Raw genomic sequence first — 288,358 nt, forward strand, 5'->3', positions numbered from 1 at the left:
TACTTAAGCCATCTGTCACCTCTCCTCCTTAAAATCCCTGTGTTCCTTTGAAAGTCAGCTAAAATGCCACCTTCTTCAAGGGAAAGAAGTACATACACACTTTTTCCTGAAGAAAAAAAGGAAATAAAGGAGGAAAAACAAATGTAATCTTACAAAGAACTGTTATATATGTAACCAGAGAAGCTTCCATGTGTATTGAGCATTGTGTGAATTCTATTTTGCATTTCTTTGTCAGCGTGCAGGTTGCTGTTTCCTTGAATCTCCCTCTTTGTTTAACAGTTTGTCAATGGATGAGCATGTTTTACAAAAGGGAGTTACTGGTTCTGCTCATCAGCCCCTCATTCATCAATGTTCTAACTAATTCCCCTACATTACCATCTCCCCGTATTACACAATTCTGATAGAGTACTATTATGCTATAAGAAATGATGAGCCGGGTAGTTTCAGAAAAAAACATGGCAAGAACTATATAAACTGGTGCAAAGTGAAGTAAGAAGAACTGGAAGGTCATTATACACCATAACAGCAAGGATCTAATGATGATCAATTGTGAAAGACTTTGCTATTCTATTCAACTCTCAGTTACAAAAGACTCATGATAAAAAAAAAAAAAAATGCTATCTAACTTCAGAGAGAAAATACTGATAAACTCGTGAGGGTAAAATAAGATACAATTTTCTCATTTATTTTTCTTGCTTTTTTGTAAATATAGATCATATAGAAATGCTATACATGATTTCAGATATGATATATTGCTTACCTTTTCAATGGGTGCAGGAGGAAGAAAATTTGAAACTCAAAATTTAAAAAGAAAACAATGTTTAAAAAATAAATAATAAATTAAAATGCTTTAAAAAAAAAAAAAGTAACTCTAGAACTCCAAGTCTTCTTACTTGTTTTTCTCCATATAGGTGACAGTATCCTCCTGATGGGGGCAGCAATGTCAGCAACAATGTGTGGCAACAATTGTTAGACAACAAGGAGTTTCTTAGCCCTAAATAAACATATTTTAACCAATGAATGAATTATCCATGTAGGATGTTGGCCATGAAGCCACAGAAGGAATTTTCTCTAAGCCAGTACCTGTGCAATAACACCAAAAACTGTCCTTTAAGTGAATTTCTGGTGTGGAGGAATTTATTATAATACCATTACCATGAATTAATACCCACCAGAATCGGCTTTTTTGTATGCATTATGGCTAGCTGCACATCTTGAACCAGACCCAGGATGTTTGTTAACATTTTCTGCTCTATATAAACTCCATGATTTGCTCCAGTGAGGTGCCTATCTAAGAAATAGGGCCTGCTGAGTGCATTACCCCCAAATAAATGTCTTTCCTTATGTTGAAGACTGAATAAAGAATTCTTTCAGAGAAGACACTGCAACACACCCCTGTTACCTCAATACTCTGGTGCTTTGAGATTCCATCTTTGCTAAGCTGTAGTATCTGCTGAGCTACCCCTCTATAAGATTGTTTTCTGTTGGTATTTTTATTTAAGTGCTAGTGTCTTTGATGAACTACTCTTTGCTGGTGTCTCCCCTCAGTTGAGCTATTTCTATAGGACCTTTAAATTTTTCATAAGAGAGTCATTTTTTAATCCTTTTAGCATAGTATCTCAGCCCTTCTGTGATTTAAGCCACAGTTATGGGCAATATTTAGCCAATCAGAATGTAGAGGTCTTGATTTTTTAATCTTCTGATCATGAAAATCTCAAAGGTCATCTAATCCAACCCGTTGATATTACAGATAGTGAAATTTGGGCCCGAGAAGGCTGCTGGAATTTGAAACCATAGCCTCTGACTTTAAAGCCAGTATTCTTTCCACAGATCAGAAAATTTATTTAAACTCTTAATCTTTATCTTTTAGTTTTTAGCATGGGTCTCTAATAGTCATCATGGCAGCAAGAATGATAGTGCCTAGGTAAGAGTGTGATAAGATTTCTTTCAGTCTCCACAGCTAACCTGATTCTGCGAAAATCACTTTAGGAGCGAGACTGAAAGGGATTGGGATGGGCAAGAAAAGTTTGTGATCTTAACCTTATTTCCCCTTATCACTTATCACTCCTCTTTAAGATGCTAAACACAGGTCTCTCTCTGGGTCTGAAATTTCCCCTTTCAGGAGGCTGGAACTGGATACATTAAGTTCAAGTCATTCCTAAATAAAAACCTTAGACCATGGAAAGTGTAAAGACCTTATGAAACTCTCTCTCCCTCCTCTCTCCCCAGCTTAACAAAAAAACCCTTGAAAAGTTAAAGTCTCTAGCATCTCAATTGTAGTGGCAAAGGAACACTTGAAATCCTCTTTTCTAATTGAGTATCAACTAGCCAATAATTACCCAGGTATTCTCACCCATCCCCTTTTATAAAAGCATCCTTTTGTGGGTGGTCTTTTCCCAAGGCAGGGACTGTTCCCAGGACTTCATATAGTGCCTGACACATAGTAGGTGCTTAATAAATGTTTGGGCCACCAGGTAACATAGTAGGTAGACTACTGGACCTACAGTCAGGGAGACTCATCCTCTTCAGTTCATATCCAGCATCAGATATTTAACTAGCTATATGACACTGGACAAGTCACTTAACTGTTTGCCTCAGTTTCTTCATGTATAGAATAAGCTAGAGAAGGAAATGGCAAACCACTACAATATATTTACCAAGAAAACTCCAAATGAGGTTACAAGTCAGATATATCAAAACTGAAATGAAAAATAACTTAACAACAACAATGAATGTTTATTGGCTGACCAATTCCCCAATATGAATCAGCTCCAGTGCCCAGACCAGGATCCCCACTCCTCTTTAATTCCTGGCTCTGCTTGACTCAGATTAAAGCCCCATAAAGAACCCATTGGATTTTATTCATTTTACAGATTCCAATTCCATTAGCAGTGAACCTGGTTTCCATCCTCCCTGATTGCCCCTTCTTATGAAGAGTATTTCCATATATCTTGTTTTAGTGACTGCCCTTTTATGTCCTCCATATTTCCTTATACTAAACTTTGGGATTACAAATCTTATTCAAATTGCATTAAAGGCAGGATCAAAGTAAATCTTAGATTGTCGAATTGAAATTTCACAAAGTTGCTCCTCTTCCTTTATTATTAGGATTATGATTTCATGAATGTAGGAAATTCCCTTTATCAATGTAGATCAGCAAATTATAGTTTCTAAAAGTTGTCAGGGACAGAAACAGGTTAAATGACTTGCCCACATCATTTAATGGATAGAGGGGAGTCGAATATAGGTCTTCATGATTTTGAGGGCAGCTCCCTAAAGATTAGGTAATACCTTCTCTCTTTGATACATTACCTTAGATACAGGACTAAGCCTAGAATCAGGGATATTGGGGTTCAAATTCTGCCTCAGAGAATTATTATCTTTGTGACCCTACACAAGTCACAACCACTGTCTTCATCTGAAAAGTCAGAATAAAATAACCAGTATTTCCCCAGGTTTGAAAAGGCCAAATGAAATGATAATTCACACAAAGTATTGGGCACATTGTCAGTGCTTAATAAGCATTTTTCTTCCTTTAACCTAGGTGTTTATACTCCCCACTGTACCATTTCTGTCTTTTCCAAAGAAAACCACTTAGTTGTAATATTGATAGATACTTGACAGCAGATTATATTCCCCAGAATTTATAAGACAATACCTTGGAATTTTCGTTCAATAAACATTTATTGATCATAATATTAATATTTGGTTCAGAAGGGATCTCAGAGGTCATTTATTCTTATTCTCTTATTTTAAAGTTGAAAAATAAGGCCCAGAAAAGTTAAGTGACTTGTTAGAAGAATAAAAACAAAAGTGAAATCTGAATATAAGTCCTCTACCTTCAAATTCAGTACTCTTTTCCACTAGGTTTGATGTAATAAAAGAAGAAATATTTTATGAGAGAAAAGGCAGGGAAGAATGATTCATTTTATTCTTATTACAGGAATATTGTTCCTAAAATGTTATTGTTGATATGTCTTTATAATAAATCCCTTTTTCTAGGATTACATAAAGAAACAAGTAACTGCAAAATGGGGCGTGAAAATCTAGAGTTAATCTATTTATTTTTATTTAGTACTTTCTTCTGTACTTCTTGCCCCCACACCCCACTCCCTCACTGTATGGGAAGAACAAGTCCCAAAGAGAAGTCCAAGTGGGGGATTCATCCTTTTCTCTATTGTTATTGATTGTAATCAGACTTGAATTAGTTTTGATCTCTGCCCTTATGCAATTTTATAAATTCTCCATTGGAGAGATATAGAGCATCCAATTCTCTTATCTGTTTGAAAAAACAAAAACAAAAAACTATAGGGAAAAGTATTGGATGAATGATTGATTCCTAGTCTCTTCTTTAATTCTGAATGACCTAGTGGCAAAACCTTAAGCTATTAGGGGCCCTTTCTTTGCAAGCATAGTTCAATACCCATCAAATGAAATTCATAGTCGGGAGCAGAACTTCTAGAGCCAAGTGAAAGTGAAACTTGTTATGCTCCTTAACAGAAACTCCTTCTCAAGGAAAAGTAACCAAATACTATCTTTTCTCAAGCTAAATCAGTGTCTTTCTTTGTTAGTGTCAAACTCCCAGGAAAGTGAAGTAGGCTCAGAAGTAACAGAATTCATTTCCTAAGCAGATATTTTTTTTTTCTATTTAGAAAAAGAATATACGAAGAAGATCATGGTTCAATAAACAGCCTTTTTCTAAAGAATGGGTCCAGATCTTTAAGCTGTTTTCTTTTATTTTGTCACATATTTACAGGAGACTAAAGTTACTCTGATTCCCTTCTACCTTCTCTCATTGGAATCTTTAGGGAGTGTGGGAAGGGACCATATTATTATTATTATTTTTTTTTTTTTTATTTAATAGCCTTTAATTTACAGGATATATACATGGGTAACTTTACAGCATTAACAATTGCCAAACCTCTTGTTCCAATTTTTCACCTCTTACCCCCCCCCACCCCCTCCCCTAAATGGCAGGATGACCAGTAGATGTTAAATATATTAAAATATAACTTAGATACACAATAAGTATACATGACCAAAACATTATTTTGCTGTACAAAAAGAATCAGACTCTGAATTATTGTACAATTAGCTTGTGAAGGAAATCAAAGATGCAGGTGTGCATAAATATAGGGACTGGGAATTCAATGTAAAGGTTTTTAGTCATCTCCCAGAGTTCTTTTTCTGGGTATAGTTAGTTCAGTTCATTACTGCTCCATTAGAAATGATTTGGTTGATCTTGTTGCTGAGGATGGCCTGATCCATCAGGACTAGTCATCATCTAGTATTGTTGTTGAAGTATATAATGATCTCCTGGTCCTGCTCATTTCACTTAGCATCAGTTCGTGTAAGTCTCTCCAGGCCTTTCTGAAATCATCCTGTTGGTCATTTCTTACAGAACAGTAATATTCCATAATTTTCATATACCACAATTTATTCAGCCATTCTCCAACTGATGGACATCCATTCAGTTTCCAGTTTTTAGCCACTACAAAAAGGGCTGCCACAAACATTCGTGCACATACAGGGGACCATATTATTTGTGAAAGATGAGAAACTAAAAGATAAGAAACAAGGAGTAAAAAGGGGTAAATTCTTGCCTTTTTCACTGTTGTCTATATGTATATATATTTGCAAAAATTATACAGTAAGCTTATTATCAAGTGTAACAAGGGAATATTATGAAATTCTAAATAACAGAAAGTCACCAAAGGTAGTACATATGGAATATCAATATTCAAAAGTCAAAAACAATAAAATAAAATTCATTCTATGTGTTTTTCCTTAGTAAGGCTGTGCTTAAAAACTTTACCTGGATTCTATCATCTTTTCAAACACCTTCTCCAGCTCATTTTATAGATGAGGAAACTGAGGAAAACAGTGTTAAGTGATTTGCCCAATGTCACACAGAGTAAGTATCTGAGGTTGGATTTGAACTTAGAAAGAGGAATCTCCACTGCATCACCTGCTTGGCATTTATTAAATGCATGTTCACTTGATTGAATTTATGGTAACAAAAAACCCCAAATAATTGCATTTATTGACCTATATCATAAACCTGACAATTTTACATTTAAAAACCATTTAATGTGCTATGTTCTTCTGATGCAATTACTTGTTTTAAACAATTTGACATTAAGTTGTAATATTCTTTTTTTAAGGTAAAAATTTATTTGTCAAAGAAACATACAAATAGAATTAAATATAATACAAAAAAACTATTAATTCATGTATTCTGTACAGTTTCTAAGTTTCTATCATATTCCTAAAGCATTCATAGGCTATTCAGGTCATTACCACTCTCTCAACAGGTTCTTACCATGATTTGAGAATCATTCAACTTCCTGATGCTTTAAGAATTCCTAAGATGCCTTTTCTTTCCCTTCCTCCTACACTCCAGTTTTTCAGAAATCTTACTAGATGTTTTCTTTGTTTGCCTCCCCATGCTGTTGCTTGATTTGAAAGATTTCATTTTCTAGCTGTACAACAGTCTGTTCGATCTCATAATTTTTACTGATGAGTGAGATCCAAGTCAACTCCATTTCTCGTAATTTAGATCCAGCATGCTCTTCCTCTGCCAGTTCAAATCCTGAATATGTTTTCTTAATTTCTGCAGTTCCTTCTGGGCTTGTTCAGTCATATGAACTAGATTTTCATTATATACTTTCCAGGCATTACAACCGTGTTGTGACATCAGCTCAAGGTTTTCAATGAGAACTGCCTGATGCTCCAATTGGGCAATGGAATTGTTTACACATTCCTGCCATACAGTGATATCATTCTTCTGCCCAGAAGAGGGAGGTGGAAATTCATATCGTTTCATGCTAACCAATTCAATTAGTTATCAGGCAGCCAATCTTTCAAATTTATTTCTCATAATGTCAGTCTCAAAGGCTGAGTAATCCAGGGCGGGTAGGTAGCTCAGATAGTTCTTGGTAGGCCGGTACCTATGCATTTCTTCCTCTATCAAGGCAGCAGCAGCCTCCCGTAACCAGACACTTCATTACCCTGATCGAAGTAAGCCTCCCCAATGACTAGACCTGTACCCGCTATCCTGCGGGTAATGTAATATTCTCTTCTCTAAAATATAAAGTTCTCTGAGAGCAGGTTTCTGGGAGGGCTTCTGGAGGCAGCCTTAGTTTCAGTTCAGTATAATCCCCCAAATGCAGCCAGGAATTAAAGTCTAGATCCTTTATTGTTTCCTTCAAAATATCCTGGTTAGCTTTCTTAGAGGCCTATCTCTCTCCTTGGTTCTGAGAGCTCTTACTCCTTTGTCTCTTCCAGCTTCAGCCTCTAGCTCCCTCTGAAACCAAAGCCTCCAGCTAGCACAAAGGTGGAAGTTGGAATGAATCTGACTCCTCTTCTGAGAGTGGGCTTGTGAATCTCCTGGACTGAATCCTGACTTGTGAATCTCCCAGAGTCTCTAGTGGGCTTATCCTTTAGTGGGCTTCTCCTTATATATGCTCTCTTAAAGTTGTGAACTCTAAAGGTGTGAAAGGTGTGAACTCTGAACTAGAGAACTGTTAAGTACCATGCTAAATTAGATGATTATTGTCTCTTATCAATTCCAGTGACTTAGCACCTTGTAAGAATTCTAACATTAAGTTAACAAGATTTTAACACATTAAAAAAATTCTTCATTATGAAACATATCATATTAAGATAGTATATACTTTTGAGGAATTATACAATTTTCCCAAGTCAAGCCTTAATTTATAGCCCATGTATTTATTTTATTTTATTTTTGCCCATATATTTTCAATGAGATTTTATATCAGGCAAGTTCTAAGGCTGCTGACGCGTGTTTATCTCCATCTGTTAGATAATATCAACTGGGCCTCTAAACCTGTGGATGACTAGAGCAGAACAGGCCAAGTTAGAGAAAGGTAACTCTTGAATCAAAAGTTTAATTTCAAAATGAGGGAAATGGCTTACAAGCAATGATACATGTGCTGGGACTGCTCCCCTAATAGGAGGACTTGGGGCAGTGTAGGGAGAGTGCAATACTTACACCAATGTGTATGCTGTGAGCTGTAGCCCTGACAGTGAGGGTTAATAGCAGCAATATGACAAACTTGATTCATAGAAGGACTTCATGACCCAAACTTGTCCAAGCTCAGAGAACTCCGGGTGCTGGTTAAAACCATATGATAACAACAATACTATATGATCAATTCTGGTGGACCTGGCCATCTTCAACAATGAGATGAACCAAATCAGTTCCAATAGAGCAGTAATGAACTGAACATAGAATCCCCAATCCCTCTATTTTTGTCCACCTGCATTTTTGATTTCCTTCACATGTTAATTGTACACTATTTCAAAGTCCGATTCTTTTGTGCAGCAAAATAACTGTATGGACATATGTACATATATTGTATTTAACATATACTTTAACATATTTAATATGTATTGGTTAACCTGCCATCTGGGGGAGGGAATGGGGGGAAGGAGGGAAAAAATTGTAACAAAAGGTTTTGCAATTGTAAATGCTGAAAAATTACCCATGCATATATCTTGTAAATAAAAAGTATAAAAAAAAAGATATGATAATTATGATTTTGCTGGAGGGTGAGATCATCCAGAAGGTGAGAGCAAAGGTATTGTTATTTTGTCAAGCTCATGGCACAGCTTGCTTGCTGGGCCTTAGCTCTGGAAAACAGGTGACTCATAATACTCTGATAATGCATTTCTTAACCTGTTGTGAAATATACCATGTTGCGAAACTGTATTACAGTGATCCAGTTCTATTTGGCAATTTCTGTAATTGCAGAACAATTTAGCTTTTTAGCATATCAATATATTATTGTATTATATATATGTGTGTGTGTATGTGTGATATGTAATATATAATATGTAATACATGCATATTAATGTATGCATTATAATGTATTATTATTGTAATGTTCACTAGTCTCTCAATGGGAACAAAGACCTATATAAACAAATCTTCCATAAATTGATGTATGTGTGTGTGTGTTTGTGTGATACAATCTGATGGTGTTCAGATATTATAGTCTCACCTGGATTTCTGACTAAATGTTTTGCTATATTTTTGAATGAAATTGTAAGTTTCTTCAGTAAAAAATTACTTTTTTTCCAATTTTAGGCGCTTCAGTCTTTGGATTGTCTTGCCTAAGATAAACTGTAAAGGACAGTAACTTTAGAGAAATATACTTAAGGCTCAGTATGATTGATTTAAACAAGGTGCTAACTCGATGGAATTGATAAGACAATGGTTATCTAGTTTAGCATTTGAGTTCTCTAGTTCAGTATGATTGATTTAATCTTACAACAAATAATGGTTCCCAGTGATGTAATGATTGGTTTATATTCAGTATACTGTAATGATGTAATTGTAATAGAACATATAAACTGGGGACAAACTGAGCCAGAGACAGACTTCTAGATAGAGAACTTCGTGGTGGGTCTCCTGCATTCTGCCACTGAAACTAAGACCCATTCTCGAGGGCCTCCAGAAAGCTAGCAGAGCCCCAGGAAAGGAGACAGACTGTGAAGGAGACAATAAAGACTTTTGGACTTTATCCCTGGCTATTCTCGTGTTATTACTCTGCTGAAAGGAAGGCTGGTCCCAAGACCTCCAGAAAGCTAACCAGAACATTACTATAAACAACTTTTCTTCCTTTAATGGTCAGCAGTTATTTTATTACAGGTCTTGCTGATATTCTAATTTCAAGAAACTCACTTCTTCATTGTGGGAAAATCAGTACCAATTCTTCCAGCTGCCGGGTCCTCTAAAGTTTTTTGCTTTCTTTCTGATGATTATTAGGCTATATTGCAATAATAGTTATTTAGTTCTTAGGATTATTTTCAACCACACTTTTCTTTCTTTCTTTTTTTTTTTTTTTTGATAGATCTTTTTTATTATAGCTTTTTATTTACAAGATATATGCATGGGTAATTTTTCAGCATTGACAATTGCAAAACCTTTTGTTCCAATTTTTCTCCTCCTTTCCCCCACCCCCTCCCCCAGATGGCAGGTATACCAATACATGTTAAATATATTAAAGTATATGTTAAATACAATATATGTATATGTATACATGTCCATACAGTTATTGTGCTATACAAAAAGAATCGGACTTTGAAATAGTGTACAATTAACCTGTGAAGGAAATCAAAAATGCAGGCAGACAAAAATAGAGGGATTAGGAATTCTATGTAGTGGTTCATACTCATTTCCCAGAGTTCTTTCACTGAGTGTAGCTGGTTCAATTCATTACTGCTCTATTGGAACTGATTTTCAACCATACTTTTCTTTGCACTTTGATGTCATTAAACATTTAAGTGCTTGCTACTGTTTAGATCCTAAGATGCTAGGAATACAAATGCAAATAAAAAGAAAGACTATTTCTTCTCTTAAGATGATTATATTCTAATGGGGGAGGATCTCTCTCTCTCTCTCTCTCTCTCTCTCTCACACACACACACACACACACACACACACACACACGCTGAAAAAAGGAAGAGGGTGAGAAACGAAGCCTAGAGAATTTGGAATGAAACCAGATACTTTAAAATAGAGGTCCCTAGAGGAATTTGCAAATAGAAGAAATCTATAGGAACAGAGGAGTATTCTAGAGTGACAGTTCTTTTTCATTGTGGGTTTGAATCCACAGTTTAGCCAGGATTAACTTTCTTAAAACAACAGCCACTATAGTATCTCTAACCTTCATGGAAGTGTGCTCTTCAAGAACTACAACTTTTGCACATTTTCTTGGGGCAATATTCATTCTTAAAAAGAACAGAATTATAAACACAACTGTTAGAGGCAGCCCTAATGTCAGCACTATCTTAATTCAGGTTTGATGTTGGGAAAAAATGAATCATTGAAAGGTCCTAATAACAGAAGTAGGTTTACTTTTTCCTGACACAGCAAAGGCCTTTCACTTCTTTGAATGTGGTACGCCCTTGTTTCTACATGGGAATGAATCTGATCAGCAAAACAAGGTATCAAGGCAGGGCAGTGACTTACATAGCTGCCAGAAATATACTGAATCAGAAGAATTCACCTAAATTTACCTAGGTGAGATTTTTTATGTCCTGAAGTGACCTGAAAGCTGCATCAAGGAAACAGAGGAAAACCATGTCCAAGGAAAACTAAACTCTTTAGAAGTGAAGGAGTAGGTATATAACTAATTCATGTTGTAGAGAAACACTAAGGTATTAGCCTTATTCCAACAATAAAAGAGAGCAATGAATTACGTGTATATGTGTATATAAATATATGTGTGTAGATGCATAAATTATATGAAACCCACAATTCAAATGATAGAGAACTTAAGTTGGAGAAGTTACTTTACTTATGCTTCATATTTCAGTCAACAAATACTATCTGCTAGACACTGTGCTACAAACTGAGAATACAAAAAATGGCAAAAAACATCAGAGGTTTTTTTTTTTTTAAATTTTTTTTATTTAATAGCCTTTTATTTACAGGATTTATACATGGGTAACTTTACAGCATTAACAATTGCCAAACCTCTTGTTCCAATTTTTCACCTCTTACCCCCCCCCACCCCCTCCCCTAGATGGCAGGATGACCAGTAGATGTTAAATATATTAAAATATAACTTAGATACACAATAAGTATACATGACCAAAACATTATTTTGCTGTACAAAAAGAATCAGACTCTGAATTATTGTACAATTAGCTTGTGAAGGAAATCAAAAATGCATGTGTGCATAAATATAGGGATTGGGAATTTAATGTAATGGTTTTTAGTCATCTCCCAGAGTTATTTTTCTGGGCATAGCTAGCTCAGTTCATTACTGCTCCATTAGAAATGATTTGGTTGATCTCGTTCCTGAGGATGGCCTGATCCATCAGAACTGGTCATCATCTAGTATTGTTGTTGAAGTATATAATGATCTCCTGGTCCTGCTCATTTCACTCAGCATCAGTTCGTGTAAGTCTCTCCAGGCCTTTCTACATCAGAGGTTCTTAAAGAGCTCACAGTCTGATGAGGGAGGGTAACGAAAACAATTAACTATATATAAACATGATATAAATAAGATAAATTGAAGGTAATCAATAGAGGGAAGGAACTAATTTTAAGGGGGAACAGAAAGACTTCTTGCAGAAGGTAGAATGATACTTGAAGAAAGCCCTTGAAACTCAGACGTGGAGATGAAGAGGGACTAAAATATCTGAACAAAAGAGATGATAAATAAAAATACCATTATTCTGGAAATGGAGTATCTGGTTGAAGAAACAACAATGAAACCAGGCTTTAATAAGAAATAACAAAGAGATTGGATCAAGAAATATACATGGTGGGGGGAGGAGTATGTAGAGTAAAAAGACTAAAAAGGTCAAATAGAGAATTTTGTATTTGATTCTGGAAGCTGTTGTGACTTATTGGAGTATATTGAGATCTGGAGGGAGGGATACAAGTATGTGACTTGATCGGAGCTTTTCTTTAAGAAGACTGCTTTAACAAATGATTGGAAAATGGACTGGTGTGGGGAGAGATTTGTGGCAGAGGGACTAGCCCAGTAGGCCATTGAAATAAACTAGGCATGAAATTATGATGGCTTACATCAAAGTCATGGAAATGTCAGAAAGGCAGAGAACATATGAGAGATGATGTGAAGGTAGAAATGAAAGGACTTGGTAACTGACTAGATAAGATAAGGTAAAAATGAGGGAGAGGAATTGTAAGTGACTCTTGGATTATTTGCAATCTATGTGGCTGGAAGAATGATGATCTTCATAGTAACAAAGAAATTAGAAAGAGGGTTTTAAGGGAAATTTAATGAGTTCAGTTTTGAACATATGATCAAATTCAGATATTCTGAGTCATGTATGACATGGCTATGTATATGTTTGACATTGTATGTCAGTTTACATGACTACTGTTACCATTAAATGAAAATATATCAATATTATTGCTTGTCACAAGAAATGTATACATCACTGTTTTCTAGTCACTAGTATTTGTTATCAACTTAACTTTACTCCATCACCAGATTTTTTACAATCTCCCTTTTCCTGGCTTTTCTGGAAACTTTCCTAACTCATACCTGCTTTCCCTATTTGACTCCCAAATCACTTCTTAGGGAACACCCATCTATGATATTAGAGATTAAAAATATAGGATTGACCTGAGAAGGAACTCATTTTTCTCTCTGTAGACCCATGGTATTTGGACTATTTGTAAAGTGACATGAATCCAGAGAACATATATGATGATAAGAAGGAACAAGGGAGAGTTTCGGGAAAGAGTTGTCAAGTCCAAGGATGGCCTTTGAAAAGGAGTATGGCTTACACTTCTTTTTCTGCTTGCTATGGCCAGGAAACTAGAATATTCCAGGTACCAAGAATTGGTACCTTCTATGACAGAGACCTTGTTGTAACAGCTTCCTTTGGTGACTGGGAGTGGCTGTTCTATGTGGTTATAGCAATCAATCTCTTCCTGTGACTGAAACTGGGTGACACCCTTAACATTTTTTTCTTCTCTTACAGTTCTGGCATTTCCTTGGCACCAGGGTTTCATTTTAGGTCTTTGGTTTCCTACAGGTGAATTAAAACCCAATATAATAAAAGCATAGGCAGCTAGATGACGCAGTGGATCGAGTTCTGGGCCTTGAGTCAGGAAGATTCATCTTTCTCAGTTCAAATCTAGCCTCAGACACTTATTAGCTGTGTGATCTTAGGCAAGTCACTTAACCTATTTGCCTAAGTTTCCTCATCTGTAAAATGGTCTGAAGAAGGAAATGGCAAATTACTCCATTATTTTTGCCAAGAAAAACCTAAATGGGGTCAAAAAAAACTGAACAACAACAAAATAATAAAGGTATAATTGTGTACTTCTTGATTCTGTATTACTACTATGGACCTAGTCTTACTTTCTAGCCACTTTTCTCATGCAAGTCATTTTTGGGAAGATGTTACAACCTGCTTATACCCACCATGAATATTTCATTGACTCTTAAGTCAAGTGAAATGTTAAAATGTGTTTTTATGTACACATAAATGTGCATATATGTATACATGTATGTATTACATATTTTATTATATGTGTATATTTTATTAATTGGCAAATATTTTATTGATGGACATATTATATATATATATATGTATATATATGTGTGTGTGTATTTTATTGCTATTTTATTTGGTATCACTATCACTATCTAATAAGTCCTACTGTCATACTAATTGACATATTTTTCAAGCTGGTTATTCATTGTTGATGGAATTGTAAGCTGACCTGTTCTGGAGAGCATTCTGGAATTATGCCCAGAGTTGTTAAACTGCCTATATCTTTTGACCCAGAAATATCACTACTTGGACTATTTCCAAAGATAATTAGAGAAAAAGGAAAAGAATCTATATGTTCTAAAGTATTTATAGTTGCTTTCTTTGTGGTGTCAAAGAACTGGAAATTGTGGGAATTCTCATCAATTGGAGAATGACTAAATAAGTTGGGATATATGATCATGATAGACTACTACTCTGCCATGAGAAGTTGATGGGCTTGATGATATTGCACAAAACATTAAAGAGTGAAATGAGGAGAACCAAGAGAATATTGTACACAATAACACTAATATTGTTTTAAGAACAACTTTGAGCAACTAAGTCATTTTGACTATAATACCAAATTAACTACAAAGGATATATGAAGGAAGATGCTATCTGCATCCACAGAAAGAATTGATAAATAGAAGTATGTACTGAATGATTTTACATATATTTTTATATAAAGATATTTGTGTCTAATGGTAGCCAACTTTTAGACTGAGGGGTGGAGGGAAGAAAAAAAGGAAAAAAATTATATGATAATTTTAATATATATTTAAAAGGAATAGCAAGTTGTACATAATGGATTTGCAATTTCATGTGCAATATTTTTTGTTCAACTATGTTGTAGAAATGCTTGTTTTACTTTTAAATTCAGGAAAAAATAAAAAGATAAAAAATATATAGTCAAGTAAAACAGACTAACACACTGATCACATCTAACAATGTCTGTCTCATTTTGCCATAAAAATCTATCATTGCCCTAAAAATCTACCATTGCTCAGCTAAGAAGAAGGAAGCTTTTTGCATCATTAGTTTTCTGTACTTGATTCTATAAAAGGAATGCCAAAATTAATGACTTCATTGATTAGAATCCTAGTATTTTTTCAGTATTGTTTTCCTTTAAGTAGTGATATTCATTGACTCTCATGAATTTTTTGTTCCATGGTTTTATAATCAAGTAACATCTTGGTGTTATAAAATGGCATTTTGTAGCAGATCCGGATAAAGGGATTTAAAATTCTATTCAGCTTATCAAATGCAATCTAATCCTCTTTATTCATCTTATTCATTTCTGGCCCAAACTCGTTTTTCTATCTACGATGTCTGTCTAAGACATATGTACACATGGGCTAATTTAACTGCATGCTATAAATCTGAGTGATTTGTATTCTTCATCCATTTGGATTTTCTTGAATGGATTTTAGGAGATGAAGAAATGTTCTATGGTTCAATGCTCAGTATGTTACCCACATAAAAGGAACATCTGAAGACTTTAACTTTAACCCTTCACTTGGGTGTTATATCAGATATTTCCCAAGATCCTAGCAAACACAGCTTTTTTTGAAGGTCACATGTTTCCCTATTGTATAATATGTAGCATAGTTAAACAAATATGAACTACATATCTTGTCAGAGGAGATGGTAAGCTGAACTTGAAGTCAAGTAAAGTTGGATTTAAACTCTGACACTTACCAACTCTGTAAGTGAGTGATCTTTCTGAATCCCAGTTTCTATTTTTGCAAAATGGGCTAATGATACCTGTTATAATGATTACTGGAAGACTGAGAATAGAATCTGGGTCTCTTGACTGAATCCATTGATCTCACAGCATCATACATATAAGTAGAGCCTTAAATTTTGAAATCCCTTTCTCTACTCTATATGATATGGCTACTAATTGGTTGGTGGGTTGTTGTCCTTCATTCTTAAAAAATGACCAGTGTTAGAGTCCAGTTACAGTGTGTTTGACTGGCTGATCTGACCAATACAAGCTTGGAATGCTCTGCCACAAGTCAGACACAAATAGTCCCTATAAACATTTGTGCATCTCACATTTTTTTTTAAAGATAATTCAATTCTGCTTTCAGAAAGGTAGAGGGGATACAGATTATGAAAGGCTTTGAGTGTCAAACACAGGGTTTTATATTTGATCCTCATAGCAATATGGAGCCACTGGGGTTATTGAGAAAGGAGGTGACATGGTTAGACCTGCTCTTCAGGAAAATCACTCTGACAGTTATACAGAGGATGATCTGAAAGAACAGAGACATGTAATAGGTGGACTCAAGAAGGTGAGGTGATGAGGGCTTGTGTCATGGTATTTGCAGGGTCACAGAGGAGAAGGAGGGCATATGGAAGAAGGCAAAATTGATGGATCATGGCCACAGATTGGAAATGCAGGGAGAGGGAAAAGAAAATGGGGTGACAAGGATGATACTTAAGTTTCACTGAGAGAATGATGAAAAGGGGAAACCTGAGGGAAAGAGAATAACTTCAGTTTGGATATGTTGAGTTTAAGATCTCTAATAGGCAGTTGGAAATAACAAGAAGGAGGTTAAAAGAGAGGTTAGAACTGAATAAGTGAATCTGAGAACTTTTGGAATGGTTCCTGGGTCTTTTCTCAGTTAAACAGTTGATTTGAATTTTTGTAGTTCCTGAAATGGGAGGGAAGAAACAGCTGTAATAGAAAGAGAATGGGATTTCAAGTTAGAAGAGGTGTGGCTCAATTTCCTTGTAAACATGAATACATCACAATATCTCTGAATTTTATTAGTCTTATCTCTGAAACAAGAGGGATTGGATTAGAAACCAATTTCTAAGTTCTCTTAAACTTCTGAATGATCATTGGGATTTGATTCTGATGAGCCTTGTGAGAAACAAAATTACTTGAACAATAGGAGCAAACGCTCATGGTCTGGAAATCACTCTAGTCCTCCTCTCTGGGTTAATCTGGGAACGCTTCCAAGAGTAGGTGATTATCTAACAATATTTTGAAGATTTGGCTAGGGATATAATCTTTTTTTTTTTTAATAGCAATATGCCTTTTTTATAATAGCTTTTTATTTTTCCAAATACATGCAAAGATACTACACCATCTATCTTTGCTAAAATGAGAGGAAACTTGATGTGCCAAGGAGGGCGTGTCAGACACAGAAACATGGAAAACTGGGTGAGGCTGCTGGAGCTTCATGTAAGAGGAAATCAGGAGTTAGGTAAGGGTAGGCTAAGTGTTGGAGCATCTTGAAAGTTGGCTTAAGAGCTTTCATTATTTGAGAAGCAATTGAAAACCATTAGTCTTCTGAGAAACTCTAGTTTTGATTCCTTTGCCTTGTCAACAGATCAAGGCCTTCTGTCACTTGGCCAAGTGACATCCTGCTGGTTGTTTCTTAAAGAACAATAATATTCTATAAAATTCATATACCACAATTTATTCAGCCACTCTCCAACTGATTGGCATCCACTCAGTTTCCAGTTTCTTGCTACTACACAAAGGGCTGCCACAAACATTTTTGCCCACGTGGGTCCCTTTCCCTCCTTTAAGATCTCTTTGGGATATAAACCCAGTAGAAACATTGCTGGATCAAAGAATATACACATTTTGATAACTTTTTGAGCATAGTTCCAAATTGCTCTCCAGAATTGTTGGATCCGTTCACAGTTCCACCAACAATGTATCAGTGTCCCAGAAAAACAAATTTCTTTTAACAAATAAGCCGTCAAGCAAAACAAATTCCCTCATTGACTTAATACAAAAATAAGTTTCATTCTGTACCTAAATAGTACAGAAAGACAACTTCCAGTCCTGTACTAATGTTCCAGTAAGGAAGTAGTTTGTTGGTCATTGTATTGAAATAATTTTTATGGTTACAGAGTTGTCTTTACAGTGTTGTTATTGTATAATTAATTTGCTTCTTAAGATAGTGTATTAAATACTAAGCCTTGGAGTCAAGAAGATCTGAATTCAAATTTGATCTCAGATACATAATAGCCCTGTGACTCTAAACATCATTTAGATGTTGCCTCTCTGGTTGCCTCAGTTTTCTCATCTGTAAAATTGTGATAACAACTGCATCTATCTCACAATGTTCTTGTGAAGATCAAATGAGAAAATAATTGTAAAGTACTTGTCACAAAGTAGGCACTATATAAATATGATATATATACATATATATATATACATATAAACTATATAAATGTTTATTTCCTTCTGCCTTCCTTTATTCCCTTCTAGTTCTGCCTATTTAATTTTATATTAACTCATAAAAGTTTCCAAAATTGTTTAATTTTGTAATATTGATGCTATAATATCAATTCACATAAATCTTTCTATGTCTTTTTGAAATTATCTTTTTCTTCATTTTTTAAAGTACAATTTTCCATTACATTCATATACCTCAATTTAGTCAGGCATTTTTCAATTGATGAGCATTTATTTTTTTTTGTCACCACAAAAAAGAACAATTGTAAACACTTTTGTTTATATAGGATCTTTTCCTATTTCTTTGGTCTTTTTTAGAGGTGAGGAGGTAGAAATAGGCCCAGTAATGACACAAGTAGGTCAAAGGGTACGTTGTTTATTAACTTTTTCTTTATAACTACAAATTGCTTTTCAGAGAAGTTGTACCCATTCATATTTTCAGCAATTCATCAAAGTGCATATTTTCCCATAATGCATCTATCATCTATCATTTTTTGTCACTTGGTTGCCCATCTGAATTGTTTTATTTGCATTTCTCAAATTAGTAATGATCTGTAGCATTTTTTCGCATATGATTATAGATAACTTGTTTTTCTTCCTTTGAGAATTGCTTATTCATATCCTTAGGCCATTCATGAAATGGGGAATAAATTATTCTCAAACATTTAAATTAATCCCTTATATAGTGGAGAAATGAGGTCTTTTTCAGAGATATTTGGTGCAAAATATTTATTAATTGTTTCTCTTTTAATCTTGGCCTTATTGAACAGACAGAACAATTCATTTCATTTTCTTGTGACCCTCTCTATTCCTTGTTTGGTCATGAATTTTTCTTCTATCAATAGATCTGAGAAGCAATTTAAAAATATTATTATATAATATCTTACATATTCTATAATACATTTTGAATATCACATGACATTAATTTATATCATTTTCTATTCTATTTTATTTTATATTAGTTATTAGATGAACTGTCTATAATGTCTTTAGAAAGATTTTCTTGTCTTATCCCCTAGCTATATCAGCAATATCTGTCTTTAGTTTCTCTAACCCTCTTTAAGGAACAGACCAGGGAGCCAGAGATTAGCAATTGAGGTGGAATTTTGGTGAATGATGGGTTTTTAGGAACAACTTCAGCCAATTACATCTCAGAGGAGAAATAATTCATGCTTTGCTTTTGGGGTGAAGGGAAAGGGTCCATAACAAAGGCCTGAAATATCACCTCTTAGGAGAAACCATGTTAATTGAAAAGTACCTGAAGTTACTCCAAAGATGGAATTAAGTTATAGTAGTTAACTATTTAGTTGGATCAGTAGGAGATGGGGAATGAAGTTTTATCTAACAAAGCCTAGAAACAACAAATTGAACTATGGGTAGAAGATTAAGTCCAAGATGTAATGCTTTATGAAAATGTGTAGAAGATCAAATAGCTACAGCATAAGTTTCTCAAAGGGAAGCAATCCAGATACTATAGCTATAGTTAGCAGACATCCTAGCTTTAGATAGAAGTAGAACTAGTGGGCTTGAAGTCAGGAAGATCAAATCTAGCCTCAGATAGTTACTAGCTATTTGACATTGGGCAAGTCACCTAACCCCATTTGCTTCAGTTTCCTCATCTGTAAAATCAGTTGGAGAAGATAATGACAAACTACCCCAATATCTTTGCCAAGAAAACCCCCAAAAGGATCACAAAGAGTTAGATATGACTGAAAAAAGACTAAACAAAAATAGGAATAGCAAGATACTGAGCCTTCTCATAACAGGAGGAAATATAACCTGTCAAATAAATGAAATGAATCTCAAAAATAAATTGGCTCACAGCTTTTCTTGGCCATTACTTTAAATCCTATTGATGTTGCCTACTATCTTTCATTTTCTCTAAATGAAACTGAAAAATCTCACATTTAGTATCTGAAGGGAATTTTCCACCAAAGGTTTGTGTCTCATTTGATGTAGGAATTTGACTAGTTGATTGACAGGATAAGGTCACTTTTGTTCAAAGGCAGTAGATTGAAGAGCTTAATTCTAATACTTCTCATATAAAGAACTTTCTAGAGTATAAGTTCCATGAAGACAGGGATACTTTCTTATATAAAATTTCTCATAGTGCCTCCTGCATATGAAAGTTGGACTTGATATGTGGGAAAATTTGCTTCATATCCTATCTCTCTCTCTCTCTCTCTCTCTATTTCTGATACTGATAGGTACCTGATAATAGACAATTCACTAATTTCTCTGAGCCACTGTTTTCTGTCTATAAAACGGAGCAGCTAATACCTCGGTTCTTACCTCAAAAGTTGTTGCCCTATTAATGTATAGGAAGTGCTTTGCAAAATTTAAAGCTTTACATTTTAAAAGCTTTTAACTTGAAATAGCTGGAAATTATTACCGAATGAATGTACATGTTACCTAAATCATCAGTGGAAAACATTTCTTGGTATTAGGCCTAAATTAACTTCTTTGTAAATTCTACCCATTGCTCCAAATTTTATTCTTTGGCGTTTTAAGCAGATTGGGTCAAATCTCTCTTTCATATGACAGTCTTTCAAATCTACTTAGCTATCATTTTCTCCCTGAGTTTTCTCTTCACCAAGTTAATCAAGCCCATTTCTTTTAGCCAACCTTATATAACATGATTTCAAGGCCCTTCATCACCTTGGTTGTCCTTCTCTGGACAAGCTATAGTTAATCAGTGTCTTTCCTACAATGTGGCACCTAGAATTGAATATGACTCTCTTTATTCTGTATAATCAGGGGAAAGTACATTGAGATGATCATTTCCTTACTCCTAGAGACTATGACACAGAGATCAGGTATTAAACAAAACTGCTGTAAACTTGCAAGTGTCCCTTTTATTTTTTAATAGTATTCTCCCAACCCTTCTACAAACCTCACATATAGTTCCCTGTAATGTGTGGGAATAAATCTGTTAAAAAAAAATAAAAAACATGCTTGAAATTTAGGTTTTATTTTCAGAGAACCATGCAAGAGAGAAGAAAATAAATAATACATTTTCTTTTATATCTTCTATATGGTGATGCATATAACAGGACTGAGATGGTAGCAATAGCAAGTCAGAAAATGAGAGAAAATTCATAAAGCATTTTGCAAACCTCAAAGGGCTATATAAAGTCAAGTCAACAATCACATATTTTTGTTGTTCTGTCTTTTTCATTCACGTTCCTCTTTTTGTCACCCTTTGGGGTTTTCTTGGAAAAGATATAGAGTGGTTTGCTATTTCCTTTTCCAGCTCATTTTATGGTTGAGGAAACTGGGGCAAACAGGATTAGTTGCTTGCCTAGGGTCACAAAGCTAGTAAATATCTGAGGTCAGATTTGAACTCTGGAAGATTAGCATTCCCGAGAGAGAGAAGGCACTGGTATTATATGGGATATACATGTTAACCATTAGAGAGAGAAAAATGCGATACTTCAAGGAATTTCTTGGGACCTCACTGTCATAGGATCACTGTCACATTGAATCCAGAAGCTTGTGAATCCAGAGTTAAGGGTTGGGGAGATATTTCTAGGAGGACTGAAATATCTAGAGCTTTGCCAAACCTGTTGGCTAAACACCAGTAACTGAAATAATACATCGGTTAGACAATAGGTTATCCAACCCTGGAGAGTGGACAGGAAGAAAAGACTGAGTCAGACATCCAAGGAGGGAGCCAAGGGAAAGTTATATATAATTCTTGGTATGTATAAACAGAAGATTAATGTCCTGAAAACAAAGACCTAAGACATCATTTTTCTTTTCTTTCCTATATGTTTTGTAGTCACCAGTTTTAGGAATATTGAAAAGGGTGTTATGTGTTGCTATTTCCAAGGAGCTAGGGGACAAAAAAAAAAAAAAAAAAAAAAGAAGAAAGAAAGGAACCTGCATTCTTTCTTGCCAATGATCTGGTAGTTCTAGTACCTAATTTAGATGGAAGAAGCTAGAGCAATTAGATGACAGGACAGGGTAGCAGCAAGTTATCTTCAAGGAACCCTGGTGGAAGGGGTAAAAAATCTCTAGTGAGTTCATAAGGGATTATAATAGATGCTGAGGTTGTGTCTCTAGCTTTTTCTGGATAAGAATGATCTGTACCCATTTTAATAAGAAAAATTATTTTGTGCTCCAAAAAGCCAAAAAAATGTTTCAGTAGGCTAGCATCTTCACCTTCCTCCAGACATAAATTCCCTGAAATGAATGCTAAAAAAAGGTGCTTTATCTTTAAGGAGAAAAAAATATAGCAGGAAGATAAGTTGGAACTAGAGAAATATGATCTGGCACAAGTCCTGAGCTCTTCACTGTCTTATATTTTGAGGGAACTGTTGTTTTGGAGAGGTGGGGTGGGGTTTGAGTAAGAGGGCACTAACCTCAGTACCTGAAAACATGTGTTTTTTTTTTTTCCTTTTTATTAGGTATGAGGTCTATTGTCGTGGGATTGGTTGTGAAGATATAGGCTTCATTTTATTCCCCTATGAAAATTTCAAGTGTCTGAAAGGGAATAAAGGGAATACTCACACTCTGTATCAATGTACTTTGTTGTTGTTGTTGAGGCAATTGAGATTACATGATTTGCTTAGAGTCATACACTTAAATGTCTTGAGGTTGAATTTCAATTTAAGTCCTCCTGACTCCAGTGCCAGTGCTCTAATCCACTGTGCCATCTAGCTGTTTCTTTCACAACTCTTTTTGTAAAAATAAGAGAAAGTTTAGGGATCTATGGGTGATGTATAGTGCAACTCCTTCTGATTCATGTCAAGAATTTTTATGGGCGGCTCCTTGTTACCTTCAGCTTCTCAGAAAGCACCTAATTATGTAGAAATTCACTGGCAGAGCAAGGGGGTGAGGTAGCTCTGAGAGTTGCTCTATAAGATTAAGTTTGTACAGTAAATCCTAGTCAGGAAATGTAGACACGAGCTTGATTTGTAGCAGCAGAAGAGAGTTAAGGAATTGTGTCTCATCTGTGAGAAGGAAGAAGGACATTTGTGAAAGATATAGATATGACCTGGGGTGAATTGAAACCCTGATTTTTCCTGGCCCTGCTTTCCCCTTAGTCATCAAGGGCTCCTTCCTCTCCCCCTTTTCCTTCTGCTGCTCCTCCCATTCTAATAAACATTACCTTCATAGAAAGTTGGGCTCAGTAGCTTTTATGACAAGGTAGCAATCCCAATGGCTGTGAAATAATTTCTGGTGGGAATTGAAAGTGTGTGATTAAGAGGTGAGGAATGGAGTAGGAACCAACCTTGATAGCTGAAAGGAATGAAATTTTAAAAAATAGAGTCCAATTCAGGTATATTTTTATTTAGCCAGGCACATACTATTTCTCATAAAACTGTCCTTTATTAACAGGGTATAAACTCATTATTTTTTGGTGTTTATAGTAACTCATTTCCCAACAGATGAACATAGGTTGGGGATATATATAATAGAGAAAGCGATGTAGAAATATACATTTTATACATGTGTGTGTGTGTGTGTGTGTGTGTGTATGTACACACATCAATTCAGTTAACTAGGGCAGCTAAGTGGCAGAGTAGATAGAGTAATGGGCCTGAAGTCAGGAATTTCAAATTCTGATTTCAAATGTGGTCCCAGATACTTACTAGCTATATAATCCTGGACAAAAAAAAAAAAAAAAAAAAATCATTCTTTGCCTCAGTTTCCTCATCTGTAAAATAAGTTGGAGAAAGAAATGGCAAACTACTTCAGTACCTTTGCCACAAAAACAAAGAAATGATTGGAAAACAACTGAATTATGTGCCAGGCACTATGTAATAAAAAGACAAAAATCAAAACACTGCCTGCTTTCAGGTAGTTTACATTCTATAACACTGACCAACTTCCTCATAAAGTATGCTCAGAATCATCATTTCTAATTCTAGGTGACTTTGTGGAAACTTTTTTTGGAGGTGGGGGAAGGAGAGGGTACTTCCTCTGGTGACTTTGCTGAGGGGTTGTGCAGATGTAGAAGCTGATGACTCAGTGGGTATACAAAACAAAGCAGCCCATCCCTAAACCATAATCACCCAAATCAGACTATTTTAATCTATTACCTCATCCTGGCCTCTATATGATTGTAAGTATATGCTACCTAAAGTACATGCCCTTTCTGGTCAATCTTCAGTCTGGATATACCTCTTTTGTGTTTGCTTTTTCTTGATCTTAGAAATGAGTACTCAGAAATATGAGGCATGTATATAATAATAAGTAGAAAGTTATACACACACATGCATTTCTATGTGTACATATGTGGAAAAGCTTAAGAAGTGTTGCCCTAGAGGATAAAACAAAGCAGAATTAAGTTAGCTTGGGCAACTTCCCAAGGTTGAAGGGGTTCCTTAGAGGAAAAAAACCTTTCTTCCTTTCAGAGCTGCTTTTTATCCCAAAAATCAGATGTGAATTATGGGAAATATATCACCCACCTACTTTTAAGAAGATAGCCTATACAGAGAAATTAAAGCTGCAGAATCTTTGGAGAAAGGAAGTTGCAGTCAGGCCAGAAAGAAGTTAATGAAGGCATATAACAGAAGTCACAGGAATTAATGTTCCAAATATTTTTCTTCCCTTAGAGTAGCATAGTAATTGAACTGTTCCATTACGATAAACAGGAAGAGTTTAACTATTTAACAGGATGATGGAGTACTTTCTCACAAGTACACTTGTGGCATGCATAAACTGACCCAGATTTAAGTGGCCCCCATTTAAATGTCTAGGTAATAGGGAAGTATCTTCAAAGTCCTTTCTCCAACCATTAAGTCTGGAAGTGGGGAGACATTCTGAGGGTAGACAAATGGCAGGAGGTAGATCTCTACAGCAGGGGTTCTTAACTTCTTTATTATGGACTCCCTAGTGAAGTTCAGTGAAGTTCAAATGAAGTCATTTAAAAATAATACTTTTAAATGTAAAAAGATACAAAAGATTACAAAGAAAACCAGTTGAGATGTAGTTATCAAAAATTTATTTTAAATTCATAGATCCCAAATTAAGAAGTCTTAATGTTGTGTTCTTTCTACACTCTCTTTCCCCCATCATGTGCTCTCCCTTGAATGGGGTACAGCTCGGGCTTACTAGGATAACAGTGAAAGGCTGACTTTCAGCTTATTCTTTGAGTCCTTAGACAAAAGATTGTTTATGTCTGTGTCTTGAGTCCTCTAACTCTTCTGTCTCTTGCTTTAGGAAGACAGGGTGACTGCATTTCCATGATGAAATTGAGCATAATTGGTGGATTATGGGGATTGACAAAGGATGGAATGGTAAACCATGTGTAAAATGTTGAGGGTATTGGGGAATTTTGTAGCTAGCAAGGCATTTGATCAGTGACTTTTATGATCAGGAAACAGTACAAAGTTTTCATATGGTTGAGTAGACTGGAGATAGTGAGGTGCTACCTATCTCTACCTTAGTTGTATATTATCTAGTGTTAGAGTAAAGACTTTCCCCCAAACTGAGATATTCAGTTATTAAATAAGTAACTACTGAGCAAGTTTCAAGTAGTAACAGGCAAATTTATAGGCTACCTTCAAGCAAGCTAAGGAGTGTTATGTATATCAGTCTAGAGGAAGGCCAAGTTACATGGTTGAGTATTAAACTAGAAACTATATAGAAACAACCTGAAGTTTCACTCTCTGTTATGAGACATTGTTGTCTGGGGGCCTTCCCCTCACAAACAGTTCAAATAACTTCTACTTTGTATTTTCCTACATCTGTCCATAGGAACACATAGAAAAACAAGTTTTGACCCCAAATCCCTGATGTCTCAGAAAATGAAATGAGATTATGCCCTGTAACCCTTAGCTCTGGATAACATCCTCTGACTTTGCTCTTGAATGAAGATAAAGAAAATCATGCAACTACTGTGATTGATCCCACTCTACTTTGTTGGATGATCACTCAGATCACAGGGTTCTTTCCTCGACTCTCTTCTCCTTGTTTACTACTTCATTTGGTGATTTCATTATTCCCATGGATTTAATTAATATCTCTATTGTGATGGTTTCCAAATCTCCTTCCTAGCCTAATCTCTCTGCTGATCTCCAATTTAGAATGTCTAGTTGTCTTTCAGACATCTTGAACTAGACAACAATAGTTATCTGAAACTCAGTGCACCCTACATTGAGCTCATTATCTGTCCCCCTTAACCTTCCTCCCATCCCCACCCCTACCTTTTAACTTACCTATTTACTGTCGAGAGTAATAGCATCCCCCCAGTCACTCAGGTTTACAACCTAGGTATCATACCTAAACTCACTACTTCCACATGACATACCCAATCTGTTGTCAATGTCTATCAATCTCACCTTTGTAACATCTCTTGAATATATCCTCCTCTCTTCTAACACTGTCACCTTTCTGGTGTAAGTCTTCATCACACCTTGTGCTTGGATTACTGTAATAGCCTTTGGTGAGTCTACCTCACCTTAAGTTCTTCCCACTTCAATTCATCCTCTATTCACCTACCGAAGTGATTTTTCCTAAAATACTAACCTATTCAATAAACTCCAATGGCTCCCTATTGCCTTCAGGTCCTTCTGTTTGACTTTCAAAGCTTTTCCTTTTCCAGTTTTTGGGTACTTCTCTCCCCACCATGTACATATTGATCCAATGACATTGACCTGGCTGTTCCATAAACAAGACACTCCATATTTCTTGGTTCTGAGTATTTTTTTCTGTCTATCTTGCCTGCTGGGAATTCTTTCCTTCATTTCTTATAGCTTCCCTGAATGTAAGTCCCAACTAAAATTCTATCATGTACAGGAAGGCTTTCCCAACTCAGTCCGAGTGACTTTTTTCTTTTTTAATCTGCTTTATTTTTTTCTGTATATAGTTTTTATATATTTGCTTTATTCCCCCCCCCCCCATTAAATTGTGAGCTCCTTGAGGACATGAATTGTCTTTTCCTTTTTTTTTTTTGTAACCTTAGCATATTTAGCATAGTGCCTGGCACTTATTAAATGTTTAGACTGACTGAATTCAGAGAAAAAGGGAAAAAAGAGTATTATGGTCCATTCACCATTGATTCATAAAGATAAGATGTGGGAAACTTATGGAGGCAGAAAAGGAATGGCAAAACAGAAAAAAAATTAGAATATCACATCTCTAAATGAAAACTAGAAAATATCTCTTAGAATGGGGGTAGTGAAAAAGGAGAACAAAGGCAATGGAGGAATTCTAGAATAAAAATACAAACTTAGATATTAACTGTCCACATTGCTGTTTGTTTATGCTGGGATTATGTCATGCCAAATCAATAGTAACTTATTCTGGAGGAAAAAGACTAGAAAAATTTTCAAGCATAAGGAATGCACACTGAATGCATAAATTCCTTTATTGAAAATATTGGAATAGCACTGCATTACATATATTCAATATTCATAGATGAAGGGTCACAAAGTTTTGATTGAACAATACTGTTTAAATAGAGAACACAGTGTTTAATTATGCACTGGCAAATATAGTATCATGGGATAAACTGTATAGATAACAAGAGTGAAATATGTGCAGAATGTTAATGTTTTGCTTACCAGTGGGTGATTTGCAAATGATAAAAATACCACATGTGATTATCATGAGCCATTCCTGATACCTCTCACCAAATACATGGTGTTAGGAGTAGCTACTGAACTAAGTTTATAGTAGATATGCCAGAATTTGGTGTTTACTGGTATTTTAAGTGGGATAGGATCTGGGTATTTTAAAAAAAATCACAATATATGCAGGTTATATTTCATAGCAGCTGCTTTAAATTGCATGGAATGTATGGAGCAAATGATTTGCTGATCTGCCGGGGGAGTACTTGGCATTTTGGTTTGTTCCCTTTCAAGTGTCTATGAATGAGAGGACATTTAAAGGAGACTTGCTGCCAGCTTAAGACAAATGTTTCAAATCATATAGATATATACAAAACTTTTCAGATAAAAACTGGATTCAATTTATGTACAACCAATCTCAGTGTGGGTTATTTTGAAATGATTTTCCTTGGCTAATCAGAGTCTATGGAGCGACAATACAGCCTTTGCTTTTTATTATCTTGGCAAAACGAACAAAGCATTTTCAAGATGTGAAAAGGGGCCAATGCTAAAGAGATTACTTTTCCTTTTTTTTTTTTTAAATTCTGGTTTCTTGTGCAATTGCTGAGGTTTTGCTTCTAGCAACTGAAAAAAGACTCAAAACAAAGATCGTTGGGCTAATTTTAAACTTTTTAGGTAAAAGGAAAAAAAAAATAAAGGAAACCATAAAGCTAGCCAACTCTTTTAAGAGCAGAAAGCCTGTCCCTTAATGAAAAAACTGAAGGTGGGGTAGGGACAGAGTAGAACAGACTGGAAAATGGAGCTTGCGCTATGAAAATAAATGGTTTTTAGGAGCTAAAGAACTTTCTTCTATTCAAAAGATGTTTTCCCTGGCCAAAATATTTATTTTACCTAGTAATTTCTAAAGCTGGCTTCATCTCATAAATAAGTCAGTTTCTCTCATCCCCAAATGAAGGAGTATATCTTGGTCCCTTATTAGAAGGCATTTATTGCTTCCATTGCTGAAGTGACAAGTTGGGCTAAGATAGTTAAATTGGCAACAGTGAAGTTAAAAAAGAATTCAAAATTAGGCAGTTGATGTCTCTATCTAGTAGGAATGTATATCTTATGTCAGATGTTGCTGAAAAAAAAAAAAACCCTAGAATAATTAGGGCAAAATTAAAAATAAACAAAGAAAATTTTCTCTGCAAAATGAAAAATATCAATATAAAACTATATAACAAATAAATTTGTTGCCAAAACAGCACACAAAACTATCCATTCTTTTAAATCTAAGATTTAAAACATTAACAGAAAAAAATTGCTAACAAATCTCAGACAATGTACTAAAAACAATAAATAAAATTGCTCTTTTAAAAAATCCCACATTCCCTTTAAGTGCTGAAAATTTTGAATTTCTTCCAAAGAAGTTAAACTTTTTTCATGGCAAACAATATGATGCTATAGGTTCAGATAATGCAAATTGATATAAATACACAAGGCATATACTATACACAAAATTCCACAGTATCTTTGTTCACAGTTACCAAAAATAAAAACTGCCTTCAACCCATACATCTATAAACACTCTTGATTTTTTATTGTAGGACTTTGAGGGATGTGGGAGTAAAAAGTCTAGCTATAATCTAGTCTTCTATATCAAGCTTCACTTTCTGCCTTTCCCAGGTAGCTTTCAGAATCTTCCCATTATGGAGTCATGCTCTGGGATGGTTTCCAAAAGAAAGCTTATGGGATGTTACTAGGCAGCCTGTGCTGGGATTTCATTTTCCAGACAGTTGTAAGAGGGCTGATTGAATTCAGTCTTTTTATTTTTAAGGCAGTCTAAATTTCATTCAAATGTCCATACTTCTATGTCTTGAACTATGAAGTCTTCCTTCTTCGAAAGGATATCATTATTGAAAGTGCTGCAGGAATTGCTTCGTCCATGGTATAGGTCAGCATCTAACCATAGACCAAATCGTCCACTGGAAGAAAAGTTTTAAATAAAATTAAAAACCCAAGGTGAAAAAAAATTCCATCTCCTATCTTCATATCTTTGCATAGGCTTTCTCCCATCTCTAAAATGCACTCCTTCATCTCTTATCTCTTAGATAGTTCTCTTAGTACTCCTAAGTTTCTTCAAAAGTCACCTCAAGTAACAACTCCTACATGAAACCTTTCTTGATCCCACTAAAAACCACTATTTCCTTCACTCCCCAATTTCATTAAGTTATTGTGTATATATGTGTTTAGTTATATATGTACTTATTGTTTTACCTGATGGAATGTAAGTTTTGAGGGAAGGACTTCTCATTTTTACCTTTGTAGCAAAGTAGCTGGTACATAGTAACCATTTAATAAAGGCTTGTTGATTGATTAATAAAGACTAGCTAAAATATTCATATTCCTATTTACCATTAAGTTTTGTATAATAATACAAATTTCCATTTATCTCACTTAATGCTTTTTTTCCTGCTATGTATTTAAGAAAGAGGCAGTGTGGCATATAGAGCACTTGTAGAGTCTACATTCCTACTTATGACATATATTGACTGTATGACCTTTCATAACCTTTCAGGATCTTGGGTAATACATTAATGAAAAAAACAAGTTTGATTCCTCCTCAAAAAGACAGGGAAAACAATCAACAATAGAATTTGAAAACAAATGCCTAAAAAACTTTTTTTAAATTGATTTTAGTGGATGCAGTTCCTTTACAAGTATAATGGAAAACAAACTCTTGCAGTATTATGAAAGTTTGGCTTTCATTTTGACTGATGTGAAAAGCAAGAATTTCAGTTAATCCAACACAGCCACTAAAACTTTTTGACACCCAAATTTTGGTTATTTAAATCATTCCTGTCAAATGAAATATTTAAAAGCTTACCCTCCACCACCAAGTTCTAAAGAACTTATATCTCCATTGATGAAATAAGAGTTTTCTCCACTCCACTTGAATACCTAGGATGTGCAGAATAAACACAAAAGAGGAGATTTTTTTTTTTTAATTTAGGGATTTGTTGAGAAATACTATCATCAACATGTTATCTTGGGGATGAGAATGGGGACTGAAAATAACCTATTTGCTTGAAGATGCTCTGGACTTTTTTGGCTAAATCAAATCCAGAGGGACTGAGCTTGGAGAAGATCCTCCAGGCACCTATAAATTACAGGAATACACACTGTTGTGTCAGGGTCATAACTGATGTGCCTGGTGATTGTGCTACACTCACTAGGATTATTGCTAAGTAGGGTTTACATTAGGTTGGTCTATGGTAAGCTTTCTGTTTCAATGTCCCCTGGGGAAAACAGGGTTATCATATTACATTTTTCTCCCACATAGTCACCTTGAAATTTGGACTGAAAGTATAGAGGAAAGTTTCTCCTGTACCGTAGTAATGGTCACTGAACTTGAATGGATGAGTTGCATATGCCCCAAAAATCTGTCAAAATACAAAGTATTAGTTTCAAAATCAACTTTTAAAACTACAGAATTGTCTTAGTTTCTTTTATCTCCCTCCTCCTAAACATGTTCCATTACATCAGATAAATTCAGATGCAAGAGTGGATTGCTGGCAAGTAAGAGCTCTAAGTTTTATTCTCTGATTAGATTTGAATGCTTAAGAGTGCAAAATTTTTTCTCTTCTTTGTTTTACAAGTATGACTAGCAGGGATTTTCCCTGTACAGAACAGTCATACCTAAACACTTATGGAACATTTTGCAAAAGTTAATTCAATTTAACTCAAGAAGTATTGTGACTATATGCAGAATCCTGGGACACACACACATACATGCACATACAGAAATTGTTGGCTTAAATTAGTTTATAATCTATTGTGGGCAGAAGGATACAGCTTATAAATGGATAAGTAAATACAAGATAATCTGAGTAGAAAAAATACTAAAAACTTGTGGGAGATAAAAAGAGGTTTCCCATTCAATGTGGTATTTGGATTGAATCCTAAGGGAAGATAAGACTTCTTAGGAGTAAGGGGGAGTGATGTACATTCCAGTCATAGGTTGAGGGGGCAGTTTAGGCAGAAGACATAATATTTAGTCCTAGGATCAGTAAGTAGGACAATTTGGCTGGAATACATATAATACTTGAAGGGAAATAAAGTGAAAGAAATCTAAAACTGTATACTGGAAATACACTATGGAAAATTCTACATGCCAACATGAATAGTTTGTCATTTCCCTAGAGACAATAGGGAATCATGGAAGATTCTTGTTCAGAGGAAGGATACAAGCAGGTCTATTCCTTGGTCATAAGTTCTTATTTAATATATAAGACAACCCTATGATATGAGAAACACCATAAGAATTTAACTATATACTATATAGCTAGATACCTATAAAAGCTCTCTTTCTGTTTATACCAAGGTTTCTTAAACTTTTTCTACTTGTTACCTTTTTGCCTGAGAAATTTTTATGTGATACTGGATATATAGGTATACAATCAAACATTTACTGATAATAAATCATACATTCATAACCTCCACATTCAGTTACATGATCCCATATGAAGTCATGACCCACAGTTTAAGAAGCTTTAAACAAGAAGCTAAGGTAGAAAGAAAGGTAATCCTAAAAGTTCATTTTAGTTAATGGTATATATAGTATACACACATTCAAAAATGTACTCTACTAATATCATATTGCTTGCCTTCTCAATGATGGGAGGGTTGGGGAGGAGGAAGAGAATATAGAACTGAATTTTTTTTAATGTTAAAAATAAATAAAAATTTTAAAAGCTTTTTTCCTAAAGTATATATAATACATAAGCCTACCAAAACACACACACACACACACACACACACACACACACACACACACACAGTTTTTACTATCAAACTTTTCACTAGAATTATTAACAAAGAATAGTAACAACAACTAAAACTCTCTCTTCCTCTACTCCTGTTTCAATAATTACTAAGTCTCATTATTGCAATACAGTGAAAATGTATAACTAGATAATAACAAGAACTTAACTTTAAACAGTGTCCTCAAAAATTTTAGTGCAGTTTTATCCTGTACAGTATTTTAAAATTTAGAATATTATATGCAAGAAATAAGAAATAAATTATATGAACTTCTTTTGAAGAGTTAAGAGGCAAAAAATAGTAAGGAGTTCTAACCTGATTATCCATATCTTTGATGACCAGAAGGACAGGGCTATCTAGAGATGCTGATTTTCGGTACAAAGTTTTCAGACTTGTGCCATGTTCTATAGTACTATAGGCTAACCTCCATGGATATCCTTGCACCCTTGCTGGAAGTCGTCGAGCAAGCTTGAAATAGAAAGATTATGAAATAAGAGAAAGAAATGAAACAAATCATCTATTACTCTAATAACCCAAGTTAGACAACACACTCCAGTTTACTATAATTTCCATGTTCATTAGGAATGAAGATGAAATTCATTTTAGTAAATCCATATTACCATACTCATTAGTCAAATTTCCTTGTTTTGACAGACAAAGTTTTCACTAGTATAAGGGATACAGAAGCTAAATGAGAGGGAAAAGAAAGAATTGTAGTAAATGAATCCTATCAAGGATACAGATCAGAAAACAATTTTCTTCTCAGGGTTTCTGTGACTACTGACAACAGTTATCTTGTAAATTCTTTACCTATTAGAGCCAATATAGTTCTACTTTTTGTTGACAAAGCCTAGCATACTGGACACATACACAAATAAGACTGATGTAAAGTAGGCTAACATAACTGTACGAGATGCAAACGAAGTGTTAGAATGTTTTTAGAAGCAGCAGAGATTACTTGTAGAGTGGGGCCTTAAGGAAGAAGTGACAATTGAATTGGGCCTTGAAGGACAGGAGGAGATTTCAACAAGCTGAAAATGAAAGAGAAGCCAGCTTGTATGTTACCTCATAAACAGCCTCCTGTATTATAGGTAGTCTATACCTTCCCTTGAATGTCAACAGTACTTCTATTCTAGTTTTATGCAAAAGTTTTGTTTAAATCCTTGAAGGCTGATTTCTTAGTACTCTAATAATAATGATTCATACCTGTTCTATGTGCATATTCTCTAGGAGAGCACTATGATGCTTTAAGACTGGGAGGGACTCTTCATCATCCTCTTCATAATAACTGCAAGTACTCTTTCTCCGTTTGGCCTCTTCAACTGTAATTATCTGAAATAGCAGAATGGTATAATTTCAGAGTTGGAAGGGACCTCAGTGGCCATCTAGTCCAATCAATAACCAAGAGAAAATAGGTAGTCATCCAGCCTATGCTTGAAGATATCTAGTGAGAAGAGAACCATAATTTTCCCAAAGTTCCTATTCTAATTTTTTGTTGTTTTTGAGTTGTTTATACTTGTGTCCAACTCTTTACAACCCCCATTTGGAATTTTCTTGGCAAAGATATTGGAGTAGTTTGCCATTTCCTTTTCTAGATCATTTTGTTGGCCAACAGGATTAAGTGACTTGCCCAGGGTCACACAGCTAGTAAGTGAGGCCAGTTTTAAATCCAGATCTTCCTGAGTTTGGGCCCAGTGCTCTGTATGTTTTCTCTTAGAACCTAAATTTGTCTATGCAACTCTGACCCACTGTTTCTGAAATTCTACTCTAGAGGGCAGAATAGAAAAAAAATCTAATCTGCACTATTTCAAATACAAAAATATGGATACATTTCCCCTCTTCTATGCCTTTTCTTTTCAAAGCTAAACAACCCCAGTCCCTTCAAGCAATTTACACTTAGCATGAACTCATGGCCCTTTGCTAGGCTGGCTGCCTTCTTCTGAACACTTTCCATCTTATCAAAGGCCTTCCCAAAATGTAATGCCCAGAATCAAAAATTTTATATCCCTACTTAAACTGATGAAGGCTTTCTTTTACAACCTTTTTCAAATTTGAAGGTGGAGACAACTAGTTTATTCAAATTATGTAAGCAGAAAAATATACTTCAAACTTACCCAGGCACAAATGTTGAAACGTTACACAAAATCCTTAATTAATGTCTGATATCTCTTTTCTAGGTATAGTGAGAAGACCAGATTAATGTGTGTACTAAAAACTAAAGATAATTGATCTTCTTCAGTGAAAATCTACTGAATTTGTCATATTACCTTATGCTTTTGAAGTTCATAAGGTGGATATAAACCAGGAAAATGTGAACCTCCACTGCAAGGGTTTCCTTCACCTCAAATAATCTTGAATTTATTTATTTGGAAATATTAATACGTGTACATATTGTCTTTCCTGACATAACATGTATTCCTTAAGAGAACTGAATATTTCTGTTTTACTTTCTGTATCTCCAGTAGCTAGCACAGTGTCTGATATGTATTAAGTGTTTACTAAATATTTTTGTTTAAATTTAGGAAAGAAAAAATACACACAAAATATTTTCTAAGTAGTAGCTTCAAGGTTAGCTTTCTATCTTCTAGACCATGGTGTTTGTCCATAGGAAAAAGGATCTTATTTTGACTAGTATGTGAAAACAAGACTCTTTAGTATTTATATTAAAAAAAAAAAAAAAAAAAAAAAAAAAAAAAAAAAAAAAAAAAAAAAGCCAAACTCTGTGGAATTAAATTAAAAAAAAAAACTTAAAAATTTTAAAAATTGCACATTTTAAGACATCATGTTTTTTCCTTATAACTTAAGAGTAATTGAATAATGCCTTACTAATATAAGTCATATACTCTATTAATCCATGAAAAGAATGCACCAACAGTTAATCTCTAATATACAAATGACAATTATAGGCTACTGAAAAGTATTAAGATTAGCACTTGAACACAATCATTTGTTTCCTAGCTCTGACTGTTTAGTAGGGGCATAACTGAGTCTGAGAATGGGCAAATCATTTAACCTGAATTTTAATTTCCTCATCTATGAAATGAGAGGTTTAGACTAGATAACTGTCATTATTCCTTCCTTCTCTAAATTCTATTATCTCTGTGACATAAGATCTTGAAATTTATTCATTTGGATACATCACTTTCTTTGTTTGGTTACATATATTGTATGAATGGTTGCTAAAGTATTTTAAGTCATGAGGTATAGTGTTATAACCAACCCATGGACCTTGAATATCCCAGAACTGGCAGTAATGGGGGGTTTCTAAGTCAGAATGAAAGTCTAATATAGAAAGCTATCTATCTGGTGAGGAATCATTCTTTAGACAGAGGAACTTAAGGGCAAAAGGATAATTAGGGTCTCAACTGCCAAGGGAAATAAAAAACTTTTCCCAAGGGAATCATGGAAAATTTTTGAACAGAATAATGTCCAGACCTAAGTAATAACAGCATTATTTTGGCAATGGTATCAAGAAAGAATTAGAGGGGACAGAGAGTGAGGGCAGAAAGACCTATTAGGAAGTTATTGCAATAGTACCAGTGTGTAGTAAAGAATGCTAGTATTAGGATGGAAGCAATAGAAATTGAGAGAAAATATGTGTGTGCTTTAGGGGGTATGTAAATAAGAGGTATGTCAGAGAAAAGAATCGAAAATAAGCTTAAGATTTCTAATATCGCAGACAGAGTTAATAGAATATTACCAATCAGAAATTATTAGAAATAATGAATGTTACCAGAAATAGTGAAGATACAAGGAAAGAGAGATTTAGAGGGAAAGGATACCAAAACTTAACTTTGATTAAAAAAAAAAAAAACTTAATTTGTTCCTCTCACTAACCTTCCTTTCCATTTGAACAAATTAAAAAATAAAGTCTGAAAGATAGTCTTCAATATATTAGCCAACAAAACAAATTCCTCTATTGGCTACATCCAAAAACATATATCTCTTTCAAGATTTTAGGTTATTCTCCTCTTTGTCAGAAGGGGAGTGTAGCATTTCATCTTTTTTGTTTGTTTGTTTGTTTACTTTAATTAGAGTTCTAAAGCTAATTTTTCCTTAAAATGCTGTCATAAAAATTGTTTTACTTCTGCTCACTCTGTATAGTTCATAGAATTATTCCTTTTTCAGGATTTCATAACATCATCATGTCTGCTTCATCATTTCTCATAGTTCAATAATATATATTCATGTACAACAACAATTTGTTTAGCCATTCCCCAAAAGGAAGAAATCTCACTAGTTTCTAATTTTTATCTAACATGAAAAGAGCTGCTATAAATAATTTTGTACATATAGATCTTTTCTCTCTTTTATCTCTTTGGTGCATAGGCCTAGTAGTAGTATAGCTGGGACTAAATGTGGTTAAAATATAGCTCATTTTGATATCTTTTGGGGTAAAGTTCCAGATTGCTTTCTAAAATAGTTCTAATAAGATTAGTATGTCTGTTTTCTCACAATCTTTCAAACATGTATTATTTTCCTTTTTTGCTATCTTTGCCAATCTAATGCTGCTATATTTTGAATATGATTATTTGTAATTTAGAACATTTCCATCATGATATTAGCTTACTTTCTTCCTAAGAAAACTCTTATTTATATCCTTTAACCACTTATTTCCTGGAGATTGGTTAAATATTCAGATTTTTAAAAATATATCTTGGATATAAGATTTTTATTAAGAAAAATTTGCTGCAAAGATTCAACGATTTCATTGCATGATAGCTCTTTTTAGTTCTGAGTTTTGCTGCTGATATGTGGAAATGGTAAAGATTTATGTGGATTTATTGAATATTCTGCCACAATGCTAAAATTATTATCTCAATTTATTTTAATTGATTATTAAGTGTATCATCACCTCATTTGAAAAAAGCAATAATTTTTTTCTCTATTATGTTTACTCCCTCAATTTCCTTTCTCATTTAATTTTTATAGCTAGCATTTCTAGCAATAATTTAAATAGCACTGGTGATAATGGCCTTCATTGCTTTCCCCTTGATCTTATTTGGAAAAAAAAACCAGGACTTTCTTTTTTTAAGGAGGTTTTAGCTAGACTTGTTGGAGAGTCACCATCCTCTTTTGGGTTTTTCCTCTGGATATCACTTAAACCAAGGTACTTCTTCATGGTATTCAGCTTTCCTTGATTTGCTCATCTCAATTATCTCAGTATCTAAGTTTTTAAAAATGAGTTCCAATTTTTTTTCCTTCCTCCTGTCCCTTCTCCCTTCTTAAAAAAGCAAGCAATTTGGCATCAATTATACATGTGAAATTATGCAAAAGATATTTCTGTATTGGGCTCCCTTTTCACAGCTATCCCAGGACCTCCTTCTGTTCTGCCTGGAGTCCACCCCTCTGGGCAATGGCACAAGGACAACTCTAATGTGTGGTTTTCCCCCCTCCCCTCACAGGTTTAGGGATAACTAGGGCTGGATTTTGCCTGAGTCTTTTCTCCAGTATGGGCTTGACCCACTAGTGTCTCAGTGGAGCAGTCCCCAAAATCCTCAGGCTGCTCTTTCTGGCTGGGTTCCTACTGTTAATAGTTTTGGGAAAGATTCAGGCTGGGCTGGGTTTGGGCAGGGAATACTAGACTTAGACAAAGTTTCTGCCCTCTATGATATACTCTTGATTTGCTTAACTCCTGAACTTGTTTGTCCAAGTATCTTTGGAATATTGCAGGGTCCCTAGGTCCTGCTAAGAATTCTAGGTTAGGTTGGGGGAATCTAAATGTGATTCTTATTATCTCTTATGCATCTCTCTTATGGAGAGTGATTGAGGGATAGCTAATTTTCCCCAAATCCTGGCACTTCACCAACACGTTCCCTCTCACTTTCCCTTTCTCCCTTTGTCCCTCTATTCCTTCCTACCACTCCACTCTCACTTTCTGTTTGTCTCTCCCTTTCTTTCTTCTCTCAAATAGCCAAGGAAAGCAGTTTGGAGAAGATTTGCATTAAGGAATTGGGAAGAGGATGAAGTAGTCAGGGAGGCAACAGGAGAACAAGGGCAATTGCATCTCTGAAGCAAATTTTTAAAAGTATTTGAAATGACAAAATAGATAACATTCAAATATTGTTTACACAGAAATTAAAGAGAATGAAAAATAAAACCTTGATGATTCTTCCTCAGTTAGTAAAATGGTGGGGAGAGAAGCAAGACTTTTTTGCAAAGATCAGTTTCTTGATGATCAACTTATTATCTTGAGAACATAATAACCAGAAGATAAAAGCAATGGATACAAACTACTTTTTCCCAGAAGAGTGAAGAGGATGAAAGAGTTTAAAATCTGAGCGATGTAGAAGTGTCTAAGGAAGTATTTTTTATTGTTAGGAGACTTGAGTTAGTTTGTTGGTTGAGTCACTGAAATATATAAAAGAGAAATGATGACTGCTGAACAGACCAGAGTCCTGGAAAAAATGGGAGAAAATGGGGTCAGTGATAGGCGGTACAGGGGATAGAACATTAGACTTGGTGGCAGGAAAACCTGACTTGAAATCTAGCCTCAATAAATGTATTGAGAATCATTGTCAATTTGTAATTGTGGCTTCTTGTCCTGAGTGGATGAATAGGGTTAATGGAATGAGGCTGGTGAAGAAAGTTAATTTAACTGTGTTTTTACATAGTAATGGAAAGTTGCTGGTTTTATGTGGGAGGATGATGTTGTAGATTAGGGGAAAGGTGAGTATAATAATGGATAGTAGGAGTGAAGAACTTAATAAGTAATTAATTACTTTTATTTGGAATTGCATCAAAATTTTTGGTTCCTAAAACCAATGGATGACTATTATCCTTTAAAAGTGAGAAAGCCAGGGGTTTTAAGCATGGGTTCAAGAGTTAGCAGTTCTTGTAACTTTCTCGGGCATAAGACATTAGTTATGTGACCAAAAGGAAGTCACTGAAGCTCTTGTTTGCCTATTTTCTTATCTATAATCTGAGGATAAAAATATCTGCCATTCTAAGGTTGTTGGGAGGATCAAATGAGATATCTATAAAGCACCTTGTGAACATTAAAAAATATTACATAAATACTAGGCATTATTGTTGTTATAATTGTTATCAACATTCAAATAGTAACATCTTTTCTGAAAATGGAGGGGGAAAGGAGAAAGTTGAGGGTAGTGTCATAGAGTTTTGAGGAAACCTGATCAGGAAGGAATTTGAACAGTTTTATCTCTCTTCTCATTGAATTAATGGAATAGGTGTGAGGAATGAGAATTCAGTTATGGGAATGGGCGAAAGAAAAGGTTTAGAACAATGTTTATAGGAGAGAAAAAGTAAAACTTTCTGAGGGCCCAATTGGGTCATGTACTATAAATTTTGTTAAATTTGACTTAATTTTATAACTTTTTCTAGTAAACACTGAGTAACCCTGGACCAGAGTTGTAGTACCAAAAAGTAAAAATTTGTAGGTCAGGAGGACAAGGGGATTCTAGGTTTAAAAATTAGTGAAAAATTAAAGTAATAGACCACATGACCGGGTATGAAGTGTGCACAATTGAAAAACACTAGATTTTCAGTCAAGAGAGCTTGGTTTCAAAATCCAGCCATGCCACTTGCTACTTAAAGGATTTAGGAGAAGTCATTTAACTTTTCTGGACCATTGATTCCTTCTCTGTAGAATAAGGGAGTTGGAGTGGAGGATCTTATAGTTCCCTTCCTGTTCTAAATTAGGATTCTATTGTCTTTTCCAATTCAAGGTTATTGATGATTTCTGTTGAGAAAATTAAAAGAGTAGCCAACTTTTGCTAAAGATTTTTGTCTTGAAAAATAACTTTGCAAGTGATTGGGCAAGATGTCAACCAGCTGAAAATTTGGTCTGTATAGTTCAAAACCAAAAGGTCAGAGTTACTTTTCTTATGTTGGGAAATGATTTAAAGTGAATGGCATCTTCTATTTTGTATCTGAGTTTGAATTATAGGATCACAGGAAGAACTTCAGAGTTCATTTAGTCCAACCCCTTATTTTACAGAAGAGGAAACTGAGTCCAAGAGAGCCCTCAATACTACCTCAATATAACCTCAATCTCACAAAGGTGTTAAGTGATCTTTTTAATTCAAATCCATCTTTTTCCCATAGAGTGTTTGATTGGAACCCATTGTTTTACCCCCTAAAAATCGATAGGCATATTGCTAGAAAACAAAAATAACCTCGGTAATATAGGCATATTGCTAGAAAACAAAAATATAACCTCGGTAAAATAAATATAAACAATAACCTTCATTTTTCCAGGAAAGCAAAACAAAACATCAAAAGACACCAATTCAAATAACTGTTACTTGCACAGAAATGGTCACAAATGACCACTGATTTAAGTAGGTAGCATGTCAGAACATAAATCAAAATACCAGTTCCTACAAAGTTGCATTTCTTAATAAAGAGAACTTAAAAAGAAACAAACCTCCTAAAGTTATACATTTTAAATACATCAGATGAAGTGGCCAGTTCCTCCTAAATTGCATTTCCTGATAAAGGGAAGTTAAAAATCAAGAAAACCCCCAAAGTTATGCATTTTAAATACATCAAATGAAGTACTACTTCCAAAGAGAGTATTAAAACTGCCAGAGGTATATAGATCAAGTAACAATGAAATATTAAACACACTCTAGTTAAGTTTCGTGCCTTTCTTATTTTAGAAAGAGCAAAAAGTACAAATTGCCAAAACAGATAAAAACTACTGCATCATAATGAAATAAAAGCTGAGCTCTTTTAAGGGAAATGGGCTTGGAAACAGAATATTCCACTGTACTGTTAGCGTCTTGGGGATTCAAAAACAATGAAAGCATAATCTGTCCTACCTTCACAAAAGGCTCCTGGTCAGGTCTGGCACAGTACAGGATCTGAATGTCCAAGGCCATTTGCTTTAGTCTCATCGTCAGGTTGTGAAGGTACTTGCTCTCTCTCACAGCCTCTTGCCCTCTGGAGGGCAAAGACTTTCTCTACCTTCAGAAGCAGTTAGCAACCCAAAGTGACTGCAGCAACCAGAGTGGCTGCTACAACAGCTTCTGCTCTATCTAGTTTCCTGCATGAGTAAGTTTCTATTTCCCTTAGGATAGGGTTCACTATTTTACAGGAACACACCCAAATTAGGATTGAGAGTAAACACTCACTTCCTGTTAGATATAGGCCCAAGGCTATAAAGTGAGCTTTCACCTTTCAAACTTAATTTCCTAATTAAGGTTAACAAAACCTCATTGTTTTAATCTTCACCCCATATCCCCTCCTCCCCTTTCTGGTGCTTTTCTCAGTCCCAATGCTCACCTGAACTGCTTCACCCAAGATTTTGGTGCCTCCTCCAACCTGATAAGAGGTAATTATTGCTCTGAGAAACATGTATTTTTTTTGGAGTCAGAAGACTGGCTTGGCTACTTAGAAGCCCTGTGACAATGGGCAACTTATTAACTTATGATCCTATGACTTCTTTGTACCTAACATTACATAGAAGAATCTGGAGCAACATGAAGAGTACAGGCATGAGTCTGCTCTATTGAATAGGAATCTTCAATTGGCTGAGTGTTTAGCAGACGGAATAACAGTGTGTGCCTTGGATAACATGCTTCATCTTGTAAGGAATGTATAACCGAAAGGAAAGTGAAGGAGCATTTGATTTCCAGAAGATGATACAAACAGGGCTTCTTTCCATTGGCAGGCAGCCTGGCAGGTTGAAATCAACATAAAATCGTACATTTGCTGTTCTTCTCAGTGGATAAGCGCCTTTTATTATCAACCAGTAGTGAATATCATAATACCAGCCTAGGTTTCTATTGTTTTAAGGTTTACAAAGCACTTTGCTCTCAGCAATCCAATGAGCTAGGCAGTGTATGTAAGTACCAGGGGATCCTAATGGCCTTGTTCTATTGTCAAAAAGCCATCTAAAAAAGCTAAACTATGTCTGCTACGTACTTGAGATTATGGAAGGGTTCTTGAGCCATCTTTAGTTTACCTCCACTGGAAGGAACTAGGTAATACATTAGTTTCAATGCTAGATTTGAGGTTAAGAAGACCAAAGTTCTAATCCTCCCACAGACATATACGAGCAGTGTGATCCTAGGCAATCCTCCACAAACATATACTGGCATATACTGTGATCATTTAATCTCTCTGGGATTTAGTTTCCTTTTCTAAATGAGGGATTTGGACCCTTTACAATTCTAAGGTTGATTAAGCAATTGTATGGAGCAAGAGAATATTTGTTGGTAGAAGTGAACACAAGATTGACAAGAACACTTGGGTTGCAAATTTGCTTACAAGATAAATGAAACCTGAAAATGACCAAATTGCTTAAAGGGAGATAAACATAGCCTTTATTTACTTTAGGAAGATCTAACAGATATATGGATCATATACAAAAACAAGTAAGTGAGACCAGGTGAAGTTTTCTCAAAAAGTCTACGAAATGGAGTAGATCAGATCTTGGGCCTAAGTCACATGATTCCTATTCCCAGAGGTCTGCAGGTTACATGAAGTTACATGATTTCAAGGCCTATAGGTCTCTAAAGGTCAGAACCCAGGTCAGCTTTAGGAAGTGACATGACCTGTATACTTATTATGTATCTAAGTTATATTTTAATATATTTAACATCTACTGGTCATCCTGCCATTTAGGGGAGGGGGTGGGGGGGTAAGAGGTGAAAAATTGGAACAAGAGGTTTGGCAATTGTTAATGCTGTAAAGTTACCCATGTATATATCCTGTAAATAAAAGGCTATTAAATTTAAAAAAAAAAAGAAAAAAAAAGAAAAAAAAAAAAAAAAGGAAGTGACATGACCCACAGGAAGAAGATAACATTGGTGACCATTGGTCACCTTTTTAGTCCATCCAATGAAAAAACTTGGGTTTTTTGCTATTTAACCAGCTTTACTATTTCTGGCTTATCAGATCAGGCACCTTTAGGAGTTGGGTTGCCTCCTGGGGGTGCTTAGGCTTTTCCCTGCAGGGACTAAATAAATGCATTCTCTTTGTCTCTGAAGATATCTCTGATTAGTTAAAGATGAAGAGATCTAGCATCTATCCCATACTGCTTATGGGGGCTCAGTCCAGGTTGTGTGGCTTCCCAGAGAGATAGCTAGGATTCTGATTCAAGGTAGGTGCCAGGTTGGGTTTTCTCTGATCATCCTTGAAATCAGTCTCTCACCTTCCTCTCTGGGACATATGAGCTAGGAGAGACACTCAGATACAAACATAAAGCAAACACAAGTCTTCGAAGAAGCCTGAGGGCAAGTGAACAGGCAGGTAACTTATGTGCCTAAAATCCAGGGGTAGAAGGAGAAGGGGCAGTGGAGCTGCTCTGCCCAGGACACTGCCTGTATCCTTGGGCTGTCCTTAAGTGGCGATTTGCCCTAGTATCACCAAGGCTTGGTGATCCAGTGCAAAGGGTGAGCCAGAAGGAGACAGGGGTACCCTGGTTGGCTGGGAAGGAAGGAGACTCCTTCCAGGCTTTATGGTCTGAGTGGAGAAGTTGGCTCTGTGTATTACAGGAGGTCAAGCTATGACACTGGATGCTCTTCCCAGAGAGACTTGGGGATCCAGTGTCAAAGAGTAGCCCCTAGTAGGGAACCCTAGGATCATCCCCTTTTTTTGAAGGCAGGGAGCAGTCCAATTCAAATCTTTGGGGCAAAAAAAAAAAAAAAAAAAAAAAGTACACTAAATTAGATACATTTGTTGTGTGTGGGGAAGATATGGTACTTTTCCATGTAATTTTTGTTTGTATTTGTGTTTTTGTTCAGAATGTCTGTGTCATGTCTGTTCTATGAACTAGAATTTGTTAAAAAAAAAAAAAAAAAAAAAGACATTCCTGTAGACTTTGGCCAGTTGGAGCTGCAGGAAAATTTTTGAGAGTACTGAATGGGGAGTTTGGAAATTGGTCATTTCAAGATTCCAAAGTGCTTAGCGTAAAGCAAATGCTATATGAGTGTTAAATTCTTTATTAGTTTTAATTGCTTCATACTTGGTAACTTTATATGGGTTTTTAGATGTGATCAACATATAATACCAACTTTGAGATAAATGAATTGCGTGTGCGCGCGTGTGTGTGTGTGTAAAGTAATTTGGAAGCAAATTCAACTAAATTAAGGCCTCTTGAAGGAGGATAATATATAGAATAAAGAGTCTCTTTTTCTTCCCCTTCCCCCATTCCCTGACTGCAACAGTGACAGGTGGGATAGGAAGGAGAGAAAGAAACTATGCTCAACAATTTGGAACTATGCTCAAAAAAGTTATCAAACTGTGCATACCCTTTGATCCAGCGGTGTTTCTACTGGGGTTATACCCCAAAGAGATACTGAAGAAGGGAAAGGGACTTGTATGTGCCAAAATGTTTGTGGCAGCTCTGTTTGTAGTGGCCAGAAACTGGAAAATGAATGGATGCCCATCAATTGGAGAATGGTTGAGTAAACTGTGGTATATGAATGTTATGGGATATTATTGTTCTGTAAGAAATGACCAACAGGATGAATACAGAGAGGATTGAAGATACTTACATGAACTGATGCTGAGTGAAATGAGCAGAACCAGATCATTATATACCTCAACAACAATACTGTATGAAGATGTATTCTGATGGAAGAGGATTTCTTCGACAAAGAGAAGATCTAACTTAGTTTCAATTGATCAAGGATGGACAGAAGCAGCTACACCCAAAGAAAGAACACTGGGAAATGAATGTAAACTGCTTGCATTTTTGTTTTTCTTCTCGGGTTATTTATACCTTCTGAATCCAATTCTCCCTGAACAACAAGAGAACTGTTCGGTTCTGCACATATATATTGTATCTAAGACATACTGTAACCTATTTAACATGTATAGGACTGCTTGCCATCTGGGGGAGGGGGTGGAGGGAGGGAGGGGAAAAATAGGAACAGAAGTGAGTGGAAGGGATAATGCAGTAAAAAATTACCCTGGCATGGGTTCTGTCAATAAAAAGTTATTAAAATTAAAAAAAAAAAAAAGAAACTATGCTCAATCAGTTCAATGAAATTTGTTATTTGATATATGATAGTAAAAAGCACTTTTATATAAGTTGTAATCCTTTTGCACAAAATCCCTTTTGACTGTGGGGAAAAGAAGAGATGATTTTAAAGATAAGGGACAAGAATGATTGATTTGCAAAAGCAATTGATAGTTTGGAACATCTAGTCAATATCACAGTTGAAATATTGAAACCTGAAATTGTTAAGGATTATTGGTTTGGAAGCATGTTAGAAGGAGGGAGGGAGGAAGAGGAAAGAGAGAGAGAGAGAGAGAGAGAGCGCATGCATGTTAGAAGGAGAAAAAGAAGGACAGTATATTAGAGAAAGGGAGATGGGAGGTGTTAAAGGGGGAGAGACAGCATGTTGGAAATAGGGAGACAGAGATAGATGGAGACAGAGACAGAGAAACACAGCATGTTGGAACAGGAAAGAGGAGTAGGTTAGACAAAAAGGAGCAAGCTCCTAGTGGAACTTGCCATTTGTCAGGGGAAAGGAGACACCTCATGAAGTTGGGACATGTCCTTGGCTGGTGAGCTGATCCTGAGAGGACTTGGCACCCTAAAAAGAGTTAGCTGTGATAAGTGGGATTGGGAAGCATGATGGACTTGGGAGAAATGTCATGTGGAGTGAGGGAAGGGGTAAGGGAAAGATCTGTCAGTTTATAAAAGGTGATCATTTAATTCTCCCTGCCACACCTGAATATGATAACAAATGTGATCTATAACTTTCTTGAAGTTCTTAGAGCAGAATTTTAACCTGATTTGATAGGGTTATTTCCAAAAAGTTTATGGGGACTCCTCAACTGGAGGAAATTGAAATAATATTTTTTAAGAATGAAGAAATTATTAATGTTAATTCTGATTAACTTTTTTATGGGAAATTAGGATATTCTATATTCTGTATGACTTTTAATTGTATTAAGTCATTTTAAAATTGTATCCATTATTTAAAGGAACTTTTGAGAATAATAGTTTTTGCTTTTGTCCCTTGTTTCTGTTATGGACAATGTGCAATTTAGAATTTCTCTACATAGTGAGCATTTTAAAAGCAAAATGATTTGTGTAATGTTGAACTTAAAACCATCTATTTAGATATGAAAGATAAGCTGTGAACTTTCTAGGATGAATCTCTTATTGTTATCAATGTAAGGTCATAGCTAGTATCTACTTAGAATATGTGATCCTTGAGAGCTAGATTCATCTCAAGCTTTGACTGAGAATTGCTATTAAAGATAAAATCTTTTGGGAGTGCAGCATCAGGTATGACTGTCTGATAGATCATCAAGCCAGTGATCCACCATCTAAAAGGAATATGCCACAAGCTACTCAGAAGAAATTGTTACAGATGAAAAGTAGTATCTGGGAAAGAATTGAGGATGGTCTTGGCCTCTGTCGAGGTGGGATCTTTCTGACTCAGTTTCCCAGTGGCATTCTTTTGACTAAGAAGCCACTTGATTATTCCTGAGTCTGGATTAAGGTGGAATTATTAAACCTGGAACGATTACCTGAAGTAAAATTGAATTAAGGATAATTAATTTTGTATGTGCTCTCAGGTCACGCCCTGAGGGAACAGTTTTGATCCTATTTAAATCATGTCCCTGCTTTTTCCTCTTATAGCAAATATCTGTAATCAGAGCAAGTGGTCAATGGAAGGTATGAGGCACAATACAAAGTTATAGATGATATTTTGATTTGTAGCCCAGCCCTGGAGGATTCTCTGGTTGCTGCTATATAAAATCTCTTGCTTTCTGAGGCTACTTTCTTTGTTTGAAGACTCACTTTCCCTAAGTATTTGTGGCCACCTCCCATCTTTCCTTTTGCTCACTGGGAGAGAAAGCAGATAATCTTAGCACGACCTGATTAGGCCAAAGTTTTTAAGACCCAGAAAGCCAAACTAATCTCCTGTCTACAGTTGTACATTGATGGGAGGCGGGGCTAAGTCCTAGGGGTCTCTGGAACCCAATCTTAGATCCCTTGCTTACTTCTCAAAGATCTATACTGATTTCAAATACATTTTTCATGTTTTGTATGATCATGGGGGCTATATGGAAAGAAAGGGGATTTTTGAAAGCCAAACAATTCCCTATTAAGTATGCATGAAAAACAATTACTAAAAGCTGTTCATGGACCTAGAGAGATTTCTGTTGTTTCTCAAAGGAAAGAGAATTTACTTCAGGTGAAAGGAAACAGGCTTACAGTTCAGCTGTCCATGCTGCTGCCTGTTTGCCCCTGATTATGGCACCTCATATAGCCCAAGCAAATAAATTCTAAAAGGACTGTTAAAAGGACCTGCACATGTGCCCCTTGGAGTGGCTTCAAACTGCTTTTGTTTTTGTTAACACCTGTAATAATTGGGTAAAATTATTGAGACTAAGGGCTCTAGGATTTTTGTTGTTGTCGTTGTTTATTTGTTTGTTTGTTTTTTTGGTTAAAGGAGATCATACTCATTGAAGGGCACAATGTTCCACCCATTGCCTCTACTCCTTTGAGGAAACAAAAGCAGGAATTTGGGGAAAACATTCTTTGATATTTATCCTAGGAAAAACTGCTTGTATGAGAGGCATTTATGATGGCCTCATCTCCCCCCAAGTCTTCCTCTGGGTGGGGCTCCTGGTTACTATCCTCCATATTAACTACATTTTTGTTTATTCTTTTTCTTTTGCTCATATTTGATCCTTGTATTTTTAATATACTTGTGAGAGTTGCTTCTTCCAGACTCCAAGTCATGAAATTCCAACTACTTGGTCAATCCAAATATCACTTGAGACCTAGTTCTGACAGTCTGCACCAGACATGGCTGACACCGCTTACAAGTCACTTGCCTCCCCTCCTCAGTCTGTACCAGACCATTGGACAGGGCCAGCTCTATGTCCTTATCAAGCCTGAAGCAGCTCCATAAGATGAGACCTTTGTCCCTTATGAATGTGAGTCTGGACTGCTTGAGGTGAGAATGATATGACAATGGCCCTGAAGCTCCTGGGCCTCCACAGTGCTGTAGTTCTACGGATAACTGACTGCCATATCTGTTGATCTGTGATGACTGGGTTTCCAAGACAGATAGCAGGAGCTGGTGGAAGTGGGGTCTCTGATTCCTGCTCATTGTTTTAAGCAGCAATATCCTGTCAACTGTTTGCTTATGCACTTACTCATTAGAATAGTTCAAGATTTATTAGCTAAAATGGCTTCTGAAAGCTTCCACTGATGTGTGGGTATTGATTCTAAATGGTAGAGGGCGGGTTACAGTTAGTACTGAAGGCCCAGATCACAGTGATACCCTACTGGAAAAAATAGCAGATTTGGTGTGAGAAATCTCCAAATGGATGAAAAAGAGCGGGGTGAGTGAGACCAGGTGAAGTTTTCTCAAAAAGTCTATGAGATGGAGTAGAACAGACCTAAGTCATGTGATCCCTATTACCAGAGGTCTGCAGGTTACAGGAAGTCACACAATCTTAAGGCCTAGAGATCTCTAAAGGTCGGAACCCAAGTCAGCTTCAGGAAGTGATGTGACCCACAGGAAGCAGACAGCATTGGTGACCATTAGTCAATTAAAAGTTACTTCCTTTTTAGTACTTCCAATGAAAAGACTTGGGTCTTTTGCTATTTAACCAGTTTTACTATTTCCTGCTTGTCATGTCAGGCACATGTTGGGAGTTGAGATGCCTTCCCGGGCGTGCTTGGGCTTCTTCCTGCAGGGACTAAATAAATGCTTTCTCTTTGTAACTGAAGATGTCTCTGATTAGTTAATTTGGGTAAAGTGATTTAGCACTCTTCCCACACACAAGGAAACCTGCACATCCAATGTCACTGAAAGTAAAGTATCACAGACTAGGGAGCAGGAATCTTGACTGCTAGATACTACAAGGGATTAGATGCAAAGGAAAACCATATTTAAACATTATAGAAATACAAGAAAGTTCAAGTTCATTCAATTCAACAAATAATGAATTTGCTTAAATTATAAATAAAACAACTTCTAAAGTAAACTTGGGAGTGAGTTCTCATACTTTCTATACTAAGAAAGTAGTAAAAAACTCCTTTAATTTCCTTTTATTCCTCAACTAAAAACATATATAAGTCTATATGTATTATGTGTTTGTGTATGTGTATATATGTATACACATATACATACATACTACATACAAACATATGTGAATATGAATATACATGCATGTGTTACTCCTGGAAAGAGGCTGGCTACAGAAATCTGTTTGCTTTTCTGCATTTTCAATGACAGCTGTAAGAGTTAGCGTGTGCACTCACCTCCCAGCTCTTAGCTGTTGGCTCACTGAAAAAGTTATCGACCATATTCAACTCTTCCTTTTCTACCACGACAAACCCTTGTTCTTTGGCATCTTTTCCATAAACTTCTGGAGAGCACTGAACAAAGAAGGTATATAAATGATCTACCCTGAAAAACACAGAGGAAAGGAGCATAGTTTAGTGACCAGATATTTTAAAAAATTAGAAAAAAATTTAGGGGGGCTGAACTATGCCAATCTTCTGCTAAGTAAATCCATTTCGCCAATTAGGAAATTAATTATCAGCTGCACAAAAGTTATCTCTATCTGTAACTTTTAAAATTTTGAAAACAAGACAAATGACAGAAATCAGAAGAAATGATGTGTTGCTTAAAATTGTATCTTGTGGTTCACTGTTGCAGGAGAATGGTACCATCAGCCCTAGAAAGAAAACCTGATCGGCCACATAACAAAAAGCTGGAATCTTCTAACTCTTCATATCAAATATAGCTTGTCTTCCATGAAAGTGAGAGGTATGATCTGAGCAGTGAACAAAGAGATCATGCTCGGATAAAAGGTTTTCTGTGGGTCAAGTATATTGTCATTTTCATAAAAAGTTTCTGATGAAGAGAATAGAATGATTAGAAGACATTTTATTTCAACCATAAGAAAGGCACTTTCTTTAACTTCACTGCAAAATAAATTTAATTCCTTTCTTAGCTTACCCTTAGCTTCTAATTTTTTAAATTAAAAAAAAAATAATTAACAAAATCTATTTTTTCTTTCCATTGGAAAAAAAAAGAAAAAGAAAACTGTTGGAACAAATATGCGGAGTCAAGCAAATCAAAACAAATCCCCACACTGGTCACATAAAAAATGTTTTTTATTCTGTATCTATTTCCATCTCCTCTCTTGTCCTCAGAAGGTGGGTAGCATGTATCATCCTTGGTCCTCTGAAATGATGGTCCTTGAATTGATCAAGGATTGATCAGAGTTGAACTGCACTTCAAAGACATTTTGTCTTTATAATACTGTAATTATAAATTGCTTTCTTTCTCTTGCTTTTTTAAATGAGGCAGTACATTAAGAATATGGAACAGAAGGAAATGGAAAAGGTTTAATTAATTCATCCTGGAGTCAGGTGACTTTTAAGTTCATTGTAATCTTTGTACATAGAAGACATTTAGCAGAATTTCCACTATAGTGGTGGAAGTGGTGGTGCTGTCTCCCTTTTAGAGTCATAGGTTTTAAGAGCTTGAGAAGATAGGAAGGATTTTAAATGTTAGAAGAGCAGCTCCTGACGACATCATTAAAACTATCTCCTAATGCATATTTAATATCTCCTAAAATTCTCAAGGGGAGTTCCACATCTAATAAAATATAAAGTTTGACCATAACTAAAAATATTTAAGTGAAGTGATGAATCTAAGAATTCTCCACATCTTCCAGGCTTCAGTCAAGAGATGTCATTGACCCGGAATTATTCTTTGATTTGGCCACTGTTAATAATGTTGAGGACTCCTTTATTCTTTTTGCCTGTCCTTAACAATAGCTATCAAAAAACAGGCAGAAGGGTAAAAATCAGGGGTTAAAGAGGAGAAAAGGTAGAAAAAGAGGTCTTTGGTATTACTCTTAGTTATGCCTGTTCTTAACAGACATTACAAAATAGAGCACTGTGCTGCTTTCTAATCCCTGGAAATATCTTACCTTGGCAAACATCTAATTATCTTTCCAAAAATGTCTGATATAAGAAAGTATCAGTTTTACAATACTGTGCATTACCTTTTCCTATGTTCAAAGACACAAATTCATGTCTAAGCAACTTTAGGATTATAGGATCATCACTAGAAACACCACTGGAAGGAAAGACCTCAAAGACCAATAGTCCAAACTCATCATTTTACAGATGAAGAAACAGAGGTGGAGGAAGGTTGTATTTTGCCCAAGATTATATAGCCTTGAGTGATACCAGTGGTGCTAAAGTATACCTGTAGAAAGCACTAGGAACCATTGGCAAGCTGAAGCATAGAAAAAAGACAAGACATATGTGATAGCAATAGTTCCATCCTGTCACAGGTAGCCTCCTCTAGATCTCTAGGCTCAATTAGAGAGAGTCAAAAATAGTTGCATCAATACTAGATTTAAGATTATAATATCCATCAGAGCATTGCAAATAATTTTATTAAAGACCAATTAATAACAAAGACAGAAGTGGTATTTTGGGGTGGGACAGAAGGATAAATTTCTGAAGAGAATTAAGGGAGATGGAGAGATCACAAAAGCACATTCTGAAGTGGGCAACCCAGAAGGGAGATTTATATGGCATATATAATAAACTCCTAAGAAGTACAGTGCTTCTTGTAACATATCTATTCTTGGCAGGAAAGCCAAGAGGGGGAAAAAAGCATTACAACTCAAATTGATAGCAGAGCTACTGACTTTTAAGTCTAAGGCCTCTGAGTAACATGGTGAAGAATCTATATTTTTTCTCCTTTCTCATATTTTCTTCCCAATATTCCAGGATGGTGATGAAGCATTTTTAAATTTTAGTTCAGAAACATATTTCTTTCACTTTTAAAACTGTTTCCTTAATTTGCCCATTATCTGATCCTATGATCTAAAAGGTGTTGTTTCCCAATCTGGCCTGTAGATGGCCTCAGAATCCAGGTTTTAATCAGTCCACATTGACTTTTGGATTCTAATAAGCAACCTGTTTTTTTTAAAGTAAGCTAATTAATTTGGATCTCTTCATACTACATTTCTAGGAATTTGTAGAACTACTAAATGACCTATACTTCAGGGGTAAAAACAAGAAAGCACATATGTGTAAATACTATGGTTGAATTCCTAAAACCACCCACTTTCATTTCTAATGCCTGCTTCTCATCTTTGAGGAAAATACTTACACGAAAAATAACTTACATTTTTATAATATTTTTAAGGTATGCAAAGTGCTTTTCCCATAAACACTTAAAAAGAAGTCAGTGCACATATTATTGCTCAGTAGATTATTGTTCTGCTTCAGAGCAGAGACCATCTTATTTTTGTCTTTGTACCCGGATTCCTAGCATGGTGGCATTAGTATCCAGGTCTAGGGACTCCATATGTGTTGATGGTTAAGAATAATAGGAGTCAGAGCCAGAAGTAACATTTTTTTTTAACCTGGGCTAATTGGCATGCAAAATGATCTCAAATAAACTTTTCAAGGTTAATTCAGTTGAGGGTGTGGGAGCAATCCTAGTAGCCATAGGTGGAAATTCCATGACAGTGAGGCTATGTATGGGTTGAGCATAGGGCAACAACTCACTTGTGAAATAGTCAGGGGTGTGCTGGTAAATGTTTAACTAGTAGCTCTCCAAAAAATAAATGTGCATGACATATTTTTAAGTTTAAACTGAAATATCAGCATTTTCTCTATCACATTCTTAAGTCTAGAAATCAACAAGAACAATAATTTAAACCTTGATTTGTAGCACTTGCAGATTTCTGTATAAATGTTCACAGTGCAAATGTAACAACTCTCTTTCCAGAACACACTTGGGTATAGCCCACTGTTGGAAGTATACCATCTTTCTATTTTAATTATTTTTGTTAAATAAGAGCTAAGCTCTGTAGTTTCTATATTGCTGGGCAAGAACCTGGGTACCCTGAATACACCTTTGGTGTTGTTTCCATCCTATCATCATGTTCTCAGCTCATAATTATGAAGGTGGTCAAATCATTTACCCTCCTCAAACTCTAAGGTCAGCCAGAGCTGGGACAAATTATATTAGGACAAAATCCCTCATGGGAAGGTCTGCATCTGTATCGTCTCAATAGCCACCCAATGATTTCCTGACCCCCCTACTCACCTCTCTTTCTTTCTATTTTAATGTTTTCTTAACCGTAGCAGAGAGCTCTAATTTATGCAGAGCTGCTTCTTCACTCAGTTTTAAAGAAAAGGTATATTTCTTTCTTTGGATACAAAAAATTTGGTAATTAAGTTTATCCTTTGTATTTCATGGTCACAGCTACTAGAAAAGTTAGGCAACAGTGAAAATGGCCTGGATGTTGTATAGTCCTAGTGTTGATGATCTGTACACGAGGAAATATTTTATTTCTAAATTTGGTGTTATATTGGCATTTCATTCTGTAATGGAAAGAACTAATTTAGATTTGAGATTTCAAATTCCCACTTACTAGCTATGATTTTGGGCAAAGCATTTAACCTTTTTGAGTCTATTTCTTCATCTATAAAATATCAGGATATAAACATTGTTACAGCATTGTAGTACTGAACAATACATATGGTACTGAAAAATACCTTAAGAATCTGACTTATTAATAGCCACAAGAATTATTTAAGATTTCTGTAATGTTTAATAACTCATGGCTATAGCATAAAAAAATGACCACCAATTCTAAATATCTCAGAATTTCATCTTTTGAAAGACTTAAGTGATAATGAAGGAAAGAGGAAAGATCAGTTATCTGTTCCAAGAATTACAAAGCAGGTCACAATAGTGACATGATCTTTATATGGGTTAATAGTGAGATTATGATCTTTATATGTCAATGGTCAACAGATGCAGGATAGGAAAGTCAGTTTCTACCCCAAAGTTACAGAGTTTATCTACAATTTACCCAACTTGATATTATTAAAAAAAGAGGCTTGTACCCAAGTACCCACTAAGTAAATTTGGATGCTCAATTAAATTCTTAAGAGAACAAAATAAAAGCCTAAGTGACTTTATAGGGTCCTCATTATCCAGATGAGAAAATGGAGGCCCACAGAAGTTACATGAGTTGTATAAGATCATAGACAATAAGGAGCAGAGCTAGAATTTAACCCATTGTCCTCTGGCTCTGAATGTTGTACCCTTTCCATGACACTACAGAACACATGGTGATTAAACACAGTCTAAAGAAATAAATTTATGAGTTTATGAAATAATACAATGAAGAAAACTGGCTAAATGATCCTTCTAGAAGATATTTATGGTAAAATATCTCATCTTGGTGACATAAATTTTCATATAAATTATTGGTGTAATATTAGATATTTATTGAGGATAAGGGATTATCATCCCTTGTTTCATATGTAGCATTCCTAGAATCTAATACAATGCAAGACACATAGCTATTTAATAATCAGAATTTTAAAAGTAAAGTTCCACTTGTGTTTCTGGAAGATGTAATCTGATAAAGCCAAGAGATGCTACTTTTGAATAATTTTATGAGTGTTCCTTACAAGCTTCTCACAGATGCCCAGTCAGGATAGTAATGCCAGAACAGTGGTTGGTTTTAGACTGTAAAATCTTATCACCAATACCAAAAATATCTTTACTGAATTACACATCTTAAAGAACTGACCACATACCTGTCCTGTGCAGATAAAAGGTTACAAGTGTGTTTGAAATGATATTTATGCAAAGGAATATAATGATTTACAAAGTGGAATTGAGTTTAACCATAATTTTGCATTCATATTTTTCTCAGATATATCCAAAATCTAGGTGCATAAACACCAAATATTTAAGAACTTGTTACCAAAATTGTATATATTAAAAGTATCAATTTGGAGAATGAAGAAATACTATTATCTGCTGTTCTACTAGTTTTGCATTTAAAATAATGGAACATATTTACATAAAAAATCAAATGAATCTTCTATTATGAAAGGAATCAAGTAGAGCAAAACCTAAAATCAATTTAATATTTGTATAAAACATTAGACAGATTGCTAGTGGGACAATATTTACTCAAATAGTACTTCTGACTTGAAAAAACAGTCACATAGAATATTTTTCTTTTCAATCTAGAATCATAACTTTATTGTTCAGTTGTATTCAATTCTTTGTGAACTCTTTCAGGGTTCTCTTGGCAAGGATACTGGAGTGGTTTGCCATTTCCTCTTCTAGCAAATGAGAAATTAAGGCAAATGGGGTTGAGTGACTTGTCCAGGGATATAGTAAGATTCTTGAGTGGAGTCTTCCTGATTATAAGCCCAGCACTGTATATACTACGCCAACTTGCTGCCCTATAACACAACTACTTCCAACTAAAAAGAGCCTCACAGGGAAACAGTTTTAAAGTTAGAAACTTTAAAAGCCATCTAAATGCCCAATTTTACTTGAAGAAACTGAGGCCTGCAAGGTTTAATTAGCTTATTCAAGATTACACAAGTAACAAATATAATAGTTGGAATTTGAACCTACGTCTTTAATTTCAAATCCAGAATGCTTTACACTGCTGTAGAGTATTGAGTTTAACTCTGTGCACCATATAAGAATCTCCTGTGGAACGTCTATACTATAGTCAATACTACTTGATTTAGAATTTACAGATAGGTAGCTTGTATTTGAAAGACATTTAGCATCTAAATATGGGTGTCAGCAGTCATTTATATACATATTGTTTTCTTATAAGGGCCCTTTTTTCCTTAATCAAGGAAGAAGAAAGAGAAGGAGAAGAAACTTTAAGAAGAATAGGAGGAGGAGGGGGAAGTGGAAGGAGGAAAAGGAGATAGAGGAGGAGGAGGTCAGCTTATTTATTATTCAACCCACTATAACCAACTAATTCTGCTAGGATTAAACATTAATACACAGGTTGGCAAGTTGCATATCACTATTCTTGCTTAAATCAGTTAGACTTTAAAAAAATTAACTAGAACATCAAATTAATTCTTGAGATTTAAGATACTGTAGATGATTAAACTAAAGAGGGAAGAGGGGAAAGCCTGACATCTAAATAGAAATTATTGCTTCTTTCAAAAAAAGGTGAAAAAAAAACTACAGCACAGTGGCTTGAAAAGCTTCTAAGAATTACTAGGAATAGAAATAATTTCTCCCAGACTTCTTGATTAGTGCAAAGTATATATATATATTATTAGCATCCTCGAACCTTTCTAATCAGGAATAATGTCTAAAATATAAGTTGCAGTGGATAGAGCATCAGGTTTGTAGTCAGGAAGACATGAATTAAAACAAGATCTCAGGTACTACTACCTGTATGGGCCTGAGCAAGTCACTCAACCGCTGCCTGCCTCAGTTTCCTCAATTTTAAAATAAAGATAATAATAGCATATTACCTCCCAGGGTTGTTGTGAGAGTTAAATGAGATAATAATTATACCTGGCTTAGTACAGTACCTGGCATGTAATAAGCATTATATAAATGTTAGCTATTATTATAAAATGATGTATGTAATATACAAAACAATATAATATTTAATACTATGTTACAATAATTTGCTTCTTTTTAAGCCTGTGAGACAATGTAATTGCTCCTAAAGCTTACCTAATTTCCTCTTCTTTGGCTTTAAAGATTTTATTTTACATAAAAGTTATGAGTTCAGTCACAATTAGTCAGCTTCCAGTTAAGGCAAATTTTAAGTCCTGGCAGAAGCTCTCTGTCTACACTTGCATTTATATCTTTAGTTAAACCTTGGCCTCTCTGGAAAAGGCAAAATTCAGTTTACTGGAAATAGATAACGAATCAGCAGATTATATCAAAGTATATGTGGACAGGCAGGAATTGAGAGAAGAAGTTGGGAAAAGAGCTGACCTTTTCAAGGGACTTCCCACAGCCTGGCTCTTCCTAGAGGCAGCTGGTGGACCAGTGCATATATTTCTGACTTGGAGTCAGAAAGTCCTCGGTTCAAATTTATCCTGATACTTACAAGATATGTGACCTTTGGCAAACCACTTTACTTCATTTTCCTCTGCTGTAAAATAGCAACACTTACTTTGCAGCAACTTACTGTGGTTGTAACTGCTAGATTTTTATTTTCTTTCCCTCTTCTCTAAGTGTTATAGATCCAGTTACTCTCGTCAGTTTCTTTTTTTCTGCCACAATTCAGTCTCCCTCACAATGTCTTTAATTGATTGATTCAAAGAGGTATATAGGGCTTATCACATTTGGTTCTGATTATATAATTAAAATGTTCTCTCAACTAGATAAGACGACAAATTGGATATTTTTAACTCTGCCCTGACTATATATACTTCACATACACAAACACACACACACACATATGATGCTAAATGCATATATCACATATATTCTAAATACCTCATAGTATGCTATGCTAGGTAGATAGTAAATATTTTTTGAATGAACCTCACATTTTGAAAAAGTTTAGAGACACATAATGGAATATTCATTTCCCCCAAAGTTTATGAACTTTTGCAAAAATAAAAAAACAAACTCAAAATTAGAAATTAGATACAAATTGGGTTTGTTGTTTTGGAAGTAAAGGGAAGGTGAGAGGAAGAAGCAATAAATATTTGTTAATTGGCAAAAATTTTTTATTAAAAAAAGATTTAAGAATTCTGATCAATACAAGGATCATCCATGATTTCAGAGGAACAATGGTAAAACATGCATCCTACTTCCTGAGAGAGATGTGTTAGATTGAAACATATATATTTTTAGATCTGGCCAATTTGTTTTGCTTGACTACATTTTTCTACAAAAGTCTCTTCCTCTCTGTCCTTTGTCCCTACTTTTTGACATTTGGGAAGGAGGGGAAGGAGAGATGGGAGCGATAGAAAATGCATTTTTATTACTTGAAAAAATTTTAAAAACTATAGAGATAGGATTAAATATGTATCAATTTGTCTTGGTGTCTAATTTAGCTTAAATGGTTGAATGGGCCTGAACCTAGTTCCAAGCTTTCAATTAGATTTAAAGGTGGCCAATGTCTTGAAAGATTTTGTGCATTGCCATAAGTACCCACCCTTATTAATAGCCAGATTAAGGAAATGTGGAAAAGTAGAACATATAGACAAGGGGGAGGGTTTTTTCCTCACTCTTTATTCCCTTCCTCACTATAATATTTCATGATAGTGACAGGACATTTCTAAGACCAAAAGAAGCTCTAGACCCCAGATTCTTAAACCTTTGTTATGTGAGGATAGCAAAATTATGATTTATTATCAGAAAATGTTTGATTTGTATATTTATTTTATATATTTATATATCTGGGGTTGCATAAAAATTTCTTGGGCCAAAAGTGTCACAAGTGGAAAAAGTTTAAGAACTCTGCTCTAAACCACAATATAACTGAGGTAGGAACAATTCAGTTCATGAAAAACATGACAAAAGAAAAAATAAATTTTGAAAACAGAAGCACGGAAGAATGAAATTTCATGTATTTTTCACAAGATGTAAATTAAAAAAAAAGTTTAAGTAAAATACATTTCAGAATTATGTTCAAGATGGTAAAAATAAATTCATTGAGGGAAGAGATAGCATATTTGGTCTTTTTAATTCCAGAACTTAATATTAGGCTTGACTCAAGAGCAACCCTTTAATAAATACAGGTCAAACTGAAAGGTGATGTCATATCCTGAAGGAGATGTACAAAGAGAATCTAGTGGACAGGGTGACCACTTTGTTCAATTCTTTCAGAATGCAGCTACAATCACAAAGGCAGGTAAGCAACAAGCATTTATTAAGAGTGTGCCAGGCACAAAGATCAAACATTTCTAGACAATATCAAATACAGAATAGAAAAGCAAGCAAGAGTTGTGAGTATATCAGGTAGGACTCAAAAGGGTACAGGAAAATTTGCTTTGATGGTAAGATGTACCACAAATTACTTCTGATAACTTACAGCAATTTAATAACTCTAAGTACTGGGAACACCGAACTCTAACCAGACAGACTGACTCTTTCCTTCTCGCTGATTCTATGCTTTAGAGCCACAGAATTGGCTGCTCCTTCCAATACATATTTAAACATTTTCCCCAGAGGTAGCACTTTCTCTGTACACCTTCCTCCCTATGCCTGCCAAGTGCTAGTATCTTTTGCTTAGCAAATAGTAAAATCATTAACAAGTAACAAAAATTAAATACTGTCATAAACCATAAGGTTTATGGAAAGGACCTCAGAGGTAATCTGATATCCCCATGACAAAACACCAAGAAGAAAATTTTTACTGAAAGATTTTGTTGGGGAACTATTTTTGAGGGGATCATCCTCATTTTACAGATCAGGAAACCGAGGCCTGAATAGGTTTAGTGACTTGCTCAAGATTGTACAGATGGCTAATGTCAGAGATGGGATTTGAACTCATGTCCCCAACTCTAAGTTTAGTACTCTTTCCACTGACCCACACTAAATGAAGATGAAAGGCTGCTTCCAAGTGTCACATAATATTCCAAGCCAGTCTCTAGTTAATTAAAAATAAGTTTAAAAGATAAAACTGAATTTGTCTGGTTGTTTGCTAAACAAAGACAAATAAGTTACTGTGACTATAAAATGGAATTCTTCCAATGACCCATTTTTTACAGACCACAAAAACCACAGACCAAAAAAAAAAAACAACCATCACATTCACTATGAAACTGAAGTAACTGCTAGTATAGACCATATTATATTGCTGGAATTATTCTGCAACTATTATCATACTGGTATAGACCATATTATATTGCTGAAATTATTTTGCAATTATTACCATACTGATATAGACCATATTATATTGCTGGAATTGTTCTGCAACTATTACCGTAAGTGATTTTAGTAACACTGCATCATGTAGGCAGGCCTTAACATGTAAAACAGATTTTACTCTAGACATTGAAATTGTTTGTTTAAAACTCAGCAAAAATCTTGGCAACAATGTTCAAAATTGATATAAAAGATCCCAAGATAACATGCATATATACATTTTAACTCTTCAAAGTGAATTAAAACCTAATACAATAAAGAAGACAATTATAACTTTTTATAACGAATTTCTATGGTAAAACTCATTCCAAATGCTAGCTCTGAATGGGAAAACCAGAACTCAACTTTTTTTTTTTCCTGCATAACTTTTCAGTCATAGTGGTTGAGCCAGAGTGATGGACAACTAAATGGTAGCACCAAAAGGACTCCAGCCTTTTGAGGGGTGTAGATAGAGGAGACAAAATTCTATTAGTCAAAGCAAGAAATCTGGCCAGGATGGCCATTCATATGTTTTATCTACTGTTTTGGATCTTTGACATATGCCATAGGATGAAGATATCAAAATAATTTACCCTTCCTGAGTTCAAATCTAGCTTTAGACATTTATTATACGACCCTAGGCAAGTCACTTAATCCTGTTTGCTACAATCTCAGATCTATAATATGAGTTGGAGAAGGAAATGGCAAATCATCCAGTATCTTTGCCAAGGAAACCTCAAATGGAGTCAAGAAGACTCAATTGTGATAGAAAATGACTGAACAATAACAAATGCATCTTAAAAATAAAAACTCATTCTATTTAGTTTAAAATGCATTTTTAAAATAACAATTTGTTCACAACATACTGGGACAAAACAAGATCCACTCTTATCTCATAGATGTACTTCAGTGCTACATTAAAAAATAAATACTTCCTTAAAGTAGTCAGACACTACTGAAATGAATCTGGCCATGCATCTTATTTGCAAACAATTCTTGCTTAATATTAGGCCTTTGATCTGGCGTAAACTTTCAAGACCTTACAATATGAAAGGTTATTTTCAGACACTATGTGAAATGAATCTGATTATGCATCTTATCTGTAGAGAATTCTTCTTAACACTAGACCTTTACCAGATCTAAATTTTCAAAATCTTACTATACAAAAGGCCATTTTCTTTTCTTTCTAATACTTCCTACTACAAAAATGACAAAATATTTTATGAACTGATACAAAATAATTTCAAGTTTCAGTTTGAACTATAAATGAATTTGCTTCCAGCAGATGTATTCTATATTGTCTATAGATTGGACTATATGGTCTCTAAGGGGTCTTAAGATTTACAAAGTCTGTGATTCTCTTAGTAAATTAAGATTGGGAGAAGGGAGAGAGGGAATCTATGGGTCTAATGACTTGAAAAAGTATTTGCATGACCACATTTTCTACCACTTAAATGCAACTTCAATAATTTAACCTACTTAAAAAAAAACTTTCATTTTTGGGGTACTTAGGTGCTGCAGAGGACAGAGCACTGGCCCTGGAATTAGGAGGACTTGTGTTACATACAGGTTCACTTACTAGTTGTGTGACTCCAGAGGCAAGTCACTCAACTCTGATTGTCTCTAACAAAACTAACTAATCAGAAAACTTTCCTTCTTGAAAACATTGTCAGTATACAGCTTTCACATACTTTGTCATTTAATTTCATTATACAAAATTCTTAGTACCTGTGGGGAAAATCAGAATATTATTCCCTTCAAAGGGAAAGAGGAAACAAGGTAAGGAAGGAGGAAGGAAAGAAAAAAGGGAGAGAAAGAGATAAGGAGGGAAAGAAGGATGGAGGAAGGGAGGAAGGAAAAGGGAAAAGAGGAAGGAAGGAGGGATGCAAGGAGGGAGGGAGGGAAGGGGAGTGAAGGACAGAAAGAAAGGAAGGAAAGAAAGAATACCAGTTAGATTATTGCTTAAATATTTCTCCCAAGATTATTCTTTCAAGGCTATAATGGTTGCATATTTCCTTACTTAGAGACACATATATCTCCTACTTCACATTTATAGAAATATATGATTTCAGTGCTGAAAATAATTTTCCATTTAGTTTCAACAGCAAGAGGGAAAACTAACCAAGAGATATGAAATGACTTGCCTAAGATCCACCTAGAGAGGTATGGCAGATCTAGGACTGGGGCTTAGATCTTTCTAAGATCATAAGAAATCTCAAATAACGTGGATAATAGCCGGAGATCTGGAAAGTACCTTAGAAATCATTTGGTCCAATCCATCAAATTGAAGATCAAGTTAAGATACCTAATCAAATTGAAGATCAGGTTAAGATATCTAACCCAGTTATGCAAGGAACAAATAGCAGAGTCATAACTTGGACAGATTTTCTGAATCTAAATCCAACTCTGGAATTTTTACATTTTCCAGAAATTACAAAACAAAACTTAATCTGAGAGCAATACAGTTAGAAATGGCACATACAATAAATTTTTTTTTCCAATTTGTTTTAAACAATTGGTGATATTAGAGAATTTTTGATACACTTGTACTGCCATCATCATTTCATGATATCTGAAGTTTTTCTGCTGTATGTTTTAATCAACAATCAGGTTTAATAGGAAATGAACACATGTTGAACTGAAAAGAAAAAGTTTAACACAGTCTTAAGATTATGCCTTTTAAATAAAATTCAATGGAAATAGATAATTTTTCAAACCTTATTTAAAAACCAGATTAATTTTAAAAAATAGGTCCAAGGAAAATTTCCAGTTTTGCATTGTTATCAACTTACCTTTCTCGAGGAACTGCAAACCAGTACTCTGGTTGCTTTCTTCTCTTGCCGAATTGCTGTACCATGGTTGTGCTGTGAGTCGCAAACGATTTTCGCATAGGTTTTCCCACTTTGATACACAGAAACATTGGTGGTGTCTTGCTCTTCTCCTCTTTTGATGGAAGCATATCTGAACCATGTTAAACAATTTTTTAAAAAATCCAAATGCTCTACTAATGATATATAATGACAATGCAGTTTTGTAGCTTGAGTAAAATAACAAATATTTTAATTAAGGAGTTAACAGAAACTGCACAAAGTGATTTTAAAAGATCTTCTTGTATAGGATAAAGACTTCCAATAACAATTATACATACTAGATTATTATGAAGGACATTTTGGTAGCACTAAAAATGAAGTTCTTTTTTCCCCCTAACAGTAGGATTTGCTTCTCTCTACAAACTCCTGTGACAGCAATATGATTAATTTATGTTTTTGATAGGTGTGCAAACTATCCCAATATTGTTTTCCAAAGATTCATCTAAAAGATTAATAAAAGGTAAGGGAAAATGAAGAAATAAAATGTATAAATGCTATACATATTCACATATATTTTTATGGACAATATCCTATCTACTAGAAATTAAAGATAAGAACTGCCTATGGATACCTCAGCACTTGTTGTATGGTACCCCAAGTAGCAGTTCATTTGCCCTGATTAAAGATCTCAATTTTGTTGTGAAAAAAAGAAAAAAGAACTGCCTGGATTAGATTATAATTGATTAGATTGTAAAGCTAAGAAGATAAAATCTAAATGGACTAATGTAAACTCTTTGAGGGCAAGGATTCTTTCATTTATTTGTATTTCCAGTGTTAATAAATTTCCAGTATTGAATAAAATATTGCTTCTGAATAATGACAAAATTATGGCCTAATTCAGAAGATAAAATGATCATAAGTACAGAGTTAGAAGGGATCTGAGAGCAGATCTACTCCTAGCTCTTCATTTTACAGATGGAGAAACTGAGATCAAGGAAAGCTAAGTGATTATCTCAAAACCACACGGCTAGATGGGATATTGCATTATAATAGTATATATTGTCCTTCTGCACTGCAGAATTGAAAGAAGTTTCCAGAAAACCATTTTACGCCCTTTTAAGATCCAAACTAATCAGCCAAAGTTCCTTGAGAGGTCAAAAACAAATTCTCCTCCCATTTCTCTGTCTCTCCCCACTCCTATCCAACAACAGGAACTTCCTTCCATCCTAGGAAAATATATTTTAAGTCCAGATTCAATATATAAACTCACCTCTTAATCCTAATTGATAAGATGCTCTATTAGACATTAGCATTTGGAACGTTAAGCAGACAGACAGATACACACACACATATATATACTCTTACCTTCAATGGGTACCTGAATTCTCTTTAACAGCCACAATCTGATTTCTGATTTACTATCCACCTGTGCCCCTTGGCAGTCCTTGTCCAGAGAGGATTCCAACGAGGCATTCAGAGACTCTTTAACAATCCTCTCTTCTGTAGATGGACCCATTTGTGATGAAAATGGCTCTTTGTCATGGCCTTTACCTGGCTTCTTGTTGCCTTCAACAAGTGGTTCATTTGCCTGAGGAACTGAGCTATTAAGAGTAATATCTATGCCTAAGGGAAGATTGCTTTTGCCATCACTAATTTCTGCTTTTTCTAAATTTTCAAGTAACTGTGACCCTTCCTTGTTTTTATTAAGGTAAAATTCAATAAGTTTGACTTTATCTAAATCTTCATGGAGGTTCAGCAATGATTCTACATTATTTTGAGAAGAAATGGCATGCTTGTTGCCTTCGGGCCCTAAATCTTGTTTCTCACAAGTTTTTAAATCCAGTGCACCTTTTAGCTCAGTATCATACTCTGTTCTTGAAAGATTCAATGCTGGCTGGTCCAATATTTTTAAAGTGGAGCTTGTCTCTCGTAATCTAGTCTTTCTAGACTCTTTTGAATCAAGACAAAGGCAATCCTTTGGAATATCCTTTTTGTCACCTCCACCCTCAGTTTGGGAGGAAAGTTCTTCCAGGTCAACAAAGTCATCATCATCTCCTAAAAAGGAGTTTTCTTTGGTTCTAGACTCCATTGTAATTTTTGCTTTGGAAGGTTCCTTAATGTCAGCAGTTATTGTAGACAACTTGTTAGGTTCTTCCTTGGAAGTTCCCAAGGTCTCTGTTTCCCTTAGAATGGAATTATCAAAGGGCTCAAGATTATAATCTGTTGACTTTTCCAAAGGTTTTACTGACTTGGAAATTAGGGGAGTAATTGTTTCTCCATTCTGCTGTCTTTTTTCTTTATTGTGAGATTTGAATTTACTGAATGGATTTATATCCTTCTCGGAAGCCAGGTCCTCCCACTCTCCAGGCCTGTACAGAGGACAAAGATCCTGTGGTAGGTCACTGTCAGGAAGAAATGGTGGATGCACATGGAATGTTAAAAAATAAAACAAAAACCAAAATGGAGGAAAAGTTAAAAGAAAAAAAAAAAAACACCAAATAGACCCAACTCAAAAAAAAAAAAAAAAAAAGGATAACTAAAATATGTTAAAATGATTTTAGAAAGATGAATCTAAATCAAGAAATAATAACATCTTCAAAACTAAACATAAGGCAACTAAAACAATTATGTCAAGAAAGAAAAATGATGGTTGTGCATCTTAGTGGAAATGTGTGAATGATTTTTAAAGTCATAGTTGATAAATGCAGAACAAGAACTGTACTTTAAGATTTCCTAAAGGATAGGGCAGGGAGGGAAAATATTGGGATGGGAAAAAAAATACTAAATACTTTTTCTTGATAAATACTCTAAAAACTTTTATCAATTCTTTATGCCTCATTTACTTAGTAAATGTTATTTGAATCATTACTATATAATTAACACAAGAACATTGCTAAAATGCTTTCCAATCAACTAACAGCATTTATTAAGCACCTACTAGACCCCAGGTTCCAAGAGATAAAAACGAAGCAATTGTCTTCAAGAATATACAACCATGTTACATTACGCAGCAATATCATAAATAACATTTCCCCCAAATAGACTTTTATTCCCTGTAATAAATCTCCTTGGGTACAATATAATTTGGGGCTACTTGTTACCTAGATCTATGTTGTAGTGAAGTATTAGAAAACAGCTGTAGTTTTAAAGACTTTCAGAAAAAGCACCTGCTTATTGATTGTCTGATGCATTTATGAAATTCAGCTAAGTTTGCTAACTACCTATTTTTTTTTTTTTTTTTGGTGGGGGTAGTCATATACAAAGTGTTACTGCAATAAAGTAATTTCATAGCAATAGTTTATTTTGCTGAAGTCCCATGCTGTTTGGATATTATCAAATGTTGTTTTAATAGACTCTTTACTATAGAGAATATATATACGTATATACATTCTCTATATCACATAAAGAGAATTTGCTTCTATAAAAACAGTAACGTTATATTTCTTTATCCTGGTATTCTTTTCTCCCCAATTTACTTTAATTATTAAAAACAAATAATTTAACAACACCTAGTATGACTCTGAAGAAAATGTGCCACTGTACCTTCACTTTCCATTTCCTCCACAATCAGATATAAAACATAGTGAAGAAGAAAAGAAGCTATTTTCAGAAGATACAGTTTTATTTGTAAAGGATTAGGACAAATACAGATAATATTAGCCTTTTCCAACAATGGCAAAATGATAAATGATCATCAGCCAAAAAAGTATTAATAATCTAAGATCTTTTAAGGCATCAAGTTCATACATCTGCAACACAGGCTAGGAGTCTAACATTCATATCAGACTGAAAGTACAAATGCATTTTCCTATCACGTATTATGTCATAAGATGGATGGGTTCCCAGGCTAGCCTTCCAAAGTTTACATAACTCATCAAGCACCTGAAATACTAGTATCTGGACTAAGGACTATATTTGAATGATCTCTGGCATTACCAAAGTATTTCCACATACATGATCTCTTTTGACCTTCGAGTAGGTTGGATAGAGGTGTTATTATTACCATCTTATAGTTAAGAAAATATAGATAAAAAGAAGTATTAATAGGTTGAGTAACTTGTTCAGGCTTATATAGGAACTAAACAGCAAAACAAGGACTGAAGCCCTCATATCTCATGCTGTACTACTATTACTATACACTATTAAATTGTAATCACCATACTGAACTATATTTCTAAGAAGAAAACTATTCAGATGATTGACAACCCAATTCTAGCTGTTTGAGTTGCAGCTTTGATGTCAGGGCCTAGGCAAAGAGAGCATGAAAAGCTTTTGATTAGATTTTTTCTGTCTCTTATAAACTATAATATAGACAACAGTGGGCTCTTCCCATAATTCTTGTGCCCAAGCAGAGATTATATATGTCCTTCTGGAATTTTCTTAATCATTTTTACTGTTAAAGTATAATAGGAGAAAAGTTTCATAAAGCCTCAGAAATCTGAGGATCAGTCATTCCTGGCATTTGTGGCAGTATACATAGGGCTAAATGATCCTTCTTAGTTTTTGTTTGCTTTAAAACTACATTTTCAGTTGATGTTTGAGAGTTGCAATTTCTGAAGCTTTTATTCTGTACTTTCCCTTTAGGAAGATTCTCTTATATCTCCTTCCCTACATGCAATTTAGACCTAAAAGGAAACACAGATACAATAATGGTGAATGTTTGGATATACAAAGAACAAAAGGCACAACCCTAGACTGTTTCTAGTTTTCTAACTCCACAAAAAAGGGAACTTCTCTACAGTGAGTGTATTAGTGTTTTGAGGCATGAAAATAAGATGACAGGTAGGCACTGCATAGGTACAGTATGAAGTTACCTTTCCTTTCTGACCATGTATCCTCAAATGATCTAGAACTACAGCAAATCTAGAAGGAGGATCAGGGTTCTATAGATAAAAGACAAAAAAGTAGATTCCTACACAGTATCTATTGTACTGAAGAAGGAGGAAGCTATCTGGCAAGAAAGGCTTTATATGAAAAGGTAAGTTGAGAATAGGACAACTAGATGGTCTAGTTGATAAAGTGCTGGATCCTTGAGTGAAGAAGATTCTTTTCATGACTGGAAATGACTAAGCAAAAGTTTGGAGGATTCCTGGTTATTGAGAGGAAAATTTTATTAATCTTGCTGAAAGATTTATATTAAGAAGAACCATTTCCCCCATTATTTTTACCCTTATTTAGTTAATAAACTGAAGTTCTTTTAGATGAATCCTTTTCTCCTTTCTCAACCCAATTTTGTTTATAAAGTAAGCTGTTATTTGAGAGAAAGAAGATAGAAAGGCAATGAATGTATATATTCTTTTCAAGTTCTTCTTTTGAGGGCATGACTATTTTTATCTTTTCCTTTTACTCCCCAGCGTTTACCACAATTGCCTGGGACGTAGTAAGTACTTAATAAAACCATGTTGATTGATTTTTTTCTTTTTCTTCCTGGCTCATTAATTTTGTTAATTTTTTTTCTTCTGATGGTTCAGTTTTATTCTTAAAAACATTAAAAACTGACAAATTCTCCCAATATGCTGTGGAATCTGTACTTCTTTGTAATACCAAATTCTGTTTTTCCTACTTTGCACTTCTTACAATCCCCATTCTCATAAAAATAAAGAATTCCTCTTACGATGGCAATGCATCTTTAATCTTCATATGGGAGATATCATTGTAGAGTGCAATGGAAACAACTTCTTCCATGGGGCAGATGAGCCCATATTCTTCACATCCATTCTCAATAACCAGAGGATCAGACTTGTGAGGATCAAACATGATATTGTTAGGTGTGACTATCATGACACCACCAACTACACCCTTAAAAGGAAAGGAAAGAAAGATGTAAACCTATTGATTGGCATGTAGACTTCCAACTACCACTACAGGACTTTTTATTAATATATATTAATATCATAATTTTTCCAAGTATAGTACAACCCTCAAACTTTCATTTCCTTTATTAGGGTATCTTAAGAAACATATTTAAGTTTTTTTTTAATATAATATTAGATGTGGCACATATAGTAGAAACTCACTGAACTCAGGATGATGAGATCTTTTAATATCAGCTTTGTCTTTACTTGTTAACAAAAATTAACAAAACATTAACATTTTGTTGAGTTTTTATTTTCTGATCTTTGAATTAAGATCTCCTTTAACCTTAAAATTCCATGATTCAGAATTAATTCATTCCAGTCATCAAACATCAAGAGTAAACATTGCTGTCTTTACAATGTCTATGTTTCCTTGGCTTTCTTCAAGTGCCAGCTAAAACTCTCACCTTCCACAGGAAAACCTTTCCAAATCCTCCTGAATTCTAGTGCCCTCTTCTGTTAATTATTTACAATTTACCCTTTATACAGCTTGTTTGTATGTACTGTCTGCATGTTTTTCTACCTCTTTAAACTGTGAGCTTCTTGAGAACAGGAATTGTATTTTGACTTTTTTTTTTTTTTTAATCTTCAGCACTTAGCATAGGAAATGATAAATAAATGTTTATAATGATCAACACAATGTATCAGAACCATAGCTACTATGAAAAGTACAACATAAAAGAGGGCTACAATTTTTTTTTTTAAAAACTCAGAAAGACAAGTTAATTTTGTTATCTGACCACCAAGCAAAAGTAGTAACTTGTTTGTCCAACTAAATGGGCACTGCTCAAGACCCCAGCTTCTCAAATGGATATTCAAAACCCCATTTGGAATCTCGTAACTGAATGGGGAAAAAAAATCACAAAATTACGATATATTATCAGTACATTTTTCTTGGTATACCTAGAGAAAAATTAGTCCTATAAAGATTAAGTGACTTGTCCAAACAAAGAGTTTGCCATTTGAACCCAAATCCTTTGACTTCAAATCTAGAACTAATTAGATGGGGAGAAAAAACCCAAAACTTCACTAGGTAAGAGGAAAGGTAAAAAAATAAAATAAAATAAAATACAAAAAGTTAAAACTATCTAAGCACAAAATCTTCTCTTTCCCTGGTTCTTCTGAAGAAAGACAATTGGTAGATGTCATTATTCCCTCAATACATCTAAACTAAAAAGAAGGGAAGATAAAAAAGTCCAAATTAAGTGAGGTCTACAATCTACCTGTTGAAAAAGTGGGTTGATGCTGATTTATAAGCATAGTTTAGAGTCCATTAAGGATTCTAAATGATATCAACAAGACTGGCTCTCTTTTTTTTTTTTTTTAAATAGGAATTTTAAAGGCAATAAAACAGATAAAATGATTTGTCTAAGGTGGCTCAAAGTCACTTCTCCCAACTAGTTTGAGCCATTTCAAGAAAAGAGATGTGAGAAATTCAATAGAGCATAACTAAAGGACTTCAATAATGTGAGCTATGGAACCTTTGGACAGAGCTTTGATTATTCTTCAGTTTTAATCATCTCTATCAAACTTTTACTTTTAATACTTATTCCCCCAAACAACCACAAATGCTACTTACCTTGCCATCTGTGAAATAACGACAGTTCATTTTTAAAAATTTTACAACTACTGGTTCATCTTCTTCAGAGGTGGATGACAGGACTCTTTCAATTGGTTTTAAGGCTTTTCTTGCCAAGTCAGCATCCTTTAAAAAGCAAATATTTAAAAAAAAAAAAAAAAAAAAAAGTGAAAAATTTCCCTTCATTTTGTTTTGAAAATTCAAAACAGCCCTAATTTTAATAAAATAAAATTCTGGCCTATTTCCCTATATTTAATCTAGTTCATTTTCAATCTAAAATGAAAAGATGACAAATGTACTACCATCTTTTCAAAATGAAACATGAATAGTGAAAAGTAATTTATTTATTTTTAAAATAAAAAATACAAATGCCATCTCACAAGAATTGAATAAATGCTTCCATCATTATATTAATATGAATTTAGCACAGATTTTTAACCCCTTAATTGTCTATAATTGATCATTTTTTCTTTTCACAGTTTTCATTATTCTCTTATCTAAAATCTCATATTCTATTGCTTAAACCAATTTTCACCTTCTTACTAGGGAAATGTGAGTGTAGTCTTATTAAAATTAGCACATTGAATTATAAACTATGCAAGAAAACTGTTCCTAATAATATATGTAACATATGATTCTTGGTTAGATGATATACCTACAGGAAGTTTATCATATTCTGCATCTGATGATGAAGGAGAAATAGTAGCACCTGGACTTGATGAAGTTAACCTTAAAGTACTGGAAGGAAAATCAGTATCTGGCACAAAAAGGACCTGAGAACAGGAATTAGTAATATGTTAAGTATGCAATTCAGTGTTGAGTTCAGTGGTTACCTACTAAGTGCTATATTGTTCATAGAAGACCAGTGTACACTGGCTTAGTCAGAGCAATCTTCCTAGAGGAGTGAGGATTATTCAAGAAATAAGTTACCAAAAACTGAAACTTTAAGAGGAGGTCAAAAATGAAATACAAAAATCCATATGCTGCATTTTTTCTAAATGCAAGAATTATTTTTTGGTTAAATTAATATGTTCTTATTGCCTACCAGCTTTAAGCTCATGAATCTACTTATTTTTGTTAGTCAAAATTATAAAATCATAACAGTGTGCTATTTTCTATTATGGCTTGAGGGTCACATAAAGCTTTTTAGAGCTCATCATGTAGACTTTGGAAGAAGTATGGGGGCAGGGAGGAATTACCAAAATGATACTATGATTGAGATATTAGGTCATTTGAAGGAACTAAAATGATAGCACTATACACACACACACACACGCAAATGATAATGCTCTGTTGAACCACCAATTGAGAAAACTTTTGGGAGTCATCACATTAAGTCAAATCCTATCATATAAAAAAAAATTAAGTGACATAATCTTAATAGCATTTCAAATACTTGCATAAAAACTGGAAATGTGTTGTAAATGGAAGTATTCAAATAGAAACAAACTCTTTTAAAAATATAAGTAGAACTATAACTTATTAGTTTTATTAAGTACTTTAAAAGTTGTAAATCGATTGTGAGGGGTAAAGGAACAGTAACTGTGGCCTACTGTTAAAGATACTAGTTACCCAAAACAAAGCCAGGGTTAACCAAAACAAAGAAGATGCCAATCTTGGTAAATATACCATACATTTCAGGACTAAATGCTCTATGAAATTTTTAGGAAGAGATCATTTGCCTTGAGAAATATAATTAAGCTTTCTCACATATCAGCACTAACCTGTCTGACACAACTGGTCACCAGATAAGAATAAGGAATTAGTTAAGTTTCCTCAACAGATTTATTATTTATATAGCACTCATCTCTAGGGAGCTTAGCAATTATAATCTCAACATTTGAGGAAAGAAAGACTGAACCTTACACCTTATTTCTGTGGTCAGTAAAAAGCATTTAGAAAGTGGATCTAAGTCAGGGGTCCTCAAACTTTTTAAATAGGGGGCCAGTTCACTGTCCCTCAGACTGTTGGAGGGCCAGACTATAGTAAAAACAAAAACTTTGTTTTGTGGGCCTTTAAATAAAGAAACTTCATAGCCCTGGGGGGGAGGAAGGGTTAAAAGCCCTCAGCTGCTGCATCTGGCCCTCGGCTGTAGTTTGAGGACCCATTCTCAGTTATAGCAAATTCATCCAAAATGTATAAAATCATCATAATATTAAAAATAATTACCTGGCCTGGAACAATAGTGTGTGTGAAAAGCTTATTCAATTCCACAAGCTTGTTTGGAGTGATGTTAAATTTTAATGCTATCGTATTAAGTGTATCTTGGCTTCCAGCCTAAAAAAAAAAATTTCAACACAAAAAGTCAACATATTTTTGATAGAGAACTTTTATCTTTTTGAAATATCAATGTAAGCCACAGCAATACTTACATAATAATATACTCAAGAGAACAAGAAGATTCTTCTCCCTCTTAATTTCTAAAGACAATGCCTCAAATCAAATTATTTAACATGATCCAATTCAGTGCTTCTGGACTTTTTAAAACCAAAGGTATTTTTATACCTTTCTGAATTTTCTGTGACATGGTTTGGGAAGAGGAAAAGGGTGAAGCACAGATAGAGCCAAGTTACAATTTATAATCAGTATGTCCATCCTCCCTGGGCTTCCCCATGGTAACTTAAAATAGAAATATTTGTCATCAAAGTAATTTGATTGCCATCAAAGTAAGGCATAGAACCTTTGTTACTTAGGGTTACTAATTTATAGCATATGAAAAATTAGTCCAAACATTCCAGAAAGCAGTTGGGAACTATGCCCCAAAGGTTATAAACTTGTCCATAATTTTTGACCCAACAGTACTAGGTGCGTTAATGTCCAATGGAGATAAAAGAAAAAAGGAAATGACTAATTTATGGTTGTTCTATTTGTGGTGGCAAAGAACTGGAAACTGAGGGGATGGCCATAATTGGACAATGGATTAACAAGTTGTGGTATATGAATGTGATGGAATACTATTTTATTATCAGAATAATGAAGGAATTAGTTTTAGAAAAACCTGGGGAGACTTGTATGAACTGATGCAAAGTGAAGTGAGGAGAAGGCAAACAATTCAGAAAGCAACTGTAATATTGCAAAAATAATACATTTTCAAAGACTTAGTAAGTTTTTTTTTTTGCATTTCAATAATACTAGCTTTTTATTTTCAAAATATATGCAAAGACAGCTTTCACCATTCGCTCTTACAAAACCTTGTGTTCCAAATTTTTCTTCCTCCCTCCCTCCAACCCCTCCCCCTAAACAGCAAGTAACTCAATATATGTAAACATGTGCAGTTCTTCTATGCATATTTCCACAATTATCATGCTGCAGAAGAAAAATTAGATGAAAAAAAAAATGAGAAAGAAAACAAAAAGCAAGCAAACCAACAAAAAAGTGGTTGTGACCTACATTTAGTCCTCACAGTCTTCTCTCTGGATACAAATAGCTCTCTCCATCACAAGTCTATAGGAACTGGCCTGAATCACCTCATTGTTGAAAAAAGCCATATCCATCAGAACTGATCCTCATATAATTTTGTTGTTGCTGTGTACAATGTCCTCTTGGTTCTACTCACTTCACTTAGCATCAGTTCATGTAAGTCTCTGCAGGCCTCTCTGAAATCATCCTGCTGGTCATTTTTTATAGTATAATAACATTCCATATACCATAATTTCCATAACATTCATAAACCATAATTTCTATAACTATATACCGTAATGTATTCAGCCATTCTCCAACCAATAAGCATTCACTCAATTTCCAGTTTCTTTCCACTACAAAAAAGGCTGCCATAACATTATTGCACATGTGGGTCCCTTTCCTTGCTTTATAATTTCTTTGGGATATAAGACCAGTAGAAACCCAGCTGGATCAAAGGGTATGCAGAATTTGATAGCTCTTTGGGCATAGTTCCATATTGCTCTGCAGAATGGTTGGATTAATTCACAACTCCACCAATCATGTATTGGTGTTCCAGTTTTCTCATCTTGCCTCTAACATTTGCCATTATATTTTCCTGTCATCTTAGCCAATCTGAGAGGTATATATGGTATCTCAGAGTTGTCTTAACTGGCATTTCTCTGATCAATGGTGATTTAGAGCATTTTTTCATATGACTAGAAATGGTTTTAATTTCTTCTTCTGAAAATTAAGACTTATTAAATCTGATAAATACATCAGTTACTTAGAATTCCAAAGAACTCACAATGAAACACCATATCCCACCTATAGGCAGAGAGTTGATGGATTCAGAGTGAATACTGAAGCATATTTTTCTTTTCCTTCTTTTTCTTCCCCCTCCCCTCCTTCTTTCTTAATCCTTCTTCCTTTTCTCCTTCACTTCCTCTTTCTTCCCTTCTCTTTTCCTTTTCTTCCTTCTTTCCTCTCTCTCTCTCCCTTTCTTCCTTTCCTTTTGGAACATGGCTAATGTTGAAAATTGTTTTGCATAACTACATATTTGTAATAGGTTTTTGCTTTCTTTGCTTTTTCATGGAGCATGGGAGGAGGAGAAGGAAAAATTTCAAACTAAAAAAAAATGTTTTAAAGTATCTGTGGTTTAAAAAAGTAAAAAAGAAAAAAAAAAATCACACCATATACTATTTACACCTAAAGATTTGGCTATATTTTATTTTTAAAAAACTGGGAAAAGGATGACAAAAAGAAAACCTATCCACTTTTTAAAAAATCCTATTTACCTAACTAATAGAAAGTCTGCTCATTCTAATTTTTTAAAAGAATGGATAGGCCTTTAAAGTTAAGTGATACTAGATCAAATCAATTTGCACTTGGGGTGAGGACATGAAATTCTTATAAATTTGTTAAAGATGCAGTTGGAGGATATTCCTATTCAGGTATGAGCTAACACTAAGGACCATTTGTACTCTGAGAGTCTGTAAAATTTTTTCTATGGGAAGAAATGTATTCATCTGAAAAAAAAAATCAGAGACTATAGGGAGTAAAGGACACAGAATGATATAGAGAAGAGACCAATATATAGGGCACCCTGACAAAAGCAATTTTGGTGGGAACACACATGAGATATATTCTAGAACCAAAAGAAAAACCCAGATATAGTGAAGCATTATTTGGTTCTTATGCACACTGAAATACTTAATAATATACTTGAAGCTGAACGCTTTTCTTGATCATTGCTTAATAAAACTAGTGATGATATTTGAACTCTTGAAGAATCACAAAATATATAGAGAAAAGGACTTCTTGTCAAGATGTCTGACTGAATGTAAAGTAGACAACTCTTTTAGCAAAACCCTGAAGTTTGCATGAAAGAGAAACTAGTAAATCCTTCCACATTTAGCTTCCTACCAAAAATAATTCTGCTTCAAGAATGGCAAACCATCTTATAAAGGTGTCCTTCTTAGTCACAAAGGGGATCTTGTGACGCTTCTAGATAAATGGAACAATTTAAATCCACAAGTGGCAATGAGTTCAGGAGGCTAATGCTGCTCTTTATTTTGAAAGACTTTTTAAAATTACAATCACTTAATAGGCAAAGACCATATGGTTTGAATTTTTAAATTACACACAGCATGTATTTTCTATATTTGTGCCTTTTTACTTATTATAAGCTTAAAACACAAAAAAGAGCCTTTTTCTACACATAGCAGAACACAAAAGAGAAACTTATCTAAAGTTATAAATATCCATTTTATAACCTTCTTGCTTTAAAAAAGTGCTAGATTCTATACATTACTTTGAAAATTAAAAACCAAGGGAGAAAGAAAAACAAAAACCAAAACCAAAAACTGGTGACAAGCTTAGTCAAGACAAATATACTCCAGAACTTCAGCCAGGAGCTACAGAATAATAGATAAGATACAATACTTGTATTCGCATCACGAGGTTAGCCTCCAGTCTGAACAGAGATTTCTAGGGAGATGTGTAGAATATAAGGCTCTGTGTTAAGAAAATGCTTAAGTGGCTTTTGAGATACTTCCAAGAAAGAGACCTTAAAAGCCTGGGGGAAGTGGTATGCTGATCAACAATAGTACTAAACTGAAGCAAGAAGCAGAGCCTGGGCCTGGAATAAGGAGTTCTAATTCAATAAAAACATCAATTGCTATATAATTTATTGCAAATCTAACTGCAAGAAGACTCAAAGAAAAAATGGATTTTCCACGGACTACATGAATATCTAGAAAAAAGAAGAGATAAAAAATAAAAAGTTTTTAAAGAATTAGATGAAAGAAAAAGTGCTTAGAAGAAAAAATGTTAGAAATAGGCTTCCTGAACACTTGAAAACACCAAACAAATCAATGATTCCACAATACAGCAAGAAATATGAGAACAAAATCAAAAGATTGAAAGACAAAGAGAAAATGTGAACTAATTAAAAAAAAAAATCTAACCTGAAAAATAGGTTAAGGAAAGATAATTTAATCATTAGATATTTTTGAAAACCAAGATTAAAAAAATATCTAGGTACTTTATCTTAAGAAAGTATAAATGAAAAATGCCCAGAGATCTATTAGAAATTATAGGAAAGGAAAGGAGGAAAGAATCAATTGAATTAATGACTTGCTGAAAAGACCCAAAAGGAAAAGCCCTGCAATGATTATAGTCAAAATTCAGAGCTTCCATATTAAAATATAAACACAACACACACACACACACACACACACACACACACACACACACACACACTACCCAGAAAGAAGTAGTTAAAGCACTAAGAACTATAGTTAAGATTATCCAAGATTTGGTAACTTCAACTATGAAACAGAGAAGATCTTAAAATACAATATTCTAAAATGCAAAAGATATAGTAAGTACTGCAACCTCAAATGATTTCCCCAAAAAAGCAAAGCATAATTCTTCTAAGGGGAAAATGGCTCTTTAGTGGAAGAGAAAATAAGTATTCCTGACGAAATGAGTTGAGTAAAAAGTTTGAAAAAGCTAAGAGAAAGTAAAAGGGAGAGTACACCACCATAGAAAGAAGATGGAGTACAACTTGTTATTTCTTGTAATTGGAGTGTATATATTTATATATATGCATATGTGTGTATGTATATATGTATGTATACACACACATACACACATACACACACACACACACACACTCTCCATAGTTTGGTGTAGAAATACATCAAACTGAACAGGAAAATAGTAGAGATGACAGAAGGAGAATCCAAGGCAAGAGACAAGGGGTAATGGGGAGACAACCTCCTAAAAAATGAGCAACAGTTAAACAAATCATGGCATGTGCATGTATGGAATTTTATTACACCATGAGATACAATGAAATACTGAGTGATATGAACTGACAGAGAGAGTAATGAGCAGAGAGATGGCAACTTTGTAAAGAAAGTGGGAAGACTTAAAAACTTTGACCAATGCAGTGACCGTCTTCAGAGAAATTATGATGAACACGTTAGCTACCTCCTGACAAAGATATAATAGTCACAAGGATCACACATATACTTTTTTGAATCTGACCATTTTGTGAATTTGGTTTCACTAAATGTTGTTACCAGTTATTGTTTTCTTTCTCCCTTGGTTTTTAATTTTACAAGTAAAGTACAGGATTATATACAATTTGTTTTAAAGCAAAGAGATATATAAAATGGAGGGTTATAATTTCTTTTTATTCCTGTAAAAGTATTTTATTTTTCCAATTTCGTGCAAAAATAGTTTTTAATATTCATTTTTGTAAAATTTTGAGTTCCAAATTTTTCTTCCTCCTTTCCTTTTCTTTCTCCTCTCCCAAGACAGGAAGCAATCTGATATAGATTATATATGTACAATTATTTTAAACATATTTCTACGTTAGTCATGTTGTGAAAGAAAAATCAGAAGAAAAGGGAAAAACCATGAGAAAGGAAAAACACTGCAAAAAAAAATGGTGAAAATAATATGCTTCAAAGAAAAATCTAAGCAAATAATAACATTCATCTAGATAAAGATTGTCTGTGAGGAAAATTATTTCTCATCAACTTGGTCACCAGGTGAAACAATAAAGAATATGTTGTCCATACACGCAAATACCAGGAAACTATGCTGCGGGGCAGTGGGGGAAAAAGTTCCCTCATTTTGGGGGAGGGAATAATTTTAAAAATACTTAAGTGGCTGAGTTTACTTGGTTCTGTTAAGGATTAAACCTGTCAATTTTAACATGACATTGCTGTTATATCTGAAATAAACTTAAGTGATGTTTTGTTCTGGTTAAAAAAAAAAAAAAAAAAAGAAAGAAAATAGCATGCTTCAATCAACATTCAGTGTCCCTAGTCCTCACCTGAGATGCATTTTCCATCCCAAGTTTATTGAAAGATTTATAAATTCATATGGGTTCCTCTTTTTCTCTTCTATTATGTGTATGAAAATAATTTTTGGGGGTATTTTAAATTGATAATAAATAAAAAAGTACAGACACTGCTATGTGAAGTGCTGTACATAATTTAAAAGTTCAAATTATATAGTTTTGCCTATTAAGTGATTACAATTTTCAAAAACAAAAGACATTATGAGGGTCTATATGCTCTCATTGCCACTGGTGGGTTTAAATAGTTTCATTCATCTAGAAGCATCACATCAGATTTCCCTTGTGACCAAAAAGGATTTATAAGATGGTTTTCCATTCTTGTGATACAATCTTGACACAGAGACAGATTTTAATTTTTAAAATTTTTTGATGTGTCCAATCAATCAAATAACAAAATCTTTATATTTTGTTTTATATAGTTTTATATATGTGTTTTATATATCTTTATATATGTGCCAGGTGCTAAAGGTACAGTTACAATAAAGGAAATGATCATCCAATTCCAATTGCAATAGGCTTATAATATAGAATTCAAACTGGGCCCTACAATTGTTAATGCTGTAAAGTTACCCATGTATATATCCTGTAAATTAAAGGCTATTAAATAAAAAAAAAAAAATTAAAAAAAAAAAAGAAAAAAAAAATTAAAAAAAAAAAAAAAAAAAAACTGGGCCCTAACTGCTACAGAGCAATCTGAGTCTTATGGGTAACACAAGACAGGTACTACAAACTTTTTTTTTTCTCTAAAAACAATTACAATTTATGAATAACTATAGTCAGACCTAAGATCCTAGGGGCACTTTAGTATCTGGAGATTTTTTCACATTTATATAGATAAAATTACAAGATAATAAGGTATATTAAATACTTTGTGGATGATGTTGGCAGAAAGGAGGCAAGTTCATGTTTTTAATTTTATTCAGTAAAGTTGGCTAAAACCAGATAAATGTTAACTTAACTAAGTAGGTCATGTGTTATTTCTAATGTTTTTCATGTAAAAGAAATTAACCTTTAAGCCAAGTTCAAGAGGCAAACTTCATTTTTATACATTAATGAAATTACTGTGAATTTGTGTATGATTAATTTGTACAAGGAAATGTAGTATAGTGGAAACAGTACCAAATTTGGACTTGGAGAATAAAGGTTTTGATCACTGACTCTATCATTATCAGAAAAATCACTTTCTTTCTCTGAGCTTCTGCAAAAATTGAGAAGAGTAAAATGTAAATTAATTACCTTTCAGAATTGTTGAGGGAATTAAAGGAAATTATGTATATAAAGTGCTTTGTAAGCCTTAAAGTGTGATGTGAATCATTTATGTGTGACTGCCCATTGGTATTAATAATTGAATATAATATCATGAGAATTTAGAGATCAGTTGCATGAATGAAAACTTAAGAAAACATCAATCCATCTAGTCTTCACTTGAATAGAAGAAGGAAAAGAGGGCCAAAGAGGTGAAATGTGACTAAATACTGAATCAAATCACATTGGTAGTAAAAAAGCAGCATTAACAGATTATTAATCCTATATAAGAGCAATGTCAGCTGTGAATGACTTTGCTATTCTCAGCAATACAATGATCTAAGACTACTACAAAAGACTTATGCTAACCATATCTGGAGAAAAAAAAATGACTGTCTGAATACAGATTGAAGCATACTTTTAAACTTTTTTTGTGAGTTTGTTTTGGGGGATAATTTTTTTTTTTTTAAATCTTCACAATATGACTTTTATAGAAATGTTTCACATGTGCCTTTTCAATGGGGTGAGGTTGGGAGGGGGAAAGGGAGAAAATCTAGAACTCAAAGATATTAAAGACAAATATAAAAAAAATTAAGAAAAAATTTAAAAAGAGAATGAAAGCTTTACAAATTAGGAGGGCAAAGGACAATTTACTTGTCAAATCTTTGGAAAAGAGAGGAATTTATAACCAGATAAGAAACAAAGAACAAATAAGAAATGCAAAATAATTCATTTTAATTACATTAAATTAAAAAGGGTTTGCACAAACAAAATCAATGCTGTCAAGACTAGAAGGAAAGCAAAAAGGTGGGAAACAATTTTTACAACCTGCTTTTCTGATAAAGGCATCATTTCTAAAATAAATAGGGAAATAAGTCAAATTTATAAAAATACATGTGATTCCAACAGGATGATTTCAGAAAGGCCTGGAGAGACTTACATGAACTGATACTGAGTGAAATAAGCAGGGCCAAGAGATCATTATATACTTCAACAACAATACTATCTGATGACCAATTCTGATGGACTTGGCCATCCTCAGCAATGAGATCAACCAAATCATTTCCAATGGAGCAGTAATGAACTGAACCAGCTACGCCCAGCAAAAGAACTCTGGGAGATGACTAAAAACCATTACATTGAATTTCCAATCCCTATATTTTTTCCCACCTGCATTTTTGATTTCCTTCACAGGCTAACTGTACAATATTTCAGAGTCTGAATCTTTTTGTACGGCAAAATAACAGTTTGGTCATGTATACTTATTGTGTATCTAATTTATATTTTAATATATTTAATATCTACTGGTCATCCTGCCATCTGGGGGAGAGGGTGGGGAGAAAGAGGGAAAAAATTGGAACAAGAGGTTTGGCAATTGTCAATGCTGTAAAGTTACCATACATATAACCTGTAAATAAAAGTCTATTAAAAAAAATACATGTCATTCCCCAAGTGATGGATGGTTAAAGGATATGAACAGACAGTTTTCAGATGGAGAAATTAAAGAAATCTATAAACTTATGAAAAAATACTCTAAAGCACTATTGATTAGAGAAATGCAAATTAAAATAAATTTGAAGTCCCACCTCACACTTCTCAGATAAGCTAAGATGACAGGAAAAGATAATGATAAATGTTGTAGAGGATGTGGGAAAATTAGAACACTAATGCATTGTTATTGGTGGAGTTGTGAACTGATCTAGCCATTCTGGAGAGCAATTTGAAACTATGCCCAAAAGGCTATAAAACTGTGCATACCCTTTGATTCAGCAGTGTTACTTCTGGATCTGTATCCCGAAGAGATTATAAGAGAGGGGAAAGGAACCATATGTGCAAAAATGTTTGTAGCAGTTCTTTTTGTGATGGCAAGAAATTGAAATCAAGTGGATGTCCACAATTGGGGAATGGCTGAATAAACTGTTGTACATGGATTGTTCTATAAGAAATAATGAATGGGCTGATTTCAGAAAAAGCTTGGGAAGATTGGGAAGAGTGAACAGAACCAAGAGAACATTGTATACAGTAATAACAAGATTATATGATGATCAACTATGACAGACTTAACTCTTCTCAGCAATACAGTGATTTGAAGATAGTTCCAATAGATTTGAAAAAGAAAATTCACATCTAGAGAGAGAACTATGGAGACTGAATTGAAGCATACTATTTTCATTTTTTAAAATTTGCTTTTTCTTTCTCATGGTTTTTCCCTTTTGTTCTTATTTTTCTTTCATAACATGACTAATATGGAAATATGTTTAAAATGATTGTTTAAAAAATGACAGCTTTAGAAATACTATTATTGCTATCAATAAAGAAAAATTCTGAGACAATAGTAAGGAAATCCTGAAAATCCCAACACCAGTGTTTTCAAATATAAATGGATATCTATTTCTCTTGTAATTATTGGACTGACACTGGTTAAGCACTCTAAAACACTTGCAGAAAGATAACATCTCTTAAAAAATTATTTTTTTTTATTTCAGAAGTTTTCTCCAAAATTAATGTATACTTAATAATAAGGTAGCTAGGTGACTCATTGGACCTGGAGTCAGAAAGATCACTTTGTGACTTTGGACAAGTTACTTAATCTTTGCCTACTTCAGTTTCCTCATCTCAAATGGGGATGTAATAATAATAATAATAACAATAATGTTATCTTGAAGATAACATGAAATATCTCTAGTGCTTTGTCAACTTTAAAGTGTTATAGAAATGCTAGCTAGGTGGATGATAGTAGCAGTGGTTTTAGTAATAATAATAGTGGTAGTAGTGGCAATGATATTGATGAGATCTGTGACAAAACTATAATTATCATTATTATGCTAAAATGTATGAACACTCACAACCATCCTATTTATACTTACTGTATATTCCATAGTGCCACGGGGCTTTTGAACCACCATCTTCTTTTCTTTCTTCTCATTGGTTTTGTTCTGGTTGTCATCTAAAGGAAGGATATGCATTTAAATATACTGATTTAAGATGTGTCAACTTTTTACCAATTCAAAACTGCTCTAATTATAGGATCCCAAGAGACTTGGACTAGTCATTTAATTCAGTCTTTCTGTCTTCAGGCTAAGTAATGTCAAAGAAATGATAATCTCTCTTGCTTTCCAAAAAGGAAATTTGATAGCTTCTTTTAGTACGCAATCATAATACCTTAAAGATCTCAGAAAATTGTTCCTCTTGTCAGACAAAAAAGAAGACATTTGATTTACATGAAAGAAAGCTGATTCAAGGTAAAAATGTCAAAACTTCTGCTAAAGATCCCTTATAGCACTGAGTTAAGCAAAAATAATGGAAATGACAATAGATTGGAACAGCTATTCTTGAATTTCGGCTCTTTGATCATGGACAAGTCAATTAAGTTCATTAATCAGGTTCTTAATTTGTATGATGAGATGGTTACAATAATTCAGTGTACAGCATAATCTGGGAACTCTTTGGAATTTCCAAGACCTTTTCAGGGGTTCCATGAAATCAAAACCATTTTCATAAAAATACTGTTTTAATTTCTATTATGGCAAATATTGGTAGCTATAGCAAAAACAAAAGCTCCTTGAGGAAGCCCTCAGTAATTTTTAAGCATATAAAGGGATCATGGACACCTAAGTTTGAGAACCAGTGGACTAGAAAGCTCTACTGTCCTTTCCGATTCTAAGTCCTATGACATTTTCTGTCATCTTTCTCACAGTGTCAGTATGGAGGAATTACTTTGTAAACCTTATAATGATCTACAGATATGAGTTAAAGCCTCCTTGACATTTTCTACTAGAGTCCCCCTAAGCTACTTACTTAGGTGTAATCAATTAAGATTTTTATTTTCAGTGTATCATTTCCACTGGCCTTACATTTCCAAGGTCTGAGATACTAATTCCTTCTTCCCATTTGAAGTATTTTGGGGGTGGGGGATCCTAAGCCTATACCATGTCAGAAAAATTTTAAGATATTAGCTCATTAAAGTTTTCTTACACTCAAGTAGAATACTGGTTTCAAAAGAAATCTGCTTGTATTTCTTTTAGCATAGTAGTTTCAACACAGTAGGGACTTAATAAATATTGCCTGATTGGGATCGTGACTTGTTGATGTGCTGTTTAAGGTAAATTTATCCTCTACATTTCAGAGAGTAACACATAAATTTGTTTTCCACTAATGATGTGTAGAAAAGCTAAACAGAGTAATAGTGGAAATAACAATAATAATAATTTTTAAAATGCTAGCATCATTTAAAAAATGCTCCTTCCCACACTAGATTAATGGGTCAAAAATGTTAAATGTGGACATGAAAATACAGATGAACAACATCCCAGTTAAGTCACATATCTTGTCATATTCAGTTTCAGAAATGAATGAGCACTGACTCCTTTGACACTAACCTGACATCCCACCAAGTCAGTCCAATTAATTTCATTCTATCTTGTTTTAAAATAACAACACATTGTGGCAGCCCTCTTTGTAGTGGCTAGAAACTGGAAACTGAGTGGATGCCCATCAACTGGAGAATGGCTGAATAAATTGTGGTATATGAATATTACGGAATATTATTGTTCTGTAAGAAATGACCAACAGGATGATTTCAGAAAGGCCTGGAGAGACTTACACGAACTGATGCTGAGTGAAACGAGCAGGGCCAAGAGATCATTATATACTTCAACAACAATACCATGATGACCAAATTCTGATGGACCTGGCCATCCTCAGCAATAAGATCAAGCAAATCATTTCCAATGGAGCAGTAATGAACTAACCAGCTATGCCCAGCGAAAGAACTCTGGGAGATGACTAAAAACCATTACATTGAATTCCCAATCTCTATATTTTTGCCCACCTGGATTTTCGATTTCTTTCACAGGCTAATTGTACAATATTTCAGAGTTCGGTTCTTTTTGTACAGCAAAATAACGGTTTGGTCATGTATACTTATTGTGTATCTAATTTATATTTTAATATATTTAACATCTACTGGTCATCCTGCCATCTGGGGGAGGGGGTGGGGAGAAGGAGGGGAAAAATTGGAACAAGAGGTTTGGCAATTATCAGTGCTGTAAAGTTACCCATACATACAACCTGTAAATAAAAGGCTATTAAATAACAATAAAATAAAAATAAAATAACAACACAGATGTAACATATACTTTATATCTTGAGATTTCACTATATTCTGCTCCATACCTAACCAAAAGGAAAACCTCCTTGTGCAGTCTGTAAACATGAGATGAGGCTTCATGTCTAGGAAAGGGCCCAGTAGATGTTGCTTTATGTTTCTTGGGTTGATTTTGCCATGGGTCCCACAATCCAAAACTTCAGGTAATGACTTGGAGCTTTTTCTCTTGTGAGAACTGTATCCAGATGATAGGGAGCCAGATCTCTCCATTTCCAGCTTCTGGACTTGAAATTTCATTCCCAGCCAGAATGTGGCTGACTCTGGCTCTCTGGTCCATAACATAGTAGTGCTCAAATGCAAGTATCTGCTAGTTTAGCAACCTAGGATGTAGCCAGGAGCCTTCAAAAAGGCTGAGACCAGCCTGGGAAAATGGATTCCCAGACAGTCTAGCTGCAAACAAAGTAATCAGCCTTACAGAAGTTCCAATCTTCCAAGTAGCACCAATTTCAAGCACAGTGCAGGGAAAATGTGGGGTTAAATAGCAACACCACAGGAAGGCAGCACCCAAAACTCCACCCCTCCCTAGTAAACTGGCTGTAGGGTCATGGGATGAACATGTCCTAGGTGGATCTAGCTGGCTGAAAGGTGGACTCCGCTCTATTCCCCCACCCCCACCCCCCAGATCTTGCCCCAGGCACCTAAGAACTACCAGAGCACTTACTAGCAGTCCCCATTCTAGGAGATTACCAGATGTTTGAATTTCTACACACAAAAAGACTTTCCTTTACTCCTCAATTTTACAGCCTGAGGACTGAATTTTCACTTTTTATGTCCACATAAAGAATAGATAACAAATTTCCCCAATGCAAATTTAACTAAACACTTAAATATTGAAGGAAGGAGGGGTCAGACTTGGGAATGTGTGGGGCTGGGGGAAGAAAGAAGAATAAATTGTTGCTGATATCACTGGAAAGAAAGGTACCTAAAGAATTGTTCCTAAAATCTATGTTCCAAATAGGTAATGTCAAATTTCTATTTTAAAATCCTTAGAAAATATGTGTGTTAAGAGAGATTTAGGAAGATAGAGTTAATAATTATGTTCCTGAGGAAGAAAAGCAGGGTGTCCACTTTGACATTTCTAAATTCCCTCTTAGCGATGGCAATCTCTGCTCCCTAGTCATGTGTATTATTAGCTATAAAAACAAATATATTTAATGAAATACATAACTTATACTTAAAGTTCAGTACAAGTGTCTAGTCTCTCCGTAAGACTATTGGGCTGTCATAAGATAACCAGATTTATGACTGGAAAGGGACTTTAAATATCCTTTAATTTAGATGCCTTGTTTTATAAAAACAGTTCCAGAGAAGTACAGTAACTTAGTAATACAAATAGTAAGAAGGGCAAGAAATGAAACACAGATCTTCTGATACCCCATTCCATAATCTTTCTCAGATTGCCCTCCCTTAGATTCTCTAATGGCTTGAATCAGCAAATCAATATGTTACTAAAGCAAAATACAAACAACAAACAAACAAGAAAACAAGTTAAATTCATATGGATCACTATTCCCTTCTGATGAATAATATGTAATTTTTTTGAAAAGAAAAAAAAAGTACTTAACCATAGACACATGAAAGTGTGGATACTGTTAAATAATTTGAATAAAGTGTTACACATGTGCAGAACCAAACATAGCAACCACATACCATAAAAACTCTAATAGGAAATATGCCAAGCTACCTGTTTTCCATTGCTGTGCCTTTTTTTTTTTTTTTTTTTTTTTTTTTTAAAGCATATCACTAGCATAGGATCACTAGCATAGGATAGCTTTGGAATTTCTCCCTCAAAGTTGAATTTGTTTTCAGAAACTATAATTTTAAAAAGTGAAAATTTAAGAGAAAGAGCTATGATCAGAGATCAAGAATCTCTAGGACAGGGAACTGTATTTGGTAATAAAGCAGTTATATAATGAAGATCAAACAATCAGCAAGAATATTTATAAGTTTATTTATTTATTTATAAGTTTATACGTTTCTCTTGTGGATAGGAGAGTAGCATGGCATGAAATTACAGGTCTAAGAAAAACTTTATCATTTGGTCTGATATTCCAGGCACCAGAGAAGACATACGAAGACAAAAATAATGTAGTTCCTTACATCAAGGAGCTTATATTCAATGGGGAATATAATATGCATTTATATAGCTATATACAAAACATAACCTGCGGAGGGGGAAAGAGAAGAAACAGAATTAGCAAACAGAAGAATTAGTAAAAGCCTTATGCAGAAGTCGATTGTATAAACTACTTTTTTAAAATAGTAAAAAAAAATGCCATTATCAGACAAAATTTATTTTAAAATTCCTAAAGGAAAAAAAAATCTAGTCATTTGAAAAACTTTTCCCATTTGGGCTATTGGCTAATATATAGGTTAACAATATAATTGATTAATTTTATATAGTATCTTTTAATAGAAATTATACTTAATAAATTATTAAATGATAGACACATAAATTGTTAAATGAGATAGTATTTTGTATAATTCTCTCTAAAGAACAAGAAAGTGAATATGTAATAAGGAAAAGATTTTCCAGAACCTATATCTTTATGCCAAATCCCAACAGTGTAATTCTATTTTTTTATTATAGCTTTTTATTTTCAAAACATAAGCATGGATAATTTTTCAACATTGACCCTTGCAAAACCTTATGTTCCAAATTTTCCCCTCCTTTCCCACACCCCCTTCCCTAGACGGTGAGTAATCTATGTGAAACATGTTAAGATATATGTTAAATCCTATATATATATATATATATATATATGTGTGTGTGTAAAAATTATCTTGCTAACAGTCTAATTTTAAAGGAAAAAACCAATAAGCTTTCTTCCCATAATTGTTCATGGTTAAAATTGCTTTTTTATCAAAAAATCTATATTTCTGATTTATCATGAATGGTGAGCCAAGATTAAGGATTCCCTCCAAAATAGAATTTGTATTATGAACTGCCCATTCAGTGGTACTGAATGTAACAATCAAAATCAACTCTTCTCAAGGATTAAAAAATTAACTACATTCAATGGTATTTTCTCTACTATTGTATTATAGAATGTCCCAATGTCACAAAGAATATTCTTTTCTTCTTCAACATTAAAATTTATAGATACAACCTTCTTTTGCCAAAGACTACCTCTTTCAATTCTATAAACAGTTTTCATAATTGGTAGATCAATCATAGTTTATATCCAAAAACACTGACTGCAATCAGTTCCATGACCCAATAAGTAAGTAATGATCAGAATCCAGCTTGATTCTAATCTGAATTCCCCCAGGACAACATCTTCCTTCTGATGTAAAGTCCCTAACATGCATTTCCCCCCACCCCAATCAGACAGACTGACCTTTCACTTTGGATTTCCAAAATAATACTTGGGTAACGACCATTGTCTTGTAAGCAAAGCATTGTACTAAGTATTAGGGATACAAATGGAAAAAAGAAGACAATGCCTGCTCTCAAGAAACTCACATTTTAACAGAGGAGAAAATAAATATAGAAAGTTTCAGCTGTAACTAAAGACAGGCAGAATCCCATGGTCCTTAAGAGTGCAACAGTCACATAGATGGTAATTTATTTTCCTGAATATCATTCTCATAAGCAAAATATTATCTATTTCTGATGCAAACTTATTTAAAAGACTTTGCCAAAGATTTTGGTGGGTGAGAATTTTCTTTTCTGGGTCTTCAGTAGCTTTCACTGAAAGACTTAGAGAAACAGTTACTAGGCTTCATCTCTATAAGGATTTGCATTCCAGAATGATGGCTTTTAGGGAATGGGATGGAAGTTTATCCAGCTTTAATTCATCTCTTTCAACACTGATAAAGAATTGGTCAGACCCTTCCAAAAGTCTTCTTCAGTATAGTGTGAATAATATCTTTCATGAACTTTTTAATTACTACCCACACACTAGTGTACATTGAAGCAGAAAAAAATACAATTTGAATATTTTAATTTCTGGAAAATTGAATAGTTTTGATACTTAAATCTATGACTCAATATTTCATCCACCTTATCTAAGACAAATACTCTGATCTATTTTGGAGAATAATCTTCACCAAGGATTTGGAGTAGGATTATCACATCGAACCCACCCTATAGTTCCAAGAACAAAAATTCTTAGCCTACACTTTTTGTATTTTATTTCAAATATCAGTGCTACCACTGCAGGCATGACAAAAAAATTCTATATATAGTCATTAAAAGTCAATATTTTTGGATCTTTAATTCAGGGGATTGTAGCCCCCTCTCCTGGATACCAGAGAAAAACTCTTGAATATAGATAGCCCAGAGAAATGATTTCTTTAAATTCATATCATCAAAATTATCCACAATTTCATTCCACTTATTGCAGTGTCTTGAAGATACTGCTCAATATTTATTCCTTTAGGACTCCAATTGCCTGTTTGGATCCAGGAATCATCAGATATGATCCAAACATATGCCAAACACTCAACTAAAAAGAATGAGCTAAGTTTTAAAGGGAACCAAGGATTCTAAGAGAACTGAAGAGGAATACATTCCAGATATGCGCATTGGACTTAGAGGGTGGCCAATACTCTACTCCTGATGCATATTCATACTCTTCCACAGAGTGACACTGGCCTTGTGGATATTTCAACTTGAATTTATATACTCTTGAAAAAAAGGAATGCAGCTAAATTCTCTGTACCCAAGACGAGAGGAGAAAGCTTTGGTATGTATAATAACTTCACAGTCTGCTGAGCATGTGTAATTCAGGATCACTGATAATACCTTTGCTCCCTTTCTCACTTTTATCCTCTTAAAACCCCTCTCTGAAGGGCTGGCTAGAAGTAAATGAGAACTATCAATTCTCCCCTAAACCCCATTTTCTCTTCTGATATTATAACCAATCAGGTATGGGCCCACACCAACACATACCTAAACTATTATTGGTCTTTCTGCCACATATCTCTCCCTGTTCCAGTCCATCTTCCATTCAACTATAAAAGTAATTTTTCTAAAGAGTAGATTGGATCATGTCACTCTCTACAGTGAACCCTTCCTCCTCCTATCAACTTTTTCAGTCTTCTCATTCTTTAGTATTTTCCTCCCTTCTACTCTTCCCAAAGAATTTTGTAATTCAATGATACTTGCCTTCTTGCTTTCCCTCACACAAGACTTCATTCTCCAGACTCCATGTATTTTCTTTTTTTTCTTATAAATTTTTATTGACAGTACATATGCTTGGGTAATTTTTTGCAACATTATCCCTTGCACTCACTTCTGTTCTGACTTTTTTCCCTTCCCTCCTTTCACCCCCTCCCCTAGATGGCAGGCAGTCTTATACATGTTAAATATGTTATAGTATAGCTTAGATACAATATATGTGTGCAGAACCGAACAGTTCTCTTGTTGCACAGGAAGAATTGGATTCAGAAGGTAAAAATAACCTGGGAAGAAAAACAAAAATGCAAACAGTTCACACTCATTCCCCACAGTTCCTTTTCTGAGTGTGGCTGATTCTGTCCATCAATGATCAATTGGACCTGAATTAGATCTTCTCTTTGTCAAAGAAATCCACTTACATCAAAATACATCCTCATACAGTATTGTTGTTGAAGTGTATAATGATCTCCTGGTTCTGCTCACTTCACTCAGCATGTAAGTCTCTCCAAGCCTCTCTGTAGTCGTCCTGCTGATCATTTCTTACAGAACAATAATATTTTCCATAACATTCATATACCACAATTTACCCAACCATTCTCCAATTGGTGGGCATCCATTTATTTTCTAGTTTCTAGCCACTACAAAAAGGGCTGCCACAAACATATCTCTTTGGGATATAAGCCCAGTAGTAATACTGCTGGGTCAAAGGGTATGCACAGTTTGATAACTTTTTGGGCATAATTCCAGATTGCTCTCCAGAATGGTTGGATTCGTTCACAACTCCACCAACAGTGCATCAGTGTCCTAGTTTCCCACATCCCCTCCAACATTTGTCGTTATTTTTTCCTATCATCTTAGCCAATCTGAGAGATGTGTAGAGGTATCTCAGAGTTGTCTTAATTTATGTTTCTCTGATCAACAGTGATTTGGAATACTCTTTCATATGAGTAGAAATAGTTTCAATTTCATCATCTGAAAATTCAGACTACATGTATTTTCAGTAGCTTTTTCTCATGTCTAGAATTCTCTCTTCATCCCCTTTTGCTGACTTCCCTGTTTTACTCTAAGACTCAGCTAAAATCATATCTACAGGAAGCCTTTCTTGATCCTCCTCAAAGCAAGTCCTTTCCCTCTTGATTATTCCAAATTTATCATGTATGTCTTGTTTGTACCTAGTTGTTTTTGCAGATCTTTCTTTGATTATACTACTTGAAAAAAATTACTGATTATTGTCTTCTTTTTGGAATCCCTAGTATTTAGTACAGTGACATGTACATAATAGGTGCTAAGTAAATATTTATTAATATATCTCATCAGTCTTGGTACTCCCCTTCATCGAAACTTTTTGCTTGTCTTGACTAGACAGTGGGGCCATGAACTTCAAATATCAGAGGAAAGCTCACCTGAGACATTTCATTTTTCACCTAGCTGCATCACTTTGGGATTTCTATGACTGACTTTTCTACCATATCTCTGAATCAACAACTTTCCCCCCTAATTCTCCATCTACTGATTTTCAGCTTCTTTTGTGTGCTGCCTTTCCTCATTAGATTGTAAGCTCTTTGAGAGCAGGAGTTGTCTTTCTTTAAAAAGATATATATATATATATATATGAATATTATGGAATATTATTGTTCTGTAAGAAATGACCAACAGGATGATTACAGAAAGGCCTGGAGAGACTTACACGAACTGATGCTGAATGAAATGAGCAGGACCAGGAGATCATTATATACTTCAACAACAATACTATATGATGACCAGTTCTGATGGACCTGGCCATCCTCAGCAACGAGATCAACCAAATCATTTCCAATGGAGCAGTAATGAACTGAACCAGCTACGCCCAGAGAAAGAACTCTGGGAGATGACTAAAAACCATTACATTGAATTCCCAATCCCTTTATTTATGCCAACCTGCATTTTTGATTTCCTTCACAAGCTAATTGTACAATATTTCAGAGTCTGATTCTTTTTGTACAGCAAAATAACGTTTTGGTCATGTATACTTATTGTGTATCTAATTTATATTTTAATGTATTTAACATCTACTGGTCATCCTGCCATCTAGGGGAGGGGGTGGGGGGGTAAGAGGTGAAAAATTGGAACAAGAGGTTTGGCGATTGTTAACGCTGTAAAGTTACCCATACATATAACCTGTAAATAAAAGGCTATTAAATTAATAAAAAAAAGATATATATATATATATATCACCAGCACTTTAAACCCAGTGTCAGACACATAAAGAGAAATCAGAGAAGTTAGGAAGTGAATGAATATAAGGAAGGAGAGAATTCCAGAGGTGAGGGACAGCCAGTGAAAATGCACAGGGTCAGAAGATGGAATATGTTATATAAGGAACTTGTAGAAGGAGACCAGTGTCACTAAATTATAGAGTTCCTTGGGAGAAAGAAAGGTATAAGAAGACTGAAAAGGTAGGAAGACTCAAAATTGTGAAAGACTTTAAATATCAAATATCAAATTAAATATTTGATCCTAGAGTTGATAGGGTATCACTGGAATTCATCATATAGAGAGCTAATGGAGTCAGTCTGTATTTTACAAAGATCAATTTGATAGGTAAGTAGAGGATGGACTAGAATGGGGAGAGACTTGTGGCAGGGAGACTAATAAACAAGCCATTATAATAGTCTAGGCATGAGGTAATGAGGTAGTATAGTAGCAGTATCAGGAGATGGGGAAGCACATACAAGAAGTGCTACAACAATAACCAGTTATCACTGGTTACCTTTCTGACAAAAAAGGTAAAGGGGAAAGATAAGAAGTATCTGTTAGAAGGATCTACAAACACATTACAACATTAATTTCATGTATATATACCACGAATTAAATTTGTAGTGGGGAATGATTTATGAAATGCTGAGAAAAAAAAGCAAATAAAAGCAACACTAAAAAAATCAGAAATATAGGCAAAATTTTAAAAAATTAAAATATTTATCTTAGTATATGTATCCAGAATCCTGAATATTTAACTTTAATCTTTTAAAGCAGTTACCTTGAAAGATAAAAAAGATAATCAACTGAAACTGAGATGAGCTCGCCACATTCATGAGGCAATCAGACCTAGCTAAGGTTTTGGGAGAGAGATTCTGGTAAAAAGAATGAGATGTCACAAGCATCCTTAGCTTCGATTAGAGATTAGCTACGTTCCTCTAGGCAAGGATCCTGAAATGTTTTAAAGGTCATACTTCAAATTCCCTAAGGTTTCTGTTACCTTAAATCTAGAGTAATTTAGGGGAGGAAGAAAAGACAATTTTTTTAGTAGTTCTCTGAACAACTGCTAATGTAATTAAAAAAAAAAAATCATTAGGCCCTCAATTCTACTGGGGCCAATGTACACGGCTTTGTCATACTTATTTTCCCTTTATTATGTCTGAAAAATCCATTTTAATTCTTGTTCTTCATTCTGGTCTTCTTAGTGTTAGAGATTGGGTGGGTGGGTGGTGGATGGGAGAAAGAAACGAGAATTTTTAAAGTGCTAAGGATGTGCCCTGTACTGTGCTAAGTATTTTACAGACAGAATCTCATTTGATTTTAACAGCAATCCTGGGAGAGAAATGGTATCTCTATGTTGGAGCTGAGGAAATTAGGACACACAGAGGTTAAGTGGTTTGGCCAGGATTATCCAAATAGTAAGTATCTAGCTGAGCCTGGTTTTGAACTCTAGGCTCCTGATTCCAGGAATGCTCTTTAATTTAGTTGAGACCTGCATGATTTCACTAGCATAGAAAAAGTTCTGCATGAAGAAAGTAATGAAGGTTGGTACCTCCTCTGAAATTTACTTACTCCTCTGAAAATTTCTTATAGAGTGATTTGCCCAGTCACAAAGGCAGTAATTGTAAGAGATGGGATTTAAAATAATTTCTTCAATTGAAACTATTTCTAGTCATATGAAAAGATGCTCCAAGTCATTATTAATCAGAGAAATGCAAATTAAGACAACTCTAAGATACCACTACCCACCTGTCAGATTGGCTAAGATGACAGGAAAAAATAATGATGATTGTTGGAGGGGATGTGGGAAAACTGGGACACTGATGCATTGTTGGTGGAGTTGTGAACGAATCCAATCATTTTGGAGAGTAGTTTGGAACTATGCTCAAAAAGTTATCAAACTGTGCATACCCTTTGATCCAGCAGTGTTACTACTGGGATTATATCCCAAAGAGATTATAAAGAAGGGAAAGGGACCTGTATGTGCACGAATGTTTGTGGCAGCCCTTTTTATAGTGGCTAGAAACTGGAAACTGAATGGATGTCCATCAGTTGGAGAATGGCTGAATAAATTGTAGTATATGAATATTATGGAATATTACTGTTCTGTAAGAAATGACCAACAGGATGATTTCAGAAAGGCCTGGAGAGACTTACACGAACTGATGCTGAGTGAAATGAGCAGGACCAGGAGATCATTATATACTTCAACAACAATACTATATGATGACCAGTTCTGATGGACCTGGCCATCCTCAGCAACGAGATCAACCAAATCATTTCCAATGGAGCAGTAATGAACTGAACCAGCTACGCCCAGAGAAAGAACTCTGGGAGATGACTAAAAACCATTACATTGAATTCCCAATCCCTATATTTATGCCCACCTGCTTTTGATTTCCTTCACAAGCTAATTGTACAATATTTCAGAGTCTGATTCTTTTTGTACAGCAAAATAACGTTTTGGTCATGTATACTTATTGTGTATCTAATTTATATTTTAATGTATTTAACATCTACTGGTCATCCTGCCATCTAGGGGAGGGAGTGGGGGGGTAAGAGGTGAAAAATTGGAACAAGAGGTTTGGCAATTGTTAATGCTGTAAAGTTACCCATGCATATAACCTGTAAATAAAAGGCTATTAAAAAAAAAATAAAATCATTTCTTCCTATCTCTTTCCATTAGGTCCTTCTACTTGGTAATATTTAAAACAGCAATCATCTCACAAATGTAGCAATAAAAACAAAATCACATTTCTTTCATAAATGTTTGATGTTTTTTTTAAACTAAAAGTATGGTCAAAGGTCTGATTCTATAAAGACATTAAGCTCCTTATCTATTTCTTAGGTCTAATACATGTGAGTGGATACTCAGACTCTAATTATTACACTAATCCACTTGTTTTAAAGATGTGCATTAGGAGAAACACACAATAGGAGGCTGGTAAGAGACAACTAAGAAACAAAGACCTGAATTCAAATTCCATCTCAGACACTTAGTAGTTGTGTGATCCTAATTAAGTTAATTAATTTTTGCCAGTTTCCTTAACTATAAAATGTTATGTGTGTGTGTATACATATATATATATAAAAAATTTCCTTGGCTATAAAAACTCAAAACAAAAACATCTCCCAGGATCAAATGAAATGATATTTGTAAAGCATTTAACATAACAGAGTTAGTGCTCTTAAGCACATAGTAAGTGTTAAATACTTGTTTCCTTCCCTCCCTTTTAAAGTTGACCCATCACTAAGAACAAGTTACTTTAGAAAATATTTAGCTTTAACATATTGACACGCTTACACTAATCTGCTGAATATACCTTATAATCTTCAAGTTTACATGAGTAATCTTTTTGAGATCTTCTTCCTCATTCTCTCCAGCTTGAAGTGATTTCTCCTTTCTCTCAATTCACTGAGGTATACAGAAAATTCTACTTTGTATTATATTTACTTGTATTTATATCCTATTCTCCTCTATTCTACTTACAGCTCCATGTGATCTGGGGACTAATCTCCCATTGATCTTTATATAGTTATCCATTCCACATCACAACTTTCCCTATCCCAGTTTCTATATATCATGGGTGAACATAAGAAATTAAATGGGAATTTTGGAGTTTTGTGGAAACTGTAGATGATACCTGAGGGCTAGTAGACAACACAGAAAAAGTTTACAAACTAAGAAATGCATAAAATATGTGCATAGTATTGTATGATATCAACATATTTTATCTTTTAATAACAATAATTCAGACTTCTTCTCTGGCAGTAAGAGAGGGTCAAAAAAAGTTTACAGAGATTTTCCACATCAAGAGAGTGCCATGTCCCTAACCCTTATGATAAGGAAGGATAACTATTCCACTAGTACAATGAATCATTTGTATAAACAGCTCAATAAATATTTATTACCTTGAATTAGGCTCTCATTGGCAGAGGCTAGATAGTCCTGTCTTTTTCAACAAAGGTAGATAAAATGCAATAAAATAATTTTAATGTTGCTTTTCACATACATTCTGTTAATGACTTGGGAAAATATTTAGAGAAGCTTGCCTGTTATCTTTGCAGCTTTTTGATCCATTTATGGCCATAAATTACAACATAAAAGTAACTAACATTAAAGATAAAGGAAACTAAAGACAGAGGATTACAATAATGCCACTTTTGAGATTTTAAAAAATAATAGAGGAAAAATTCTCAAATTATTTATTCCATTTGATACAAAGTGGAGTGGTGGAGGCACAGGCTCAAAACTGGTATTTCTGCTTTTATAAGATTACAGGATGTGTCACATGCCTTTCAAGTGGGTAGCACTTATAAAATTTGAAGGTAAACTGACACACCAGACAGTATAAATATTTCAGTTGCTTCAGCAGGTTAAGTCACAGTTTAATCACATCTTCAATCAAGTGTTCCTTTAATACATCTTGCTCCCTTTTATTCTGGATTTGTATTCAACAATTATTTTATTAATTAATTTGATTTTTCCAATTAAACTCTCATTAGGAAGAGAATGTATCTGTATTTCAGCCAAACTGAGCTACTTCTTATAGCATATAAATTACCATATAACATATACAAAGTGAAGGGAGAAAGGTATGAAAGGAATTATAAATTAAACAGTCTACTACCACTTCATAAGCTTATCTATATATGAATAAAAATAAAAAACCACTATCTATGGCAGAAGTTCATAGTTTCTGATTTAGCCTTCTTCCTTATACTTGTCTCTTGAATTGTCTGTAATTATTAAAATCACAATAAAAAAATTAAATAAAAGCATTCCACTTGTCATTTTTAATGCCTTTCCACAAGCGGAATTCATTCTGTTCTTATCTCTGCCTCTTAGAATCCTAGTTTTTTTTTTGTTTTTTTTTTTAAATAAGGGCCAGTTCAAGTGTTATCCCCTAAGTAAGATCTGATCTGAAACCCTAGTTGTTAGTGTTCTTTCTCCCAGAAATTTATGTATATTGACTTTGCACATATCTCTCATTACAGTATTAAGTACATACTGCTTAGGTGCTGACTCCATCAGCTTGCTTGACTAACAAGCTCTCTGGTGTGCAGAAACTAGGGAGTTGCTTTCAAGAAAAATTGTGATGATATATATCTTAGAAAGACTGCAGAGCCTACGCGGACATTCTGTAACTGGTTCTGGATGGCTGATCACATGGTGAGGGGGAGATTTTTTTTTCCCTCCTGTTGGTAAATAATGTAATTGTAGACCTCTTCAAAAAAGCCTGTTAGCTTCAGCTGGTATTTCTTTGATCTATTTGTGTATGAGGGAATTGGGTTATTTTATCTCTCCTGGAACCCAGTGAGAGATCATGTGATAAGAGAAATGGCCTTAGGGCTTTCTTTTCCTCAGAAAGTTTCTTAAGAAACAGGTTTTTTCATTCATTCTTTTATATTCTAGATGCAAGAAGCTAGGTTTCTTCATTATGAAAGCAACCCTCAGGAATACAGCATAAAAACTTAGTGTAGGAATTGCAAAACATCAATGTCCCAAGAAACAAGGAGAAACTTTTGAGAATGACCTTTGGAACCAGCTCAATCAATGGTAGCTAAAACTTGGATTCATTTGGTAGTGATGGTACATCTGAACATAAATTTGGAGGAACCTACCCTATGTGAGAACTGAACTTAGTGCTACACCTCCTCCATCATACACTACATGGTATGAGAAAGAGTATGCCCCAAGAAATTGGAAGAAATGTATATTTATTCTTGCTATATCTCTGAAGTAAACATCTTTTTGTAAAAACTATTAATGTTAATTGGTTAAATGAATCTGAAGGCTAGGCACAGGACCCTACTGATAGTAGTGGGAAGGGGATAGTTAACAGCAGTCTATGGAGGTAGAAAAAACTCCTTTCTGGGTTTTGTGGAAATCTGAGTGGACAAATGTAACTTCCCTGATTCTGAGAAGACTAGAATATTCATGTTACATAAATGTTTTATTTATTTATCTGAGTATATACTCTTTCTCCAATAAAATATAAGCTTCTTGAAGCCAGGGATGTTTGCACTTGTTTTTATATCCTTAGTACTTAGCAAATAATAGATATTTAATAAATTTTCTTTGAAAAAATGAATAGCTGACATAATAATCTGGAAGTTATATCATTCACTGTAAATTAATAAACTGATATTCCATTTAGTGATCTAATGAACTGAATGAGCTTTCCGAAACCTAATCAGCTCTGGGCCTGGGACGCATTAAATTGAGCCCTCTAACCTCCAGAACTGTCTAGAACATTTTTAAGACACTTCATCAGAGTAGCCAGCCAGTTTCTCTTTAACATCTTTTAACAGCAAAATCTTCTGAACCAGAGAGAAAAGTAGTTCTGAAAGACTAGCAATTGGAACTGTGTGTACCATTCCAAATCCGTGTTATTCTAAAATCCTCTCTCCTTTCTGTTGGAACTCTATTCAAATTGTATGTATATGATTCTTCCAATTTATTAGGAAAAGAAGTGCTGATGAATAATGTAATAACTAAGATAAAATGTATTCTTTCCAGTAAATAGTTTTATGACATAATTCTAATTAAATTAATAATATAATTATAGTGGCTGGCTCCCTCCCTTTTGTCTCTAGGGTAAAATAACAAGAACAAACATCCAACAACAACCAAAAACTTCTTAGTCTGGTATGCAGCAAAGCCTCCAACAATCTGGCTCCAATCCACCTTTCCTGCCTCATTTCACCTCACTTCCTTTTATTTACTAAACCACAAAGCCAAACTATACTACTTCTTCGAACTTAACGCCATTTCCTGCCTTCAAAGGGAGAATCCCTCATGCCTTGAATTCACTCAGTCCTCATTATGGTCATTAAGAATTCTCTTCTTTCAAGGCTGCATCTAGGCCCTATCTCCTATGTAAAGCTTTGCCTCATCCCCACCAACAGGAAATCTCTAGCCCTTCAAATTTTCCTACAAGTCCTCTGCACTTTAGATTATCTCTGCACATCTGTATTATACTTATCTGTGTATACATTACGTCCTCTCATTAGAATATAAATACTTTGGTTTTTAAATATTTGTAACCCCAGCACAATACCTTACATATTTTAGGTACATAATAAATGTTTACTAAATTGTACTTATTGGAAAACAAATTGAAAAGGTTACAGGAGAACTGCCATAAACTTGTCAAAGTCAAATGTAATTAAATGGTGAAACTATGTGAAATTTTATTTTCTAATACCTATATTATATACATTAAGAACATAAAGAACAAAAAAAAAAAAAAAAAAAAAAAAGGAAAAGAAAATCTGGAACAAACTGAAGAGGGTTGGTGGTCCCTTTAAGAAATTGATTTGTGATCCTTTCAGATTGATTTTTGATTCAGATTACTCACAGCCCTTCCTGGCTGATGCATTAAGCTTGCACCTTTGATTCACAAATCCTGGTCAAAAGCACCCCTTTGAATTCCAATAGGAGATCTGGGCTTGTCCCAGCCCCCACAGGATCTAAACCAACCTGGGACTCCACCCACGGGCCCCCTTTAGTTAAATCTCTCATTATAAAAAGAACCAAACTAAAATCCTTTGCAGAGAGGTTCCAAACATGTCAGCCCTATGCTTGGCACGCCAAGGGTCTCTGCCCACTGGAATACTGTTTCTAGTGCCTTCTTCTCTTTATCCTCACTTTTTTCCTTAACCAGACTTTAACCTTACTTCTATCCCCATAATAAATCTCTTTTATCAATCTAGGTTTTTGAGTCTGTAAATTCCTTTACAGAGAACTGCTTGCGCCATTAGAAGGGAGTTCCCCAAAACTCTACCCTTGCACCGAATCCTGAGGGGTTACAGGGGAGCCAAACCCCTCCCTTTGATTCTCTGAACCCCAAACCTGCCACTAGACCTTATTTAACTCCCTGACCACAAGAAACCCTAATTTCATTTGGGTTCCCCAAATCTAGACCCCATCAAAATGAAGTATGAAAAGACTAATCCAAATAATAGAATCATATATCTAAAGCTAAAAAAAGACTTTAGGTGAAACTAAATCTGATTATCACTTCCTCAATAAAATGTTTCCTTCCTTCTCCCTCCCCTCCTTTCTCTTCTTTCTCCAGTGTCACAAACTACTTTATAGTCATGATCATTTCTAGTATTAGTGTACCTCTAGTGGCCTTTCCATGATATTAGATAATGAGATCTTAATTGTTATGCTCTTAAAGACATCAAGATAATATAGAAAATTATTATTAAGAAAAGCGGAGTTTCATATAAAAGACAGTGATGTAAAATAATAACTACCATTTATACAGAACTTTAAAGTTTGCAAAGCACTTTACATATATTATCTCACTCTGTCCTCACAACAATCATGTAAGATATTTACTTATTATTCTCCTATTTAGCAGATGAGGACACTGAGGTTGAGAGAGATTAAGTGTTTTGCTCACTGTCACAAAGCCAGTCAGTCTAAAGTAGGATTTGGACTTGGGCCTCCCTGGCTTTAACTACAATATTCTATCCCAGTAAATCAACTACCTGCCTCATAGTGTATACCCTAGCAAATAACAGGGACTATTTGATTTAATCTTTATATTTCCACAGTACAGTGGTCTGAACATAGAAGTTACATATATTTTTTAAAGTAGCTTAAATTGAAAAATATATTCTTATTTGATAATTTGGGAATAATGTGAATGCAGTTAAATTACTATGCTACAGTAGAAAATGATTTCTGTAAATGATTTAACGTCACTTAATTATCAAAAAGAAAACAGGGAGGGGGACACATTTAAGAAAAAAATCAAATCAAATACTTTTCTATTAACTTTTCCCAAACATTACTATTTCATTAAAAAATTATATTCATTACTTTTCCATTAAGAAGGCTTAGAAAAATATTCCTCATGGCTTATTGTTTTCAGAAGGTAAGTTACCTGAAAACAATAAGCAACCAAGCCTTCAAATGATGCCCCATATTGTAATAAGTAGTTGGTGAAGAAAGAAATATATACAATAATTAGAGGCACAGAAAAGAAAAAAGGCACGGTGCTTATTGCACCACCTATTGGTCCAAAATGACAAGTCCTACCTTTTTACAGTAGAAACACTGAAAATGACAGACTAACCTCATTAAAAAAAAAAAAAAATAGAATATTAAGAATACAGTAGATGAGCCTCTGTGCACCATAGCAAATATACCAAAATATAACTTTTGTCAGCTTTTGAAATCTGGTCTATATATAATCAGTTGTAATGACTGTTAAGCTCAAACTCTAATGGCATATCTAGTAAGATTAACCAAGAAGGAGGGTTTATATAAATTATTTTCCTTTCTATAAAGTCTAAGTTAATTAAGCAAATCAGTTTTTGAAAGGCACAAGAAATCTCTAAGAATTATATGGTTGAAGAATATAAATTTTCTTTTTTGGGAGGCATTTTTTTTATTATAGCTTTTTATTGACAGAACATATGCATGGATAATTTTTCAACATTGTCCCTTGCAATCACTTCTGTTCCAACTTTTCCATTCTTTCCCTCCACCCCTCCCTTAGATGGCAGACAGTCTCATATATGTTAAAGTATATCTTAAATATAATATATATGTACATATTTATACAGTTCTCTTGTTGCACAAGAAAAATTGGATTTAGAAAGAAGGCAAAAATAACCTGGGAAGAAAAACAAAAATGCAAGCAGTCCACAAAGAATGCAAATTTTCTTCTTAAGTTACATAAATAAAAAGAAAGTAATTATGAAAACATGTAGCTTTGGCTAAAACCAAATTTGCTTTGCAAAAACAAGATAGTTTATATCAGTTTCAATTATTTATTACATACAATGTCCAAGTGAATCTCTATCACTAGCTTAAGACAATGTTAAAGTAGCACAATACAGTCAGGCAAATGTTCCCCATCTGCTTTAACTTATTATTTTGCTATGAACAAAAATGGGACTTAACAAAAATGATCATCTTATCTAGAATTTCCATATTTGCCTGTAAGGTGCACAGCATATAAGTACCTGGGTGCCTTTTGTCAGGGATACTTGAGTAGAAAATTATACTCTGTGAAATCTATTATATATGTTAAATAAATTTCTTTTGGGTAAGGAAATAATATGATATTGACAAATTAAACTCTCTTGACTGTGGGGAGAGTGTCTCCATTGCATTAAGAAGCTGTCATATTATAAATGAGATAATTTATAGAGCAGAAGATGTTGTTCTGCCAGAAATTATTACGCATTTGTAAACCTTTTAAGTGACAGAGCATTTGAGGTGAGCTAAAAAAAGAAACAATAAATTAACTATGAAAAAAGAATGAAATGTGCAAACCCCTCAAGATGTTTGAAGTGAAAATGTATAATGCAGTCATACTCCCCTTCACCTTCCTGATAAAAATGAAAGGAAATTTATGATTTCGTAAAATATAAAAGGAAGATTATTAAGAACATGGAGGTCTGTTTCAGTAGGCTAGTATTTATGACTTTTCTAGACAAATTAAATGACTTATGATAAAATATCCATTAAGCCAAGTTTTAAAAATGATTAATTTAAAATCAAACTAGTACAATATAAAGAAAAAGATTGTTTTTGTTATCAGCAATTTTTTGACTCAGAAATTCAACTGAAAAATACAATCTGTTACTAAAATAGTGTGTTTATATGTTTCTATTCAACTATTCTATTATCTATGATATTCAAAAATAATGCTTTCTTTTAAAAGAAAAGGGGGGGGGGCAATAGCTCATTAAGTAAGTTCATTAGATAAACAGATAAGGTTCTAACACATAATTACTAAAACCACAGCAAATTGTTAAGTAAGGGACAGTTTCTCAGTTTTATTGAGGTAACCCAGGGTTACCTGTATGCTTGTGCTTAGTAGCATCTTTCAATAATGTGAGGTTTGATTTAGAATTTTCTAAATAGAATTATACAGGTAGGTTTTAATCTCTGTTTCTGAGAAGTTTATATGAAATCTGAGTCATATTTTAAAATCAATCAATCATCAACTAGAAAATGGTTGAACATGTTATGATACATAATTGTAATGCAATACTTTTTGTATAATGAGGGTGGTTTCAGAAGAACCTGAGAAGATTTATATGAAGTTACATAAAGTAAAGTGAGCAGAAGTAAAAGAATATTGCATATAGTAATAGCAAAGTTGTAACAACAATCAATTAAAAAATTTAGCCCCTCTGATCAATATAGTGATTCACAATAATTCCAAAGGATTCATAATGGAAAAATGCTTCATCTCTAAATAGAAATGGATTTACATGAATATAGATTGAAGCACATTTTTATTTTTATTTCTTTAATTTTCCTGCTTTTTGTAATATAAAGTTAATATATAAATGTTTTGCATGACTTCATGTGTATAATGGGTATCAAATTTCTCTCCTCAGTGGATAGAGTAGGGAGTAGAAGAAGAAAGAGAATTTGGAATTGAAAATAATTTTTTAAAAAAAGTTCTTGGATAGCTTTTATTGGAAAGAATCATATAGTAAAACCACTGAAGGAACAAAACAAAATAAATTGAACTTAATATTCAGATCAGTAAGGATTTAATAAACAGCCAGTTACTATGTGCTAAACATGAGCTTCTGACCTGAATAGACAAAGAAAAAATAAAAGTCCCTATTGAGAAGGTGGAGAAGGGAAGAAACAATACTCAAAGTGATATTTACAAAATTTAGACAGAATAAATACAAAATAACTCCATTAGGGATAGATCTGAGAGGGGAAAACACTCAATGGAAACAGCAAGAAAAATTGGCTGAAGGAAGTCGCACCTGAATGGTTCTTTGAAGCCAGAAATTTTACTAAGACATGTGAAATGTCAATATGGAGAATCATAAGAAGGTCAGTTTGTCTGACCAGTATGTGGAAAGTAAAATAAAATAAGACTGCAAAAGTAGGTGGTAAACAGATAGTGGAAGGCTTAAAATGCCAGGCTGAGGAGTTTGAATTTTATTCCCATAGCAATAGGAAGCATTGAAGATATTTGAGCAGAATCAGAGCTGTGCTTTAGTAATAGTTTTTCACTTGGATAAAGGATGAATTGGACGAGGGGGAAAAGAATGAAGGTAGTAGGCTCATTCAAGAATCTAACAGAACATTTCAGATTGGTGATAATGAGAGTCTGAGATAACAGCAACAACATTTCAATATAATAAAATAACTAAATAATAACTAAATAACTAAATAAAACAACAACATTTCAATATAATAAAACAACTATAGGTCATTATAGCACTTAAAGTACTTTACATATATATTAGGCATCTTGGTGGTACGGTGATAAGAGTGCTGGAGTCATTTAGAAGTGCATCCAAATCCAGACTCAGACACTTATACCTCTATTTGCTTTATTTTCCTCAACTCAACAGTACCACTCTCAGGATTTCTGTAAGGATCAAATGATTTTATTTATAAAGTGCTTTGCACAGTGCCTGCCACTTAGTAAGTACTTAGTAAATATTTGACCCCTCCCCTTTAAAATTGAACAATTATGAGAAACTAATTACTTTAAAACATATTTAGCCTCAATATATTATGGCTTGTTGGTGTCCCTTCTGCCTATTATCCCCAATTTATAGAAACCCGGGTTCTGGAGGTGAGGAATCCAAGGTTGAGAGAGGGATTGGAAGCCAGACTGCAAGGAGCTAAGAAGTGAATGTGAAATAAGAAAATGGAGGTAGCAGGATTTCATAAGAGACTGATATGAACCATTATCAACAAAGCCAACGTTAGGAACCCTAACCTGTTCTGACTATGTAGCAATTTAGGGAGATAGATGGCAAAGGAAAATATTACTGGTAAAGTAGTACTGAGAAATCAAACTAAAATAGTAGAATGGAGTAATATGGGGAGGGGGGGGTAAATTGGTCAGCCAATCAAAAAGAATTTATTAAGCACCTATTAAATGCCAGGCATTGAGGTAAGTGTTAAAGACTTAAAGGCAGGTAAAAATAGCAGTTGCTCTCAAGAAGCTAAAATTCTAATGGGGAGGAAAGTATGTAAACAACTATGCACAATAAGATATGTACAGGGTATATTGCTGATAATCTCAAAGGGAAAGTACTAGCATTTAAGGAGACCTTAAAAGGCTTCTTGCAGAAGTTAGAATTTTATCTGAGACTTGAAGAAAGCTAGAGCAACCAGGCAGCAGAGATGAAGGATGAGAGAATTCTGGGTGTGCAGGATAATCAGTGAAATTACACAGAGTTGGGGGACCAGAGTTGTATATGAAAAACCCAAAAGAGACCACTATCTGAGAACGTGAAAGGAAGTAAAGTGAAGAGAAAGAGAAAGCTAGGATGGGGCCAGGTTATGAATTGCTTTAAAAATTTAGCAAAGAATTTTATATTTGATCCTTGAGATAAGAGGGAATCAGAAGTTTACTGAATAAGGAGGTGACTTAGTCAGACCTGTGGTTCAGGAAGGTCACTTAGGTAGCTCAAAGTAAGATAGACTGAAATATGAAAAATACTTAGAACAGAGAGACTAACTAGAAGGCTAATGCAATAACTCAATTATGAGGTAAGGGTTTTCCACTAGGATAATAACAGAGTCAAAGGAGAAAAGGAAGCAAATACAAGAGATGCTGATAAGGTTGGTGGCAACTGATTAGATATTATGGGAAGACTGAAGAGTTGAGGATAAATCTTAGGCTGCCAGCCTAGATGGCCGGGAGAATGATGTTACTTAAAAAGAAAGGGAAGATGGATATAGTCTGACATGAATTTTAGTTTTTAGAAGTCCATATATCAAAGGGTTTGGTAGAAGAATTTTGTTCAGTTATTTTCCAGTTGTGCCTCACTTTTCTTGACCCCATTTGAAATTTTCTTGGCAAAGAGAGGAGAGTGATTTGTCATTTCCTTTTCTAGCTCATTTTACAAATGAGGAACTGAGGTAAAGTGGCTTGCTCAATGAGGTCATACAGCTGGTAAATGTCTGAGGCTAGATTGGAACTCAAGAAGATGAATCATCCTAACTTCAGGTCTGGAACTCTATATTCACTGAGCCACTCTAACTTGCTGCCCAGCATTGAAAGGATGCACTATTTTAGCTTTGTCTTTGTATCCCAAGCAGTTAGTAAATCCTTGTGGAGTCTTTAGCTGATCTCAAAAAAAGGAAAGGAGGTCCATCAAGGAGATATAGGGGAAATTCTACGAACAAAGAAGAAAATAATTTTAATGAAGAGGAGAAACTGGAATTGTCTGAAGAGATCACTGGAGATACACAGGGAACTCGTCAATCAACTTAAATTTTTAAAGGGTGAGGAAAGAAAATCTGAAGGCAAAAGCAGATAATAGAGGATGAATAAAAGAGCATGCTATAACTCTATAAAAATGGTATCAAATCTACTAAAAATCAGGATGAGCTGGAGCTGGCAAAGGGAACCAAAGGCATCAAAAAGATTTGTTCTTTTAGAGCTATATAACCTGGAGTCTCAAATAAGAAGTGAAGCACTTCTGGGGCCAGATGTGATGATGATCATTGACTAGAGAGAGAAGGTAGTACTGTCCAGTTTTTATTTTGCTTCTACTTTCTCTGTCAAGAAGAGTGACCTTTCCACTGGAAATAACTGATGACAGTAAGTTAATATAGTACCAGACCTATGCTATAGTTTTTACAATTATTATTGAATTTTATCCTCATTCTAACAAGTAAGGATTTTATAGATGAGGAAACTGAGGCAGACAGTGGCAAAGTGACATTTCCAAGGTCACAGCTAGCAAATGTCTGAGACCATATTAGAACTCAGATTTTCCTGACTCAGGCCTAGTGCTCTATCAACTGTGCCACTCAGCAGCTTACTAAGTAAGCATATAATAAAAGAGAGAATCTATTTGCCCTTGATGAATTCAAGTAAGCCTTACACAGATGAAATATTTCCTTAGTTACTTAAGAGAATTTATGCATGTGATTGCTGAATAATCATCATAGTTGAAAAATTATGGAGAATAAGTAAGCTACATAGCAGAAAAAGAACAAATACTTTCCAAGTTTTCAAAAAAGCCTATAAAGAACAGGCCAATGCACTTGATTTTAATTCCCAGGAAAGGTGTGGTCAGAGAGCAGTTTGTTTGAAAAAGATCTCAGGGTTTTAGTGAACTGTGAGTTCATTGTGAATCAGTGGCGGTAGCTAAAAGAGCAAACATATGGCAATTGAGAAGCAAAGCTCTCTTTGGAATACAGGCATGATAGTTGTTCTAGACCACACCAGGAGTAGTGTGTTTAGTTCAGAGTGCCACATTTTAAAGAGAACATTAATGAGCTAGAGATTGTCCAGAGGATGGTGAAGGGCTCTGAATCCATATCATGTAAAGAAAGACTGAAGGAATCTGAGATGTTCAGTTTAGTGAAGATTCAGGAGGCATCTGATAACTGTCTTCGAATATCTGAATGTAATGAGTAAAAGGGATTAGATTTGTTCCGCTTGAATCTTGAGGATAAAATGAAGAACAGAAGAACAAATTGGCAAGGAGAAAAACTTAGATTTGCTGTCAGAAACAATTTCTAGTGATTGGGAGACGGTGGTACCTCCAGCTTGGAGGTCCTTAGGCATTGTCTAGATAGCTACATGTAGGGTTTTTTTCTTCTAAAGGTTGGACTAAATGCCTGCTTAGGTTTCTTCTAAGACTCAAATTCTGTACGATTATATGACCTGAAGTCATGATTTTTTTAAATCATGGTTTTAGGAATGAAGCAAGAGAATGGTTTGAGAACAGGAAATTGTGATTAAAGGGTGATTTTAGAGTTTGAGATTTTGGACAAAGAAGAGTTTTAGAGAATTAGTTAGATTAGGTAAAAATTGTAGCCATCTTTTTTGGTGTCTGAGATAAAGTGGAGACCTGTGGAAGATGAGGATTTTAACAAACTGGAAGGTAAGAATTCAAGGGCATTTAGGATTTTGCCCTAAGGTCAGTGAAGATATAAGGAAAGTAATCCGTAGTAGCCAGATGATAACAAGAATTTAAAAAGTTTGATAAAATTGGAGAATGAGAACTTTAAGGGAATCTCCTTGTAGTGGAATAGTAATGGCAAAGTAATAGTCTGAAAGTGGCTTTTTGTAGCAAGGAGTAATTTAACTTCTCTATCTGTCCCTATATAAGTACATGCATCATTTCCATACTAGCTCTTATTACACACCACTGTAAAATGTACTTCTTGAACGTAACACCTCACGAGGTAAATCCTCTACTGCCATGCTTCCAAGTTTTTGTTTCATAAATTCCTTTCCTTCACCTCTTCCCTAGCCTTATTCTCTCTAAGCTCATTTCCCCTCCCTTCTCTCATTTTCTTACATCTCCCAGTTCATCATCTCTGTTCTAGTTCACTTTTCTGTAAACACAGTCTTGACTCTATAATTAGCTAGTTTCCCCCCCACCAGGAACACTCTCCTTTGCCTTTTGCTTTTTCCTCAGTTTTCTCCCCATTTATATTCTCACCCAAGATTCAAAATACAGATTAATTCATTTCAATTTTTAAAAAATCTACATTTAACACTATTATGTGCTAGGATTTGTACTAACTGCAGGGTGTACAAAGAGCAATGTTACTTCTTTCACAAATTCTTCCTCAATTCCTACAAGTCAGAAATTGTATTTCAGCTTGATTCAATAAGCATTTATTAAATACCAACTGTCTTTTCCTCCTCAGAATTTTCATAGAACTTCAAATCAAAAAATATATTTTAAAAACCTATAATCTGCATGGTATCTTGCTAAGTAAGCACTGGGGATACAAGGGAAAAACAATCTCTGCTCTCAAGAAGCTCACATCATACTTATGTTCCATTATATAAATTTGAATATATGTGCTATCTCTCATAAAACATTTTAAACTCCTTAAAGAAGCAAGGGAATAGTTATATTTTCATTCTACATCCCTCAGTACCTAGTACTGCATTTTACTTGTAAAAGACTATTAATAAATATTAGTTGGATGGATGAATGATTTCAGTTATATTTACAGAAGTTATATAATACTAGAACATGTTATTAAGGGAAGCTTTACAATCTTCTCCCATCAGAGTTTTGAAAATCACACAGGAGAACTTCTTTCCAGGATAGCTTAGACCAGAGATTCTTTACCTGGGGTTCATGAACTTTTTTTTTTTTAAATAAGTATTTTGATAACTATATTTCAATATGATTTGTTCTTTTGTAATCCTATGTATTTTATTTTTATGCATATAAAATTTTATTCTGGGTATTCTGAAGAACCTATAAATTTCAACAGAAACCTGCCAAAGGGATCCATGACACATTAGAAAAGATTAAATACCTCTCATTTAAACACAGTTTTATTTGGAAATCAGGCATGGTCAATTTAGATATGTACTAAAAGATCTCTTTCAGTACAGTGGTAGTAAATAATTCAATTCAATTATATTTAATTTCCTAGAATGAACATAATATTTTTTTTGATTCTAAAAAGTCTCATCATCTCTTTTAGTTTTCTCATTTCGGTGGATATAATTTTCTCTGAGTTACAAATTAGAAATAGGAAATCTGAGGATAATAAAATTAAAGTTCTTTTAAAATATAGCATTTCCTATATTATTCCTCTATTTCTTCGACCTGTTTCTAATTTCTGACTCTATCTCAGATTAAACTATGAATTATCACAAATACTCTATGATACATATCTGTTTGTTAATTGTCTACTGAGGGACTGCAATGGAGAAAGTCAGCAAAGAACCTAGAATATATAGAAAAAAATAGACCTGAGATTTGACCCTCCATCTAAAATAGGTAAGAATTCATCCCATCTTTGTAAGTTTTTATCTATAATTTTAAGAAATTCTTATAATTTTAATCTTTTAATTAAGAACTCTTTATAAGCTCCCAAATAGGGGTCAAACAAACCATCTGACTTAGGATCATTTATCCCAGAGTTACAGAGTTATGAGTAAGCAAGATTTAGATAAGATGAATTGGCATTCTTTACACTGAATTTTCTGGTCTCCAGAATCGAACAGAGGTCAAACAAATGAAAATAACTTATTTCAGGGTCACCCAGTTGGAGTAGGTAAATGTAAGTTTAGGAGATGTTACCAAACTCCCAAATTACAAAGGTAGGGATTTCTCCCTTACCAATATAGTTAACCTTATCAGACATTAGGATAAACATATTTCTTATAGGAGAAACAAAAGCAACTAATTTGCTCTCCATGCTAAGACATTTATTACTATAAACTTTTAAGGAACATGTAAGCTAATAAATTTTTAAAAGGTTGCTTTAAAAATCAAAGTATTATAATAACTTACCTATGTTATAGTATCTCTTTAGCTCTGTACGCCTAATCTCTTTTAATTGATTGTTTTTTCTCTTTTTTTTCTCTTCATCGGTTAAATATTCTACCTCCTCCACAGGAATACTGCAATTATCTTGTTCTGAAATAACTGCTTTAGCATCTTCTTTTCCAGCCTGAGTCTTAGTAGTTGTGGTGCTGCGAGAATTGGCTGATGCTGTCTCAGCATTTTGTTTGGCTTGCTTTTTCTTTTTCAACCTAGGAGGGGATGAAAAACATCATTAGAAATGAACTACTTTGTCCAACTTTATTGATTTACTTTTTTGCTCTTCATAGGTTTCTGGAAAAATTAACCTACATATTAACCTATTTTTAATTTGTTAATTCACATACTGAAGTCCTTTCATATATTGTTCTCAGTTATATGTTCCTGCTAATTACATTTACCTTCCCCATTCGCAACTATTAAATTCTTATAATGCTAAAATGCTGAACTCCTTCTATCTTATTTTTAAAAAATTCTATGAAAGGGTGCATTTTTTAGGCCTGAAGAAAAATAAAAATTTTTCTCAAGATACAATTTTTTTCCAAAAGATACAATTTTTGCTTAGAGATAATAAATTCTCTTTTATATTCTCACAACAGAGATTTCTTATACAAAGTATAAGTTCAGAATTAATGTGTTTGGATTTTTTTGAAAAGTTTCCTTAACTACCAAGTGAAGTGGAGAAGGAGAGAAATAGCAGACCATTCCAATAGCTTTGCTAAAAAAATTCCAAAAGGGATCATGAAGAGCAGACATCAGTAAAAACTTCTTTCCAGAATGGTTGGCTTAATTCATAATTCCACCTATCCCATACTAGAATGCTTCTCTCCTCCCTTAGCTCTTAAAAGATTGATTACTCTCACCTTTTGCTGTCTTTTACAATTTGCTGGGTATAAGGTGAAACTTCAGAATTGTTTTGATTTGAATTTACTTATAAACTGTTTTGATGAATCATTCATACAGATGCTATTAATTGTTTACAATTCTTTTGAGAAACATTTCTTCACATCCTTTGACTACTTAACTTAAATGAGTAAAAAATTAAGACAGAGTTGTTTTTTCATAAATTTAGACATAGTCAGCATTTCAGTTCCTCTTCTACATTTTCCTTTGTTCTTCTGAGTACGTGTGCTAATGGAAAAAATGTGGTAAGTAGAAACAAGTCAATGGAATTAGTTGATAAGCAATGAATTGTAGGGTTGAGATTTGCCAATGACTTGCTTTGAAGTGAGAGATAAATTACTCCAACAATCTGTTTTAATATTTTTATTCATAAAGTTGAGGTGATTAAGTTTGTCTCTTCACAACTCATAGTGATGACATGAGGATGAATTAAATTTTATAGTACTTGTAAACTATTTTGACTTCCTTAGGTAAAAGTAATGAATTCCAACAATTAATTATGTTGCTTTTATTCATTGTTTTGCAATCAATTATCTCCTTTTTTTTTAAACTGGTTAATAAATGAGTAAGTTGCTTGGGGGTATAATGTACATCAGATAACCTTTCTTCCCATCAATGAAGACCAGTTATTATTTTTCTTGGCTATCTAAAAAAAAAAAAAAGAAAGAAAATTCCAGAATAGACAATAGGAGTATTGTGAAAGAATCATATTCAAGAAATAGTGAATAAATACTTTTCTCTTTTATATCATGAGTCAAATATGGAAGTATTACTTTGGTAAAAGAAAGGGTAGATCTTTTTGATTAAGTGAGTCACATAAAATCCCCAAATAAAACAACTTTTCTTTTTTTTCCCTACATTAAAATCTGGATTATTGTATAAGACTGAAATTAAAACTTAGTATCATTGACACCATGGATACAAGCAAACCAGTGAGTAAAGAGTTCTGGAGAAGAAGTTTCTCTACAAAAAAGTGACAGTGTCATACAGAATATTTCCACTACTGTATTAATTAGTTTTGCTATGAACTTTTGTTACCCTTAATGACCAATAAAAACAAATATCAATTGAACCTGGATTTCCCCCCTTCAAAGAATAACTCTTTTAGGACGGGAAAAAGAAGATAAAGACTATTTCAATTCAGTTGGAAATTTTTAGTTATTTAACAATGCTAATAATTTTTTTTTTACTTCAAACTCAAAGTCATATATAAGTGACTGCCTTCCTTTGTGCTCAATATAATTAAATTTGTCTCCAGGGCATATGTTTTTAATGAATTATCACTAAGATATGTGTAGAGAGAGGGTCTCTAAAAAAACACTAAGAAATGGTAAATTCCTTCACTTCTTTTGTTCCTCTCTCCCTCCACAGAAAATTTTAGTCATAAATCTGCAAACCTCAAAAAGTCATACTTTCACAAAGAACGGCAAAATAGCACTGATACCAAACTATTTATTCAAGAGAAGTTTTAAAGTTCAATTTGGATATTTTCATAATTAGTTAACTCTTATTTTAAAAGGAAACATGGTATTTCACCTTCAACTCTCCTCACCCTCCTATTTATCAGCAGTATTAGGAAAAGTTTGAAACTAAAAACAAAACAAAACAATGAGCACAACTGCAAAAAAAAATTCCTCCTCCCAGGGAGATATTTTAAAGGATCTTTAAACTACATTTTTCTTTAAGAGGAGCCCTTCAAGGATCTTACTTACACTCTGATAACCAAGTAATGTCTTAACTACTTATAACATAATTAGTAAAATGACTCCTCAGATGTTAACAGAATTGTTACTGTAAGTTAACAATCTTATTCGTGGGTCAGTCCATAGCCTATTACTTGACTTATTCTTATGGCGAAGCTTATTATCCCTGAGTCCTAAAGTAATCTGTAACTCTCAATCAAATAAGCTCAGAGCCCTCATACCAATTCATCTATCATTATTTAAAATATTGGAGAAACCTCCTTGTCCAATAGTAGTTACTGATGGGTTTAAGATAGAATCTCAATTGTTTTAATCTTTGTTCTCCTTCTTTATTAATGATTTGGAAATTTTTTTGTGTAGCAATTATAAATAGCTTGTTTTTTTTTTTCACCTTTAATACTGCTTGTTCATATCTTTTGACCATTTATATATTGTAGAACAGCTCATTCTTACATATTTGAATTAGTTCCCCATATATCTTAAATTCCAGACATTAGTCAGAGAAACATTCTCCAAAGATTTTTTTCACAGTCAACTATTTCCCTTTTAATTTTGCCTTATTTTGTTTGTACAGAAGCTTATGTTTTAATCAATTTAATTTAATCCATTTTATCTCCAGTGATCCTCTCTATATCTTGTTTAGTGAAGAACCTGGGAGACATATTCTTAAGAAACAGTTCCAAAAGCAGTAAAAGGAAAATGTTTTCCCCAAACCACAGGCTTGTGGTATATCTATCATTTAAATTCTAAATAAATCCTCTCATTTTCTGCAAATAAGGATTCTGAGACGATTCTTACTGCAAAAGAATTAATTCATTTGGACTTTTACTTCCCTATTATTACATCCTACTCAAAGATTTTTACCATAAGATTTATTTCTTGCTAGGATCTATGTGGAATTAATAAAAAATGAACTGGAGACAAGGATGGAGGAATGGGTGACTATGAAACAAATTGTTAACAGTTTTGTTAGTAATTAAGGGAGAGAGGTGTTTTTTTTTCCTATTGTGAATGTTATAACAAGGAAGTTAATAAAAAGAATTTCAACTATATCTTGGTGTGTAGAATTAATGGAGTGAAGACCTCTCAAGAGAATATAGCCTTAAACTATACATTAATTGTGACCTGAAACGTTATAGTAACAAATAGAGCTTTAGCTAAAAAGCTGCAGGTGTTGTCCCCCTCTAAGTATTTCTTTTAAAGGTGATAATGGCTTTGAATTATCTATGTTGGTATATAAGTTCTCTAGGGAAACTTAAATTAAAAGTTTATTATTATTAACTTGTATTCTTTGCTCCTGAGCTAGACTTCTGCAATTAGACTGTAAGCCTGGACTCCCCCCCAAACAATGGGAATAAAACCTAATTGGGGGGGGGGGGGACGACACACGACTTTGAGGCCTTCTGCATGTATGGGACAGGTCGAGTACAAGACCCCCTTCCCAATTAACTAATCAGAAACATCATCAGGTACAAAGAGAAAGTATTTATTAATTCGCAAGGAGAGGCACAGACACACATGGGAGCCATCCCAATTCCCCTATGTGCTCCTGGAACTTGGCCGGCTTCTGGCTTGTCCAGGGTTTAAAAGCAAAAGACTAGAGCCTTCTCACTGGATAGACTAAAAAGACATAACTATCCTTGACCAATGATCATCAATACTGGCTGCCTCCCACAGGTCATATCACTTCTTGCAACTTCCTGTATCTCAGGTACAAAGTTCATCCTTCTAGAGATTGAATGACCTCTCCAGGGTCCCAGTTCTGGGAACAGGAATCATGTGACTCAATCCTGAGAAACACTTCATCCAATCAGTCCCATTCATGAATTTAAGCTGTTTAATCTTGTGTTTCTAAGTTACGCTTTGCATTCCTAAATGACAAACACACCCTCTGATGGGAGATGTCCTTTCTTGAGAGACTAATAACCAACCTTTTTGCTTTTTCTGACTCTGAGTCTCTTTTTATGTATGCTAATGTCCCACACATTGGGATTCCAGTATATTTATAAGGGATGACCTTCTACAGAAAGAATATAGCAGTATTTTAAAAGACTTGATTCATTGTATCTGAAGTAGTGAAAATGACTTACTCCACAAGCTTGGCTTAGTGTTTAGTGTTTTTTAAAAAATTATGTACATGCATATATATATGTGTGTGTGTGTGTGTGTGTGTACATATATACGTGTGTATATATTTTTTTCCCCATTTCTACCAATGTCCTACCGAAATTCCTCTCCAAAACTAAAGTGAGGGAAGAAAGAGTTGAAGTGGTTCACGGCTGAAAAACAATATTAGTCTTTAAAACTTTTTTCCTTCTTACAAAAAGGAAAAAAAAAATGAATCAGGGCAAAAAGCAATAGTTAAAACTGAACTAACTTTCCTGTACTTTTGAAAGCTTAATTCAGCACAATGAGCTAGAAGGAAAAGAATCTTTGTTGACAGATATTAATATATATAAAGCAGGAAAAAGAAAGGAAACAGGGAAAAAGGAAAGGAAAGAAAAGGAATAGCAAAAAAAAAAAAAAAAATGTACGGAGAGAAGACTGAGTTCTAAATAATATTCCGAGTTCTGATTGTGGTGCTATTCAATCTGTGTAAGAGACTGCTTAGGCTGCTTGTGTCATCTCCAATCATCTTGATCTATATAGCTTGCCACTGAAGATAGTTCTTAAGGGGAAAGTGAGGCAAGTGACCTTCCACAGCCCTCCCTCACTTAAATCTAATTCACTTACATGAAATGGTATTGTTATGCCAAAGTTCCCTTTTAATGGGGTGACCAGTTCCTTTAATTGTCCTATTTCATAATTTTGCCTTAGGTTACAAACATCCTTTCTTAATGTTTGAGATAAAGGTTTTATAGACATTTCCTTAATGTTTGACAAGATAAAGGTTTATCCATTTCAGATGTCTTTAGAATATCAGAAATGCCATTGTTCTTGTTATTCCATAAAAAGCTTGCAGCCCCATACTCTAGACTCTTTGAGATGATAGTCTCATCTAGCCCTGGGATCAACATGGATCCATTGGTCCCAGTATTTCTCTCCATTTAATAAATTATTGAATTGGTCTCTAATCTCTGTCTTGCTCAGTTTCTTCGGCATTATAGTATTACCTCCTTAATGTCATATTCCTCTTCCAGAATGAAGGACAACCTCTGTAAGTAAGTCTGGCCTAGAACTGGTCAGTTGGAAGAGCCCGGTTTTTCTCCCTTCTTTCCTTCTCTCCCAATTTCTTTCTTCCTCTCTCCCTCCTTTTCTTCCTTTCTTCCCAGCATCCCTCTCTCTTAAGCCCCCCCCCCCTTTTTTTGCACCTCTGAACCCTTTCAAGATATCTTGGGACTAGAAATCTTTCTTAAGGACTATGTCTTAAACCAAAACCTATCTGATTTTCATTGACCACCAACAGGTTGTATAAGGCCATGCCTTATATAGTCATTATTTGGGTCCCGAAGGACTCTCGATGGAATGTAAATAGCAAATCATTTCTGCTTTGGCCAGAAATCCCAAGGGTCTTTCCCTCCCATTTATTTAGATTTTTTTTTTTTTTTTTTGGAAGGGGAGATTCTTTATCTAAATTGCTATCTAGCCTTAATTACTGAATGAGTGTGGGTGTTGAAGACCTTAGTTTACAAAGGCTAAAGTCTCCCATTTCATTCAGAGCCATCTTCAATCTTCTTAATCTATCTGTATCCTGCCTTTAGACACAGTTGACTCTAGAGGTGAAAGTGAGGCAGGTAATAGGCAAAACCCTCCCTCACTTAAATCCAACTGACTTGCATGTCATGGCATCATCTCCCTGATGTCAAGGTCCTCTTTGAGAATGAAGGACTAGTAACAGCCTGCTTGTATTCACACAAATGTTTTATTACCATTTTCTTTGATTACCATAACAGTCTCAAAAATAAACTTATCTCCTTTTTTAGATGCTTGCATCAACTAAAAAATATCCATTAGTCAAATTTACCCAAAACAATATTAATTTTTAAAACTACCTTAATTAAAACTATTTGATCCCTTAGGAATCTCTCTTTAATTCACTAATTGGGGATCCAAGATATCCAGAGCTATACACTGCTTTTAAATGTATTCTGGTAATAAAATCACAATGTAATGTCAGAGAAACTGAGGCAAGATAGATATTAGACAATTTTTAATATTTTATTTGAAAGGGAGAGATTTAGTGGGACTAAATGGATCCATGGGTTGGTTCCAGGGCTGAATGACACTATCGCCTCCAAGAATCCAGCATCCAGCCAGAATCCATCAGCCAATGCAAATTCTCCATGGCATATTTAAACACAGTAGCTAAACAAAGACAGGGGGGGTGGAGTCCAAACTCTGGTGAGCAGGAATCTCCAGGCAGGAAGCATCAACTTGGCTCTGACAGGTTTCTCCTAAACTTATCATATATTTTTTGGTTTTTATCTGGAAGATACATTAGATACTATCATCTTATCCAGCTTCCAGCATTTTATAGATAAATAAACCTAACAAACTAGGAGTTAAGAAAGTGTTGGACTACAGACACAAAGTCTGGAGTCCCCCTTTTTGAGTTTACACATTGACAATTTATAACCTTAGAGCTAATAGCCCTGAGATTTATCAGTCTTCATGAACTAGAGGGGGGAGGGGGTTTGCAACGAAGGGGATTGAGGTAGAACAATAAAGGAAACTGAGAAGACCAATTAGGGAAACTGAGTCAGGACAATTAGGGAAATTAAGGCAGAACCAATTTAGGGAAACTCAGTCAAGGAAAATTGAGTCAGGACAATAAAAGAGAACTGTGGCACAACAACAATTGAGTCAATCAACAAATTAGCCATATTATTATGAATATATCACTCACTATTTAAAAATAATAGCTATTTCCCATTTTTCTCATCTCCTTCCTATCATAAAACAACTTAACATATATTAGATTGAGGCATTTTGGCTTTTCTTTTCCAAAAAGGGTGACTAAAAGGTAAAGTTTTGAAAGTTTTTCTTTGAAGTTGCTAATGAATATCATTTCTTCAACTAAAATTCTTTAATGAAGCTATGATTTCATCAATGTTAGAACTCTATCTAGTCCATCCATACCATTTCATCTTGTATAATTTTTGTCCATGTCTTCTAAAATATCATATCTTTTCTAAGCATTAAAATATTTCAGTAATACTAGTGCAGTGCTTGAGCCGTGCTTACACCTGGGGGAGGCAACTAGTAAACAGGAATACTGATACTGGAGTAAGGAAGAACTTAATTCAAATCTGACCTCAGATATTTATCATCCAGGTGACCATGGGCAAGCCACAAAACTATTTGTTTCAGTTTCTTCAACTGTAAAATGGGGATAATAATAATAATAATAATAATAATAATAATAATAATAATACTTACATCCCAGAACTGTTGTGAGAAAAAAAATGAGGAAAATATTTGTAAAGTCCTTAGCATAGTGCCTAGTATGTAGGAGATAATGTATAAGTGTTTACTTTCTTCCCTACATCTGCTTTATACCTTGTTCTTGCTATATGACTAAACTTTTTGGTCACTTTTAGAATGATTTTTTTTTTTTTACAACATTTCTTGTATACTAGTCATCACTGATAGCATGTAATAGTCTACCTTCTGTGCAATATTTATTTATTGTTTTCTGGATCACTTGCAATTTTGGTTCTTTAGTGACTGTGGTATCATATGGATGGCAGTCATATACAATCACCAGGATAATATTTTTAAATAGACTTCCTTCTCAGCTTGGGATTCTTGAATGCCCTGTGCAGTTTCTGAAATACTGTTATAATCTTCATCTTCAGTTGAGGAATCCTATATGTCAGAGTCTGAACATAAGCATTCTGTACCCATTTGATTTATCTTTTGGGAATTGTTAAACTAATCAAGAGAGGTCACAATCTCATGGAACAGGTTCCCTAGTATTCTTGGATTTGATGTAATCTATATAATATCATCTTCAAAAAAGAGTCTCTAGAAAACTCAGGATACATAGGGAATCCTAACATTTGGAATGTGTCCCTGGCATTCATGACAAAGTGAGCATCTATAAAGTATATTTTCTTGCTTTATACTTCCTTTATTATTTTTTTCTTTTTTGGATTCTTTTAAAATAGAAAAAAAGGAAAACAAGAAAAAAATAGAAAAAATTCTCATGTACATAGCTAAACATATGAGAGGTCAAAATATGTGACAATAAATTTCCATTTCAAGGAAGTATATATTATAATAAAGCATATTGTATTTAGAACTATCTTTTCTTTGTAGGTTTTCTTCTCAGTTATTAGAAGATTGTTGAATACAGTTAATCACTGCTAAACCCAATTATATCTATAATTCAATCTACTGAGGAGATTTAGATGAAGATAACATATGCAATGCATAGGACAATGGATATCTCTGTGCCATTTAATAATTTGATATAGTATCTGATGAATATAAGCTAAGGAATTAAAAGTACTGGAAATTTGGAAGATGCTTTTTGGAAATGAAACCCTGTCATACTTTCTTTCAAGTTAGTACATCTATATTCCTTTGAAAAGTTCTCCTTGTACATATTGTTTTTTTTTTCTTCAGAAAAATAATTAAAGGTAATTCAAATTAATTTTGTCATGAGAATTTTATAATACCTCTTGAAATACTTTAATGCATATGAGAATGTTGTAAAACCAACTTAAAAATCATTGTCATGTAAGAGTAGAAAAGCACTCAATAGAAAGTTAAAAAATTCATGATATCAAGTCTAGTCAGTGAGGGGGTAAAGAAAATCTAGTGTCTCCTATGTGCCAGACATTATGCTAAGTGCTTTAAAATATTATATAGTGCATCCTTCTACTGTAAGGTAGTGAACCTTTATCATCCAACTACAATTTAACCCTCCCCATTTCCCCTAATTCTAAGTGGAGCCAATAACACAAAGACTGCTGCTGTTGTGAGCAGCACTGAAAATGAAAGGGGACAGTTAAGTTGGTAGTTTGAGATGAAATGCTTTTCACACCAACGGGTTGCATATCACAATAACAAAACACAAGTTGCTTCTTTTGGTATCTCCAGTGCTTAAGTGTTTTTTTCTGGTCTGACTTAGGGTGAGAGTCCATTAGTGAAAGGGTAAGCATGACAGAAAACTTCTTTTGTTCTCCTTCCCAGATCTGGTGGATCATTTCTTCTGAGAATTCACTAATCATTCCTAGTCTACCTAATGTTTCTCCTAAATTTTGCATAGACTTTGATTGTAGCGACATAGGTGAATGGAAACATCATATGTGTTATTGCTTAGACTGGCAATGAGACATGTGCAGCCTAGGCTTCTGAAGTCTCTGCCTGATTCTCATCAGGTTCTCTTACTCATTTTTGCCTATTCTCTGGGATCTTTGGTGAAATTCCAACCCTTCTTCTTTCCCCTAAATTGGACTGTCAGGCATGTCAGTCCCATGTTAAGCAGGACTTGAATACATTAGGTTTGGTTTTGTTGGTATCCGAGTCTCACAAGCTGAAAACACTTTAGTTGCTCAAAATGCTCAACCCAATATTAATAAGGGATGCTTTATCCTGCTGTTTTTTTCAAACCTGGGTTGATTCTCCCATCACTATGCAATGTGGTGACCCTCAATTCTCCTTGGCCTCACTGCATTAATGCTGGAATTAGTACAAATGCCCAGGTTGGCTTTAGTCCTACTGCAGTTCAGAATACAGAATTCCAAAATTCAAGAATCATCAGCCTCTACCTCCACAAATAGCAATAATTATGCCATGTTTACTGCTTGAAACTATATGGAAGGTGTTAATTTGAAAAGCGTTCTCAACTTGAAGAATTTATAAGCAGGTAAGCCTTTGTCTGGGACTTTTGAAAACACCTCTTTATATAGAGTGTGACATGTCCACACAAATGCTCAGAAACCAGTACCAAATGCTCAGTACCAATTGAATGCAAGAATCAAGAATTTATTAAGCACCATATGCCAGATACTGTGTTAAATGCTAGGGATATAAATAGAAGCAAGACAGTTCCTATCTCCAAGCAGTTTATATTCTAATGTGGGAAGACAACACATACAAGAGTGCTAAAAAAAAGAGGCAGAAGGAAGAATGTGGAAATAATGTGATGGTAAAGAACAGGAAGTAGAATCCAGAGGCAGCTGGGATAAGAGTGAGCTGAAACATAACTAGAAATATGGCTTTCCAAAGCAGTACTTCCTGGGAGATTAAATGGGGAGAGATGGGCACCAGAGTGACAATGCGACATGAAGAGGAGGTAGTAGAATCCAAATTCTAGCATATTCATAGCCAAATTCTGGTATAGACTATTGAGAAGATTGCCAGAGAAGCCACTCCTTACCATAAGATATAAGCAGGGTGTTCCTGCTCAGCTTTGCCTTTCCTTTCCTCCTTTACTGGACAGAAGTCAGAGGCTGATGTAGCAGCTGGGAAATAAATGAGGATGTTCTACAAAAGCACATCTGTGTTCTGGCAGAAGCTGACATGTACGCTTCCTGATAACCTAGACAGTGTAAATTACTGAACTCAGTTTCTGAGGAATGCTGACTCTTCAGTTGCACAGATTTGAGATTCCAATAATCTGGCCTACTAGATAGACAAGGAGGATTTCCTCATCCACATTTCTACCTTGTTTATTTGAGTCCAGAGGATAATTGTCACTCAGACTTTCTCTAAAAATCTCAACATGTACTACCTTCGCTGAGGCAATGGGAGGGTTGTATGATGTGTGTGATCAGACTGTGAAAACAACACTGAAAGAAAACTAGAATAAAGGACGTCAACAAAAAAATATCTGATTGAAAAAGATAAGCTGATCATATAGCAAGAGCAAGGGATAACTCATGGATGGCTTATATGCTACTATGATATCCTTGTAATATTAAGAAAAATATGTTAAGCCTTTCTCATCATTGTCCAGCTGTCAAACTGATCTTCTGAATGTGTAGGTGAGTTCCAATGGCTTCAAATCATCTCCTGGGTCAAAGGCAAAATTCTGTTTGACTTTCTTCATAACCTGAACCCTTCCTAGTGTTCAAATTTTCTTATGCCTTACTCCCAAATCCTCTGAAACTCAATGACATTGGCTTCCTTGCTGTTTCTTCATTGAGATATCCCATGTCCAGAGATTCTAGGAATATTCACTACTGGCTGTCCCCCAACCTCAGAATTCTTCAGAATTCTCTTCACCTGTGTCTCCTCCTTGTAAACAGCTTTCTTGGCTTCCTTTAAATTCCAGCTAAAATTCTTCCTTCTACAAGAAAACTTTTCTATTCTCTCACTACTAAATGTCTTCCTTCTGTAGGTTATCTACAATTTATCCTGTATATATAGTTTGCATATTGTTTTTTTTTTTTTTTTGTATGTTCTTTTTCCCATTACACTACAAGCTCTTTAAGAGCAGAGCCTATTTTCAAACTTTCTTTGTTTCTGCAGGATTTAGCATAAAATTTTTGGTGCTAAAAAAACTGTTTACTAAATAAATGCTTATTGACTGACATATATATATATATCTGCATATATATGCATAATTTTAATAGCAATTATAACATAACTTGTACAACCAAAATGAAAGTTGTTTCATCCAACAGCGTCATCTTGAGTTTTATTTACTTGTCTCACTTTCTTGTCATTACTGAACATTTCTGGACCTCTTCTTTATGAAGTGTCTTCAAAACCTGTACCACAATCTTTTGAATATCCTTAAAGGTGATAATCTCTCTCTCCAACCTCTGATATGAAATACGATTTCTAAAAATGATCGAAGGACATTTGGTAGCCAAGCATGGTAAATAAACTAGATTGGAACAAACTAGGTAACACAGTTTTTTATTGAAATAAAAAAAAATAGTAATCATGTGACTATAAAGAAATGAGAGTTTGCTTTTCTCGTGTGGCTTATTAACTGGATCTGGAAGCAATTTCAAAGGAAATATTTCAAAACTACATTAAGCTATGGCATCATCCCTGAAGAATTATTAATAAGGGCAAGGCATGTGAGGAACTAGAATTGTCTATTTAGGGGCACAGGACAATATGTAAAATATGAATTTATTATGACATATTAAGCCATTAGGAGAGGGGGCAAATTTTTATATTATTTCTTTGAACACAGAATTATCCAGCTAGTGTGCTGCATCCTGGGAATAAGAATAAAACCTCTAAAGCTGACTACCATTAATTTATATGGTATAAGGGTAAGGACAAGTACTACCACTGTTTTTATGTATTAAAGCATGGAGAGAAAAAAGGGGGCTTCGAGTCTATAGTAATGATTCTCAAATACTTTTGAATCTGGTTGTTTTCTGGTATCATTTCTTCTGTATTGGGGAATTGGACAGGTATAGCCTTAATGAATTTTACATGACTGATGAAATTCCTGCTTAGGTTTGAGAATGTGTATGGTAATAACTATTTAGTTATAACTATATGTTTGCTAATTACATTACAAAGAAATGAACTTTTGATATTCTGATGGCATGTCGTCTTCGAGAATGAAGGACAACAACCACCACCTCTGGGTGAAGAGAGAACTCAGGCCTCAAAGAATGAATATAGGACTCTCTGTTCTTTGCCACTCTGTATTTTGTCTTTCCTGCTTAGAGGAGGAATTTTGGCTATGTGGTAACCTTGTGAGCATCAAAAGATTAAGAGAACAAGCAATCAGAAGAGGCGAAGTCCACTGCAAATTCTTCAAACAACCAAGCCCAATGAGAAGGGGCCTATCTGCCCTAGGACAGCAGGAGAGCAAAGTCAGCCAAGAGAGTGACAGTGAATTATCCATTGGCTATATCATATTTGGAAGTGAATTTGGTGAAGAGAATGCTTTGTAGTAACTGTTTTAAGGTTGAACCCACATGAGGTGGCATAAGCATGAGTGTATCCCCAGGTGTAGGGTGGAAATGTTTATATTTCTTTCTTGCTTTATTTTCTCAATAAAAATCCCTATGTAAAACTTAAGTGATTTTAATCATTCAAATGGTATTGAAGCATTTAGCATTGGTTGGTTAATACTGAGAAGTATAGTTCAAAAAGAAGCATCAAGCCAACAGCAAAAGAAACTCCCCATTATTCCTCAGAAAAATTCTTTCTTACAGCCCAGAGTGGGAGATATTAGTTATAAGCATTGTCTATAGGACCTGACTCATAAAGGTAGATGGTAATTTGGAAAAGGACTTCTAGAATTCAAAGAAATCATAATTCTGTACAGTTTGGTAGAATGCTATGTACAAGAAGACACTCCAAAATATTTGCTGAATGAAGGAGTGAAAAAGTAATATAACTAAGATTATGGAATCAGATTCTAAAATCATGGCTACAGATAAATTTACATATGAAATTGTGTCAGCATTAATTAAAACAAACTAGTCATTCTTGCTGTTTACATATTTATGTGTAGAATTTGGGGATGATTGGAAGTTCTAGTTATCCAGATAAATCAATTTTTTTTTTTAAAGTCAAGTCAAATATTTTCACTTTGAATCTTCCATTTCATTTTAGAGCAGAGTTCCCAATTTTTAAATGGATAATGCCTACTTAAAGCATCTCAATCAACTAGGGGATTGGGAGAAGAGGTTGGGAAGAGTGAGTTACTTTAGATTAAATAAATTATCTAAAAAAGATTAGCATAGTGCCTGGAACATAGTAGGCACTTGATAAATCTTTATTTCCTTCTCTTCTCTTTTCTTTAATTCTCTGTGGCTTCCTAAAACCATATCTTTTGAATCTAGTTCTTTCTATGAAGTCTGCTGAAAAGCAAAAATATTTTCTTTTTCTCAAATGTAATGAAGCAATTCAGTATGTATATCACTGATTACTGCTAAAAGGATATTATTGCTTATCGCTGGTCATTGTAATGCTTGTGTTCTAAAGACTGATCCTATTAAAGGTTTATTTGATGACTACTTTTACTATCTTAGAGCTGAATCTATACAGCAGGTAGTCACAAATAATGCTTTTCATGGCTAATGGAAAACCCCTGTAAGAAAAGATGGAAACTGTTATAGGAGTTGAAGGCCCTCATACATAGTTGTAAATTTTTTTTTCTAGCAATATCTTTTTCCTGTTAAAATAATTCTGTCAGATTTTAATCTATTTTCTTTTCTTCTCTTCTTCAGTCATATAATAATGAATTGGAGAATCCTAGTAAACTTTTTATCATGCACAAAAGAGGATTCTGTTTAAGTTTGATGATAGTTAAGTTATATGCACAGTCATTTATTATTCTATTCCCCAAGGGAACATCAACCTAAAGTATTTAGTGGAGTATCAAGCTCTTGATACAGTCTATTTCATTTTGGTATTGGCCTAACAATGGCCAATAATCAACTTGTACAGAAAATTCCAGTCTCCAATAAAATAGAAGCAAATCAAATCCACATGTAAAAGTTAACCTGAGTGGGGGGGGGGGGGGGGGGGGGAGGGGGAGAGGGGAAAAGGGGAAGAGTGGAGAAGGGAAGAGAAGGTTGTAGAAATAGCATCAAGTAACATGTGCTGAAAATTTACTTCTTAAGACAATGATCAAAACTCCAAAGGATTTAGAAGGGTCAATCACTGAAAGAGGATGCAGATGGATAAATGTGTACTTGGTCCCAAGATGACTCCCTTTGAATTGTGAAATCTTTTTTTTTCTTTTTACTTGCTCTGAATTACAATAGCATGACTACTATGGAAAGATCCATCAGTTCTGAATAGAATAGAAAATAGGTACACTCAAGTAACAAGAGAAAAACTTCAGGTTGAAGTTTTTAATCCAAAAGCACTAACAGTGATAAATACATAGTTTCATTTTGGACCAAGCAACTACCCAAAGACAGATTCTCAATTAGGAGATGATGCATAGAAAAAAATTCCTCTGGTAATTCAGGGATATAATTTCCCTTCTGGTTGGTCATAGAAGTGATTACTGATCAAAATTAGGTAATTTTTCTTTCCAGTAACCTTTACTTTCCATTTTTTCCTTATAAAAAATTAGCAGTAGTAACTGCCTTGGTAACTTCTAGAGGCTCCTAGTAACCACACTATAGGTCTACCATCTTTGAAATAATGAAAAGAGTACTAAATCTGGAGCTGGAGCACTAGCTTACAAATCCATTTCTACTAAAGGAGGATGAGCACTTAAATAGCCCAGTGGATTCAGAATTAATTCCGATCTGGCTTCAGGCATCTACTAAACTACATGATCCTGAGCAAGTCATTTATCCTCTGCCTGTCTCAGTTTCCTCACCTATAAAGGGGGAATGATAATAGCATGCACTTATCACTTTTGTTGTAAGAATAAAATGTGCTAATATTTATAAAATACTTTCTAAGCCTTAAAGGGCTTTTTAACAGCATTAGCTATCATTATTAGTTATTACTAGTAAGGATCATAAGTAGTAATAATGTAGTATTTACATTCTGGAATCATGACTGTTTCTAAGAGAGAGCTAAAGAAAGCAAGCTTTCACCAAAAGCCATTGAGGGATACTTTGTAATTTTTGTTGCTTTTGTTATTCCGTCGTTTTAGTCAGGTTCAATTCTTCGTAATACCATTTGGGGTTTTCTTGGCAGATAAAGTATCATTTCCTTCTACATTTCATTTTACAGATGAAGAACTGAAGCAAAAAGAATTAAATGAGTTGGCCAGGGTCACACAGTGTCTGAGGTTAAATTTTGAACTTAGGAAAATGAATCTTCTTGACTTCAGGTCTGGCGCTCTACCCATCATGCCACTTAGCAGGACACAATTATACTTCAATTTTTTTTTCCCTTTATGCCATATTTGTTGGTTGATTTATTTACAGTTAAAAGTAAATTAACTAATTTCTATCTTCATAAAATCAAAATATTAAAGAGTTTGAATCTTAGAGATTATTCCTAGTCAAATTTGTAAAGCAAGGAGATTGGATTAGATGACCTTTGGCTTCCCTTTTTAACTCTAATGGGTCTATGATCCCATGCATTTTACAATTTAGACAGTGAAGCCCAGAAAAGTTAATTGGCCTGGTATTCATATCGAACCCAGATCTTCTGATACAAATCCAATTCTTTTCCCATTAGATAACTTTGCCTGTTAATACACATATACACACAAGCATATTTCACACATATACATGTATTCTATTTATCCATCCATCTCTCTATCTACCTACCTATATATATCTATCTACACACACATACATATCTAGATACTATTGAGTATGAAATGACATATTTATAGTTTGTGGTTTTGCAAGCTCAAAGTATTACTCGGAGCTGCCCAGGCACCAGAGGTAAAGACATAGTTTTGGAAGAAGAATCAAAAAAATTTCATAGGGCATGTCCAGAAACTTTATATTATGATGAAAAGATCGTTGTCTTCCTCCTCCTCCTCCTTCTTTTGCTAGATTTGTGATCACTGATGTAAAGAATTCAAGCGAAGCATCCCCCCTACCAACTGTGGAAGAAATGAATACCAGCATTCTACTAAATGCAAGACCAAGGTATATTTCTTTTACAAATACAATCATATGGGAGAGAATTAATCATAGGATTTCCAAGAGTATTTTTTTCAATGTAAGATTCTCTCAAATATTTTAGCTATGTGAAATACTTTGTAATCTTGGAGAAATCAAATCAAAAGATAGGAGGCATACTATGGGAAGGATGTAGCAGAGAATTATAAATCAAGAGAACTGTTTACAAAACTAATAGATACATTCAGAAGAATTATTGAAGCCTAGCAAATTCTGTGGGAACTTCTAGATCCTTCAAAGAAAGTAAAATATTACTGTAAAATGGATTGGCAAAAATTAAACAAGCAAGTAGCAAATATACTTCACTTGCCTAAAGACAAGAATTTTCCCAGAGTCCTCCAAAGATTCAGTGCCTAAACTATTCAGAATTTTTTGCACTAATATTATACTTCTAGAAGTTTAATAAAACAGAGGGCCAAGGATCTGATGGACCTAAATTCCTGATCCATACAACACAGATCAGATAACTTATGTAATCTATATATTTGTAAAGTTGGATATATAACCTATATCAGCTTACTTCCTGTCTTGGGGAGGAAAAGGGAAGGAAAGGCAGGAGAAAAAAAGTTAGAACTCAATGTCTTATAAAAGTGAATCTTGGAAACTATCTTGAGAAGTATTTTTACACAAATTGGAAAAAATAAAATACTATTAAGAAAAAGAGAATATAAAGAGAGAAAAAAGAAAGCTGGGAGTACTGAGTGGTTAAAAAATTTGTCCAGGGTCCACAGCAAGCATGTGTCAAAGACAAACCTTTATATGTTACAGAAGAAAATACATTGGTTTGATATATGTTTAGAAACTGACTCAGATATATAATACCTGTAAGACTTGGAATGAATCATTTAATTTCTTGAACTACACTACTTATCTTTAAAATAAGGGAGCTAGAATCCCATTGAACCTCTTAAGTCCCACCCAATCACAGACTTGATTAAGGCTAGCTCTCTATAATGCAGCTTCTTAAACTGTAGTTCATGACCCCATTTGGGGTTTCATAATTGAATGTGGGGGTAGTGAGATTATGATTTATTATCAGTAAATGTTTGATTTACATATCTATTTTATATATATGTATACCTGGGTTAAGGTAAAAATTTCTCAGGCAAAAAGGGGTTGTTTGTGGAAAAAAGTTTAAGAAGTCCTACATTTTACAAGAAGTCTCTCATGAAAACATTAGCTTTAAGATTTCATTACCTGTAAAATGGGCATGATATTTAAACGATATACTTCATAAGGTTATTTTGAGGGAAAAGCTTTGTAAATTTTAAACTATTATATAAGTAGGAGCTCATCAAAAAATAGATTTTTAAACATATCTGAAAGGGTGGGAAACTCTTCCATTTCTAGTGATTACAATCTGATTTATTCATTGTTTAAATTAATTATAATCTGCAAAGAAAGAGGAAATTGGAAGATTTGTCAAAATATTTTTCCTTGGTCTTGACTTCCTTAGAATGCCCAACAATCTGTAATTTCTTGTCAGTTAGTGCAAATAGTTCATTTTGAGTAGAACATTTAAAATTTAGGGGAAAAATACCCTCCAAATATGCTAGAAATAGCATCCAAATATAACAATACATACTGTACTGACACACATCCTGTGGAGGAACAGCAAATTCTTGTTTCCTGAAGCCATTTCACAGAGCAATAGGCCACTGAACAAATCAGATCTGCTATGAAGACTTAAAACAGAAAATAGAGTGGTTGGTGGGACTGTTTTCTGTAACAAGTAAAGCCTTTTAAATGTACATAAACATTTTCAGAGAAGATCAAAGAGGGGAAATAAACGTTCACCTGAAAATAATAATCTATGTCCTTCTGAGGTTGACAAGAGAATATTTTCTACAATGACTCTGAAACAGGAAATGCAAGTATTATGATTCCAATTTTACAGTTAAGGAAACTGAGAGGTTGAGGGAAATGAAGTGACTTGCCCACAAAAGCTGGACCCTATATATAAATTCAGGTCTTTTGACTATAGATCTGCCTTTCACTACATTGCATTACTATTTCAGGATACACTATTTTTGAATAAATTTAGAAATAAACCTTATTTCTGCTGAAAGTTTGGACTTGGAAAAAGTTTACTTAAGTAATATGCTATCTTATGAGAGGTTGTGGGGAGCCAGCACTAATCTACAGCCACATAAGGCCAACCTTGAATAGGTTGGAATCTTCTAATCACATTATACCAAAGACTTCCTGAATAGGAATCTCCTAATCACATCCTAACTTTGAATAGGCAGATATCTAGGCATCCCCTAATCACATCATAGAGCTTCCTGCCACCAGAAACATCTGAGCAGCTCATCCTTGGGCGGGATACCAACCCTTTGTCTAGGACCCCCACCCTCTACTGTGTTTGAACAAACCCTGCCTTCTTTTCTACTGCTATATATATCTGTACTATTGCACCCATTAAAATGAGGCTTGATCAGAATGATTTGACTTGCCTCCATTTTGCATGTCCCCTCTCTCTTGCCCTTATCTCTTTTCTTCTAGGGTCCACACACTCTGCCTCGCGGGCCGAGGCAGAGGTATTAATTATGGATAGAGTTTTAGACACATCAAATTTTACAAATGCATAATAACATCCTTTAAATTTTTAAAAAAGGTTATTTCATTCATAACATAATTCATTTTATGTTGTAAGAAAATAAACCTTATATTTTATCCCTTTTGTCTACAATCTAAAAATCCAAAATTTCAACAGTGATGCTAACATGCTATAATATGATTCCCCACTTTTTAAAAAAGAGATTATAGCCTTGTTGCCTCCTCTCTAATTTTCTCTTAAGATCTCCTGGCTATCCTTAGCAAGTAAATGACATAGAATTCATTATATCCCATTATGTGAACAATTAAAGCATTCTCCAATCCACAGGCATGTGTATGGTGGTAATGGGACAATTGGGGTTAAGTGACTTGGCCAGAATCACACAGCTGTCAAGTATCAAGTATCTAGAGCGGAATTTGAACTCAGGTCCTCCTGACTCTAGAATTAGTGCTCTATCCATTGCACTGTCTAGTGGATAGACTTCCAAAGGCATTTAAAAGAACCTTTCATCCTGATTTCACCTTGAAATTTCTTCTTTTTTAAAAATAGTGATAAAAAATGGCTTAGGAATTTAGACTTATTTATTTTGTCTTTGACACATCAATACCAAAGATTCCTGACTAATTAAAAATTCATTATAAAAGTTTTTTAAAGACTTTATAAAAATCAAATATTCTTTTATATATCCCATAAACTTCCATGTTTTCATATGAAGCTGGAAAATCCAAGGAAAATCTCAGCTGGTCTTTATTTTGCACAAGAGTTACAGGACATTTCTGAATAGAATAAAAGTGGAATAAAAACAATATTTAGAGAGAGAAAAATAAATAAGCTCTCACTAACTACTAAGAAAATTTCCAGCAAATATATTAAAATTTTAAAAATCACTTAATTAGGCAAGAAAACAAAGCTTTCAGGGCCTGTTGACTTAGAAACATTTATTTACCAGCAATAACAGAATTAAATATGTAAATAAAATACATATTATATAAATGAATTTATTTTTATGTTTGCATTTAAGACAGATCACTGAATCTTTAAAGAAATTCAAAGTGAGGGCAGTTAGGTGGCTTAGTGTATAGAGCACCAGCCCTGAAATCAGAAGGACCTGAGTTCAAATCTGGCCTCAGACACTTTCCTGGCTAAGTCACTTAACCCTAATTACAACAACCACCACAACCACCACCACCACCACAACAACAACAAAAAAAAAAAGGAAAGAAAAAGAAAAAAAAAGAAATTAAAAATGCCAAAAAATATATTACTTTGGGAATTACAAATAATCAACCATATTTGTGACAAAATGTTATATGTTTGAAATACAGAATTAGGAATGTGGATATATTTAAAACATTTTATAAAAGAGTAAACATTTAAGTACTAAAAAATGGCAACTAATCACAGGACCTATAGGGTATAAAAATATTTTTCTTTTAAATGTTTTCTTGAAGTTCATTGAATTGTTTTTATCCACTCTTGAATAACAGGTATGTGGCATCACCAAACAGCACAAAAGAAACGAGAAAAGCACATAATCTTTGCTTTGGATTTGGAAAGAATTACATCAAAAACAATTGTGCCTGAAGACCCAACAGAATGGAAAAATGTCACTTTTCTTTCTATATCTTCATGGTCTAGAACAGTGACAGCACATAGAAGGTGCTTACAAATATTTTTAAAACTGAATAACAAAGTTAAGTTGAGCCTAAAAAGAAGGAAGAATGGTTAAAAAAATAAAATAAAAACATAAATTAATTCTAACAAAAAACAAATGGAGAGATGAAGTAGGAAGCAATTAGAAGACCCTTGCAGTAACCAAGGCAATAACTGCAGTATAGGTCATACTAGACTATATTTATTTTCTTTTTATGTTACGATTATTCAATGAGAACTAGATGAAGGAATGCTGTATTTACAGTTTATCTTGATTTTAGCAAAGTCTTTTATGCTGTTCTTGTAGATATAGGGAACTTTGGATTTAATTATAGTAAAATTACATAAATCTAGAGTTAATGGAAATACTGTATCCAAAAAAGCTAAGAGCTCCTTTAAGCATTCAATGTCAACTTGGAAGGAAGTCTCCAGTAGGGCACCTCAGGGATCTGTTTTTGGCTTAGAATAATAGTTGTTTAAAGATTTAACAAAAAGCACTCATATGAATAAAGGCAAGATGGAATGCTTTTTTTTTTTCCTGAAGCAATTGGGGTTAAGTGACTGGCCCAGGGTCACACAGTTAGGCAGTGTTAAGTGTCTGAAGTCACATTTGAACTTGGGTCCTCCCAACTTCAGGGCTGGTGTTCTATTCCAGTGTACCACCTGGCTGCCTTTGGAATGCTTTTCAGATTTACCAATGATATGAAGCTGGAGCTAACAATTTGATGAAGAGTAAAAGGATTTCAACAGTGTTCAAGAACAGTGTTCAAGAACACTCAATAAAATTTAAGATGATGGAATTTAACATAAATAAATATAAAGCATACACTTGGAGCAAAAAGAAAAATCTACTTTTGAAATATACAACAGTAGAGTCTTGGCTAGACAGCAATTTGTCTGAATATAATCTGAAGGTTTCAGTGTACTATCAGACTCAATGTAAACTAAAAATTAAATGGTAGCCAAAAAAGGTGAGAAGCATAGTATCTAGACCTAGATAGGATCCCTGGGACTTGGCACTGTTCCTAGCACACAGAAGATACTTAAAAAACACTTCTTGATTGACAATCACATTTTGCAAGGTGCTATAAAAACTCAGAGATTTAATAATATGTCCACCATCATTAATTATTTTTAAAGAGTCAATATAAAGCATTTAATTTGATAGAACCTTGAAGGCAGAAAATTGATTTCTTTTTTAACAGGAGAAAAAAGTTATTTGCTACAAACTCCTGAGGATGAAACCTAACATTAATCCCCAGAAACATTTTGAGACAAATTACCAAACAAATCACTTGTAGGCCCACAAAAGGAAATTGTAGTCACTAAGAGATATCATGGGCTCACTACTGGTTGTGTGAAACTAATGAGTTTCCTTTTTTTTTTTTTTTTGGGGGGGGGGGGGGGACGGGGGACGGGACTGGCTTACCAAGATGGCAAATCAAGGAAATGTCAAAGTATACCTCCAATGCAACAAGACATTCTATAAAAAATCTTTCATGATAGCTTTGAAAACAAGGCAGAAAAAAAGATATTGACTGGAAGATGGGCCATGCCAGGGTCACAGACAGTTGAACAGATATCAAGTTAGCAATGTAGATAAAATAACAAAAAAAAAAACCAAAAAACAATTTCCACGGTTGAGGGATAACATTCTACAGAAGGGAGAAATGACATGTAAACAACTAAATAAATACAAGGTAAAGTGAAAAGAGATACACAGAGAAAAAGACAAAGAGAGAACTTGATCAGCTCGATAAAAATGTGCATGCTTGTTTAGTTGTTTCAGTTGTGACCAGCTCTTCAGAGCCCCATTTGTGATTTTCTTGACAAAACTATTAGACTGATTTGTCATTTTCTTCTTCAACTCATTTATAGATGAGAAAACTGAGGCAAACAGGGTTAAGTGACTTCTTAATTACATAGGTAGAAAATATATGAAGCCAGATTTAAAGTCCGGAAGATGAGTCTTTTTTTGATTCTAGGCCCAGTATTCTAATCATTAGCTGCTCCTACCTGGTAAATACATCTTTTAAATCTTAGCAAAAATATAGCTTAATACTGGTTACTATGTCCCTTCTGCACTTCTCAGAATATTTCTCAATGCACTAAGGTAAAAATCCATCTAAAACTGGCTATGGCTGATTGAGTAGGAAGTGAGAAGACATTTATCAACTGTTATCAGACTTATACAGACTTCATGTGCTGAGCTATATGCTGTTTACATGAAAATATGAGGGCAATTTTGCTTCTTGTTTTCCTTCTCTAGACTCATATACCTTGAGCAAATATCTGTTCTCCCTAGAATTAGTATACAAAGGCCATTCACTCACCAGTGGCAAACTTAAAGGCTAATATTTCTCATTCAGAATAGATGTGGAAGCCAGTACAGACCTACCTAAGGAAGTACTACAGAAAAAAAAAAATTCAAAATTTAAAGATTTAACTGTTTTCATGGATCTAAAACTTTGTTAGTCATTTAAAAAACATTGTCACCAGAATTCCCTATCTGTACAATAGTCTGCTGGTTAGTTTTTCTGTATTATCAGGCCCCACTCCAGTCTATATTTCACTCAGCTGGATCTTTTAAAAATGAAGATCTGATCATGTCCCTCCCCTATATTCAAAATACTCCAGTGACTCCCTATTATCTCTAGGATCAAATATAAAACTCTCTATTTTGCCTTTGAAAGCACTTCATACTTGTTCCTTTCTAGTTTTCCAGTCTTTCTACACAATCCTTCTTCCCCATTCTCCATATACCCTTTCATCTAATAACAATAGTCTCCTTATTTTTCTTCACAATGACACTCCATGTCCTGATGTCTTGAATTTTTACTTGGTTACCCTTCATGTCTAGAATTCTGTTCTTTCTCATCTCTTGTCTCCTGGATTCCCTGGCTTTTTTCAAGTGTCAGCTAAAAAATAGCTTTTCTCAGATTCTTCCTAATTAAAGTGCCATTTTTCTGAGACCATGATCAATTTATTCTGTATATCTCTTGTCTGTACATAGTTGTTTGCATGTGTCTCCCTCATTAGACTGTGAGCACTTTGAAAGAAAACTGTTTTTTGCCTTTCTTGTATTCCCAGTTCTTAGCACAGATATTGACACATAGAAAGTGTTTGATACAAGCTTGTTGACTAACAGTTTGACTATTTACTATCACACATCCCTATCACTTGGCTAGTAAAGCTTAAGTATTCAAAATTCAGGGATTTCACAAAACAAAGTATACTGACATTTTTTTCCTAAATTAGAATCTGAAAATAAATTATTTCAAATTAATATTTACATGTTCAACACTTTTCCTAACTTAGCTTTTATTTATATTGTTCTGATAGAATAAAATCTCTTGGAAGGCAAGGTCTTTCATTTTTGTCTTTGTATATCTAAACAACTAACCCAGAGTCTGATACATAGTTTAATAAATTTTTCTTGAATGATTAATTTACCTAGAATGATTCAATACTTTTAAGAAGGTTTTCCATTCTTAAAGTTCTAGATACCACTTCCTCTTGTTGAAAAAAGTATTTATTAGCAGGAATAGGTATTTTGGTCTGAGAAATCACTGAATAGTGAGTGGGAAAACAGGGAACATAACCTCTGAAGAAGCCATGGTTCTGTCGATTTCATTACAATTATCAGAGCAAGTTGTTTTGTCACATCTAACTCTTTGTGACTCCATTTCAAGTTTTCTTGGCAAAGATACTGGAGTGGTATGCCATTTTCTTTTCTAGCTCGAGTCAAACAGGGCTCAGTGACTTGCCCAGAGTCATATAGCCAGTAAGTGTCTGAAACCATATTTGATCTCAGGAAAGATGAGTCTTTCTGGCATCACATAACCCATCTACTCAGAGCAAGAGGAGAAAAGAAATACACATAAGGCAATAGGATGAAAAATGGCAGAGAAGAAACATCGTCAAAGGGAGTTCAGAAATGGACAGTTTAAGTCATCCAAGGAATAGACTTCAGAGTCTGGTTTGTAGGGTGGAGAAGTCATCAAATCAACTAGTATTTATTAAGTCTTATCATGTTCCCTGAGCAGTTATATGATATAGTGGATAGAGTACCAAGTCTAGCTAGAGTCAGGAAGACTCCTTTTTCTGAATTCGAATTCAGCTTCAGACACTTACTAGATATGTGACCCTGGGCAAGTTACTGAACCATATTGGCCTCAGTTTCCTTATCTGTAAAATAAGTGGAGAAGTAAATGGCAAACCACTCCAGTATCTCTGCCAAGAAAATCCTAAATGGGGTCATGAAGAATCAGATAAGAACTGAAACCAAATGAATGAACAACCAAGTTCTAAACACTGAGGATGTAAAAGCATTAGTTACTTGCTCCCAAGAAACTCAATTTGAAGTAAAAGATAAAATGCAAATAACTATATACAAACAAGATAAATAGAGGCTAAAATGGGATATAGTCTTAAAGGGAAGGCACTAAAATTGAAGAGGACAAGAAAAGGGATTTTGCATAAAACAGAACTTTAGCTGAAACTGGAAGGAAGTCAGGAAGTACCAGGCATCTCAAGGAGCCCTGAAAATGTACTTGTTAGGAGGCTTAGTGTCCTGAGAAATAGCAAGGAATTAAGTATATTAAGTATGTGGTTATGTATAAGACTGGAAAGGTAAAAAAAATATGCAAGGTTATGAAGAGCTTTTAAAGCAAAACAGAAAATTTTGTATTTGATCCTGGAAATAATAGGTTTATTGAATGGTGGGATGGAGTGGGGAAGATGGGGTCAAATCTTACTTTTTGGAAGGTCAATTTGACAACTGAGTTGGAAAAACGAGATAGGGAGACAAAACACTGGGTTTTTGCAATTTTTCAGGTGTGAAATGTTGAGGGTCTGCACTTATCAAGGTAGAAAAAAGTTGTAGCAGGTTAGAAAATAGACAAATAAAAGTTCCCTCCTCCTCAGAATTTACCTTTGTTTCCTATGATCCTGCATGACAATTTTCATAGATTCTCTTCTGGCTTATGGTCATTATTATTCCTACCCATCCTCTTCACACAGGTAAAAATGATGGATGATTAAGGACTTAACATCACCTAATGCTAAGTGTACTTAGCAGTACACAGGTTCTGTGATTGTTCTTTGTTTTTAAAAAGGACCTAAAATGACTCTGTCCTCTAACTGTGGTTGATCAGACCAATGTGAGCTCTGCTACAGGTCAGACTATAAATAGTCTATATGAACATTTGGGGTGTCTTCTCTAACTTTACACATCTTGAGTTTTCTTCTGGGCTAATTTAATTCTGCTTTGCTCAAAGAGCACAGCAACTTCTCTAATGAGGGCACACCATGCTGGATGGTGCTGTTCCAGTGTTTCCCATATCATACAATCAATTCCAAAGTTGTTAAGAAATACCATGAGAATAGTATCTTTGCAGCACTTTTTCTGACCACTTTGTGAGCCCCCTTGCCCTGTGTGAGTTCTCCATAAAAAAACAACAAAAAACAAAACGAAACTTGGCACACCATCAGCACTTAAATGCTTACTGAATGAATGAAAAATGAATAAACTATTATTACTAATGAGATTTTTAAAAAATGATACACCAATATACTTAATACTGAATATCCAAAATAATAATTTGAGGGTAGAAGCTTTCTTCCTTTGGAAATTTTTATTTTAAGTGAGAAATGCTTGGGAATGAAAAGGCCAGCCCAATTCTTTTCAAGCCTATGAATAAACAGGAAGATGAAGGTAAAAACTGACTTAGATTAATGTTTCCTAAACTAATCCAATCATAGAACACATTGAGACCTGAAATACATAGATGGAACTGATAAATAGAAACCTCCAAGGTCTAGGCGCAGGGGTCCTCAAACTTTTTAAATAGGGGGCCAGTTCACTGTCCCTCAGACTGTTGGAGGGCTGGACCCATAGTAAAAACAAAAACTTTGTTTTGTGGGCCTTTAAACAAAGAAACTTCATAACCCTGGGTGAGGGAGATAGACATCCTCAGCTGCTGCATCTGGCCCGCGGACCATAGTTTGAGGACCCTTGGACCTAGGGCATTGAGCCAACAAGGGAGGGACGTACCGTTAAAGGGAGCCACAGTTACAATATATCTAAGAGATAAAGTGTTAAAGAAAATGAATTAAGTCAAAATGTAAAGCCCACTTTCTCTCTCTTTTTTAGCTTCTTTCTGAAATATATACTTTATCCTTCTCACCCCATATTCTGCTCCCTTCAACATATACATGATCAACTTGTTGATTTACCCCTAAATAAACTGAATTACCTCTAAATTAATTGGAATCTATTTAAACTATCTTTACTAAATAAAATGAGCAAGTCATCATTTGGTTTTTGAGTCTAAGTTGTTTCAAAATAAAATGACACTTAAAAGTTTTTGGTCAAAGCTTCTTTAGAGGCAAACAATAGTATACTGGATAAAGCTCTGGGCCTTGAGTTAGGAAAACCTGATTTCAAATGTGGCCTCAGCCACTTACTAGCTGAGTGTCCCTGGGCACTTAACTTCTGTTTGCCTCAGTTTTCTAAACTATAAAATAGGGATAATAATTTCATCTACCTTCTAGGGTTGTTAGGTCAAATGATAAAATATTTGTAAAAATGGTTATCAATGCTATAGAAATACTTTCCCCCCTTCCTCCTCTTCTATATCTATTTCCAGGTTGTAGAAATTATGTAATAATTTTTTATTCTCAACATAATGTATTTTTTATATTCTTTCCTGCAGAAGCACATGATACAGAAGATATGCATGTGTCCATGTGGCCTGAGAAGGTTAATTAATGGATATTATTTATAAATCTCCAATTTCTGTATTAGAGTAGGTAGAAGGTGCAGTGGATAGAATGACAGGCCTGAAGCCAGAAAAACTCAGCTTCTTCACCCAAACATTTCTAAATTTTTCTCAATTATAAAGAGAATAAGGGTTAAATAGATAGAGAAACAGATAAATTTAAACAGCTAAATCTATTGGCATTTTTTCTAACTGGAGGTTCTTAGAGATTGAAATTATACCCTTAAATTTTTATTTAATGTAAGTTCCATAAAAATGTAAGGAAGGGGACCACATTGACCTAAAGGGACATTGTATTGCCCCTAGACTAAAAAAATAATCTAATTTGCTATAGTAGACATGTTACACTAGATTTAAGCCATACTATAAGTTTATTAGGAGTTTTTCCTGGAGAAACTACAGGTGGAAGCAATGAGTCCAAGAGAGAAAATGAATCTTTTTCTTTTTTTCGGCAAGATGTGGGGTTAGGGTGAGTCATGGTGGGAATAGTGCCATCCTCAAAAGTGAACTTAGTCTTAGTCTTGGGAAGTTGTGAGCCATGTTTTATACTTTAACATAGTAAGGTTCTAAATTAATATACAGTAAACTAAAATCATTACTTATATACCAATACTTATTATACTTCAATTGTTCTGTGGTCTTTAAGTGGGAATTGTCTCTATTATACAGATCATAATGATATGGTGTACCTATTGTTGGGAATGATGTAAACTCTAACCAAGTCCGTCCTGTTTCCACTGTCCAGAATGATGTGAATCCTAACCTTTTGTCAACTTTATCACCTACAAAGAGAGGCCAAATTCCTGGGACTGTCTTGTCAGCATGACCAAGGCATACTTAAACCACCAAATCAGATAAGGTATACTTTCAATACTTTCCTCCCTGAGCAGGGAGACTAAACACATTTTTGCCTTACAAATAACCTTTGGGACCAAAGCAACCTCATTATCCTATATTAGCTTCCCCCATTTCCTCTTATTCCATGATGCAATTGCTGACATAGACATAATTCACAATTTCTATTTTGTAGTTTATAGTTTATTCTCTTCTAGGATCCTCCCTATCTACTCCCTAATTCTCTATCCTTACTCTTCACTTCGGACCTTTAAATGGCTCCTTTTATTTATAACCAACTGTTTAATCATCTGATTAATGCATGTGGCTTTTCATGACAATAAAGAGCCCTTGTGACTATGATAATTTTTTTTTAATATTCTGAATCATTCTCTTAGTACCTGGTATTTTAACAATAATACATATATATCTTCATAATACCTTTATACCTTACCATCTCTTTTGTTATTCTTGTTCATGTTCTCCCAAAGGCTTTCCACAGACAGGGTATCCAACATGCTGGAGGCCTAACATTTTTTTCTTGGTAGAGAAGTAGTGGAGAGGTTAGAAGATAAGTACCAATACAGATCTTTCTCTCAACACATACTTAATCCTTCTTTAATTATAGATTTCATGAATAACATCCCTAAAGTGATCATCTTTAATTTATATGAGAAAAAAAGGAGAATCCACCAAGGGAGAATATTTTGTTCGGTCCGTTGTAGTGGTAATCTAGTTGGTTCAATTGGTTCATCTTGTTTAAAATTGATGTCCACCAAGTCCATTTCCTTCCCCACCTCCATCTTCTCTGAGATTACTATCCATTATATCTGTATATATATTATTTAGAGAGTTAATCAAATGTTACATCCTCCATCAAAATATGACCTTCCTGAGGGCAAGAATTGTTTTTTTTACCTTTCTTTGTATTCCTAGAAATTAGCAAAAGGGGAAATAAAGGCAAAAACAGTCCCTTCAGTTGAGGAACTTATAAATTAATGAGAGGTGGGTGGATAGATGGAGACAAAATGCAAAGAACTGTAAATAAAGTAACTTTTGGCCTTAGTACCTCTGTCTCAAAGTCCATCTCTCATATCAAATCACTAGAGGTTTGGTCATTATATTTTTGATAGAGTAACTGAAATTCACTGACTGAATTGTGTTTAAAACTTAGTACCTACTTATAAAAGATAAGTCATTTCTCAAAAAATGTCAAGCTTTGATAAATGGAAGGACATTTGGAGGTAGGGAGGAAGGAGAAAAGAACTGAAAGGGGCACTGGAAATGCTAAACTTTTAACTTTGAATTCTAGTTTTGCCTTGGTTTGTGTTTTTACATTTATTTTTAAAAGATCAAATAAAAATAAAGTGCAATTATTTCCATCTCATGCATGGAAAAATCTTCCTCAGTCCACAGAACCTCATATGTTCATCTAGTATCATAATGAACAGGACTGATTGGATGAAGTATTTCTCAGAATTGAGTTACATGATCCATGTTCCCAGAGCTGGGACCCTGTGGAGATCATTTGATCTATGAAGGGATGACTTTGAACCCTGGGATACAGGAAGTTGCAGGAAGTGATATGACCTGTGAGAGGCAGCCAACATTGGTGACCATTGGTCAAGGATGGTTACATCCTTTTAGTCCATCCAATGAGAAGGCTTTGGTCTTTTGCTTTTAAACCCTTCCTGGATAAGGCAGAAGCTGGCCAGATTGCAAGTGCACATGGTGGAATTGGGATGGCTCCCACGTGTGTCTGGGCCTCTCCCTGCAGGGATTAAATAAATGCTTTCTCTTTGTACCTGATGATGTCTCTGATTAGTTAATTGGGAAAGGGGGGAGGGGGGGTCTTGCACCCACAGTCCCATCCCACACAATAATTACCTTGTTCTGATTATATTTCTATCTATGGTAACAATGTTTTTGGGAAACACAATGTTTTACAGGGGGGGTAAAGAGATTCCATGTAGTCACCCAACATAAAACTGATATAATGATTTTAGGGCAGCTGAAAAAAACCAAACCAAAAGGGACACTACCCTCAGTCTCTTCTTGTTCATTCTTTCTCTCACTTCTTTTAACACAAGACATTATTTTGGAAATTGACACCTTCATAGCATGGTTTCCTTCTCTTGATATCCTGAATGCATCCTTAAGTCTTAAGGAAAATATCCATCTTTGATTACAAATGTGTGGGAGAGGTGCTAGACCCTTAACCAAATTAATTAATCAGAAACATTTTCATGTACAAGGAGAAAGCATTTATTTAATCCCTGCAAAGGGAGCCCAGACACACCCAGGAACAATCCCAACTCCTGCCAAGTGCTCCTGAACCCCATCAGTCAGGAGTAGAACAGCCCATTAAATAGGAAAAGACCCAAGCTCTTTCATTGTATAGACCAAAAGGATGTAACCATCCTTGACCAATGGTCATCAATGTTGTCCATCTTCCACAGGTTGATGCGGGAAAGATTCCAATCTTTGATTCCCAACCCCCCTAGCTAATGTAAATTACCCTTTGACTCACAAATCCTGGTCCCTTTGAATTCCAATATAAAGTCCGGACCTGTCCCAGCCCCACCCAGATCTGAGCCAACTTTGGGGCTACACCCCAAAGCCCCTCGAGCTAAGTCTCCGACTTAAAAGGACCACACTGGGAACCCCTCTTTGCAGAGATTCCAAACATGGTCGCCATGTGAGGACCCTCTGTCCACTGGACCCTCTGTCCAGTGCCCTCTTTATCTCTACCTTCACCTATCTCCTACTTCTAGATTCAATAATAAACCTCTCTTATTAATCTAGCTCTCTGGGCTAATAAATGCTTTTATTGGGAATCCGCGCCGCTTCTAGACCTCATATACCGCCGTATCCTTGCGCCGAATCTAAGGGGGTTGCAGGGGAACTCTGTTTGACTCCCTGTACCCCAAACCTGCCACTAGACCTTAACTAAACCCTAATTTCATTTAGGTACCCCAAATGTAGACCTCAACATGTGGTCTACACCTCAACATTCAGTTCTTAACCTCAACAAGGTCATGTCGCTTCCTGCAACTTCCTATTACCTGCAATCCAGGGTTCAAGACTATAGGAATCATGTGATTTCTTGAAACCTGAGGCCCAAGAGATCATCTTCCTGCTCTGGAATAGGGATCATGTGATTTAGGCTTAGTCTCAATACTGAGAATTACTTCATCCAATACATTCCCTTCACAAAGTTTACTGACAATATGCTGACTTGTGTTTTAAAGAAATTATCCTTTTACTTATCACTATTGCTGCACTCAATATTTACTATGCTTAACATTATTATGCTCAAGATTTATTCTGTAGCAAAAATCTTATTCAGAGATCATAGCACATACAGACTTTTGCTTCTGGCCTTTCACATTTAAATTTTTAAAATCAAATATACTATTCATGAAAATACAAATGTCTAATGAATGTTTAATTACCATTATTATTACAACATGATGTGAGAGATAGAGAATCATGAGATCTTAGTTTTTAGTCCTGGTTCTATCTTAAATAGCTGTATTGGTCAAAAATGATCTGTGTCTTCTCACAATCTTGCATAGCACTCTGAAACAATCAACAAAAATTTATTAAGTGCCTTTTATAACCCTGACACTGTGGCAAGTTCTGGAGATACAAAAAATGGGGCAAAAGGTAGTCCTTGTTCTTAATTTCACATATTAAAGGGAAAGTCAAAAATAACTATTTACAAACAATATATGCACAAATGGTTCTCTGAAACTACTTCCATACTTAGATCATTGATCTTACATGCAGATGCACTCAGGAAGAATCAAGTTAAAATTCAACCCCAGTCATTTAGTAGCTGTGAGACCCCAAAAAGTCATTTAACCTCTGTCTTACTACACATGAAAAAGATATGGCAAACCACTCCTGTATCTTTGCCAAGAAAACCTCATGGACAGTTATAGGCCATGAATCATGAAGAGCTGGAGAGTACTGAACACCATCAAATCTATGAGGATGTTTGAGTACTGTACTGGATTAACAAAATTCTCAGATTGTTTTCATTGATTACTTTTCCCCTCAAGCGTCCAACAAAGCCATGAATATACTTATTTCCATTTAACTAAACACCTTTCCATTTCACAACAATTCTTAAGATGCCTTCCCTCTTCCCTCTTTCCCTTCACTAAGAATGACCTTCACATTATTTTACATAACTGTGGAATTTTGGATTGGAAAGCGATCCTAGGGATGTATTCAATTACTCCCATTTGTGGAAAGAGAAAACTAAAGAACAGAGAAATCATTTGCCTAAGGTCACAGTGGTAAATAAAGAGCCAGGTCTGGGATTCAAATATTTGGATGGCTAGTTCTATCTTCTTTCCACTTCTATTTCATTTATTAATAGATAAAAGTTAAAAAAAAAAATCAGTGGATGAAATGTTTTTTAATCATTATGTAATTGCATAGCACAAATTCTTTCTGGGAGGAAATAAAGAATACTCAAATCTTGTTTATTTATGCAAATTTAAAGCATAGCTGACTTGGGTGTGGAAATGGAATAGTTGAAAATGTTAAGGCCTAAATCCTAGCCAGTCTTTTCAGGGACATCAAAAGAGTCCCAGGGTTCCCACTCAGCAGCATTTTTGTCCAGAATCTAAAAGGAATTTAATCTGTGGGGAATTCTTACCACATCCAGTTTTCATTAGGGAAAAAAGAAAAATTAATTCTTGCTCATTCTGTGGTAATTCAGGGATTTTCAACTTTACCTTGAGTCAGTGGGAATTCCCTGCTTTTTCTCAATCCTAAAGGGCAAACCATAAATACCACAACTTCACATTTCTCTTCATTTGAAATATCGTTATTTTATTGAAAAAAATTATTTTAATATAATTTTTTAGCATGTAAAGTAGTTCAAACTGTTTGTTATTTAAATAAATTAACATCAACACCGATTTTGTGGTTTCTGGTATGTCTCAAAAATTATCTAAAAAAAATTCATTTAAATTTACTTTATTGATAAATGAATACTTTAGGATAAGGGTGATATTACAAAATTAAATTATCAAGTGCTGCTAATAAAACAAATCAAAGTGATTAGGTATAGCGGTGTTGCCAGACTCTCCCCACAAAATTCACCCCAAGATCCCAATATACTTCCCCAACATTTATTTGGTGGACCTCATTGGGGGAAATCCTGAAACCTAATATATTTTGGGGGATTCAGCTCTTTAGCATCCCCATACTTCATCAAAAGCAATTTCAATTCAACAAATATTTATTTATTAAGACTTATTATATGCCTGCCTTCAGGCTAGGTGCTAAAGAAATGCCATAAAGCATCCATAATGTTTCCCCTCAGATTTGAATTGAATCAATCAAATCAAATCAAACCACATCTTAAAGGTTTTTTGTGCTGTCTTCTTCATAAATATAGCATGATACTTCATCAATAATGGAACTTGTACAAAAAAATCTTTTTTCATGTTTAAGTTTTTAAAAAACATTTCATTCTATTATACTACTGTGTAAAGTTCAATCATATCTCCATGCGTATTTTTTTTTTTAACTCTCCATAAACTCTTAGGAGGCCAGATATAGTATCTTTTAATGTATTTTTAGTTAGGCTCAAGAAATGTTCAATAATTACATAACAATATCAAAATTATACAAAAAAGCTCCTTGGAGAAAACAGTTATATATAGTTTCCTTTGTACTAACTACAAAGTTCCAAACTCTTATTTTTTAACCACTTTGGTATATTTTTCCTCTTTATTAAAAAATCACTTTGCCAAACAATCTATATAGAGGCAGCTTCACATCATGTAATAAAAAATGGAAAAGAGGAACTATACATTAAGGAAGGAAAATTACAAAATATATTCAAGCTTGATACAATTTCAAATATATTTTTCTCAAGAGATTTTTAATGGAGCATTTGGATCAAGCTTCCTCCCAATACCTAGGTTCCATTAACCAAATGGGAAGTCACTTTCATGAGGGTAAGGAGTGCCATTATCATTTGATAATTAACACTAAAATATTTTTTTCCTTTCCCTCAATAAAGGCTGAAGGACAACAGAATCATATTTCTGAAGAAGGAAAAAAAAGATAAAACAAGGAAGGATAATATAATGGAGGATAGTTTTATATCTTAACTTAGAATAACTTCATTTATCTAACTTTAGCTGAAACAAAAGCAAAGAGAGAACCACCACATCAAAGACATCTCTGATAGCTTTCTCTTTCAAGTCTCTTTCAATATGCAATTCTTTTCAGTTCAGTTGCTATTAAATCTGTCATGATGTTGTTTTGGTAGAACTCATGTTAAATATTTACTGAAATGTCTCAGGTACTACACTAGATTGTTTGGTTGGCCTTCATTCTTGAGGAGGACCAAAATGACATCACTATGTTGGAGTCAAGATATGATGTGTTCAACTGTGGCTGATCGGGTCAATACAAGCTCAGAATGTTCTACCACAGGTAGGGCATAAATAGTTCATGTGAACATTTGGTGAATTCTCTAAATTTCCTCATCTTGCATTTCTTTCGAGCTACTTCAATTCTGCTTTACTCATAAACACAGCACCTTTTTCTGATGAAGGCACATCATGCTGGGTGGTCCTGTGCCATTAACTCCCATGTCACACAATCAATTCCAAAGTTCTTAAGAGAGATCTTGAGCATGTCCTTGTATTGCTTTTTCTGACCTTCAGATTTGGTAATCAGTTTAATATCTCTTCTCTCTCACACTTTCCTTTCTAGCCTCTGGAAGGGAACTATAGTGAGGAAATTGTAATCACAACCCTGCACCCAGGCAGCCCAGACTATAGGGTTGTCTTGCTAGAAACAGCGGTGGGATTTAGCAGCACCTAGTTGTCTGAACACTTTAAGAATCACACTGAACTTTTGGTGTGAGGAAGAGGCTAGAAAAAGGTACTACACTAGCTAAGCAACCAATGGAAGAATGCATGAAAAAGAACATATACTGTTCTTTTCCAAACGTAGATTTGGGGAGAATGCCCAAGATTTCTATAGGAATTTTCATTTTTTTAATTTTCTGGTGGTTTTGGAGAGAAAGGAATGTACATTTTTCCCCAATGAAATCAAGGCCATCTAAACTGAAGCAAATAATGGTTTCTTGTATAATTATGAAATGAAAGAATTTCTTGGCTCAAAGCTTGCTTTTTTCTTGTTACTGGAGATTCTGAACCATGGATAACTAGCAAAGGCTTCAAAATGTACTTGACAGAAAGTATCTCAAGGCTTTGGTCCAAGTATGGAAGAAATGAGTCATGGGATCACACAATTTAAAACTGAAGAGGCCTTTAGACATCATCTAGTCTAAGGGTTCTTAACCTAGGATCTGGGAACTTCTTATTGTGGTCTTTTAAAAAAAAAATTATAACTATATTTCAATATAATTATTTTCCTTTGTAACACAATGAAGGACTTTCGTCTAGTTTTTCGTTGCTAGTTTTGTTTTATACATTTAAAAATATTATTCTGAGGAGTTTGGAGGGTGTACCAGAATGTGATATTGATATAATCCGAACTCTTAATTGCAGATGAGGGAGTTGGGGCTTAGAGAGATGAAATGAGTGTTCAAAAACACACAAGTAGTAAGTAATAGAGTTAATATTCATACCAACTCAGCTGATACTATTTTTTGTTTAGTTTTTTTTTTAAGAATAGACTATACCAGCTTAAACTTAAAAATATATTTTTATTTTTATGCAAGGTTTTCTCTCTTTGGTTCCTTTTGGGGAGCTCTGTAGAGAGATTTGGTAAAGAAGATTTTTCTTTTTAAAAGAAAATATTTTATTAGTATTTGGAAAGCTATGCTTTCTGTACTAGAATTCATGAGAATTTATTTTTAAATATGGTCCCAAACATACTCTATAATTTCATGAACTTAGTCTCTTTTTGTAAAATTAGAAGAAGAGAAAGTCAAGAATGGGGATGGGGTTTGTATTGTGTTGGGCAGTATAATGTAGGTGGTGGAAGATAAAATTATTAGCTAGTTCTTTTTCTTGTGTCAAGAATTTGTGGGGTCTTTCATCAAGACCCTGCCCAGGATAGAGTTAAATTATTGAGAATTTAGTTCATAAAAAGATATGCTTAAACATTTATTTTGGGAAGTTGGTTTTACAGAAATTAGTATAAGTATTTTTGTCTTTTATTTTTTCTTCTGTCATGATTTTTGGAAGTCAGGCATAAAAAATTTTTATATTCATAAAAATACAGACTTATAAAGGAAACCAATTACACTGAAATAAAGATGTGATTCTCCCCTGCCCTCCCCCCCCCCCCATTTAAGTTCACAGGTTCCCCTGAAATCTATCCAAAGACCCATTGTGAGTCCATGGAGCCAGGTTAATAACTGCTGCACTAAGTAGCACTGAACCCTTGAGAGAGGAATTGACGTGGCTGGAATAAAACAAATTCAGGAGCAATATATTTTCAAAATGAAATAGTCTAACATCCTAACTAAGAACTCAATCTAAAATAAAATTATAAAACCAAAATTCATTCTTAAGAAATAAAGCAGTATATGTCAAGACACTAAAGTGTTAATAGCTAAATGTTTATGTTCCTTTTCTTCCTCTTGTCTTTAGAAAAAGTTAACAATTTCCTGAAAACATAGACTGTATCCAAGTTTGACCTTGGAAATTTTCCCTGACAATGAATTACATGCTCTGTGTAAACAGTTTCCTTATGAATTGCCTGTTTCTAATTCAATCAATCCAATGGGAAACATGAGTAATAAACAAAATTAAAGTTTATGCAAGAGTCTCATCATTCTAATTGGCAATCAGTAAAAATTTTCTAAAAAGACACCAACAATTTTTCCATGGGAAACAGTTTTAGAAGAGTAGTTTACTTTTGCTCGCTAATCACATGATTTAGCACACTCCACAAGCTAGTACTGAGAAAATTTAAGACTAAAGTTAAATGTTTATACCCCCACTTTACAAAAGTTATTTCAAGGCTTTTTAGGAAGTTTCTGATGAATGAGAACATTTCCAAGAAAAACAGAATTTTGCAATATTTTAGGTAGCCCAGAGAGGTAGGATTCATGTCAATAATCAATTTTCATTAAAATTCCATTTAGTATTAGTTATCAAATGTTCACAGAATTTTTTTCTACTTCATGAAATCTTGGTGGTATATTTAATATTATGTTCCAAGGTCAATCTGTTCAGTGTAGATAACAATATGGGCCAGACCAACTAATCAATCTCATTTTTTTTATTTTAACAAGTCAAGGATCTTTTATTAGGGGGGGAGGAGGGGGAATTGCTGGTAAGGAATTCTTTGTAAGTCTTGAACTTTCTATAATTTCAAGTTTTACATACCTTGAACTCAGAGTTTAAGTGACTTGCTTTTAAGTGCCTTTTTTAAGTGTTAGAGATAGGATTTGAATCTGTCTTCCTGATTCAAAGTCTAGCACAGAAAATGAGATTCTGCCTTGAACTTATTTTTTTTATTTTAATTTACTTAAAACAAAAGTATTTTTAAAAGTATTCACATATTTAATTCAATTTAATACTTTTAAAATGACTACTAAGTACAAGGCTGCTTCAAAGAACTATTTTTGTATCAATGAAACTGGTCAGAAAAACTATTATATTTTTAGTCACAAAATTGACGGTGTTGCATATTTATAGCTGATTAAGTATTCTTTTACATAGGGTGTCTCAAAAGTTTTAGTACTATTTAAAGTTACTTAATATTAAGTTTTAGAGACCTAGAGCTTTAGAGACCTTAAGCTTTAGAGACCTAGACTTTTTAGAGGTCTAGGTCATCAGGTACTTCCCAGTCATTATCAAACCATGCTGCCTCCTTTCTGCCCATCCCTCTTTCCAAATCAATATATAGTTTTCCCCCATTGGGGTATATGTTTGAAGGAAGAAGCTATCTTGCTTGCTTGTATTTATATCCCTTTTATAGAAAATAGTGTTTGACAAATTGTGAGCACTTAAATGCTTTTGTAGTTATTTATGTATTCAAACCCAATGCAACTTTTAAAGGTCCTTTTTGAACAGGTGTTTCACACATGTGTTGAAATTACACAATTCTGGTATATATGAATAAGGAAACATATTTTTCAATTTTTACTCAATATTGGCATCTAAAAGGTATAAAATGTTATATAAATGTCTTAAGTAGTTTGTCCAGTGTTGAGTTCAAATAAAAGAACAATTCTCTACTGATAGCAGCTTCTACAAATGATCCTCTTTCACGGAGCTTTAGAACATTATAAAGTTTCCCTAATTTTGTCAATTCTATATGATTTCATCATATAGAAAAACAGACCACTGAAAATATGAAAAAATGTTTATTACCCAAATTATGACATAAAGATAGAACAACCTCTTGAATTAGTCCATCAAAATCCAGGGTGTCCAAAAGTTTTTAAGCTTCACTAAACCTTTTAGGACATTTGCATCTAACTCTGATAGACAAGGAGTTGGGCCTATAATTGAATAGTATGAATTTAGGTTGGATTGTTTTTGTGGATTTGCAACTGCTTGTTACAGTAAAAGTCTTTCTTTTTAACATTAATGTTTTCATAATGGTGCTATACAAATTTTAATTACAAAGTACCATAATCCAAGGAGAATAAAAATGATAGGCAATCAATGGAGACTTATGGTGAGAAGGATACAGGAGCATATTAACAAATGACTACTGTGTTGAGAAGTGGTAGAAAAGAAAACAGAGGATATATATAATTTGAAAGGAGGTAGTATTAACCATGTTTGGAGAATAAAGACTCAAATTAATGAATAGACCTGGAACCACAGATATAATTAAAGAAGGGAAAAAAAAACCACAGAGTAAGACTTTGATTCTATGGGCTAGGTCTCCCATGGACAATTTACAGAAAAATACAGGTAAATATTACATAGGATGAGAAGGCATGAAGGAATTTAAATCTGTATGGGTGAAAGAAATACATTACTGAAATCACATATTTGTGATTGAGTTAGGGTAGAAAATTCTTATTACATAAATTCTTTGAGTACAGGAACTGTCTCATTTCATCTTTATATCTCCCTTAATGACAGACCTGAAGGTTTAGTAGCTATGGGTTGAGTGGAAGAAGCGTCTCAGGTAGCTTCTCAAGGAGTGAACAATTCTCTCTTCTTTCTTACTTACTTAAGAGAAACTATTGGAATTATTAAGCTGGTTCTCAGAGTAAGACTTCACACCGAAGTTCAAATCCAGCCTCAGACATTTATAAGTCATCTCTCTCGGCTTTAGTTTCCTCAGCTGTAAAATGGGGAAAATAATAGCAGCCCCACTTCATAGGGTTGTTGTGAAAATCAAAGAAGATAACATGTAAACGGTTCTGCAAACTATCAAGCACTATATAAATGCAACTATCACTTTAAAAAACTTTGTACAGATCAAAAATCAAGCATATAAGTCACTATTTTATTATTGATAACAACAACAATAAGCTCCTACTATGTACCAGGTATTAGACTAAGTGCCAGTCACTGCCCTCACAAATAGCTGTATGAAGATGGGGAAGAGAGTGTTGGGAACACGTGTGCATCAGGGCTAACTCCATAGACAATTGAGCCCTATTATGTGTAGAAGCTGAACTAAGAAAAAGCTTTGGCTCCAGAGCCAGCTCTCACGATGACAATACTGGGGACTATGGTAACAAAACCCATACAGATAAAATATCTGGGCTGGCTCAGGTCTCATTCTTCAGTAGTTAGCCAGGGAGAAAGGGAAGGTAAGCTCTATAAGAATAAGAAGAATTTCATTCTTTATATGTACATTCAGAGTGCCTAGCATAGTGTCTGAAACAATAAATGTTTGTTGAAAAGATAATTAAGCTGACAAGATTCAGGAACCAGATTCAGAACTACAGAAACTAGATTCAGAAACTAATGAGAGAACCATGCATTTAGATCTATCATGACACAGCATCTAGCAAATATTTATCTACTAAGTGATTAAGGTTTTCCAAAAATAACTGAATTATGATGAATGTTAATGAGTCTCATTTAAATCAAAACTATATATAGATACTGAATTACAGCAGTGTGCCGATTTGCTTCTTTTCAGCTTTTAAAATGTATTAGAGAAATTAATTAATGGGAATATGGTTGAGAAGTCTCTAACAATTTATGAAAAATTTCAAGCAGAGTTGATCATGTGTACAAAGAAATTTTTATAGTTTGTTGATACAAATCCTAGTACCTAAACATTAAGCCAGATGTGAAATTAGGTAATCAATAAATCAACTAGCATGTCTTAAGCAACAATTATGTGCCAATCTCTGTGGTAGGACATAGGGATATAAGTACAAAGAATTAAATAATTCCTATTCACAAAAGAGTTTATGCACTAATAGCAGTTACATACAAACAAAATAATAGGAAGGAGGCATTAGCATTGGGGGAAGAAGGAGGTCAGGAAAAGTTTAAGGCAGAAGATAGTGCTTAAATTTTATTCTACAAGAAAAATGGGACTTTGAGGTAGAGGTAAGAAAAAATGAATTAAAAAAAGAAAAAATGAATTCCAGGAATTTTAGATGGTCAGTGCAAAGGCACAAAAAAGATGGAATGACATGTGTGAAAAAGAGAAAGGAAAGCCAGTTTGGCTGGATCACAAAGAGCAAGAGGGGAAATAATGTTCAATGAGGCTGGCTGAAAGATATTTTGGAGCTAGGTTATGAAGGGCTTTTAAAAAAGAATTTATATTTTATTCTAAAGACAACAAAATTAAATAGGCAAGACTGCAGTCCACTAAACAATTTTCTGAGGTCTTTTGTTAGCCAGTGGGAAAAGATCCATTCTTTAAACCATATGAAAGACAGGTATATATGTTTTAATTTTACTTTTATCCTTAAAAAACACCAAATAAAAAGAACATTTTCATATACATTGTATAAGAACAGTTTGTATATGAAACTGAACCCTTATAATGCATCTATTTTTCAAGTATATAATAAATGCTATATGTAACATTAAAAGTTGATTTGCTTTCCTGTGATTCTTTCAGGCCTTCCTTCCATTCTTTCCTCTTTTGAAGGAGAGGGAAATCCTATCTCAATCTTTCATCTCTGCTATATTCCTCCCAAATGAAAAGGAAAAGAAAAAAAGAAGAGCAAAAAAGATTTATAACAATTATGAATGCTCAAGCAAAACAAATTTCCACTTTGGTCATGTCCAAAAATTCATGTTTTGTTCTACATTTTAAGTCTACCATCTCTACATCAGAAGGTGAGTAACTGGTGTCTTTTCACTGTTTCTAGAATCATATTCACTTCACTCTATTATTACTTCATCTAAGTCTTCCCAGATTCTTTTTTAAATTATCCCTTTTGTCATTTCTTTTGGGCAATAATATTTCATAACATTCATATGCCATAAGGGATTTAGGTGTTCCCTCAACTGAGAGATATCTCTTAATTTCTAGTTCTTTGGTATAATTTTTAAAGTTGCTTTATAGTGGGGCACTGTTGAGTCAAGTGGTCATGAATGGTTTAGTTCCTTTAGAGGCAGAGGTTAAAATTATTTTCTAGAATGAGTGGACCAATTCACAGTTGAAAAGAAAACAATTCACAAAGTTGAAAAACATCGTGTGTTTGATTTTACAAAGCCTCTCCCACTGTCATTTTCCTTTTTGGTTTTATTTTCCAATCTGATAGATATGAGGAAGAATTTCACAATAGGTTTAATTTGTATTTATCTAATTATTAATATTTTCAAACTTTTTTTTTCATGAGGTTGTGAATAGCTTGAATATATTCCTTTGAAACTTCATATTCTCTGACTATTTATTTATTGAGTAATGGATCTTGTTTCAAATAAATTTGAATAAGTTCCTTATATATTTTGGATATGAGAGCTTTATCACCGAAACCTGCTATAAAGATTTTTTCCTGATTTGTTTTTCCTTTGAATTTAACTATACTGGTTTTGTTTGTAAAAAATCTTTTTAATTTTATGTAATAAAATTTTCTGTGATTCTCTCTATCCCTTCTCTCCATGGACAGACAAATGTTCATATGATGTCATTCCAGGCTGTCTTTCACATTTATTATCAGAGCACAAACATAATGAGGAAAGAATTACAGAAAATAATGGTATTTTCTCTTCTACACAGAGGTCTCCCCATATCAAGAAATAGGCTATTGTCTTCTTACTACTGCAGCTGGATCAGTAAGGGAGAAGGAAAGAGTACCAAGGACCTTCATTCAAATGCTTCCTATGTGACACTGTCAAGACAACTTTGCCTCCTTAGGTCTTAAATTTTTTTTTTCTATAAAAATTAAGAAACTGGGATAAATGGCCTCTGAGGTTCCTTGCAATTCTAGATTTATGAGTCTATCCTGGTCATTGTTTTTCTACATTTTAAAAACAAGCTGATGTTTTGCAATGCAAAATTATTCTCTTACAAATCTTCCTTTCTACTATAAGACTGCTTTTAGATCAGTGAAGACTATGACTAAACAAAGAATCTGATTGCCCATGCTTTATATTCCTTATTTCAACATTTATGGAAGTTGAGTTAAATGAACTGGTAACTTTGAAGGTACAGGTAGTTACCAGATTACAAATGGGTTGCAATCCAAAAGTTCCTATGTTAAATCAGTAGTATGAAATTTTGAAAGCATTTTCCCATTTAAAAAATGTTATCTGCAGTTGCTACACTGCTAAACTAGCCTACAAATTACACCTTTGGCCAAAAAATATACATATAATATAATCATGAGAGATGGCATGGTATAGTGGATAGAGAACTGGTTTCAAAGTAAGGGAGACATCCATTCAAGTCTTGTTTCTCACACATTCTAATTGTGTAACTTTGTGAAAATCACAACTTTTTGGGGCCCTAGCATCTCTCCCTTAATTTTTTTTCTAAACTAAACAAATAAAATTAGCATTGTCATGTACATATAATATAAAAAAAAAAGATTGTACACAAAAGTTTGATCATTCTATAGCTTGCATTTCTTTTAAAATATATAATAATATAATGTATAATTTTCAAAGTCCTGATTGTGATTCTTTCTACCCTTCTATTCTCTTTTGTCCATAATAAAAATTTCATAATGATTTTTCTTCCCCTCTCTTTTTTTATTGCTTTATTGGGGACTATTTATCTTCACCCTTATTTTCCCTCCCATTTCCCATTGAAACTTAAAAAAAAAAAAAGAAAAGAAAGAAAGAAAGAAAAGAAACACGTAACAAATATTCACAGTAAAGCAAAACAAATTCTCTATACAGGCCATGTCCATAAACATATATCTCATTCTACATCTTCAGTCCAGCACTTTTCTGAAATGGACTTTTTCATTGGTCCTCTGGAATCATGGTTGGTTGTTGTTATTGTTCAGTTTTATGTCATTCAAAGTTCTTTTTCTTTACAAAGCTGTTGTCATTGTATAAGTTACTCCCCTGGTTCTGCCTACTTCATTCTATATGTTTATATATTTCTTTCCAGATTTCTCTAAAACTGTCCTTTTTGTCATTTCTTATGGTTCAATAATATTCCACTGTACTCATATGATATGTTTAGCTACTCCCCAACTGATAGAAATCCCCTTAATTTCCAGTCCATTTCAAAAACAAAAAAAGAACTGTGATAGATACTTTTGTATATAATGAATCCATTTCATCTTTCTTTGATCTCTCCCAGAGTCTAGTTGTAGGCAACTCTCTTAAGACTATAATTTACAAAAGTGGTAATGACTTGCATGGAAAGAAGGAATTTCCTTACCTGAGATTTCTCTATACTAGTGAAATAAAAAACTTCCTCTAGTAAAACCAGAGACTATCAGAAGCAAAAAATCAGTTTTATAATAATTCAACCAATTTTTCCAATTTGTAATAAGAAATAAGTACACCTGTTATGGCTAGGTATACTTGTTTTCAAATATCTAATTTGTTTCTCACAACAACTCTAAGAGGTAGGTTCTATTATTATCCCCATTTTTTAGTTGAGAAAACTGGATCAAACAAACATTAAACGCCTTGTAACACACATAGTAAGTGTCTAAAATAAAATATGAACTCAGATCTTTCTGAAGATGTCGAAAATTAAGTGACATGAATTGGGTAAACTATGCAACAAGATAAAAGACAGGTGCAAATTATACATGACAACCTTTCCCTATTGCACTGAGGACTATTTCTAAATAAGCATAAAGGATGAATGAGGCTGCTTCAACTATCAAATTGTTAATAAACTTTAGGAGCTTAACTTTGGATATTAGAATTAAGTGTTTAAAGGAGAAGCAAAAAAAAAAAAAAAAAAAAAAAAAAAAGGAAAAAAATTTACCATACACAGGCATATAATGTTGACTAAACTACATGCTACACTAGTCTGCAAAAAAACAAAAAACAAAACAAAAAAAAAAAACAGTGGTTACTTGGGGAAGTGAGTAGAGACATTACAGATTTATCAAAGATAAATTTCAAGGTTTCATTTCATGGAATGAGAAAGCCTATGGAATATGGGCAAACAAAAATCCCCACAGTGGTTTTAGATCAAGATTGTAGGGAGAGGCAAGAGTATCTTGACCAGATCTTGGAGGTTGATTTATTTTTAATACTAACTAAGAAAAAAGGGTTTATAATGTACAATTCTAAGGGAAAATTGTGACTGCTTGAATTAGGTCTTACTTTTTGACTACTCTGTTTGGACTACTCTCAGGCAGCTGGGTCCAGTGAAAGCTTCTTCATCTCTTACTTTCAAAGAGCAGATTTCTAGTAATCTGGTTGTGTACTGACAATTCTCTTTTAGGCTCATCTCAGCTTATGTATCAGAAAGTATTTCAATCTTTCTTTTAAAATTTATTTATTCATTTTATTTATATTTCTTTTAAAACTTATTTTCAAAACATATGCAAATATAGTTTTCAACATTCACCCTTGAAAAATCTTGTGTTCCAAATTTTTTTCTCCATTCTTCTATACATATGTCCACAATTACCATGCTACACAAGAAAAATCAGATCAAAAAGGAAAAAAATGAGAAAGAAAACAAAATTCAAGCAAAAATCAATCAAAAAAGTGAAAATACTATGTTGTGATCAGTCCCCACAGTCCTCTCTCTCTCTCTGAGTGCAAATGGCTCTCTATCACAAGACCATTAAAATTAGCCTAAATCACCTCAGTGTTGAAAAGAGCCATGTCCATCAGAATTGATTACTGTATAATTTTGTTGCTACACAATATTTTCTTCGTTCTACTCATTTACTCTACTTCTCATTGTAGCATTTCAATCTTGAAGCTGGTTTTCATGGCTCTTCTTTAATTTTTTTTTATTTTTTATTTACTTCACAATGGTTAGTCAGGCTATCAAATTTCTATTTTCTGAGATTAATTTTTTGTTACTTATATTCTTGCCTTACTCTTTTTACAGTTTTACACACACACACACGTGTGTGTATCTTTTTGTTCTCATGTCAGAGGACCACCACTAGGGAGGTATTTGTCTTTGCTTTTTGCTTTTTTTTTTTAATGTCAGGGAAATTCTGATAACTCTGATTCTCTCTCTCTCTCTCTCTTTTTTACTATTCTCTTATTATACTTAGTATAGTACGAGCTATTTTATAGTCAGAGTTTGAGTTCAGAGGCATAGTATTTAGTTTAATTCAATAAGTATTTATTTGTTCCCAGCCAAATAAAAGGCATGTGCTAGACATTGGGGAAATACAGTTAAATATAAGTATCTGCCTTCCTTGAGAGGAGTTTACATTTCACTGAAGGTCATGATAGACATAACATGTATATAATGAATATAAGCACAATAAATGGTAATTTGAATAATGATCAAACACTAACAAGGGGAGATTTTAGTTCATGGAGAAAGTTGCTACAGGGCTAAGTTTTTAAGGCAGACAAGAATTCTGAGAGGAAGGAATAGGTTGGGAAGTCTATTCCAGACATGCAAAATGAAACTATAGAAATGTACAGAAACAAATTAGTTAACACAGTCTACTTTAAGTTTCTTGTTAGGAAATAGCTAACAGTCTAGTTCGTCTTAAAAAGTAAAAAAGAAAAATAATTAGTATGATATTAGATTGAAAAGTTAGTTTAGAGCCAGACTGTGACAAAATACATTTTAAATCCTAGTCTGAGGAAATTTTATTTTATCCTTCAGGCAATAAGGAGATAATGAAAGTTTTTGAACAAGTGAGAGATGCTGTAAAGACTGTGCTTTAGAAGATTAACTTGTCAACTATAAGAGAATGAATTATAGAAGGTAGAGATATTAAACAGGGAGACCCTTTCAGAAGGTATTACAACAGTCTAGATGAGAAGTAATAAGGGCTGGTGAAGGATAATGGCTGTGTATAAATAGAGGCATACAAGAAATGCTATCATGATAAAATTGCTATAACTTAGCAATTGATTGATTATGGTGGTTGTGGAAGAGGAAAGGGTAAAAAATAATTCCTACATTGCTAACTTGGATGACAAAAAAAAAGAGTTACCCACAAAAAGAAATAGGGAAGTTTGGAAGAGGGCAGGTTATGTAGGGGAAAATAAGTTCTGTTTTGAACATGTTGAGCTTAATAGTGAGATTTCCTTCAAGTTACTAATCATGTGGCATTGGGTTTCAGAAGAGAAAATAGAACTTCCTATCTATATCTGGGAGTGTCTTTGTAGACATACTTCAACCTATGAAAGCAACAAGCAAAGGTACAAAGAAAAGAGAAAAGGATCTAGGATAGAACACAGATACATTCCTCTAGAAATATTTGCTTAATTGGGTGTTTTGGAGATGCATAGTGGAGATGCATAGAACTTCTTGAACACTCAAGGAGTTCAATTACCATTCATCATTTCACTCTGATTTAAAGGAGAGTTAAATAAAAAATGAAATAAAGAAGAGACTCAAATCAATTTTTAAAAATCCATCAAAATAAAAATCTCTTTGCTTGCTCTGTATCTCACAAAAGAAAGATATAAATTTAATTTTTAGCACAAGGTTCATGACTCAATCTCACTTTATCTTTGATTATTCTAAAGAGTGACCTCAGTGGCAGAATGAGAAGGTATTACGAGCCTCCACTACAACATGTCTATTGTTATGGACCATTTTACATATTCTATTCAATTCTATCTTTATCTCTGAAGCCTGACACATTACAGATTGCTGGACTTCTACTTTCTCCCAACAAATCTTTTTTCTTTCTTTCTGTGATTACATTGACGATATCTTAAGAGAAAAAGGCCTTTTAAAATAAACTTTATTTCTATATAAGCTACACTGAAGGTTTACTATTCCCAAATGTAGTTTTTTCTTTGTTTTTATAAATTAAAATATATCCATTTCTGACAAAAAAAAAAAATTTAAAGGCAATCTCAATTTTCATTTTTATCTTCCAATGAAATTATATTCTGCTTAAACTGGGCAAAATTTGACAAAACCTTAAATCTAGATCTGAAAAGCATATGGTATAGAAGACAATGAGTACTTTTTCAAAACATTAAAATACAAACTATTCTGGTATTTCAATGGGAAAGACAGTAATATACATTTGTAGTTTATGTTCTCAGACTGAGTTCTGAACATTTAGGTTGATTCCCAGATGTTTTCCATAACAGTTTGATAAAATAAAAAAGATAATTCTATCAAAATACATTTAAAATCTATAAATCATAATTTCAAATTCATAATGCAGATAAGATTTTCTATTCCTCAAAGCAACTATATTCCATTCGATCTTTGTGTATCTAGCACATAACACATAATAGCATGCATGCAGTGTGTGCTTAATAAATGCTTGCTGAACCGTATACCCCACAAGTATATATTAGAAGTTAAGGCTTTTGATAGGATTTTCAGCTACTTGATCTGCTTATGAAAATGTTCATAACAGAACCCTTGGAGGTGACAAGCAGTACACAGATTTTCAGTACTGTAGTTGTAGCTTAACTGAAGCTATAGAGCAGCAAGAGCTAAGCACTTATGACTTAAAATTCAAGGTAGGCTGCTAATTGTGGGATTCTAAAGCAATTTGCAGCTCAATTCACGATGACAGCTGCATTTTCTAAGTAACACAGATAAAAGGACTAGAAAATTTGACAAAGGTAAAAAAGAATAGAAAATGAAATCAAATGCAAGTGAGAAAAATGTTAAAGCAAACTTATTTAATGCATAGTAGTGCATTACCTGCTGAGCTTATTACAGTTTTGTAATTTGATAGACTCAGTTATAATAGAGGACAAAGTACATTCCACCAATTTTTTCAGTCACTAAAATAATTGTGTAGAACACATGCTTACCGAGCAAAATAGCCTTGTCTCCGTTCCTTCTTCTCTTCCTTAATGTCCATGGTACCCAGTCAAAAGTGCAAAGTGAGTATTTGAGGAAGTCCTTTTTAATCAGTGTTTCATATCCCTGGAGAAAAAAAAAAACCCCCAACAACAATACAACTGTAAATGAATGAGCTCATAACTGCCAATATTAAGTACAAAGCTGTGTAAGCAACATGACAAATATAAACATTAACCAGGAAATACAGTAGGTCATGTGATTCAGATACAGAATGCTAACTCCATGTAAAATACAAATTATGTTAAAACTGTTAAATAATGGGGCTGATATGAACATAAATGAAGGATTTTTCTTATGGCGAAAAAAATTATTTCAAAAATTGATCACAATAACATGTCAACTTGTATCGATTCTTTTCAATTTAGAACTTAAATCTTACTTTTGCTACCATACTTACTGTCTGCAATGAATTTTTATCTCATAATAAGTAAACAAAGAACAAAGTACATAAAATGATTGAGAGGGACATGCTTTCCTCAGGAAACAAATAAATAAAATCAGCATTATCTCTGATCATTAGACTACCCATAAATGCAAATACATAACATCAAATTGCAAAATGTGATGCAATGAGGAAAGCATTAACTTTGGAGTCAGACAATGTAGGTTCAGATTTTGGCTCTTCCATTTTATTCATGAGATCTTTAGCAAGTTGCATTCCAAAGGAGTTGGACTGGATGGCCTCTTAGGTCTCCCTTCAAACTATATAAGTATGATCTTAAAATAAAAAGTAGGAACTTAGGAAGGGAAATCTAATATATTTATTCAATAAAAAGCTCACCTTTATTTCCTATTATCCACCATTTATTACAGGACATGTCTCATAAGGAAGAATTTTGAAAGGCTATCATCAGACTCCCTTTGCTTTCCTCATGTAACTACTGTGCTTCAAAACCATCAGTGATTCTTCCACTGTCTAAAGCATCATATCTAAATATTTCTGCCTAGTATTTAAGGCTCTACATGATCTGGCCTCAAATACACATACAAATTCATTCTCAACTCATTCAACAAATAGTCACTGAGTAGCCGACTATATGCAAGACATGATGCTAGATAACAGTACTATGACACAAAGGTTTTTAAGACAGCCTCTGACTCGAAAGAACTTACTTATAACATAGTTGACTTGTGCAGAAATGACTACTAACAAGGCAGTCATATGAATAGCATAACTAAATCTTTTAAAATATAAGTCAAAAGGAAGGAAGAATTATCTCATAGGGATTTCTCATAGGGATGCCATTTTGGAGTTAGGATTTAAAAGGATTTGTTTAAAGAATGTCAAAAAATAAATTTGTAGACAGCATAGATTTCATTAAGATGATTAGTGGGAGATACAGAAAAGTTTGGTCTAGATTGTTAGACAATAAGCTAAAAAACATGTTCTTTATGAGCAACAGTAAAACACAGAAGGCTTTTAAGAAAAGGAGTAATAAATTAAGATTACTCTGTCATGTAGGATGAAGCAATAAATATATAAATGTGAGTGTGTGTAGGCCATTATAACAGACAGGAAAAGGGCCTGAACTTTTAAGTATTGACAATGAAGATAATGAAGAGAATCCAGAAACAGTATTAAAAATATATATCCAAGGAAAATGATAAGAATCAACCAATCAACATTTATTAATAAGTATCTAGTATGTGCTAGACACTGTAATAAGAATGTTGAAAGGAATGGAAATCATATGTTACATTGATACAATATATATGATAAACTGATATGTATACACATGTATGCATGTACATATATGTATATCAGTTTAAGAGCTGGGGATTTTCAGATTGGAAAAGAGATAGTTTGGAAAGTAAGGAAAGGGAAGGATATGATAATGGTATTCAATAATTTGAAAGAGTAGTGAGTTAGCAAAGAGGATAGAGTTCTAGGTCTGGAATCAGAAAGACCTTAGTTCAAATCGATCTCAAACATATTCTAAATGTGTGACCCTGGGCAAGTAACTTAATCCTATTTGCCAAAGTTTCCTCATTTGTAAAATAATCCAAAGAAGGAAATGGCAAACCACTCTAGTATTTCTGCCAAGAAAATCCCACAAAATCACAAAGAGTTGTAAATGAATGAAAACAATTGAACAATATGTCTAAGAAGGATAAACTGGCTATGTTTGATCCCAGAGAACAGAACTAAGAACACTGGATGGAAATAACAGAAATGTGAATTTTGTACTATTCTTTCTTCCTGGATTTTTTTTTTTTTTTTCTGTTTTTGTGACATGACTCTCTCTCTCTCAGTTTTCTTTCCTATCTATCTAAATCCTTCCTTTGCAATTTCATCATCTATATTTTGACTCCTAGCTGGGGTTGTCCTCCAAGGTTCTAAGTCTTCATATTCTTCTCTTTCTATACACTCTCTTTTGCTGAATCCATAAACTCCCATGAATTTAATTATAATTTCTTTGTTAGTGCTTTACAGATGCACCCAGGCCCAGTGTAATTAGAGTATATGAGTGGCTACTCATTGTATACTACCTCATACTTTTCACCAGAGCATGTAGGCATCTACCCCTTTTATGGATTGGTTTGTTCACTTTAACCTGACCTCACAGTGGCAGGTCAGTATCATCATGCGGTGACATTTTAATTTTCTAGGATTCTAAGGATTATCCTACTGAGAAGAAACACTCCTCCTCCTAACCTATCTAGTGCTAGATTCCTCAGCAATGCATTCCTATTTATACAAATAGCCACTTACAACCGTGATACTTTTAGATCTTAAACATAATAATTTAATTTACAATAACTCACCTATCTAGTGCGCGAGTCCTCACCAATGCATTCCTATTTACACAAATAGCCACTTCCAATCATAATATTTTTAGATCTTAAACATAATAATTTAATTAACAATAACATCAAAGGAATAATATCACATATAGATTAAGGTAGATACATAATAAAAACATCACAATCCACACATAAACCTGGGTCACATTATCCCATTAATGCACTCCATGTCTAAGGAGAGAATGTGCATACACACACTTTACAGAAACCCAGAAAGAGGAACTCAGGAAGAGGAAATGCAAATACTCACAAATATAGTAACTCAAAAATATGGAACCATAAATTTTGAAGTCCTCTTTCTGTATCAAAAACTGTCTGTAAAAGTTCCATCACTTTACCATTTCCCTCCTCAGTAAAATTCAGTAATTCCTTTTTGAAAAAATATAAACTCCGTTGTGTAACTTTTAAAACCCTTCACCATCTTACCTCAGTTAATCTTTCTAGCCTAATTATACACCAAATGGGCTTTCTCTCTGTTTGTTATACACAAGAGAAACTTGTATATTTACGTCTTTGGAATAGCCACTTCCCCTGCCTAGTAAGGATTCTTTCATTACTATTGCCTCAAAATCTCTTTTTCCTTTAAGTTGAAGGTCAAGCACCATAATGTCTTCCTTGAACACCCCAAGATCTATTCCTCTTCCGACCAAGCTATCTTGTAGTTTACTACTTTGTACTTAATTGCATATACTCATTTTACATTTATTCTATATATGTTTATATTTGTACTTATTACCTTTCCTATTGGAATATATGCTTTGTGCAAAACAGAGAATTTCATTTACTTTATTTGTGCATTCTGAGACTAGTGGAATGCTTGGCCCATAGTAGCTAATTAATATCTATTGATTAATTTTGAATTCACTAATTCTCTCTAAATTAAAGATTAAATCTAACTCATAGTTTGACAATGATCTTACCTCAAAAGTATTATAATGAAGATTATTTTTTATACCACCAGGGGACTGCTGACTATCTGTATCCATGACACTGTTTACAGAATAATTTTAGAAAAATTATTTAAATACATACACTTCACATGTGTGTCAAATCAGTACTAGTTCATGTGATACATATGTAGTTTTTTATTTAAACATCTACCTTATCAATTTAAATAGTGGTCAAGCCTCCTTTGCCCCCAATTATACATATGACTTATACTAAGTACAGAGCATAATCCTGCATCAAATAAGCTAATGATAATGAAGGTAACAAGAATGAAGACTAGTGATGATAAAAATGAAAAAAAGAAATTTATTTAAAAGAAACACAAAATAAACTTCATAATAAATAAATTTTATATTAGTTTTATACAATATTTACATAATATATTTTTTACTGTATCATCAATTTTGAACTTGAATCTTTAAAATCAAATCCAACCCCTCTGATTTTAGAGATGAGGAAAGTGAGACCCAGAGAATGATTTATCCAAGATCAGAGCCTACTAGGCTATTTTTCCTTTTAAAGACTGTTTTAGGCATATAGCCTATACTCTGAGTCAGCATCTATTTGAACCAACACATAAACTTTACCTACTTTCCTTTTAGTATTTTTATATCTACGCAACCAGTCAGCTCTAGAAACTCTCAAAAGTACCTTGGATGCCCTTCACTTGTTTTCCCCATAACATGTTTCTTAATATACAGACATTACTCCATGTTTAGATCTTATTCACAGTGTAACTTGGACACCTGAGGGACAAAAGAAAATGAGCCTGTAAGAATAGCTTCTCCCATAGGCTACTTAAATCTCAATATAGCACCTTATGATTCTTACTCAAGGTTTCATTTGCATCCATGTTTGGGAGTTTTATTCAAATTTTTAATCATCATTCTAGGGCAGAAATTTGAATGGTTATTTCAATTAAAAACCAGAAAGAAGTATACAACACACACACACACACACACATACAATTTTGAAACATTTGTGATTTCATAAATGTGGCTACTCTTTCCAATGATGGAAAGAATTATGACCTGGTATCTAGCTTTATGGTGATAAGCCTCTCTGAACTTAAGCTTGTCCTCAGAAGAGGATACATCCTGAGACTTGTGTTCTATAAGCCTAGCCAACTAGAATCCAGGTTCATGACCACAGCTCAATGATACATTAGCATAAGACTTTAGTAAAAGATATAATTTATGAATAAATAAATATACACAATTAGGGTGCAAACTCAAGATTTGGCCATTAATAATGTGAGCAATCAAAAAAGTCTGAAAAAGTAAAGGGACCATGATACTTTTCAATAACTATGGCTAAAGGGAACATTCCTAATTAAAGAAAAGATAATAGAAATAGATAATAAAAAGCAAAATGGATTGATTATATAAAATTGCAAAACTTCTGCACAGAGAAAATAAATGTTTTTAGACTTAGGAAGGAATTTAAAAAAAAACACAAGTATTAGTATCCAAATGTGAGCAGCTGGGTAGCACAGTAGAGTGCCAGTCCTGAATTCAAGAAGACTCCTCTTCCTGAGATTCTACTAGATGTGTATCTGTAGACAAGTCACTTAACCCTGTAGTAAACATGTAAAGATTAATGATGAAACATGTTTTCTGCTTTTAGGCAGACAAGTAACCAACTAGAGGAATAAAATGAAAATTTTACATTTTCAGACAGGGTCAGTAAGTTGATTTGCTTTTCGTGACTATATTAACTTATTGCAAAAGAAAGGCCTTTTATTTGGGATGAAAGAGGAGTTAGTGAGTAGTAAAAGAGATGAGGAGAGGGGAGAAAGAGAGAGGGAAGAGAGAGAAAAGAAGAAGAAGAAGAAAAGAAGGAGGAGGAAGAAAAAGAGGAGGAGTAGTAAGAGGAGGAGGAGGAGGAGGAGAAGAGGATGGGGAAAGAGGAGGAGGAAGGAGGGAAGAAGGGAGAGAAGAAAAGAACATTAGTAAAAAATTTTTAAAATATCCTAAATAAAAAAAAAAAAACACAAAACACAAAAGAAGCAAAACTAAGTTCAGAAAGGCATACAAATAGGAAATAATTTTACTACCTTATCAAATTCAGGTAGTAATTATTAAATTTAATAAATCCTTTAAAAAATCAAACTGTAAGAAGCATAGTTACACATAGTTGTAAACACATATGCACCTTTATATGTTGAAAAGTTTGTGGCTACTGATGTTTTAAATTCATAAAAAAACAATTAAAACAATACACAACTGGGAAATATTTTTCTTCATTTAAGTTTTCGAAAGACAAGCAAGCTATATGAGAATATTTTTCTTTGGTGAGTTGACAGACTGCTTGCTCTATTTGTTGATTTGAAGCATGATCTTTGGCCAATCTATTTCTTCACAGAAAGTGAATTAGTAAATAAGAATGTAACCTACGTTTCTATGGAAACACAACCCCAGAATTCAACTACTGATGTTTTGGAACTAGAATTTCTGGGAAGGTCTCTGTACAAATATCTAGGACTGTATTACAAAGATTTCTAGGAGAAAGATTCTGGAAAGAGAAAAGCCAAGTAGAAGTACAAAATATGGAGTTTACTCCCCCCCCCCCCCCCCCCACTCTTACGATCTTGTACTAATATCTACTCCTAGTTTTTCCCTCCCCAATTATCCTCTCCTAAGAGACTATGAGGTGCTGCAGCTGCTAGGGCTGCTATAGCAGGCAAAGTGGTGGGTGGGGCTATTTGCTATGTTGATCAGCCTGAGGTAAGACCCAAAAAGAAAAAACTGCTAGTAACTATGATTATTAGTGATATCTCTGAGTTCAGTGGCAGGGAATGGGAAGAAAATGAAATTAACCATCCTCTCCCACTCCCTAAGCATTTGCATCTTTTCTATTCTTTCTCTTCCAGGCAACAGAGAATAAAGCAGTTATTGGATCTGAAAGTACTCAGCACTGACTGACTACATATAGCCATGAATTCACAATTCTTCCCTTTGGTCTTTGTTCTCTCATAGCTACCATTCATTCCCTTTTTATGTAAAGAAAACTAGGAGCTGCTAATCTTTGGTCATAGTTAATATCTGCAGTACCAATCGAGATTTGGAAGATTGGATGAGTCTGGTAAGAAAGAGACAAATCTATTTAGAGAGGGTTCCTCTCTGGGAATCAAAATATTTTGGCACCACCTTGTGATAATGCTCCTTTACCAGTGAGAAGATCATAATCAGGTCATAAGTAGAGAGAGGTCTAATAACATAAAATAAATCATATCTCTGGACAAAGTATAATAAATTTATGAGGCCCCTCACTGATATAATTTGAGTTTCCCACTGGTCTACTGATTTCTGTTCAACTCACAAATGTGTGAGGATTTACAAAAAGGGATGATCCAAGTGTCTTTTCTCTTATTACTATTATCTATATCATATATATATATATATATATATATATATATAGAGAGAGAGAGAGAGAGAGAGAGAGATTGCATGTAAAGTCATTTATATCTTATTACAAAAATACAGATAATCAGTCCAATGGAATAAAAGGACTTGGGGTTTGAATTCTGACTTTGCATTTTCTACCTGAATGATTTCAGACAAGTCATATAATACACTTCTTTGTGAAATAGATGTCATAGAAGACTTCTGTGAAAGAAAGAAAGAAAAGCAAAGAAAGGAATGAAAAGAAAAAGAAATTATGAACTTATGAGATAACATAAAAGAATGGCAATTTGTCATCTTTCTAGGGACTCAAATGATATGAATCTAAGTTCCTTTAAGCTCCAAATGTCTATGTTTTCATGAAATGCCTTTCTTCTCAGGATGCTAAATGGTTCAAAAACATTCTTTTATTACTACCCTTCACTATCTATGTGAGAAATCAGGCGTTAAGCATTTTTCCACCTGCAGAAAGAGCACAAGCTCAAAAAGGAGAAAGGATTTGCTTAAAGCTCTGAAAACAGAGCACAGGTTTACCTCTTGATTCAGTACACTGACCACAAAAGAACATTTCCTTATCGTAACTGTTTATTGGACACCCACCATGTGCCACAACTATTCAGGGAAAGGGCTGGGGATAGTTACAACATCCCAGTAGCCACAAAAGATACTGTTGTTATTAGCAACAAGAAAAGCGTTCCACAACAAGGGACCAACTCACAGAACATTCAACCAATCATTCAAGTCTTTATTAAGTGCCTACTATGAATCAATTCTGCTAAGTGCTGGGGATACAAGGACAGAAATAAAACAATCGCTGCCCTCAGAAACTTAAAATTCTATCAAGGGAGGCAAGAATATAGATAAGTATATAAAAATATATTCAGAATAATTACAAAATTATGGGAGAGATCAGAAAAGGCTTCAGAGAGAAAGTGTCACAAGTGTTTTAAAGGACACAAAAGATTCCTTGAGGTGAAGTGATGTGGGAATACATTCCAGGTCTGAGTACAAGCAGTACAAAGATGTGACAAGGATAGACCATGTAGTGTGGAGTATAAGAAGTCCAAATTACCTGCATAAATGAATGAATGAACAAACATTTATTAAGCACTTACTATGTGCTAAACATTGGGAATATAAATAGAAAGACAAGAATAACTACCCTCAAAAAGATCACAATTTAATGAGGGGGAGACAAGCCAGTTTTAGCTCAAGTTGATAATACATTTTCTTTGATGTCATTCCACTGATAAAACAATGTCTATTTTTCGAAATTCAGATCTAGGCTCTCTTCTTCTCTCCACACTTTCTCTTGGTAATAATAACAACAACAACATTTATAGAGTGCTTACAGTGTACCAGGCACTGTGCTAGGTCCTTTATAATTATCTCATTTGATCCTCACAATAACCCTAGGAAGTAGAAATTATTATTCTCATTTTACAGATGAGGAAGCTGAGGCAAAAAGAGGTCAAGTTACTTTTTCAGGGGGTCATATGTCTGAGACCAGATTTGAACCTAAATCTTTCTGACTCCAAGTCTAACACTTTATCCACTGTGCCACCTGACTATTTTATCAATTCCCAAGGATTCAACTATCCTTTCTAAGAATATAATCCCCAGATCCCAATGCACCTTGTATTCATCTTCTCCTGAGCTCCAGCCCCACATAATCAATTATCTGTTGTACATCATCATGTGGATGTCTCATATATATCTCAAATTCAACAAGTCCAAAGGAGAATTCATTATTTTTTCCTGTAAACCTCCTTCTCATTCTATTCCTATTCTTTTCCATTTCTGAATAGAACTGCTATTCTTCTAATTACCCAGATAGTCAAAGAAAGACTAAAACAATCATACCTTCAAAAAGCTTACAATCTAAAAAGCTTGCAACTTGCAAATAACTATGTACAAACAAGATTTCTATAGGATAAGTTGAAAATTTTTTTTTGGTTGTTTGATAGATCTGTATAAACCATAAATTCAGAAGTGATTAACACAATCAAAAGTACAGATTAAATTTTTGGGTAAAAAGTAAATGCAATATCTTTTTCAAAAAATCAATAGCATGTATTGACTAAGAATTTTTTTTAAGAAATTAAGTTTGACTGTATAATTATAATATTATAGATATATCTATAGTAGAAGTAATAAAAAATACATTTACTTAGCAATTCTTCATTTATTCAAGGAAAGGATTATAAATATGTTATGTTTTGCTGTTGACTATTAAAAGCATACTTAAAATATACTAACTTATAAATATGATTTACCTACATCAGCTCTAAAAATTAAGCATAACACATATAGTGAATAGGAACCCATAGAAACATCCTGATCCATAAACTACTATAAGGATTTTTTAGATCTTGAAGTAAAAATTGCACTTTATTTTACTTTACATTCAATGGAATAATGGACTCTTCAAATGCAGAGTCAATGTGGAATAGTGGAGAGAGAGAGTTGACTTTGGAGTCAGTAAGTTCAGAATTCAAATCCTACCTCTTATACATATTGTTTATTTGAGCCTGAGCAAGCCACTAAACTTTTCAAGTTTCTAGGCAACTCTAATATTTTGAGTTGCAAACACGTACCAGTCCTCATTTTGAGAAAGGAAGCTTACTTAGAGTGAAAGCTTCCTATATCAATGAAATTACAGGTTCATTCCCTATTCTTATTCAAACAAGTATACCAAAGCCATATAGAATGAGAGAATGGTATAAATATCGTACAAAAGACAATGACTATATTATGAACATTTGTTACTTCTTTTCTCTGATGCCTAGAAACATATATTCTGTATAATTTAAATAAAAACATGTATATGTAATACTTGAGTATTATTTTATCCAATTAAAACAGAAAGGTTTCACATTTGCAGTGTTAAACTAAAGTACCATCTTGTTTGGATAAGATGACAAATGGCAAGATCTCGGCTGAGATATAAGCACAGTTCCTAAAATTTTTTGAAGTATGAAAATATTCCAAAAATTAAGCATAACTATGCATTAATCCTTTACAAACATCATGCTTATTTTCAGTAGTAATCTTAACATACATAATGAAACCATGCTGTTTCTTAGATAATTTTTCTATCCTTTATGCCCACTTTCTATTGCTCTCTAATTGTTTCTTTTGCTTTTTGTATCTTTTCAATTAGAATAAAAATAAGCATCTCAAAGATAAAGAATAAGTCCCAAATTTTTAAATTCTTATCATAAATCTATGGTTAGAAGGGACCAGAATGAACATGGTAGTCACTTTACAAATGAGGAAACTGAGGTTGAGGGACATAAAGTCATATGCTAAAAATCACATAGGTAGTAATTATCAGAATTTGAACTCATGTTTCCCTGGAACCCAAGCCCAGAGACAGTGCTCTTACAATTCATTCCCTTCATTACTGATTGGTTCTAACTAAAGACATAAGAGAAATTAGTATCTTAACAGGGAAGAGCTATAAAAAAATTCACAATTAAGTTGTTTTTTTTTTTTTACAGACTCTATTATGAAGGAAAATAATCTGTAAGATTAAGTGATAATATTGAGACCTGATTCCCCTCTAGAGAAGAGAAGACTTGTACAAATTTGCATATACTTAATATAGTAATATACATTCCCTCAAGAAGTTTAGTTCATGAAAACATACATTAATTCAAGTAAACAAGTGATCTGAAATAACAAATGTAAACAGGACTATAATGAACTTGCTAACTGACATTTACTTGTGAGCTTTTAGCAATACTTTGTATGTAATAAACAGTTTTATTTTCTTTTTCCTGTAAAATCCAGGGAATATAAACACCATAAAACAGAGTTGGGGAACTGGGGGAATTTTAAATGGTCAAGCACATAACTCAAAATATTAAAACATTTATAGATCATAGAATTTTAGAACTGGAAAGGATTTGAATCTAGAGTCCAACAACTTTTCGGTGTCTTAATGAATCCTTTCTATACCATACCTGAAAAATGATTGTCTAGTTTCCTCTTGAATTTATTCAATGGCAAAGGAACTCACTCTCTTTCAAATAAGCCGATTCCATTATTAATGAGTTCCGAATTTTATGAAATAATTTATTTTTTTGCCTCAATCTGCTTTACTTCCAATAGGTGTTACTCTAAATATTGCTCTCTGATGTGAGGCAGATTGAGTTTAATCTCCCTTCTAGATAATAACTTTTCATTTATACTCTTTTCTTTTCTACCCCTCTTATTCTGAATTCCTTTTACTGTCTTGTATGACATAATTTGGATACTCTCCTATTCAAGGAGGTATATATTATAAAAGAAACATAGTGTAACAAAAAGAGAAATTAATTTGACATCAGAGGATCTTAGTTCAAAACCTCATTTGGCTACTTTGTACCTCAATGATCTCTGGTAATTTGTTTTTGCCCTTCTAGACCTCGATTTTCTCATTTGTAAATTGAAAGGGTTGGATTAGATAGACAGCAGGTTTGTTTCTCCCTAGCTCTAAATCTATGATCTATTCAAAATACATCTATTAAATCCCCAGTACATGCTGAAGAGAGGTATTCTACGAACTAAGAGAAATTCAAAAGCATAAGATATAGCTCTATCTCTCATAGCAGAAACAGCATCATGCCTAGATAAAAATAAAATAATTTGTAAAATTTTATAAAGAAGATAGTATATGAGAACTATGCCTCATAAAACAGTGAGAAGGGATAGAGAAAAAGAAGTTAACAGAAAGTTGGCAAATAATAATATTAAGCAAAACCATCTCAAGAGCATTAAGGCTGAAACTGGAAGGAATGAAATTGACCAAAAAAATGGAGATCATAAAAAAAATTTATGACAATTTTTTCTCCATTAATGATAGTGGAAACACTACATTTACATTCCAACACAGCTTCTGATGTTTTATGAGGAAGTACAAATGGCAACACAGAAAACAAAGAAGAAAAGAGCAGCCAATATACACAAAAGTGGTCTATATTGGAGGTGACATAATTGAAGGATTGATTCTCAAGATATCTAACAGTGAAGAAGACATCAGACACTTGCAAAAAGATGGACATTATTACTGCCAAAAAGGGCAATTTAAAAATGTTGCTAACAACCCCATGTCTATTGCCATAGCTCTACAAAATCTTCAAGATAATCCACACATGTATCAAGGACATCATTGATAAAGATATGAAAAGGAACAAGGAAGTTTTTAAAAAATTATATTCTACAACAGACTATATATTTACAGTCACACATTTGACTGAAAGGTTCTGAGAATGTAAGATCCCACTGTGCTTACTTGCTGACTATTAAAAGCATTTGCTATGATAGAGCAAAATATCTCCCAAGATTATACAAGATTCTTTGAAAGATGTAATGACAAAAATAATTTTATATAATCCCTTTTATTTTTTTAAAATTCATAACTTAAACCATTTTCATTAATATAGTAAAATACACAAGAGGAGAAATAGATAAGAAACCACGAACTTTTATTTCATACTACATACTCAAAAAAAAGCAAAAAATAAATTCTACAAATCATAGTCAAATCTTTTCCTGTGCTTCCTTCTATTCTCTCCTGGCCAATTTCTTACAGTTTTTATAGCCCTCTTTTTGGGAAAATTCTTTTGAATTTCTGCTTGAAATTGTTATAGAGTTACTTTCTTTCTGTAAGCTGGATTTCTGAATCTCTCAAGATCCAGTAATTTTTTTTTTTTTTAATACTGCTCAGTGTCCTGTTTAGTTTATTCACTTCTTCAATGTTGAATTCTGAACTACAGCTTTATTCCAGCGTCAGGCTCTGTTTCCCTGCTTCCCATTTGCATGGGGTGATTGTGATCAACCCTGTATGGATTCACCCTGGCTCCTCTGATTTCTGAGGTTATTTCTGCTACCTTCTAGAATTAAGGTAATCTGAGGGAGAAGACCTTGTGCAGACCTCTTAAGTTCAGAATAGTCAAGGCCTTCTTTGGAGTCTTTAGACAGAATGTTAGGGAATTCTAAGCCCCTAGATTTGACATGTCCAGTTCTAAGAGATTCTGAGCCATATTGGTCACTGATGCTTCCCAATACTTCCTCCTAGGTTCCCTAATTCCTAGGTTTCTCGGTGGAATTTCTGCCTTTGCTGCCTCCAGACAGTAAAACTTGCAGGCTCCACATGCTTCTGGAGCATTCTGATCATGCTGAGAGACTGAAGATTTGTTTGCCTGTGTCTAAGCTGGCTTTGATAGCAATGCCCTTTCCTATTGCTTGTAGGTTTTAAGTGGTTCTTTGAATAGTTCTGGAGTAAGTTTAGTGCTCTTCTAATTAACCTCAACAATCTCTTTTGAATTGTTCCCTTCTCCCAACTCACAAAGTTACCACCCTAATTTTCAGGTCCTTATAACTTCTTACTTGTACTATTTCAGTAGGTTTCTATTTTGTTCTCTCTGTATGTGTGTACATAATCTCTATTTCTATATTTTCTAGACAGTATCGTTCTTAAAGCTACTAAAATGATATTCCTAAAGCACTGGTCTGGTAACCATGTCATTCCTCTGCACAATGAACATCAGGTATTCTGGCTGTTTTATCATTAGGATCCAATATCCACTCTGCATTTAATATTTAAAATTCATCATAACCTAATTTCTACTTACTTTTCCAATTTTATTTTAAACACTACTCCCCTTCACACAATATACCTTCTGGTCAAACTGGATTTATTCTGATCCTCACATATGACTTTCATGGCTTTACCCGAGTCAGAAATTTATTTTTTGCATCTAATTTCCTTCAAAGCTAGCTCATACATAATGAAGCCTTTCTTGATCTCCCCTGTTAATGCAGTCCCCCCCCCCCCCCATCCCAAGTTCTCTTTTATTTATTAGATATATACTTAATATGTTTTTATCTATAAATATTTTATATTCCCTTATAGAATATATGATTCCTTTTTAAAATTTCTATAGTATTTTACTTTTCCAATTACATATATAGTTTTCAACATTCATTTTTGTAAGATTTCAGTTCCAATTTTTTTTCTCCCACCATTGCTTAATTCCCCTTTTCCCAAGATAGAAAGCAAATCTTGTATAGGTTATGCATATACAATCAATTTAAACATATTTCCATATTAGTCATCTTATGAAAAAATTAGAACAAAAGGGGAAAACTGCAAGGAAAAAAAGCCAAACAAATTAAAAAGGGTGAAAATACTAGGGCTTTTATCCATATTTAGTCTCTATAGTTCTCTCTCTGAATGCGGATGGCATTTTCCATCACAAATCTACTGGAATTGCCTTGAATCACCTCACTGTTGAAAAAAAGCCAAGTCCATCACAGCTGATCATCACATAATCTTGGTGTTATGGTGTACAATGTTCTCCTGGTTCTACTCACTTCACTCAACATCAGTTTATATAAATCTTTCCAGGCTTTTCTGAAATCAGCCTGCTTATTCATTTTTTATAAAACAATAATTTTCCATTGGAATTTATAATTCTTGAGGCCATTCTTTGTAGCACTAATACAGTTTTTGAATGTGACAAGCACCTAAAAAGATCAATATCAAGTTAAACTTATGGTGAAACATATGTATGCCATGCATATATATTTGATAAATGTATATGCCACTGTCATTTAAGATATCCAGTGCAGAATGCAAATTGAGGAGGGATACTATAGAGATGGGCAGTTATTCTAAATGCTCCTGTTTGCAGATTGCATTATATTAAGTACATTGATCGGATTTCAAACAATTTTTGTCTATTATTCTCTTATCAAATTTGTTTTTAAAAATTTAAATGTGTGTTAACATGTTTCATCCTCCAACTCTTTTGAGCACAGGAATTATTTTTCATTTCATCTTTGAAAAAAGTAGTTAATGAAGTCCTAGCATGATCTAATAGAAAGAATACTAGTGTTACAATCAGAAGGCCTGGGTTCAGACCCTGCCTCTGATGCTTATTATCTGTATGAACTTGGTAAATTGCTTAAATTTTTTTATCCTCAGATTTTAAAATAAGGGGGGGGGGGGGGGGGGGGGGTTTGGATTTGTTAGTTTCAAGTCCATTCTAGGTTTGTGATCTCATGATATACAACTAGACTTTGGAACTTATCTGTCAGTGGATAAGAAGCAGTTAAATGGTTCAGCGGATAGAGTGCTGAACCTGGAGTCAGAAAAACTAGAGTTCAAATCTGGCCTTAAACACAGTGTCTAAGTCACTGGGCAAGTCACTTAACCTTTGTTTACTTCAATCTACTGAAGAAGAAAATAGCAAACGATTCCAGTATCTTTGCCAAGAAAACCACAACTGAATACACAACTTTACAGCTGAACAATCAATGGATAATATCTATATGTATTGGACAAACACTTCAGAAAAACAATGAACCAAGTACAGAATTAAATAGGGGAAAAACAAATAGCTAGATTTCATGTGAAGAATTGTTCAGTCTTTTTTGTGACTCTAAGTTTCTTGAAATAAAAACTCATCTTTTTAAACACCAATATTCTTCTAATAACACTGCATAGTTATGAATCATGGAATATCACCACCTTTGAAGAATCAAAATTGAAGATTAACCAAAGGGCAATAGCAAGGTATATAGCAAATGTAAACAGATGGAAAGATATTACCAATGAAGAGCTTTGCATAAGAGGCATAAAAGATATCATAGATATATAAGAAGAAAAAAATGAGGCTGGCAAATAGAGAATTAAGACATAGATTGGTTACCTATGTTATATCAAAAGACCTAAACCTGGATGATTTCTAAGAGGAAATGAAGAAAAATTACACAAGATGAGATGGTGTCTGAGGCAGGACATGAATCCAGGCATTCTGCAACCAGCACTTTTATCAATTACACTATTTTGCTTTTCTTCTGGATAACATAAGCATTTGCATAAAGTCTTAAATTAATTGTCTTTAGAAAACATAAATTAAGGAATCTATTAAAATGAAATTATAATAATAATTTGTAGAGACCTGTATTGCTAGTACTAGGAGCTTCCTTACATGGAAGTTGCTTATAACCATGAAATCATATGTCCAAGTCCTATTCCTCTCTAATTTATACTTGAGACTACTCTTACCCTGAAGTAAAATACAAAATGTAAGCAGGAGCCAGAACCAATCAAAATATGAAGCAACTGAGATCTGGGCTAGGATGAGGAGGAAGTAAAAAAAATAATACCTATAGAAAAAAGTAATAGGAAGCAAATTATGCAACCATGAATAAGAGCTTCTGTTTCAGACATTAGGTATGAAATGCGAGAATTTTATGCAAAATCAAATGTTATTAAACCAATTAAGGCTGTCACAAGATTAGAACCATAGAAAATGGAAGTTTACAATTTTGAAGTTAGATAGTCCAATCCTAAAATTTAGTGACCACACTCGGTCTAAATTTAGAGTGACCTTGACTTCCACCCCAGTGTCCTATCACATGATACTGATTCTCAAAAATAAAAGCTATTCCTAAATTGATTGTGAAAACTCATATTCTTATAAGCAACTGAAAAGAGGTATTTTCATCTAAATATATAACAAGATTGGCAGAAATATGTGTGCATATAGTAGTAGGAGATACATTCATAATTAGAAAAAAACTCAAGATTTCTTTTTCTATTCCACTATCTGCCTCAATAACACTGCTAATCCATAATTAGAAAAGAACTCAAGATTCCTCTTTATATTCCACTATCTGTAGATTTCTCTTTATATTCCACTATCTGTCTCAATAACACTGCTGATCTGGAACTTTCATCCACGGGTGATCAGACTCTGGGAAAAACTGGCTCCTGCCATCCAAACTCACAGGAGACTGATTTGTACCCAGAAAAGCAATTTACTCATTTACAATAAAACATCTTTCTTCCCGGTAGGGAAGCATTCTTAGGAAACCAAATTAAGATCAGAAGTCTGCTTGATGAAAACACAGAATAAGAAAAAGAAAATGCCCATAAGGAAAAATCTGTCCATGCCTGCAAATGTCCCTGACCCTTTACAGTACAAGAAACATATTACCCAAGTTTCTCTCAAATGTCCCTTTTTTCAATACTTGCAGCAAATCTTTCAGTTCTGATTATTTCAATTTTATAATATAGTTGCTTCAAGGATAGAGTCTCTAACAGAGTGAGTTGTCTTAGTACCTATTGACTTCTCTACGTTTCCATTCAAGGAAAATCTGTTTACTCTGACACTCTTGAAGCTGTATCTACATAAAGCTAATTTAGCTTGATAAAAAGTGAAAAATTCATTCTCACAGTTCACATTTTTACATGTATCATGTAGACTTAACAGGTCATATAAATAGAACTTTAAGAGATCTTAGCATCTGACCTACTCTTTTAAAATGTATGGAAGACCAAGGTCTGCAAAAGCTCAAGTGGTTTATTTAGAGTTACACAGTAAATTTGTGGCAGAACAAAAATCAGAACTCAAGTCTCCTGAATAACCTTCTTCTTGGAGTTTGGTCACACCTGTTTGTTCACATAGATAGGATATAACAGAAATCTCCCTTAAGCCAGTTATCTAAAAGTAAACAAACAAACAAAAAAAATCCCACCTATTTACATTAATAAAACAAAATTCTGATTAAGGAACGACACACTCTAGTCTCTTCAAATTTATGATCTAGAAGGCAGACTAAGTAAAAAAGCCTTGAATAACATGACAGGAAAGGAGGCAATCATTTTGCAGAATCATTTCATAATTGCTGATTATAACAAAAAAGCTTCCAGTTCTGAGGTGAGACTGGGAATTTTTCCCTTCCCCTCAAGGAAAAAAAAAAGGATGTTTTAAGCCAAGGGGAAACAGTATATGCAGACTCAAAAGGAATGCAATGATAAAAATGCTTGATGAATCAGAGAAACAAAAATACAATGGTCAAGATTATTAGTTTTTTTTTTTAAGTCATACAATTTTATTTTTTAAAAAAATTAACAAGCATTTATTTCTCCTTGCTTTCATCTCCTCCTAAAAAAAGTGAATAAAGGAAAAAATTCCTTGCAACAAATAAGCATAATCAACCATAAGAGATTTTTACATTGGTTCTGATATATGTGTCAGGATACAAATAAGGGAGTCCTATCAGTGAAGTGGTATTGATTAAAAATTTTAACTTTGCATGATTAATACTGTCCCTAGTCTTTATTGATCAAAGCTTCTCTAACTCCACAACAGTTCTCACATTCATCATACTTTCTCTCTACATACAGGCACCACCTCAGTTAAGGCCTTCATCACCTCTAGCATAGACTACTTAAATAGTCTATTATTTGATGTCCCTGAATCCAAGCCTTGCCCTTATCTAATTCATCCTCCACTCAACTGCTAACTGATTTTCCTAAGACACAGGTCTGACCACCTCATACAAAACTACTCAAAAAACTCTAGTGACTACCTCAAGTTTTAAATATAAACTCCTGTTTGATATTTAAAGCCCTTTACAGCTTGGTTCGTTCCTATATAAATTTCTTAAAACTTTACTCAGTTCCTACTACAATATTGGGAAATACTTCCTTGTCTTTTAATTGGTTGTCTCCCATGATTGGAATGTACTCTCTCCTTGATTCCTACTCTCAGGTACTCTGATTTCCTCCAAAATACAGTTCAAATATTTTCTGGTCAGACAAATGTCGGTCATCCATACCTATCACCAAGCCTCCACCCCAAATGCTACACCTTCCCTTCCCAAATTCTCTTAGATTCATCTTATATATTTCAGGAGATTTGTATATATGTACACACTCTCCTAAGAAACTGTAAGCTCCTTGAAGTCAGAGTCGCTTTCATTTTTCAAACTATCTTTTCAATGTTTAATGAAATACCTGTGACATAGTTAAGTACTTAAATCCTTGTTCACTGACTGCCTCATATCCCTCCTTAGCAAAGTATTTCCAGCATTTTATAAAGCTTACCAATATCCTTATAAATTTAAAATAATACATGAGAAATAATAAACTTCTCAATCAAGATGTTCATCCTTCCTCCTAAGAAAAAAAGAAAATCCAAGGTTAAATAGACTATAATTGTGCCAAGATACCAATGTGCTATAGAGTTCTGGCGAACCTTAAGGACTGATATAATAATTAAATTTAAAAGATGTATAAATTATGATTGTGAGAAAATGTAAAGGGTTACAAGAGTATACTGAAGTTTAAGTGTCTGTCTACCTTGAAGGTAGGAAGATCACTGATGCCTAAATGACCTTGGACAAGTCACTTACCTTTAGTTCTTTCACCAGTTCTCTAAAACCATAAATTTCAAAGTTATTCACCTGTACTGAAGGAAGTTTCCTATACCAATAAAATCACAGGTCCAGGCTCTGTCCTGATATTTTTTTTTAAAAAAGCATAAAAAAAAATGTGATAGTGGAACAGATGGACAAGAAAAGGAAGGAAGTAAGGAAAGAAAGGAAGAAAGGAATAAGAAAAGAAGAAACAAAGAAAAAAAGAATAGGGAGGGATGAAGGGAGGAAATAAATGCACTGAGCTATTTTGGTATAAATTAGAAATGCAAAAGGGGTGAAATTTAGGGAGGATAAGGACAAGAGCAGAGTTCAAGAAGTAGTCAAGAATCAAGTGCTAAAAAAATATAAAGAATTATTATTCCTTTCATTCCTTTTTTAATCTTGAGGCAGTGGAGTGAGAGTTGTTGTTGGAAGACATGAATTCAAATTCTAGCTTTGCCAGTTCCTACCTATGTGATTTTAGGGAAATCACTTGATCTCTCTTAATTTCCTCAACTCGTAAAATGGACACGGTGGTCTAGATGACTTCAAAGCCTATGTATGGTCAAACAGCCTTGGGTGAGATTGAACTTAAACCCAAGTCTCCAAACTCCAAAACCAGGATTCTTTCTACTATGTGCATCAACAAAAAGAAAATTTTATATTAGTTATTTTGAGAAATATGTACATTTCCAGCTATAATCTGGATTTATCAAAAACCAATTATAGTTATTCATTATTTTAAAGAAACTCATGCATGTCAAAGTGTATTATTTGCAAGGTATTCTATAATGGGTATCACCCGTGTTTATGAAAAAAAATTAGAACATTATTCATAAAGATTAATGAGAAGTATATGCTATCTTTACTAAATGTAATTATATAACAGATTTAATTTCAATTTTCAGAATTTGTAAAGTTGCTCTAATTATAAATTACCCAGAACATATTGATTCATTTTGCTTCAAATTATTGAGAGATTTATGAAACTAGAGATGTGAATATTCCCTCTAAATATATAGCTCACAACTCATCTCTGCCTTATCATTTTATTTTATAACTGTCCATATCCTCCTGTAAGTTTTCTAAATGGAGTTCACCCAACACATTAGGGCCAGGACTTTCTATGTTCCAGGTATGCTTTACAAATATTATCTGATTTAATCCTTACAATAATCCTGGGAGGTGGCTATTTCACATAGTAGGGTCTAAGTCTCTATTTAAGCTCAGATCTTCTTGATTGTAGATCCAGCACTCTATTTACTGCTCTACTTAGCTGCCAGGACCTCCATTTCTGGTGATACATTTCTTTCTTATCTTAACCACCATTACTGGTAGCTTTAGATACTAGTTTAGCAATCTTAGGAAAGTATTAACCTCTAGTTGCTCATGTGATCGAATATATACTTTTAAAGATCTCCTAAATATTTTTAAACTATTATTTTTTAACATTTTGATTGACTAGAAAGTCTCAGCACATTTGCTGTTATTTTTCACAATTATTTATAAAGGTTCCCAGCAAATGATAAGACAAAATATTGTCGTAAAAAGAGGGCTAGGTTCCAAGCAAATGATAAGACAAAATGTTCGTAAAAAGAGGGCTAGGTTTGAAAATAAAGGCAATCAATTCAGTTCTTGACTTTGCTGTATTAATCCCTCTGGGCCTCATTTTTTTACCTCTATAATGAAAAGGTTGTGCTAATTCTAAGATTCCTTCACAATTTAAAATCTATGTCAGCTGATTAAAGGGCCTATTTTTTAATGAGTACATTGGATATTAATATAAATATCTCTGCTTAAAAAGGTCATAAAGACTTTTATGGAAATGTGATAAAATATATGTTGCCAAAAGACAGAAAATTCTGAAGGATTGTTTCCAAATCTACTCAAGTTAATTCATTTCAAAAAATATCTACTTGGCATCTATTATGTGCCTAGAAAAATAGGATAAAAATCAGTATGATTATACACTTTTAGAATCTAGTAGATTACAGAATTGCACAGTTTGGAACAAATGCAGAGATTATTGCAGCTAATCCATACCCACACAAGAATTCCCTCCATGAGATTCCCAAATAAATGGTTATCTGGATTTTTTCCCAAAACCTCTAATGAAGAGGGTCCAATTGAAGCAGTTCATTCCATTTTGTTTCCCTCCTGTGGTCAATCCTTTATCTCTCTGTAACTTCCACCCTCTGTTCCTAATTTTACCCTCTGAGGCCAAGCCACAAGCTAGCCTTTCTTAAACTATTGTCTTTGCCAAGTCATCTTTATATTAAATGTCCTTATTTCCACCAACTGATCTTTATAGTAACTTCAGTTACTAACGAATTGCCCTCTTTTGGGTCCCAATTCTAGCATTAAAGGTCCTTCTTAAAATATAGCACACAGAACTAAAAACAATTCCACATGTTGTCTGAGCAGAGAAGTGTATTGGGAACTGCATGAGCACTAATCCTAAATATTATGTCTTCTTACAGTGTAGCCTAAGATTGCATTAACTTTTTTGACGGCCATATCACAATACTGTTGACACACTTAAGTTTGCAAACCATTAAACCAATCTCCCCACCTCAACAGTTAGAGAGTAAATAAAACAAGAACTAGGAAGGAAAACCACTTGAAAAGGAGAAAAAGTACAAATATTAATGTGAATATGGAAGAAAGATATGTAAAGATAATGATGAAGAGGAACTGAAATCAGCAACACCCCACTGAATAATCTCAAGAGACACCAGTCATTAAGTAAAAGGAAGTTGAAAAGACTAGAAGGTATCAGACACAATCATGGATATAAGGAATAAATAGATTTTTATGGAGTATAGACAACAATTCTAACAGGTAACATCTATTGCTATGTTGATTCTGTGAGCGATTTCATAGAAACATAAAATGTAAAAAAGAAAAGAAAGAAAGAAAAACAAAATGTTACAGCTAAAAGGGACCTTAGAGATCACTTGGTCCAACCCTCTCGGTTTACACATGAGGAACTGAGGTGCCACAGAAGTGAAATGATTTGCTTAGCCTGGAAACACCTGCTATATTGTGAGCAAACCTATACAAAATATAAGACTAGAATCTGATTGGGTACATATTTAAAATTCAACAAAAATTTCCAAGGAAAAGAACAGGCATTTCCCAGATTTGTTTTGGATTTTGACCTTATTTATAACAGGTATCCAAAGATTACTTTACAAGTCAAATACAAAACAGAGTAAACTTGGCACTCAACCATATACATTTTTTCCTTGAAGAAACTTGGAATTTTAAAATCTAAAACTTGAATTTTATTCCTTTAAGTGGTTAAGGATATTCTAGTTGAAGTAGGTTTTTAAAAAACCATCTACTGTGGAAAAATTGCAAGCCTAGCAGATGATTAATTTAGATTTAGGGATTTGAGGGAAGATTACACTATAATTTACAAAAAAGTATGAATATATTCACCGTAGGCTGGAAAAAGAAGGCAGAAATGTCAATTAGATTAGGAAAATTATTCATTTTGGAGCGTCATCCACAAAGAAGAGAAAAATTAAGTGAGATAATGCTGCCAGTGAGATCAATTTGTATTTTCATTTTTAATCGTGGCATCCTTGTTGATGAGTCTTTAAACATCTGACCAAACCACCCAAAGTCAATTTCCCATCAAAGAAAGGAGTAAAAGGAAAATATTGTTTCAACTATTCTGTGTTTTGAACTTAAATGAGATCACTGCAATTTCTCTGGAAAACAAGCAATAATAAGATCAGGTTGGAAGTTGAGATATACACATGATTGTCTACTGCTGGCCCTTCAGTGAAACACTGCAGCACATTTTCACCCACATTCTGTACCTAGGACAAATCTTACAATCTTAATAAATAAGCCTTTTTCAACGAATAGAGGCCCTGGGGTAGGAGCCATAGTAATATCCTAAACATTTTAATCCACCAATAGTTTGAAATACATTCTAACGAAAGCCAGACCGAAACTAAACAGACCTTTTCTAAACAGACCGAAATTGTTCATATAAAGACACTAATCTGAGTTGGAGCTGTCAGATAAAAGGAAAAAGGGAAGACCTAGTCACGAAATGGATAAACACCCACACTCTCCTCATGTGCATCCCTAAAATAAGCTTCCTCCATTCTGGCAACTGCCTAGGCTTGAAGAAAGAGGACAGGAATATTTCCAGAATAAATACACTGAACTCTTAGAAGCCCACCTGTCTGTCCATTTACCTCCCACTAGCTAAGCCACCTGTCCTGCCCTAGCTCAGTTCTTCCCGGAGGGGAGGAGGGAGTGGAAGGGCAATGTCCTTCCTCCTCTCTCAGAAACATTCTTGAACTTCACATGGCTCTGGAGTCGTCTGTACAGTGAAACAGAGCTTGCATCCCGCCATTAGGACTCATCCGAGCACATTCTGGAAAAAACCCGGCGGCTGGGGAGTATCCCCGTCTCTGGTCGGAACCCCACCCCCATCCCCATCTCCATCCCTCTCCAGACTCAGCATCAGCTGCATCAGTAGCAGCAGCAGCGGCATCTGCTACAACAACAGACGCTACAAGTAAGGCTCTGGGGGCTTCTTACTCACCTTACAGGGCTGAGAAGCCTATCCCGGCCGCCCGGGAGGAGGTGTCCGGGAAGACGCATATTTGGCCTCGGCCACAAGAAGAGGAGTTACGGCTGCCGCTGTTGCTGTTGCTGCTGCCGCTGCCGCCGCCGCCGCCGCAGCCGCTGCTGCCCGGAGCGGGGGAGCCCATCCTCTCTCTAGCTCTCTCCTGGGGAAGGAGGGGTCGGGGTGAGGGGGTGGGGTGGGGTGGGGTGGGGAGGAGGAACCGAGTTAGAGGAGGGAAAGAGGAGGAGGCAGCGGAGGGGGCAGAGTCGCGCGCACTCTCTCCTCCTCCCTCCTTCCCTCCCTCCTCTCCCCACCCCCACCCCCGCTCCGGGTCTAAGCAGTTGTTGTGGGCGCCGCCTCTGTCCTGAGAGAGAGAACCCAAGGTCTCCCGGAGCCGGGCAGCTACCGCTGCATGCAACGCCTATGCTCCGGGCCGCCGCGTCAGCTCCCAGCCTCCGGCCGGATAAACATCCTAGCCAAAGCTGCTCCTCCCGCCGCTCCACTATATGCCTCGGGCACGATGCTGACCGCTGCCCAGATGGCCGTCAGTGGAGTCGCGTCAGTAGTGACCGCAGCTGCAGCAGAATCCTTGCCTCCCTCCCCCCGAGTTCGGGTGGCTGTCCCCTCCCGGCGAACGCGGCTGACCTCGCCACAACCGAGTCTGCAACCACCACCGGCGCAGGCAGCGCACGGCTCGGCTCGTCAGCACGGAGCACCAGAATCCCAGGCCGGGAGACAGCGGCGACCCCGCCCTGCACGCGATCAGCAGCGCGCGCCGGCTGCCTTCCCAGGCCCCGGCCCCATTGTGACGCTAGCGGGCGCCGGCGCGCGAGCCCGTGGAGGGCCGGGCCGGGCTAGGACGGGGCCCTGAAGCTGCGTTGTACAGCGCAGGCTCGGCTTGGGCTGTGCCCTGTGAGGAAGGAGGCCTTGTGGGTAAGAGAGAGAGGAAAGCCCTAGGCAACTGCCCTCGGCGATCTTCACTGGCTTGGAGTGGCCGGGTCTGCGTGGAGCGGTAGCCTTAATGGCCTAAATTTGTAAGCAGCAAAGGGCCATTCGCAGTTCTCTGCAGCCAAGGTCAGATCTATCTAAGCGCCACCGGGTGGCAAAGATTCCTCCTATTAGCTCCATTTCTCTTTACAATGTATCATCTAGGAAGGAACTTGTCACATTGTTACAATCTACTGGCATCCCAACCCAAAGCCTGAAAACATACACACACTCAGAATTATATTGTTGCCTTCTCTGTAGAAGGCTACTAAGCTTCTACTACCTGCTAAGTTTCAACTGGGAAGGCTGGTTGGAGCTTTTGAGTCTCAGCAGAAATTGAATGTAAGCCTTGATGGTTTGGATGAGGTATCCATGCATCTCATTCCCTCTTCGTGATCTTTTGGCAACTTCTGCAAAATTAGAAATGTTCATGGAAGCATCCTGAAAATGTAGAGCTGGAATTGTTAACCTTTCGTAGACCTTACCTTCACTGGTAAAATGACCTCCCTCTCTATCAGCTCTGTACCTAATTCATCTTTTCCCTCACTACTTCCTTGTAAACTCCTCCCCACTCTGAGGTATCTCCAGGTAATATTACTTTTATTGATGCATCCTCAGAAGTTATGAATATTCCCATTTAACAAATGAGGAATCTGAGGCGCAGGAATTTGATAAATGATATGTACACCTAGTAAGCAGCAGATCTGTGATTCGAATCCATAAATTGGATTCTTTCCATTGTAATCATTGGAGTATGCTCTCTTAATCTAAGGAAAGCCTCTGAGTTCTGCTCTTTAAAGGCTAATATTATGCCAAAGCTCAGAGAGAGTTGACAATCTCCTGCTATTTATATTCTATTAGATAAAATCGTTTGAAAACAATGTCCAAAGACTTGTGATTTCATCAGTGTTTCCTCCTCCTTTTGTTTAATCTTAATCGATTAGAATTGAGCAGCTATTCTGAGGTCTTAGTGTCCTGGAGGTAAAGAAAAGTTAATTACACAACTAGTATGAATCAAAGGCGGAACTTGAATCCATCTAATTATTCTCTAGTGTTATACTGTTTCTCTCATAATATGCTTCTCATAAAAATTTTAAATATCGTATATGTCACCAACTACATGATCAAACTAAGAACATTTACATATTAGGTGCTTTTAACCATCACCTCCATCTCTAAATATGGGATATGCTCCAAGATAATTAAAATGTTAAAAATCAATCTAATAAATGTCTTGTTTTGAGCTTTGTTAAAATGATTAAAAAACAAACAAACCAAACTTTATGTTCACTGCTTTCATTTACTTTAATTATTTCACATTTGTAGATAATTTTAAAAGTGAAGCGTTCACTAAAGTTAACATTTCAGATTTAGCTCTACCACAAGAAAGTCATTTGAGGATGAAAGAAACTGAATTCCTAGATGTTAGTATAAGCTATATATGTCATGATTTTGAAATTTGGTCAAAGACAGGAAAAGAATGATGAATGTTGGAAGGGTTGTAGGAAAACTGGAACACTAATACATTGTTAGTAGAATTGAGAACTGATTCAAGCATTCTGGAGCATAATTTGGAACTATGCCCAAAGGGCTATCAAAATGAGTATGCCCTTTGGTCCAGCAGTGTTTCTGCTAGACTTATATCCCAAAGAGATCACAGGGGAGGGAAAGGGACCCACATGTACAAGGATATTTGTGGCAGCCCTTTTTGTAGTGGCAAAAAAACTGGAAACTGAATGGATGCCCTTCAATTGGAGAATGGCTGAATAAATTATTGTATATGAATGTTATAGAATATTATTGTTCTATAAGAAATAATCAGCAGGATGATTTCAGAGAGGCCTGGTGAGACTTATATGAACTGATGCTGAGTGAAATAAGCAGAACCAGGAGAACATTAAACACAGCAACAAGAAGGATTATACAATGACCTTCTGATGGACTCTTTTCAACAATGAGATGATTGAGGCTAGTTCCAAAGGTTTTGTGATGAAGAGAGTCATTTATACCCAAAGAGAGGATTGTGGAAACTGAGTGTGGATCACAATATAGCATTTTCATTCTTTTTGTTATTTGATTGCATTTTGTTTTCTTTCTCGTTTTTTTTCCCCTTTTTGATCTGATTTTTTTTGTGCAGAAAGATAATTGTATAGATGTGTGTGTGTGTATATATATATATATATATTAGATTTAACTTATATTTTTAATATGTTTAACACATAATGGATTACTTGCCACCTGGGGGAAAGTAAATGGGGGAAGGGGGGAAATTTGGAACACAAGGTTATGCAAGGGTCAATATTGAAAAATTATCCATGCATATGTTTTAAAAATAAAAACCTTTATTTAAAAAAAAAAACATTAAAAAAAGAAATTTGGTCAAAGAAAAAATTATGGCCTGTGTTATAATCAAGACAATGTAAAATCATCAGCTAAAATTTTGGGGAAATATTTTAAAGGAAATTCTTAGGATTAATGAAGAATACCCTAAGACTTAAAGAAGAGTTAGGTTGAAGGTTTTGTCTTGACTCAACTTTTGCTGGGCTGACTTTTGTGTGATTCTGGGCTTTTATTTCTCTTTAAAATGAAAGTTATAGTAATTGATTTTCCTTACTTTGCAGAAAGCTCAATGAAACTTATCTCATTTATCTATTTATCCCTGCATCATCTATGTAAGAGGCCATGTGGTACAGTATAAGTGGGTGGCTTTGGAATTAGAGCTTTTGTTATTCACGTATGTCAGATGTTTTGAGAACTCAGACTATACTGAACATAGGATTTTCTTGCAAAAATACAAAGCCTGGTTTGCCATTTCCTTCTCTCGTGGATTAAGGCAAACAGAGATTAAGTGACTCGCCTAGCATCACATAACTAGTAAAAGTCTGAGGTCACATTTGAACTCAGGTTTTCCTGATTCTAGGCCCAGTACTCTATTTACTGAGCCACTTAGATACACTTAACTTCAAATCCTGCCTCTAATGTTTACTACCTATGTGAATATCACAATTCTTCCCTGTTTCTCAGTTTTCTCTTTGGTAAAATAAGGCCTCTGTTAGCTTTCTATCTATAGTTCTAATTCAAATGGATCTTTTCTCTTGCTACTGCCTGACCATCTCTGGTGGTTTCCCTATTCACAATTCTCAATCTATAGTAATTGCATATAATGTTACTTTCTTATGCAGAGGAAAATAAAAAATACTTCTGATTTGTGATTTTTTTTCATAAGTAGCATGGATTCAGATATTTTAAACAAATATTCTCATATATATGAAAACTGTTTTTGGAACTGTTATAGATCAAATCACATTAATGGTTCCCTAAATTGTTTTATGTAGCTAGATATCAAAGCACTCCAATAACTTGTGTGTAATGGGCTGAGGCTTGAGTTGATGCACTGAGGTCCCAAACACGTGAGGCTAAATAGTAATTGGACTATACTCTATTAATATACATGATTGGATAAAGAATGGCCCCCACCCACTCTCTGTGCAAGTCCTGATGTGCTGTATAGGAAATGACGATTTTGGTGGATGGAGGCAGAGAGACAGGAAGAGAAGGCCTGGGTTCTATAGTTCGTAGCTGATGGTCGTGTGGCTGCTGATCTAGCTAGCTTCTTGACTCAGTTGCACACATTGCTATTATTGCCCATTCTCTTCCACCTCTGGTCTTTCTTCACTGAGAATAAAGATTGACGATTTTCCCCTAACCTGAATTCCTGACTCCGGCTGAAGCTAAACACATTGAATGATTTTCAGAAATTGATAGGAGATATCCAATGGATGCAACCAGTGTTAGGCTTGACTACCTATCAGTTACAACCGTTATATGACATTTTAAGGGGAGACAGTCAGTGCTTTAAACTCACCACGCCAGCTTACAAAAGAAGCTCAAGAGGCTTTGAGAGAAGTTGAACTGGCTTTATCCAATGTGGTTGAAAGAGTCACTCAAAAACCCTTGGAAATATCAGTTTTTGCCACACGAGAGGCACCCACAGCAGTCCTTCATCAAGGACTCAGTGTGATAGAGTGGGTGAACCTCCCCGCACAACCAGAACAAAGCCTTATTCCCTACCCAGTGCTTGTGGCTAGAATTTTATTAAAGGCCACTAAGTGAGCAGTGCAATTATCTGGGATAAGACCTGACAAAATATACACCTTTTATACCAATACACAAATTAATGTGTGTTGTGAGACCATCCCAGAGTGGCAAATTTTATTAGCCATGGCTCCAAATTTTACACATGGGTCTCCATTAAAGATAACCAGACTATTATATAATTGGCGATGGATTCTTAAAGAAAAAGTTTCTAAAGTTCCTCTTAAAGGACCAACTATCTTCATGGATACATCCAAACATAATATTTGTGCTGTGTACTCTCATGATCTAACTATAAAGAGAGAAGTCAGAACTCCTTTTCAGTCCACTCAGCAGAATGAATTGTACGCGATCATTCTAGCTCTTACTTATTATCCAGGAGATATAAATATAATATCTGATTTGGCCTATTCAGTAGGTGTGGTACAAAGAATTGCCACAGCCCAAATAAAATTTGCAGCCTCTAATATATATCAGCTCTTTAAGAAACTTCAAGAGCAAGTGAGAAAGCATCCAGGTAAGATCTATATATTGCATGTCCACTCTTATAGTGGACTTCCAGGTCTCATTTTTGGTGGGAATTCAAAGGCAGATAGCCTTCTAACTATGTTGGGCAATACTCCTTTATTCCAAGAAGCCCAGGCATCTCATTCTAAATATCATCAGGCTGCTCGAGCTTTACGTTTACAATTTGGAATAACAAGAGAGGAAGCTAGGAGCATAGTAAAAGCCTGTACGGCTTGCCTTCCTTTTCACGCTCCTACACTGCCTCCAGGGAAGAATCCTCGTGGTTTGAGACCCAATGAAATCTGGCAAATGGATGTGACCCATTATAAATCTTTTGGTCGTCTATCTTTTATCCACGTTGTGGTAGACACCTTTTCGGTATTCACTTTTTCAATACCAGCAGCAAAAGAGACAGCCTGAGTGGTCACTGAATTCCTCACATAAGCATTTGCCATTATGGGTGTGCCACAAGCAATAAAAACAGACAGTTGTCCTGCTTATACTTCAAAACATTTTGCACACTTTTGTGCACAGTATAAGATTTTACACCACGGGCATACCTTTTACTCCTCAAGGACAGGCAATAGTAGAGAGGAGAAATAGAGATATTAAGACGCTCCTCCAAAAACAAAAGAAAGGGGGAGCCACAGGTAACCCCAGAGAACTTCTAAATCTAACCCTTTATACTATTAACTTCTTGATTTTTGACAAAGATGCACTGGCTCCGGCAGACAGGTTTTATAACCCACCGGAAGGTCAGTGTCCAGTGCGAGCAGCTCCACTATCTTTAGATAATCGCCAGGTGATGTGGAAAGACCCAGAAAGTGGTGAATGGAAAGGACCAGATAGGCTAAATGCTTGAGGGAGAGGGTTTGCTTATATCTCTACAGGTAGAGAAGGAATCAGATGGGTGCCAATGAGCCATATTCGCCTTGTCCATCGCAGAGAGACAGAGCAGACCCTTGAAACAAAGGAGACGACCCAAGAAATATCGGGTGGTTCTATTGCTGATTGTGCTCACCATTGAAAAAGCATGGCAGTTATGGCATTTGACTCATAGACATCAAAGATTGTTGGACTTCAAAACCCTCAGGAATCATTGGATTCTCTGAGACATGATAAGATTGTTGCAGGACTTGAAAACCCTCAGGAACCATTGGATTCTCTGAGACATAGGACTTGAAAACTCTCAGGAGTCATTGGATTCTCTGAGAAATGATAAGACTGTTACAGGACTTCAAAATCTGCTGGAATCATTGGATTCCCTAAGACATAAAAAGACTTTTGCAGGACTTCAAAAACTCAGGGGGATCATTGGATTCCCTGACATGTGAAGCAATGAACAATAGATTGGTTTTGGACCGTCTCTTGGCTGCTGAAGAAGGTGTATGTGTGACTGTTGTTTACATACCCTCCTTCTAGGACTTCTGCTGATCTTTTACAACATCATGTTGATCTATATTGTTTGTTATTCTGCTACTTGCGTGTACAATTCATGTTTGTTTCACCACTTCGAGCCTGCACCGGCTATGGGGAGAGTCATTCCTAATAGCCTCTGTGTTATTGCTATGTGCTTGTGTAATACCTCCCATGCTGATGGGTTTGTGCATAATAAGACCCTTCAGCCCAGAAACCCGCTAGCAACCCCCACTTCCCTTTGGTGCTTTTCATCTCCCTTCCTGAGATGTCAGGGAGGGCGTGATCATCTCCTTTTTAGTGCTTTCACTGCCTTTCCTGAGAAGTCAGGGAGGCTGTGATCACCTCCCCTTGGGGGCTCTGACCTCCCTGAGGAGTCAGGGATGGCATGACCACCTGTGTTCTAAAACAAAAGAAAGCAGGAGATGTAATAGGCTGAGGCTTGAGTTGATGCACTGAGGTCCCAAGCATGTGAGGCTAAATAGTAATTGGACTATACTCTATAAATATACATGCTTGGATAAAGAATGGCCCCCACCCACTCTCTGTGCAAGTCCTGATGTGCTGTATAGGAAATGACGATTTTGGTGGGTGGAGGCAGAGACAGGAAGAGAGGCTAGGAGAGATTGGGCCTGGGTTCTATGCTCATAGCTAATGGCCGTGTGGCTGCTGGTCTAGCTAGCTTCTTGACTTAGCTGCATGCCTCGGCCCGCGAGGCAGAGTGTGTGGACCCTGGAAGAAAAGAGATAAGGGCAAGAGAGAGGGGACATGCAAAATGGAGGCAAGACAAATCCATCTGATCAAGCCTCATTTTAATGGGTGCAATAGTACAGATATATATAGCAGTAGAAAAGAACAAAAGACAAAGTCTTGCTTCATTTTTTGATGAATAGATAGACCATATATGCTTTGAAACAGGCAATTTATAAATTAAAGACATTCTAAGAATATCTTAGAAAAACACTCAGTTTTTTAAAACATAGACATAAACATTCTTTTCCTAATGACTGGTCTCTCTAAGGGGGAAATATAGATGAAGATTATTAGTTCACAAAATCTACAAGGGATTTGCCATAGAATCCTAGTTCTTAGAAGAAATTATAGGATTATCTAATTTTAGATTTGGAACTGGAAGGGACCTTAGAGGTCATCTAGTTCAAAATCTAATTGTATTAAGAAACTGAGGCCTAAGTGACTTGTCCAAATCACATATATGTAGGATTTTAACCCAGACCCACTCCATGTATAATAATCTTTCTGTGTTAAATTATCATATTAAAACAAATCATCTTAAACCAAAACAAACAAAAGACCACAATGCCCCCTACCCCAACACCATTATCAACATAAAAATGCCGTGAGTTCCACCCTCAGTTAGTGACTTATTTAGAGCAATAGTAAAACATGATGAATTTGTAATGAAATTGTAATGTAATGACTTTGAAGATTCTTCATTTACCTTTTTTTTTTTTAATGGCAAAGCTTGGTGATTCTTGCTTTCTGAGTTCAGGATCTAGTTGGGAAGAATCAGATATGTACATAAAACAATTTGGGTGCCAGTAATAGGATTTAGCTTGTAGTGTCAAATGCAGGTTTCATGTGCATAAGGATACATGTTAAAAATATCTGAATTGGTTCCATTTTTGAAGGGAACAGGAATGTCATCTTAGATGAAAAATCTCTGGTGAGAAACATTTTTCATTTTCCTTAGTATGTTATCTGGAAGTACTTAGAAGAGAGAGAAGGGAAAGTAGAAACAAATGACCCAGTATTGTGGTAAGGGAAGGATTCATTTGATTTTAGAATCAAGAGCTCAGAAGAAGCACCTCAGAAATAATCTAGTTCAATCCACTTATTTTACAGATAAGGAAGTGAACATTTATAGAAAATAAATAATCTGCCTAAGGCCACAGTAGTTTCTGAGTCAGTATTCAAATCTAAGTTTTCTGGTTCCAGAACCAACACTTGACTGGGTATTCTTCTTTGCTTAGTCCCTATTGCTTCAAAGGGAAAATCCAGAGCCAATGGTGGAAATTACAGGAACTCATTTTTTAAGTGTTCCGTAGGAGGACTTTCTGAAGGAATTCTCCAATAATGGAATAGGTTCACTAGAGAACACTAAAAGTGTTCAAGGATGGGTAAATTGACTATTTGATGGGGGGGACATCTTAGAAAAAATTTCTCCACAATAATCATAAAATGTTTTTGAGGCCCAGAGAAATAAAATACTATAACTTGCCCAAGAGCACAAAACAAGTTACGCCATAGCTGGAACCAAGACTCGGTTTTCCTGTGGTCAGGGAGATTGGATTAGATCATCTCTAAGGTCCCTGCCTTCTCTAAAATTCTATAATCTATAACTGCTCCTCAGGGAAATTTTAGTTTAAAGTGTATATTCCATCTTCTTTGTAGCATAAACTTTCCCTCTTCACACAAATTTATGTTCTGCCAGAATCTTGCAGTAGAAACATCTTCAGCTTGCATGTGGTGATCCCTATCACATCTGTCATCAGGTTTGATGAACAACACATGGAAAATATTCTCTTCTGTGCCAATATTATAGACCAGGTCATTGCTAGTTCCATGCAGAACATGACTGTCTCAGGAAAACAATTTTCATAAGACTACCATCTTCAGAGCTATGGTACCCTAAGATTTCAACTGTTTTTTTAGGTATATAGGTTATATGTAGCCTTCTAGTAGTTTAGATTAGTTCAGGCTTTAAAATTTCACTGAATTCTGTTGAAAAATCCTTCTTTGATAATAACCTTGTAGGACACAGGAAAAGTTGATCACAGAAAGAACTTGACATATAGACAGATGTGAATGACTTAAAATATGGTCAAAGAAGGAAAGCTTTTCTAACAAGATTATGCATCTTAAAAAGGATAAATCACATGTCTCTGAATTTATGAATTACAAATTGTTAGAAAAATAATTTCTCAGTGGATAAAACAAAAAAAGCACATGTTATTAGAATAGAATATAAACTTCTTGAGGGAAGGTATTGTTTCATTTTTGCCTTTGTATCCCTACTTCCCAGCACAGTGTCTGCCTAACACCTAGTTGGCACTTAAAAATTTTTATTGAAAACTTGTGATGGAGAGAGCCATCTGCATCCAGAAAGAGGACTGTGGGGATTGAATATGGATCACAACATAGTATTTTCACCTTAAAAATGTTTATTGAATTAGAATTACCATATTCACCTCTTCATGGGACTAAAAGAGTATGGGCAGACACAAGAAGGCTCATATTTACTCAACATTTATGAATGGGCTTGGGTAGCTAATATAATGCTCCTTATCTAATAATGTTTGGCTATAATTCATTTTACTTACATTTTTTTTTACTTTTTACTTTACTTTACTTACTTTTACTAAATACTTAGTATTTTATTTTTCCAATTACATGTAAAGATAGTTTTCGATACTCATTTTTGTAAGATTTTGAGTTCCAATTTTTTTCTCTCTCCTTTACCTCTCCCTCTCCAAGACAGCAAGTAGGTTATATATGTGTATATATAACCTATATATGTATATATAATATGATCCATTTTATAAGAGAATGTAAAGGCCATGGTTATTGTTTATCTAAGATATTATAATTGTTATCTTGTCTTCCAAAAATAAATGTAACAAGTACATCAGCGAATAAACCTAAACTTAGGTAGCATTTTGTGATGAAGCAAAATCGGGATGTGAAAAAGCAACAACCCTCTTAATGGATGATCAGAGAAGTCTCTCAAGGTGTACTGAGAAATGAATACTGTAATCTGTAGAAATCTATTGCTATCGATGCTCAGGCAAGCATTTAAATATATAGCCAAAGTCAGTATAGTTCTGTGAGGGGAAAATCTGAAATTACTGAGGAAACAAACATTTGAGCTTCCAAGCATATTGATTTATTAAGCAATGCATGCCAACTGCATTACAAATCAGGATCAGGACTCCCTCAGCTTGGCACTGGACCACAAATACTGGGGAAGACAGATTTGTATGCATTAAGAGAAAATAACAACATATAAACTAGAACACCAAGATTAGCTAATCTGATTTCTAATTGGAGGAAAGGTTAGGGGCTTTCCAAATTGGGAAGGGAAAAATATACTGGTACATTTTCCTGAGGTATCCCACTACTTGTCAAGTATCTGTATTCAATCAATGGAACAAGAAAACAAACTGGTTGATTACTTCAGGACACTTTTCAGATAAAACATATAGTTTACTTGAAATACATAACTGTAAAAAAAAATTCTTGTATCAGTCTTTGGATCAAACTGGATTTTTGATAGGCATAACCTAGATCCTTAGTGAAAGGTCTCTAAGCAACATGTAGATATGGTTTGATTTCCCAGCCAAGGATTGCATTCAAACAATGCAATAAAGTTTTCTCACAGTTCCCATAATTGAATAAAGTTTTCTCACAAGACAGAAACTGGACTGTTCTATGAAGAGTAAATGTGGCAATTCCAATTCAATGAACATTAATTGAGTAGCAGTCAGTGTGCTAGACCCTAGGGATACAAAGGCAAAAATGAAAGCTTACATTCTATTCTAGTACAAATTAGGCACAACTGAATAAAAAATGCTAGATCCAAAATTGAGTCACAAGATGCAGTGTCATTGACTCGGTTCCCACAATTCCCACAGTCCAAATCTCTCTCCCATTCTCACTCTAACATTATTATTGTTGTTATTATTATTAATAAAATATGGCCTTTATTATTGGTTTTATTTTCTGCACACAGTCTGATGGATATTTTAAAAAATCCTTAAATCTCTTAATAGTGTTTCTGAACAGCATAATGTGTTGTGCTATGGGAGCCACTGCCAGTGGCTGCTGGAGGTCTAACTCAGACCTGTAGAATGGATTTCTTTATGTGAATGGAGGAGGAGGAGGAGGATGATTGATGATGATGAAGATGATGATGATGATGATGATGAAGATGATGATGATGATGATGATGATGATGATGATGATGATGAAGATACAAGGAGACTAAGAAGCAGTTACATTCTCTAACCTCCTCTTCCCTCTTGCCTCCAATTTATTTCATTCCCAGTTCACAAGCAACACCTGTGCCAGAAAAGGCTGCTTTGCAACTCCTTCAGATGTATGATTCACAGCTGTGGAGGCTCTTAGAGAATTGATCTGCCCCTTCACCTAGGCATGGTCCTTGACAATAATGGAAGAAGAAAATTATTTTGATAAATAGCAGTGTTAAGATCACTGATCTATAATTCTAAAACAACCTCTCAAATTCAAATTAAAATGGTATTTTATTTATTAGTTGAACTTATTAGAAGAGAGAAATTGATGCCAAGTGATAGACCCACATTAATTTTTCTTCTAAGGAAAGACATACACATTTCAAATTAAATAAGTGTATGCTTTAATTTGTTTTTAAAGTCTTCTACTTATATCTTCTCTTTTCTTTCTCATTAAAATTTTGCTTTGATTAAAAAATGTCTATTATTCCTTCTTGTTCCTTCTCAAGAGAATTTTGCAAAATGAATTAAACAAGCTGGAAATTACAAATGTGTGACTTTGAATTAAGGAATGGTGAGAGATCCTTCTAATATACAACATTATTATCTTAGAAACTTAAATAATAAAAAATGGTAAATGAATATAAATTGATTCAAGTGATTAAAAGTAGTTATTCTACTTAAATTTTTTTTTTTTTTGTTTTTAAGGTGCCTGAAACAAAATGTAATACAGATATTCAGACAATGTAAATATACAATTGCAATACCTGCTTTATGCTTTTTTAGCTTTGGAATTAAAAAGAAAGTTGGGTATGGATGCTGTTACATAAAAAGAAAGAGCTCCATCTACTGAATTACCACAGCTTTTCTTCTAGTACTTTAATGCTCTTTGTCAAAACACTGGTGTATGTATGATCTATCACTCAAATAACACTCCCTTTCCTTCTCTCTCTTTTCCCTCCCCTTCCCTCTCTCTTTCCTTCTTCCTCTCTTCTCTTCCTTCCCTCTCCCTTTCCGTGGTTCTTTACTTTTTACAATTTATAAGCCAAATTATTTGTTTTATTTCTTTGAATCAATCAGTTTGATTCAAATCAACAAGTAATGAATACCAATATGTAATGCTCCTTTCTTTATTTTAGGTTTCTTCAAGCAATATCCCAAGTCCAATTTCCATCTTAATTACTATATTGAAAGATTTTATTTTAGCAACAAGGGCTGTTATAGATTCATACCCAGTTTTCCCTCTCTCATAAATTTTCTTTCTATCGTACTGCTCCTCAAGGAACTGCTAGTTTCTAGATGGGAACTTTATTTTTTTTTATTCAGCTATATCGGTTTTAAAAATAAATAAATAAAGGAAAATTCCTCCTGTTGCTTTGTTTTAATAAAGACTGATCACACAGGCCAACATATCATTCAGTGTTGTAGTTAATGATCGCATCAATTCATAGTGTTTTTCTGTCCAGCATCTGGTATAGAACTGTATAGAACTGAATAGTCCAGAGAACTCAGATAAGTCAGCATTATCAGACTGTCTCATCCACAAACATTATGTGTCACGCATTGTATTTCATTTTGGGATAAGTCAAGAAGTATTTAACTGCTTATTATATGTCAACCACGGTGCAAAGCACAATGGATGCAAATACAACCAGGACAATCTCTGCCCTAGAAGAGTTTATGTTTCTGTGGAGTAAAGGGTTAGAGACAGAGTTTTAAAACTTTATACCTGTACTCCAAGATCTCAATTTCTTACGTGAGAGACTACGTACAAATAACTATGTCCATAAAAATACATATGTGCTCATTTTCCAGCTTGAATCCCAAATAAAGTTCTTTTAAAAAGTTATAAATTGCAATTCATCTAAGACCTAGAGAAGCTGGAAGAGACTCCAGAGACTATTGAGTCCAATATCTTCGCTCCCGCCCCCAACCCAACAAATTTGAGACCCATGAGTGGGCTAGGAAGCTTTCCTAAAGTCTGACAATAAACGGCAAAAGTGAGATTTGAACCCTTGTCGTGCAAACTCACTTTGTTTCATTATAAGACTTACCAGAACTTTGTCCCCTTTACCGCGGCCGCTTTATTAAAAATAACATACAGACGAGGACGGGAGAAGAGAGGAAGAAACACAAACTAACCCAAAGCTGCCGGATTTTTTGGATTATCATTTTAATTCTTCTCCAGAAGCAGACTGGCACTTTCTTATTGACCAATTTTTTTAAAAAATCAGTTTCAAGGTTTTCCAATAGAATGGTTAAAAACAACAACAAAGAGGAGGGGGGACACATTGCACGGAATCTGGAGAAAGGGGAAGTGTTTGGACCTTGGAACTGAAACTGAAGGGGAAGGGGTGGAACCTTTGTTCAGATTTTGATTGGATAAAACTTATTACGTGAAGAGCTTAAAAACACTAATGGGCCTACAGCAAACCGCTCACCAAGTTCCCTGGTGGTCTAGTGGTTAGGATTCGGCGCTCTCACCGCCGCGGCCCGGGTTCGATTCCCGGTCAGGGAAGTGAGTTTTTGCTTACTTTGTTCCCTTATGCCTACGGATTTTTTCCCCCTTTCTTGTTTTAAAACTCCTCACTTTACTAATCCAAGCATTGCGGTAGACGCTACACATGCAAATACAAAACAAACCAGTCTCTCGGATAGTTTACGTGTTACCTTTGTAGGTCAATTGTAAAACTCCCGTTTATGAGTTTTCAACTTTTTTATGTGCCTTGATGTCCTTTGGTAGTTTAGTGAAATCTGTTGGTCTCGTCTTTGCATCGTGTTTTAAAATGTGCAAATTATAATACATAGTACCTCACAATATTTAAAACGAAACCCGAATTCATGAACCTCAGCTCAATGCTCCTGTACAATCCAATCCATCAGGTAATCATTCAACACCATGCTAGGTCTTGCGCTAGACTCTAGGGGATATACAAAATGGAAATGAAAACCTCCTCCTCAAGGAACTTACTTTCTACTGTAGGTAAGTGTATACCTAATTATTCTAGGAGAGAGACAGAGGAAGAAATCCAGAAAAGATTTCTTGTAGAAGGTGCATCTGAGAATCTTGAAAGAAAGCAGAGATTCCTACGAGGCAGAGCTGGGAGGATCCCAATGCATTGAGAATGACTTATATTTGGGTACAACTCAAATTGGACTGTTTGAATAATTTTTTTAAAAGATAGATTTTTAAACTTTTTTTTTTTTAGCTTTTTTTCCCGACTAGGAGAGATATTAGAACATATTTGTTTGAATAGGAAAAGGAACCGGGAGACCAGGGGCAAATAAAATTGAGATGAAAAGACAGAAGAATGTTAGCTAGAACAAAGTCCCATTGGAGATGGGAAGGAATGAGTTCAAGGCACAATTAGAAAGGGGAAAGTTTCAGGGAAGGCTCCGTCAGTAATGTAAAATGATGCACATAGTAAGTGAATAATTAGTATAAAATAAGTGTTGAGTTTTAGATCATTGGTGAACTTTGAAAATGTAGTTTCAACAGAGTAGGGAGGAAGTGAAGGATTAAAGAATGTGAAGAATAATGAAAACTGTGAGGAAATGGCAATGATATATAGGATGGATTGGAGATCTAATCTTAGCTTTTATTGTTATAAAAGTCGTTTTGACTTCGTATGATGAAACTGAAGCAAATAGGAATAAATGATTTTCTCGAGATCCAGCTATTAGGTGCATGAGACTGGAAGATAAATCTCCTCAGACTTTGGGCCCCACAGTGCCATCTAGCTGCCCTAACTCCAATCTTCTGATTTATGCCAGATCTCATACCTGGTGGGTATTCACTTAGACCTTTCTTTGACAAGCTCACGACTCCTTCACCCTTTCTAGTTCTAATTTCTATTCAATATATTAACATAACACTCGTCTGCAAATTCTGTATTAAAATAAGGGATCTAGTGATTTTATATACAAATTTGCTTAGGCATTAACTTCTCTGGGATGAAAATCTAACATTTTTTAAAAAGTAAGACTTATTTATTATCGAATATTTTTCTAAACAACTTTTAAATTACATTGAAAGACATATTTAGAAAAGTGCAAAAAGAAATCTGAAGGAGAGATCGTTTTTTCAGCTCTGGGGAACCAAGAAAATTTTGTGTGCATCTGAGCTGGCAGGTAAAGAAAGAGAAGGCTTTCAGACGGTATAAATGTGAAAACAAATGTTTCAGGTGATGGTTTATGCATTCACACACATATAAACCGCAAAGAGTAAGATGAGAAGGGAATTTTTGTCATTTTGTGTGGGAAAATAGTGCAGAGGAGCTGCACTAAAAAAAGGAGAATAGTGCAGAATGAAGCTGAAAATCAAAGTTGGAATCATATTACTGAGAGTTTTACATTCAAGCCTAAGAAGTTTACATTTTATTCTGAAGAGATTAGACTTTCGGGAACATCTGAACAATAGGGGTGGAAGGAGGAAGATAAACCATTAGTAAAGGAGACTGAGTAGAAGTTGTTAGATAGGTAGGAGAACTAGGAGAAAGTAAGTAGTGCCATTCATGGAAGCTAATAGGCAGAGTATATCAGAAATGAAGACATGAGCAATGATATCAAAACGATATAAGGAATGAGAAAAGGAAGTTGTATGTGTTTATTCACAAAATAGCCAAGTGATGATTTGGTAATTATATAAAAGATGTTTTTTTGAATTTAGAGACAAATCAGGAAGACTGAGTAGGAGGTTATATATTGTCCAGGTGAGAGGGAGGTGAGACCTTAATTAGGGGTGGTGACCAAGGCAGGAAGTATCAAGGAGAGATTCTCTGAGGGCATAATGGACAGAACTTGATTAATGCTTAAATGAGGAAAATGAGAAAGGGGGAGAGTCAAAGATGATTTCAAATTTTTAGTTTTGACTGATAGAGAAATAGGGAAATTGGAAGGTGGGAGATGTCTTGGGTAGAAAGATAATGAGTTCAGGCTTGGCCATGTTCAGTCTAAAGTACTTGTAAGATATCCAATATAGATATTTAACCAGTTCAGCTGAAGTAATAATAAACAGCTGACATTCTTATAATGCTTTAAGATTGCAAAATACTTTACAAGTATTATCTAATTCCCATAATATGGATACTAATATTAGCTCCTCAAAGAGGTTGAGGCTGCAGAAGTTTAAGTCTGAGGTAGGATGTGAACTTTGTTCTTCTTTGTTCCAAATTTTATCTATTTTGCTATGGCATCTCAAAATAGGAAGTATACATACATACAAATTTAGGAGTTGTTTGCACAAGATTGATTATTGAAGTCAGAAAATAATAAAGTATAAACAGTGCCCTCTTTATACTTAAGGAAGATTAAAGGCTTAAAGGGGATGGAAACATTGAAATAAAAGGTAAAGGTCTTTTAGATATAAAAGAAAAATTCCACACTAAAGCCACAGTTATATATATTAGATATATTAAGGTGCTTTCCTTATTGAGGGTAGCGCTCCCTTAATCAGGATAAGAAAGGCTAGAGAACTCAGGGGTCCTCAAACTACGGCCCACGGGCCAGATACAGCCCTGAGGACGATTATCCCCCTCACCCAGGGCTATGAAGTTTCTTTATTTAAAGGCCCACAAAACAAAGGCCCTCCAACAGTCTGAGGGACAGTGAACTGGCCCTCTATTTAAAAAATTTGAAGACCTTTGGAGACCTTTCCTACCTTCTGTTTAGACAAACCTCCAAATCCAAACTCTTGGGTAGTGGAATTTTAAAAGAATGGGCCTTTACTTGTAATAGGTTAAGGATCATTGCTCTTCAAAAGAGTATTGTGGCACTTCAGTGAAAACAAAGGGTAAAGGGAGTGAAAACTCCATCAAAGAGTAAGTGCAGGGGGTCCAGTAGCCTACACTATGTAGAAGAGACACCACACCTTGTAAAGAGTTCAGTGTCTGCCAGAAATAGCCCAGACAGTCCAGTCAGTTAGTAGCTTAGTCCATCCTGACAATAGTTGTTTGCCCAGAGGCAAATTAACCTTCTTGCTCAAATCCCTAAGAGGGTCCCTATCTCTTCTCCCTAGACTACTGCAATAAGATTCTCTACCAGCAGCTAAACCCAGTGAATAGCCAATTCCAAATCAGAGTGACCTATTGTACCTGACCTAACAATGTATTGACAATGTAACTATATAACTGCCATGTGTCAAAAGTTTACCAAAGGTAAAAAAGATGAGGACTGAGTAAATATCCATCACATTTGGCAATTAAGGAATCACTGATGATTTTAGTGAAAGCAATGTTAGTAGAATAGTGGGGGATGGAAGCCAAATTAATTAATCAATTAGTGGGCAGGGGAGAAGAAGCAGAAACATAAACTTTAGATGGTTCTTCCTAGATGTTTAGTAAATTGAGGAAGGAGATATAAGTCAATATACTTGAGGACAGCAAAAATAATGAAAAGGGTTGTTTTAAATCATTCATTCATCAATCCTTTTTCTCATTTACTGTTTTGCTTTTAGGAATAGGGAAGGCTTGAGTTGTTTGTAGGCAAAGGAAAGAAGCTAATACAGAGAAAGAGATTAAATATGAAATTGGGAAATGACTAGTAGATTATGTTCCTGGAATATGGAAAGAGATGAAATTAAGAGTACAAGTGATCTTTTGTTACACCTAAACCCATTTTTGTTTTCTGCATGAAAACTAGAATATTGAAAAATAGATTAAAACTAATTCAAAACTAATTTTTTTTAGAAGTGTGATCTCATAGATATGGTGCTAAACTTGGAGACACAAAATTTTTGTTTTCGAAGTGTTACAGGCCAAAACTCTGAAACAAGGATTCTTACAAGGTGTTAAGTCAATGGAATTGACTTAATAGTTCTCTAGTTCAGTATATGTACTTAGTCCTTAATATAGTTCCACAAGATTCACACCTATGATAATGGAGTATATAATAGCCAGCAAAGGCTGAGACAGATTCATTCCATCATCCACCTTTGTGGTGGCTGGAGACTGAAGCACAAACTTTTGGACTCAGAGATTCATTCACTTCATCTCACACCGCCTTAGTGGCAGGCTCTCTTCCGCTTCTCCACTGAAACCAAGACTCCAGAAGGCCTCCAGAAAACTAGCTGAGCCCCAAGTGAAGGAGATAGGACTTTGAAGGAGACAATACTGAAATGAAAAGAAGGCTGCTTCCAGAGACCCCAAGAAACCGAACCAGAGAACACTATATTCAAGTCCTGACAATTCTTAGATGTATGATTTTATAATGTAATTTTATTTAGTTTCAGTTTCTTGATTTGTTAAATGGTAATAATACCTATAGTGTCTACCTCATAGGACCACTATAAGAATGAAATTGAATAGTATGTAAAGTATTTTGCTATACTTAAAGGACAAATAGACATGGAAGCTATTATTTTTCTTTATGTGATGGAACAAGTTGGGAAAATATAGGATCATAGTCTACCTAAGGGGAGACCTTGACATTCTATTTTTGTATGCAATCTTGATTAGATACAGGGCCATATCTAGGGATTTTTATACATGGGACTAGAGAAAATTAAGATGCCCTCAACCTTGGGATATGGAGAAGGGAATTAGGGGAATGTTAGGGGAATCTGGTTCACTTTTATGGATTATCTGGTAGTTTTCAATTTAAAGGAACAAGTACCATTACTTCAAAGGAAAGTGAAATTTACTGCAGAGAGGGTTTTCCTTCAGATAGAGACCAAGTTAAGTAGAAGAAATGAGGGAGGACTGAACATAGGCCTTATGTATAACCATTTCTGATTCCCTATCATGGTAACTTTCCCTTTGTCTTCAAGTTTGAGTATAACTTATGTATATGCATATAAGTATATATATGTATATACACTCCTATATATTTATTCACATGCACATCTGTATATAAATTTAACAAGCTAAGTCATAGTTAAACATGAGTGGTTCCTACAATCTGTTCTCTCCCTATCTTCCACAGAAACCTGCAAGTTTGACCTCAAGGCTTGTACTGATGTTTAGTGAGACCTGGATCCATGAAGTGATTGGCAAAAAGCAGGAAATGTCTACTCATTTATTCATTTTACATCCATTCCACAAGTATTATTTATTTATTTATTTTTACTAATAGTTTATGTCCCAAGCAGAGACTATATAACCCTTGACCTCATAGAACTTATTTGCACTATATTCTTACATATATTCTGGAGAAACATATATGCACATAGGATTATATGATCATAAATTTTGTATTAGAAAGGATTTTGGACACTAGATAGAATAATGTACTCATTTTGCAGATGAGGAAACTCAAAACAAGGGAGCTAAATGATTTGTCCAAAGTCTGACAGAGCCACTTTTAAACCCATATCCTTTATCTCCAAATCTAATGAACTTCCAATGCACCACAACAACTCTATAAATACAAAATTAATACAAAGTAATTTGAGGGGAAGGCACTAGAAGCTTTAAGAAAGGCCTTGTTGGGAGATGGCATTTAAAGGAAACTAGGGTTTGTAAGATGGGGAAGAGGAGCATTCCTGATGAAGGGAGACCTGCATATATGGAGATAGAGGTACAGTAAGGGAAACAAATAAAAAAGTTTGGCTAAAATATATAGCATGTGAGGGGGAAGAATGTGTAATATGTTTTACTCCTGAAAAAATTCAGGAGTATTTTTTTTTTTTTTTTACTGCTAAAAAGGTGGGATAGAGTCAGATTGTGAAGACCCTGAAAGTCTTCCCCTCCCAGACTGACTTTTTTTTTTTTCCACCTAGATAAAAGAGCTGTCCTTTGATTATCTCTTCTCTAGCCCTAATCCCTGACAGGGCATCACCTCAGACAAACAGAGATCTAAAAAGATCAAGGTCTTGCATTGCATCCAGAGCTATCTCCAGTAGTCTTAAGTCTTGTCACTGGGTCCAGTTGGCTCCAGAGGAGAAAGTGTAGCACCTAACTTTGCATAGCCCTATTTCACTTATATCTAGTTCATTTGCACATCTTGGTTTCACTTCCCTGATGTCATGGTCCTCTTAGATAATAAAAGACAAATGACCTCTATAAATGGTAGTAGGAGCTTCCCCATTGGGACCCCACAGGAACTGATCAATTGAGCAACACAGCTTCTTTTCTCTTCTTTTTCTCCGTTCCCCCCCCCCCCCACTTCCCTTCCCTTTGTCCACATAGGGTATCAAATCTTTACCTCTAGGTGCTCTGTCCAAAGGAATGTAAATTTCGATTATTGGAACTTTGCAAGATATTTTGGAGTTTATGGATTATGACCATGCTTTAAACTCAAATCATTCTGACTCTAATTGATTCTCCAACAAGAGATACCAGGTCAAATTGTTCCCAAATGCCACTGTCTTGCTAAAATAAATCATCAATGACTCTCTTTTACTTCTAGAATAAAATATAAATTCCTCAGCCTTACATCCATAATTCTCTCCAATATTATTCCTTTCTACGTTTCTAAACTTATTTCATGCTATGGCCACTGAATACACTTTGTATTTTAATCAGACTTACTTATTAGTCATTTCCTGAATTCAGATTTCCATCTCTTGTTTCTATGCCTTTGCATAGGCTATACAACTCCTCTTCATATCTACACACCTGTGTTGCTTCCTAATTAAAATTATTCCTGATATTCCCAGTATTAGGGGTTTTTCTATTCTCAGATTGCCTAGCATTTAGTTATCTGTACACATGTTGTTTCCTCTCAGTAGAATATGGGTTCCCTGAAGTCAAAGACTTTCACTTTTGTTTTTATATCTTCTGAATCTAGTATTGCACCTAGCATGCAAATATTGAATAGATATATTGGATTGAACCTAAAATTCTTTCTAGCATATAAAACCTATGAAACTGTTTCCTCTCGACTAGTTTTTCCTTTTGTTATCCCTCTGCTCTGTACAATGCTTATCATCTTTGTACAATCTAGCATTTAATTACATTCTGCCTTTTATTTGTTACTTCATATCACTTTGTTCTCTTTCTTTCCACTGCTTCCCAGTTAGGTTGCCAGATTCACTAAAGTGGACACTGTATCTTATACCTTTTCATTAACTCCAGAGACTGGTATAGAACAGAATACTTAGTGACTCTTAATACTGTAACTGGTCTTGATAATTAATGAGACTTTAAAACAAAGTTTTGCATAAAATAAATAATGAATTGAATTATCAAGATGATAAAGGAAATATTTGGTTTAGAATATCTATCATTTGACTTTACCTTGGCTTTGATCTGCAGGTCATGTACTTTATGTTAAATATTTCACTATCTCCTTTATTCTTTGTATCTAGAAAAGAGTAGTTATACTATAATCATAGAACCACTGGTGGACATTGGTGTAGGAAAGCAGAAGAAATCCTTTTGGAAAAGTTAAAGTGTACCACAAGGTGGCATCCCAGTTTCATGTGCCTAACTTCTTTTCTACAGGACAAAATACTAATTGAAATTCTAATGGAAAGGCTTCATAAGAATAATGTCAGAGGTTTGGTGCAGCTATAGGGAATAGTTCTTTGTAGTTTTCTGCACTCTACTTATTGAAATTATAGATTTATTATAGAATGAAAATTCGATTGACTCATACATTTATTCAATGATTATTAAACATTTAGTTTATGTGCAAGACCCTATTCTTAATATAATTAAATAAATATTGTTGTTTGTCCTTTGTTCTCGAAGAGGACTATGACATCAGAGAAGTGATGTAATGACATGTAAGTGAACTGGATTTAAGTGAGGGAAGCCTGTGCAAAGTCACTCACCTCACTTTCTCCTCCAAAGTCATCTGGATCCAGTGGCAAACTATAGATCAGGATGACTGGAGATGGCCCTGGATGAAATGGGAGACCTTGGCTTTTTTAACCTAAGATCTTCAAATGGGCAAAAACCCTGGAAAGACAGATTGGAATCAAGTTGTAAATAGGCTTAAATGTCAAAAAGAATGGTTTTGATTCATCAAACAAGCATTTATTAGGCATCTATTGAATGCTAAGCAAAGTGAAAAATGAAATTGTCCCTTTTCTCCAGGAACTTCCAAAGTGAGGAGACTATGGAAATGTATATATGTAAATATATATGTGTTTTTATGTGTATATGTATGTGTTCTCTATAATAATAAAATGGATATAATATGTTATATGTGCATTTGTTATGTATACAAAAACATTTTAAAAATAAATATAGGCTAATTTGGTAGGGAAGGCATTATTAGTATCTGAGTAGGAAATGAAGAAAGATTTCATCACTTGATCTGAGTTTTCCAATTAACAGAGAATTCTATTTTAAAATTTATTTTATTTTTAATTTATGGAATAAAGCAAACATTTCTATAACACAGGATAACAAAAAAATTGTTGCATATGAAACTGAAAATCAGCTGTGTACAAGTTGCTATTCCTTTTAAACATATAACAAAGTTATATAAATTTCTTTTTCCCCCATTTTTCTTCTGTCCCCCCACTTTGGAAGAACATGGAACGACTAGCATGAAATAATGAAGAGTGAAATGATCAGAATCAAGAGAACATTGCATGCAGTAACTGGTATTGTTTCAAGAATGACTGAGCAGGTAAGTCATTTTGACTATTACAAATACCCAAATTAACTATAAAGAATGTATGAAAAAAAGATACTCTCTGCATGCATAGAAAAAACTGATAAAATAGAAATATACATAGAATAATTTACACATATGTATTTGTGTCTAATGGTGGCCATCTCTAATTAAATAAATATGTTACTTCAGGAAATCCATTAATATTGCTTGAAAAACAATGAAAATGAATTATCAAGCCAATATTTTTCTTTTTTTCTCCTCCTCCTTGTCCTCCTCTTCCTTCTCCTCCTCCTTCTTTTTCTCCTCCTCCTTTTTTTCTTCTTCCTCCTCTTCCTCCTCTATTCTTCCCACCCTCCTCCTCCCTTCTCCTCTTTCTTTTTCTTTCAAAGCAATTGGAGTTATATGACTTTCCCAGGATCACACAGCTAGTAATTGTTAAGTGACTTGAGGCCAGATTTGAACATCATTATTTTCATTCCCACACAATAGTATAAATAGCTAACATTTAGATAGTATTTTAAGGTTTTCAAAGTACTTATGTAATTCATTTGATGTTCACAACAATTCTATAAGTTGGTACTTTGTTTTATAGATGAGGAAACTGAAGTTTAGAGATGTTAAACATTTGCCTCAGGTCAAACAGCTAGGAAGTGTTTGAGGTGTTATTTAAATTCAGGTTTTTCAGACTTTAAATCTAATATTCTAAATTTACTATGTCAAGCTTATATTCAACTAAAGAAGAAGTTTATTAAGCAGTGAAGAGATCGCATGTTACAATCATGGTGATGTGAAAATTATAGCCAAACTTATATGATCTGCTTTTTGAAAATTAGAAGTAACATTGGGAAGTCATTACATGCCAATCTCACTTCTGTTGAATGAATTTAAGAATTTGTATTTTGAAAAATAATATAGCCTAATTCTAAATATTCATTTTGGAATTCCACTTAGTTTATTAGCACCAAATGACTCATTTTGTAATTTTTAAAATTTTTAAAAATTTTTAAAAATTTATTTTTATTATAGCTTTTTATTGATAGAACATATGTATGGGTAGTTTTTCAACATTGTCCTTTGCAATCACTTCTGCTCCAACTTTTCCCTTCCTTCCCTCCACCCCCTCTCCTAGATGGTAGGTAGTCTCATACATGTTAAACATGTTAAAGTATATCCTAAATACAAATATATGTGTACATATTTATACTGTTCTCTTGTTGTAGAAGAAAAATCAGATTTAGAAAGATAAAAATCACCTGAGAAGAAAAACAAAAATGCAAGCAGTCCACATTCATTTCCCAGTATTCTTTCTCTGAATGTAGCTGATTCTGTTCATCATTGATCAATTGGAACTGAACTGGATCTTCTCATTGACAAAGATATCCACTTCTATCAGAATGGATCCTCATATAGTATTGTTGTTGAAGAATATAATGGCCTCCTGGTTCTGCTCATTTCACTTAGCATCAGTTCATGTAAATCTCTCCAAGCCTCTCTGTATTCATCCTTCTGGTCATTTCTTACAGAATAATAATATTCATATACTACAATTTACCCAGTCATTCTCCAATTGATGGGCATCTACTCAGTTTCCAATTTCTAGCCACTACGAAAAGGGTTGCCACAAACTTTCTTGCACATACAGGTCCCTTTCCCTTCTTTTAGATCTCTTTGGAATATAAGCCCAGTAGTAACACTACTGGATCAAAGGGTATGGACAATTTGATAACTTTTTGAGCATAGTTCCAAATTGCTCTCCAGAATAGTTTGATTTGTTCACACCTCCACCAACAATGCATCAGTATCCCAGTTTTCCCACATCCCCTCCAACATTTGTCATTATTTTTTCCTGTCATCTTAGCCAATCTGACAGGTGTATAGTGGTATCTCAGTGTTGTTTTGATTTGCATTTCTCTGATCAATAGTGATTTGGAATACCTTTTCATATGAGTAGAAATAGTTTCATTTTCATCATCACCCAAAAATTGTCTGTTTGTATCCTTTGACCACTTATCAGTTGGAGAATGGCTTGATTTCTTATAAATTAGAGTCAATTCTATATATATTTTGGAAATGAAGCTTTTATCAGAACCTTTAACTATAAAAATGCTAAAATTTCTAATACAATATGAATAGTAATGGTGATAGTGCACAGCCTTGTTTCACTTCTGATCTTATTGATAATGGTTCCACTTTATTCCTATTCCATATGATGCTTACTGATAATTTTAAATAGATGCTCCTGACTATTTTAAGGAAAAGTCCATTTATTCCCATACTCTCAAGTGTTTTTTTTAATAGGAATGGATTTTATCAAATGCTTTTTTTAATCTATTTTCCTCTGGCTTTTTATTGAATGTAATTTTTATTACATCATGATCTGAAAAGAATGCATTGACTATTTCTGCCTTTCTGCATTTGAATTTGAAGTCTTCATGTCCTAATATATGGTCAATTGTTGCATAGATTCCATGAACTGCCGAAAAGAAAATGTACTCCTTTATTTCTCCATTCAGTTTTCTCCAAAGATCTATCATACCTAATTTTTCTAGTATTCTATTTACCTCTTTAACTTCTTTCTTATTTATTTTGTGGTTTGGTTTATCTAGTTCTGAGAGTGCAAGGTTAAGATCTCCCACTTTTCAATGAGGTGGGAGAAGTTTCTCTGTAAATCGAATATATCTAATATTTTTCTCTTTAAGCCAATTCTGATGATAGTAAAATACACACTATGTTCATCTCCCTCCCTTCTTTCCCTCAGATATAATAGGTTTCCTTTGCCTCTTTGTGAGATGTAGTAGCTCCACTTTTCCCTTTTTCTGGTACAATTTCCTTTCCATCTCTAGTTTCTTTTTTTTAATATTATAACAGTAAATTATACATGTATTCTTTATGTATACTTATAACAGAAATATAGTTCCCAAGATTTTTTTTTACCTTTTTATGTTTCTCTTGAGTCCTATATTTGGAGGTCAAATTTTTTTGTTTAGTTCCGGTTTTTTTCATCAGAAACAGATGGAATTCACCTATTTCATTGAATGTCTATCTTCTTCCCTGGCAAAAACTGCTCATTTGGGCTGGGTAAATTATTCTTGGCTGCATACCAAGTTCCTTAGCCTTTTGGAATATCAGATTCCAGGCCCTTCAATCCTTTAATGTGGACACTACTAGATCTTGAGTAATTCTTATTGTGGCTCCTCTGCATTTGAATGTTTTTTTCCTAGCTGCTTGTAGTATTTTTTCCTTGGTCTGATAGTTCTGGAATTTAGCCACAATATATCTTGGAGTTTGGATTTTGGGATCTCTTTCAGTAGGTGATCGATGAATTCTTTCAATGTCTATTTTACCTTCTCTTTCTAAAATATCTGGGCAGTTCTTTTTGACGATTTCCTTAAAACTAGTATCTATGCTCTTTTTTTCATCATAATTTTCAGGAAGTCCAATAATCCTCAGATTATCTCTCCTAGATGTATTTTCCAGATCTGTTCTTTTACCAAGTCGGTATTTAACATTTTTTTTCTATTTTTTCCTTTTTTTTTTTTTTTTTTTTGGTTTTGCTTGACTGATTCTTGGTGTTTCCTTGAGTCATTCATTTCCATTTGTTCAATTCAGATTTTTAATGAATTATTTTCTTCATTTACTTTTTTTTATTTCTTTTTGTAATTGTCCAATTGAGTTTTTAAGTGAGTTATTTTGTTCTATGGAATTTTTCCCATTTCATCAATTTTATTTTTTAGAGAGCTATTTTCTTTTTCCTATTCACTAATTCTGTTTTGCAGGGAGTTGATTTCTTTATGCATGCTATCTTTTAATGAGTAGGATGATTTATCCAGGCCCTCTTGCTAAGCTTCCCTTTCCTTTCCCCATTTTTCTTCTAGTTCTCTTATAAGAGCCTTTTTAATTTCTTCTATGAGAGCTTTGTGTGGTGGGGATTAGATCATATCCCCCTTTGGGGTTTCATCAAGAGACAATCTGTTTTCTGTCTCCTCAGGGTTTGAAGTCCTCTCTCTATGAGTATAGAAGCTATCTATAGTTAGAGCCCGCTTTAACTTTTTACTCAATTTAGACAAAAAACCCAAAACCCCAAAAACAAACAAACTAAAAAAACTGCAGTCTGCTTTTAAGGCAGTGTGGTGTTACCAAGCTTCCTCTACAGACAACAGGAAGTAGCAGTGAAGCAGCAGTGGGACAGCAATGGCTGCACTGAGGTCAGAGGTTGTGCTCTGAGAGAATGCTGAGTCACTCTGGGTGTTGGGTGGGTGTGGCCAGGTCCCAAGACACTCTAGCATTTTGGGGTTATAGTCTTTACCCTGTGCTTTTATAGCTTCTCTGCTGATCCACTGGCTTGTTGCCAGAGCAAAGTAGCTCACACTGTGGTAAAGTTCTCACTGAAAATTTTCCACTGGCTGAGACTACATTCTGCCTCACTCTGGTCTGCTCAGTGTGAGCTGCCTTTCTGGCTCTCCCTCCCTACTCGTCTGATGCTGCCCCTGCTCTAACTGTCCCTGCCCGCAAGCAAAAACAGACCTTTTCTGGTGAATTTTGAGAATGTCTTCTGTTGGTAATAAGTTGTACTCCCAATACTCGTGGGTTTTGACAGTCAAGCACTAATTCTGAGGCCTTTCATAAAAGAAATGGTCTGAGGGTAAGGAAGAGCTTAGGTAGACTAATGTGTCCTCTCCACCATCTTGACTCTTCCTCTCTGCTCCCACCCCCCCAAAAAAAGACTCATTTTGAAAAACAAGAACCATAGAGTCATGGCCTTGTCTGACTGGGAAGAAATCTGAGTTGGACCCACCCAACTTATTTATGGCACTATAACAATTTCTGTCATTGAGAGAATAAAAAATATATGAGAAAAGGCTTCTTTTATGTGAAGGAAAAGCAAACTTTTCATGCAACCAAACTTAACAAAAGAATGGGATGTATGCATTCAGATTAGTGACAATTAAAATCAATGTCTAAGTACAATTAATTACACCACAATGTCTCTGGTATTTGCTCCATCCTATCCATCACTACTGCCATCACTATTATTGTCAGTTGGACTCTTCTTAATAGCTTCTTTTAATAGTTTCCATACTCTAAGTCTCATTCTACTTCATTCTACCCTTGGAATTCATTCTACCTACCATTTTTAGAGAATGATTCTAAATCACAGTTTTGGATCCAGAGGACATAGATTCAAATCTCACCTCTGGGCAAGTCCCAATCTCTCAGGGCCTCTATTTCCTCATGTAAAATGAGAAAGTGGACTAGAACATTTGTGAGGTCCCGTTCATCTCTAACTCTTATGATCCTATATTAGTCTCTTGCCCAAAAACTTTTAAATGCCTACAGAATAAAATCTAGAATGTCAAGCATGACATACAAGGTCTTCTATTATCTGGACCTATTCTATTTTTTTTTTTCCCCAGCTTCATCAACCATGACTTTCCCCCACGCATCCTAAGCACAAATTAGACTACAATTTCTGAAGCTTCTCAAATGCAACTTGTATTTTTTTCCATCTCCATGTACTTATGTTTTTCTTGAACATCTTTCTTCAGTCTTTGCCTGTCAAAATACTATCCAATCATCAAGGTTTAACTCATATGTCATCTTCCCTAGGAATCTTTCATTTTCTGATATATTCTCCAGCTAGAATTGATTTCTTTTTAGATTGTGCTCCTATAATTGTATTTCTGTTTTGTATCATAGGTATTTCAAGTAATATTATGGTTTAGTTCCTCCACTAGCCTGTAAGCAACTTGATGGCTAAGGAAATGTCTTGTTCCAAGTATCTTGCCCAATGTTTCACACATAATAAAGGCTTAATCGATGCTTGTCATATTGTTCCTTTGGATTGAAGGGACAAGTGGAGATGAAATGTGAAACTTACTTGAGGGATCAAAGTAAAATCTAAGTAAAACAATGTTGAATAATGGAAGCTTATTTTTTTATGTCCTGTTAATGTGGAATTTAAATTACTAGAATTTAATTATTAGTCATGAATTTCACAATTGTTCCCATGTCCTATATGTAGACCCGATTATTTGTTTTAACTATTTAAACATTTAAACATTATTCAACTATTTAGACATTAATTTCTTTTTAAATTTTGATTAAAGCTTTTTATTTTAAAAACATATGCATAGATAATTTTCAACATTCATATTGGTAAAATTGTGTTCCAAATTATTTTTCCTTCCCTTCCTCCCACCCCATCCCCTAGAAGGTAAGTAATCCAATATACTAAACTTGCAATTTTTCTATACATATTTCCACAATTATACTATACAAAAAAAATCAAATCAAAAAGGAAAAAGATGAGAAAGAAAACAAAATGCCAACAAATAACAATAAAAAAGGTGAAAATACTCTGTTGTGATCCACACTCAGTCTCCACAGTCCTCTCTCTAAGTGCAGATAGCTTTCTTCATGACAAGACCATTTGAACTGGCCTGAATCACGTTGTTGAAAAGAGTCATGTCTGTCAGAATTGATCATCATATAATCTTGCTATTCCTGTGCAGAATGTTCTCCTGGTTCTACTCACTTCATTCAGCATCAGTTCAAGTAAATCTCTCCAAGCTTTTCTGAAATCATCCTGCTTATTGTTTCTTATAGAACATTAATATTCTATAATTCATATATCATAACTTATTCAGCCATTCTCCAACTGATGGGTATATACTCTGTTTCCAGTTTCTTGCCACTACAAAAAAAGCTGCTACAAACATTTTTGCACACATAGTAGACATTAATTTAGACACTTAAACAATATTTAGCTGTTTAGAAATTTATTAGCTTTATTTACCCACAACTTTCATAGTGAATATGTCTAATTTTTATATATACATAAATAGTAAGGATCTGAAGCCTACCAAAAGATAGCAGGAATTTCAGAAAATCAGGTATATTTGTGAAGGGAAAAGAACAAAGGAGAAGATCTGTTAAAACCTTTTCATGGGGTCATTTCCTGAAAATAAGCAATTATTGTGAACTTTTTTTTTTTTCTCCTTTTGTCTGGAGGGCCTTATAAGCAGGGCAAGCAATCAGACTGCTAAATCAGAGTGGTTGGGGAACCAGGCAAAATCTTTTTTGGTTGAATTATTGCTCTTCTGTTGTTTTGTTTGTGGCTACTGCTTTTGAACATCTTTGGGGTTTTAGCTAGTCACATGAAAGGAGTTGATCTGAAGTGAGAACTGGGCAGTATATGCTAGATAATTCATGGATTTATAACCAAGGCCAGTTTCCATGGTCAGTAGTGGGTAGCAAGAGTTTGGTGTTGTAATCCTTATTATTTTGGTAAAGCACATACTGCCTTAAAACTGTTTAATAATTCAGGAGGAAGTGACCAGAAGAATCTTTTCTTTTGAGATTGCTGAGTCTTAAATGAGGGCTCAATGACATGTAAAGGTCCCTATATTGTCAATATCAATGGATATTTGTAAACAAAGTTGATCTTATTTCCTGGCAATTTGTTATGTATACAGATCAGATTGTATTCGAATAAAAATAACTATATATATATATATATATATATGTATATATATATAAACATAATACAAAAATAACAAGATATATATATATATATATATATATATCCATCTACATACCTACATAGATATATATGTGTGTATGAGTGCATGCAACATTTAAATTATGAATAATGGCATTTATACATAAATGAGTATACTATATGACCATTGTACATATATTATTTCCCCACTTACCTCAAAGGACTGAAATGAGAATAAAAGTAGTAATATAATGTTAAAACTTTATAAATGCATGACATTGTAAAGATACCTTGTAAAAACATGTAAAACCTGAGAGACGTTGTAAAGAGAGATTTCATATTTTAGAAGTATAATCATTACTTTTTAAAGTTGTATGAAGCCTTTAAGGATTTTTAAAATTTGGGATATATGTCAATCTGTACTTTTTGAGGCCCAGGAGCCTTTCAGAGAACATGAGATAGGGTGATCTGGGTTCAAATCCTGTCTTTGACATAGACTAGCAATGTGACCATGATCAAATAATGTAACCTGGTATACAGTAGGCACCTAAATGCTTATTGATTTGATTTTCAGTGTCACACATCAATTTTTAAGTTGAGTTAAAGAATTTTTATACTGGGGATCCTCTATACTCATGAAATCACTTCCCTGTACCCCTGTATACCTACTCCCAAATTCCTACTATTTTATATGTAGCAAGTAGTTAATAAATACATGTATGTTTAATTGAATTGAATATATAAGCTATATACTATCTTTTCATGATATCTCAGGAAAACATGGGATCAGTTTGAAACTTTAGGCATGCAGTACCAGCTTCTTTTATACCATTATGTTTCTGGTTTTTCTAGTTCAGTGAATCAATCAAAGGAAGTTACACTATGAGAAGGTCCAACTCCATCTCACTCCCCTTCCCATTAGATATATTTAAGCCAGAAGTTAGGGAGAACTGTTATAAAGGTACTGCTAGCCACTAGGAGAGCTCTAAATATTTTATTTCTCCAGGCCCTCACTAAAGGATATATTTGATTGCTAGGTGGCACAAATGGATTTGAAGAATATGGAATCAGAAAGACGTAGGTTTGAATATGGCTTCAGTTACTTAGCTTTGTGATCCTGAGAAAGCCACTTAATCTCTTTCTAGTTTCCTCATCTGTAAAATGGGGATAGTGATAAAAAAATACCTCCCAGAGTTCTTATAAGGCTCAAATGAGCCTTATGTAAAAGTGTTTCACAAACCTTACAATACTATGTAAATGCTAGCATTTTTTGTTATTATATTTAAGGTAAGCAGGCAGTTTTATATTTGTTATGGAATCCGTTTTTCTGAAGTCTCCTATTCATTAAACACAATAGTCTGAGTTTTTAAAACTCAGGAACTATATTCAAAATTTATGTTAGCATGGGATTATAGAAATATAATTGTATTCCATAAGAAAGTTTATATGTCTTACATATACAGCATCCAGCCTATTTAGACATTTAAGTAAACACAATACTAAAGAAATTGAATGTATGTTTATATTTCAGTATATATACACATATGTGTTTAAAGTTATTTTATATTTGTAGAATAGTTGGGGAACAATGCATAGAGTACTGGATTTGAAGTTAGGAAAACTTGAATTTGAATTCTAATTCTGTCACTTCCTAGCTGTATGACCCTAGCAAGTCATTTAACTTTCATTAAGGGGGAATATCTACTGTCTCTACCAGGGTTGTTATGAGATTAAATGAAAAAACATGGTTAAAGTACTTTATACAACCTAAAAATTATATTTAAATGCTAGCTATTATTATGTTCATATATCATATATTTAAATCTATTTTTAAAGTAAAAAATAATTATATGAATGCTGATTGATTCTTGGTCAAAAATATGCATCTTGTTTTTTTTACTTTTTTATTCTAATAGTTTTATTCTTTTTTTTTTTTTTTTTCTTTTACTAAGGCAATTGGAGTTAAGTGACTTGCCTAGAGTCACACAGCTAGGAAATATTAAGTGTCTGAGGCCAGATTTGCACTCAGGTTCTTCCTGACTTCAGGGCTAGTACTCTATCCAGTATGCTACCTAGCTGCCCCAATAGCTTTATTCTTAATAGATTATTTTTCTCTTGCTTTTCTTTCTTTCTTTTTTTTTTTTTTAATAAGCTAATGGCCACATTCATCCTTTTAGGATACGTAGACAAGACAATCCCATATAATTCCAAAAACACAAGTCATGTTGGGATGTTGATAATATTTTGTTTGGGAGTTGCTTTCCTTATCTGTTTTATACTTATGACTCCAGATCCACTAATGACTATCCAAAGTACTTTTACTTTTATGAGACTCATGGTCAAATGAAAATATAACATTAATGGATGATGTATTATAATCTTCTATTGACTTTGAAACATGTTGAATGGTTTAAAAAAGCTATAATATTTTATAGGAATGCCCACCAATGAAGGTCTCAGGATTTCAAAAGTCTCATTGATACACTTAAGAAAAGGTCATTGAGTACATTGTGAATTATGCTTAATAGATCTAATTCTCTTTCAGCAACAAAGACAATAAAAGGTGAGAAATTTATAATAATAATCTGCTAGTGGATTTACTTTAACAGGAATTTTGATGCCAGTATCTTTACAAATGCATTAGTCAACAACATGGCTTGGTTTACCATCAATGGTTCAGGAAAAACAATCCTTACATTGGTGGCTGAGCAATGATCTAAATCTGAGCATTGGTCATAGTATCAAAATAGTTAGGAGTGCCTGATTGTTTAGTGACTAGATAAGTACTCTGTAAATACTGAGATTTATGCCAAGTAAGAGGCACAGACAATTGTGTTTACCAAATATCTTCAATCCATATTTCCCAAGTAAGTGGGGATAAGTAAAATAAAAATGCTTCTCCTGGGTGGCTTGAGGTTCTAGGTTAATGCTGTGGAAAACAGGAGATTCAATCAGAAGTGATTAAGAGGCTTCATAGTCAAATGCTAAGGCAGCTTTGATAACTTGCCTTGCCCATTAATTGGGCTTTTAAGAGCCATGATATGCTCTAGGATATGCAAGACTCTGCACGAAAACAATAACAACCACCACCTTCAAATATTTTTAGTTGGAAAAATTCTTTGCACAAAGCAAAAAAAGGAAAATTACCAGCACTGACTCACAACTTAGTGTAGAAATCCAATTCATACATAAGTCAAGATATTGTCATTAGTGCTCTTTGAAATAAAGGAGCCCCCAAGAGGTCTGTGGATTGATTTGGGGGAAGAGAGCCTATGCATTTCTTTTTTAAATATTTTGATAAGAGTATTCCAATGTAATTGGTTTCCTTTGCAATCCTATGTACCTTATTATATTCATTTAAATATTATTCTGAGAAGGGTCTTGTCAAGATTACCTGAAAAATCCAGGACATACACACATGTGTGTAAACATACACACATGACATCCACATAACTCCTAGTTTACTAGACATTCATAAGAAATGGAAGCATATTAGAAACATGATTATCCTGAGTAGGTTTATATGTGGTCTGTTATAAAATTAATCCATGTGATAATTACCTAGCAGAAACCAGAAAATGTATTTCTTGTATTACTCTTGGACTATAAGCAATAGTTAAGGTCCCTCCTTGCTCATTGGGTCTGGTATGCTCAACTGTTTCTTTTTCAAATCTCTTTCACTGAAAAAAGTTTCTGAATTTCATGTCCACCAAACCTCTAAAGGAGCAGTTCTCAACTTTTGTCTGTATCATAGACCCCTTTGGTAGTCTGGTGAAATCTATGAATTGGAATTATTTTTCTAAATACATAAAATAAAATGCATAAGATTAAAAGGGAAACCAATTACATTTGAATATAATAATCAAATATTTAAAAAAATAAGTTCATGGGCACTAGGTTAAGAACCCCTAACTTGGATGATCGTGTTTCATGTCATCATTGTTGCTTTTGATGATGGAAGAAGCTTAGTGGCACGGTGTGCTGGTTCTAGAATCAGAAAAACTGGCTATATGACTGAGCAAGTCACAACTTCTGTGTGCTTCAGTTTCCTCATCTGTAAAATAGGAGAAATAATAGTACCTACCTTCCAGGATTTTTGTGAAGATGAAATCAGATAATATTGGTAAAGTGTCTGTTATAGTGCTTGACATACAGTGGGTACTCAATAAATGCTTATTTCTTCCCTTCCCACATACAACTTTGCCTGTCTCAGTTTTTTCATCTATAAAATGGGGATAAAAATAGAACCTAGAGTTAAAAAAAAGTAAAGAATTTTACAAACCTTAAAGCACTCTATAAATGCCAGCTCTTATTATTACCATCATAATTATGATTCCAAGCTTCAGTACACTAGAATTCAAGAGGACAAAATAAAATTGAGTTAGCATAGCGTGAGTACAAGTCTCCCAGAGTAGAAGCTTACATGTACAAAGAATTGTTTTGTTCTAAAGGACATTGTGATGCCCTTTCTCTTTCTGTATCCATTTTAAACTTTTACATGATTATTCAAGTCATCTGAAAGTATGGATTGAGATGTAGATCTAGTGTGGTTCTTGGTCTTATTCTCTTAATGATAGGTCTCTGATTCCTAAAACACCCTGGCTGACAGCTTGGTTTGTCTTCTGAAACAAGTCCAAAGTATAGTTTGAATAACTGCAAATCTGTGTTTGAGTGCGTCCAATGTTCCCTGGAAATATAAACTTGGAGCTAAAACTGGCAAAGGTAATGCACCTAATATAAGTCCTGTTGCTAGTAGGTGACTTTCATCTTTTCTCATCTCTCTGGAAATCTCAATAAAAAGTTCTGCATCTTGATGGCAAGGACCAAAAATTGGTCAGATTGGCTGGCACTTTGGGAAGTATCGATTCTTTGTTGTTGAGTCATTTTGACAAAAAATACTGGAGTGGTTTGCCATTTCCCTTTCCAGATCATTTTACAAATGAGGAAACCAGGGCAAACAAGGTTAAGGGACAAGTTCATGATTATATAGCTAACAAATATCCAAGGTCAGATTTGAATTCAGCTCTTTCTGACTCCAGGCTCAGCCCACTATCCACTGTGCCACCTACCTGCCCCAATTGATTATACATAGCACCTTAGTATCCATTTTTTTGTATCAGACAATCTAAATATCTGTCGCAGAGCACTAGATACACATACTCTTTTACAAGGTTTTTTTCTTGCTATATTCATACAAGTAGTCAGAGGCCCAGAATTCCGCAAGCCTGAGGTCATGCCCAGCAGGAACTGCAGCTCTTTGTAGATAATTGCTGTAGCACAGGCTGATTTTCTGTTCTTGTCTCATGAACACTTAATCAAAATAGTCTGATTATCACCCTGTCCCAAGATGACCTCACTTTCTGAAGCACCAACATCTCAGAGAAAGATACCAATATTGTCTGAAGTTTCTCTTCATTACCTCCTTGGTCATCCTTACTTCTTTTCACAATGTAATACATTAGATGGTAAATCACTTAGTTGTTTTAATGGGTTAAATAAGTTATAAATTATAAGTGGGGTAAAATAAGACTTTGAAATTACTTTGAGAAAAAGTGAGATGATGCAAATATTTTATCAAGCTCATGACAGAGGGGATATTAAAGCTCTGGATGGAAAGCTTTATACTATGATGAATATTCCAAATTGATCACAAAGGAACATGACCTTGAGGCTGCCACTGACTTCATATCCAGAAGATAATTAAAAGTTGTTACATTCATTGTCATCCAGTACATATCCATGTAAGGGCATAACAATGTGCTTCAATAACATGATGGCCTCATATTACTTGATAAATTTACATACAAAGGAATTGTTTTGAGAAATATCTTTCCTTAAGTTTTCTGTCGTTCAGAACTAGCACTACAATTAGATTATTGGGAACCGGTATCCTAGATAGGTAGAATCATAAGTGAACTTATATTATCTTTAGAAACAGTTTGTTGGTTGTGGATAGAACACTAGTCCAAAGTCAGGAAGTTCTTCTTGTTGTTCAGTCATACTGTACTCTTTGTGACCCCATAGACCGTAGCATTCCAAGCTCTTTAATATTCCACTATCTCCTTAAGTTAGTCCAAGCTCATGTTCATTCTTTCCATGACACTCTTTATCCATTTCATCCTCTGCTATCTCCTTATCCTTTTGCCTAAAATTTTTCCAACATCAGGACCTTTTCCAATGAATTTTGCTCATTATGTGACCAAAGTGTTTAAACTTCAGCCTCAGTATTTGACTTTCCAATGAATAGTGTGAATTAATTTAAATATTGACTAACCTGATATCCAGGGAACTCTCAAGATTCCAATATCACAATTCGAATGTAGCCTCATTTATATATGATGTCAGATATTTGATAGTTGGAAAAATTATTTTTAACTTCTGTCTGCCTCAGTTTTCTTGACTGTAACATGAAGTACTTACTTCCTAGTGTTGTTGTGAGGCTCAAATCAAAACACTTATCACAGGACCTGGCACATATATAAATATATAAATATATAAATGTTAGCTATTATAATTATTTAGTTTTCCTCTTTATCAGTGTTTTGATGAAATAATCTTCACTTGTGTGGGTTTTGCATGCATTGTCCCAGTTTACACAGAACTGTATTCAACTGTCCAGTCTTGATAGCATTCTATGAATGTCTTAGTCACAATCTTATTGAAATCTGGTTTTAAATCTAGTTTTAAAAAGTTTTCAAAAACTCAAGTCCCTAAAGGTCATAGTACATAATATCATGTGATGATTAGATGTGTAAAACACATAAGAAGCCTATGCTTTGACAAGAAATGCTTAACAATCTTTCCCTGAACTACAAATATCTTTTCTTTAAGTTTTCTGCTATGGTCTGAGCTGAATTCTTCTAAACTGCTTCTGAGTTCCTGACGTCAAGTTGATTTCTAGGGGGAAATATTGTTTTCATAGAGGCAACCTCAAAAAATTCAATAGAGAGGTGAAGATCAAGATTGCTAAGGTAGGGAGCATGAAAATAAGCAAAGAGAGTATGACATTTCAATAAGCTCATTTGAATAATTTTATCACCAAAATCTATGTGAAAGTAAATTGAATTCATTGTATTAAAACACTTTTCATGCTGTGGGATGACGGAATCAACTAGAATAATGATCTCTTTAATTGTCTTTATAATTGATATACTATGTCTTACAAGGATATCTCAAACAACTATATCCATTAATTTATAGTTGGCATCTTGACACTGATTCACCTTTCTTAAATCCAAGACCCAATTTTTTTTTTTTTTTTTTTGGTCTACTCTCTTGTGGTAATACAAATATGTAACACAAATGTCATTTTACTTAACATCCCTTAGCATTTGTTGGTTGGAAGACATGGCAAGGTATGTCATTTGCATACCCAAAATGATTGGAACAAGTGACACTATGGGACTTATTAACAGTTGGCAGGCATCTTGATATGTCTGGACTTCCATATTGTCTTATTGGTACTAACTGGCCACTAAAGTAAAGATAAGCCTTGGAAATAAACTTAGAAGAATCCCTAGCTTCCTGTAAACTTTGATGTAATACTTTGACTCTAGGTGGGATGTGAACCAAGTGAACATGAATATCTTGTCATTCCAGTCAGAGCTCTCAAGTAACTGGTCAGTGACTTTTATGTTTAATGAATGTATAGAGGTAGTACTCAGCAGTTTTATAAAAGATTTTAGTTTTGAATGTTGTAATTTGGTATTTTGTTTGGCTTTTTAAAAAGCAATATTTAGACCCTATATCACATCTATTTTGTAATTTGTAATTTAGAATATTCTGTTCTTCTCTACTCCTCTCATTGACACTATCATAAGGTTATTTTAAAGATGACAGCACTGGGGCATGCAATTCAATTTTGCTTCACAATTCAGCCATCATCCACAAACCAGGATATAAACTTTCCATTTTCTTATTTTTCATAAACTCAAACAATATGAATAGCCAGACTGTATAATCTTCCTGTTATTCCAACATTTGGTTGGCCCACCCTTGGCTTGTTTCTCCATCCTCAAATCCATTCTGTATTCTTGTCAAATTGACCTTCCTAACTCACAGATCTGAATACGTTGCTTTCCCATTCAGCTAACTCAGTGGTTCCCTATTGCCTCCAAGATCAGTCAGTTAACATTTATTAATTGTATCTATGCCAGACCCTGTGCTAAGCTGTGGGAATACAAAGAAAGGCAAAAGACAGTCCTTACTTTCAAGGAGCTCATCGTCCGATGAGAAAGACTACATGAAAATTACTAAGCACAATTAAGCTACATAGAGAATTTGAAATAATTAAAATTGTATATAAAATCCTATTTGACTTTTAAAGTCATTTAAAATATGATCCCTTCCTATCTTTCTAGTCTTTTTACACTTAACTCTCTTCCACAGTCTCTTTGCTCTTCCTTGTACAAGACTGATACTGCATTTTCACTGGCTGTCCCTCATGCTGGAATTCTCTCCGATGTCCACCTCCTGGTTTCCTTCAAGTCTCAACTAAAATCTCTCTTTCTGTAAAAAATTGTCAATATTCCTAACATTAGCAACTTCCCTTTTGAGATCATCTCCAATTTGAACTATATATGTTTTGTTTAAACAAAATTGTTCACATGTTTTCTCCTCAAATAAAACAAATTCCTAGTATCAGAGTTCCTCTCCTTCATCTTTCTTTGAACTTCTGAGTGCCTGAAAAGAAGTGCTTTGAGAAATATATGTTGACTTCAGTTAAGATGAGATCATATCCATATGATTAATTAAACATAAATTTGGAACCAATTCTAAAAATTGGTTAGGTATAAATGTCAGGACTTGAGCAATACTAGATTGAACCTAAAGGACTGAATAAAGATGTTATACTGATAACGTATATACACTAGCAAAGACAGAAATAAAATAAAAAAGCCTCTTAATTCTATTCATTTTTTGCATTGTTTAAATTACTATTTTCCTGAAATCAGTAACATATTTCCTAGGTTTCAAAGAAGCAAAGAGGGAAAAGAAACCCATAATATATTTTTATGATTATTACAATGTCTTTTCAGAAAAGCATAAATGGGAAGCATAGCACCTTATTTGTACATATGAATATTAGAAAAACTCTTTAAATGACCTTGGGATTTTTAGGATATATTCTCTCTGTAGTATTTGTATGATTAAGATATTTCTAATTTCTATTTAGGTCTATTTTTGCGACAAGTTATTTCTAAGAAGAAATGACTAGTACACTTCTTTTTTTTCTGAGAAAAAGGTAGGAATAGAGAATGTGCCTAGTGGCATAGAGAACCAATCAGTCTGTACTTCACAATAATATCATATCAATGATGCTGAATTTAGAAGCCCAGGAAACAAACGTTGTCCTGAGATCAGGTAGGCTTGGAAATTTTAGGTTCAAATAAATTACAATAAAAAGTAGCTAAAATGATTTAGGAAGAGAGAAAATCTTAGCTTAGATTGTTGGAGAAAGTAGGTTAATTTTCAATCTACCTACTTTTTCCATTTTGCAGTAGCAAACAATTTCAATTTATCCATAACAACAGTCAAAAAAAAGGAATTCATTTAATTAGTGATATGTAAAGACTTTGCATAGAAAAAAGTTACAAAGTAATGCAAAAACCAAGACTAGGTACAGTATTTTTAAAACAAATATTTTAAAGTATATTTTGCATAATGTTTAACATTCTCATAATGTTTATTGCTTTCTCCACACAGCAGAGAAATCAAGTGCATAATACATGCTGTGTCTTTATTTTCCAAAACATAAAATCTCACGTGCTTGATTCAATGTATTGAGAGATTATTTTATGTCATAAAACAAAAACAAAAACAAAAAACAAATCAAAATATCATTGTGTAGCACTATTTGTTTGGGTATGGACATAAAATAATTTACTGGCATCACATTGAATACATTCATCTTGGTTTGGAATCAAATGAAATCTGTGAATTTGGGAAAGAGCAACTTAAAAAAATAGTGCCTTTTCTTTTCCTAATGCTCCTTATCCATCTCATCCTCTTTTGTCCCTAGAAATTACAATCGCCCTCATAGGTGACAGAAAGATTTTGCATGTTATCAGGAGGCAATGAAAAGTATATAATATATATATATATATATATATATAATATAAAAATAGTCCAAATGCAACTAAATAAGTTAATTTAACATCTTACAAAGGAGTTTTTTGTATTGGCATGAATCATATATCCTCCAGTGGGCACTCAGTAGGCAGTTACATACTTGGGTGCACTAATAAAGAAACACCATATTTTAAGCCAATTAAAAAAAAAAAAGTGCCTGAAGGCTTGCAAGTGGTGCTGAATTGTCTGTTAATCCAAGCACTGATAGGATAATTGCTTATACCAATGCTATGTTAGATGTCACCACTTGGCAAGTCTCTACAAAGTAAACCAGGTAAGATAAAACTAGGCCTTTCAACTTGAAAATTATTTTTCAGCAACCCCTTTTAGCTAAATAAATCTGTTGGTTTTAACAGTGCACTCTTCTCTGGAAATGTATCAAATGTCTGTAGCCTAATGTAGTACTCCCTTCCTTCTCATTTCTTAACCCATACCTTTCTACCTTCTTTTCTTGTGCAATGTTATTCCTTTATGGAGAAAATATTTAATAATTCAGGCACTTAAGAAACTTTAAATTGTGTGTGTGTGTGTGTGTGTGTGTGTGTATGTGTGTAAGTGTGTGTTTTCCTCCAGCCTCAGGAGAATTCCATGGAGTATTTTCTTTCCTAACCCACAAACGTGAAGATGTGTAGCTGGAAGATTATCTCTAGAATCTGTGTATTTCCCTCATAAACTTTCAAACAGTAAAAAGAGTGTGACATTTTCAAAAGCTCACTGACGTTGGTTAACAAGATATCTAAAGCAAAAACAAAGAAGAAAAATGGTAATATTCTTCTTGTGAGATCTGTGTCTAAAACAGTGTTTTTTGTTCCATGGTCGATTTTCAGACATCTGTCATGGCTGCTACCTTCAGGGTGAAGGCCTTTAAGCTGACTCTGAAATGAAGGACATTCAGTTACTACTGCCAAAAGTCTAGTAGAAATTCCAGGGAGTACTAAAAAGCTCCAACTTCTGTCCCCCAGGGTCGGTAAGGTTTACTGTTTGTTCCACTACCTGTCTGCTGGGGACTGGAAGTTGCTGACACAGATAAAGGTGGGCTGATGGCTGTTGCAGCTGCTACTGCTGCAGCTGCTGCATTTGGTGGGAGCATGGGGAATGCCCCTGCAAAGGAAAGGGGGAAACTGTGAGCAGCTGCTGTGGCTGCTGCAGCAGCAGCATGGACGGTAGCAGAGAGGGACAAAAGAGAAGTAGAGAGAGGTGGAACACAAGGTGCCACACTGCCTGTGGAAGGCATTCGAAGTGCAGAGTCAGCATGAGCAAAAGTGGCTGTGAGAAGAGCTGAGCCATGGGAAGGGGGAGGCACTTCTGATGCTGTAGACAGTCGGCAAGGTGTGGTTTCTGAGGCATGGAGTCCATTTTGCTGAAGCAAGGCTGTAGGAAGATGGTGAAAAGCAGCTGTCCAATGATGTGGATGTAAAGGGTGATGATGATGGTGGGCCATGGAGCTAGTCATGGCAGCTGCCTCCCTCTGAGAGGCACAGGTACTGAGATGAGACACAAGTCGAACTCTCAGGGGATCTGAGGTGTCCAGACCTTCCACTGAACTCAAGTATCTTGCAACTTCAGTTAGGCATTCTCGAAATCCAATGCTCATAAAATCCATGGCAAGGGCATGGGCATCAAAATAACCTGATATGTAGAATTGAAGAAGAAAAAAGGGTGGGTGGGGAAGAGAAGAGTGAGAAAGGAGAAACAAAAAATGGTTAATGATCTGCTTTGTTTTTCATTAGATTTAACTAGAATCTATTCCTTCTAAACTCTTAAGATAGCTACTTGTATTTTTACTTTTATATATGTTTTTAAAAAGACTATTTGGTAATTTACATGTGTGACAAACTCTAGCAATACAGTTTGTAACAGTCCCTGCAACCAAATATCACAACAGAAAAAGAAATTAAAAACATCCATGCTTCAGACTCTTCCAAAAAGATATTGCTTTATTCTTGTATTGTGGGAGAGTGCATTTCCATGGCAGCTTTTTCATGGTAATAGAGATCTAGAGTCTCTCTGTCTCTTTCACACACAACATGGATTGAAGATTAAAGATCTATAATTAAAGATACTATAGAATAGCATTCTGCCCCTTTCTCTCTGGTGTTATCCTTTATAGCCTAGATGCTAAACATCTACATTCTGATAGTCTGAGGCCTTTCTTTAGCAATTTTATTGGGATATCATTTGCTTAGTAAAATCTTATGCAATTTGACATGTTATGATACTTAACAGCAAACTGAAAACATCTTGTCCCTCATAAAGAAAAAAGTCTCAGTGGAAACAAAATGAGGTGTAATTCAAATAAAGTGCAATTCAGATACTAATTTGAAGAGCTATATTAAACAATTTTCTGCCAGCCAGTACATGGATGTTTAATGATACAAGATGCCTACTTTATTGAATTTTATTATAAATACAGTTCATTTTTTTTTTTTAATACCACTCATTCTTAAGCTCATTTATTTGGCACTTTTTAAAGAGTAGTCTAATGAATAGATGCTTGTATATATGCTCATACACACATACCTGAAATTAGTTTTATAATTGGCTAAAAGGTGAGTCATATCAACACAAGAATTTGACCTTAGATCATCTATTATATCTTGCTTATTTTAAGATGAGGAAACAAGATGAGAGGCTAATTGATTTGCCAAAATTTGACATGGCCTTAGTTTCTTTTGTTGTTGCTGTTGTTGAACCAGGCTTTAGTTTCTTCTTTTTTCCCCTAATGACATTTTATTGCTGATTTTTATATTATATGTAATTCTTAATCCTGATAATGTCACTGTAGTCCCAAGTCTGCCCAGATTTTTTTTTTTTTTTCATCTCATACCTAAAATATGGTTCAGGTTCCTTAATTCCTTGCACATGAAACTGCAAATCTATTATATACAACTTGCTATTTCTTTTAAATATATAATGAAATTATTATGTAGATTTCTTTTTTTTTTCTTTCCTCTCCCTTCTCCCCTGTCTGAAATGGCTGCCATTAGACATAAATAGGTACATATACACCCTGCCTTCAGTTTCTCTCTTCTACAAGTGACCCTTGCTATACTTCTAGATTAGGTTTCCTCCCATACAGCTTTTATGGCTGCTTTGCTCCTCAAAATTTCAATGGTTGCCCATTTCTTTTCTTTTTTTGCTGAAACAATTGGTGTTAACTTGCCCAGGATCACACAGCTAGGAAGTATTAAGGGTCACATGTGAACTCAGGTCCTCCTAACTGTAGGGCTGGTGCTCTATCCACTGCGCCATCTAGCTGCCTCAGATTATCCATTTCTTATGGGATAAAGCCTGCTATTGAGGATAAGGCACTTCAGAAACTCAAATCTTCTAATTATGGAAGGAACAAATATAGTATAGTGGATAGGGCCTTGTACTTGAAGTAAGGAAGATATGGGTTCAAATAACGTCTTAGAAGCTTCCTAGGTAGGAATGAATCCTTTAAGAGGAGTGAATGATAGAGAAGTGATAGTCTAATGACACAGAATGAGATATATTTTTGGAAAAGAACAATCGGGGATGTGTCTTGATTAATTATGTGTATTTATTACCAGGGATTTGGATTTTTGTTTTAGTTTTACTTTTTTAGGTATAGGGTGAGAAAATAAGTGTTAATTGAAAAAAAAATAAGATGTTCAAAAGAGTTCAAAAGAAACTATATAATTCTATGATTCTGGGTAAATGACTTAAACTCTCTGTGCTACTTCCTTAACTTTATTTATTTTTAATTTATAAAATACAACAAGCATTTCTATAATATAGTATAATAAAAAAGATTGCATATGAAACTGCAAATCTATTATATATAACTTGCTATTTCTTTTGAATATATAATGAAATTATTATGTAGATTTCTTTTTTTCTTTTCCTTTCCTCTCCCTTCTCCCCTGTCTGAGATGGCCACCAGTAGACACAAATAGGTACATATACATAAAATTGTATATGCTTCTATTTATGTCATCTTTCTTTATATGTCCTTTGTAGTTAATTTGTATACTTATAATAGTCCAAATAAATTATTTGCTCAGAGTTGTTCTTAAAACAATGTTACTCTTGCTATATTAGGGGGAAAACAGACAATGTTAGACAGTAGCTAGAGTACTGGATTGTAAGAAAGACCTAGGTTTAAATGTCTCCAAAGACACTTTCTATCTGTGTTATCTTGGGCAAATCATTTAAACAAATACATTCTAGAACTTAAGGCAGTAGATAAATTGTGATCAGGGTTGGTGAAATGGGTTCTAATACTGAAAGTTCTACTTACTGATGAACTTATAACTCCTTCACACATTTGTATATATAGGAAAAACAAAATTCGTGGATAATGATAGATAAATATGGGGGTAAATTCACTACTTTGTTTCACAGAATAATCTTTGGAACTTAAGAATTGGTGGAAAGAACATAGGTTCTGGAGCTAGATAACCAAAGTTCACATCTCATTTTTGGTGTGTCAATTATCTGTGTGATACCAGCCTTTAACCTACTCCAAATTTTTTTCATCTAAAAAATGAGGGGTGGGAATAGTCCTTTCCAGCTCTGTAGCTATGATCTTGGTATATAATGTGTTTTTCTCTCTGTGTTTAACTTGATATAATGTCATTTCCAGTTTTTTTTTTAACCCTTAAAATGAAATCTTTCCATGAACATACACACACATACACATATATGTAAGACATAATCTAATCACACATAATTGTCATCTTTTCTAACTCCTTGACAGAAAAGAAATCCTTTGTGGCTTCTGTTGTTATATATGTGAATTACTAGAAAGGTCCTAAATGACAACTTTTTTGGTTTGAGCTAGAAGAAATTTTTGCTTAGATACAGGTTAGAGTGTATGTTCCTTCTGACTCTGAGATTCTGTGACATCATATTCTATAGCCAAAACACTGGAGAACTGTTGTCCAATGACTTAAAAACTCTCTACTTAGAATTACAAATCTGGAGGTTTGGGAACATATTTAGAGATAAAAATAGACTTTTATTTAAAAAAAAAACACTTTACACCTAATAAATTAGGCAGACTGGAAGGTGTTAGATAAGTACAATAGACAGCTATAATCACTGCTAACATATTAATAGTGCAATTAACAAATAAAATTTTAGATCAGGAACGAAAGATATTTCAGGAAAAAAGAAGTCCTCAAGGGAAAGTATATTATCTTTTAAGTTTTCAAGCTAACAAAGTCAGAAGGTGAGATATCCTGAAGCACTATAATCAGAAGCAAGGGAATGAAGCATTATTCTATTGAGACAGAGCCCAAATGGCTTTAGAAATTGACATTACTCAGCTCATTCCTACCTACAAAGGAAATAGAAGATCTATCAGTACAATTTATTTCAAAAACTCCCAGGAAATTTTCCTTCATGGCCATAAACTAAACACATTCCAATATTACATTTTATTATGTAACTTACATGCCCAAGTAGTTTGCTGTTTCTTAATGTTAACTAAAAAATAATTCCAATGCCAAATGCAGACAGAAAGGGAAAAAAAGTTAAAAATATTAAATTAGAATCCAGCCATAACCCAAGGCTGAAAACCTTTGACAAAGGACATTCTATTGACTAAGAGTTATTATAACTGCATATTTCTTCCCTAAACCTTTATGCATCACCTGCCTAATTATTTTTTAAATTACCTACCCAGAACAGACAGTATGAACATTAAAAAAAAATGTTCTCTTTTGAATAGCCAAGAATAGCCCCTGGGCGATTGGGTTCAAAATGATAAACAATTCAAATAACAGAATGCTAGTACATTTCATGGAAGTGTAGCTAGTATTTACTTTTGTATTGTGGTTATCTCTGTTTGTATCTTCCTTATCCTCTGACTAGACTGTAAAGTCCTAGAAGGCTGGGTTGCCTTTTATCTAAATCCTGCATTTTTTTCTGATATCTAGTACAGTGCTCTCTGCACAGTTAGTGTTTTAATGAGCTGAAAAAAGAATAGAAAATGGTAAAATATTAATCTTGTATTTTAAAAAAGCAAAGGAGGTACAATAAATCTCTAATAACAGATTTGTCCCTCTACCTAACATTTCTATCTTAGAATCTGTATGAAATAAAGAAATACTCTTTTTTATAATCTAAATTCACAGGATTATAGATCTAAATCTGGCAGGGGCCTAACAAGTTATGCAATCAACGCTTTCATTTTACTTATGGAAAACCTGAGGTCAAGAAAGTGACTTTTGCCCATGCTCACACAGGTAATTAAATGGCAGTAGTTAAGTAGCAGAACTAGGATTCATGCTCAGCTACTGTTAATTCCTAGTTCCTAGCTCTACTAAATCCAGTGATTTCCTTAACTTCTACTAGAGATTTCTAACAGAAGGTGAATAACTGCTTATCAAAAATGTAATAGGTTCAGATCCTGCTTTTAAATAGGGGTTGGACTAAGGATTTCTAAGGTCCCTTCAAACTTTATTTTTCCAGATGGAAAAAAAAAAGAGTTTGGTCTTATAAGGTCAAATAAAAATCTCTGATATTAATAGAACCAGATTAAGCTAGAAGGGACTTCAGAAATTCTTAGCTAACTCCTATTTAAAAGCATGATTCCTCCCTACAAAATTTCTGATAAGCAGTTATCTAGCTTCTGTTTGAACAGCTGCAGTGATAGGACATACCTTATATTTCTGGTTTATATTTTCATAAAACAGAAATCCAAGTTTTAATCTTTTCTCATTTGATTCTCATGACAACCCTAGAAATAGGTGTTCTTCTTATGATAAGAAAACTGAAGCAAACACAGGTTAAGTTACTTGCCTAAAGTCACAACTAGTTAGTTGTCTTAATTTTATGATTACCTAGCACTTTACAATTTTTTTTTTTAACTTCAAGTTTTTTTCTTTATTTGCTTTATATATTGAATGGTGAATCAAATATGCCATTTTTATTTTTATTTTTTATTTAATAGCCTTTTATTTACAGGATATATACATGGGTAACTTTACAGGATTAACAATTGCCAAACCTGCACTTTACAATTTTCAATGACCCTCTAATTGCTGGTCCACAACAACTCAGTGAGGTGAGTAGTAGAGTTGCTTTTATTGCTATTTTAAGTGAGTCACCCTAGTCACACAATAAATGGTATAACAGTACTAAAACCTGGAGGCCTTCTGACTAAACTTTATCCACTGTCCTTTACACTTACTGTACTTGGGAGGATAAGGCATGAGGGAAATCTCACTTTATGGGTGTTCCATAAACATCTTCATAAGGTGATTAAAATAAACATTAAGGATGTCTTTCAAGAGGAAATTAAGTTATATAAAAGTTACATATAAAACCTGAGGGATGTGTATATAAGGGAATCAGAGCATCTGAAGGCCCTCTTTCCCATAGTATGTGAATTTTGGGTCTTTTTAAAAAGGAGATACTTAACTGATAGAAGTATTTCCTTCTCATTTTCCCACTCTCTTCATCAAACCACTGACTAGTTCATTTCCCCATAGTACCTAAAACTGGGGCCTGGAGCCTGGGAATAGTTATTTCCATTAATTGTATGAATACAGAGATTTATTATTGGGGATTTAAAATAGCCTTCTACACCCTACTCGGCACCAAACAAAAGAAATTCAAAACAACAAAGATTTTTCACTTCCTTACAGAAATCTACATTAAATCAAATTCTAGCATTGATTTTGGTGCAGCCTAATGGTTGACGCCAACCTCCTGTTTATGTTTGCATGTTTGTGTGTTTGTTTTGTCTTCCAGTGCAGATTTCAGAGCTCTTCTGAAGCCCCAAACAAATCTCTGACTGGGCTACTCGTGAATGAAGCCTTTACTCCCACAGTGTTATGAAAGCAAACACAAGCCTAGGGTCAAGTGCTTCTTTTGTTCCAACAGTCCTTTCCCACGAGTTTAATCCTGCCATTAGCATTGATTTCCACTGCTTTAATCTGGGACCGCCTATTTTAGCATGTTAAAGAACTGTTCAGTTCTAGATTTAGATATTTTTTTTTAAAAGGGTTGGGGGAGGGGGAGAAGAAAGGTGCAAAGAGAAAGTGACTTACTTTTACCTCCTGTTGCTTGAAGCATCTTCAAATGATCCACTGTCATTTGTAATATTTCTGCTTTTTCCAGTTTTGCAGATCCCTTGAAAAATAAAATAAAATCTTACAAATCTTATAGGTTCTAATTTAGCATACTTTTCACTGAACTTATTATAGTTTTATTTTTCTGTCAGAGCATTCTTAGTTTAATTTCTTCCCAGAATATATTTCAGATGCCTATCAGACTTTATATTACATCACTGAATAGCTATAGCTCTCCATACTATGCCATAATTTTTTAATAATTATATCTACTTTTAAAGAATGTCTAGAAATCTAATAAAATAATTGACCTTTCCAAAGACTTTTTATTGTGTCATAGTTTTTATTACATATTAAAATAATGAATTTAAAACCCTTCAGTTGTGCAGGATAAAAAACTCTGTATAAACTTTTTATCTTTTGAAAAAAAAAATGTCCTTTGCCTTACTTTGGAAACTTTGGATTTATCAATTGTTATATGATACAAAATATACATGATTTTAATAATTTTGCCCTAAGAACTGTTTCTTAACAAATAATAAGCTTTTAAAGGGAAAATTATCTTGTCATTAAAGTAATCTATTATCTCTTACTCAGCAAAGTTCCTCCCTGGATAAAGGGGGAAAAAACCCCCCAAACTAATAAAAAACCCAACAAAACCCAAACCGTTCCCCATTTTGACCAGCAGGTGTCACTCTGTGTATCAATATCCAAAAGATAAAAGGGAAATTCAATTCTAATATGGGTAATATTTTAAATTCTTAGGGACCTTTGAATCATTTTTGAAATATATTTTTCCTATAATTGAATTAGAACTACTTCCCTCCAGTTTGCTTTGCTTTGGTTATTTATTTGTATATGGGACCTCTAGATTAGACTGTGAGCTCCTTCGGAACAGAGCTTTAGATATTTAAAAATATCGAAATTATTTCTTTGTAAAGATAGCTATGAAAAGTCATTGGAACACATAGATTTTTCTTAAGAATGTTTAATTTGCCAGCAAAAGCTGTATGGATAATATATAACATATTTCATTCTTATGTTTTCAAAGTAGAGGCTAAGATTTGGTTTCGATTTCTAAGCTTTACTTGTTTAAATGGATAGAACTCAGTCCATAGTGAAGTTCCCCAAGTTACTTATTTCCATGAAAGAATACTCTTCTAATCATACTATGACAAGTTATAACTCTCTGTTCTTGGTAACCAAACTCTGCAAATGTGAAAACCATGTGTTTATAATAACTTACTGCCAGAGAACAGAGGTTTGTTTTTTAAAGCTTAAGTTGTTTTAAGTCAATATTTAAGAAAAATCTAACAAACCAAAAAAATTCCTAACCCAGTGATCCTAATAACTGTGGACAGATTTTCAGTAATCAGAACATTTAAAAAAAGCATTGATAATTGATATTTTAATAACAACACAGAAAGATTCAAAGCATTCCTCATCAAAATTACATTTTTTTTTCATGTTATTTTTCCCCTTATGGAAAAACTCAGGCTATAGAATAAATGTCTTTTTGATAATTTTTCCCCTGTTAAGAATTTATAATTAATAGTGTATTACATACTGTACTTTTTCTCGGTGTTAATCTTTTCCATAAAGATGGCACAAGTAGTTTCACTGAGAATGACTAATAACTCAAAACTTGAGTTTCTGAGTATTTTCCAAGGGCTTTGTAGGGGTTGTATTATAATGTTTGTGGTGTTCACGAAGTAAACAATAAAATGGAACAAATAAGTGTTGTCTCATACTCTGTTTGAACTAAATTGAAAATATTTCCATCATATGTTTTTGTATCCTTTGAAGGATGCTCTCTGGTGTCTGTGCTGCCAGCAGACTTGTATAGATGGTTTAAATATTACTTTTCTTGAGCCATTAAGCAAGCAACTTTGAAACTGATCAGTTCTCTACTTTCTTACTTGTACAAATGACTTTTTTTATTTTTTAAAGGTGTATTTTTCTTCTGAGTATGGTTAATTACATGGTCAAGTTTGACCATACTGGACTTTTAAAAGAGTGTTTCAAATCAAGTAGACTCATAATAAGGCGTTTAAATGAAAGTAAATGGGTTGGTAAATTAGTTTGTACTTTAGGACTGTGGGTTAGATATGCTATTTCTAGAACTACTATCTTTTTTTTTTTTTAATAAGAAAAAGTGTTTAAATTTTAAAAAAAACACAATTTAAGACAGAAGTTTAATTTGCATTTCATTTTTTTAAAGAGCATACTGCATGCAGCACATTTTAAAACAAAACCACTACTGGTATTCATAGAAAGAACAGAGAAAGCATGAACACTCCTACCCTTAAGGGAAAAAGAAGCAAAGAATGGAAATGTTTTTTGGCTTCATGACGGATTATGTTTTTAATAGTTTTGCCACAACAAAGCATTTTATTGAAATGGCTGTTTTATGCCAGATCAGGACACATACACTATTATTTTAATGAGCTTTAACAAGAATTCACATTACCAGATGAGAGAATCTGTGTGTGAGAGAGTACACATACATGCATTTTAAGGGGGAAGGGGAAAGCATCTTACTTGTTTTTCAAAAGCGGTTGGCACAAGTCGTCTCAACTCAGATAAACTGTTATTTATTCGATCTCGACGCCTTTTCTCTATAATCTATTCCAAAAGGAAAAAAAAAATTATGAATGTATGAATAGTGAAATTACACTTAGTGGAAAGATACAAAGTTACATGTTAGATTGATTTCATGAAATCAAAGAAAAAGAAAAAAAAAAACAGTACACATACCCCTCTTCTTTTCTTTCTGGCCATAATCTGAGATGTTGTTGTTGGAGAATTTGATCGAATCACAGAGCCTGTACTTTGCCTATGAAACAGTAAGAATGCGTCAGGTGCTACATAACACAATGATTGTTCCCTTCTGGGTACCTGATGCCACCTATTAAATTTTCAGTGATTACACTACTCCTCTAAGTGTTTGGTCCTTTATTCTTAACTCTTCCTTCACGTTTACCACTTTTTGCTTTTTAGGCCTTCTGGTTTCTCTCTAGATTTGAATAACATCTTTTAATGAATAGTTTTGGCATCAAGGCCATAAGAAAACACTGTTCTGAGCCTCTATGCATAATTCACTGAAACAATTATGGAAAGATTCAGTAAAAAGTAGGTAGGTTTAGATGTTCATAGTTTCACTTAGATTTTTTTTCAAAGTCAGCTAACCTCTGATAGCATTTCCCTCCCTGGCATCGGATAAAGCAAAGCTATTTTAAAATAAAGGTCACATTAAAGTCTTGCTATCAAACAGATACAGTCTGGTCATGTGTCACCAGTATTCTCCCTAGATCCAATTTTTAAAATGAACAAAAGCTGTCTTATTTTATTTCTTAGCACAAGAAAAATTAAATTTTGAAATGTCCCTAACTCCCAGAATATTATGAATCAAATAATTTATTAACACATATTGCATCAAACTAAAGACGAATGCTTAGATAAATCTACTTTACTCTGAAAATGAATCTGAACTCTGTGGTTGAAAACCTTTCAATCTTCAAGTCTAGATTTAAACCTACCAATAAAGTCTGGAAAATGCATTTTGTAGTCACTTTTAATTTTTATCCATAACTTCTTTCATAATGTACAATGATTACACATTTTATTTTCATGAATCTGCTTTTTATTATATGTGCTGTTTTCTTTCAGAAATGATGGTGATAACTGTTTCTTATCTCAGAATTCCAACATAACTAGCCCTTCTCCTTTTTTTACCCCTTCCTCAAACATTTCTCCTTTCTTCAATGTCTTTTGCACCTTTTGCTTCATTTTTGAACTGACATATTGCACTTGGGGAACCAATTAACTAGATAAAATAGATCAGCACTTTCCAAACTTTTTAGTCTCAAGACCCTTTTACACAAAACTTATTGAAGATCCCCCCCCAAAGCTTTTATTTATAGGAATTATTTGTTGACGTTTATTATACTAGAATTTAAAATATTTTACATTATTATGAAAGAAGTTTTGACCTCAAAGACCCTGAGCCCTCAGGTCACACTTTAAGAACTCCTGAGATAGAAGACTTTTTAAAGTTTTCAAATATCTTTGTCTTTTTTTTTTTTTTTTTCTGGGTTTGGATTGCTATGAAAATACAAAAGAAAAGTAATTTTCAAAAGACAAGAATCCTGGACTCTGCATGCCACTTATTTGAAAGTAAATAATTTAACAGTTCCTGGGAATGCTAATTAGGAGCAATTATAACGTGACCTGCATTGGCACTAAAATGCCAGGTAACTGTCATGTGAAATGGTGATTTGTTTTCTACTATATGACTCAACTATTTTCCAATCCTGGTAATCATACTGATACCAGAGTGAAAACGATGATGGCTGAAAGCACTCTTATAATAGGTCATTTTATTTTTGAATTGCCAAAGTCACATATACTCATTGCACAAAGCGCCACCTAGTCAATCTGGACATTATAAAATCGTTTCAAAATTTCCAGTGAACATTTTTGAACTCTTCAGTTCCATTTTTGAAAGGGCTCCGGATTGGACCTTCAGGAGGTGGGACACCTAAAGTTAGTCCTTACACCTAGTCCTTTTGCAAAGCCACTAGTGGGATATGACAGCTGACTATGCTACAGGTGATCCATAGCGTCGGAAGTCAATGGCTCATTAAATCTTTCATAACCACAGGCGTATTTCAGCACGTCTCACCTTTCTCAAGTTCCACTCCACTCCCAAAGGATTAAAAAAACACAAAGCCCTCAAAAACAATACAGTGCCTCATCTAACCCCCTAATACCACTACTCAACGAAACAGGAATGGTTTCATAGGCAAAAGTTTTCTGGTCTCCAGGATCCCCCGAGATTTCGCAAGAGATGCTCACTCACACTAGGAGTTTCCCACAAAGCCTTTGACACATTGGAAGCAGAGGACCACCTGGATCTCTCTTCATCCCGCTCAAGTCATCCCTAGACGACTTCCGACTGGGAGAAACCCTTTCCAGACTCCCCATCACCTGAGTTACTCACACTCACCCCGAGTAATTGTTTTCGCTTCCCACGTCTATAGTCTCATCCATGTCGCTGTCTGAGGTAGTTTCCTCACAAGGTCGCTTCATTTCTGCGAACCGGGGGGATGCACACGGCAGGCTAATGAGAAATAAATACCCACCACTTTTTCTCTTCTCCCCCCTCCCCCTCCCCTTCGTGGTCTGCAGCTTAGCGCAGAGCCTGGCAAGCGCTGCACGACGGCGGCGGCTGCAGCGGTCTGTTCCTGCTTGCTCTTTCCCACGCTGCAGTCCCTACCTCCACCGAGCGCAAGTGCCCAGTCTCCAGGCACGCCCCCTTCCCCCCCGCGTTCTGTCCCGGGTGTAACCCCATCTTCTCTCCCCCCCCCCCCCCCCCCCCCCCCCCCCCCCCCCCCCCCCCCCCCCCCCCCCCCCCCCCCCCCCCCCCGGCTGGCTCCCCCGCAGGCGCCGCCTATTGGACCGAAAAGCTACTGATGGGCAGCATCAGCCAGCCCCCTCGTGGAGTCGGGGGCGTTTGGGATTGGCTGGTAGCTGAGAGGCGATCGGGGCGAAGCGGGGGGAGTGAGGGGAACAGGGAGGAGGGGTGTCCTTTGCGAAAGCCGAAAGCCAGTGGGTAGTTTCCAAGCGTGGGAAAGCAGCCGCTGCACCTCCGGTCCCTGGGAGCTGCGGGCGGGGAAAGGCGCAATCTGGTCGACCCCGTGGCGAATGTTACCGCATTTCTCAACTCGATGTAGGGAAGTTGTGCTGACGCTAAGACTGAGGATCAGGTGTTGAGTGCAAGACTTTTGGTTTCGCCAAACTCCCTCCTACCCCCGGTCACTTTCAGTCCCAAAGTTTCTGAGCTACGTTTAAAGAATAACGTCAAACGTCCCCCTTCTCCTCTTCTCCTCCCCCCTCACTTCTCCCTTACCCCCCCGCCGGCTTCTCTCGGTCTCTCAGTCTCTCGTCTCTCTCTCTCTCTCTCCTCCCCTTCTACCCCCCTCGAGTGTATTTGGCTGCAGTCATAGTAAATGGAAGACTGCCCCTCTGGGCTTTTCCCATCCGGATTCGTGGTTTCATTGTGTAGACCTTATCCTTCTGTTCTCTTAAAACTTTTTCTAATGGAGATTCGTTTTTCTCTCTCCCTGTTTCCATTGCTTTTCCTGGGCAGAATATGTGGGAACTTGTGGTTCGCTCAAAGGAGACCGGAGTACCGATTTCCTGAGAAGGATTGGAACTATCACCATATGAGATAGTTCTATTTCTTCCTTAACTGTACTTCTACAACTTTTAAGCACCTAATTGCTCTTTTTTGAGTTGCGTTTTCATTTTCCCGCCTGGAGTCGAAGGTACATGCAAACTAGGAAAGTGACCCTAGGTGATATATTTGTACCAAGTGACGAGAAGAATTGAGGAAATAGATGAATAATTCAGGATTTACCTTCACCCTGAGAAATCCAAATGCTTGCAGTTAGAAAAAGTTTTGGAAATTTGCTTTTGTTTGCACACCCTCAGTTTTCTAATAGCAGGCAGGCAAGTCACAGAGTAAAGGATTTGGGAGAATCGAACAATTGGAAGATAGGGGAAAGCAAAGTTTGTGAATTTCAGATTTAAAATGAATTTCTTTTTTGGTCAAACAGTTTTTAAAAATCACTTTTTAAGGCCCTGAACTAGTTTCTTCCACATTTCCAAATGCTTCTATTTTTGAAAGAAATTCAAAACTGCATTCTTCAAGAATTGTAAATACTATTTAAACCGGCTATACAGCTTTGCGTATACAATGGCTAAGAGAGCGAGCCGACTAAAGTTAGCCTTCGGGTTCCCCTGCTTTCGCCATTTCGGTGTCCAGGTGTTAACCACCCCAAAACTAAACTTCTGCCTTTTCTGGGTAGACTGTGTAGAAGTGCAAAATGAAGCTTCTCAGAACCCTTAAAAACAAGCCACCCATTAAACAAAAGCTACACTGCCACTGTGAAAAATAAATTTAAGATTCTTTTCTAGATGACCAGACCTTAGTTTTTTCCCTTTGAGCTCTATTCTTCCCAGCATTAGACAGTCTCAAGTGTTCCCTTGACCCATTTAATTCCCAAGCATAGCACTAACTTAAATTAAAAGGTAAAAAGTAAGAAGAACTGGGGAAAGCCGGAAAGGAAAGATGATTCCAAGGCCAAACAATCTGAAAAGCCTCGGCTAGGGAAAAGATAAAAATTGAGGACTGTGAGGGGTTGCCCCGGCAGGGAAAAAGCCCGAGGCTGGCTGATTCTAGTGAGGCGGGAGGGCGGGGAGAAGAGAGAAAGAGAGAGAGAGAGAGAGAGAGAGAGAGAGAGAGAGAGAGAGAGAGAGAGAGACAGAGACAGAAACAGAGAGGAGGGTAATCAACAACCTTAAGTTGTCTTTAAAACAAACAAACAAAAAAACCCTTGAATCACCCCCCCTGTACCCTCCCTCCCCCCCAAAAAAGGCCACCAAATACTTCTTACCACACCGCCCTGCACTAACCGTGTGAACAGAAATCTGACCCTTTTCATCCTGACTTTTGAAATGTAACCTGCCCAGAGGACTGAGTCTGGGAGAGTGGGGTGGGGATGGATTGGGGAGGCATAGGAAATGACTAGGGGGATGTCATCGCCTAGAGTGGGGGAAGGGGACAGCGGGAAAGGGGAAGCAGAAAGTACCCCGGGGCGACTAGGTCTGGGGCACTAGAGTGTGTATTTGTACACAAGAGTCAAGTTCCCAGCCTTTACTCCAGCATCATCCTTAGTTCTGTTCAGTGACTAAGTTTTGGAGTGTCCTTCTAGTTGCATGGGAATAGAAATGCCCAGAAACTTTGGGCGTCCTTGAGTCTTCAGTTCTCTGGAGCTTTCTTCTCCACTTTTCTTATATGTAGTTGCGGCTGGTCTTAAAGCATTGTCCACTAATTTAGGCTACCTGAGCTGTCCCCTCCCTTCCTCCGGAATCCAGCTAGATTATCCACTCCCTCCCTCACCCAGGAGCCTCCCCCACCTCTTCCCCACTTCTAAGAAAAGTATCCGGGAAATACTGCCACGAGGCTCCAGGCGGCCAAGTGAAATGCGTCCGTTACCCAGGGAGTGTCAGTGCGCGGTGATCCGCAAACTAGACTCCTCTGATCTTTGAAGCCTTAGGCTGCGGCGGCGGCGCTAGTACGGACTAGGCTGATCCTAGCGGCGCCTGCCTCCGAGGATCGGAAAGGTTCTGATGTATTCTTCTTGTAAATACCTGGTCTATCGCGTACTCACGCGTCTGACCTGTTGAAAACCAGAAAACTGTTCAACTTTTTCTAAAAAAACAAGCGCGCGCGCGCCCATACACACACTCACCCATCCAAACTAATTTCAATTGGGTGAGACAGAAGGATACATACAGTCTGATGTTGGTGTTCACCTTAAGTATCCAGGAGCGAGTCATTGCCAAAAATGACAAGACGGAAGTGAGGGGAAATTACTTTAAATAAAAAATTAACTGTTAAGTAAACATCGCCACTACGTTCTAGTCATATAGTACATGCCAACACTAGGACAGTTCATTTTCATGAAAACAGCTACTATTAAAAAATTTCTCCCAGGGTCACTGTTTAAGTCTTGAGCATTATAAAGAAAACCCTAAGTCCGAGACAAGGGAAGTCCGAAAACGTCAAAGGATTTCCACCTTTAAATTTATTCTTAGGGAAAAGCGTCAGTTTATTCCAAGAAAAGAGAAGCCCCGGATATTTGGGGAGATGTCTGAAGAATAGGATATTTAACTGGAAAATGTCTAATCTGGGTCATGCGCCGCAATATTTCTCAATTAGGTCATGCATTTCTCTGCACAAGGGTCAGTGAGGGAGAGTCTGAGAGGACAAACTCATACCTAATGTGTCCTAGTGTTTTTAGAGGCGGCTCGAAGGCTGCCTTTTCATGGGAATGTTGTGATTGTGTGAAGAGGGAATGGGGGAGGGGAGACGGGGGACAACTGCGGAATTTCAAAACCCATTGCCCCGCTGAGACGTCTTTTTCAGCTAAAGTCTGCAAAAACTGTGCTAAACAGTAAATATGCAAAGCAGAAGAGATTTCGCTGCATGAGAAAGTCCAAGCTTCAGTTAAAGGAGCTGGGTTTGTTTCTTTTTGATTTGGTTTAATTTTTGTTCTTAAAGTATTTCCTACGATGAGCTTTCTTAAACACTTAGATTTAAAAAGTGCAATGTCTTTCATATAAAGAAAATTATGGTTGGAAAGTGAACACAGGGAAATTGCCCTGAACTGAGCAAGAGGAAGAGATTAGACATAGAGAAAGTTGATTTAGATTTCTGAAATTCTGGCCCTTTATCCTCCTAAAAATTAATTTTATATACAATAATTCGAAATTAAAAATAGGCCCAGGCTGGTTTTGTCCTCAATATTACATCTCTGAGGGGATGTATGTCTCTCTCTCTCTATCTACATCTACATATAGATAATATATCTATATCTATATACATATATATGCATATGTATACACACATAAGTGGAAGTGTTTCCTTCTATTACTTCTATTTCCTTCTATTACTGTTAATTTTCAGTTATTTTTCACCTGTATTGATGGTGGTTTCCAGGTATTGATTCTAGTTTCACTTGAGTTATAGAATTTAGAGGAAACCTCAATGCATTGCTTGCAAACATTTCCCCTAAAATGGTTTATTTACTTTAGTAAAGTATTTTCAGGCATTTGGAATGATCTTGAGATTTAGACTCCCCTTCCCACTCTCCCTCTATCATTTGTATCCTTCATTTTCTTAGGATACTTTGTCACAGTTCATTATTTGCTGCTACTCAGGTCTTTTGAGATCTTATTTACAGTTACTTCTAAACCCTGCTACTCTAGTGTTTGGATTGGCTTAAAAAGTCACCAAGGCAAAACACCACTTTAAAAGAATGTATTTACATAACTTCTCAGTTAAACAGAACAGCCCCTTCTTTTAAAAGACAGTTGTGTCTTTCCAGAAAGCCTAGATGGATGTAGATCTGATTGACAGGTCCAGAATTCAATCCATCCCAAATATCATCATTATTTAAACAGTTTCATAGTCCAAAATAAGAACAAGCTGGTTGCCCCAGAAGTATTAGGTCTATTTGCAATTGCCTGGTGCAGGTGACAAGCACGTGCACATGTGTATCTGTGGGCTGCCTTGTTCTACAGCTTGGCTTGACTAGCTGGGTTATTGTGAGCTGACAGTTCCTTGAAATGTATAAGAATGCTGCACCCCAGGAGCACAGTGTTAAGGGCAAGATCATTGTAAATTTCAATACCTTTGCACACTAGCATTTCAGAGGCAGGCTCAGCAGAGAGGGTCAGGTGGTGGCACACTTTTGCTAGCCGGAAAAACCAGAGTGGAGGCCAGCTGCAGGGATCATTTTAGTTTTTGATGCCATTCCTTGAAGGGGAATGCTTAAAGAATTAACATTTATGTCTCTCTTGTTAACCACAGAAAATATATCCTATTTCTTGCCTTATATAAATGCACACTAGGATGTGCGATTTATTTTCTATATCCTAGTTCCAATGTAAGAGAAATCTAAGATACTAAACACCTTTTTTTTCCCCCTAGGAGTTAGATATTTAAAGTAATCTTTCATGTCAATGAACAATGTATTCAAAAGCTTTTATTACATGAGATACTATTCTGGTTTACATCGGGGAATATCTGCTAAATAAGAAATGGAATAAGATAACTGATTAGTTTCCCATATTACCAAACAACAATCAGAAAGTTATAACAATCAAAATATGAATCAAACGAAGATTCTAAATATGGGGATGGTATTGTTGTTGTTGTATGTAAAATGGCATTTTAAGTAAACTCTTAAAAAATTCACATTTTTCTATCTTCAGTTAGAAGCAGCTTCTTATTCCTGAAATATTTTTTCCCCAAAATTATAATGCTCTGCTTTACAGGAATTTGTAGTTTTGTTGAACTGTTTACTTTAGTAACTTGCAAAAAGCATCCCTCTTGCTTAAAAACACCTTCAAATAGACATATAACAAGATTATTAAAATATTTAAATAGCAGACAATTGTAATTATAATATGAGAAACACTTTCTCCACCAAAATAAACATGATCTTATTGCCTCTAAAGAATCCTAAAAAGGGCATTGCATATAGCTTTTGCTCTCTGGATGATTTAAATGGAGTACACAGGAACAGAACAGGTATGGAAGATGTGGGCTTTTCAAAGAAAGCAGTCTATTTTCAGTTTCAGGGCTGGATTAGCAGTAATGTCCATCCGTACTTGTAGATTTTTTAAATATTAAGTACTGTAGAATTGCTACAGAATAATACTATCCATTAGAAAAAATTCTATATTCTGTGAATTATTTTATTAAAGCAGGAAGAAACCCAGGTTCCTTTTTCAATTAACATTCTTGGATCACTAATTGAAATAAAGGTCTAAATTTAGATTGGTCCTGAAAAAAAATTTCAGGCTATTCATTGACTCTCATGTTTCTCAAATTTTTGAAGGTATTTATTTTGTTATAAATATAAAGAAGTTTTTTGATTCACAGACTGGATTTGATCTAGGTGGTAAGGATATGACTAGACAGATTCAACTAAGACCCAGTACTTGCTCTTTGACAGGCCTTTAAAAGATTGGATTTGTATTTATTCAATTGGGTTATATTTGGATAAGCTTTGAATTCTTATATCAGTATCTAATTCATATGAAAGGAAGTAGATATAGTTTACAAAGATTTGGAGACAAATTTGGGGCTAATATATTGAAGTTATACAGTTGATTCTATTTCTGATGAGTTGAGTACATTTTTAGAAGGTGTTTACAAATATCTTGTTTGCTTTTACTTTGTAGTAGTTTTGGGAGCATAAAGTACATTGCCACTTATAAGAAGAGTTCTTCGAATGAACTTATTATTATACTATATATTTCTCCAATAATCCATAATTCAAGAATTCTAAAGCAAACAAGAAGTTTGTAACAGTATTTGTATTTACAAAGATTGCAATTAGGGTTTCAATGAAGCAGTAATTTCACCTTTACACCTTGGAACTATTAATAAGATATGAAAATAAAAGGTCAAGAATTGTCAATGTATGTCTGTCTATCTATATATCTATAAAGAAGGAAATATCTATTGAACTGATAGATTTTCAGAAGTATGGGTATTAGGTAATGTGAAAAATTATGCTACTAAAAAAGGATGATCATATTAGCATGGTACAGTGGAAAGAACATTGGGTTAGAAGTAAGAACACATGTGTTCAAACCCCACTTCTGTTGCTTACTACTGAATAATCTTGTTCAGGTTCTCTGGGCACTTCTAACAAGGGGGCACTATTCTGGTACTTCTTGGTCTCATTTCTCTAACAAGCCTTCCTCCCCCACACAGATTTTTAGTTTACTTTTTATGTTAGTTTACCTCATTAGATTATAAATTCCTCTAGGGCAGAGACTGTCTTTCTTTTTTCTATTTGTACCCCAGGGTTTAGCACCATGCCTGATCTATCATAATTGGTGCCTAATAAATGTTGATTGATTCATTAACAGTGTTCTTCAAAGAATCTATTAGGCAATAATTTATTAGAGCAGAGTAGTGACTATAAGTAAAAAGTCCCTATTGCCTTATATTATGGATGAGGAAAATGTGGTCAAGGTAGATATGACTTGTTTGAGGTCACATATGTGACCTTCACATAAGTACAAAGCAAGGACTTAAACCCAGGTCCTCTTATTCCACATCTAGATTTTCTTTTACATAATCAGTTCTCAAAGTGTGGTCCAAATTGCCCTCAGTGATCTCTGGGATGTTTTTTGCCTAGATGTCCCAGTGAATAGAGTGCTCAGGGGTAATAAAATGTGGTCTCAGAAATCACTTAAACCTCTTTTCTAATTTATAAAATGAGCAGAATGGAGAAGAAAATGGTAAGTATTTTTGCCAAGAAAATTCCAAATGGGATCATGAAGAATCAGACATGACTGAAAAATAAAATGAAAGGTTATAATAAAACTAAGATTTTTAAAATGGCAAACATTGTTCAGTATATTTCACACAAAGTTCTTTGGAAAGTCATCAGTTTTTAAGAGTATGTAAAGACATCCTCAGACCAAAATATTTGATAAGCTTTGCTCTATACTCAACCCTGAAGGTCTTCCCTTCCCAGATTGATTAATTAATTAATTAATTAAGATAATTTGGACTAGGTGAAAGAGGAGCTTCTTTGCCTCAATTATTACCTAGTCTTAATTATCGAATGGGTCTATCCTGAGATCTGTTGAAGATCTTAGTTTAGAAAGACCAAGATATCCCATTACATGCAGGGCCATTTTCAGCCATCTTGATCTATATCTGGCCACTGGACCCAGATGTCTCTGGAGGAAAAAGTGAGATAGGTGACCTTACACAGCCCTTCTTCACTTAAATCCAAATCACCTGCATGTCATGATATCACCTCCCTAATGTCATGGTCCTCTTTAAAAGAAGTACAAATAACAACTACTACTTTGAGAGACTAAATGAAACTAAAATTGACAAAATAACATTTCTTCTTAAAATAATTTTTCCAAGCTCTTCATAAGTTTATATAAGTCTTCCCATAATTCTTCTGAAGTAGAAAAGTTTTACTGATGATCATATCCCATCAAATAAGGTTTCCAGCCTGCAGATTTAGAACCAATAACAATCTCTTTCTTGTGTGGAATAAAAAGACATGAAAAGAGAAAAAAATCAGTGACCCAATTTTCAGGGAGGGTTTTAGGAATCTATTCAACAAACCTAAATATTTGTGGGGTTTTTTTGAACTACAGAAGGTTGTTCAAATGGTTATACTTAGAATATGTACCGAGAAGTAGAACTTTTGGCTTATTTTGTGAGTATAAGCCATTGGGTTATTTAAAAAGCTTCATCTTATAGAAATGTTGAATGGAGATTCAATTTAGCCCTCGGGAAATGCTTTCCTTTCTTTTAGGTCCCTGAAGTTTAGTTTAGCATGACCCATGTTTATATACAAGAACACATTTGTATTTCTTCTCTTGGGTCCTCAAAGTTATGTCAGGACTTGCAGATATTTACAGAATTGTTTAAAAATGTGCCATGTCAGAAATTCAAATGAGAACAAAGTTACCCTCTCTGCTTAAGAGAACTTTTTAGAGTGAGATTTTCAGCCTCATTGACTTCAAAGAAATACATAGTACAGTAACACTTGTCAGTTATCTCAGTACTTATCCAGATTATGTGTTCTCAATGAAAGATCAAGTTATGATTTTCTACCAGTGTTTCTCTCTGAAAGACTGAAGCAGATTTGAGTTACTTTTCCCCAGGGACTTATTAAATGCAGGTTCAACTAGTATGACTTGCACCCTAATTATGTTAAAGATATTAATCCATCAACATTATTTTAAGTACCTACTCTGTGCCAGGCACTCTGCTGGGTTCTAAGGATACAAATACAGTGAATTAAATAATATCTACCAGCAAAGATTTAGATATATACCAAATGCTATTATTCCTTGAAGTAACAAAAGATTATGCTTGCAATAAAAAGTATGAATGAAAATAACAAGCTATATAAAAATCAATAAACAGCAATGGTAATTTGGAATACCATCCTAAATACAGCGATTTTCATCTTGTAGGTTAGTGTAAAGTCAGGTCTTTGTTATGCTTGGATCTACTTAATAAGAGGGGGAAGCTAGATGAGTCTTCATGAATAAAATCTACTTTCAAATACATTTTTTTTACAATTACAATTTTACAGATGAGGGTATTGAGGCATCCTGTTTGCCTCAATACCCTCATCTGTAAAATTCAGCTGATAAGGAATTAGGAACTAATCCAGTATCTTTGCCAAGAAAATGGAGTCACGAAGAGTTGAACACAACTGAAATGAACAAAATTTAGTGAGTATATATGGTGTGTTTGGGGGTATGTTGAGAGAGAGATTCTGCTGAAACATAGCCAAAAGTGAATTCTGGAATGTTCTGCCTCAAACTAATTTAATCGAGAATCAATCAATTAGTCAAAAATTTATTGAGGAGCTATTATATGTTTTGCTTTGTGCTAGGCTCCCCGGAAGATGCAGAAGTTTCCAACATAGTCCTTGTTTTACAGAAGCTTACAAATGTCTAGTGAGGCAATTGAGAGTAACTTTAATGAAACAAAATGCTATAGGAGAGTAATGATGGCTCATATTTAGATCACATTTTAAGGCTTACAAATCCCTTTCCTCACAAGAGCTAAGTAAGGGGCTTAGTGAACTGAATGCCCATTTTATAGATGAGGAATGTGAGATTCTAAGAAGTGAAGGAAGGCTAAGGACACATAGTAAGTTCTGGAGTGCTAGAGCCAACATTCAAACCTAGGTCTCCATAGTCCAAGAAGAGTGCACTTTCCATTATACCACACTATCTCTTAATAAGAAAGTCTGCAACTTCTTTCTAGACGTTAATTTATAAATTGGTCATTTGAAACTCAGTACTCATTTCTTTCTTTAACAATTGTTCCCCCCCCCCTCAAAAAAAATCCTATAATATTATGTTAGTTTTCTAGGCCAGCTCACAGATGCCCATTTAATTCATAATCTAATCTAATAAACATTTATTAAGCACCTACTATGTGCCAGGTACTATGCTAAACAGTGTCAGATGTCAGAATTGTAGAGTTAACTTTAGTTTGAATTTTTGGGGGCAGAATTCTATACAGTGCATAGAAAAGGAGGAAGAAAAGGAAGTAGAGAATTTCTGTTTTCACTCTTGAGCTGACTTCAGACAATATTTTCTAAATAGGTGGCTTGTTTAGACATACTCATGTTGTACCACTTCTTGTTTTTCAAACACATTTCACCAGGCAGTCAGCCTCTCAAGAGCTTCATTTTGTTTTAAGTTTCTGACTATAGAACTGGACTTAATCAGGTTTTTCTTGTTCATTTTTAGTCTTGTCTCACTCCCATTTGGGGTTTTCTTGGCAAAAGTACTGGAATAGTTTGTTATTTTCTCCTCTAGCTCATTTTACAGGCGAGGAAATGGAGGCAAAAAGGGTTAAATGACTTATTCAGATTTATTCAGCTAGTTAGTATTTGAGATTGAATTTGAACTTAAGTTTTCCTGACTCTAGGCCTGGCACTTTATTCACTGCACCACTCATCTGCCCTTAATCAGGTCTTCCATATCCTCAAAATTCTTCATGCTTCAAAATTACTCCTCTCTCTTCTTTTCTTAGCTTATCAAAACTATATTGCCCAGGACTTCACTCATATGAAAGAAAAACAATTAGACTGAAATAACTCAGACTTAATATTTAAAGTAGTAACTACATAACCCTTCTAAGGGTATTTGTATTTTTAAAAGGCAATATTTTTAAACTCATATGACTCTTTTAGATCTGCAGAGAGTATATAAAACTAACTTTTAGATAGTTTGGAGAAGATATCTTTGAACCTATGAATAGAAGTGCAAAAGGATTAGAATCTTTGTCCAGAGTTTCTCTCTCACAAGCTATTCCTGTTTTTCATGATTTTTGACTTTATTTTTATTTATGAATGTAGAAATTCTTCTTTTTTGTTATAACTGCTGCTTTAGTAAAGGTACTAATTTTTTTCAACTAACAAAACTTATTTTCTCTTGCTCCCATCTCTTCTTCCCATCCCCCTCTTCCAAACCAGGAAAAAAAAAGCGCAAAAAAAAAACAAAAACAAAAAAACCCAAAACCTTAGTAACTAATATATTTGATCAAGCAAAACAAATTCATTTACTGGTCATGTTCAAAATGTCTCATTTTGAGCCTCAAATCCATTATAATTCTGTCAGGAAGTAGGGTAGCTTATCATTTGAATTGTGGCTGGTCACTGCACTGATTATAATTCTCAAGTTTTTCAAAGTTAGTCTTTGCAATGTTTTTACTGTTATACAAATCGTCTTCCTAATTCTATTTGCTTCACTTTATTGTTCATATAAATCTTCTTCGGTTTCTCTGAAATCTTCTCTTTCATCATTTCTTATGGTACAATAGGATTTTATTAGTCTCATATACCATAGTTTGGCCATTTTCTATTTCATAAGTACTTCCCAAGTTTCTGGTTGGCTTTTCCCAACAAAAATAGTTGCTGTAAATATATTTTAACATATTGATTTTTTCCACTTTCTTTGGTCTCTTTGGAGGTACAGACCTAGTTAAAGTATTTTGGGGTCAATAAAGATAAATAATTTAGTAATTTTGGGGGCACAATTCCAAATTACTTTACAGAATGGCTGGACCATGTCATAGCTTCACCTACAGTACATCAATATGCCTTTTTCTGCAGTTGCTTTAATATTTGTCATTTTCTTTTTTTGGGGGAGTCAACTTTGCCAATCCAATGAGTATGACATAGAACCTTAAGGTTGCTTTAATTTGCATTTCTCTAAATATTAGTGATTTGTAGCACTTTAAAAAATCTGACTATTAGTAGCTTATTTATTTACTTATCCTTTTAATTTTATTTGTCTCCATAGGTTCTCCAAAGTGAAAGAGAGGGAAATGGAGTGACTATGTACAGTTGTATGCATGTGCCAAGTGTATCTAGGTTTTAAAGTGAGAGAGATTGACATGATAAATGAGACCCATTTAGACTATAGGTTCAGAACACTGGTTGATCAATAAAAATTGGTTTGGTGAGGACAGACATCAAAATTAACCCAAGAAGAATCTTGAAAAGATAGATCAAAATAATGTATGAAAAACAAGTTTTTGGCTCAGAATGTAAGCTACTAGGGGTCAGAAAATACTAGGAATTCTATTTATTCTAACAAGAATTGGGAACCCTGTCTTTAGATGCCACCGTAAGTTTGGTAACTGAGCTTGGGCAAGGTATTTCTGTTCTAATTTCACCCTCAAAGCCTTAGTTTTCTAATCTGTAATCTTTATGTGCCATTGAGTTGTTATGTACTTTGGAATTTTCAAGAGCAAGTTGGATATTCTAGGAACTACCTTTAATAAATGATATTAAGAATATATAAAGCAAATCCTATGTTCATGATAGGACAGTGAATGTGTTGATGTTAGCCAGGGACACATTCTTGCCTAAGCCCTGTAGCTGTGTTTTGCCACCTGTAGTTCTATGGAATAAAAATGGCCCATCCATCAGCTCTGATGATTTTCCTTGTGGAAATAGTCTTGATAAGGAGAAGGGATCTAGATCTAGTATCAACAGTCTTTTGTTCTTCAAAGGCATCTTTCAGACAAGGATCGAAGAGCCCCTCACAAACATTAATTAAATAAATCTTGGGACCTATCACATTGTGGGAGGTGAAGGATTTTTGATAAAAATGATAACCTAAGCAAAAAGGGATTTTGTGTGTGTGGCAGTATGAAAAATGTGGAAAGTGGGAAGTATTCATTCCTTATTACATTACATTCAGGGGGCTTTGTAAATATTCATTTGGGATATAAAGTCAGCTGAGTTTACCCTCATTCTTGGCAAGGCATGTAAATCCTTACTGAAGTACAAATACAGATGCTCATGCTAAACACCAACTTAGGAATATAAATTTGTGAAAGCTTTGAATTACATGGATTCAAATATGAATCCAAGACAGTCCTTTGCAAATCCAAATCCAATTCAGCTGGGCATTCATTTCTTTAGCCTTTTGAGATAGTAGATATTTATTAAGCTTACTTATCAAATATTGAGCATCTATTATAGATGCTCACTGTATTAGTCACTTGGGTAGAAACTTACTTTGAGGGAATTGTATTAATGTGTTCAGGCTGGTAGAGTACCATTTAGTGCTTGTAAGGAGTAAAAAAGACAATATTAACTCTAGTCTTTCTTTGGGTAATCATACGATTTTAGGCAAGTAAATATAAAGAGATTTCTAGTACTCCTAATATCTAAAATTTTCAACTTACATAAGCTATTTGATATTTTTGAATGACTTCTCTTTTTGATCATCCTTTAAATCATTTTCCTATGCTGGAATTTTTGCCAATTTGGCTTCTTGTTTTTCCAGTAGTTCAGGATAGAAGGATATTCAGATATAAATCTTTCATTAAAAATTTCTTCACCCTAAAACTGCAAGAAATCCTGTTAGAGTTAACAAAATGTGCCTTACCTCAAGGCACTTGCCACTTAGTATGAGTGTCAACAGAATTCTCCTTAATTCACCAGACAGATAAAAGTCCCTTATTTTTGTTGATATTGTTGGCAGTGGTCTTAAAGGGTCAAACAGGTTCACTATTTCCCTGTTCTTGAAGATAAAATTATAAATCTCCCCTTTCAGTTTCTTTCCATTTTTTGAAAACAGGACAAAACTATATAAGCTACCTAGATGACAATCCACATGTTCTGTATATATGACATACTATGGCTACTCAGAAAACAACAGTTGGAAGCTTATAAGTGCTTAAAGTTTGTTAATTTTAAAATTTTAATGAAAATGTCAGTGATCTTTGATTTTTGCCTGAGAAAATCCATCTATTTTTATATTTGACTAGTGCTTATCATCGTGTTTGAAGAAACACTGTTATGATGGAGGGTCAGATACACAATCTTGTTGACTAAAATTTGGTCTGATTAGCTCGCAGTAAGATATGGGGTATTTTTTATGCTGTTGAGTCTTCTTTTGATTCACCTTTTGCCATAGTGTTTATAGTCTATTCATTTCAGAAATTCTTCAAATCAGATTTTCTAGGGTCAGTCAGAGCAAAGTGAGAACAAAATTCAGAATTCTACATTTCTATCTCATGACTGAGCCACATCTCAAGAGGGATAAAAGGAACTTTTGTTCTGTTTTTCATAGTCATTTCTTTATTAAGGCAATTTTTAATTGTTTGCATTATGCTTAGAACTAAATATAGGGAACTAGCAACAACAAAGAAACCACTACAAAAATAAAATACCAAGCTCAGCTTGACTTGTAAGGTCAGATTAAAAGTGTGATATTTTCAATGTCTCAAATACCTCAAACCTCTGATTTTTTTATTTGTATATCTTTTATATTATTTCATCTGCCAGATAGAATTTCTCTCTTCTTATTTATTTTTGCTGAGGCAATTGGGATTAAGTGACTTGCCCAGGGTCACACAGTTAGGGAATGTTAAGTATCTAAAGTCAAATTTGAACTCAGGTCCTCCTGACTTTAGGGCTGGTGCTCTATCCACTGTGCCACCAACCTGCCCTCTTATTTATTTTATAAAGAACAACATTTCATTACTTGGTCAGGATGGTTTCTTCTTTTGTCTACAGCTTCTTTTACTTCCTGAAAGAAGTATGTCACCTAATGTCATTAGATCATAAATCAAAGGTGGCCTGATAAAGTGGGTAGAGTGTTGGGCATAGAGTGATGAAGACTTGAATTTGAATCCTCCCTTAAAAAGTTATTAATTCTGTGGTCCTGAACAAATAACTTAATAAAAATTTCTGAGCCTCAGTTTCTTCTTCTGTAAAATGACAGTAACAATAACACCAAGTTCATGGGATATTTGTGGAGATTAGATGAGAGAGATAGTCTACAAAATACTCAGCAAACCTCAGGGTGCTTCTTGAAATGTCAGTCATTATTATTAAGACTTACAAAAAAAATAGATGAGATTCCCTTTGTAATTCATCAATTATAGTAAAACATTAGTTGAAACAGATTACAGGATGTCAGAATTAGAATGGAGCCACTTAGTACTTATATGTGAATAAAAATGTCTTCTATAGTAGTCTCAATGAGTTGTAATCAGAACTTTATTCAAAGACCTGTAAAGGATAGAACATAGAACAGGAAAAAAAATGGAAAAAAGATCGTCTCCAAGAAATGCAAGTCTAGTAGGAGAAAAGGAAATTTCATCTATCCTTTTTGTAAATAGACTAGCTCCTCTAATCTTCAGATTTGAACTCAAAATCTCCTGACTTTAGGGCAGTGCTCTAGTGTGCTATCTAGCTGCCCTGAAAGAAAGTTTTCTTTATGCTCTGCCCAACATGTAACCAGCCAGCCTTCGCTTGAAGGTTTCCAGTGAAAATAAACCCACAACATCTCAATACATTTCCTTCTACTATGGGATAGTTCTAATTATTACGAAGTTCTTTTTGATTTCAAGCTTAAATTTGTGTCTTTGAAACTTATACTCACTTAATATCTCCTGGAAACAAGTCAAATTGGAGCCCTCACTTAACTAGAATTTCTTCTCCACTCTGATTTTTCTACACTTACATTTTTAATCTTCTACTAAAGTTCCTCTTACATTATTGCCAGCAGAATGTGAGATCTGACTGGTATTCCTAAGATGGAAAGGGTTCAAGTTTGTTCTGGTGAAAACTCAACTGTATGTATGTCTCCTTTCTAAGGATAAAGCTAACTACATTGGAGTATGTTACCAAATTGGCCTCATAGTGATGCATTTTTAAATCTTGGTATTCTTTGTCCTCTACTAAGTCAAAGGTGAGTTTTAGTCTACCCTGGTGGAGGGAGTATCCACACTGATGAAATCATAGACATTTGATGAATTGGAATATATTCATACCATTAGAATATAAAGAAAAAATAAGTATAAGAAAAAATTTAGTACTTCAACAAATCCATTATCTTTCCCAGGCGGAAATTTCTTTCAACAATGTATACTGTGGTTTGTCCATGCCTTATTATTGGATGCTTGTTCAATTCTACCATAAATCTTCCATAGATGATCTACCCAAGATAAATGTTGCTACTATCAAAAAAAAAAAAGGTGATCAAAAGGATATCAATAATTGCTAACTTATTTGTGCTTACTTTCTCATTTCTGCAAAGTTTTTATGAAAGTAATCTATACTTGTATCAAAGATTTTTTTGTAAAAATATTAGAAGGAAGGTGGTATTCTTTTGCTGATAATTTTCTCTAATATGTCACATTTCCACAGTTATTCAATTGAATGAAATATATAGGACGTATTAGATCATATTAGATCTGTGTTATTTAATTTTTGCTGATTTTTAAGAAATCATGGGAGTCAGTAGAGCAAAATTCAATCTTAACAGCAAGATGTTTCCCATCAATATGTTAAGATCACATTATATTCCTTGCAAGATGTAACCATAAAATAATTTTCTATGATGACCCCTATCAATATAAAATAAAATTGAACAGAGACATGTATGCATACTAAAGATGCTCACCACTGACACTGATTTCAAATAGAAGATATATTCTTTGTATATGGGGAAGTCTTTATAATAATGAAAGGGACATTTATATGTCACCTTGAAGTGTACAAAATGCTTTTTTCACCATAATTCTATCAAGTAGCACAATTATTGATCATTTTGTAGACATAGAAATCAAAGGTTAAAGAGGTTAAGTGATTTAGAGTGGTTAATTTATTAATTCCTTAAGTCAACAATTTAATCAATTTACCTAATTACCAAATGATCAACTTACCTAAGCTAATTGAAAGCTTATATTAGAACCAAGGATTTTTCATTTCAAAACCAGTATTCTTTCCATTGTATTTCAATAGATTAATCATCATTGATGCACACAAGGTGAGAGTATTAACCATGTAAGGAAATGAACAAAAAGAACGTGGCAATATGATAAATGGAAATTGTGCTGTCTGATCTAATGTAAGTTCCTTAATTAATCTCAGTCTCAGTTTCCTTATCTGAAAAATGAGGATGTTGGACCAAATGATCACTTAGGCCAAAACCTCCTGTGTCTGATTTCATTGTTTTCTTGCAATAATAGAAAAAACCAAACCTTTTATTTAGCACTTCATATTTTTTCAAATGCTTTTATATAAATACACATAACGATTGCAAAAAGTCAGCCTAGAGTTTCTATTGGCACTAATAACCCAGTTAATTCCTGGTGAACCAGACAGGAAGGTCTCCAACAATGATGTAAGTCATATTTTTTGTCAACTTGATGGTTATATAAAGAAGTTAGGAAAGCCACATTTTAAAAAAAAAAAGGTAGTGGAACAGGAATGTAATTCCGGAACTTCTCAGTTCCATTAACATGAAAATCATATAAAACTATGTAAATGATTTAATGTTTAATACAATAATAGTTCCATGAGTTAACAATTTGGCTCTTAATATTGATATTAAATGCCATAATTCAAAGAAATGGAACTAATATGCAAGGGGAAGTTTAACTTTTGCAACAGCCAGACATGTCCACCTTCAAAGCACCAGTGATCAGACTAGATAAAGCTTCTTTAAGAGAGAAAATTAACAAGTTTGATTGAAATCAGCACAGGGAGAGAGTAACTACATTTTAAATAGTAACCATTGTCAAAAAAACAAAACAAAACATAAGCTCTTTGAGGGGAGGGATAATTTTCTTCTTGTTTTTTCTGTTTCGAAATTCATCCTTAACAGATGTTTAATAACCATTTGTTGAAGTGAATTAAATTAATGGATGTTGTAGACAAGGTTTCTGACTTAGTTAGTGTGTTCACAAAATCCTTCTAAATACTGATTCTTGAATTGATATTTTATAAATTACCCAATTTTTAAAATATATTAAATACTCAATAGAGGTTTTTTTTTCTCACCTAAAGGTTTTTCATACTTTAAAATGTAAGACTAACATTAGCATCTTCTAAACTTTTCTGTAGTGATTAGGTCTATGAGAATTCCAGATCTCTGATTGGCTAGAGTTCACTTTCTTTAGATTTGGGAAAAAGAAAGGGCCTGGAACTTTCCCAAATATAACACATCATATTCCTCCAAATAGTTTTAGTACATGAGATAATGAAATCAGCATATGTATCTGTAACAGCTTCCATAATTTATGAAAATAGGATTGATAAAAATTAAACTAAAATGAAAATGCTCCTGCTTTTCACATCTGAACAGTTGATATTACCTATTTCACCCAAAGATTCATCCTTCAGTGGTGCTGTTGTGCTAGTTACTGGCAGGGTTGTGATGGTAAATACTTAACAACAGTCTCTTGAGAAACAACAACAACAACAACAACAACAACAACATACAGGTGAGGCATTTAAAATTGAATCTGCATTATTAACATCTTCTCCATCACTTTCTCAGATCTAGCTAATTTAAGAAAACCAAATAAATTAAACACTGTTACGTTGTTTACTGATTTCTGAGGTGTAAAAGTTCATACTGAAAATTTAACAGTCTTTTACTAGATCTAACTAACTGCAGCCCAACCTTTGGTACTAGGGATGGAAATCTGGAAAAGAACTGTGTTCTAAAGGAACTTATGATCTACTAGAGGAACGAGACATAAACCAATTTAAGTATGATAAGTGGAATTTCATAAGTGAAAAGAGATATCAGAGATTTGAGGAGGGAGAGACAACTTTCAATTACAATGGGGAATTTTTTTTTTTTTTGGAGAGGAAAGGAATCAGAGAAAGTCTCATAGAGGAGAGGACACCTGAAAGAGATCTTAAAGTAAGGAAAAGATTTCAGTGGGTAAAAAAGTAGAGAAACTGTATTAGTTATTGGAACAGTATTAATGCTGCCTTTAGAAGAGATTGGGGGTGCAACTGATTCATCTTATCTTCCCATTGCTCTTTAGCATCTTTTAAAAACTAAGCAAGTAGATGCTCGTCTGAGTGAACTCCACTGAAGAAATGAATGAGTTTAAGATGGAAAGAAAGATAGAGACAGAAAGTGAAAGAGACAGAGAAAGACAGAACAGTATAGATGTGCTTTAGAAAACTTAGGAATGATATCTGATCCATGTTTAGCATCTTAGAGAAAGAACAGCAAGTAGATGCCTGAGGAACCATGAAGAATGACAGAGTTACAGATGAAACAGAAGAGATAGAGACAGAAAGAAAGAGACAGAGATAGAGACAGAAGACATAGAGAGAAGAAACTAGAGAGAGAAGAGACAGAACAGAAGACAGACTAGAGAAGAGACAGAATTGAGACAGAGAACAGAGACGAGAAATGAAGATGAGAGTATAGACTTAGTAATAGTATCTCATGAAAAACAAAGGATTGTACACACTAGCAGACAGAACTAGATGAGATAGCTTATTAATAGATATAGCATGAATTATTAGACTTGCAAGTGCATAGACTTTTGTCAATTTTCCTCTTCACCTCCCCAATGGCAGCAGAAATGACATTTGTAAATATTGATATATATTTTAAAATAATAGCTTTTATTACATATATAGGATGGATAATTTTCAGCATTGTCAATCTAAAATCTGTATGTTAATTTTCCTTTCCCCACCACTCCCAGATCTGGCAGGCATGATAATACAGTTAAATGTTTATAAGCCAATAGAATAGAATGACAAACAATTAACAGGCAGATATAATGGTAGATTGAAAATCTAACTGAGTAGAGAAACACTAAGAGATCATGAGGATCTAGGCTATGAACTCATAGATACCATCATGATCTTCTGTGGGCAATATAATTAAGTTTGGCTTTCATAAGCCAAAGAAAGTAGAACTAGGAAGGCAAACAGACAACACCAAGGCAGATATCCAAATGGTAGATTGAGAAATGCCCCTAACTGAGTAGAGAAACACAAGAGATCCTAGGATCCTAGGGCTGTTGTAACTCAAGAGTAATAAATGTATCTTTACTGTAGATATGAAGAAGACACAGGAAGCTATACACAATCAATATATATATATATACTTGCTAGTTGTTTTACTTATTTTAAAAATAAAGCTTATGATATTTTGATTTCGAGGCCTCATTACAACTGATCTCAGGGCTTGGACTAATTCCCAAAAATGTACATATTTTCTTTAAGTAGAATGCAATTTGATTTCTAATGAATGGCTTTACTAGGCCCAGCTAGGCTGCTTATGTGACTAGAAGACTTGAAGTGAGGAATTAGAACAAATTAGCAACCATTACTTCTTTATTCAGAAGAGCTGAAAAGGCAATAAAAGGTTACTATGGCCATAAGCTTTCCTACCCACTAAGAAAAAGAGAAGAAAGGTTTGGCATAGTGGCTGGCACATATTGTTGTGTAGTAATGTCTGTTTCTTTGTGGCCTTATGGACCATAACCCTCCAGTGTTATCCATAGAAGTTTCTTGGCAAGGATACTGGAGTAGTTTGTCATTTCCTTCTCCCATTGCATTAAGTTAAACAGAGGTTAAGTGACTTACCTAGTGTCTGAGGTCAGATTTGAATTCAAGTCTTCCTGACTTCAGATCTAGCACTCTACCCACTGAACTTCTGTGACATTTAAAAATCTGAGAGATTTCTGGGTAATTAATCATTTTATTAATAAATTTAGCAAAGACCATTTCTCTCAGATCAAAGACAAATCATGGAACCCACTCAATGCTTATAAGCCTTTGTAAATTAGGTATACCTGAGGGTAGAAATCACATTTTATTGGTTAATTATTAATGAGAAAATGAATACTTATAATGAAAGATGGACCTATTTTAACAAGCTCTTGGGGTATGTGACTTTGATCTCTGTTTTGGTCAAAGAGAACTATCTATATCTATATCATCTGAGTCACAAAAGGGAGAATCCACATTTTCCCTAATTTATCTGAGTAAAATCCAATGAAATGGAATTCATCAGTTTACCTAATTTAATCTTTTGAACAGATCTGAGTAATTTATGGGAGTTGATATCTGAATGAGGAAGTAGAAAAGGGGAAAAAAATCTTTATCCTAATTAGTTATTAAATATAAGAGAGAAATAACAATTTCTGTCACCAGTAGCACATAGTATTCATCACCTGCTACATGTACATGCTTAACAAATGCTAGCTGATATTAATGCCTGTGGAACCTTTGTCTCTTGTGACTATAGTAAAAATGAGATTAGAGATATTGTGTGTGATTTGTGTGCTAGGCCATAGAATCAGTGAATGGAATTAAAACAGTGTTGGACTTGCAGCAAGAAGGCCTAGAGTTTGAGTCCCAGGTTGGTAATTTACTGAGGAAAATTGGACGTTACTTCCCTCTCTGAAATGTGAAAATAAGATAGTTCATAGATTTGATTCATATTATGTCACTTGATCTTCATAATCCCATTATGAAGGTAGGATAAAGTATTGAGATTCCTTTTTCGTAGTTGAGGAAACTAAAGCACATAGAAGTTGTTACTTGCCCAATCAGCAAGTTTCATAGATGATGGAACTGGCACCCAAGTCTAGGTCTATGAGACAAATTCAACACTCTTGCCACTATGCATCCTTGCCTCTAAATTATAATATGTAGAACTACCTTGCTCAGATGTTTGTATGAGATAATGTATGTCAAGCACTTGTAACTGTAAAGCACTAAGTAAAAATAAGCAGTAATTTAATACAACTTCCTCACTTGGCAACATTTAGTTGTGTTTTGGATAGGTAACTTTGGTAAATATGTGTTGCCTTTAAAGAATTTCTTCATCAATGTGTTGGTAAATAGTGGGATTAGAGACCTTTAAATTACGGCACACTAAGAATCCTATGACTACAAGTTATTGTGAGTTATAAACAATCTGCTCCATATAATATCTCAGATATCTCTCTATATGTTAGTCAATAAACAGTTATTAAGTGTCCACCATGTACCAGAGACTATACTAAATGGTTGAGGAGACAAAGAAAAGCAAAAGATAGTCCCTATTCTCAAGGATTTTACAGTCTAATGGGGGAGACAATATCAAACAACTATGTACACACAAGCCATCTTCAGAATAGACTGGAAATAATAAAGGGAAGGTGCTAGAATTAAGGAGGATTAGGAAGGTGAGGTTTTATCTGGAACTTGAAGGAAGTTGAGGAATACAGAAGGTAGAAATAAAGAGGGAGAGAGAATATCAGGCCTCAAAGACAATCAGTGAACATACCCAGTGAGAAAAGGGAATGTTTGTGAGAGAAACAGTTATAAATCTATTTTTATTGGATTGCCAAGTACGGGGAGGTGAGAGTATGCAAAGTTATAAAACTCTTTGAATACCAAATAGAGTATTTTACATTTGATCTTGGAGGCAATAGGGAATTGGTAGAGTTTATTGTGTATGAGGTATATGTATGTGACCACACACATGTACATACATGCACACACATATAAATGTATGTATACATGTATGTAATGCATGTATATGCATGTGTGTGTGTATATAATCTACCTTACTATTACAGGGGTAGAATGGTGTGGTGAGGAAGATGGTCCAGCCACTCTTATTCAGCCCTCCCCCATTTATCAACTCATTGCTAAGATGGATTTCTTCACACAAATATTATCTTTCTAGCAAATTAATAGAATCCCTTCTCTTTTTCCTATCCCTTCCCATCTTTCTGCTCTTTCTTCCCCTCTTGTTTCCTGTAACTGGGCAAATCATTTAACTTTTTCAATCTCAGTTTCCTCATTCCTAAAATAGGAATAAAAATAGCCCATAACTTACAGGATTGTTGTAAATGAGATGACATATATAAAGTACTTTGTAAGTCTTTAAGCACTATATAAATGCTGGTTATTATTATCTATATCTGTATCTAATATATACATTTATATATTTCTTCACTGAACTTCAGTTCATCTTTACCTGAATGCCTCAAAGTCTTCTCAAACTCAATATTTCAAAAAAAAAAAAAGAAAAGGAATTTATTATCTTCTTCTCTAAATTGAATTGTCCTTCAAACTCTTCAGTTTTGGTTGAGCACACCATCATATTTACATTGGTCCACGTCTATAACTTCAGAGTCAATCTTAACTCTTTCCTCTCTTTTGCTCTCTTTTTTCAATCATTTGCCTAGTCTTCTAATTTTACTTCCTCAATATCTCTTAGATCTCCTCCCTCTACACTCACATAGTCATAAATTTGTTTTGGATCATTGACAACATGCCTTGGATTTATTGCAATAGTCCTCTAATTGATCTCCTTGCTTCTAATCTCTCTGCGATCCATTCTCTACATGGACCAAATGAACAATCCTAAAATATAGATCTGATTACATCATGTCTTTGCTAACAAATCTTAAGTGGTTCCCTTTTACTTTGATGACATAATGCAACCTTTTTTAGTTGATATTTGAAGTCATCTGTAATCTGCCTCCAACTCACCTTTTCATTCTATTTCATATTACTTCCCATCATGCCCTCTTTTCCAGACGGATTGGCCTTTTAATTATTTTCCAATTCAACATTTTATCTCCACTTCATGAATCAACAAACATTTATTAATCACCTATTATATATTTAGCACTGTGCTAATCCCCAAGGAACAAGAAAGGAGAAAGGAATAAGGAGCTCATGGTTTAATGAGGGAGATAATATGTAAATATGTACAAACAAGCCCTCTATATAGAATAAATTGGAGATAATTAGTGTAGAGAAGAGGATTTAAGATGAAATTTTAGTTGCAACTTGAAATAAGCAAAGGAAACCAAAAGCGGAGGTCTTCTAGGCATTGGTGACAGCTGGAAAAAAATGTCATTGCCTTTACACAAGCTGTCTCCCATGACTGGAATGTACTCTTTAACCTTCTCTATTTCTTAGAATCCCTGGCTTCTTTCTGAACTCAGTTAATATGCTTCTTCTTCTGGAAAACCCTTCTTCAAGCCAGAGTTATTAATGTTTTCTGCCTCTTTAAATTAATTTATATTTACATATACATGTTGGGCATTCTCTAATAGAAAGTAAGCTTCTTGAAGGCAAGAACTGATTTTGGGGGGGCTTTATTTTATTATATTGCCATAACCTTGATTTTTTTACACAATAATACTTAATAAATATGTGTGGGAATTGAATTGAATTAATAATAACTAGCAAAAACTTTCTTCCTAATTGCTTAATAGGATCAAAGATGTAAAACTAGAAAAGAGCTCACCTAGTTCAACTGCCTCATTTTAAAGATAAAGAAAATGAAGTGGAGGGAGGTTAGATGATTTCCCCCCTTATCCGCTAGAGATTAGTAGAGAAACATTGGCTTAATTTAAAAAAAAACAAACAACTCTAGCATGGGTTTAACATGCTTCTGTCATTCAAGTTCATTCTTAAGTTTGTTTTAAAGATTACTGCCAGTAAAGCTGAGACTTTGGGGAAAGGTACTCAAGGAGATGGAAGAAGCATTAGAGCAAGTGAAAGAATTGACTTAAAAAAAAAACTTCAACTCAGTGATGTGGTTCAGTTTTAAGAGAGAAATAGAATCACAGAGTATCAGAATCAAAAGATTACTCCCAAAATCATTCAATCTAATCACTACGATATATTTGTCTAATGCTCATTAAGATTTTGCTTCAAGACCTCCGGTGATGGGGTGCTCACTTACCCCTAAGATAGCCCATTTCACTTAGATTTTCAAATAATCTCAGATAAGCTGTATATAAATGAATCATTTTATTGCGATGGTGAAAGTGCTGTTCCATCTTTATCAAGTTGTCCACAAATTATGGTATGAAAACAGGGAAATCAATCTAAATACTGAAGCAGTCAGGCGCACTGTACTGAGGTGAGTCAAAGTGGGTATGTGATATTCTCAAGTAATAGAAATAATAAAAAACATATAGAAAGACTCACTGGAATGTTTAAACTCTCAAGTTCATGGTACAACTCAATCTTTGTCTAACGGCAGGGGTGAAAAAAATCTCAAGGTGAAAATTGATGTGTAAGCAGCACTAAGGCCAAAGAAATAAAGAAATCATGTTCACCTTTAGATGACCTCCCTCATTCTGTTGTCCTTTGGAGTGTTTGTCTAACCCCTCTCTGTTTTAGTTTGTTCAATTGCTGAATGGCTGAGGCAGCAGAGAATACAGTAACTACCTGTAATGTGACCACCATACGCCATTTGTGCCCTGTTTTCTCAATGCTTCTTGTCTTGCTATCTCTTTTCTTTCCAACTTTAGTTCATTTGCCTTAACTAAGATCTACCCCTTCCAAAAATATGAAGGAGATACCTTGAGATGTTATAGAATTGAGGAATAGACTTATAATCAAGGAAAGGTATCTCTGGATATTCCAATCCTTGCTCTTTTCTCTAAAGCACCTTCCAAATTTCCAAGGGGATTATGACATATTCAAGTTGCAGAATATGAGTTCCTGCTTTTGCTTTTCTGAATTATAGAATCATAGTTTGGAAGAGCAGATGGAAGGATCCTTTGAAATAATTTTGTTTAACTCTTCCCTCCCTTTGACTCACCATTTTATACATGAATAAACTGTGATCTAGAGAAGTTAAATGGCTATCTCAAGGATACATAGTAAACCAATATGACAATACTCATAAATTAATATTCCTTGTAACCCAACATATGCCTCAGTTTCTGCATCTGCAAAATGACAACAATACCATCGTGCTTCTCTGTCTCATAAAGTTGTTTTGAATATTAAATAAGATAGGAATTTGAAAGCACTTTAAAAAGGAAAAGTCATCACATTATACTGACTTTGTAGTCCTTTGGTCATGGGACTAGAATAGATACTCTTGCCACTTTGAAAATAGCATTAGATTCTGTCCTCTACTCTCACTTTCCTTAGAAATCTACTTGTTTTCAGGTTTGGTGTAATGCAAAGGCCACCATTTTTTCTAGGAAAGTAGGCAAATGACAGTTGTCTACTTACTGTCTCTGAAAATCCTGTTGAGTATCCTAGCCATCTTGAAAATTTATGCTTTCTGATTTGTACAGGTTGTTCCATCCTGTTTTGTTGCCTCAATGAAGGGGTCTCTAGTTTGACTTGGGACTATGCTATGTTTTCCCCATCCCCATTAGTTCATAGGTTCTCTAAGTAGAGCAGAAGAGGTAAGGTCCCATTAAGTAGATTCTGCATTATGTCTTAATATCTAACTCCTTTTTGTTGTTCAGTCATTCAATTTGCCCAACTTTTTGTGACCCCATTGATCCACATTGCCCATGGTGTTTTTGTGGCAAAGATACTGGAGTGCCTTGCCATTTCCTTCTCTAGCTCATTTTATAGATAGGAAACTAAGGCAAACAGGGTTAACTGACTTGTCCAGGGTCATGGAACTAGCAAATATCTGAAGTCAGATTTGAAATCAGGTTTTATAGACTACAAGCCCAGACGGTCTATCAACTGAGCCCTCTAGCTTCCTCTAAGTAAACTCATAGTAGGGGGTTTAAGAAATGTTTGTTGAATTGAATAGAGATCACTGAGTCTATACAAGCAATCCCAAACTGATCTCCTTTTCTAATTTTTTTCCTTTTCCTGTGTTTGCTGGGAAAAAAAGAGATCAATTAAAAATAATAACAATGACTCTGATTCAGAGATCCTGTGCTTTCATAAGGACTCAACATATTGCTGACTTCTACTCTGTAATCATGGAAGTTATTTAAGAAATTATGTTTACTGTTACCTTTGCACGTAGGTGGTTCAGATCTTTGGTTTGTTGTCACTTTTGTCTTTCTTATGATCATGGGGTCATAGACTCATGCTATAGTTATTTGTTTGCATGTAGCCTCCCTCATTAAATTTAAGTTCCTTGAGGGCAAAGAATATCTTTTGCCTCTTTTTTAACTTTTTTTTTTCTTAAAAAAGAATACCTTTTTTTTTTTTTTTTTTTAACTCTACTACCTGCACAATGCCTGGCACATACTAGACACTTAATAAATCTTTGTTGATTGATTGGAAGAGATCCTAGAAGTCATTTAGATTTTTCCATGTCATTTTATAGATGAGAAAATTGAGTCCTTGAGGGGTTAAGTGACTTGCTTAAGTTCATAAAGATAGCAAATAATGGAGGTGGCATTTGAACCTCTATTCGTTCTTTAAATATTATGATCTTTTCTACCATGCTATCTTTGCTATCCTTTTTTTTTTGGCTAATCTTAACTTCATGATTATATTTTAACCTCAAAATTATATCATCTTTTACCATATGTCTTTTCTCTGAACTCTCCCTTTTCATATCTAGTCTCAATCCAGGCTATAATGGTATTGCCTCTTCCCTTTCCCTCAAATTGACCATTATGCTCTTGCAGGGACAGGTAAGTCTTCACTTTATATTCTGAGTCTTTTTAGTAGACTATTCAGAATAAGTTCACCTATCTGACTTTTTAAGTAATACATTCATCTATGGCAAGGATTCTTAACTTTTTTTGTTGTTGTCATGGAAATATTTGTCAGTCTGGTTAAGCCTATTCATTCACTTTCAGAATATTTAAAAAAATACACAATTGAAGGACATGCCAAATTTCAGTGAGAAGTTAGTGAAAATAAATATATAATTTCCCCCTAATCTAAGTTCATAGATCCACTAAAATCTATGTCTAGGAGGGATATGTGAATTCTCGATTAAGAATCTCTTACCTATAGCACTTTTAGGTTAGAAAGTGCTTAACAGATTTTCTCTAATTGTTATAGCAAGTCATTAAAGTAGGTGAAACACTCATTATTTTCATTTTCATTTCCAGTCTTAAACTGAGACTTTGAGGTTAAGTGATTTGTTCAAAATTTTACAGCATGATTTCAGTATGTAGCTCCACATTGACTTTAGGACTGGGGTCCTTAAATTTTTGTGTGATGGACATACAGACTCCTTTGCAAAACAATATTTGTTGCCTATATCCATAATTGATAGCAATGCTAAATTTAAGGTAGAGGTTAATGATGTCATAAAATAAAGATATATATTTTTTCCCATTTAACTTTCCAGAATCCCTCAAAATCTAATCATCAACTGTTTGGAGGCCCATGGATCCCAGGTTAAGAAACTGTTGTAACAGAAAAGACTGGGGAAATAGCGTCAAACAGCAATACAAAGGAATAAAAGGACAAGAAGCTGCTCAGCTTGATATGGTAACTTTCAAATGGAGATAGGAAGAGAGCTCAGTCTTTCTGCAAAGTGCTAAGGTTTAAAAAGGGCCTGGGTAATCAATAGGAACACCTTCTTCTTATCATTTCTCTCTCTGAGATAACCCACTAAACCTATTACTTCCAAAGACTGGAGGGCAGGCTTTCTTCCCTCTCTCCTCTCTTGGGTCATGGTGCTCTTTGCTGACAGTTTAATACATATCAAGAGTAGCTCAGTTTAGTTTGGGTTTGCTCCAAACCACAGACCTCCTTTGCATTCTTGCTTTCTCTACTGGAGCCTCTGTGGGATTTTCAGAAGAGGCAAGGGTCTGTAGAAACTGAAAGATGCTATATTGATTAATTACCACAAGGAGTTTGAAAGCTCTTAGCTTTTGGGAAGGTTATCTCCAAGTTAGAAGCTGCCTCCCAAAGACACAAAAGTGAGAAACCACAGGTAATTTTGGTTGTTTTCTAAATAATAATGTTGAAGCTTATATAAAGTTTACCCCCCAGAGGAACTCAATGGACCTCATAAACTGCACATGAGGAAGAATGCTTATAATATTGTTGCTGTTGGAGGAAAGGAGAGCTTTTAGTTGCTTTAGTCTTTGGAGAAAACTTATAGATCAAGCACTGGATTTTCTATTTTTTTTTTTTTTTTGATGGAGAAATCCAGATCCAATTTTTGTTTGTTTCCCTATGCATATAATTAAAAGTTCATTTATTGGGTCAATCATCCTTATATTTTCAAAGCCACAGGTTTTCATCATTTTATCAGCTTCCTTTCCCTCACTAGTACCTTGTCTCTGAAAAAAACAAAATAAAACAAAACCCAACCAACCAACCAAACTAAAAAACCTACGGTGTAGCCAATAATTTAGCCAAATGATAAACAAAATTACATGCAAAAAATACAGTAACTTGTCAAATGCCAGGAGGTATTGTCTGATCAGATTATATTTTAATACAAAGTAAGAATAAATACAGACACCCTTTGTTTTGAAGTTTTATAGCAGGCTTCCCTGAATAACCATTTTATTATTTTCTACCTTCCTAGCTTACCTTCTTCAGTTGTATCTTATATTTATCTAATAGCAAGGATTCTTAACTTTTTTTGGAGGGGATGTGTGTGTGCCATAGGTACCTTTGGCCTTCTGGTGAAGCTTATGCACTCCTCAGAATATTTTTTTAGAAACTCACAGTTCTATAATGAATTTATTGAAGATGATGTCAAATAAGTTAGTGAAAATAAATGTGTTTTTTTTTTCTCTCGATGGGAGGGGCTTATAAACTCTTGTTTAAGAATCACTTATCTGTGGAATTTTTAAGTTAGAAAGTGCTTGGCAGATTGTCTCTAATTTGATCACCACTGCAAGGGACATAACATACACAATACCCACACATGCACATAACACATACACACATACATATATACATATCACATATATGCACAGAAATGCCTCCCCTTTCCCATATCCTATCTATTTTTGAATTTCTGCACAATACTTTAAATTAGTTGATATCCTTGAATTTTGACTTTTGGAAAAGAGAAGGCATTTCCACTAACAAAAATGAAAAAAACAAACAAAGGATATTTGGCTTTTAAGGTTTCCCAAACCAAAAGACATTGAATTAGTTAACCTTCAAGGCATGTGCAGAGGCAAGCTATTTAATCTTACTGGTCCTAGGGTGGCTTGTGATGAATTGTAAGAGAATGAAAGCTCTCTTTGTTCTGTTCATTTTTATTTTGTTCTATTTTGATTTTGTATAAGAGACTCTGAATTGCTGTGCCCAAAGATTTTGGTGATATTCACATCTAAAAATATATGTTAGTGAAGAAGAATCATGTAAAATTCAAGAAATTCAAACCAAATGTCAGGAAATCTCTACTTTCATTAGCATTTATCAAACTCTGGAACACTATGTGCAAAGAAGTTCTAGCAACCCAATTGCTCACCATCATTTAAAACTGGAATGGCCAAAGCATTAGCGAATATTAAACAAATTACTGCCTTGCACTGGCAAGAGAAGAGTCCAGATGGCTTAGCAGGCCTCTTCTATGGATTGTAAGACTGTAGATTACTAGTGTAATGAGACCATACATTATCCTAGCTTCATATATTTGTATTGGATATAAATTCTAACTAGCCAGGATACATGTTAAAAGGAAAATAAGAGCAGGAAATTTTAGAATTGCTGCATGCATCTCAGTTTTAATGAGGCATATTATCCTTGTGGTTATGAATATTGTATGAAATCAGATCTAATACTCAATGCATTGCTGATCAAAGTGATCTAACCAGATAGGAATTAGAAAGTGAAGCAACATAGTGCAATCAAAAGGGAACCCAGAGAAGCAATCCAAAGGAGACTGCAAAACTGGATATTGGTTAGATAACTCTGAGCCTTAGAGGAGTATCCAGATATGGGGAGGAGATGAGGCAGAAGAGTTTCTAATCCTTGGTACCTGGGGGAGGAATTCTCTTTAGCACAAAAAAAATGGTTGAGTTTATTAATTTTTTTTTAATTCCAGGAGGGCCTAACAGGTGCATAGAACTGTAATTCCATTTCCATTTCCTTAGAAAATATTCAAAGGTAAAATTCAAAATGTGACAAAGTAAAAAAAAAAAAGTTTAAGTTTTGGCTTTGTGAATTACTTTTGTGTGCCTTAGATAAACTACTTAATCTTTCTAAACCTCAGTTTCTTCATTTGTCAAAGAGGTATAATAATGCTTTCACTATCTACTTCACAAGATCACTGTGTGGATACCAAATGTGATAATTTATATAATACACTTTGTAAAAGCACTGTCAACATGAGTTATTATTGTTATCAATCATTATTGTTATTATTACTGTGTCAGATGTTAAACTTAAAATGATTTCTGTACTTCTGTGTTCCCTTGACCATCTTTGTAAATTTTCAGTTTAGAGGTCAAAAAAAAGAGTTTTTTTAATAAATTTTATTCCATTATCATCTGCAAAAATCCCCAAGTGATCAAAAATTCTGTTTTTAGATTGTGAGTGTGAAGTAAGGAAAGATTGTGTCACTTGTTTCCAAGCATTCCAAAGCTGCTAGCACACTTTACTGGACCAGAGTTTGACCTGACAAATGTCTGGACAATTTGGATTTATGAAGTGGGACTGGAGAGTTCATTAAAATTGGGGAAAATCAGTTTAAGGTTAGGAAGGTCCCAGTCTTTCAAGTCAAAATGGTCTGAATCTTGGTAGATTAACAGGCAGCAGGACAGAATTGGCTAAGAGGTACCAAGACCCAGGCATATTTTGAAGTGAATCCAAAGAGAGCAAAAATATCTGGAGGGTTCTTCAGGAAGGCACATTTGGGCAGTTTCAGGCAGGCTATGAGGAAAGTCTACAGAAGGTGGTTAAATGAAGAAGAATTCAACAGATCTTAGAGATCAGAACAGGTATATTGCTAAGAAAGATACTAGATAGTTGAAGGCACCAGAATGGAGCTTTGAGCTTATGACAGGGGCTGACAGACTTCTTAATGTGTTTGATAATATAGGGGAAAGGTCAACATCTCATAGAGGGAAGCTAGTTCATGATTAGGGCTAGGAAAGAGGGATTAACCTTTGGAGGGATTGACCTTCAATTTCTTTCCAGCATCATTATATACGGCCAAAGATTGTATTTCCATTGCTTAGAATGTACTCCCCCTTCTTATACTCTTCATAGATTCCTTCTCCTTCTTTACAACATGGCTAAAACACACTTTTTGAATGAAGCTTTTTTCACTCCCCTTAACTCTTACGTTCTCCATCTTAAATACCTTTTAGTGATTTTTCCATGACTCATCTATGAAAGCATCTTACCCTAGCCATTATTCATATAAAAGTTCCACTTGTCTAATTAGAAATTCTGACATTCCTCTATCTGACCACAACATATCATACTACCTCTCCTACGCTTTACTCCTCCTACACCTGTTTTTTATCCTTTTTGAGAACACCTCTCAGTACTTTATGAGGCTATTACTTTTACACTGACTTCACTTTATTTCCTCTCCATTCTTAATCCAATACTTAATAACTTCAATTCTGTACTATCCTCTACTCTTAAATCTCCTGTCCTTTGTCCTATTCTTCTCAAACTTTAGCTTTGCATTATTCCTATCATATTGTCTCTTCTATTCCTACTCACAAGGAACTGAAAACATCTGGAGGAAGTCTTATATCTATCTTAAGAAAGTGCATTACAAATGTTATTTGTTATTCAAATTCATCTGAGTCCTCAAAGCATAAATACAGTCCTTTTATTCCTCCCTAAGTGATTTCCTATCTAATTCCCACAGAAGCTATTTCAAAACTTCTAAGCCCTCCTCAAAACTTCCAGTTCTCCCTATCCCAGTTGAAGATCTTACCTCTTAATTTAATGATAAAATAAAATTATGATCATTAGACATGAGCTTCTTTTCTTCCATTCCCTTCATCTCAAAAACTCTTTGACATAGTCTTCTACTCTAGTTCTTTCATCTAGTCTCTGACAATGATGTGACATTTTTTTCTTGCCAAGGTCAATCTCTCTATATGTGCACTTGAACCCATATCCTTTCATCTTCTCCAGAAGACTGCATATTCATATCCTCTCTTTTTAAACTTGATCATCCCCCTATCTATTGGTTTTGTTCCTCAGAATTCTATTCTGTCCCTCTTCCCTTCTCTTTTTAGAGTCTTCAGTTTGGAAATCTCATCAGCTCCCATGTATTCAATTTTTTACTCTGTACATCAGATGCTTCTAAGATTTATTTATACATCCCTAAATTCTCTTTTGACATTCAGTCTTACATCTTCAACTTCCTCTTCAATATCTTGAACTGGATGTTCAATCGACTTCGTAAACTTAATATGTCCAAAATTTTCACCCCAAGACAAAGAGACCTAGACAAAGTATAATGAGAAACATGAGAAAGAAAGGTAATTTTACCCATTTTTCTAGTCACTCATATTCACAACCTTGATGCCATTTTTGCCTTCTTACTTCCTCATCTTTCCATATATAATTTGTAGCCAAAACCTGGAACAGTTACCCTTGCAACATTTCTCAAATACATCTTTCATTTAATATTGCCATTATCTAGTATAGGCCTTTATCATCTTATGTCTAGACTATTGCAATAGACTTCTTGTTCCTCTGAAAAAATTTTCTCTTAACTCTAAGCCATCCTCTACTTAGCTATTAAAGTTTTCTTCTTAAAATATAATTATGACCATATTGTTATTCCTCTCTTCCCTAGTCATTGAACTCCTGTGGCTCCCTATTACTTTCAATCTAATAATATTCTTTGAGTTTTATAATCTTTTGTAACCTGATATCTTCAGGTTACCTTTCCAGGATTCTTAAATCTTATTAACTTCCATGTACTTTTTGATCTAGTGACACTGGCTTCCTTGTCACAGAACAAACAAACAAAAACTCCTCCACAAGCAAGTTATCTGGCTTTCAGTCTTTAAGAGTAGGTAGGAAACAACCTACATGGAATGATTTCAAATTCCATTTTTAATATATTCCTTTGCCCAATAATTTTTTGAAATTTTCCTTCAATCTTTATACCTATGGCTCAAGAACTTAACCCACTTAAATTGCCCTAGGGTAGGGAGAGGAATATAATTCTATAAAATTTATTAGACATTTTAAATGACTTCATTAGACAAATCTAAAAACCTTATTAGACAGTACGGATCAATTTTATAAACTCCTTTGTGGGAGCAAACTTTAATAGGGGGTGGGTAGTGAGGCCATGAGAACCTTAGGCAACTGAAAATATGGAGGAATCATTACCAAACCAATCAAAGAAAAAGAGAGATTGGAAGCAGTGAAATCAAACTTATCTATTTCATAATTTTGCATTTGAAACAAGTGATTTAAAGATGATGAACACTGGTTAGAGGTATCTATGCCTATTTCCACATTGTCAGTCAAAACAAGAGAGCCAAAAGAAAGTACAACTAGATCACTGGGAGGGATGGCATATCAGCTACTAGAAGACTCAGCAGCACAAAGGATTTGATTTCTAATGTGCTGGGAACAATCCCTTTTTTTTTTTTTTAAAAGACTTTCATAGCTTATAGCTCATAGTAAACCAAGTCTTCCTTGGTTGCTGAAAATACTCAGGAAGAGAGAGCAAGAAAAGAGGATCTATAATAAATTGTGATGATGAAGTATCAGAATGGGACAAGAATAAACTCTACAAATTAATGTATCTCGTGATTTCAATCTAACAATGTTACAATTGCACATTATAAGTATGCAAAGCTCTGAAACAAGATAGAAGTTCTGCCTTTAATATATATTACAATTAAAAAGGGCATTCAGAAGGTGATACATGCCAAAAAAGAGACCTAGACATAGTATAGTGAGAAGTGGAATGAGAGGAGTCATCTTAGCCAGATTCTACTTTCTCAGAGATCACCTCTGCTTTCTGAACCAAAGATGAATCAATTTAAGTTCACAAGATTTATCTGTTCATTTGAGGACTGAAAGTCAAATCAAATTCAGATTCAAATCAATATACATTCTTTCTCCTTGTTCCTTCTTTTCCCTTTATGGCTTTCTCATCTTTGGATCTCTGTGGAAAAACCAATGGGCACCTCCCTCACACAGCAAATCTCCATATACTACTTAGTAAATTCCAATTGCCGCCTATATTCTGAAATTCTAGAGACCTTCTGCTAATTTGTGTGTTAATTATTTGTGATGCTGATCTATATATTATTTATATTCTGGGAAGGTAGCATAGTATAAGTAATAAATGAGTAACTATTTATTAAATAATAACTATGTACCAGGCACACTGCCTCTCTAAGGCTGTGCAATATGTTATTAGAAGCCTAAGCTTCAAATTTTGGTTCCATCACTTTCTGGCCATATGACTCATGCAATCTCTTAACCACTCTGAAACTCAGTCTCATCTTTTAAATGGGTAGAGGAACACTTGCACTATCTACCTTATGAGGGATAGTGAGAAAAGTATTTTGTAAAATATAAAAAACTTTATAATGTGAGCTATTATTTTGCTCTTTTCCCTGCAGACTCCACAAGCAGTGTAGTTTCCATACCAACCAATCAAATTAGATTTCATAGAAGTAGATTTCACATCATAGAACTCATGCTTTTATCCTTTTCTTTTAAGTGCTTTTGCTCTCTCCCCAATGTACCCTTTCCCACATGGGTATTTAATCATGTAGACTACAAAATCAGCATTACATGTGATTCTCCTAGTAATGCCATATGTTTTCCCTGAATGGGGATAGATGGAGGAATTTATTGCCTTTGATCATTGCACTATAACAAATACAATTATGGCATGGGAAATTTCCTACTAGAGTTCAAGAGAAAATGGGCTTTTCTCCCCCTTTGGATGATTTGTGTGTCTGAATGAATCAGTAGGTTTTTCTCAGATTTCATCCTCTTTCATATGCAATCATACAGGGATGCTCCCATATGTATTACTAGGGAAGGATCTCCTTCTCTACCCTTCCCTCATCTTTCCTACTCCCCCACCCAAATAATCACTCCTTTAAACCAAAGGGAATGGTTTAGCAGTTGAAGTGTCAGCTTTGAAATGCTTAGACTCTGTGGAATCCTTCAAAATTTCATCATGGTTGACTGAGTCCTTCATTCTTCTGGAAATATCACAACCACATGGAATCTTCAGCTTTACCAAACACATATCTTTGTATGCAACCCCCAAAATTGGAGGCCCAATTTTCTGAGATCATTTAGCATTACAGTATTGTTTTTTAAGTTGTGGGCTCTGTTCCATATGTGAGAGGAAGCCAAGAACCTAAAAGTGCGAGTTCACTTATGCCACGTAGTATTTAGAGTACTATGGATAGCTACTCATCCATCAAAAAACAAATGCTGTTTTATTTTTTTTTATAATCCTCTGTGCGTTTTGACAGGACTTTTCACCAGAGTGCTTTTTTTTGCATCCTACATATACCCTTCTAATATAGGTCATATTAATGTATGGTGATCCTCAGTGGCATTAAATCTGTAGAACTTTTTACTATAATTCATTTTTTTGTATGTATTCTGAAAAAAAAGTAAGTTTTCTGGATTAAGGAATGTCTCATAAGAAAGAAATGAGTATCAGTCAAAATACTGGTTGGAAATGGCACTTTACAGAGTGCTCTGAGGGATGGGATTGTTGGCAATGTTAACTAGATACCCACTCAGATTCAAGACTTCAGTCCTTGAGAAGAGAGCTGTCTCAGTCCTTGCTGTGACCTCTAGCCTGAGTGAAATAATGAAGAATGAGAGATGTCTTCTGTTAGTACAAAGCCATGTTATATATCAAACACAGCATCTGAAGAAGGGTAGCAGTGGTGAGGTCAAGGCCAAGGTCATGAGAGTACATGGAAATGCCTTTGTGGGGGAGACCCAACCTGCTGTTTGACTTTAAACTCCATCTCAAAGAGGAGTCATCAAAGCTGTTTTCATCAGCATTGAGATATTAAGGGGTCAGTGTGGGTAGACTACAAAATTAGTAGCAACAGAGACACATGGGAGCCTGCTTAGCCTCCATCAAACCCAAAGAACATTAAACAATGCAGAATCCAGCTGCTTGGCCCTTTCTTATAGCCTTATTTAAATGGCAAGGCTCTGTATCTCTTGGCAGGTCTCTAGCATCACCTCCTGTGTTCCTAAAAGTTTGGCATCTCACAGAATACAAGAATGGTGGAATCCATGGCATTGACATCTTTATACATTCCCAACCAAAGATAAAAGTCTCCCTGAATGTCCTGGCTGGACATTTTCACTGTGTTTTTCATTTATGTAAGTTCTATTTGTGTTTTTGTTGCCTGGGAAGGTTGCAACCAGCAGACAGTGCCCTTGGGACAGACAGGCCTTGGATAGGTATCTCCTGAGCAGCTGATCTTTATTAAACAATTCTGACTTTTGCTTTTTTGGAATGCTCTGCTTGTTGTCTTTATGGCACTCTATTTCCCTAGTCCAAACACCACTAAAGACAGGAGATCCATATGAGCCTTTCCCGTTTTCTTTCTAAAGCAGCCAGTAGGTCTCATTAAGGGCAATTTCTCGACATCAATCACTGTGCTGTTGAGAGTCCTGGGCAGACCATTTTAATTGAGCAGAACTGAAGCCATTGGTTCGATCATGGAAAATGTACATGGTTAAATTGGTTTCTCTTTGCACACTTTAGGGGCTAAAGATTACACACACACAAATGTGGTTACAAAGGCATGGGAAGCCAAAGCATTTCAACTGTGCTTTCTGAATCTTAGCAATTGCATGAAATTTCAAGCAATAATGGCAAAAAAGTTACTCCCTTTCCTCAAGGAGGCCCATAGAACTTATAGTTTCATTAATACTGAATAATCACAAGAAGAAGCAGAGGGAAGCAGAGATTGAGAAATTTTCAAGTTGTTTTTATCCTAAGAAACAGATAAAGCACATCCTTTAAACAGTACATCCATAAATAACAGAAATTCACTTCAGTAGCAGGAGTCCCAAGGCCTTGCATTTTGCATTGATCAAGTTGAAGAAATCATTGCCAACCTTGGCTCCACTTGAGGTTGTGTGGCTAGAGCCAAAGATACATTTTCCACCTGACCTTGAAGTATTTGCTAAACTGTCAAGAGAGAGGCAAGTGAGTGTGAGTGAGTGATTTTGTTTTTTCCTAACACTTGTCAAATGTAAAACACCTTTAGGGATTTTCTTTCTGCCCAAATAAAGTTGTGACCCACAGAGTTATTAATAAGTACAAAAGTAATATTGCTATATTCCACAAAACATATGAAAAAAATACAGGCTAAAACTTTTTAAACATTGAAATGTTACTACAATTAAAATGTATACAACTAATTTAAATTATGACATTTCTTAAAAGGCATCTTAAAAATTAAGCAAGTATTTCTTCATATAAAGAATATTTCTTTTTTCTCTATTTTGCAGTGCTCTCCTTACTACTTACTACTTACACCCCAGCAGTGTATGCCAAATAAGACCCAGGGAGACATACCACATCCTACTCCTAAGTCTGATGGGATATCTTAAACATAACATACTCATATGTTGGTCTAAAATAAAAATGTGATCTGGATACTTTGGATACCTTATTTTTTTGGTCTTAAAACCACAAATGATTCAAATTGACACTACATTCTACATAGGCTACATCAGGCTTGAAAATAGTCACTTACCTCCCTGTTGTGATCAAATAACAGTATCTATTTGCTTGAATTTACTTTTATTATATGGAAAATTAGAATAAAAACTTGGGTTCAAATCTTGCCTCTGAATCTTATTGCCTGTGTGATCATGGACAAAACATTTAACCTCTGTGGGTCTCAATTTCCCTCATAAATGCAAGGAGGGTGTTAAAATATAATGGGCTCTGAGGTTCCTTTCAGCTCTAGTTCTATGAATCTAATGCTCTATTCATTGTCTGTCTCTTTCTACTTCTCTCCCTTCCTCTGCCAATAAGCCAGATTTTTTTTGTTTTCTTTTTCTTGTTTTTAATTTTAGTAGTATTTATTTTTCCTAATACATGCAAAAATAATTTTCAGCATTCATCTTTGCAAAACTTTGTTTCACATTTTTCTCCTTCTCTCTCCCCTCCCATCTCCCTAAGACAGTAAGCATTCCAATATAGGTTAAACATGTGCAATTCTTCTAAATATGTTTCCATATTCATCATTTTGTGTCAAATAAATCAGATCAAGAGGGAAAAAACATGAGAAAGAAAAAAAACAAGCAAACAAACAACAACAAAAAGGTGAAAATATCATGCATTGATCCACATTCAGTCTCCATAATTCTCTCTCTGATGTGGATGGCACTTTCCATTGTAAGTCTATTAGTGTAAAGCAAGTTGTTTTTAGACCTTTTTAAGACAAGGGTGTGTGTGTGTGTGTGTGTGTGTGTGTGTGTTTACAATCTATTTACATTTGGTTATTACCAGAGTTACTCAAATTGTGGCTATGGAATCTGGAAGTATTTCAAGTTTGAGGAACCAATTCATGGAGAATCTTGAGCTAGCATTATGCATTCTAAAACCAGCTAATTTATCACTCAAAATCCAGAAATTTCCTCCTAATTTGCTGAATAAAAGAAGTTTTGGTTTTTTTCCCAACTCGGCAGTATGACATTTTGGGCTTGTCTAAGCTGTCTGTTTCTTCACATACACTTTATAAGTAGTTGACTGATTTGGAAAACATATGCTACCATTTCTAAAAGATATCAAGACTTGCTGAAAGTTTAATTTGTCATTCAGTTCTCTGTCTTGAAAGAAAATGGAGACCACTTCTTTACACTGAAAAGTAAACATATCTCCTGAACTTTTAAATAGATTCCAATACAATTAGTTTAGGAGTAAAAGGTTGAGATTATGTGATGGTTCTGTATAAAATCAACAGTTCACAAGAACAATAATATTTTAATTCAGCTTTCATTTATAGCTGAGGATATTATGTCCCCTTTTCTTTAACAGACATGTATAATTGGATTAGTTTAATGACTTGATTCAATCTTATTTAATTTTGTCATTGGTTTTAAGGCAGAATCATAGAGATAGAATTGAAAGGAGGGATATGCTGGAGCCAGTTCATACTGGTTGACAAGATGATTATTAAATTTTCAGTGTGAGCATTTGCATCATGGAAATAGCAAATGCTACAAATCAGGTTGTGATTTATTGTTTTATTGATTGTTTAGAACTATGAAAGTGATGGAGAAAATAGTAATAAGGCATACTAAACTGAAAAGTTTCTTGTGTGCATTACCTCCCTTCCCCCCGAGAACCAGCTATTAAACATTTACTAGAACATCAATAGTTGGAAGGGATCTCAAAGGCTATCTATCAAAACCCTTTATTTTTTAGAAGAGTTAACTGAAACCAGAGAGATTAAGGGACTTCCCCAAGATTTCAGAGTTAATTAAACTGCAGAGGCAGAGTTTGGACCCAGGTCCTCCTACTTTAGAGCCTATGTTTTCCCTCTATACCAGGCTGCCTTTGAGTATTTAGGAAAGACCTCATAAAATATTCACATGATGATTGTTATTAATCATATAAATTGAATTAGAATTATCTTTGTATAATAAATCGTATATATCTGAGACATTATACTATTTATCATACATAATAGTGATCCAAGAAATGTTTGTTGATTGATTGGGTCATCAAAGGGCATAAAGTTATTTTCATCATCTCCTAGAATTTTTGTTCTTACTGAAGGTTGGAAGGGGCTTTTATAAGGCAGTGTCCATTTTGCTTTAGGATCTGGAAGGGGACTGGACCTGTGATTCCTTTGATATAGGAAATTTTTGGTGAGGGAAATAAAATTGGCACCTTCTCTGTAATTTATAACCTTGAATGTTCATCTGGATCAAGGGGAAGTAGTTACTTTCTCAGAGTAAGAAAGTCATGTGTCAGAGATGAGATTTGAGCTTTGATCTTTCTTGTCCCAAGAGCAGTCCTCTAGTCATGACTCTTATGGAGAGATAATAGAAAGGGAATACAAAGAGATTATAGAAAAAGTTTAAAGATGAGGGAGGGAGGAAGAGAGAGAGAGGAAGAAAGGGAGGAAGAGGGAGGAAGAAAGAAAAAAAGAGAGGGAGAGACATAAGAAAAGAGAGGTGGGGAGAGAAAGAGAGAGAAATAAAAAGGGGGAGGCAGAGAGACAGAAAAACACAGAGAAAAGAAGAGAGACTTAGATACAGGGAAACAAAGACAGAGAAAAGGAAAGAGAGAGGGAGAGAGGGACAAACAAGACATAGAAACAGATAGAGACAGAGACAAAGAGAGAAGGAGAGACACACAGAGAGAATAAGAATGATTAAAGATCCAATGTACCAGAAAAGAAGAGATGGGATGGAATCAAATGTACATGTGGAGTATTGGCCTTAGAGGAGAAAGGAGAAAGAAGGACCGTCTCAGAGATTGAGAGAAAAGGGGAGAGTGAGATGTGATGTAAAATGATTTTAATATGAAGGGGATGGAATAAGAGGGAACTTATGTCAAAAGGTCTCAAATTTTTTAGAAAGGAAAATAAAAGGGAAAGTCCTTAACAGAGAAGGGAATATGTTTTGGAATAATTTCTTTAAGAAGCTAATCCAAAGATAATCAATTAGGGGAGACCACAAATTCTGCCTTGCTAAAGTGAGGACCTAGTTGGTATTGGAGAATATAAATTTATAATATTCCCAGTCATTATGATTATGAAATTTACACCATTTCTCCTTAGTTCATGAATAGGAGCAAAGGAAGTAGATGGTGGGATTAATCCATACCTTAGATTTGGTCAAAGAAAAATGAAAATGAGAGTAGAAAACAAAAGAAGAGAGGAAGGTATAGAGTTGAAATGTCTAATTATTGTGTTGTTTGGAGAGGAAAGAAAGTATAATCAGAATCTCAGGAAAGTATTGAAGAATGGAGGGAGTATAGGTCTCAATGAAGGTAGAGAATAGGTGTGCCAAAGATGGAATATAGAGACAGGTGTGATCATAACTTGTGGATGGATAGGGGAATGTTAGAATTTCTAATTAGGCAAGTACAACAGTTATGGGTAATAGCAAGACCTTGTGTATGACTATGGAGGCATAGGAGAATCCATGATTTCTGGAGGCAACCTATTCCATTTTGGGACTACTATATTTGTTAACTAGTTTTTCCTTATCCCACCTCAACTATAAATGATGTCTAACAGAAAGGAGAGGAAGCATTATCTAACTAATGCTGTTCAATTCTATTATGCTGCTGAATTATTTGATCTAATAAGTTTTTATTTCAAATCATTGCACTTGCTGAGCCAAAGGTGTGATTTTTTACTGGACTTGAAAAATAGAGTTGCTGAGATAAGAGCTAAGAAAAACTAACAACAACAACAAAAAAGATTAAGGATAAACTGCTACTGAGTAAAAAGAAAGGAAAATTCTGGTTAATAAAACACATGGAGCAGCAAAAAAGGAGGAGGAATATTAGCCTTGCCTTTAGCTACTTGGCTTCTGATTTACAGCCATGTAAAAGAAGGTGTGTCTTTTTTTTCTACCCAAAATTATGTTTATTGTTCCCCCCAAAACAAGGCTTCCATTTAAATGTTTTGAACATTCAGATTGACCCGGTCCTCAAATACAGAACCTCTGTGTCTATTCAAAATCACTGGAATGTAGGTATGTTCTGCGTATGACTGGGAGTAGGATTAGACTGTCCTTATTTCTATGAACTGTGTGGGCTTTTGCCTTTGAAAGCATGGATTTAAATCAAAGTCAGTCACGCACTGGAAGCTTGAGGGCTGCCAACGCAGCTGCTTTGGATGGGGGTTATTTGGGACTCGCGGAGATCACAGTTGTTAGTTCCTGGGAAATCCTAGGGCAGGGGCTTACCACCACTTTCACCAATGTGGAGTGCTTGATGCAGCCTAGTTTGAGCATGGAAATCCCATAGTTGATCCACTGGTCAGATGAGAAGGATTGCAGTGGAAGCCAGAGGGAGTGACCCATTTTGAGTGCCAATGATTCAAGTCCCCACTATGTTCCTATTATATAGATAATATTAATTATTTCTTTATGGAGTCAGGATTCAAATCCAGGTTCAGACATTTACCAGCTGTGGGACCCTGAGCAAATCATTTAATCCAAATTGTCTCTGTGCCTCACAAAAAAATAACAACAAAACTCTCTAATCTGTCCAACTTTCCCAAAGCCTTTCCCTGTCCTCCCAGTTGTTAATGCTTTGTACCTTTCCTCCTCTTACTTTATTTATATTTAGTAGTTGCTTATCTATATACATGTTTGTTCAGTCCAGTAGAATGTAAGTTCTTCAAGGGTAAGAACTGTTTTTATTGTTGTCCTTGTACTTCTATTGCTAACATAGTGCCTGACACATCATCAGCCTTTAATAGATCCTTGTTGAATTGAAGTTCTGCCATCATGTATGTAACTTAGGATAAAAATTGGCACCTGATAAGTATGTTATAGTTATGAAAATAAAGTACACAAAAATGCTGGGCTGAGAGTGAGAAAGGGAAAAGGATTTTGGGAATGCTTCATGGATGAGTTGACATTTAATTTCGGCTTTAAGGGTATGTGGAATTTCAAATGGCAGAAATAGGAAGGAGATCATTTTTGGTAGAAGGGATAGCATGAGGTATAGGATCGATGCAGAAAGATACATTTATGGGGGATGATGAATATTCAAGTCTGACTGGACAATAGTACAGCTGGAGGGAGATAATATGAGATAAGACTATAAAAATATTAGAGATGTCTTAGATTAGGGGGAAGGCCCTGAATCTTATTGAATGGAAATAGGAAGTCAGTATCAGGATTTTGAGACAAAGAATGCTATAACCAGCAATGTACATAAGCAAGCACCAGCAGTATCAATAATGGATTGAATAGGAAAAAGAGTAAAGGTAGGGGAGACTTGTTAAGAGACTTTCAATAGTGTAAACTGATGGAAATGAGAGCTAGTAGTAGAATACCCATGATGAGAATAGAGAGGAAGGGATGGATTCAGGAGGTAGAATTTGCAGAAATTGAAAAGGAATACTCAAAGATGACATCAAGGTTTGGAACAATGAAAACAATGAGGAGTGATATCACTAACAAAAATGTGCAAATGAATAGAACAGGACATATCCAGAAACATTTGTATTGTGCTTTTGAATGACAAAGAACTTTAGATGCATTGACTTATTTGATAGAAAAATCCAGTGAGGGAAGAAATACTATGAAGTTTATTATCTCCATTTTACAGGGACCGAAATGGAAAATCAGAGAAGATAAGTAACTTGTCTAAAATAAAAGAGTTAGAAAGTGGCAAAGGTGATTCCAAAATCAGTTTTTTTTTTTGATACCAAGATACGTGACTACTCATGATATACACTTGGCATTGGCAAGTGTAGTTTGGCTGATGTAGTTATTGGACTGGCAGATTTTCCTCAGAAGTTAGGAAGTAAGTCACTTTAGAGAGAGAGAGGAGAACTTTGCCTCAATTTTCTTGGCTAATGATTATATGAGCGCTGGACAGGGGAGAGAAAAAAATTCAATAAATTTCTCTTTACTTTCTATCTCTAAATCTACGAGAGACCTCTAGCATGTCAAGAAAGAGAATATAGAGCAAAGGAGGGTTTATTGGCAATCAGTGAGCTCAAATATTCATGTGCTATATACTGTGGCACTGAAATATTATACAAATAGGAGAGCTGAGCTTTATTAATGATTCACTCAAGTATATTCTCAAGTGCAAGAGACATGAACCATATTTTGGTTGGTCCTAAAGATTAGAACTAGGAGCATTGGACAGAGAGGAAGATTTTAACTTGATTTAAGAAATCATTTCTAAAAAAAATAGAGTTGTTCATAAATTTAATGAGCTGCCTTGGAAATTAATGGGCTTTCAGCAGAGATCTTCCAATGAAATGACCATTTGCCAGGAATATTTTAGAAAGAATTTCCACATCAACTACTGCCTCTCTGCAGTATTTGGCCCCCTTGACTAGCTTCATTTCCCATATATTTCTCTGTCTGTTTCTGTTTCTTTCTTCACTTTTTGCTGATTTTTCTTAGTTCTTGTCCTGCCTATCTGAAAGCTCATTCCCAGTTTCAATCTCTTATCTCACTACTACTACCACTAGCACCATCATCATCCATATCCTGTCTCCCTAATGTTAGGAGTAGCACAAAGGTCTCTCCTTGGTTTTTGTCTTTATTTTTTGGTATAGTCTTTCTAGGATTGTTTCATTTTTATCTTTGTAACACAAGTGTTTAGTACAATGCCTGGCACATAGTATGTACTTTAAAATGCTTATAGATTGTTTGATTCAGATATTGAACTAGAAGATCATCTGATATCTTTTCAAATTTGGAGATTATGTGAGAAAAGTAAATTTAGTGAGTGAAGATGCTTCTTACAAGAGTCTGGGTAAGTGAAAAGTTACTAGTAGGAAATCTATTTAATCTTTGGAACAGACAGTTCCATTTGAAACATAGGACACATGCAGTTTTCTGTTATGGTTGTTTACTTTATCCATTTTAGTTCCATTTCTTCCTGAATAAAGATGATGCTTTAGATTTTTCAGTCTTAGGAAAGAGTGTATAAATCAAACTTAATCATAGATTGCTAACCTGCCATTTGTTGTTAATATAAGACTACCTCCTAAGCAGCAATATTCTGGTAATAGTTAATAACCAGCTCTTTGAAAAAAAGCATACATGGGCTAGAAACTGGAAACTGAGTGGATGCCCATCAGTTGGAGAATGGCTGAATAAATTGTGGTATATGAATATTATGGAATATTATTGTTCTGTAAGAAATGACCAAGAGGATGATTTCAGAAAGGCCTGGAGAGACTTACATGAACTGATGCTGAGTGAAATGAGCAGGACCAGGAGATCATTATATACTTCAACAACAATACTATATGATGACCAGTTCTGATGGACCTGGCCATCCTCAGCAGTGAGATCAACCAAATCATTTCCAATGGAGCAGTAATGAACTGAACCAGCTACGCCCAGAGAAAGAACTCTGGGTGATGACTAAAAACCATTACATTGAATTCCCAATCCCTATATTTATGCCCACCTGCATTTTTGATTTCCTTCACAAGCTAATTGTACAATATTTCAGAGTCTGATTCTTTTTGTACAGCAAAATAACGGTTTGGTCATGTATACTTATTGTTTATCTAATTTATATTTTAATATATTTAACATCTACTGGTCGTCCTGCCATCTGGAGGAGGGGGTGGGGGGTAAAAGGTGAAAAATTGGAACAAGAGGTTTGGCAATTGTTAATGCTGTAAAGTTACCCATACATATAACCTGTAAATAAAAGGTTATTAAATAAAAAGAAAAAAAAAGAAAAAAAAAGAAAAAAAAAGAAAAAAAGCATACATAATAAAACTTTTAAATTTAATCTGTATTAGAATTGAAAAGAACTTTGGAAATCAACTAGTCCAATTTCTTCATTTTACAGATGAATGGAGGTCTACAAAAATAAGTGACTTGGACAAGGTTATAAAGAAAATAAATAGAACCCCAAATTTTAATATAGGTCTTCTGAATCCAAATCTAGCAGTTTTCCACAGTACTAGGTCTAAATGCTTTGCTAAAATCAAGGTATCATATAAATGCAAGTTATTATATTTTTATTATTATATTATTATATATTATTTATATAATATATATATATATTATATATTGTTTATATAATGAATGTCTTCTATATAAAAGAGTTTTAGGGAAGTGTAATCATAAGGGATTATTATATAGCCCTTTGATCTTAAATATGGAGTCATGAAACAGATTCTTGGAAAGTATGTGTGATAAGAATGAAGTGCTTTGTAATAGGGGATGGTTCCCAACTATAGATATCCAATGCTTCAGTCAATTGCTACAAGGACATACGGCCATGATCAAGCCATGCTAGCTTATCTAGTTTCCATAATGGAGGTTTGGTATACTTATTATTATTGTTAACATGGGCAGTATCAGGGATACTCTAATATCCACTGCACTTTACAAAAACTCATCTTCAAAAGCTTTTTCCATAAGGGCCAACATTTGCTCAGACTCTGAAATATCTTACACTTAAATGTACTGTGAAGTCATGTGCTTTAGGGAAAACAGCTACTAAAAATGAATGGGATCGTTCTTGATTCAGACAGACCCTGCTTATAGTAAACTCATGTCAGATTAGAAATTGTCTTATCTTCTCTTTCACTTGCTCAATTTACTTGTTGACTTGATAACAATATTCCAATAGTCTCTGCAATCTGTACCCAATGTAGACTTTCTTTACAAATTAGAGTGAAGTTGACATTATTGGGTCATAGGCATAAGTAGGAAGAGAACCAGGAGAAAATAATGTCATGAGAACATAGAAGGGAGAGAAAATCCAAGAAGAGATGGTCTTCAACAGTGTCAAAGGATGCAGAGAAGTTGAGAAGGATAAAAATCGAGAAGAAGCCATTAGATTTGATAACTTTGGAAAAGAATAGTGTCAGTGAATCAGATTATAGAGGATCTGCTAGAGAGTAAGAGTAGAGTAAGTAATTGTTTTCTTTTGCTGAGGCAATTGGGGTTAAGTGATTTACCCAGGGTCACATAGCTAGTAAGTACTAAACTGCCCCAAAATGGAGGCTTTATAAGGAGTTTATCGAAAAGAGAAGCTTCTGTCCTGATTTCTATTGGCCAATCTAATCCTTAGAATTTATCACATAAATATATATAGTTTCAGGGGCAACTAGATGGCAAAGTAGATAGAAAACTGACCCTGGAGTCAGGAAGATCTGAGTTCAAATATGGTCTCGGACACTTGACATTTACTAGCTGTGTTACCCTGGAAAAGTCACTTAATCTCAATTGCCTCCTCCCCCCCAAAAAAAGAATTATAGTGTCTTCAAAATTCCCAAAATAGACCCTGTCCAGAATTTCCCAGTCTTATGCCAGAGTCAATTGTATAGCTAGCTACTAGACCATTAAGTAGGAGAATCATTGGTAGCAAGAATAGGGAAGAAAATGTTTGGAATAATCACCTTGGGAAATGAAATAAGAGTTCATAAAGAAACAATAAGGATTGGATTGTATAAATTTGTAGTGAGATTACTTAATTTTTGTAAATTTCTCTTCTGTCTGTTTCATGACTTTTACTCGATAGTTCCAAGATAGAAGTTAATTAAATAGTTCATAGGAATTATTCAGGTTTGAAGATTCAAAGATTTGGAAGGGAAGAAATTGGGAAGGATGTGGGAAGTCCAGGCTTCTAGGCTAATGCCCAGTGAAATGTTAAAGTGCAAATTATGGGACTGAGGCTGAATACAGAGTCAAGTGAAGAATAGGAGAGATGTCTGTGTCCTGCTTTCTAGAGCTCCTAAGTTGGAGTGACAATACGTACTTTTGCTTTTTAGAACCCCCACACTGGGTGATTTAGATATACCTTCCTAGTGAAGAAATGATGAGGCAGGATTCCTGAGAATGGTGGAAAAATGGAGTCTGTTTATTTCAAGGACTTTCCCCTTTTTATAATGTGACAAAAACAACACTGTGCCTATGGGACCACATAAACAACTTGCTATTATATGTAATTTGCCACCTGGTATCACTCTGCTTCAATCACAACACAGGTTGTCACCATCCCCTGACTTCTCAGGAAGGCAGAGATGGGGAGCCAAACCAGGCATGGTTAGCAGGTTCCCTCTGGGTTGAAGGGTTTTATACCTCACCCAGAGTTTCTCCACTGACTGTAACTCTCTACAAGAGATAAATAATAATAATAATAAGGACAGGTCAATTACAAGAGACATTTAAAAAATTGGTCTTGTGTACAAAAAAACCAAAGATCCACAGTCCTCCAGAAAATCAATCAAACAAACAAAAAATCAGACTGTTCTGTAGGATCTTGTGATATAATAAGTAATATAAGTTAGGATGAAATTTTATTTTTTAATTTATTATATTTTAAATTTGGATTTAAATAGTTTTTTAAATTTTATTTTTCCAAATACATGCAAAGGTAGCTCTCAACATTCACTTTGCAAAACCTTGTGTTCCAATTATTTTTCCTTCTTCCCTAAGATAGCAAGCAATCCAATATAGGTTAAAATTGTACAATTCTTTTAAAGATATTTCCATATTCATCATGCTACACAAGAAAAATCAGATCAAAAGGGAGAAAAAAACATGAGAAAGAATAAAAAACAAGCAAGCAAATAACAACAACAAAAAGGTGAACATACTGTGCTTTGATTACATTCAGTCTCCATGGTTCTCTCTCTGGATACAGATGGCTTTTTCCAACATAAGTCTATTGGAATTGCTTTGAATCATATCATTGCTGAAAAGAGTTAAGTCCATCACAATTGATCACAGGATGAAATTTTAAGCAAGGATAACAATGAGAATATTTCAGAAATAACCATTAGAATAATCTTCAACTCTCAGAGGTACCCAGACAAAGAAAATAAGTGTTTTCCAGCTAGGTCTTTAATAATGATATCTGGAATTTGTAGCGTTTCAAAGTATGTAAAATTCATTGGAAACATTTTCTCACTTGATTTTGGAAGCAACCCTGTGACATAGATTGTTTGTCTTGGGCCTACTTTTTTCATTAATATAGAGAACTGGAGAGGAAATCTCTTTCTACAAATGCAGGTCAGCATCTGCTTTCAGCAACTCAGTCTTAGAGGATTTCCTGGGATGCTGAAAAGTTAAATGTCTTGTTTAGGATTACATAGCGGTTATGTGTCAGAAATAGGACTTGAGCTCAGGGAAGGGCATGCTAACAAAAGTTTAACAACGGCTCAGGAAGGGGGGAGGAGGGAATGACACTGTTAAGTTTAATCCACATAATTAACACTTCTTATATCACTTTCTTAAGTCCAGAAAATCAACAAAACAATAAAGCAATGGCTTATTTGGAGTAAGTGCTGATTTCTGAGGTGTAAAAGCTCAAATTGAAAATTTAACAATCTGATTTCTCAAACAAGTTCAAATTTCCTGTAGCACACTTCTGAAGCATCTTTCAACTCCAAGACCAACTTTCTGTCCCCTATACTATATATCATATATATTACATGTATTATACAATGTATAATAAAGTTATCATGGAACTCTTCCCCCCCCTTTTCCTCCCTTCCACTATACT

The 288,358-nt window shown here is 34.6% G+C and overlaps 2 protein-coding genes, 1 non-coding gene and 1 pseudogene across 9 annotated transcripts; 1 reads left to right on the forward strand and 3 right to left on the reverse strand.

Moving 5' to 3' along the window:
- Positions 1-6,295: 6,295 nt before the first annotated feature.
- LOC100922661 lies at positions 6,296-13,525 on the reverse strand (annotated as a pseudogene).
- Positions 13,526-28,297: 14,772 nt separating this feature from the next.
- NCOA7 (nuclear receptor coactivator 7) lies at positions 28,298-184,687 on the reverse strand. Of its 7 annotated transcripts, none has more exons than XM_031964313.1 (17): positions 184,569-184,687; positions 183,900-184,086; positions 159,920-160,034; positions 110,714-110,955; positions 82,799-82,878; positions 72,599-72,706; positions 71,089-71,202; positions 70,430-70,555; positions 68,610-68,794; positions 64,361-65,397; positions 62,978-63,146; positions 49,796-49,943; positions 33,787-33,912; positions 32,896-33,048; positions 31,104-31,199; positions 30,644-30,717; positions 29,606-29,741 (listed from the first exon to the last, which is right to left on the reverse strand). In XM_031964313.1, exons 3-17 carry the CDS (start codon positions 159,967-159,969, stop codon positions 29,606-29,608), a joined length of 2,844 nt encoding a protein of 947 aa, XP_031820173.1. In that variant the 5' UTR covers positions 159,970-160,034; positions 183,900-184,086; positions 184,569-184,687. The 7 variants fall into 7 exon arrangements, with proteins under 7 accessions (XP_003769462.1, XP_012404780.1, XP_031820173.1 ...); XM_031964314.1 differs by lacking the exon at positions 184,569-184,687 and adding an exon at positions 164,376-164,470 and having other exon boundaries at positions 183,900-184,140; XM_003769414.4 differs by lacking the exon at positions 184,569-184,687 and having other exon boundaries at positions 28,298-29,741; positions 183,900-184,140.
- Positions 184,688-198,365: 13,678 nt separating this feature from the next.
- Positions 198,366-198,437, forward strand: TRNAE-CUC. Its single transcript has one exon. It is a non-coding gene; the product is annotated as a tRNA-Glu (tRNA).
- A 27,124-nt stretch (positions 198,438-225,561) lies between these two features.
- On the reverse strand, positions 225,562-238,413 carry HEY2 (hes related family bHLH transcription factor with YRPW motif 2). The gene is made up of 5 exons (XM_031964317.1): positions 238,113-238,413; positions 235,862-235,940; positions 235,646-235,729; positions 233,084-233,165; positions 225,562-226,688 (listed from the first exon to the last, which is right to left on the reverse strand). The coding sequence occupies exons 1-5, from the start codon at positions 238,193-238,195 to the stop codon at positions 225,994-225,996; spliced, it is 1,023 nt and encodes a 340-aa protein (XP_031820177.1). The 5' UTR covers positions 238,196-238,413; the 3' UTR covers positions 225,562-225,993.
- Positions 238,414-288,358: the final 49,945 nt, after the last annotated feature.

This window comes from Sarcophilus harrisii, chromosome 4 (assembly GCF_902635505.1).
Source record: "Sarcophilus harrisii chromosome 4, mSarHar1.11, whole genome shotgun sequence".
Taxonomy (NCBI): domain Eukaryota; kingdom Metazoa; phylum Chordata; class Mammalia; order Dasyuromorphia; family Dasyuridae; genus Sarcophilus; species Sarcophilus harrisii.

What these genes read in the sequence shown, in the direction of transcription:
- NCOA7 (XM_003769414.4), bottom strand. Translation starts at nt 159,969, where the DNA reads ATGGACATTAAGGAAGAGAAGAAGGAACGGAGACAAGGCTATTTTGCT. An exon ending in GTGGCACTATGGAATATACA is followed by an intron (nt 72,707 to 82,798) that starts GTAAGTATAAAT and finishes TTTTTTTTTTAG; the next exon opens with GCTGGAAGCCAAGATACACT. An exon ending in CAACAGCTAAGAGCTGGGAG is followed by an intron (nt 33,913 to 49,795) that starts GTGAGTGCACAC and finishes CTGCTATTTCAG; the next exon opens with ATAATTACAGTTGAAGAGGC.
- HEY2 (XM_031964317.1), bottom strand. Translation starts at nt 238,195, where the DNA reads ATGAAGCGACCTTGTGAGGAAACTACCTCAGACAGCGACATGGATGAG. An exon ending in CAACCGCTTTTGAAAAACAA is followed by an intron (nt 233,166 to 235,645) that starts GTAAGATGCTTT and finishes TTATTTTTCAAG; the next exon opens with GGATCTGCAAAACTGGAAAA. An exon ending in TCAAGCAACAGGAGGTAAAA is followed by an intron (nt 226,689 to 233,083) that starts GTAAGTCACTTT and finishes TCTACATATCAG; the next exon opens with GTTATTTTGATGCCCATGCC.